The sequence below is a fragment of the Thermobia domestica genome, chromosome 7 (genome assembly GCF_964235325.1).
Source record: "Thermobia domestica chromosome 7, izTheDome1.hap1.1, whole genome shotgun sequence".
Classification (NCBI taxonomy): Eukaryota; Metazoa; Arthropoda; class Insecta; order Zygentoma; family Lepismatidae; genus Thermobia; species Thermobia domestica.
The window spans coordinates 62,071,658-62,360,015 of record NC_137460.1 but is presented as its reverse complement, the minus strand read 5'-3'; the positions used below and the strand labels follow the sequence as shown (position 1 = coordinate 62,360,015).

Genomic DNA, 288,358 nt, shown 5'->3' with positions numbered 1-288,358 from the left:
ACACTAAAAGAAATTAGGTGACTATGTAAACAAACACAAATTGGTGGACTGTACAAATTTTGAAGTGGTTTTCTTAGTTTCGGTAATAATATATTTCAACGATAAAAATGTCCAAAAACTAGAAGAAAAGAAGACAGAAAACAAAAGGAACGAAAAGAAACCAAAACAAGGTAGGGTTACGTAAAATACATTTCATTAGTTCTACAAAGAGGGACCTGTGTTCTAGAACTTTCCCCTATACGCATATCGAATTTAATCGATCACTGTATTACCATCATTTTCCAGCGAAGTTTACATTGTTTTACGCCCAAAGTTAGCGTACCGTATTAAATTGTTTATATTTTGCACAACGTCTTACATTAATGTTACGAACCTCGATTAACTAAATAAAAACTATTAAAATATTTTTCAGCATAATCAAAATTCCTACATTTGATGCGAAGTAGAGAACTTCGATTAAATAGGAACTTACTACTAATAATCTGAAGTTACATGGAAGCGTAATTTTAATCATTTAGCTGTTTGTGAAAATGAAAACGCAAATCACTTTTTAAAATATTGCCCTTGTACATAACTTGACCAGACCACAGTAGTCCAAAACGACAAAAATTAGTGCTAGGCAAAACTAATAATCTGCTATTTTTTCCTTTCACATATAGATATGAAAACTCAGAAGTCTAATTCTTAAATTAAATGTAGGGTTAATTCATCTTTGTATAATTATTCATTGAACGAGTCCAAGTGCGAGGGCGGTAAAGGTGCATATGAGGTCGAGGAACAAATTTGAATCTTTTTCTGGATTTCTTTAGTACTGTAGCCTACTAGATATGACAAGGTATTTCTTCGTTTCTCTCTATACTGCAAGTAAGGTATGACATTATATATTTTATTCTGTTAGGTATCATGTGTATACGCGAATTTGTTTTATAAGCAAAAACGTCAATCTACACATCAACAATGGCTCGTCTTGAATATAGCGATTCAACATATTGATCGGTTCACCTACCTACGTACTGTCATCAACTTTCACATGGTAAAATACATTATTTCTGTGGATTCTATGTACCTAAGTGTGCAGAAACATGTAATTATGTACGGTTCAGTCAAAAAAATATCGAACTTACCTGCCGACAAAATTTTCCAACACGGAGCTTTTCCCAGCGCTCTGACCTCCCACAACGGCAATTTGTGGCAGATCAAGCTGCATATGAACACCAAGCTGAGTGAAGGCATCTTGCAATTTATTTACAATTGGAATAAGCTGTTCTAATCCCGGATTACCCGCCATTTTATCCTAAAACCACACGTTCTCTTCCCCCGCAAACCGTGATTTCAGTTGCTCCTGCGGGGAGGAAATGCAATATGGCGCTATTCCCACAATTCTCTTCTTTCAAAGTGGTCTAAACACGTTCGACTCAGCTGAACGAAATACTTCTTGTTAGACAAAGAAAATACAGAATTTGTTTTTAAACTCCAGTATAATCACAGTCTTGATTTAAAATTTTAAAATTTCTTTTCCTAAAATATTTCTAGGCGCAACTGTGTAATAGTATTCTATTTAGTGCAAAGTGTTAGCGAAGGGAGGGAGGGACACAAATCAATGATTGAGAATGAATGAATGGAGATAAAAATTGATTTTGTTACGATCATCAAATTATCTTCGTAGTCATTTATAAGATCAATAAATTAAAAGCACTAAGCAAGAGAAACGAGCAAAATTTAGTACTATTCAAAGTTAATAGGATAGATTCGGTAATCTATGTAGAGGAATCGAACCAAAGTCTTCTTACATTTCATTACTTTTTTAAAAAATACATATATAGGCCTTATATATATATTCCGTGATTTACTAAATCAACAAAAATGCATATTATAGGCTTATGTATTTAGTTTACATAAGGTAACTTCTTATTTTACATTTCATGTGTAATGTACTTTATGAAATAAGAAAATCCAAATAACGTATTATAAAGTAAAGAGCATACAATTATATTGTACTCTAATTATATATATTTAGTTTTTAAAATATAATTCAGATGAAAGAACCAATGTTTTAATTTATCATCCTTCGTATCTTAGGAAGAAAATCAATAAATAGGTCAAATATCGCTTGACCTTCACTAACGTGTTTTTATCGATTTTTGGGGGGAAAACAAAAAGACATAAGGGGACATTATAGTTAAGAAAAATGGTACAAGGAAGGAAATGTCTTACAGAAAATGCACATATTTAGCAAATAAGAGCATCAGCTATTCTATTTTCCCGGAAGAATTACGCGTAAACGCGTGAACGAAGCTTGTATTGAACACAAGGCTTACAGCTGACGAAATTAGGTCAGCGGTCTCCCTCGCGTATTTTCGTTATTTCTCACCCTCTGAAGGTTAGCTCAAGAATGAGATAGAATTGTATATTCTCCCAAATTTTATTTTAGTACACTATTCTCTGTTTATATTATTTTATAATTTTTAAGTGTTTACAAACAGGAAGTGAAACAGTACGCACATCAGAAATTATCACGTAGGTTTTTGGTAATACCGATAAATTACATGTCCGAGGCACAATCCCGGAAGAGGCATTGAAAGACAGAAAACCTCTCTCAAAATTCACTATTTCATAGGTTCAAAAGGCATTTGAATATGTCTTTTTAAGCAGCCTCCCCACCTTTTAGAATTACACCAAAATAGTCTCAAACGTTTGTGCGCGTACGAAACTAGTGTTTGCTCACAAATCAATTTTAAGATAGGCCTATTCAAAAATTAATTTGGGGATGTCTAAACGGCAGCCCTACTACCACCACCGTTGATTGGTGCCAAAATGAACTCAAATCGTTTGTGCACTAAAGGAATTGGCTTATCTAGTGTGGAATATTGGCATATAAGCCTACTGTATTGGCCTAAGCCGCCAATTGACGTCAAAAGGATCTACGCAAAATTTTTGTTTGTGTACAAAAGGAAATGTAAAATTTTGGTATATCTTATTTCGGCCACCTCCACCAATTAACGTCAAAATGGATTCGATTAGGTTTCGCGGTGGGGGTGGGGTACTGTGGCACAGTGGTAGAGTGTTTACCTCTGTTACATGGGGTCCCTGATTCGATCCCCGGCCAAGTAATTTTGTGATGGACAGCATCGTGTCCGTGGGTTTTCTCGGAGAGTACTCTCGTTTCATTGAGTTGATTTTGAGTTTAACGTCCCGTTCAACAGCTAGGCTATATGAGACGCGGACTTACAGCATAACGAACTACATGAGTTCTTGCCGGGAATTGAACCCAAGTCTCCCACACCAAAGGCGCGTACGCTAAACGCTTAGCCGCGATGGAGCTCTATTACTCCAATTTCCTCGCGATGAAGCCCTTTCTCATTCCATCAATTTTCCAATAACCATTTAATTCATCGTCTCCCTTAGTCTTGAGAATAATCATGGGAAGTTAAAACTGAACTATTTCATTTCATTTCATTTCGATTAGGTTTCGACTTTTTGGCCATAGCCTTGAAGGACTGGGAAGACCGGAACCAAGTTTGCAGAACTCTTCGGCCTAGAATTAAGTATCCAAAAAATGAAAACTTACCTATTTACATATTTAAAGACAGACAAGAAAGAATATATATATATATATATATATATATATATATATATATATATATATATATATATATATATATATATATATATATATATATATTCTTTCTTGTCTGTCTTTAAATATGTAAATAGGTAAGTTTTCATTTTTTGGATACTTAATTCTAGGATATAAATTTCTGTTTTCCTATTTGGCAAGAGCAGAGAGGGTATATACTACCATGTAATGTCATAGTTCAGCTCTTGGTTCTAGCATAGAAGGACTGTGGTGATTTGAATCAAACTTAGGATCCATAACTCTTCGACTACAACAACATACAATTGGAGCCATGGCGTATATTTACGATTTAGTTTCGGGGGGCTTTGCTAACTTTATTCCTGAAAATGTGAAAATTCTGCAAGATATTTCAATTACTTTAAATTAGTAAATAAAGTTTCGGAAGGGAGCTTAAGCCCTTTAAATATGCCACTGAATTGGAGTCAAGGTTTGTCTAAACGGAGCAAAATCTGCAAAATTTGCTCTCCATGACGCTCTGAATAAGGATGGGCACGAGTCGAGCTAAAACTCGACTCGACTCGAAACTCGAAGCGAATTCGAGTCGATTCAAAGGTAATTTTCTCGAGTCGAGTTCCGAGCCGAGTCACTCTTTTGAGGTCGAGTTTCGAGTCGAGTCGAGTCGAGTTTGAAAATGGCTCGCTCGTTTAGCTCGTTTTAACTCGTTTTGAAATCATTGCCTAATTAGACTGAAAAGCGAAAGCTATGAGAAATGTAAACAGTAATGTGGAATATTTTAGCGTTGCTCACGAGGTGAGACATTGTTCGCATCTCGCTCGATTAACAAGACGACAATGGATTTTTATAACGAGACAGCCTAGTCGTGAGCAGTAACATAAGTAAGGTAGTTCTCGCCACCAAGACTAAGACCTGCACGGTGAAAGTTTTGTAACCGGCTTAGCTCGCTTCAATTGAGCGAGCAGCTCGAGCCGGCTTGGTTGAGATGAGGCACCGACTCGGCTCAGGTGAGCCATCGTCTCGAGCTGGCTCGGTTGGGGTGAGCCATCAGCTCGGTTTGTTTCGGCTTGTGTCGGTTTGGGTGGGTGAGCTGTTGACTCGGCTCGATAGGGAATAAGCTGTCAGCCGAGCCGCTCGAGTCATTGAAAACCCTAAACCCGAATCAAACAGTTTTGAACATGTGTGGCCGGCTTCCTCTAACTTTTAACGATTTTTGGTTCGAGCCCGGATACTTGCTTCTCCGGAACTCAAACTCAGAACCTCGTGAATGATGTCCTTGCCTCCTAGACTTCATGACTACCGAGGTCAGCAGTCAACTTGTTTTTTAGTATTCAGATAGAAAACCAACTATCTTTCATGTTTATACACGGTGTTGTTATAATAATAATAATAATAATAATAATAATAATAATAATAATAATAATAATAATAATAATAATAATAATAATAATAATAATAATAATAATATAGTAGTAGTAGTAGTAGTAGTAGTAGTAGTAGTAGTAGTAGTAGTATCATTGATAATAATTATATTGTCCGTGTAGGATACTTGAAGAAAGTACTTGAAACTACACACAGCATTTGGCTCGATTTGGCTCGACTCGACTCGAAACTCGAGCCAAATTCGAGTCAAGTTTCGAGTCGAGTTGCAGAAAATTTTTCGAGTCGAGTTCTCGAGTAGAGCTCAAAGATGTCTGTTTCGAGTCGAGTCGAGTTTCAATGAAAACTCGCTTGAACTCGCTCGTGGCCATCCCTAGCTCTGAAAAATAAAATAATTTTTAAATTATTCTCTCCCCATTTGGTGGGAGCAGAAGGAGCATATTTCCTCATGTGATGCCAGGATTATTCCATTTCAATGAATATTATGGATTATGCGTCCACTTTCCCTTATATATGTAAACAGCTAAGTTTTATTATTATTTATTTATTTTAATTGTAGGCCGAACAGTAATAAGTCTTGTAAGATTTATCTCAATCATGTCCATCATTCTATGCTAGCTAAACTCAAAAGTCGACCCATAGCATTACATGGGGCATGACCCCTCTTCTCCCACCAAATAGGAAAAGATTTTTTAAAAATTATTTCTCTTTTCAGAGCGACATGGGAGTGAATTCTGTAAGTTTTGTTACATTCCTACAATTTTTTAGGAGTATGACCCATGTCCCTTTATATACGTATGTCTAGGCCGAAGAGTTCTGAAGTTTAGTCCTAGTCATCCCAATCCATAATCCATCTAGGCGAGTTCCACGAGCCAAATTCTAACCAAAACCATTTTGGCGCTAATCAGTGAGGGTGAGTGCTTGGCATTTAAAAAGAGATACACCAAAAGAGGCCAGTATCCAGGGGGGGATCTAGGGGGCCGGGCACCCCTAAGTTATTGCCGGCCCCCTAAAATTTTCACGGTAGGCTTGCGAATAAACTATAATATGGTGACAAACTATATGGCTGGATTGGGCCCCCTAATTTCTACCAGCCCCCCCCTACATTTTTGGGCTGGCTACCGGCCTGCACTAAAATCTCACACTTCCTTCATACACAAGCGAGAATTTTGTTTGCACAAACGTGCACAAGCGAACCAGTATTAATGGAGACCATTTTAGCGTCAATCGTTGGCTTGGGTGGAAGAATGGCGCCTAAACTAGATACACCAATTATCTCAGACTTCCTGTTCGTGCACAAACGAGAATTTTGCAAGCAGAAACGATACACTTAACGATTAAGACAATTTTGGGGCAAGTCGGTGGGGTTGGGCAACCCGAAAGTTAATTTTTGAATACCGTAAAATTGTTTTGTGCACGGGGCCGCGGTGGCTCAGTGGTAGAGCGTTCACCTCTGGTGCTTGGGGTCCCGGGTTCGATCCCTGCCCCCGCCAAGTGAACCTTGTGGTGGACAAACACCGTGTGCGTGTGTTTCCTCGGGGTTCTCCCATTTCCTCCCACTTTCTTCATTCCACCATTTCATTCATTACTCATCATCGCCGTCTCCTTTAGCCTACCCGGCATAACCGTGGGACGTAAAACTTAAAGATTTCATTTTTGTTTTGTGCACGAACGCCAGTTTTGCATACACAAAAGTTTAAGACTATTTTGTTAAAAATTCGAAAGAGGTTGCGGGGCTGTATAAACGGACGTCTTTTGAAGTAATTTCTTTTTAAATAAATTACTAAGAAATATTTCTTTTTAAAGACAAATTCTACCCTCCCCTCCTAATTTTTTTGAAAAAATGAAATGAAAATCTTAACGTCCCACGGTTATGCCGGTTAGGCTAAAGGAGACGGAGATAATGAGAAATGAGTGAAATGGTGGAATGAAGAAAGTGGATCTTTAACGTCCCACTGTTATGCCGGTTAGGCTAAAGGAGACGGTGATAATGAGAAATGAGTGAAATGGTGGAATGAAGAAAGTGGAAGGAAACAGGAGAACCCCGAGAAAACCCACGAGCACGGTGCTTGCCCACCACAAAGTCCACACGACGCGAGCTGGGATCGAACCAGGGACCCCAAGCACCAGAGGTGAACGCTCTACCACTGAGCCACCGCTATTTTTTTTTGATTGTGATATTGTGTCAGGGATAGGGGTTGATTATGCTTCCTATGAGTCTGAGATATGTATATATATTTTAAACAACAGTATAGTAATATAAGGTAGTCTAAAAAGTAGTGTCTTTGCTCACGAGATAGCGTCTCAAATCTCAGAGTATATGAGTTGCAACGGGTAGGACCTATCGTCATTCAACATTTAGCAGTTAATGCTAGTATATGTAACTCACATAGTTGGTTTTGTAATGGACCAACCTCGTTTGATTCATCTCTGCATACGGCAAAGTTGTGCACAAATTTTCTTGTTTACAAGTGATGTCAGCTCCATGGCGGGGTTGCCAGAGATACTGGTCTTACTTGAGATTTCCTTCATATACAGTTTTTAAAGAAAATCAAAACGATATACTGAATCAAGTCAAATTTAGTAGAATCAATCGCGTACGTACTTTAAGTTGTTGTGCGCTAAATACGTAAAACTACTTAGCCTGAAATCAAACACTAAAACATGTAGATTGCTACAAACTTAAATTTCCCAGATAAAAATAGAACTTTTAGAATATCAAGCGTTTGAATACGAACGTCAAATAATATTAAAAAGCATTAATTGAATACGTCTAGAGCAGTGGTTCTCAAACTTTCCGATAACGCGGACCACCTGTTCAGTCAGAAAGTGATCTGCGGACCCCCTTAAGTGCTTTCTGAAATTCACATGGTATTAAAAAAATATACTAATTTGAATTACCACTGACAAGAAAAACGCCAAGAAAAACAATGCAATAAGTAATTTATTCTAGAGGTACGTGATCGTTTCATTGTGAACGAAATTTCAATTGAAAATGCAGTTACTTTCAAGACAGATTTTTTTTTTTTTTTTTTTTTTTAAAGAAATTCACTTGATAAACAATGTTCTCAAATGTGGGGTCACTAATATAAGGAATGAAATTCTTTGTGTTTTTCCATAATTGTATTGAAATCTGGAATAAGTTTTGTCACTGTCAATCTTAGATTTGATTTCGCTTTAAGGTTTTAATACTGCAAAGAGCAGAAAAGGTCTGGTCACATAACTAAGTGATAGGGAAAGACATCAAATGTAGCAATGCCTTTTTAGATAGCTCTTCATACTCACAGTGCCCACGTAACCAAAAGCTACAAAATTCATTTTCTTTGAAAACTTTTCCCATGAAGTTCCAGGATAGTTCCAATAGCTGTTCTTGTTCTGTGTTAGATCGATTCATACCTTGTATGTAATTGATTTCTACATTAGTGAAAGGATTTTCAATCCAACCATTACCAGGTTGTGGGACAGGGAAATATTCTCGAAAACTTGCAGCTAATACTTTCAAATATCCTACAAATGTTTTGTGCATTTCAGCAGAGAGTTTTGCACCTGAAAAATCAATTAAATCCTTTAGTACTGGAAATAAATTGTGAATTCAACTCATATATATGTCCGTTTTGGGGGTGTGGCAAATTTTGTGCGGGGACGGCAAATTATTTAGAGCACAGGGGGCGCATAATATATAAATAAGGGTCTGATGTATCCTACCAAATTTTTTAGCAGAAAATATCAATGTACCCATGTTATATAAAAGATAAACCATGTAACAACACAACGTGATGAAAATCTCGTTAAAGAAGATATGTTAGGTCAATAACCTATAATGTGATACGACATATTCTTACATTTATATTTTGGGCATTTTTTTTACACATAGGAGGGGATAAGCAGGACCTATCAAATTTACAGTAATGTATATTTGGGTCCTAGAGAACAGATACCATTTTTTTTTGACAATGTCCAAATTTAAGGGGTGGTGGGCCAACATACCCTCCCTAATTTTGAGAAGAAAGCATTAGTTTACTCCATGTCTTATGAAAGAAAATGATCCCAGTACTCAATCAAGTAACCACATAACGTGTTAAACGTTCATCAAAGAGAATACATTTGATCAATAACCGATCACGTGGCGAACATGTGGCAATACTAATATTTAATAATTTTTAGCCACAGAACGAAATAAGCATTGCCATTCAAATTTACTGAGTTGAACATTTATCAAATTTTATTTTTTGATAATTCTCAAACTTAAGGGTGGACTAATGTACACCTCCCAAAATTTAAAAAGGTGCAAAAGGTGCGGTGGCTCAGTGAGAGAGCGTTCACCTCCGGTGCTTGGGGTCACTAATTCGATCCCAGCTCGCGCCGTGTGGACTTTGTGGCGGACAAACACCGTGCTCGTGGGTTTTCTTGTGGTTCTCCCGTTTCCTCCCACTTTCTTCATTCCACCATTTCATTCATTTCTCATCATCACCGTCTCCTTTAGCCTAACCGGCATAGCCGTGGGACATAAAACTCAAAGATTTCATCCCCCGCCAAGTGAACTTTGTGGTGGACAAACACCGTGTGCGTGGGTTTCCTCGGGTCTAGGTCAAAACCCCCACAGCCAAAACCCCCACACTCAAGAAATATCAAAACGCCCACACGATCGGTCATAACTCCCACACAAATGGACAAATCCCCCAAACGCACGAACGGTCAAAACCCCCACAGCCAAAACTCCCACACTCAAGAAATGTCAAAACGCCCACACGATCGGTCATAACCCCCACACAAATGGACAAATCCCCCAAGCGCACGAACAGTCAAAACCCCCACAGCCAAAACCCCCACACTCAAGAAATGTCAAAACGCCCACACGATCGGTCAAAACTCCCACACAAATGAACAAAACTCCCACACATAGCAACGGTCACAATCTCCACATAAATGGACAAAACCCCCACACAAATGAACAAAACCCCCACACAATCGGACAAATCCCACACAATCGGACAAATCCCCCACACTCTGAAAATACCGTGATTGCACGTCTTTGTTGCGGCTCTTTACGACGCCCACTTTAGTGTTTCTGTCATTACAAAACAGTGCAAGAAGAATAGTTGCAACATCGGTTTAAGTGGAATAAAAATGTTATTAAAAAGTACAAGGGCAAGACATACAATCAGGATCATTTCAGAGTGTGGGAGATTTGACCGATTGTGTGGGAGTTTTGTCCATTTGTGTGGGGGTTTTGTCCATGTATGTGGGAATTGTGACCGTTGCTATGTGTGGCTGTTTTGTCCATTTGCGTGGGAGTTATGACCTTTGGAGGTTATGACCGATTACCAGTGTGGGGGTTTTGGCTTTGGGGGTTATGACCGTTCGTGTATTTGGGAGATTTGTCCATTTGTGTGGGGGTTATGACCGATCGTGTGGGTGTTTTGACATTTCTTGAGTGTGGGGGTTTTTGCTGTGGGGGTTATGACCGTTCGTGTGTTTGGGAGATTTGTCCATTTGTGTGGGGGTTATGACCGTTTGTGTGGGCGTTTTGACATTCTTGAGTGTGGTTGTTTTGGCTGTGGGGGTTTTGACCGGTTCCCGTTTCCTCGGGGTTCTCCCGTTTCCTCCCACTTTCTTCATTCCACCATTTTATTCATTTCTCATCATCACCGTCTCCTTTAGCCTAACCGGCATAGCCGTGGGACATAAAACTCAAAGATTTCATCCCCCGCCAAGTGAACTTTGTGGTGGACAAACACCGTGTGCGTGGGTTTCCTCGGGTCTAGGTCAAAACCCCTACACTCAAGAAATGTCAAAACGCCCACACGATCGGTCATAACTCCCACACAAATGGACAAATCCCCCAAACGCACGAACGGTCAAAACCCCCACAGCCAAAACTCCCATACTCAAGAAATGTCAAAACGCCCACACGATCGGTCATAACCCCCACACAAATGGACAAATCCCCCAAGCGCACGAACGGTCAAAACCCCCACAGCCAAAACCCCCACACTCAAGAAATGTCAAAACGCCCACACGATCGGTCAAAACTCCCACACAAATGGACAAAACTCCTACACATAGCAACGGTTACAATCTCCACATAAATGGACAAAACCCCCACACAAATAGACAAAACCCCCACACAATCGGACAAATCCCACACAATCGGACAAATCCCCCACACTCTGAAAATACCGTGATTGCACGTCTTTGTTGCGGCTCTTTACGACGCCCACTTTAGTGTTTCTGTCATTACAAAACAGTGCAAGAAGAATAGTTGCAACATCGGTTTAAGTGGAATAAAATTGTTATTAAAAAGTACAAGGGCAAGACATACAATCAGGATCATTTCAGAGTGTGGGAGATTTGACCGATTGTGAGGGAGTTTTGTCCATTTGTGTGGGGGTTTTGTCCATGTATGTGGGAATTGTGACCGTTGCTATGTGTGGCTGTTTTGTCCATTTGTGTGGGAGTTATGACCGTTGGAGGTTATGACCGATTACCAGTGTAGGGGTTTTGGCTGTGGGGGTTATGACCGTTCGTGTATTTGGGAGATTTGTCCATTTGTGTGGGGGTTATGACCGATCGTGTTGGTGTTTTGACATTTCTTGAGTGTGGGGGTTTTTGCTGTGGGGGTTATGACCGTTCGTGTGTTTGGGAGATTTGTCCATTTGTGTGGGGGTTATGACCGTTTGTGTGGGCGTTTTGACATTTCTTGAGTGTGGGTGTTTTGGCTGTGAGGGTTTTGACCGGTTCCCGTTTCCTCGGGGTTCTCCAGTTTCCTCCCACTTTCTTCATTCCACCATTTCAATCATTACTCATCATCACCGTCTCCTTTAACCTCACCGGCATAATCGTGGGACGTAAAACTCACAGATTTCATATTTCATTTCATTTTTCACTACTATAACCATATAAGGAAATAAGACGTCATCAAAGAGGATAAAATAGGTCAAAAACCTCTTTACATATTTGGCAATTTTTTATCCATAAAAGGGAACAAGATGGACCACCCAAACTTACAGAGGTACATATCCCGGTTCTATACTACCATGCCAAATTTTTAAATTTGACAATTTCCAAAATTTAATGGTGGTGGTATTGTGTACCCCTTCCAAAATTTAGGGAGTGGGTCAAGGTACTCTCCCAAAATCAAGAAGGCATTGACCGCTATGACATCGCACGACGTAATCAGGTCCTGTGACGTCCCTCAGCCTATCAGAATCGAGTGCGATCAACTGCTGCTGGTACTAAATCATGGAAAATCCCAGCCGAGATGACCCCTTGAGATTCGATAGCAGGACCTCCCGAATGAGAAGTCAAAGCTCTATCACATTATTATTATTATTATTATTATTATTATTATTATTATTATTATTATTATTATTATTATTATTATTATTATTATTATTATTATTATTATTATTATTTCTGTATCTAGGTTTAAACCGATTTCAGTTTAGTAATCTGACAGCCGTCTCTGGCAAGTGCAGATTATTTGAAGAGTTCTTCTCCAAAGAACCTTCTGATCATATGACAGATGTTTAGTATGGTATTACTGATTTTTGTAGATTTGTTAGATATTTTGCCTTTTTCTGTTCAAGTTGGGTCAGTGCTTTTAGGGATAACTGCTGTAGTTGAGATAATGATCAGTCTTACTGTAACTTGCTGACATTTCCATAACTTTTTGATTTCATCAGCCAGGTCTTTATATTTAATTATTTTCGCATTGAATGTTGTACATAATTATGTCTTGAGTCAAAGGTATTGCTACATTTATGAGGTTACTTCTTGGTCCATTTTATTATAATAGTGCTATTAGGTATTTGCAGGTACCGTTATATCTGTATTGATTTCTCGATCCCAGTAGAGTTTGTACGTATTTATCATTTTCAAGCACTGGATGACTGGTATTTGAAGTATGGCTTGATATCGGTAATAAGTTCCATGTTATGTCCCTGGATGACTAATATTTTAAGTATGGCTTGATATCGGTAATAAGTTCCATGTTATTTCCTAAAAACTGGTGAATGTTTTTTTGCAACATTGTGTGTCTTTCTAGATAGTCTGTGGGAGCCACTATACGGCATGAGTCTGTGATGTGTTCAATTGTTTCTGATGTGTCTCCGCATTTTCTGCACTTTTCATGCAGTGTTTCTTGCTTTAATACGCATTTACAGTAGTGTCGGGTTGGTATCACTCTATCCTGTATGGCCATCATACCGTTTCGGAAAACAGTCCAGTTTTCTTGATGTAGTCATTTCATTGCCATTTATCTGCGTTTCTGTCCTCAAAATGATGCTTAAAGGTTCCGTTGAGTGCTTTTGATTTCCATTCGCTATACTTTTATTAATCTGATTCACAGTTTGTGGTGAACTCTATCATGGCTAGATGGAGTAATATAGCTTTTGTGTCTGCATCGTATATTACACGAAGTAGATGGTTATTGGTGAAATATTGGCGAATGTCCTCAATCTGTTCTTGGTCGAGTTTTGCTATATCTACGATACCAATGTTATTTTCTTCTTTGAGAAATGTCACTCGCTCTCAGGGGCGGCGATTCGGGGGGGGGGGGGGGGAAGAGGGGGCAGTTGCCCCCCACTTTTTTGAAGTGACACAGTTTTTGCATGTATTACTGGTTCATAAAAAAAATGGTGCCATTTAATATTTGTCGTTGCGTGAGTACGTATTGGTTATTTGTCTTCCCGTGGAGTTAAGAAAGCTACAGGAATTGCGTTTAATTGCAATTAAAAGCAATTAATATTGCAATTGCGTATTTCTTTAAACGTCATAGGATGTGCCTGTAGTATTTACTGTCTTTCATTATCTAAACCGTAAGAGTAATAACATACATTTAATGGCATGGAATTTAATGTGTGGAATTAAAAATATAAGTTGTTCATTAATCCCCAGTTTCAATATAACTTCCACAAAACAAGCCTCATTATTCATTAGTGTGATTACTGTTATCCCTTCTATTTATTTGTTTTGCAAATTTGTTATTAAATAACTTGATCACACAATATTCCAGACAGAATTGTAAGATGTTCATGATTAAGCATTCAAATCTCTTTCGTTATTTATGAGTACCTACTTGCGTTGCTCTTGTGAATTTACTTAATAAAGTATAAAATACGATATATGGTATTTTCACTAAAAAAAGATAGTATCCTATTAGTTATACAACTTTTCGTCAAACAAAGTGTTAAAAACAATCAGGAAAACTAACATTGATATACAAATGTTCAGATCATGCCTTGCCCCCCCCCCCACTTTTATCGTCCAATCGGTGCCACTGCTCGCTCTATTGCAGTTTTTGGATGTTTCATTCTGAATTCTGTCATTAGTCTAGATGATTCGTAATAAATTAACTAAATCAGTCTCAGTCTATTTGATTAAGTCAAATGAATATGTAATGAGGGATACTGCGAATGTGTTGATGGTTTTAACTTTTATTATTATTATTATTATTATTATTATTATTATTATTATTATTATTATTATTATTATTATTATTATTATTATTATTATTATTATTATTATTAATAATAATAATAATAATAATAATATTAATATTAATATTCTGGCTTCTTTCTGCAAATATCATATTCTACTTCTACTTCTGGAATATAGCACCATAAATCAGATACAATCTAATAGAGTCGTATAGTATTGAACATCCGCTTTCGGAAGCTCGGAAACGGAAAAAAGATAACATAATTAGTGCTTTCAATATTCGAATTCTATTATCTTTGCTTCAGTTATCTGTTTCTTTCTGTGATAACAAATATTGTTTCTATTTAGTTAAGTAGGAAAGATAAAAAAAAAGAAAAAGAACAGGAGAGCAACGATAGAGAAATAAGAAACAAAAAATAACGACATAGTCAGTTCATAAATTAGATCCGTTTCGTCTAGAAAAGGAAGTGTAATAATAAGTGGCATAACCGTTAACTGCGGGCCTGCCTAGTGCCTACAAAGATAAAAATTTCGTAGTTCCTAAAACTATGCATATTGAAAAGAAAAGAATCCCACTATTATGCCTGCTAGGCTAAGGAAAACGATGATTAAGGCAAATGAATGAATGATGGAAGAATTGGCGGAATGAGAAAGTGGGAGGAAATAGGAGTACACCAAGAAAACTGATGAGCACGATGTTGTTCACCACAAACTTGATGTTGTCCATGGTTGGGGATCGAACCAGGAACCCCACGCAACAAAGGTAAGCGCTCTAACACTGAGGCACCGTGCCAACCTCCAACTTCATGTTGACAATATAATTATATGGCCAGAGAGATGGTTAAGTAGTGTTGTCAAATCTACTGATTATTACATTTCCAGCTATTTAATCTGCTGCTCCTACTGTAAAACAAACAATATCCAAAGAATCTGTTTCCCCTTCTGTAAGGCAATATCATTTAAAAACAGCGGCGCAAATCTGTCTTCAACATTGGGAGGGAGGGGGACGAGTAAAACCGAATGATTTTTTTTAAAGCAATGTTCAAAATATTTATGAACATGAAAAACAATGCTGTGGAGGATCAAGGGAGCAGAGTTTCCTTCAGCATTGGGAGGTGGGCAGATTTGAGGATTATTCTGGGTGGACATCAATTTCATCTCACTTCCCTTTGTTGTAGGCGGACACACACCATCACATTTCTGCCCCTCTAAAAAAACACATTTCAAATCGGAAAATGAAATGAAATTTTTGAGTTTTACGTCAGACGGTTATGCCGGTTAGGCTAAAGGAAACGATGATGATGAGGAATGAATGAAATGGTGGAATTAAGAAAGTGGGAGGAAACGGGGGAACCCCAAGGAAACCCACGCACACGGTGTTTGTCCACCACAAAGTTCACTTGACGGGGGCTGGGATCGAACCCAGGACCCCAAGCACCAGAGGTGAACGCTCTACCACTGAGCCACCTCGGCCCCACATTTCAAATCAGATTATTGGGGAAGACAGAACCCCTCAGTTCCAAGATTGGAGGGAACATGTTCCCCTCATCCCCCGGGATTTGTACCAGTGTTTAATACCAGGGTGAATACGCACAAGAAGGATAGCATGTGTAATGTTAGCACCATGGAAGCAAACAGTGATGGTCGTTTTTCTGCAAGATGGTGTATACGTCCTCAAGAGTATGGCAAAGTAGAGCACGTGCCATAACTACAAGGCATTTATAAAGTCTGACCCCCGACCATTTTTGAGGAAAAGGGTTGGGCAGATGTAAAAAAATTGGCGAACATGGATCTCATTATTTTTATGTGCACACATTTTGAATGAAAAATTTGTGTCCCAGGCTCCCCTGGAGTGTCCTACACAGAGTCCAACCAAAACTTTCAAATGGTAAAAAGGGTCAAGTAATATATCATTAGAAAGATATTGCAAATAGAAACAAGATGAAGCAAATCCCGAGTCTCTACGCTTAACGTGTACAAAATGGTAGGCAGTCAAAATGTCGACACAGCTGTCATGAAAGATTCTGTGACCAGATTCAGGACTTGTTGCAGTTTGTTTCTTTTCGCAATACCTTTCAAACGATATACTACTTGACCCCCATTATCATTTGAAAATCGTGAAGTGGACACTGTCTGCGACTCTCCGGGGGACCTTGGGGAAATACGTTTTTATTCAACACGTGTGGCCCGAAAAATAATGGGATACGGGTGCGCCGATGTTTCCATCAACCCAACCGTTTCCGCAAAAATGGCTCGGGGTCAGACTTTAAAGACGTCCTGTAGTTATGGCACATTCTCTACTTTGCCCTGCTCTTGAGAATGTTTACACCATCTTGGAGAAAAACGGACATCACGGTTTGCTTCCGACGTGTTTACATATGCCATCCTTTTTGTACGTATTCACCCGTTCGAGCCCAAGTACTTTCCTTGTGGGTAACCGATGCACTTCACTCATATTTTTGAATTTCAGTATAAGAAGAACAAAATCTATGTCGTAGGGAGTCGGTGTTGGGAGTCGAGAGAAATTTAGAGCCAAAATCATGATGCATCTGTACTCCAGGTCCAATCTGCAATTGCTCTTGGTTTTGTGGCTTGTATAATTGCTTGTCCAACGAAGCTACATTTTGAGTTTCTTTTGGCACAATGGCTGTTCCTAGAAATTCTCTCAGTGTTTCTGGAAGGTATTCGAGACACATATCAAGGGATGACATTTCTTCTGTTGATGTGTATGCCGTAACATCTATTGGGATTGAGCGTATGCCATTTCTTATTAGCTTTGCAGCTGTGACAATAACCCTCATCTTCTCTGAAACTGGATTATCATCTTTTAGGGTATTGTAATGCTCTTGAAGGATGGAATGTACAGTTCTTCTGAATGTTACAACATTTGCTTTTGCCAGCAGATCTGTAATAATGATTTCTTCACCATAATGATTCATGGCGAGCTGCTTCATATATTTCTCTGAATATGGTTGTTCTTCAGATTGTTCCTGTTGCAGATACTTTTTCATTATTTTGACTAGATCATAGACAGTAATTTGTTCATCATCATTTTGTCTTAAATATCGCATAGCATTTAAAAATGCTTGCTTTCTTACTTCTCAGGGAGGTTTTCCAGTCTTCTTGTGTTCTTGAAACAATTCTTGTGTTTCCTCTTTATAACGCTGAGACATAGGCTTTCCAGTTCGAAAATTACACTACACTGCTGATAATATATTCTGCATCCGCAGCCGCAAATCTTCTGCAAGTGCCAACCTACCCTTAACAGTACGGCTCCAGTGATCGTTTCTTTCCTTACATCCGTGAAATTCATACGTTCGAACTGCGAAAATTTCTTTCGAGTTCCCTTTCCAATTTGTCCTTCCTACTTTCCCACATAATAAATAGTGAGTTCTGAAATGGAAAGAAGCCGCTTTGCAGGGAAACATAACGATCCTTTTACGCTTTTGTTGTGTTCTAACGATGAAATGTACTTTGAGTTACTCCACTTTCCTACAATTAAGATGTAGTTTCCAAATATCGTAGTTTCTGTAAATTTTATCAATTTGAGTGGTTATATGAGCCTTATCTTTTGCAAAGCGTTTTTGAAAGGTGTAAATATTTTATCTATACTCAATTTTCTCTATTTTGACACTATATTTGTGAAAATTGACCTTGTAGAAGCTGAGTTATCTATATAAAGTTTTGTGTTCAAACACAGTTTATTGCCAATATCCAAGATGGCGGCCAAAATGGCGGATTTTGCCTAGAGAGATTTTGGTAGACTTTTGATATGTTATTCAGGGAACTCAATAGAAACTAAAACAGCAAAAATCATTTCTGTTGCAATATGTTCTAGGTCATTCGGTATTTTCACTGGACTAGTAAGTCATAGAGATATTTTGCGAATTTTTGCGAGAAACAGAAGGTACGGATAAAAAGATTTACTTTTACATCTAGGAACAATGACAGTTATCCTTCCCGTTCCATTCCTCCATTCTTTTTAAGTTCGTTCTGGCAATGCTCTTGGGGCGTTCTTAACTGGTTATTATTTCCCACCAGCATACAAAAATATAATAATAATAATAGGGCCTAATAATAATAATAATAATAATAATAATAATAATAATAATAATAATAATAATAATAATAATAATCGAATTAATGAGACTCTTTGGTGGATAAATTGCAGAAATGGATCATACTGTAGCTATAAAAGCATTGGGCATGATTGATTACAATGGATTATAATTAATCACTTAGAGTGCCCAATGCTTTTATAGTCTTAAGTCCCATTTCTTCTCTCCCTTCCCCCCCAAAAATTCTTTTTTCTGTAATTCTTGAATATCCTCCTCAAATAGTCTAGAGTGTCAAAAGATTCAGGGTCTCAGCAAGTATGTAGAGAAGTAAAGAAACAAAATTACATACTTTCTTAAAAAAAATAAATAACAAAATAAAGTAATTAGTACTTTAAAAAAGATAAAAAAGAAGAAACAAAGAAGATAAAAAGAAACAAAATTCTGCTATAGAAAATGTAATTTAATTGTTCAAAAAATTTTAAAAAGTAGTATTTAAGAAATGCTTTCTTTGTAAATAATAATAATAATAATAATAATAATAATAATAATAATAATAATAATAATAATAATAATAATAATAATAATAATAATAATAATAATAATAAAGAAAATCAAACAAATTATACCAAAAAAAAGTAAAAAATGAAATAAATCCTGTTAAAACATAAAAACAATTCGGTTGTCAAGAAAATTGCTTTTTTTTTAAAAAAAGAAAATCGGTTTATGCATGACTAAAAAGAAAAACAAACACGGGAAGCACCCTTATATACAATCAATTTATATTATACTAGCATCAATTAATTACCCGCTTCGCTGGGTTAAATTTTAAAAAAATAGTAATATGTTCTGTTAGTGAGTCACTTTTTACTATCTGATATTGGTCGTTTTCGATCAGTTTTATATATTTCCCCTTTTCCCAAGTTACGGGGCTGATTTTCGATTTAAACGGCATCAGAAGTGTCACCTCAACGATCCCGAAAACTATGGATTCGGCACTAATATAGCTCATTTTCTATTACTTTTATATATATCCTCTGCCCCTCCCTTATGTTGCGAGGTATGGCATCGGAAATGTCACTGTTCATCTGCCACCCCGAAAACTATGACTTCGACACTGACAGTGGTCACTTTCGATCATTAATTTATTATATTTCCCCTTCCTCCAAATTGGATTTAAACGAGATGGAAAGTGTCACTGTTCTTCTTAGCGAACCTGGAAACTATGGATTAGACACGAATATTGGTCATTTTTGATCATTTTTATGTATTTCCCTCTCCGCTTCTTCCAAGTTGCGAGTTTGGATTTCGATTTAAACAGCATCGGAATGTCACTGTTCATCTCAGCGACTCTGAAAAATATATATTCGATACTAATACCGGTTATTTTCGTTCATTTTTAAATGTCTTTCCGCCTCCTTCAACCGAAGTTGCATGGTCAAAGTAAAATGATAAAAATTATGCCAGGTCCGAACCTCATCTAGTCTATTGAAGCCACTAACATAGTCACTTTCAATTTTCTAATATAGATAAATATATGAGAGCGCTCTTCGTCCTTTTTTTTAGCCATGCACTTTTTTTTTTATTTTTCAGTATGATTTTCTTTTTTTTACTTTTTAGTACAATTTATTTTGTTTTATCTTTTTTAAAGTACTAATTACTTTATTTTGTTATTTTTTTTTAAAAAGAAAGCATGTTTTCTAAAAACATTTTTAAGTTCATGTTAACATTTGAATCAACCATGGGGAACCTCATTAAAGACTTTAAGTTATAATATTTGGTCCCGATAGGTTGAATGGTGTAGCAGGGCCTTTACAGTTACGGACGATTGAACGGACGAAAGAACGAATGAACAGAGGAACTGACATCCAAAAACTCGAAACGAGCAGTTTTTTAAGGGCCAAAAGACTCAATATTCTCATCATTAGTTTTTTTTTCAAGTTATTTCACTTAAAAAGAAACAGGAAAAATGGGCGAGCTTTACAAATTATCAGTTTAGAACAATGGTTCTCAACTTAAATTCCATCAAGCCCCTCTCCTTCATTTTATCACATCCTCTGACCCCTTTATAATTTCTGGTTTGTAACAAACTTGTGTGGGATTTTTAATATACCTATCGCGGAGATCTCACGATATCTATCTACTTCTATATAGTAAAAGCCATTTCTTGTATATAGTGGAACTGCCGTAAAAGCGAATGGATTAAAACCAAATTAGGCCATTTCATTCATATTACAAATATCGAATCCGAATCGTCATATTTATTCAAAATAAAAGCCGATTGAAAATTTTAAAACTTCATAACTTCCTTAATTTTGGGTCATATGATTAAAGAAATAAAGTGCTTTCTAATTTTGATTTTAAAAAAAAACTTGGACAGTTGTTGGAAAAGTTATTGAGTATTTTAAATGACTTGATAATCTGCGTCATGAAGATTGAACCGGTCATTGTCGCACTAGTAAAATCACACCATGCTCAGGTATCTCATTAGCTTTCAATTTTAATTGTATTTCAATATGAAGGTTTTGTTGCATTTCTATTTTTCTTGTATTTCACTATGCAGTTCTCATTAGTTTCATATCGTACCTCTTTCTATAAAGTGATTTTTAAACAACTCTGCACCTGTTGAAAATGTTTAATAGACCTATTTTTGTTGTTCTTAATGGTATGTATAAAAATAAAAGTATGGCTATTAGAACAAAATTCAAAATAATGTTTAAAAATATTTTTCGGTATTAGATTATCATTACATTTTTCACTTCCTCTTATCTGCGCGACTTCCAAGAAACCCTCTCCCGACCCCATAGCGATCACGACTTCAAGGTTGAGAAACCCTAGTTTAGAAGCTACTAAGACGTTTCAAGGTAAATGGCTCACCCTATATATATATATATATACACACCCTAACAGCACAAGATGTGCTAGGCATGTGTCATTTAGGTGTCCCAGCTAGGTTTTAGGTACCCGACACTTGGTACATATGATATTCATGTGATAAGTATGTACTTCAGCTACCTAAAGTTTTAGGTGCTTGTTACACCTAATTGATATTTGCGACTATGTACCACAAATGTAGCATTTATATACCTGGTTCAGCTTCGCACTGTGATAGTCATTTATGTCGGCACTTGGAACATATATCTTTCATGTTCAAGGGTCTTCCTTTAGGTGCATACATTTTCACATATTTATGACATAATTGATATCTGCAGCGACGCACGAATGACAGTCAGCTGTTTGCATTTGCTCATGCGCAGTAACATGCAACGGTTTCTCGCGCTTTCTGCTCCAATTTCTGTCCTTCTAGTACATAATCGCTTAGAAAAAAAGAAGCAGTAAATGCATCAAATTTGGGAGATGAATTTAGAGGAAAATGACATAACTGATGAATATAAATTAAGATGAATCTTTCATATATATATGTGAACTGTTGATAATTTACGTAGTTAGGGATAAAGAATTGTATTTTTTAGATGCAAACTGTCGCCGATCATTTGAACGTGAATATGAAGAACCATGAATTAAAGTAAAGAGATGCGCGTCATTTTGTTATAAAATTACATGGCGAGCGGGCTTTATCTGATCCCAAACTGTTATCGTCGAATATACAGGGTTTCAAGAACCCTCTGATTAGCCAAATTAAAAAGAACCCAAGGATTTATCCCTCTACAACCGATGTTTTCTTCATCGCCTCCGCGGCCAAGTCTGAAGAGAACGTGCCTAGTAATCAAAGGGTTGGTGGTTCGCGCCCACCCCCGGGTTCTCGTCTTTTTTTTTTTTACTTGTTTAAAGTGTTTTTTAGACTCACCTGAATACCTGAATGTAAACACATTACGCCAGGGATGCAAATAACCGCTCGTCCACTCGCCTTGGGCGAGTGTTTCATCGGTGCGGGCGAGTATTTAATATCATACCGAAGGTAAGTAAACGATTTCTATTGTGGGATGTAGGCTAGTAGTTTTTTTCTTGGGCGAGTAAAATTTTGTTGCTTATTTGCATCCCTGCATTACGCATATTGGCGATTTAACATATTTTGGGGGAGTAATTTTGTGGTTCATTGACGCTTTTCGGCACGGGGAACATACCTAGAACATACTAGGCACGTTCCCCAGGTACATGTCAGGCATGTGCCTAGGGGCGGACATAAACTGTGACTATCACTTGCCATCCATGTAATTTCTCTCTCATAGGTGCATAAGTCACATACTGGGCACATTCCCATGTACCTGAGGGAACATAATAGGCATATGCCTGCTATATAATTGTGCTGTTAGGATATATATATATATATATAAACAGAGACGGATCCAAGGAGGGGTTTATAGCCCCCCCTTGATGCTCAGGTATACACCCATGCCCCCTGGATAAAATGGGCTTCAATCTTACTTTACACTGGATAAAGCCGCAAACTATGGTTTAGCCCCTCCCTTGATCATATCCTGGATCCGCCACTGTATGTATATATATATATATTCCTGTATATAACATTTCATTATTTCCGTAAATACTGTAGTTTCATCATGATCAATAATTTCAAACAAACAATATATTTTTGTAAGTTTCAGAACTAATTACTTCCGTCATAGGCGTATACACAATGTTCAACAGCACCTACGCGTAACTATTTGAATGGCAAATGGGTTCTCAAAGTCTTTAGAAAAAGTGACAAAAAGAAAAAAAAAACTGTTTAAGTCAGCAGCAAATGAATGATTCATGAAAACAACGAGTGGCATTAACCACAAGAGTGCTTTTTCTTCCCTTTTATTTTGAAGTGATGGACGGACGGAAGATACATACGACTACAGAAAAAAAAAAAAAATGACACGTATCTAGAGTGGAAGTGAAATGCATCAAGTGTTATAATAACAAAAGAGCTACACCCCCTCCTCTTCCCCAAGAACACTTCCTTCTTAACTGTTTGTCTTATATTCTGTTACAATCACACAAGCATAAGATCATTAGATAGTTTCTTCCTTGCAGAGAGGACTTCACGCGAACTTCCGACTGCAAGACATAGAATGCATGTCAAGGCATGAAACTGCAGAATGCAATGCAACGGTTGTGAATGAAAGGAGAAAACGAGAATTGCATTCAGGAAAAAAAAATAATAAAAAAAGACAAAATTGCAGTGATGATTAGGTTTCCTATCGTATCTTACGTTGACGTTGCACTATTGCAACTGTCAAATTTATAACAAAGTATCACCGACTATTACTACCTCACAAAATGGCTGACTCACAAAATTGTGCAGCTGAATAGTATTTCCTGGATGCTAAAACGGGAAAAATGAAAGGTATTATCACCCTTCCTTTCTTCCCTTCTATTCCCTTTGTATGGTTTCTTCGTGATATTAATTACTAATTTCACTTTCTTTGCTTCTTCCTTTGACGAGGATATTTAGTTTGAAAAGTCTTCAACACTTTCTTCAAAGTGGTTGCCGCAAAAGAAAGAGGGAATTGCTTATAACGTTTACGGTTGATTTGGATTAAGAAAGTAACGAACGGAAAACGTAGGTTCCACTTCCTCTATTAGTGTCAAATAAATCTTAATTTCATTGCTGCTTTAACATGCCATCTCACAAAGATATTACACACTTTAAGATTTTCCAGAATAACTTTCCATATCGTTTCAAGATTTACGTAAGGAAAACCACTAAATTTAGGGAAACTAGCTGAATCTGCGCTCTCTACGCAACGCATCATTCACATATGAGCATGAATCTCTTCATCATTCCTCACAACATCTGAACATGTCGCTTTACAGACATAAGTAAAAGACGTCTTGATAAAAATTCGCAAGGGATACTATAAAGGGGAGATTTTTAAAATTCTATTTTCAATATCTTGCACCGTTTGCAAGATTTGAGCGTACTTCCGGTTGGAGTTTCTAATTCATGTATGATTAGTGTTTTCTTTCTTCTTGCATGCAGTATGTAATAAACAAATACATTATACACACAATTAATTATAATGTCAGTGATATAGGGTGCTCATTGGGCAAAACACTCCAAGCAATATTCATCTTAGACTGGAGAAATGGTTATCCTTCGTTTTTCATTATCATTTGGCCATGAAACAAATGCCTGAGAGATATACAACCATATATACGACTATGTGGTGTTGGAATGTATAACTCGCAGGATATGATGATTTACTTTTTTTAAAAAATCAATACTTCCAGCATATTCCTAAATAACGTAATAAAGAAATACGGCTATTTTTAAAAATATTCAATTAGAACTAACAATCTACACAAAATCTGAAATCGAGCACTGAAAACGGCACGTTTATAGCACTTGTGGTTTTCGAGATCTCATTGTCGAAAGGATTGGAAACAAAAATATAAACCTAGCATTTTTATATCGTCACTTTCAATGCAAAAGGGCGTAAGTAACATTTTCAAAATTTTTACAGGAGAAGCAAAAGAAGATTTTGTGGTATGTTGAAGCTTTAATTGCACGCTTAATGGCAAGGTACAGGTGTTCCTTTTCGTGTAAATGCTACTTTCAAGCTATTTGTTTATCTTGACAAAATTGCAAAGTTTTCGCTTACACTCTTATGCTGTAAACAGATATGTGTTAACTTCTAGTGTTTTTAATAATAATGTAGCGTATGTTTCAATGCTTTATTTCAATTTTTTTTCATAACTGTGAACATAATGAACGTTAAGAATACATTTTAATAGTTTAATATCCATTTCTTTCTTTTCGTTATAATTATAAAGATTTTTATTACTATAATGTTCGTTTAACTTTTGCTACACACCATAGAATATGAAAATTTAGATTAAAATAGCACAAACTAAGAGACAATTGAACTATTTGACAATTGTTATTAAATATTTCGTTCTTTAATACATCTGCATAAAACTTCACGAGACGTAAATTTTATTGATAGATGTTAAAATAATTCAATGTTAAAATTTCCAACCCGAAAAGAAGATTAGTGCAATATATGTGTTAAATTTAAGAAGCTGACCAAAGATGAGAAGGGATTAGAACTGCAGAAAGAAGAAAACGAAGAAAGGAAGAGTCGAAAAGGAAAATAAATGAAGCATGTAACCCACAAACTGATTTGTATTGATTTCACAGCAACATTATTCTGCGAAACAAGGATTCTGATCTAAGGAAGGAAAATAAGCTTTTACAAAATTTAAACAAGAAATTCTCATCAGCGTGCATATAGCTTGTGGGAAGTTAATTAAAACAAAATTGATTGATAACATTCAAAATATTTTGGAATTTTGATAATAAATCGTAGTTTTCGGGCTATTTCTTAGCATCCATTCAACACTCTCTTTCAAACCTTAGAAGACATGACAAGATAGGCACGACAGCCTATTCTCGAAATATGCTGCCAATCGGTGGAACAGCGACTCAGAAATAGCTCTAAAATATTAATGGACTATTGAGGTTCTAATCTATGGTATTTTCACATCCAACATCTTAAAACTCATTAAAAATATCATTTTTCAGTACTAATTAAATATGATAACACTATTTTGCTGTAGCGAATTCACAGAGGTTTCTTAAAGTAATAATCATTGTTATTATTTTTGGAATTTAATATATTAATCTTGAGAAAAAAATATCAATGTAAGGGAGAAAATATACTATTCCTTTTTCAGGTTAATAGTCAGGATCTGCATTATTACATCATCTTCCAGCTCTGTACACTCAGTAGGACTATCATCGTCCTTGTATGTCAGAAATCTGCAGATATCTATCTTCTTTTGCAATAATTTTGCTTTGCCTATTCATTTTCATGACTTTCTTGTTCAGCTCCTTCTGATACAATAACTAAGTTGCTTCCTTTCTCATAAAGTTGAAAAAACACTTTTATTCGCCATTAACCACGTTTGTAATAACAAAGTCGTAAATGAATCCAAATCAACAAACGTAAATGATCAATTTAAATACAAAGAGAGCAAATAAATTAAATACACATTGTGGCGTATGAACGCCAGAGCGTACCATCGTTTACTCAGATCATCCATTGCAGAAGAGCGTATGTGTCATTTAAACCCTTATGCTTTGTATATACAACTTACTTATATATCTCTTAACGCCCTTATGAAAATTACCCCCTCACAGCTGAACGGTTCACCCTACAGTCACAAAAATTTGCTAGTAGCTGTAGACGATCGACATCTATCGGAAGAGTTGAAAATCTCAAAATCCGAAAAAAATGTAAGTTACGCCCTTGCGACGATAGCATAGACATAACTAGAGAGGGGCCAAACGGTATACAAAAGTGATGGAACTCCTCATAAAGATTGTGACCCGTAACCCGGAAGCAGTCAGACACACGATCTCGAAGTGACATGGCCAGACCAATGAATCAAAATGACCCGAACAGACCCATGACTCAATGTCATTCAGTGACCCGAACAGAGACGGTTTGACTCGGAGACGGCGAATATTTTCATATAGATGGAGAGTAGGCCTATATGTTAGGCTGCTACCGTTTTTCACTCTAAGAGATCAACGTTAAAGTGGTTGATTTCTGCCACTTTCTGTTTGAATAGAGGATTAATAGAGAATGTGATATCTATTCTTAGAATGCTAAATCAATTAAAAACTACTTCTCGCTTTCTCTGATCGTTTTTGTTTTATGTACTGTACATGTAGATCAATATCAAAATCGGAAGTTAGAATTAACCGAATAGAAACTGATGGTTAACCATCAAGTAATTTTCCTGACTTTTGTCCCCCAGGAGGATAGATGGACGCACAGACAGACAGGGTAAATAGATAAAGGAGTTTTGTTCAGTTGAGTTGATTTTGAGTTCAACGTCCCGTTCAGCAGCGAGGCTATATGAGACGTGGACCTACTGATTAACGTGGAATCTGAACAACATGAGCTACCGCCGGAAATCTAATTCGGGTCTCCCACGCCAAAGGCATGTACGCTAAGTTTACTTAAAAGAGTTTCCCTGCCCTTCACATTTTTCTCGAGAACTCAAAAATGAAACAATCTAGTGTATCGAAACCATCACCCTTGCTTTGTTGAGAGTTTTAATTATCAGAAGTACAGTAGTTTGAACGTAGTACCAGGAGTAGTAGTTTCGAGAAAGTAGACACTTTTAAAAACCTAGGATCAACACTAACAGACCAAAACCATATCCAAGCAGGAATTAAATGTTAAAGCAGAAAATTCGCGTTATTATGCAGTCCAAACTCTTTTGTCTTTACGAATCCTTCAAAGAACTTAAAGCTTTAAATATATAAAACAATAATTATCCCTGTTGTGCTGTATGATTGCGAAACATGGTCACTTACTTTGAGGGAGGAACACGGACTAAAAGTAAAATCTTGAGGCGAATATTCGGACCCAAGAGAGAATAGAATGGGGAATGGCGAAAACTTCAAAGCAAGAAACTGCATTATTTATACCATTGGGTCAATCCATACGAAGTGGACCAGAGGTAGTTGCTCGACCATCTCCGAAAATTCTAAAAATTTGAGTGTGATGAACCTTGTGTATGAGAGGGTCAATAACACCATTCACGTTGTCGTATGTACGAGTGTTCCTGAATGGCGGCATCTTTGTTGTCGGTGGACTGCCATTTTTTGCATTTGCAAGCGTTTACGAAAACTACAGTTGCTCAAGATGTAAGAATCAGACGAACACCAAACAAAAACGAATGTTTACAGGAGAGACTGAGGTACACGGAGAATATAAACTTTTGCGTCTAAATAAATATGCAGGGTTGCAAACCAATGTATAAAATCACCAGAAAAAGTACAGAAAATTACACTTTTAAAAGGGTTGTATTTTGAATGGCATAAAGTGGAGGGTTCATAAGTTCTGTGCTGAATACTATTGCATGTAAAGATTGTATAGAAGTATCCACAGCTATGATACTACTGGCATCGTAGATTTATGGGGGTCCGAAAGTTGAAGTTTGTGATTATGATGCCATGTTTGGGACGTAATAACTCAGGAGGGCAAAGTGCTAAAAATTGCTGCTTATGCCACAAAGTAATTCTGTATGTGAATAAACTATTGCAAAATAATAATAATAATAATAATAATAATAATAATAATAATAATAATAATAATAATAATAATAATAATAATAATAATAATAATAAAGACTGATATTACATGGAGAAAAAAGTGAGGACATGGTAAAAACGCCAAAAAAAGAACCTGCGTGATGATGATCGTAGCCCGGAAAAATTTAAATGGTTGAATATATTTCATGCTAAATCTCAAAAACTACGCATGGTGCAACAATTAGGCCGCTTTCGTTTGTGTTCAGTTGTGCAAAAGCTTGCGAGTGGCGTTTGTTCCATCTTTCTAGCTTCATGATCATTGCCACATCTATATGGTAAGGGGGTTAGCCCCCTCTTGCACCCACGACACCCATCGTCGTACTGGACCGCGATATTTAGGCACTTAATGTATCAGCAGAGTAATATTGAAATCCAATCCAAATTACGGAAGTTAGTATGTTCACAAGGTTGCGTTATATAGTATAGACTAGCCTTTGGCTACCTAAGAACTCCGCCCCCAGCCCCCCGTGTTTGCTTGATCTACGGCTTCGAACCTCTAAAACCTACAATTCTAGCAAATTTCAAGTTTCGTTTCGTATTTCAACTATTTAAGAGATAAGATTTTGTATCACAAAAAAACAACCATTCAAATAACATGGGAATTACTTCATCCCCACAATAGATACCTCAAAAACTGAAAATACTCACTTTTGGTAATTTTCCTATGGGTTAGTCCCGGAAGTCTAAAATCATGCCAAATTTCATCATTCTAATCTTGCCGGAAGTGCCTAAACATTTTGGGGTGTAGAAGACGTGCAATATAAATAACATTGGAAAAACCTTTCAGTTCCCCATAAAACCTCTGTACGGTTGAAAATCTTTATTTTTGGTCATTTACTTAATGTAACGCTAACGGAAACATACAAGCATACCGAATTTAAAGTTTTTATTCCAATTCCAAGTGCCTAAAATATGAGATTATAAGTCAAAAAAGAGCCCATTAAATAGCATGGAGGATTTCTTCATCCTCCCTTAAGGCCCCCTAAAAATTAAAAATATTAACTTTGGCAATTTTCCGGTGGGTTAATACTTGAAAGCTACAAGCATGCTAAATTTTGCCTTTCCACGTCAACCGGAAGTACCCTTTTATTTTATGTCAGTTCATGTAGTTTTATATTTAGTTAGGATAGATGTAACGCAACTTTGTGAACATATTAACTTCCGTAACTTGGATTGGATTTTAATATCACTTTGCTGATACAATAAGTGCCTTAATACCGCGGTCCAGTTCGACGATGGGTGTCGTGGGTGCAAGGGGAAGCTAACCCCCTTACCATACAGACTTGGTAATGATCATGAAGCTAGAAAGATGGAACAAACGCCACTCGTAAGCTTTTGGACAACTGAACACAAACAAAAGCGGGCCTAATTGCCGCACCATGCGTAGTTTTTGAGATTTAGCATGAAACATATTCAAACACTTAAATTTTTCCGGGCTACGACCATCGTCACACAGATGCTTTTTTGGCGTTTTTACCAGTTCCTCATTTTTTTCTCCATGTAATATCAGTCATGATTTTCTTTTGCAGTAGTTTATTCACATACAGAATTACTTTGTAACATAAGCAGCAATTTTTAGCACTTTGACCTCCTGAGATATTACGCCCCAAACATGGCATCAAAATCACAAACTTCAACTTTCGGACCCCCATAAATATACGATGCCAGTGGTATCATAGCTGTGGATATTTCTACAATATCTTTACATGCAATAGTATTCAGCACAAAACTTATGAACACCCCACTTTATGCCATTCAAAATACAACCCTTTTAAAAGTGTAATTTTCTGTACTTTTTCTAGTGATTTTATACATTGGTTTGCAACCCTGCAATTTATTTAGACGCAAAAGTTTATATTCAGCGTGTACCTCAGTCTTTTTTCTAAACATTCGTTTTTGTTTCGTGTTTGTCTGATACGTACGTCCTGAGCAACTGTAGTTTTCGTAAACGCTTGCAAATGCAAAAATTGGCACTCCACCGACAACAAAGATGGCCGCCATTCAGGAGCACTCGTACATACGACAACGTGAATGATGTTATTGACCTTCTCATGCACACGGTTCGTCACACTCTAATTTTTCGAATTTTCGGAGATGGTCGAGCAACCATTTTCACAATTTTTGGGTCACTTCAGATGGATTGACTCCATTTACTAAACATTGTTCGCGTCATTAAATCTAAGAGGCTCAGGTGGACAGGTCATGTATCCAGAATGGAAGAAAGTAGAAAAACTTTCAAAATTTTAACTGGAAACCCAATCGGAAAAGCTTTTCATCATACCTATTTATCAATTTATTATCTTAACACATTATTTCCTACGAGTTGCAAAGAACTGGTTTATTTGTGAAAACCTTTAAAAATACACTATTACACGTTGAAAATGAAACATCAAGAAAGAGAAGAGGTAGCCGTCCCAAACGTGGCCGATAAATACTGTATCTTGAATTACCAATATTAATTCTTACCGCTCTCTGCGATATGTGACAGCGCCGCGAAGCTTAAGTTACAATCGCTCTGTGCAATGAGAGGGCACCGTAAAGCTTAAGTTACAAGCATTAATTCTTATCACTCTGTGTGATGCATAGTAGCGCATCGAAGTTTTACTTACAAGTATTAACTCTCACCGCTCTGTGCGATGTGTGACAGCGCCGCGAAGCTCAAGTTACAAATATTAACTTTTACCGCTCTGTGCAATGTGACGGATACGAATCTTAAATTACAAGTATTCACTCTTATCACTCTGTGCTATATATAACAGCACATCGAAGCTTCAGTTACAAGTATTCACTCTTACGCGAAAAATCCTGAGCTTAATGGCACATAGATAGACCGCATGTATTGAATGGTTGTGTCATAAAAATGTGTTCCTGAGAAATAAGATTTTCGATATGATCCTGAGTTATGGCAAGCCATGCGTCTACGACTCGGTGCCAAAGCTCATCTGTAACTGGAAACTATCTCTTGTGTGCGAGATTTGTACAATCATGAACCAAAAGTATTCAATTGATGGAGATCATGTGAAGGTTTCGGCAAAGGAAGCAGTGGAATATCATGTTCATCCAAGAAACATAGGACGTTGCGTCTCATGCAGTCGTGCGTTATCATGTTAGAGGTTTGTTAAATGCAGGACCTGCAATAAAGGGACTAGAAGAAAGTCCAACATTTCATTGATATACCGTTGGCTGGTCGAAGATCCGTCAATGTGTATTAGAGACGAGCGGGAACATAGTCCAATGGCACCCCATACCATAACGTCCCGTGCCCGGCGGTATGAACTAAGGATTCAGCTTACAGTTTTTGTCCCTATAGATACGTTTCACCTCATATTGGCCTAAGTAATTCTGTTTGCTAATCATATATATATATATATATATATATATATATATATATATATATATATATGAGAGCCACTAACTTTGATAGGAAATATTAGCAACACAGACAGTAGACTAGCCAACGCTGGCCCGAAAGTTGAACAACTGTTGGATAACTGAAGGTAATTTGTTGGTTGACCAACATACACTTTAAAAACCATGCTGGACCAATGCTTCTTCAACTTGATTACCGATCCCTAACCATGTCGTCCACTAAGCTACGTAAGGCTTTCCAAGTATCCTGTTTGGGAAACTATTCGGAAATTATTCAAATGAAACTATTCATTTGAATAATTGTTAAAAGAATAGTGTAAAGGTGATATCCCAACACTCGTCTAATGGGGCCAGAGAAAACTCTAAACTCCCTGACTTTTAAACTATGTGACAGGCAAACGGCACATGTTCTACCGAATCATGTGTGGTAAGTACGTCAGCTTTCCACACTTTTTTTTTTAACTTATTGATTTCCAGTTTATCATCTATTACTTCAAATCAATCACCAATTGTCTAACGATAGGGCAAGAGTTAACTCATAAAATACTGTCTGCTGCCTTCTACTGGGAGCTGAACGCAGGATGTTGCACACACTTGAAATACACGATAATCTTAAACGTCACACCTGTTCGGTCACGGCTATATGGTTAGCGTACACACCTTCCACCTGGAGGACTCGGGTTCGATTCTCATTGAAAACTTGTGATTCGAATCTGAAATTAATCTGTGGGTCCATGTTATATAGCCTCGTTGCTGAAAGGGGTTCTAAATTCCGATTCAAAACACGGAAACAACAACAACAACAACAAAAAAAAAAAATCCAATCAGAATACGTATCTGACTTTTGATTCGAAGCTGCATTTACCCCTTATTCCTCTTTCAGTTGTTGCCTATTGTACTGAATAGCTGTGTATTTTTTAAATAGAAAATATAGATGAAACGAGTAACGATAAAATTTGTATCCACAACAAGACATATACAAAAGCAAGAATGTACAGCATTCCCACTTGTTCATACACACCATCAACATTACGTCATCTGCGCATCTGTTATGCAACTTCCACACAAATGAACAAACTGTGAAAAGCCGAAGCCCTTCCCTAACAGTGTCATATGCAGCTTGTATGTGAGTTTATAGAGTATCTTACCTAACATTCATAAAAGCACTAGCAAATGTGTTTGTGTAAATATACGCGTAGTATAAAATAATACAAGTACTAAAAGATGAAACAATGAAAGATTTTTTTAAAAAGAGAGAAGAAAAGAAAAGAAAGAAAGAAAAGAATATTTTTAGTGACATCTCCATTTGCATCACTTTTGTAAATAAACAAACGAGTGCTTCTTTTATGTGGTTTCTAATGAGTTGAACAGAATAAGTAACTAATATAAGATATAGCGTAACTATAGATATAACGTAAGATCCCTCTAGTCAAAGTTGTGTATAGAAGCAATGTAGTAACCAGTCATATTTGGGGCGTTCGTAGCACAAGAAAATCAGGTTCAATTATAGGCGTAAAGTTCGTACGACACGTTTAAGTAATGGAAAATTTAGTACTTTTTATTAAAAAAAAAAAAACATTATATGAGTAATTTCCTATATATGGGCATGAATGTTTTAAGATCTAAAAGCTCTTCAAATAGAGAGCTTAAATATAAAATATGTACAAAACAAGAATTTTACGAATGATAAAAAAACGGATCAAAAGATGGCCAAGAATTTTAGGAATGATTTAAAAAAAAGTGCATCGCTAGATTGCGATCTATACCAATAATTAGTTTTTGGATCAGAGGCTACAAAATTTTTGATCAGACCCCTAAATTGAGCTTTCTTTTTTTTTTTTTTTTTTAACGGAATTAGCACATCATACTGAGTTAGGTGATATTTTGGGTTTGGCTACTGTATGTAGTTTTCCAGATAGACCCTATAAGGCGTACAAGAAAATTTTTGATTGGGTGAAATATATTGGATTTTTTGGATCAAGGCCCACAAAATTTTTGAACGGTCCATAAATCGAATTTTCGTATTTTTTTGCGGAATAAGCACATCATACTGAGTTAAGTGATAGTTTGGGTTTAACTACACTGTATGTAGTTCTCCAGATATAAGGCCTACAGGAAAATTTTTGCCTAAAATATATTGGATCTTTTGATCCAATAACCACAAAAACGTGGACTTGATTCTCTTCTGCACTGAACTTACCATTTGTTTGCAAACCCTCAAGACAGAATGAGGAAAATACAAGCCAGAATGGTTTTTAATAGTGAAAACTTACCTTCCAGAGAGTAGGCCAGTGTTCCTGTAGTTTTCGTGAAGGACTAATCAGTGGCAGATCCAGAAGAGGAAACTTTCTTATTATATATATATATATATATATATATATATATATATATATATATATATAACACATCTCAGAGTTTGGAGCTCTTAAAAGTAGCTTTAAGTAGCAATATTACAACCCATTACCTCCCCCAGAAGTCCGTTCTGGATCCGCCCCTGGGACTAATAGAGTATGGATGAAGGCAGAGGTGATTTGAGATTCTCCTCTTCCCCCGGAAGGAGGTACTTTCAATGTAAGGGGGATGAAAGATAGTACTGTGAAACTATAGGCAACCCACGTGAGCATGATCGTAGATTTCTTCCCCTGAGGAATTTCGTAGCTCTGTTTGTGTATGCTGTGTGTGTGTGTGGGGGATTTTCCTCGGACAGTTCCCTGAAATCATCACTTCGGATGGCACACTTATCCCTAAAAAGTTTCCGTATGAACATTTTACAGAAGCGTTTCTGATATCGTGGACCCTTTGTAGCGACTACTAATTAATTCTCCGCGGCCCCTAACAAAATTAAAAATGAATTTTTTTAAAAAGTATACAGTATTTTACATGTGATAAAAATGAAATGATAAATTACAATTTTACAACACTAAATATGTCGTCTATAGGTCCATCGGGGGTACCCATCGGTTCTGGACCTTCCCCCTCTTAAAATTTCCTAAATTTCCTCAACATACATTTGTACACTTCCTCAATAAAACAATACTTGTTTAACAGGGAAATTATTGATGTAGCATGGAAATTTTATTTTACGCTTCATCTGTAGCAAAACAAAGATAAATTGCGAGAAGTGTTTTTTAAATCGATTTAGCGTTCTCACGAAGGTAATATCATCTCTATTAAAACCGCATGTGGCAGATATTAACCACTTCCGGTTTTAATATTAATTGTTATAACCTAAAAACGATAACAGAAAGCGAGAAGTAGTTTTCTGCGATCAATTAAGCGTCCCAAAAATATATACGGTACCACCTCCACTCTAATCTCTATACTAAAACCAAAAGAGACATAAATCTATTACCTCTTCCGGTTTCAATATTAATTGAGAAACTATTACGTCATACAAAAACCAAACTCCTTTATTTGATGTACACATGACACTGTTACTTGTTTGCTTGTTTAGTGCCCATATTCAGTACCATGGCTATATGGGACGTGGACTTACAGATTATGGTGCAATTATAACCTCTTAATTATGGTGCAATTCTAACCGAGAATTGATCCTGGAATCCTGTTTACCAAACCGTACGCGCTAACCACTAGACCAGCGGAGAGGACAGGTTGATTTTATTTTTTCAGTCATGTATTTCATTTACAGAGAATATTTTCTAGATTATAATTAATTAATTAATTTTTAACATCCCTGTTTACCACCGACGCTGTATGAAATGGGAGAACCAAAACTGCCTACAGTACAGGATGGTCTGGAAGTGGGCGTACACCCATTTAGTTTTAATAGTATAGTATTAGTTATGGTAGAATGTCTGTACACAGTTACCTTGAAGTCTTAAGAGTCTTAAAAGTCATAAACATCGGTATGATCACCATCCATGTCAATGTGTGTTGATTTTGATCACCCATTGTTGATTACTCCAACTTCACTGCAAATAACTGCTACCAAGCAGGACACAGCAGAAAACAAATGAACATGGATAGCAATGTTGCCGGACAATGCCAAACAATGTTACCAAACAAACCTAAAACCGTCAGAAAACACCAATTATGGGTACGCCTACTTCCGGACCATGCTGTATAATTCTAATCACTATTCAGATTTATATCTGAACCAAACTATCCCAACCTGGAGTCAAACTCGGAACCTTGCGCACTGAAATCATGCTGGGTTAGCCACTTACTGACGCAAAGATACTATTATTGTGTACTGGATGTGTAAATATAATTTATTCTTTATATAGATTCAATTCTTTTAAACATAGAAATAAATGAAAAATGCTAAACTCATGATATAAAACGAAGATGATAAAGTGAGGAAATAAGACGAAGTACAGGGGACGTGGTAAAATCGTATTTACGGAAACATCGAAACATAATCCACATCATTATACTACTACTACTACTACTACTACTACTACCACCACCACTACCAATACTACTATTACTAATCTTAACCCCTTTCTGCATGAGTTTTTTCTTTTAGCGAAAAAAAAATCAGTATTGGAAATCCTCATATGGCAACTTGGAAAATGAATTAAAACTTGAATTTTAGATTTTTCACTTAATTCCGATGAGAAATAACTACGTGTCATATATGACACACTATGCAGTAAGGTAAACTTTTCTAGAAGTATGTAGGAACTGGATCTTGCCATATATATCACTTCATGCAGTAATATCTATACTATACTATAGGGTTACTATATCTATACTATACTCTCAGTTCTTTGGGAAAAGTGCGCATAATGTTTCGCCAAACAAAAATGTTTCTACTGATAAAAATCCACTGCTACACAAAAACCACATGTCAACGTTTTACCACCTAATACAACTCACAAAAACATGCCAGATGACACCAAAATCTCTTATTCATACACGTCAATATCTCACACAACATACAAAACAGTCATTTGGCGCCTTTGATAAATCACACACAAGCTAAAGTGAAAAAAAGGGGATGTGCCATATATGGCACGGCATGCGGTAAGGGGTCAACAATATTATTAATAATAAACAAAAACTTTGGTAGCCAGTGTAAAGGATCGTGCACTAGAAGTCAGAATTTTATCCATTATCCATTTCGATTTATCAACTCCTGGATAATGTTTGCTGCCATCTAACGAGGCAATATGTAATTTCCACCACATGTTTTTATAGTAGAAAATGAGATATGGATAACCACCGTTAAAGTCACCATTACTCAAGGAGATGTTAATAAATTGACCTCTTTAACGAACTCAGCCGAAATAATTACTCTAACTGTCTCGTGTTGAGTAACGGAGAGACATAAGTCGTCGTTATCTGTTAACTTATCAACAGATTGACTCCGTCAACTGACTCTGCCGAGATAATTATTTTCACTTTCCTTCACGAGTTATCGTGTTGAGTAAGGGACAGACGTAAATTATTGTTACCCATTAACATGTTAACGGATTAACTCCGTTAACTAACTCAGCCGAGATAATTACTCTACCTGCTTTTACAAAAAGAAAATATCATTTTCTTCAAGAGTTATCATGTTGAGCAACGAACAGATGTAAATCATCATTACCCGTTAATATATTAACGGATTAACTCCGTTAACTAACTCTGCCGAGATAATTCCTCTAACTGTCTATTGCAAGATAGGAAAAACGCTTTCGTTCAAGAGTTATCGAGTTGAGAAACAGACAGACGTTAAGTCATCATTACCCGTTAACATATTAATGGATTGACTCCGTTAACTGACTTGGTCGAAATAATTACTCTAGCTATCTATTGTAGAAGAAAAATCACTTTTCTTCAAGAGTTATGGTGTTGAGTAACGGACAGAAGTAAGTCATCGTTACCTGTTAACATATCAACGGATTAACTCTGTTAACTAACTCTGCCGAGATAATTACTCTAACTGTCTATTGCAAGAAAGGAAAAACGCTTTCGTTCAAGAGTTATCGAGTTGAGAAACAGACAGACGTTAAGTCATCATTACCCGTTAACATATTAATGGAATGACTCCGTTAACTGACTTGGTCGAAATAATTACTCTAGCTATCTATTGTAGAAGAAAAATCACTTTTCTTCAAGAGTTATGGTGTTGAGTAACGGACAGAAGTAAGTCATCGTTACCTGTTAACATATTAACGAATTGACTCCGTTAACTAACTCGGCCGAAATAATTACTCTAGCTATCTATTGCAAAAACAAAAATCACTTTTATTCAAGAGTTATGGTGTTGAGTAACGGATAGAAGTAAGTCATCGTTACCTGTTAACATATTAACGGATTAACTCCGTTAACTAACTCGGCCGAAATAATTACTCTAGCTATCTATTGCAAAAAGAAAAATCACTTTTATTCAAGAGTTATGGTGTTGAGTAACGGATAGAAGTAAGTCATCGTTACCTGTTAACATATTAACGGATTAATTCTGTTAACTAACTCGGCCGAAATAATTACTCTAGCTATCTATTGCAAAAAGAAAAATCACTTTTATTCAAGAGTTATGGTGTTGAGTAACGGACAGAAGTAAGTCATCGTTACCTGTTAACATATTATCTGATTAACTCTGTTAACTAACTCGGCCGAAATAATTACTCTAGCTATCTATTGCAAAAAGAAAAATCACTTTTATTCAAGAGTTATGGTGTTGAGTAACGGACAGAAGTAAGTCATCGTTACCTGTTAACATATTAACGGATTGACTCCGTTAACTAACTCAGCCGAGATAATTACTCTGTCTATTGCAAGAAAGAATAAACGCTTTCGTTCAAAAGTTATCGTGTTGTGAAAAAGACAGACATTAAATCATCATTACCCGTTAACATCAACTCCCAAGACTACTTCTTGTATAGAGCGAAAATGATAATTTTCAACACGACGTGATTGCTAACTAACTAGTAACGTCAGCAACACTAAATTATAGTCAGTTACTAAAGTCATTATTGTCCTCTAAGATGTTAACGAATTGACTCCATTAACGAACTCGTTGCAAAAAATAAATTTAAAAAAATCCATTTTGATCTAGAGCTATAGTCCAGAGTAACGGACGCAGCAACAGCAACATCTTATAAGGTCCATTAAAAAAAATAATTAAAAAAATCAGCGCATTAGTTTTCAATGAAAAGCGTCACTGAAAAGCGAGCGCGTTAGTTTTGGTAAAATAGGGCCAATGAAAAGCAATAACTTGTTTAACAACTTTTCAAATGTATACGACCATCCCAGTAATAAGTTATTTCCAATACTTACAGGTAGTTAGTTTCTTTTCGGCTTTCTCCCTCAAACATACAGTAAATCCAAGCTGTCTTTCATTAGTAGGAGAAAGAAGATATTCTATTATTAATGTAGGTATATGATGTGTATGATAATAGAAGAATTGATGGAATGCAAAAATGAGAAAATGAATGAACGTTGTTAAAAGCCATCAAAAACAATGCTAACGAAAGCTTCAGATTGCCTCTTATCGAACCAGAGACTTCTTGTATTAGATGTTAACCCATTTTTCATTGCGCCCGTAACTGAAATGAAATTCAACGTTTCAGTTTAATGTCCTATGATTATGCCCATTAGGCAAGGGGGTGACGATGATTAAGGCAAGGATGATAGACGAATTAGTGGAATGAGAATATGGGAGGAAATTGGAGTACTCCGAGAAAACCCACGGACATACTATTGGTCACCTCAAACTTACTTAGCCGGGGATCGAACTAAGGACCCCGCACCAGAGGTAAGCGCACTACCACTGAGCCACCGTGCCCCCATTCACTGAAACCGTGCCTTCCAACTAAGTTCAGAGCATTTACTATTGATAATGTTCATCTGATGAAAGAAAAATGTTTTATTTATAAGAGTTCTGCGTATAATCATTTCCTTAAAGCACAATACCATTATGTAGTAATTAAGATGATAAGAATTCCGCGTTAAAAACCCAAACCGAAATTTAGCTTCCTCATAAAGGTTCCTTTATGAGCAAAACTATAACCATTAAAGCTAGGTATAATAAAGAAGAAAAGAAAGTTAACTTTTACATGTAAGTGAAGGAAATATGATTTCACTGTACAAACAGTTATGTATTATACTTCTTATATTTTGAGCCATTATGTCACAAGGAAGAAGATTGGCTATGACTGTAAATGAAACTTCGAAAATTATGTTTGAAGAATATTATTACAATTTATAATGTAATCTAATAAGTATATATTACGATCACAGTGTTTCGTACAAGCGCGGTACTAAAAGAAGTACTTATAATTTTGTTCCTTAAGTTACGTAAGTAGGTCATTTACCTAGCTAGTTAAAATGAAGTTGAGTACAGTGTCTATAAGAATTTAACGTTCTAATTAATATTTTAGTTAAATAAACGGGAAATTTCAATTGTGGCAGAGCAATAGTGTTCATCTCCGAAGGATTTAGTGGTGTAGCCATATTTTTGGATAAAGTGGAAAGAGGGTTCGCAGTAGTGAATTTATGAAATTGTTCCTTATACGAGGAGCGTTCAGGAAGTAAGTGACCTTGAAACATTTATTACCGCAGACACATCACAGATGATACTACATTCTCTAGAACTTTACGATAACTGAACTCAATATCCACTCTCTACTCTGCAGAACTATTGCTTCACGATAACTGAACTCAGAAGCCAGTTTCCACTCTGCAGAACTGTCGCTTCAAGATAACTGAACTCAGCACCCAATTTCCACTCTGTATGACTGTCGCTTCATGATAACAGAACTCAGCAGCTAGTTTCCACTCTGCAGAACTGTCGCTTCACGATAACTGGACTCAGAAGTCAGTTTCCACTCTGCAGAACTGTCGCTTCACGATAACTGGACTCAGCAGCCAGTTTGCACTCTGCAGAACTGTCGTTTCATGATAACTGGATTCAGCAACCAGTTTCCACTCTGCAGAACTGTCGCTTCACGATAACTGGACTCAGCAACCAGTTTGCACTCTGCAGAACTGTCGTTTCATGATAACTGGATTCAGCAACCAGTTTCCACTCTGCAGAACTGTTGTTTCATGATAACTGGACTCAGCAACCAGTTTGCACTCTGCAGAACTGTCGTTTCATGATAACTGGATTCAGCAACCAGTTTCCACTCTGCAGAACTGTTGTTTCATGATAACTGGACTCAGCAACCAGTTTCCACTCTGCAGAGCTGTCGTTTCAAGATAACTGGATTCAGCAGCCAGTTTCCACTCTGCAGAACTGTCGTTTCATGATAACTGAACTCAGCACCCAATTTCCACTCTGTATAACTGCCGCTTCATGATAACTGGACTCAGCAGCCAGTTTCCACTCTGCAGAACTGTCGTTTCACGATAATTGGACTCAGAAGCCAGTTTCCACTTTGCAGAACTGTCGCTTTACGAACTGGACTCAGCAATCAGTTTCCACTTTGCAGAACTGTCGCTTCACGATAACTGAACTCAGAAGCCAGTTTCCACTCTGCAGAACTGTCATTTCATGATAACTGATCTCAGTACCCAATTTCCACTCTGTATAACTGTCGCTTCATGATAACTGAACTCAGAAGCCAGTTTCCACTTTGCAGAACTGTCGCTTCACGATAACTGAACTCAGCATCCAGTTTCCACTCTGCAGTATTGTCACTTTACCGTAACTTAACCCAGCAACCAGTTTCCACTCTGCAATACCGTCGTTTCACGATAACTGAACTCATCAAACAATTTTCCCCCTACAGAATAGCCGCTTCACGATAACTGAACTCAATAGCCCAGTTTCCACTCTGCAGAACTGTCGCTTCACGATAACAAAACTCGGCAACCAGTTTCCACTCTGCAGAATTATCGCTTCACGATAACTAAAGTCAGCAGTCAGTTTCCAGAGATTTTCCGATCTCTGTTGCACGACACATCAGGGTTTCAAGAAATTATGTGCCAGGTGGGTGCTGAAGCAACTGAAACTGCTTCCACTTCCACGCGGTTGACTTTTACGACATCATAAGTTGATTCAATAGTATGTCAAGTATCTAAATTCAGATGGTGAATATGTTGAAAACGAGTATCACCTGTGGTATATCTGAGGCATAAATGTTTAAACGTTACTTTGTCTTCTTTTTGATTAACGCTCTAAAGAACCTTACTTCATAGATTCGCCTCATAGAACTCTAGCAGCGTTATGTGACATGTAAGATCCGCGGTTGAACTATCAAAAACGCCCGCACACAGGAGCACATGTATGAACAGGAAAATATCTTCTCTACATTCATATATATTGATCTAGTATTATTTCTATAATATCCTGTTCTTTTCACTTTCGAACATAATAAACAATTACTATTCAACTTGACTTTAAATGTCATTTCTACATTATACTTCTACATCGATTTATTAAATAAACACTAGTTAAGTGCAAGAGAACATATATATGATTAGGGATAAAGTATATTTTAATAATTTATTAAAAAGATACTACTAACGAGCATTCTTCTAGTGTACTTGCACTAAAATAAAAGAGCAACGCATGGTATTTTACCTGTTACAGGAGAATTAAAACCTGGCTTAGAACATGATAAGTAACATTCCCTCTGCCCTTATGAAACTCGAATTTAAATGTATACACCATCATCAAACGCTCATAGTTGTTTTGTTTTGCGAAAAGCGTCTTTGGGATTTTACCAACCATTCATTCTCTTCTTTCTCCCCATTTATTCTTTACGTACCCACAAGGGTTTAAAAAAATTGAGTCAGGCACTGCGAAGTCGAGAAATTCGCATTTACTATGAAAGTAGACTGCTAGTGGTTGTTAAGTGAATGACTGTAATACGAAAATATAGGGGGATATAGGGATAAATGTAGTTTTACATGTTTAAAGTTTTTGCCATATGCTTAATGTTACTGGATGTAGTTGCAGCGCTGATGTAACTATAAACCTAAATTGGTATTTTTTTTCAGATCTCGGTTCTCCCACGCCAAAGGAGCATACGCTAACCACTTAGTCATGAGAGAGCTCTTTTCCCTTATATAAAATCCGAGGGTTTCACTTAACATTTTTACTCATACAGTTTCAATCACTGGTAGCAATTAGCCGTTGGTCCTGAATTCTCGTTTCATACTATATAATGGAGGTTATGTTCTTTGTACAGTGGCCTGTAGACAGAAATCAATTTATCTTCATCCATTTTCATATTCCAAAGCAATACGACTCTCATAACTGTTTCTGATAGCTGTAACAATCCCAAGATAGTAAAAGCCTTTGCCTCCAATGGATTTAATTTTGTTCGATCAGGATTGTTATACTCGACCTACGTGTAAGAACAGGTTTATACGTATTACCTTCCCAGTTATTTCTTAGCCTATGGAAAACTCTTTTCCCCTCAAAACCCCTATGGAAACACCTCAAAAGAATACAATTTACCATATTAATATAACGTTAGACTACCTTTCGATCTCAGAACAGCTTTGGTTTTTCGTGAAATAGAGTCATAGAGATCATGAATGATAGCAAGTGGAATATTACAACATTTCACTCAGTCCCGTGAGAGAGAGGGTGGAGGTGCAAATTTGGGCCGGATTTGTCTATCATAGAAAACGGGCCATAATGCTAAATTATGTAAGATCTGGGGATAGAGTAGGCCAGGGTAAGTGCTCAACTTGATTCTGGTGTTCCTCAAACCACATCACAACAGCTCCAGCTGCTTGAATGGGCACGTTATAATCCTGGAATATGACGTCATTTCTCGGAACAGCATCTACACTTGGTTCTCTATAGTGACTACATAATAGTGACACGAGTAATAAGCTTTAGCACAAGCCTCATTGATAACAAGGACATTGCGGCCCACAGCATCATATAACCTTCTCCATGTTTCACGGTTGGGCGGAGATACTGCAGATCATACGCTTCTTTTGGTGTTTGTAAAGCATAAGCACGACTTTGATGAAACATGAGCTTTGAAATAAGGTAAACGATGAGTCACCCAACCATATCACACGTTTCCATTCGTTAATGGTCTATGTTTCATGTTCGCGGTACAATTGACATCATGCTAAAGCGTTATAGCGCCTTATTAGTGGTTGCGCCCGTTGTATGTCCATGTCACGTAACTCGCGACGGGCGGTGATTGTCGACACAGACTATTGCTTGAGTTCCTTCGCCACTTGCACCGTAGCCGCACGACGGTTTGAGTTGACAATTTGTCCTAACGCTCGGCTAGAGCTGTCACTGAAGGTTATCTTCTGACAATTGTTCCCCTTCGCTGATGTGGTTTGAAGTGAGTTTTGTTTTATTTCGACATCACCTTGGACACTGTCGCTCGTGACACACCAAACACAATTGCCACAATCGTCACTGTCGCACCACATAATCGAGCGCAAACAATTGACATTTTTCTTGAAAATCAGAATGGTCGTCCATATAATACTATTATCATTTGCTTAGCTCACTCCACATTTATGTTCTACTGCTTCTCACGCAATACAAGGTTTTGCGTTAATAAGCCACAATCAGTGGCCTGTCACTTCTGTCTCCGCCTGACCGTTGCCAACCCAGAAATATGATGTGTTTCAAAATATAGAAATTTCTATTAAATTGATATGGGTCTGTATATACACAACTATATCTATATGCACTTTGTTCCAACTTTTCATCTGAGCGATGTGCCGGCCATATGTCTATATTGACCACCGACATCGTTTCTAACCCAAAAGCGTGCCGACGAATGTGTCGTCTCGTCTCGAAAACGACACGAGAAGTATAGTTTTAAATACGAGACGAGGCCAGAATCATGAAAACTCTTGTTTCATTTTAGACAAAGAGGAATTGAGACGAGACGAGATATTACACCATTGTTATGGACAACACTATTACACCTAAGTAGTTCTCAAACACTGGTTCGTAGTATAAAAGCTATAAATTGATAAAGTGTTTGTATGACATAATGAAGAGCATTTATCAATGTTTAAAGATACGTAAATCATTGCACAATACATTCCAATAATAAATATGGTTTGGATTTGTTATAATACACCCTTCGTAAGCCTTTGATGATAACTTCTAGATGAAATTAAGAAATAAATCAGGCCATAAATGTTATACATATATTTACAAAACAAGACGACAAAATTTTCGAGACGAAATGAGAAAAGCTTTTCCAGAATAGAGAGACGATACTTATTCAAACTTTACGATACAAGACAAGGGAACCTCATTTCTCGTCTCGTCTCGTCTCATGGGTAACACCAGCTTAAGGAGATGGCCAACTTTACAGGTTTTACTGTAATCTTCTAATGTTTGCCTCTTGAGATTCAAGAAAAACCTGGGGAAAAAACTGAATCTGACTGGCTGGCAATGGGATTTGAACCCCAGGCCTCCTGACCGTAAAATACGAACACTTACTTGCAGCGTGACACGCCTTATTGGTTGTGTCTACAATACCTGTAAGTCTAATGCATTTTGTCATCCTGCATATATGGGCCCAAGGAATACAAGTTTTTTCTTTTTCTTTTTTTAAATGCATAATCTTATATGAAAGCATCTTTGAATCAATCCACGCTACGACCTTGATCTTAAAAACACTTTCTCCTGGTGCGGTAGTAATAATAAGAAACCAGTTTGTAAGTTAAACCACAACGGCAATGCCGAAGAAGACAGTGAAAGAAAGCGTTATATGGATAGTAGGAACTGGTGTTATTACATGGTTATGTAATAACAAGCATTTGAAAGGAATGAATAAATATCGCAAATATAGAACTTATAAAAATTCTAGATATCCATGACCTAGGCTTTTATCATACGTTAAAAAGCGAAATAGAGGGAAATATAAAAGAAAAATATTGTTTATTTTATTCTGTTTGTTCGCGGCTAAGGTACACTCCACAGTTTCTTGTAGTGAGTGTGGCTTATGTCTCCGCCCTTTAAGATTGTTCAGAGGAGGCTCTTTCGGAAGTGGCCCAAAGTGAAAGCTATATGGATGGCTATCTATACACGATGCCAGCAAGGAAACAGGCCAGTTTAGCTGTGCAGTACCTCCAATGAACATGAGTTCCTCGTTCTCTGTGATGACTTTTCTGCTGTTGTTCTCACTTATTTTGTTATCAACACCATCATCATCCTTAACATCTGTGTCTTCTTTTTCGGCCGTGGCATCTTCTCAAGTGCGGCGTAATCATACGTTGAAATCGTTTCCGTCTCTCTATAACCCTTATCGCTTGGCGCCGCTCTGGAGAGGCTTCTATCAGAATGCCGCTGGAATCTCCTCGAAGTGTTTTTCTGCCATGGAAAATTTCCTGGTAAATCTGCAGCGTGATGAACTTTGGGCATTGCAGAGTAAGTACCTCATTCAAAATATAATATTCTACGTACAATATAAAAAATAGAACTTCCTCATTACAGATAGACTTCTTGGAACATTAAGCTTACAGATTTATATTTTCATTTATTTATTTTGGTAATTTATTTATTCATTTTGATAATTTATTTATTTATTGATAAACTATGTCTTCAGCGAAATCAAACAGTATTGGGATAGATCAGAGGTCAGATGTATGATCGTACTCGTTAAAGATATTAGCATTGCGGCGTCCACCTCCCAACGTCATGAGGACAATCGGGAAGCCACTTAAAAGAAAGAATAGCGGAGTTTGGTCTATAAATTCAACATTAATAAAGAGTGGAGCCGATGTGCTGACCACACATTACCTCAAAGCCACATGGGACGTTAATCTACAGTTTAACATGGGAAACGAAGCAGAGTATCTGCACCAGAAATCGAACCCGGGTCTCCCGCACCGAAAGGGTGCATGTTAACCCATTACTGCCCCTTGGCAACTTAAGTTGCCACGGCGATTTTTCGTTATAGCGCAGAAATTCATGGATTGACGTTGCAGGTTTTAACCATGAAGTTACTTTGGAGTCTGTTTGGTCATAGCATCGTTGCATTTTCTTTGTATGATATATTGACGTAAGGTTAGCATTGTTTTTGGCTACAATGTGTTTTGAGGAGAAAGACTCAACTGGATTGATTTCAAAGACTCCAGAAGGAAGGATTGAAGGTCTGTAAAGGATGGATTAACTTGATTTTAATAGTTATGTTTTCTCAGTGTATTTTCTCCCTCAAAATTGTAACTTTCCAAAATTTTCCCTTTTTTGAATATGTATGTGCCATTTGGTAACTTATGTTGCCGGCCTAAAAAACAGGGAAAAAATAAATACTTTTCAAAAACATTCTAATTTCTATTTTAGAGTAGTATTAAGACCAAATAGGCGAAAAGAAACTTTTCAAAATACCACTGGGGAATTCTGGGCACTAATGGGTTAACCATGTAGACACAATTTATTATTTTATGATATCTATATTACTCGTATTGACAAGATACAGTCTCAACATTGACTAAATTTTTAATATACAAATACTGTACGTACCTTTATCGGTACATCGGTGGAAACTTTCAATTGAAGGCTAGTATTCTGGTTATAATGACAACAATCTACATTCGTAAGTGGTAAAAAAAACGAAGTTAAACATAGAAGATATACTAGGAATGCAATGGATATACCCGATTGCAATGAAATGAGCTGAGCGAGCTTAAACTACGTAATCAGGAAGCGTTTTTCGGTGATTATTCCTCGATGGTACATCGGATTTTTGATTTCGACCTATGTTCTCACTCAGCACGACATACTCTATCAGCGTGCTAAGTTTGGTTGAGATCGGCCAAACGGTCTAGGAGGAAGCGTTTTTCGGTGATTATTCCTCGATGGTACATCGGATTTTTTTATTTCGACCTATGTTGTCACTCAGCACGACATACTCTATCAGCGTGCTAAGTTTGGTTGAGATCGGCCAAACGGTCTAGGAGGAGTTCGCGGACAACCAAACGGCTAACCCGAGTATAAGAGCTTCGCTTCGCTCAGCTCAATCAACGCTTTCTTTATTAAATAGAATGATTTATTCTTTTTATTCAGATGACCTTATCGGTAGTCGAATTGGGCCAGTTTGAACCAGTATGGCACACAAGCCCATAGGAAAAACAATAACATGGGGGAATAGGACTCTTTTTTTTTATTTTTATTTTTTTAAGGGATTGGAGCTGGCTTGAGTTTACCTTACATTCATGCATATAGGTACAAGTATAATATATCAAGTAAAATAACTGAAAGTTACAAATGGGAATGAAGGTGTTCGCATTGGGGCTTAGCCCCTCTGGCCACATTCTACATCCAGGCCTGATGGTATACTGGTATAATAGTAAATTAAGATACCAAATACCATATCAGGTTAAAAATTTAATGTAAGTTCTGTTATGCTAAAATGATGTTAAAGTCAGTTTTAATAAACAGTACGAGTATTTATACAAACAGCTAACTTTATTTTGCTCGTGTCCTTTTTATATGGTTCTAAGCACATCAGTACTAATTTGTTCCCAATTCTACCATTGCTTATTTGGTGTACGTAGTCTTGATTCGATAACATCTCATTAAGTCTCTATCATACAATGTGGTTCGTATTCGTAAAGTGAAATATTTCAGTTTAACGTCCCATGATTATACCCTGTAGGCTAAGGGAGACGATGACTAAGGCAACTGAATAATGATGGAAGAATTTGTGGAATGAGAATGTGGAAGGAAACCCCGAGAAAATCCACGGACGCGATGTTGTCCACCACAAACTTACTTGACCAGCGATCGAACCAGGATCCCCACACACCAGAGGCAAGCGCTTGGATCGTGTTCTTGGCTTCTCTTATGTATTTCGTTTCGTCCTGTTCAATTCATTACTCCAGTTTTCTTTAGAATTATAGTTCAATTGCAAGTGTCACTTATCTCCTTTATCGTATAGGAAATACATGGGCTCTCTATCTGTCCGTCTATACGTGGTTTTATTAGGATTACGCTAGTGGGATGGTATTTCCTAGTTCCTATGCAACCTGTACAGCAGGAAAGAAATGTTGGTTGCCTATGTTAAAAAGATACAACTTTCACATCACTTTTGATTCTCTTTATCATTTACCAGAGTTTATTAAAATCGCAGAGTGAGACTTATAAGATTATGCTGTTAGTACTTCCGTCCGTCCGTTACCCCACACGATAAGTCATGGACGAAAGCGAGTTTTTGAATTTTGTGTTTTTGCAATAGAAAGTTAGAACGATTATGTCAGTCTAGTTCGTTAATGGGAGGCAATTCGATAACACCTTCACATTTAACGGGGACTTTAACGTATTGTATAGTTAAAAATCCATGTCATTCCCTAACTTCTACGCAACCTGCGTAGTAGCAAGGAATTGTTGGTTATCTACGATAAAAAGGACATGTAGCCTTCGCGTTATCATCTTTACTGTCTGTACAATAGCTTATTTGGTACACGGTATTTCAAAATATATAAAATAGAGCTCTCATTTTGGCTTGCATTAATGGAAATATTCACGTATTTTTTTTAAAAAATGAAAATGTCTAAATGTCAGTCAGGAACAACAATGTTTTAAAACACTGATGGGTAAAAGTTTTTAAGGACGGCACCAAAGAAAGAAACAAAAGCTTACACAGGTCAATATAATTTATTAACAGGACAATGGTATATTTTACAAAATCCACATTTGATTTGACAATTGTTTTTACAATGGGCAGCTTACTTGTCGTCAACCCCCAACCTGAAGATACAGGATTTTTTCTGTATAGCCCCCCCTCCTAATTAGAAAGTACAACAACATCTACTAAAAGTTACAGACCTGCTACCAAATTTACTACTGAAAGTTAGGAAATTACTTCTAATTTATAAGATACAATTATCAGACGTTTAAAGCTCATGTTTGCTTTAACTTCGGCGACATGTTTAATCTGAATAATACTAAGAAACGACGCAAGAAAATTTGTCTGAGAATAATTCTCTCATTACATATAAAAAAGATTATATCACACCATATAATCCAGACCAGTCTCTGCAAAAGCATCCTAGTGTTACACTTTATTTATGAAATGAAAAATCTTTCAGTTTTACGTCCCAGGATTATGCCGGTTAGGCTAAAGGAGACAGTGATTATGAGAAATGAATTAATTAGTGGAATGAAGCAAGTGACAGGAAACAGCAGAACCCCGGCAAAACCCATGCACACGGTATTTGTTCACCACAAAGTTTACAGGGCGCGAGCTGGGATCGAACCAGGGAGCCCATACACCAGAGGTGAACGCTCTACCACTGAGCCACCGCGGCCCCTACACTTTATTTATATTTGGTACCGTGCGACGGTAGTTCCTCTAAATCATAAGCTTAGTATATCAAATAGGCCAAATAACCATCGGTGTACAATAGTGTGGGCCGTAAAAAAATAATGGTTAACGATGATTTGGAAAAGAATGAGTAAATGCATAAAATTATACATAATACTGTAATTCTTGAAAAAGTATAGAAGGAATAGCAAGAACAAAGAAAGGATACCTATTCTTTGTTTCCCTATAACTGACACATTTCCCTGCAACCAGCTTCCAAGTGTCGGGAAACCTGCTGCTCTCACTAACGCCTCGGAGGAATTTCTGTTAAGCTGGATCTCGATGTGGACTTGTTAGTTTTCATAAATAAGAAAAATGGTTTACACTGTAAATGACATATTTTGTTTGTTATTTTCTCGTGGTGAATCGAGTGCGGCAGAAAAATTAGCCAGAGACCGCACACGGCCCGCGAGTATCACATACCTGCTCTAAATAATCTGAGTGAGGAATTAGCGATGGCGGCACAGTATTAGAACAAATGAGTTTCATTTAACACCACAGTATTAGAACAAACGAGTTTCATTTAACACTGTGAAACAACGGTAGACCTACAAGTTATGTGCATTATATACTGAAACTGGTCGTAGTGGATCTATAACTTCCAGTTGTGTAGTGATTTGTAATTTTGAGTATAGCGTTTCCTTTCTCCAGCGGACGTACAGTCCAACGTGGAATCCGAAACACTTGAGGCTCCCTCCGGTAATCGAACTCGGGTCTCCCACGCCAAACGCATGTGCGGTAACCGCTTAGCCACGAGTAGCTTAATTTTCAGTTGCAAGACAGGAATGAAGATCAGAGACAAAACTTATTCCTGGGACCCTGAAGCTATACGAAAAAGCTGCTTTCTCTTACCGTTTTCGTTATATGAAGATAATCTTCAAACTAGAAATGGTAATTACTTCCACAACTTACGATAATATTAAAAGAATGAAGTTTGAGATGAAATATTCTTCGGAAGCTTAATCGAGTGCAGAAAATAGGTTATCGCTATCTATTACCACATTTGCTCCATAACCGGAAGAAGTAGTAAGTGTCTATCACTCCCGGTTTTAATATATATCTATAAATTATATATCAGGAGTTCTAAAAATAGTGTCCGCGGACTACAGAGCACTATTCTACAAGTCAAAGCAAAGAGAGAAATATACTAATGGTATACCTTTCGCGTTCTCGTCTGTAGAAGCGAATTGCACTATGTGGCAACGTCGCAAAGAACCATAGAGTGGATCTATAGTAGTCTCAGTCTAAAGACAGCCACTTGCTCACAAAGGGATGCGGCCCCCTTGTGAGGTTTTTTTTTCATACTGTCCTGTTTGGTTTTTCTCTCCCTTGAAAAGTAACTGACAGGCAAAAAACTGAACCCGAACTGTTCCCAGATCTTTGTCAATGATCCTTTTTCTTTGACACAATCTCCCCCACACATACATCTCCCGCCCCCACACACTGTTAGACACATGGATGGAAGAAAAAAAAGAGAAAGAGAGAGAAAAGGGGTGAGGGAAACGAAGGAACTATGTATGGCAACGTTTAGTTTTTCTTCTTCCAAAGGGACCACAAACTTTATGACAGCTTCTTTGTGCTAAATTCAAAGTCTCCCGACTGGCTATGGTCTGGGTGCGCCTTCTATACCAACCCATCAACTAGTTACATCCATTCTTTCCAAATGGCAGTTTAAGTCGATAAACGTAGACACTAGCACCGCTTATTAGAGTAACAATCGATGTAACTGGTTGATGGATTCATTGAGCAATGCTAATGGTTCCAACTTAATATTTGACGTTGCCCCATAGTGAAACTTTTTGATCCCCCATAGCAACTGAAGGAGGTCCCGGAGGGTATAACCATTATATAGCATTTACGCTTTATGTTGACCTGAAGAATACGTTCTGTTGCCCATGGGCGCCATTTTTAGAACACGTGGAATTATCTATACATTATATAATATTGTAATATATTTAAAATTACTACGTTCGTCGACGTGTAACAGTGAATGAGGCTTGACATATATTAAAACAAAATGTTAATGACACATGAATGATTTGGTCTGCTAAAGAAGAAATTTCTTCAGTGACAGAAAATAACTACCCAAAAGTTTTGACATTTCATCATAAGTTTCTAGTTTAGGAGCAAAATTGTACCGGATATAAAAGGAGTCCACTATCTATTCCATTACCCTAGGTATACACAACCATTGATTATCTGTGTAATTAGTGTTAAGTTCTTTTATTTATTGTAATGGACGAGGACAGTGATCCGAGAGCCTAACTCCAGCTAACCGAAAAAAAAAAAAAGCTGAGAAGAAGAAGAAGGTATATTTTACAAAATCCTTGTAATAGTACTAAGCTCTAATAATGATAAAAAGACTATGAAGAGAAATGTGATGAATCAAATTTTGAATGTATTTCTAAAATTTCCGTATAATCTGGTTAGAATTGAGATACACTGATTCTCAGAAGTGAAGTAAAATTTGCCACATTAGGAATTATGTCGTGTGTATGATAGAACCTTTCAGGGAGCTGCGTCTGGCCCGCGGGCAGTAGTTGCCTATCAGTGTTTTAAATAATGAAATACTGAAGAAAGAGATTGTGTGTGCTGGAGATCAGAACACTGAGAAAGTTTCGAAGTATAGTTTGCGAACAAACAGAATTAACTTTTCCCGTCTAAGATCAAGACCTACAAATGACATTATTCAACGGTCTAGTAGCGTACGCAGGAATTTATTTCGGAGGGGCGGGGGATCAAAACTAAATATGAGGGTATTTTATATTAAAATACCTAAAATTGCCCCTAAAATTAGGCAAAATTTACACAAGTCGAAATTTAGGGAGGTCCGGACCCCCCAGGACCCACCCCTGCGTACGTCCCTGGGCAGGTCTATCTTCTTGTTCTTCCGTAGTGGCAACTAGCTAAAGGGTAGCCAGCAAGAGAAGGTTTCTGACAGCTAGCAGCGGCGTTGACTACTCACATGTCGAGACTTTTTCGGTGCATCTATAATGGCAATTTTCTTAATGGTGTAAAACAGAGTAACCGTGGTTGGTAACACTAGCACCAAAGTAATGGCTGCATTTTCCCTCCGCGTGTGGAAGAAACTTCAGGGACCATCTCATGATTTCTCTTCTATAACTCTGAAGTGGTATCGATTTGATTCATTGATAGTACGAACATCGCCTTAACCTTTTTTGAAAGTTTTACTACTGATAAGAGAAGTTAATTTAGTTTGTTATTGTACTATACATCGTATTATTTTATAGAGGACATATCAAGAGAATTTAGGAGCGCTCGTCATGGACTTTGGAGACGGGAATGAAAACTACTGGCTATCTTAAACATGTTTTATAAAACTAGGCACAGTTCCAGAAGGATATCCTGTTGCGTTAATAGCATTAAGAATATTTTTTATCTCGTCTTTATCTAGTGCTTCTGTGAGTTATATTAAAAGTTAAAAACATTCAATCCCTCATTTTAACGGATAAAAAGGGTCAAAAATAGCGGTCCGATGTTGGCAATTGTCCGTAAGTTCTGACATTAACTATGCGCTGGCTAATATCCACAATTACGTTTCAAAAGAAAGAGGAATAATAGAATACTGTACTTTCAATCAAGCACACTATTCAATCTGACCATAAAATATTTACACATTGTAAGTATACATCATAATAGAGTAAATTTAACATTTTTGATTTAAAATAAGAACTTTCAAACTGAATCGGCTGCTCCAGTTTTTGTCCATTGCTTCCGATTCAGAGTTTTCAAACAAGAAGTAGCTTAAAACTTAGTTGCAACTAAATTCGGACAGTACCAGTAACACTCTTGAAATTATTTTATTCTAGCCTTTTTAAAATTTTATTATTATTCAATTATGCATTTTAGTTTATTAAACTGTTTATATTCTACATGGAAATGAACGTACAAACTTACATACATACACGTGATTTCTTCAAACCTTATCACAAGATGATAAATACAACCTTTCACAGATTGTAGATTTTAAATAAAGCCGAATGCTCATTGTGACTTTTTTCTTTATTGTTTTCGTATGCACTATAACTTGGCACACCACATAGAGCTTTATCGTGTCCATCTGATGTGTTTTTAGAATTAGAGCCGGTGTTAGAACTTATAAATAACTCATGTAACTTGGTTCATAGGATGGTTTGTGATTTATTACTAACCAACTAAGATATTGCTACAACTTTAAGTTCAAATTTAACTAAAGGAAAAGTTCTTATATTAGTATGGATATATATCGAAAGCAAGTAAAGGTGACACCATAAATTTTTATTTCTAGTTTAAGTAGAACTTACTGAAATGTGTGTAAAGCAAGTAAAGGTGACACCATAAATTACCATTAAAAAACAAGAATCTGTCACATTTGTCTTCTGTTTTTATTTCTTAATTCTAGGACTTAACAGTAACTAACTGATTCATACTAGCTTTGCTATCTTAAATAATTTAATCTAGAAATACAAATCGCTGAGCAAACCAACGTTTATTTAAAACGTTGCTTCGCTCAGCGATTTTTATTTCTAGTTTAAGTAGAACTTACAGGAATGTGTGTAAAGCAAGTAAAGGTGACACCATAAATTACCATAGTATGTGACAGCAGTACTGCTGATTCTTTTGTTTATAGTTTGGTAACTGTATCAGACATGTGACAAAAAACGAAAATAACTATATTTCAATTAACTAAAAAAAATAAAATTAATAAATAAATTCTATTACATGGCATATTTGAATTTTCCCAATAACAAGACTAAACACGATGGAGTATGTGTTTTTTTCCTCTTGATTCATCACAAAGAAAACGTGAAAGAGAAGGTTTCTCAAATAACCAAAGAAAGTCAGTCGTCTACATATTTGATGAATACAAAATATGTTCCCTACTTTCACTCTGAAACATTCTTATTTAGATGTCCTAAACCAACAGTACCTGTACATGCATCTTTTTGTACCTCTATATCGCGTGTATAGGTACTTATATATATACATATGTGAAAATCTTGTCCAATAGAGGAAGAAAAAGAAAAAAAAATTACACACATGTAAAATGAAAAGCATAGTCATGTGAAAAGCTATCCACTACTGTTACACATTTTATTAATTTCTTTTAAAAAAAGCTAATTGCTAATTTAAGAAAGAAATTGCATTCTCCTGCTCTGCTTAAGGCAGTTTGCAAAAAATCATGATTTTTTTTAGTGTATAAAAAATACAAAAGAGAAGACACCATAAAATCCTTACGGCTAAGGAAAGCCTTAAGCATGCTTGTTGTTTCAATGTCTGTGATTTTTGTTCTGACAAAAGAGAGGCCATCAACCTCACATATTGGACTCTTTCTTACACGTACATATACACAAGTATTGAAACCTAAACCAAGTACAACGTCCAAAGATGATTCAGTTTCCTGTTGACAAACGAATGGGATATTCACCTTGCTCTTTAGCTTTAATTAGGTGTGAGTTTCTAATAGGTAGCTTAACTAATGACTTACCTATATACAAGGAGGTAGGGAGCTTTCTATCAAAAAATTTAGTTCGTTTCAGACTAAAGTATACATTTTAGACAATTATCAATATCTAATTATGCAATCCTCACAGAATGACATCAATATATTTCTGTATCTTGTGCTTATGTTCAAATATATACGAGGGGAGGTAAGTGGTAGGTTACAAGTTTAAAAATCGCTAAAGATCAGTATGGTCAATGTGACTGGATATCGTCTGTCACTTTGCAGCAAATGGGGGCAGAAAGGAACTTAAAACCCACTTCTTTGATAATATTCAACATGTCAAAAAAAAGTGCTCATCAGGGACTCACCCACAGATGAAGGGTCCGCACCCCACCAAAACTTCGTAACTCAAGATACATTTGTACACCTTCTTAATAAAACTATTCTTATTTAATAGGAATATAATTGATGTAGCATGAAAATTTGATCTTACACTTCATCTGTAATTACTCTTTCTCTTATAAAAGCAGACTATCCTTTTTTCCCTGAAAACATAGATGAAAGTACTTTACAATTACTTATAATCATTTCGGATGTAGTATAACACCCGTTCAGCGCTACATAGAAATAGTTACTTATGGTATTGGACCCCTCCCCACCAAAAACTCAGGCCCTTCGCAACAAGAATTTCTGGGTGAGAGCCTGGTGTTCACGCAAATTTTGGAAATTTTGACAGCGATTGATTTGTCATTTAAAAATGCATTAAACGTTTTCACATTAAAATTCGAGTATAAGTATGTGCTTGTGTTTTGTGTTTGTATTGCAGTTAAGTGAGCTTTCTCGTAGTAGACTCTGTATGTTATGCTTGGACATAACATATGGAAGGAAAGTAATAGACGGAGATTTTGAAAATTTCCCGAAAAATCGTTTTGTTCCTAATTTATTTGGTAACCCTATCATTGAAACATTTGAAATAAAATAATAAGAGTGTATACCCTATAATGTCACTAAGATATCATCTAAGTTTCTTGTTGACAACTTTAATAGTGCATAGTACTTTAAAAAATGTAGAATGTTCGTGCAAATTGCCCGGGTAGAGTGTGGAAATGACAGGTAGAGCTTTTGGTACACTCCGCATCAAAAAAATTGCGTCAGCTAACGCCGTGCAGTTAGGCCACCCAATATACACCTTCATATCCCATAATCGTGTCAGGCAAAGAGACACCCTCTCTCTCCTTCTTTCTTCTCTCCCACACTAAAATTAGCTAACAACATGAGCACAATTCTGATTTCAAACTACACAGGATTGATGAGAATTATATCAGAAATAATTCTTGATGTAAAAGGAGAGTTGTGTTTGTGCTTCATCAACTGGCGAAAAGCTTTCGACCGAGTCAGTTGGATGAAACTTCTGAAAATACTTAAAGAAATCGGAGTCAACTGGAGAGATCGACGACTCATTCGAAACCTGTACATAGGACAACGAGTGAAATTGCACTTGAATGAAAGAGAAACCAATAGTGTTGAGATTGGAAGAGGAGTCAGACAAGGATGTAGTCAATGCCCCAATTGTTCAACATTTACAGTGAATGTCTAATGAAGGAAGCATTAATGAGAATTGGAGATTTCAGGATTGGAGGACAAATCATTAACAAGATCATGTATGCAGATGATAAGGTTACAATACCTAAAACCGAAGGACTACAGGAGATGATTGACAAAATAATTGACACTGGAAAACAGTATGGAATGCAAATTAACATCGAAAAGTTGAAAGTCATGAGAATATCCCGTGGAAATACGCCCTTACGGATCAGAGTATAACAAAGATAACTTGAAGAGGTCGATAATTTCAAGTATCTGGGAAGTATTTTGACAAGAGACGCTTACTGTACCAAAGAGATCAGGTCAAGAATTGCCATAGCTAAAGAAGCATTAAACAAGAAAAGATCACTCTCAACTAGCAGCCTCAATATTGGACTTAAGAAGAAGTTGGTCAAGTGCTATTATATGAAGCATTGGACTGTATGGTTCAGAGACTTGGACATTACGGAAGATAGAGAGGAGATATTTGGAGAGCTTCGAAATGTGGTGTTGGAGGAAGATGGAGAAGATAAAATGCACACAGGGAGAGCACCAAACGAAGATGTTTTAAAACGGATAGGAGGGAAAAGAACACTTCTAGCCACCATCCTTCGTAGAAAGGCCAATTGGATTGGACACATCTTGAGAAGAAATTGTCTTCTTCACACCGCCATAGAAGGACATGTGGAAGGGAAACGAGGAATAGAAAGAAGAACACAACTGATCGATGATTTCAGATAGGAGAAAATATTGGGAGTTAAAAGAGGAAGCTGAAGATCGAGAAAAGTGGAAGAAACATTTCCAGCCCCAAATCTAAAATTAAAAAAAATCCTCATTAGTCACAGGACCTGCCGAGAGGCAGAATACTTAATTGGGAATTAGGGTTACCAGACTCTCCGTTCTTGCCGGGACCACCAGTTTTTGAGAACCTGTCTTCTTCCCCTGTTTAACTATTTCTAAAACCCTAAAAATCGTTTATTGTTCTGAGTGTAGTAAAAATCTTATTTTTCAGCCGCTCCAAGAAACAAATGAAAAATATGATTGTGTTGCACTCTTTGCTTTCTGTATACAGTTCATTTTAACCTCTTTGTCCTTTCTAGACATTGCCAAATGTAATGATAAGGAAAACGTGTATATATGACTTAATATATAATTTTCTGCTTGATACGTATATAAATAGTCATTTGTTTAGTTCTACTTTAGGTCTGTAATTGTTACCGTACATGTTCTATATTGAGCTACATCTACGCTCGAGAGAAGTAGCTTCAATGTTAACTATCTAAATCTGTGGCCAATGGAATACAAAGGTTCAGTGGTCGGTTGAGTTACGGTTTAGCGGTTCCTGTTCAACCGCGAGGCTATATGAGATGTAAACATACAGCTTAAAGTAGGATCCGAACCATATGAACTCCTGCCGGGAATTGAATCCGAGTCTTCCACGTCGAAGACGCGACTGCTAACCATTAACTACAAAGGGTGCTCACGATACCCGAAAGTTCAATGCATCTTTCACAAAAGCTTTCGATTGACTTCTGTCGTTAATCAACTGGGTCCAGTTTCTATTTAGGATTTCTATTTCTGTAAGATCCTTTATAATATTGTCGCCTAGGTCTTTCTAATGCTCTTTTTCTGATTGAATTTTCAGTTAAAGTTTTGAAAGAGTTCTGACTTCTTTTCATTCTGGCTACATGACCTGTACATTTGGCCCTCCTAGGTTTAATGATCCTAATAATTTTCAAATTCTTGAACAGAATTCGCGAAGACAAAAGAGATTGTACTGAATATTAACACGAATTCTCTGCTTTTACATGAGATTTATTTATTTTTTTGTCTGTATATAATTTTGTTCAGTTAATTGATCCTAGATATTTGAAAGTGTCTACTTCGTCGAAAGTATTACTTGATATTTTAACGTATTCATAGTTCGCAGTATTATAGTCTCAGCAAACTTCTATATATTTGGTTTTCTCTGCATTTACTTTTAAACACAATGTCTCCGTAGATGTTTAATGAAGCCTCTGTATTTCTTTCTATTGTCCCCATATCATCTCCTAGTCAATTAACATCATCAGTCTAAGCCATAATCTGATGAATGCCATTCAGCTTTAGACCCTAGTTGGTATCTTTAATTATCTTTATTGAAGTCTTTTATTAACACTGTAAAATTGATAGCAGTATGTTATGTACCTATAACTTGAAGCACAACACATATACCTATTTGTATGATAATTTCATAAATACGAAGACAGGTTTGCTGAGGAAAATTGAGAGGTATCGAAATATGTGATCAAAAATGTTCAAAATCCCCCTTCCGTTATTAAAAGGTAAAAATATGGTTACTCTATCGATTCGATTGCTGCAGAAGCTCCAGTGCGAGTGTGTCATCACTGAAATGAAATGAAATAAAAAGTTTTAAGTTTTACGTCCCACAGCTATGCCACGTAGGCTAAAGAAGACGGTTATGATGAGAAATGAAGGAAATGTTGAAAGGAATAGCGTGAGAGGAAACGGGAGAGCCCCGAGAAAACCCACGCACACGGTGTTTGTCCACCTCAAAGCTTTGCGCGAGCTGGGATCAAACCAAGGACCCCATGCACAAGAGGTAAACACTCTACCACTGAGCCACCGCGGCCCACGTGTGATCACCGATCTAACACAAAATACGTAGTTTGGTCCATTGGCGGTAGTCAATATTCGACTAACTTCACGATTTTATCACGTGCTGTAGCAATAATAATAATAATAATAATAATAATAATAATAATAATAATAATAATAATAATAATAATAATAATAATAATAATAATAATAATAATAATAGAGTACGTGAAGGTTTAGTTCCTATGATGTTGCTGGAAAACAAAATAAATTCACTTGAAGAATGGGATGACTTGCATGTATAAACACAAATATACTTGAGTTACAGTTAAAGCAATGTAAGATGATCGCTCTTAAAATAAGAAGGTGGAAACATTGGTGCGATGAAGTAATCATAATGGTCTTTCACTTTCTCTCCATTCAACTCGTGCCGCTGTTCTCAGTTATGGTCACTAGGCCACGGTTCTCTTCCTGTATGACCAGCACTTCTTCCTTCAATAAATGCACCATCAACTCCCACAACTTCTGAAAAAAAGAACATTTTGGAAGTAATGAATTCGTTTTTATCTCAGAAAATACATTTTAGTATTCTTTGAGCAAGAGAATAATGATAAACGGGTAGGATGTGATAGAAATATATTGTACTGTATGTGGTACAGTGGAGGGATTTACATCATTAACACATTCACAGAAGGCAATTAATTCAGGCATCAATAACTCTCTGTCCCCTTTTCATCCTAATTTAACCATTATATTCCTAATAAATAAAAAAAAGTTGGAACTAAAATGTAAAGAAAGAAATAACTCAGAACCTATATCTACATTTTATGTATACAATAGAGTCTCTAAAACTCGGCACTCGATAACTCTGTAGTTGGGATAGGTCGGTCCACCCTGGCAGGGCGAAAAAGAAACCCGCGCGCAGACCCGTTTACGCCTTCATAAAATATTGTTCTGAGATCTATCATATCAGGTAAATTACTGTACAGTGGGTATTCATTAATTTTCATTTTCATGTACAGTGGTGACTTCATAAGGTACACTCATGTCCAAAATGATTGTCGCATCTCTATAACTGTCTTCTTGTAAGAATATAATTTGATAATGATTTTGCAGGGTACTTTTAATACTGATACTATGTGTATAATCGTGTAAATGTATATTTGTGGTAAATTTCATAGGAAAAGAATTATGTATACAAAAATTAGAATGAGTAAAACAAAATGTTGCTAAATGGACAAGAAAGTTTTATTTTCGTTTTATTGTTCTTATTTACTGGTCTTTTGACATGAAATTTTCCATATACATGTCTTTGCCAATTATACACATAGTAACATTATAAGAAATACCGGGCGAATTCGTTATCAAATTATATTCCTACAACAACATATTTATAGGCAAGCGACAATAATTTTGGACATGAGTGTACATACTTTTCCTTTGTTTTTGAGGGTAATTGGGCAGTTTATTCTCTGTTATATTCTCAAGCAACCAATACATACAAGTACAGTGCTGTATTTTCAGAGGAAACACTCGTATTTATTCTTTTTTAACCCCATTCTCGATAACCCGGCATTTTCGCAAACTTGGCCATCCTTCGGTCCACTTTAGACCAAGTTTTCGGGACTCTACTGTTTTGTTTGTTTGTTGACGTTTCGGCCTTCCATTTCATCTTCGAGGCTATATATGACGTGGACTTATTGCACTGAGAAAAAAATCCGTTACGCGGACAGCGGTATATTGTAGAAATATACGGAATCTCTATGTTTACTACGGAAATCTGAACAGAGCATACGTTATCCATATGCTACATACGTACTGCCTTTAGATGTTCCATCATGCCTCTGCAGGATGTCTGGCATCTTACAGTTTTCCGTATATTACATATGTATACGTATGTTACATACATCAGCTATATGTTATATACGGTACATTTATCTGCATGTGAGATTGTTGCTACCTAAAGTTCATTCAACGAACCTTCTGATCTTGATGTAAATATTGCAGAATTGTATTACTCCGCCAGTCATCGGATGATTGGCTATCGGTCAGCGCTTCTTTCGAGAAGCACGTGCTTGTTTGTACCCTGTCGATGTTTTACTTATCTCCCGCATGTGACCATATTGTTAACTGTGATTCGCGCTAAAGTTGGGACAAAACCACTTTCAATGCATGCGTATTTTCTTTTATTGTATTAATTCAATTTACTTCTTAAATAAAGTGTTGTTTCTGTTGTCTAATTTTAAGGAATTCTGGTAATGAGCCTTATAAGCAAGGACTATTTTCTTCTGCCGCATGGGTGTTCTAAGGCTCTCTAACCAATAAAATCAAACAATCACCACGTGTATTTGTTTACATGAGGTACTGAACGTTCCTTGAATAAACTTTATATACAGTTTTTTTTTCTTTCATACCGAAAGTACGTATAGATGGGTCACTTATACGGAAAGTATTATAAAATAAGTTTTCAGTTATATGTTTACTGCAGGATGTTAAATGTACGTTAAGTTCAAAAACTACAGGATTTACGCATGTAACCTATGTTTATACGTACGCCACATACGCTTTTCCTTTCTGTGTATAAGGTAATATCTGAACAACAGCAATGCGTTCAACTCTCTTTCCCTCCGGGACCTCGTGCTCCAAAATGTACCCTTTAGCCGCTAGACTAAAAAAAAAAAAAATAAATAAATAAAAAATAAAAAAAATAAAAAAGGCCATATCATTATCATTTCCATTCTAATAATTTTAAGAAGAAAATTATAAGTTGGAGTGAGCATTCTCAGCTTTACTGCGTACAGTTTTGTACCATAAAACACGACTATCCCTGTATTTTTATGAGTGGACAGAAATAAATGAAACAATTTCTACTTGAAAATACAGTATTTGTGTTAATTTCTTGTAAATCCGAGACTCACAATTAGGATCTTTCTTCGAGCTAAACTATTAATACAAGATATGAGCGTCCTTGATGGATTTTGCTGTTTTGCATAGTAATTCGCAAAATAAATAAATAAATTTACAATTAATTTATAATTTTTCTATAGCATTTTAGGCAGCAATGAAAATTGATGTTATTTATTAATTGTACTATTTTACATGGACATGAAATAATAAAAATAAAACCATTTTACTATATATAAAAATCTTATGACAAAAAGCAAAACAAAGGAGCAGTAATATTGAAATCGTAAATAGTTCAATAGGAGGATCAGGACAAAGATAAAATCTATTCTTGAGATGCTGAACCCATAGGAAAGAACTATTTCTTGCCATTTTCTTATTGTTCTGCCTCTATAGCGATTAATATTGAAACCAGATATGGTAGACTTTTCACCACTTTCAGTTAGAATAGGGAGATAAGACTGGAGTTAGATAATGATCTAAATTCAAATAATAATAATAATAATAATAATAATAATAATAATAATAATAATAATAATAATAATAATAATAATAATAATAATAATAATAATAATAATAATAAACATTATCACTTTCGCTCTATAAGGATAGGATCAAGACTGAACCGAAAATTGGAGTAGATTTCAGCCACTTTCGATTTTAGTGTAGTGATACGACCAGAAAAAGGAGTAAATTCTTGAGTAATTCCAAACCAATATATATATATATATATAAAACATTTCTCGTTATCTTTGACTATTCTTACTCTATCGGAGATTAACATTGCAACCAGAAATGGTAGAGGTGGAATCTGTTCTTGGGACTCTAAATTCATTTTGAAAGAACCTCCTTTGATATCTGTTGACAGACAGGCAGACGGATGAACAGACAAATGGAAATCGCCATGCTACGTATAACACTTCCATTACTAATGTATAGTTTGGAAGTCTAAATTCTCTCCTTGATGTCTGTTACTGACTTTTCTCTATGTGTCGAAAGACGACAAAGAGCTAGATGGATCAAAAAATTTTTAAATAGCATTTTCCATAACTTAGTTATCCATAGTATAAATTGGAAGTTTAAAAAGCTTGGTATGTATCCAATTCATTTTAAAATTTGTTATATTTAAGTTGTGAAGAACTTGCCACATTGATATGAATACTTCTATTTCTACGACTCCTCTCACAATCTAGTTAGTTCAATACATACGGAAGCGGTAGCGTGGTCCTGGAAGAAGTCAGCTTTTCCTTTTTTTGGAGGCGAGATATTGTAGTTAGAAAGGCATATATTGGGAGAGTTGATCTTGCATCATAATCTGAGGATCCGGAACTTCACTGGATAGAAGCGCCGGTCCTCATTCGGAACAGATGTTAATAGTAGGTCCTGACCTTAATAACACGGTGTTGCACAAGAACATAGAACACATAAGAAAGATTAAAATTTAGTTCAATACATTTAGAATTGATTAGGTTATAATCAAATGGAAACAGCAAATTTAGTTGTAAGGAAAGAGCGCCTTGTCTAAAAATCTAATTCCTTAAGCAGCTATAAAAAATCTACCCTGGTCATCTTAGGAAATTATTTCACATTTATTTCTTAATATGTATCGTCACTATTTTGCAAAAAGGGGATAACTGACAAGTTATACATTTCTCAGAAGGCAAAATGAGTTGATTTCTGTATACTACAGTCTACTTTTGGGGCAGTTATACCGCTAGTTATCTCTGGATTGGTTGGGTTGTAGTTATAACCGTTTCGCATGATGATGGAGTATTTAATTTCAAGTTCAAAATGCTCTTATCTCAATTTCGCCCAAAATGTCAGTTACTCCCTTTTTGCAAAATACGGACGATATATATAGTAAATTCCAGTATCAAGTGAACTTAATAGCACCGATAAGAGAGAAGGGGTTAATTCTAATTGCGGCATGGCGGGCCAAAAGTATATAAAAGAACCGAAAGTTTACAGGAGAAATGCGTTGTTGGTAGTGAAGCGTAATTAATGTGTGAGTAATATGTGAAGTAAATGGAACAGAAATACAGTTTGCACAATGGAGTAAGACCAACAGTGAAACAAGAGAATATAGTGCATACCTTTTTGAAAGCTGTTGTCCATCTATACTGGGTAAACCATGAAGGTAAATACAACGTAATATAATCTAACCTATCCAAACCAAAATAAAGCCATAGTTATCAAAAAGTGAGAATTTTTAGCAACACCCTCCGTAATCAGAATTTATCTGAAAGAAGAATGAATGATTATGCAAAAATCAAATTCGAAAATATTTTTCTTTCAGTTTAACGTCCCACGATTATCTCTTTTAGGCTAAGGGAGACGGATGATTAAGGCAAGAAAACGATGATGGAAGAATCGGTAGGATGAGAATGTGGAAGGAAACGAGAGTATACCGAGAAAACCCACGCACACGATATTATCCATCACAAACTTACTTGGACGGGGATCGAACCAGGGACCTCAACCACCGGAGGTAAGCGCTCTACCAATGAGCCATCGTGATCCCGTGCTTATTTGGAACCTAAAAAAAAATGACGCTATACGATAACGGTGCCTCTTATTGAGATGAAAGATTCACTCCCATTAACCTATTCATTATTGGTATTAGCAGATCGACCAGACATTGCTTGGTTAATGAGAACTATAACCTAAAATAACATTAACTCTTAAATCTTTGATTTCTTTTTGCCTTAAATAATGGCGAAAGATGAAACACATATCATTCGAATGATCACATCAAGATTCACTGAAAATAACATGCTTGTTGGTGAATTCTAATGCGTAGTTTCCGAAAATCGTAAAAAAAAAAAACGGGCTTTTGAGTCACATACAAAAAAGGTATGTCATTTGTTGCCCAATAACAATTGACAGTATCTGTTTCTCATGTGCTGTATATGAAGCTCACTCGTGGCTAAGCGGTTAGCGTACGTGCCTTTGGCTTTGGAGAACCAGGGTTCGGTACGCGGGGGAGCTCATGTGGTTCTGATCCCAAGTTAAGCTGTAGATCCACGTCTCATATAGCCTCGCTGCTGAAAAAGGATGCTAAACTCAAAACATACCACATTACATGTTCTGTACATGTAGAAGTGTACTGTTAACAATCATATAACATGGCATAAATCATGTTTGCTTAGAAATGTCCACAACGGAATGGATAATTTACTTTCAGGTGTAACTTTTCTTCGGACAACGTTTTGCGTAAAGTCTTTGTTAATAACTCTGTGTTTATATTTCATAAGTTAAATGTCTTAAGTAATACTGCAGCATGACATGATTTAACTAAAGAAATAAGAGCGGGAAAGTTTAGTACTCTGGCCTCTATTTTTTAAATTTTTGTTATAATTTTATAACGAAGTTAACACGTTAAAAAAAAGATCCAATTTACTGTGTATAAGAAATTATGAACATTACGCTTAACGGTATTAATTCCCTACTATTTTTTATCCCTTTGATTTGTGAGATCAATGCGATCTGTTCTCTTTAAAAGAAACTGGAATTTTAATTATGTGATTTATTTATTTATTTATTTATTGAAATTTAAGTCCCACAATTATGCACTGGGGCTAATGAAAACGGTAATGATAAAATAGATAATAATGGTGGATAACTAAAGTGGGAGCAAATGGGAGAACTCCCAGAAAACGCACTCGTCGTTTGTCCACCACAAAACCCACTTGGTAAGAGGCTGGAAAAAGAAGTTATTTTTTTATTTTATTTATTTATTTATTTATTTTTTTTTTACTGATTACTTTGTCAAGTCTAGTTGAATGACTTTTGCTATCTCAAAAAGAATTCGCATTACACTCACCCCTCGGTTTTATGGATCTCAATTCAATGGATTTTAGAAACAACGACCGACGAAATCTGGAGGAGCCAATTCAGCTTCAAATTCCTGATTTTAAAGTAAAAAGGTTGAATTTACTGTGTTATACGTAGCATATACAAAAAGGTATTTTATATTGTCAGGTTGCGTAGTGTGTTGGATTTAAATTAAAATACTGTAATTTTCCTTTCTCATTCGTAAAATACCTTGGATATTAGCCACTTCAGACTTAGTGTCAAAAATAACGCACAATATCAAACACCATATCGTAGTTTACCATTCAACTTTAGAAATACATTAAGTCACGTTTGAAAGTTTTACTGTACGACAATTTTAAGCCTAAACTATGCTAAAAGAAACAAAGAAAGAAAGAATATATATATATATATATATATATATATATATATATATATATATATATATATATATATATATATATATATATATATATATATATATATATATATATATATATATATATTCTTTTAGTATAATTTAGGCTTAACGTAGGCTATACATTCTACAAAATGATAGAAATGTAGATTTGCAGTTTCGCATGTGTTTCAAAATTGTTCCTGACCTACAAATCAGTATGAGATGGTTGTGCATTGAATTCAAAGTAGAACGTTTACACAATGTTTACGCAGGGAATGGATGAAGAAAATTTTTTCTTTCATTTTCTCTTTCTTTTTTTCTTCTTCTTCTTCTTGTTTGTGTACTGACCACTTCGTTTGGTTTAAGATATTTATAAGTGACGAGAAAATGCGTGGGTAAGGAAATTTGAGTGTTGTGTTACAAGGTAGAATGGAAAAATTACGTGAGAATATTAGTTTTTGGAACTATACATACATACGAGTAGCATAATACAGTATACTTAAGCTGAAAAGGAAGATAGTGATTAATAATAGAAAGTAAATGAAAAATATTTCGTAATTATATTTGTTTTCTTCCATATTTCTTTGGGCGGAGTTTTGCGTTAAGATCATGTTATATCATAACAGCAGCATTCGCGGAAGAAACATTTTGTACTGTACAGCCACTGGCATGTCTTGTCTAGACTTGCAATAAATAAGGAAAATTTAGTATTACGTACGTACTATATCAACAAGAGACGCTAACAAGTAGGTAATTAGTGCCAAAATTAACATGATCAGATTTCAGATTTTGCATTGTAGTTATATATTCTTTTATTAACATTTTTATACTGTTCTTACACTTCTAAAACGTTAATGTTCGATTTTCTTTATCTGCGTTATACGTTATTTTATTGTCTGTTTGTACTATTTCTCAGTTTACAGTATTTCGTTTCCTTCACGGGGCCACGGTGGGTTGGTTAGTGGTAGAGCGTTCTTCTCTTTTCTGTGGGGTACTTGTTTCGATCCCAGCCAGCACCAAGTGGATTTTGTGGTGGACAAACAAAGTGGAGTATTTTCTCGAGTTCTCCCGTCTCTTCCCACTTTATTCATTCCAACATTTCATTCATTTCTCATCATCACCATCTCCTTTAGCCTAGCCAGCATAACCGTAGGACGTAAAATTTTTTTAAAAAATCATATTTTCCTTCAGTTTATTTCTATGTTAGACGCAGGGACGTAGGCAGGAATTTATTTCGAGGGGGCTCCAAATTTAATATCAGGATACATCATATTAAAATTTGTAAAATTACGCCTAAAATTAGACTAAATTTACAGAAAAGTCGGGATTTCGTAGGGATCCAGTGCCCTAGGAAAATGAAAATGAAATGAAATCTTTAAGTTTTACGTCCCACGGTTATGCCGGTTAGGCTAAAAGAGACGGTGATGATGAGAGATGAGTGAAATGAAGAAAGTGGGAGAACCCCGAGAAAACTCACGAGCACGGTGTTTGTCCACCACAAAGTCCACACGGCGCGAGCTGGGATCGAACCAGGGACCCCACGCACCGGAGGTGAACGCTCTACCACTGAGCCACCGTGCCTCCACACCAGTGCCCTACCTTCCACCCAGTGAGAACGTCCTTGGTTAGACGTATACCGGTATACCCAAAGGCAATTGAAGAATATTGAAAAATAAGAGTACGATATCTCATCCACGTGTGACCAGATTTTCGGATAACATTATCTTGTTATTTGGGAGACCACGTGATAATTAACGTATCTAAGTAAAATAACTTAAATTCGTGTAGTTTACCACAAACAGTATTTTAGTACATTTTATTACAGCCTTGCAGTGTTGTTATAGCTGATTTATCTTGTCTCATTATCATAAACATTATCATGTAATTGATGCAACAACTAAGGGTTGCCAGAGGACTATACGCAGTTATGTCTGACAGAAGCCTCCTAGTAGTATGAATTGATTACCTTCTTTCATGCTTCTGGGTGCATAAATTCTACTTCTTGTTTGTTATGTCTTCAGATAGGCTACTGCGGGGCATTACGAGGAACGTAATAGAGTTACGTTAGATTCGCATCAAATCAACTTTGAGATTTGGGTTAATTTATTTACAATTTTTACGACTGATTGAAATTTTGTAACTTTTCTCCTTGACGGTCTGAACTGTTCCTATCCTTAACTACATAAAACCTGGTTCTTTAGTTGCATAATATAATGCAAAAATAAAAATATTACCGGTATATAACAGAAGGTACGAAATGTTTTACGATAATAAATTCAACTACATCATTTTTTTGAATTAATCGCAAAATTTAGGATGGTTTGTGTTTGTTTCTTGGATAGTTTAATCTTTCTTTTCAGCAGAAAGACTATATGAAGCGGAACCTCTCGCGTCCTTCAGGCGACAGCACTTACTACCTAATTACAGGGAATCAAATATAGGGATGCCTGTCAAACCTTAGCTGTTGCATCAGATATGTGTCGATCTTCATGATAATGAGATTTGATAAATCCTCGATGGAAATACTGTGGCAAATAGCACTGGAATAGAGTTGTGGCAAACTGTATCCTTTCAATAATATAGTCGAAATACTGGAGAAGCCGTTTAATGAATATCGGAAAATTTTGCACTGGGATAAAGTAAAGATAGCATTACATGTTCAACATGTTGAATCTTGCTATTATAAGTCAACGTGATTAATTTCGGCGATGGAAAAATCTTTAATGATAGGTTTCATCATAACTTTCGGTGAGACATATTATTTTATATTTCAACAAGATAAAACTGAAATTATTGCTTACAATGGGTAACACTAGAGATGGTGTGGGTCAATGAAAACTGACCCATGACCCACTGACCTGCTCCATCTCTGGCGTACACAAGGGAAAATTCCGGATTTTTACTCCTTTCTACAACATATTAAGAAAAAAATTACTATATTAAAATTTGAATGCAAAAATCACAAATGTTATGAAACGATATAAGCTTGAGTCCTCGAATTCCCTTTGATGAAATTCTGTGTATGCCACTGCTTGTACACTTATCTTGCAGAGTTCCATAACAAGAGGCTTTACGAGTGGTATAATGACGAAGAGGAACGAACATTTCTATTGTTAAGTAGTACTGATTCCGGTAAAAATGAAATACAGAAATTCAGTTAATTCTCATAGCATATCACTTTACCCTAAAATACTCCATTTTCACTTATTATTATGAATTGATCTTTACCACATTTACTGGTTCTTTGACAAAACTTAGTATAAGTGTATCCCCTAACATCATTACACTTGTTTACTTTCTTCATTGTAGGTAGGACTTACTCTGTCAATAACTTTCATATCATTTTAACCTCACTGTCTGGATAAAACTATTATTTCCGTAATGGCCACACACATAGTTGTTGAAAAGAAGAATTTATTTATTTATTTATTGAACAAATTCCCAGATACAGCATAATTGTGCCACACAGGGAAATGTCAACAAGCGGGAAAAAAAGAAAAACGACAAAGAATTAAAAAAATAAACAACAACAGTAACATCAATAGTATTAACAAGGAGTGCACAAGTAATATTATTTAGCTGCGTTTTATTGCCAGCATGCGTTTTATTGCTCTTTCAAACACCGGGTAGCTCGAAAAAATGTCCACCTCACTTGTTAGATTATTATAATAGTTGGGTACTCGGTGAAAAAGAGACCTCTGTATAATTGTCAACCTAGGGCGTGCAAGATGGAATAGGTGGGTATTCCGGGTTTTGCGGGAAGGGACATGTAAGGATAGTTGTTGAATTAGGGTTTCTGATCTTAGGTTCCCATTTACAATCTTATGAAGAAACTTCAAATCAGAGTTATTTCTGGGTATTTCAGGCGCATGGATATTAAGATATCGCAAAATTTCCTCCTTAGGTAATATTCGAAGTGCGGGAACACGAAAACGTACTATTGCAATAAAGAAATTGAGAACAGACTAAAGTATAGAGAAATGTGTAGGTGCGGCCATGGCCCATATGGGAGAGCAGTATTCGATCTTGGGTGCTATTAGAGTTTTATAGTATGTTGTTAATGATGCCACAGTACGTAGTTCAGTGAATCGGTAAAGAAGCCCCAGCATACGTATTGATATCTTAACTATTGAGGAGATGTGGTCAGAGAACGAGAGTTTCGAATCAAAGATGACACCAAGATCATTATGACTGGCAGAATATGTTATAGGGGAATCGTTAATATGGTATTTGGAGGGAACAGGAGAATTTCAGAGTAATTGTAATACCGTCACATTTCTTACTGTTAAGTTTCAATTGCCAGATTTCACACCAGTCTACAAGATAATTTATGTCTTCCTGTAGGGCAATTGTGTCATGGAAACATGATATTTCTCTTGGTGGTAATTATAATTGTTATTAATAATTAAAGCATTTTCTTCCAGTAATTAAATCTTCAATGCGCTCAATTGTTCGCCTTAATAAAAGGTAAAGAGATTGTCAATTCCTTCAAAAGTGTACTTAATCAAGTCAAAGTGATCATATTAACTAGGGATGGGCAGCAAATTTTGGACCCGGGTTATCTGGTTCCAAAAGCGCCTGGATCCGGATCCAATGTGAATTACGTACCTGGTTCCAGAATGGAGAATCAGCATTCAAATCCAAAACCGAAAATCAGATACCAAAACTCGGAATCGATAATCGGGCGCCCGGTTCCAGAACCGATAATCGGGTGCCTGGATATTAGATACTTGGATCTATTATTACGCGGAACCTAGGACTTTATGACCCTGATATTAATCTGATCTTCCCCGTTGTTGTTTGGCTATTTGTACCTTAATAAATAAATAACTACTACTACATTATTCAGTTATGATAATTAAGATAATTTCCACTGATATACATACTATTTGAGGACGAGCTTAACAATAAATTTCTTCTGTCTCATAAAAGCAGAGTTGGCTTCCTCAGGGGCTCCAGAGGGGGCAATTACTCCCACTGGGTCTGAGATTTATACACAATTTACCCAATAGAATAATACATATTACATCAATGACAAACGTGGTAATATACTTACATCGAGAGATCTTGTCCCTCTCTCAAGCAAACTCTGATATGCCACTGCTGAGTTTCCTCTGGCTATTATCATTTTAATTAGTAAGAGCAGGCCTAAACCTTACAATCAAAATTAAATAACATTTTAAGTTCGACGTGTGTCCTGAGTGTTAACTTTGTACCCTATTGGTTGAAGAGAACAGTTCATGCTTACGCAAAATGAATAATAATAATAATAATAATAATAATAATAATAATAATAATAATAATAATAATAATAATAATAATAATAATAATAATAATAATAATAACATTATATTGTATGCCACAAGCTAATGTTGGAATCAAAAGTGTGTCATTTTGTACCAAAGATAAACGCTCTACCACTGAGTTACTATGCTTCTTGCATTTGAGCTCTGGTAGTGTCTTGTGCCCTAAATGGTTAGGCTTTCCACGTTTAGTGTAGGAGACCTAGTTGGATTCCGGCTGAAATATTGATTTGGATACCAACTTGAATAATTGTAGGTTTCTACAGGCGCCCAACCAATAGCAGAGCGTTCTCCTCTGGTGCATACAGTCCTCGGTTCGATCCCAGCTAGCGTCAAGTGACCTTTGCGGTGAACAAACACCGTGTGCGTGGGTTTTCTAGAGGTTCTCTCGTTTTCTCCCACTTTCTTCATTTCTCATTATCACCATCTTCTTTAGCCTAGCTGGCCATTGGACGTAAAATTAAAGATTTTCAAGCGCGCACTCGCAAATTTTTGTTGTGGAGGAGGTGTCCAAGCTTTTGGGAGGGGGGAGTCCAACACTACAAGTCACTAAGTCTATGTAGTATTGAATGGGTATTATTCTGTACCTGATAAGAAATTGTAACATATTCCCACGTATATTTTCAGAAAGAAATGATAGAACTAGATTGTTTTTATAAGTGAAATGTAATATCAAATGTTCATGCTACATCAATCATTTCCCTGTTAAACAAGTATAGTTTTATAAAGAAAGTGTACAAATATATCTTGAGTTAGGAATATTTTTTTTTGGGGGGGGGGGGTCCGGACCCGATGGACCTCCGTGGGTGCACCTTTGAGTCTATATCGTTTCATGGGACCTTACTGCTAAAAAGGAACGATGGATTCCAAAACAATTTTATCTTGTCTCCAAACCAAATAACTATTTTTTCTACCACACAGTATTATAGTAAGGGTGTCCACAACAGAAACTCATACAGATTTTTTAGAAGGTGATACGGCGAAAAATTAGCCATTTAACGCAGTTAGCAATTATAAATTTGCATATATATATATATATATATATATATATATATATATATATATATATATATATATATATATATATTGATAAAAAGATCCAATATATTTCAATAATTTTTTTCTTGTAGGCTTTATATCTGGACAACTACAAGTAGTGTTGCACCCAAATTGTCAGTTAACTCAGTATGATGTGCTTATTTCATAGAAAATACAAAAACTCGATTTAAGGGCCGTTCAAAAATTTTGTGGCCCCTTATCCAGAAACTAATTATTGGCCAAGATGACAATCTTTTGATCCATTTTTTGAATCTTTTTCCCAAAATTCTTGTTTAAATATGTGAATGTACAGAGTGGCCCAAAAGTAGGTATACAGTCCTGTATGTTTTATATATAAAGGTCTGTATACCTACTTTTGTGCCACTCTGTATACAATAGTAATAATGACCGCACTGTGAGGAAAGATGATTTTGTGAATGAGAACCATTGAAAAGTGTAAATAATAATAACAATAATAATAATAATAATAATAATAATAATAATAATAATAATAATAATAATAATAATAATAATAATAATAATAATAATAATAATAATAATAATAAAGTATTTCTGGAGATACTTGTTAGGAGAATTCAGGAGCAGGGGAGGATGAGAGTGCATCAATGACTTTGGGGGACGAACATCACAGGTTACCAATACTGTTACTGTTTCAGAAGAAAATTCTTGGATTGTCACTGAAAAATTTTGCATCTGCCAATTAAAAGTAATAATTAAAAAATGAATGATTAAATTAAGTTGAGTGTGTCTTTTTAACAGTTGTAGACAGCTTCCGTATTTGAATGACCTTCGTTTTCGCTTTCATTTGCCGCTCGTTCCTCTGTTTTTATAACTCATTAACGAGGAAATGAAATTTTTTAAAACGGAGTTCTTTGTTTACCGTGGTATATAGTTAGTAGGTAAACTGTATATTCTTAGTAGGCCAATGCTAAAGAAGGAAAGCTACAAAGTGGGAAAGTAATTTCTTTTAACCTTAAACTTTACCTTTGCAATTGACGCACTATTCTACGTTTAGTTGCAAATTGGTTAATTACTATTTTTTTAAAGCATAGTTATAGGAGAAAGTATAAATTTCTATGCTAACATGATATAGCATTGTATTAAAAGTTAATCCTGGAATATTACAGCTATTTTATTTTTCAATTAGTTATAAGAATCCCTCGTTATTGGGTCTTAATTCAGAACCTTTATAAGAAGAGAGGAAAAAGACAGTGGAGGATCTAGCCCGCGGCTCGGGGGGTCCTAGACCTCCCCAGTTTTTTGATTGACAAAAATAATTGAAATATTATTTATATATTTTTGAAAATTTATAGTAAGCGTTGCCTTTTATTCTTTATTGGGAATAAGAACGAAGTGCGCAAACGGATTTCAAATTAAAGTGATTTCCGTAAACTTATGATATATCTATCATAATCTGGGTTCTGGTTGCCCTCTTCCCCCAGTTTTTACCTTCTAGATCCGCCAATGGAAGAAGATCGTCCTTATTCCATTACCCGGGTATTTATCCTCTCCCACTATGTAAACTCACGTAACAAATATGTAATCCTGGTTGCTTACAAACAAGGCGTTCTTAGAAATAGCCAGGAACGTCCATAAATTTTGACCTACCCACCAATGACCCTCCGAGCCGGATATACAAGAAAAACGGCTTCGTACGTGATTAGTTCTGGTGAAGAAGAAGACACACGGCACTGAAAAATCTACAATAGCGTTAGCGTATAATGAAACAGATAACATTTTCCTGTGCACACCACGTCAAGGAGTTTGGTTTGTATGATGTTAACTTTTCTCAATTAATATTAAATCTATGAAGCTAAATTTGGTAAAGTGTATTTCTACTACTCCTGGGTTTTTGAGACACTTAATTGATTGCAGAAAGTAGCTTATCAATATCTATTAGAGTTTTTAATTCTATAGCGATCATCGTTTAAAGCGAAAGTGGTTGATTTGTACGGCACTTCTTCCAATTTGAATAGAGGGCTTTGAGAGATGATATTTATTCTTAGAGCATTAAATCGATTTTAAAAAAAAAAACGCTTATCGCTATCTATTACCGTTTTTTCCTCTAAATATATCAATATTGAAACGATGTAGTAGTAGATTTCTATAATTTCGGGTTTAGTAGAGAGCCAAGGATATATATGAAATATATTCTTGGGGCGCTTAATCGACTACAGGAAACCGTTTCTCGCTAGCTGTTACCGTTTTTAATCTATACCTATCAACGTTTAAATAGGAAATTTCATAAACAAACTCTATTTTTAAGTTTTGACTCTATACACCTTGGCCAAAATTGATTGCGATCCATCAAGTGGTTCTTATGATTTGTTGGTTCTAGGTCGCACCGAAAGACAGGGAAAACATTTAAAGGAGTTTTTTTTTTTTTTTTTAAATCTTTTTAAAAATGTCCAAAGATTAGATAATTATGTTAATCGACTGACTTGATTGTGCGTAATAAAATGATATGCATAGAGGCAGGGGCGCACCTGTGGGGGTGTACCGAGTATCCTTCCCCCAAAATTTTGTAACTATTTTTAAATCAATATATTTGTCTTTTGTGTCCTAAGGCACACTCACGGGGTGTCCACCTGATCCAGACCCCTTCCAATCTTTCAGGGTATGCATCTGTAGGGAGGATAAATTCTCATATATAGTTTTCGAGAATATCGAAATAAGCAAATTTTTATGACACTAAAAGTTATGCCATTCGTGATCAATAATAACAGGCTCAGTAACAAGCCATCTATTAAACTGAAACTGATTCTAAAACAGGTATATTAAGCCTTTCATTATGACAGAACGCATACACATTATGATTAATGAGATATACAATCTCAGCCTTACTTAGGAGGTGCTAGATCCGATTGGAAATAATTTTGGTAGGCCCCATGTCCCCAAGCAACTTATACCAAAGTCTGTTATATTTTTAAAAAAAGTCTACATGAAATGAAATAAAATCTTTCAGTGTTACGTCTTACGGTTATGCCGGGTAGGCTAAAGGAGACAGTGATGATCAGAAATAAACAAAATTGTGAAATGAAGAAAGTGGGAGGAAACGGGAGAACACCGAGAAAACCCACGCATACTGTGTTTGTCCTTCACAAAGCCCATTTGGCGCGAGCTGGGATCGAACCAGGGATCCAACGTACTAGAAGTGAACACTCTACTACTGAGCCACCGCGTCATCTTTAAGAAGTTTATTGTAAACTTAATATCTCTGAGGTGAAATGGAAAATAATCAAAATGTGCTCTTAAGAAGTGCATGCAAGTTAACAGACCAAACAGATATAATCTAAATTTTGATATAAAATTGTATATAGGTAAGTAAGTCTACAAGTAATTAACAATACTTGAATCTATTTAGTTCTAAAGGAGCTAAGTCTCACTTTTTGCTAAATACACTTTATGTTGGATTGTAAGTCTATGTGCCAACGGAAATCCGTACCTAAAGGATCTAAGTGCCAATATGTTTCCCTGTAGTACATAACTATGCGTAAAAATAGCATTAGCTGCATGATTATATGTAATATCCAAACTATTTACACTTGGGATTTAGCTCCTTTTGCGTTAAATACGTTCATTTATATATCATCTCTGAACTCTTTCGTGACTAAGCGGTTAGCGTATGCGCCTTTGGCGTCGGAGATCCAGATTCTGTTCCCGACGGGAGCTCATGTAGTTCAGATTCCACATTAATCAGTAGGTCCACGTGTCATATATCTTCGCTGCTGAAAAAGGACGCTAAACTAAAAATCAAATCAAAATTATTCTTTTTTTATTATAAGAAAGTTACTTTTCTTGCTTTTTCTCTGCAAAGTCTTTCAGAATTTTGCCTAAGTTGAAATTCCTCCTAATTTTAGATTCAACAGACAAATTTCCGAATTGTTCAAACATTTTTTCCTGAATTGATGATCTCAGTTAAGTTTCGATCAGTTTGACCTTGAAAAAAGTCTACTTTCTCAATGTGTCACAGTAACTGGGAATGTCAAGAAAATCATATATCGTGAACCTCATACATTGCAATGTGTTCTTGTGTGTAATTTACAAGAATAAAGTAGATTAGATCAGAGGTTCTCAACATTTTGACTCACGACACACTTTACAGAGGTCAAGGACATCGCCAGACACTTGTTCGATATTTTTATTACTACTATTACTATTACTACTGCTGCTGCTGCTGTTGCTGCTGCTAATAATAATAATAATAATAATAATAATAATAATAATAATAATAATAATAATAATAATAATATATATATATATATATATATATATATATATATATATATATATATATATATATATATATATATATATATATATATATATATATATTACAATAGTGAAACCATATTAGTTTTTATAATGACTCTATATAGCACTGAGTATTATTGCTACCGCTGGAAGTGTTGACTGGAACAGTCTGTCTCGATTTTAACTAATTTATGTTTAAATTCTTCATGATTTTTAAATTCTAAAAAATCCGCAACACACCTTAGGGGACTACGTGACACACAAGTGTATCGCAACACATCGGTTGGGAATCACTGGATTACACTTAAGGATATGTCTCGAGGACCACTTAAGTCGCGGACCACAGTTTGAGCTTCTTCGTAAAATTAAACAAAAAAAAAATGGAATTCTCTCTTTCATCATAATATTTGTATCAGTGCCCTACATAACCATTGGAATTTTCAAACGTAAAACAAACCTTTTCAACACACTCCGGATGCAAATGCTTCCGGAAGTACGTCATGTCTGTCCATTTTTTCCCCCATTTTGCAGACATGCTCTTCAACAATGTGAAACTTGCTGAAATTGCTGGCTATTTTTAGATTATAGAATTTTGCGAATAATAGATGCCATGTGACGTAAGAGAATCCACCACATTTGGAGTTTGCGAAACGCCACAATTGTTGTGTCTGCACAGAAAGTGTTCTGTTCTAAACTTCCAATGAGAGATTAGAGAGCGAAACCAAAATCATTTCACGAATATTCTTTTTTTTCTCTCTTTGAAACATATACGAACGTTTCTATTCTTCATGTTATTTTTGGACAACCACCTGAATCTTGAGTTGATTGAGAGGGGTTTTATAAAAAAAAGAATTTCATTTGTTGTCAACATTTGCCTGTGATTGATGAGACAAACCTATCTGTGAATAAGTGGTCACTCTTTGTCGTCCTATAACTAAGAAGCTACGGAATTGATTCCACTAAGGATGGAGGTGGTTCGAAGTTTATGTAAAGTTGTAGGTTCTGTTCTTAGGAAGTCATCTGATCGATGGGAATGATTAAAGGGTGAAAATTCATGAAATGTCATCTTTTTTTACTACGGGCAGAGTGCCCATCAAATAAACGTAATATTATACTTCGTTAAAAAAAAAGTAATTTACAAGTGCATATTTTTGGATATTTTGCTAATTTTCACCTTTTAGGCCATTTTTACCGAATTTAGATCATTTTTCATCATTTCCCCCAAGTATCGGTAATTTTTCATTATTTTTTGTTAATCTTTTAATTTTGGCAATATGCTCGAGACTTTGCATCGAAGTAAACACATTTTCTCATAAAATGACAATTTACAAGCAAAAGAAAGAGGATCTAAACAACAGAAATTATTTTTGTTCCTATGTTGTCAAGACAATGGTAATGTACTGCAACCATATGTAAGATAAGTGGAAAAAGTTGGAGATTTCATCTTCATTAAATGTTTCCAAAATTAATATGTGCGTGTAATATTTTAAAAATCTTTTATGACGTTTAAACTTGTCATTTTTTCAACGGTCATGTTCCATTCGATCAAGTTCCTGAACATACTCTGCACCTGAAATGTTGTTCACAATTCATTGAATATTGGTCTCTAGCTCTTTCCTTAGTAGTGGATGGGTTGTATAAGCTGCTGACTCTCAGATATTCTCATAAGAAAAGGTCGGATGGGATTAGATCAGAATGCCTTGGAAATCATGTTCTCTGGCAAAACAGATTCCAAATACTCCATGGTCATATGATTGGTATGGGAGGTTGGACTGTTCTCGTGGAACTATGTTCTTACCTTTTCCTCATCACTCAGGATGCTAGAAAAATTCTGTGGTGCCTTATTATCACCACCTGTCACCTGCAACAAAACAAAGAAATAAAGAAAATATTAAAGCTTTGTACCATAGGTAAAGCTTCCAGACGTCCCGGTTTAGCTGGGACAGTCCCAAACTTACATAATTATCCCTTTGTCCCGAATTAATTGTTCGAGGTTTTAAAATGTCCCAGTTTCCCTCCAAAACATATCATTCACAGGCCTACGATATTTAAAAAATAAAAGAAATCATACTTTTCTTACTTACTGCTGTAAACGCCCATCGTTGTAGGGTCTTAATTCAGAATGCCAATTGGAGGACAGAAAAAAGTCCTTACTCTATTTCTTGGTACTTACATTTTTGTTGTTATATAACCCTACATAACATCGATGCATTGCGGGGTTGCATATACATAAGGCGTTACTAGAAACAGAAACTTGCACACATCTCACTTCCCAAATTCACTCCCCCCGAAAATAATTTTAAAAAAAGGCTTCGTACAAGATTAGGTCTGATGAAGATCTATCTGTGTACAAGATTTGGTGGATCTATACAAAAAACTGATGACAAACAAGCATACAATATTTTTATTTATTATTAAAAATATTTGTTCTACTGAAAAGAATAAAACTACTCTTTGCCTGTTATTTAATTAATTTTGGTATTTGAACAAGAAACAAGTTCATAACTATCAATTCATTCAATTTTTATAGCGTGCTGAGGTGCATTGCACTGCCAGGCAACCAGACAAATGCCTGTAGCGCCTTCCCTTTATATTCACCCACAAGAATGTATTCAATTACGAAAATAATATGAATAAATTTCCTGTAAATACAGTATAACAAATAAAAAATATGTTTATTACCTTTCTTAGGGGTGCTGTGGCTTAGTGGTAGAGCGTTCATCTCAGGTGCTTGGGGTCCCTGGTTCGATCCCAGCCCGTGTGGACTTTGTAGCGGACAAACACCGTGCTCGTGGGTTTTCTCGGGGTTCTCCCGTTTCCTCCCACTTACTTCATTTCACCATTTCATTCATTTCTCATAATCATCGTCTCCTTTAGCCTAACTGGCATAATCGTGGGACGTAAAACTTAATGATTTCATTTCATTTCATTTCATTTTTTACCTTTCTTCCAATGTAAGCTTTTTTCATTATCATAATTTGAAAGAAAATGTGAAATGAAAATAAAAAATCATTTAGACTTTTGTTTGAAGCATGTTTATTTCAAAACTGTCTTTATGCTATAGTTGAAACTGTCTATAGTAACAGGAACAGATATCTTTAAATGGCACAAATACCCCCTTCTGTGATCAATTGTATGGTATTCTTCCAATATCTGTACCACAGCCATTTTCATGGAGCCAGTCCTGATAGGGTCCCTCGATATTTAATCTAGAAGTATGGGAGCTCTAAATCCTTGATCACTCTGTAGACACCTATATGTAATTGCATGTTCAAAAAAGCACGTACAAGCAAATGAGATTTTGAATTGTCATTCCGTGGCAAATATATTTTGCCGCACAGTTGGTCTACTGGTGAATTTTTGGCAGTACGATCTAAGTCCACATTGCCTAGCACACTTTTATTTACATGGAGAATTGCTGAATCATATAATTACTGTTGACCCATTGTTAACCTGAAGAAAGTCTTCAATCGACGAAGCGCTGAAAATCATCTTTCTGCTGTACTTTGTATTATCAATTAAATCATCAATTAAACTGGTATTATCAATTAAAGTTATCTACTTTACCTATTCAAAATGTTCAACACATTTCAGAAAGCATATCGAAAATACTGTAACATTTCATTCGTTCATTGCAGCTCAAGAAAAAGATCCTTTCTTGACACAAGCGTCCACAGTGTGAAAGCAAATTGAAACTTTTCCGATAGTTGAATAGTGGTTTTAAGTTTTGCCAATGATCGCTTAATACAAATTGCATTTCCTAATTTGATCCAACACACTATTTTGAATGTGTTTCGACATCCTGTTTAGTATTTCATTTTTGATGCCGTAACATATTTACATGTTTGGAACACGTTAGCTAATATTTTAATTGAGGAACGTTGTCTGCTCATTAATTCAAGTCATTGTGTCCGCAAATAGCTAAGGAAAGGACTGTTCCAGCTATTTTTATTTCATCTAAATTAACAGACATCGAAACTGATATATTCATCAATAAGCCTACTTTTCTTTAGTGAAATATTGTGCATATCAAAACAGACGTTCTATGAAAACAACTTTCGTGATTTTTTGAACATTTCTGTTGCTATTTGCCTAGCTGAAAACCCGTCTTCGCAAAAGCATTTATTATTACCTTCTTATCTGCTGTGGTGCATACAAATGGATTAGTACCATATCTCACAGCAATTTTACAAGTGGAGCAAGTTGCTTTGCCTAAGAAGACATTATCATAATCAAGCCATGACAGCGCTGTTTCCACGACAGCTGGAAGCACCTTGCCTTTCTTGCTTAACTTGTCTTTTAGTGTTTTTGTTTTTGTTGGCTAACAAATTATTCAATGTTGATTGACGACACATTACTGAGCTCGCGTTTGTATCCTACTAAGAAATTTTTATCTAATTTAATAGCAAATTTGTCCATTTTGATAATAGTTATAATACTACACACTAATTTTCTCAGATTTGTCTTGACCGTCGTACAACTAGGGTTCCTAACTATGAGTTGATCATTCTGGACAAGTAATTTAAGCTACGCTGGGTCTGTATATTCTCATTTATCTAGAGGTGACTTAATCGAGGAACCTGCTATCAAACAGATTTGAGAAAAAGACTTACATTACAAGTTAAATCATCAAGCTAGATATTTAAGCAGTATGTAATTTTATTGTTATATATATATATATATATATATATATATATATATATATATATATATATATATATATATAACTCCCATGTTTGTGATTTAAATTTTTACAGCTTAATTGCATGAGATACTTCTATGGTAAAGTAATTTCCCAAACGTATAAGCACAAAAAACTATTAAAATATAATAATAATAATAATAATAATAATAATAATAATAATAATAATAATAATAATAATAATAATAATAATAATAATAATAATAATAATAATAATAATGTTCACGGTCTGTGCTTATCATGATAAAGAAATAAGAAAATTTTTGTCCTAAAAATATTAAATCAAATCCCTTTTAAAAGGATGTCTTGTTCCTACAGGATTTTCAATGCAAAGAAAAAAAAAGAAACTTTATGAATATACACGGAAAGGACAGGAATACAAATTGGTTTTTCTCACTTACAACCGCTGTTGCTGGGAACATCAGTCGCCGCAACCGCAATTGTATATTTAAAGCCATTGCGTGGTTTTTTGCCCGTCGTGCTATTTCCTCGTCTTGCCTTTTGCCCGTAATGATTTTCTACTTCGTGGTTATTACCCGAAAATCACGAGTCCCGAAGTTGAGTCCGAGCCTAATGTCGAAGAACTCCTTGGCTCTATCTGAATCCTGAATCGCGAACCAAAGTAATAAAACCAACCAAAAATGATGGACTAACTCAAAAAAAATTTCGAAATTTTCAAAAATTTTCGAAATTCAAAAAATTTTTGAATTTTCATTTCTTTCATCTTCAACTGAACCAAAACGACACACCATAATCGAAAAACATGAACGAGTCTATATTTCGAATGGATTGTTGTCTTACCTGAAACAGCAATTACTGTCCTTGGAAGAAATTCCTATTGATGATAATGCTTTCCTCAGGTGAATAATGGGCCAAGAGCAATTACATAATTCAGCTATTCTCCATGCAAATAAGGGTGTATTATGCAAGTTAAATCGTATTGCCAATAAATTCACCAGTAAATCAACTGAACGGCAAAATATACGTATTTGCTACGGAATTACAATTCAAAACCTCGTTTACTGTACGTACTCATAAAATAATGAACACGCAATTACATATACAGAACGATCAACGAGTTAGGGTTGCCATATTTCTAGACTAAAAAATGGCTGTCCTTATCTGGGATGGACTGGCTTCATAAAAAGGGCTGTGGTACCAATATTGGGAGAACACCATATCATATCAATTGGTCAGAGAAAGGGTGTATCTATGCCATTTGAAGATATCTGTTGCTATAGACATTTTTTAGCTATAACACAAAGACTTTATTATCGACAGATCTAAATACTTGAATATATTGTATTTTTGAATACTTTTGCATCTTTTAATTTGAAGAAAAATGTTATATTTAAGCCTAGGCTTCGTAAAAATTTAGCTTGTTAAGCAGGGGCGTCATTTCAGACTTCGCTTGGGGGGGGCAAGAACACTTCCAACATAAGATTTTCACGTATTGCACTAGTATATTAGTAGACAATCGATTAAAGTATATGTATTCTTCAAACTCTTGGGGGGGGGCAATTGCCCCCTCCTGCCCCCCCTAAATGACGCCCCTGTTGTTAAGGACTTCGTATTCTAAAAACCAAACTCTTTCGCGTGGTGTACATTTTCACACTCCAACTTATTCAGTCACTCGGTTACCCTACTCTCCTTGAAATAAAAGTTAAGGTAAGCAGCTACACCAAAGATGATATCACACAGCTGTGAAAACAGGAAAGAAACACAATGAGTCACGTTATACCACGGCTGTTGTTCTTATCAAATACCATGCAGCGAACATCTGACGATAATTCACCAATAAAATTACGCTACAGTCCTATAAATTTGTTTACAATTCTTTTAATCAATCATTAGACTATCATACGCACAGGAAAACATCACGGGATGTTTATCAATATCTCGGATAAGAAATGAATCATTTAAGAAGCCTATTGTGTCAACATTAAAGGTAATAATACCGTTCAGTCGGAAGGAACACAGTTTTAAAACTTTTACTGAGTCATACACTTCAATGTTGATTGACTATGTAGTTTCAAAACAACAGATAAATGTGCACAAAAGAAATCTGCAATTACTTAGCATTGTCACATTTTGTTCACTTAAGCTTTAGCTTGAAGCAGCAAGAACTCCAACAGGATTACAATATAAAGCGGTTAATTTTCTAAACATGGAGTTCTATTCTTAATTCCGAATGATCGTAGAATTGAAGAAATCTTGTGCTTATTTCTTTTCTTTTTCTTTTTTTTAAGGAAGAAAACAGTCACGTATACACTACGCGAAGAAATTTGGTTTGTATGGCGTGATATTTTTTTCTCAATTAGTATTGAAACAGGAAATTGTAGTAGATTTCTACCACTTCCGGTTTTAGTAGACAGATTAGAGTGGAGATGGAAATTCTTGGGACGTTTAATTGATTCTAGAAAATCACTTCTCGCTGTCTATTACCGTTTTTATACTATAGCGATTAACATTAAAACCGGAAGTGGTTAATTTCTGCCAAAGCTGGTTTGAATAGTATGTTAAGAGAGATGATGGTACCTATTCGCAGTGCTGGATCGATTAGAGTACGTTTTGTTTTATTTTGGCACACTTCCCGCCAGCGCACTTGGTTGGCCTTTAAAGTATTTTCTGCTAGCACTCACGTGAATGTTTAAATCCAATAGACGTCTTATTGGCTTTGTTGTGTAGGTGACGTTAGTTGTCAGCCAGCCCATCAAATGAGGTCATTGCTATTTGGCGGGTATTTGAAGTGTTTAGTTGCCACACGTGAACAATTGTGTTAGAGTGATTTATGAGTGGTGTGGCGTTTTGCTGTGTTTCCTAGCGTATTATATCCTCTCAACTTACTCGTGGCGTGCAACAACGTGTTGAAGACAGATCTATGTTTTAGGCGGGAAGTGGGCAAAAAAAAAAAAAAAAAGTACTCTAAAACAAACATTTCTTGCTATCTTTTATTGTTTTGCTCTATATAGATAATTAAGATTGAAACCGAAAGTTGTAGAGGTTTTAGATGTTACACTTCCGGTTTTAGTAGAGAGTTAAGGATGGAAATAAAATGTGTTTTGGTAGGGTGACCAGATTTTTTTTTAAATCCAAAAGAGTATATCGAAAAAAAAATGACAATAAGTATAAAAACAAGATGAATTACAGTATTTTATCCAATGCGCACAGGGCCTAAAATTGAGTGGAGTACTCCACACTTTGTGGAACTGTAGGAAAGGAATGTGGAACTATAATTCCTAAAGTGTGGAGTGGTATTAATGTGAGTACCTTACTTTTCTCGAATTATGTATTTAAACGCGTTTAGTGTGTCAAACTAAGTCTTACTGATTCAATACATTTATTATGCAATGGGTTACTCAATTCTATATAACTACCAGTATATAACATTAAGCCAGAGTTAATACGTATAGGTGTCTCCTAGATGGCAGGGAAAACCATTGTCAATTTTGAGGCGAAGGTACTTTTTAACTATATTTAGTTTTCAAACGTTTTCGGTTGCATACATATAGTTTTAAAATATGCAACTAACTGCTCGTTTATCTGTTGTTTTAATAGGACATTACACTTTTCCGATATAATGAAATATGTTGTTTTGTAGATAAAAATTACACGATCCTTTGAATCCGCTATAGAAGTATGTACTACCAGAGATAACATACATCAATAACCACCAAAAATTTAGCAGAAGCACCGTAGACTCTCAACAAGCAATCATAACACAGGAAATATCCGTTCGTAAGTTGCATGGGGAAAAAATCTCGCTAGCCGGCCCGGGTTAATTCTTTTGTCTATAGATTAGTGTTCGCTGTTTAGTGACGATGCATTGTTGTCTTCGGTAAAGTAATTTCATTACTTTAGAAACAATAACGAAAATGGAATAGAGGAAGGAACAGAGGAAAGAAACAAAAAGTAAGCCAATGTTCCTCATCTTTATGCCTGTAGACACGACACCTGACACATGGTTCTCATCTAGTTGATTTTCCGGTACTTCGTGCCTACAAGCAGCATAGGGTATTCAATTTTCCATGTTGCTGGGCGTTGAACATTAGGCAGGGGCGGATCCAGGACGGACTTCTGGGGGGGGGGGGCGGTCGGCGGTAATACTGCTACTTTTAAGAGCTCCAAACTTGTTATGGATGGGTTTATTTATATATAAAATAAGAAAGTTTCCTCTTGTGGGGGGGGGGCGATCGCCCCGATCGCCCCCCTCTGGATCCGTCCCTGACATTAGGTCTATTTATGTTTATATGGAACATCGAAATTCAAAGCCTCAGTAAAATTATACAGGGATCCCTCCAGGAATCTCTTAGTGTGGGCACCCACTACTGACTAAATATTACCCGGTTTTGAGAAATCGCGCTCACAGTTAGCAGTATGAACAGGTACAGAAGGCAGTAGCCTATAACGCAGTAAATTTGAGCCAAGTTGGGCATGTTGGGGAAAAGAGTACATGGTCTTGTCAGTGGAGAAGTACTTCGCCAACTCGGAGTATTTTTATTCTTTTCACATATTAACGCGGAAATTTTAAGTGCGGGTAAGGTGCGGGACGGCGTCCCGGTGATGTTAAGTGCGGAAAACGACGCCCCACGGGGAGTGATCCCTGAAAATAGGTACGCCTACTAATATAAGAAACGTAACATCTGTTTCTGTTTCTTCGTCATTACTTTCCATCGTTTTGTGTATGTTACAGTGATAATGGGGAGTAAGTAGAATGCTGTAGACTAGATCCTCCCGTATTGCTATTATGAACCTATTTTATATATATATATCTTTTTTTTTTTTTTCAAAATTATAGGCCCATGTTGAGTTTACAAGTGTTGCTAAATATTGTTACGTGTTTTTTTAATGGTTTTACTTCAAGAAATGCCACTTACTGTGTTTTTACAGGCTGAAAACAACATGTCAATGTGAGTGCAAAAACACAATAAGTGCAAAATTACTAAAATATATATGATAAACAGTTAAAAATCTGAATTTTTGACTGTACAATATACAATCGCAAACAGTATAATACCTGTCAAATCTGAAAACCCATTCCTAAGTCGCCACAAAGTTATTTGTCCTGATACAGATCTTTTGCAGTTCACAATGCAATATAGAGAGGCATCATCGTGAAGTATGTTGAAAGGTCTGGACGCTAAAAGCCTTCTCATGAAAATCTGTGGAAATCAGTCATTTCATGCTCTGTGAACAAGTCTAGCCCGAGTTGTTGCTTCGAAACCATTTTCTTTCGATTTTGAAAGACTTATAAGTGACTACAACATATTGAAAATAGATAACAGACTCCCTTTGGCTCCCACTACTGTGAAAAATTACCTTCACGTTAATATAAATATGAGTCCGTTGGAAGATTTTAACACAACCCCTGCTGTTATGAAATGGCTGGCCAGAAAGGAAAGGCGTTTTGAAGTTGGTAGGAAGTCAAAAAAACAGCCCTGGTATAACGGTGTATTTGCCTCGGCAGAAAACAGACTGAGACACCGTGATGATCACGGAAAAATGACAGTGAAATTCTTATGTAAGAAAGTGACTTTTCTTCCAGTGTGACTATTTTTCTTACCGGTTTGTTTCCTGTATTTTATGGTTTAATACAATACAATTAAATATGCCAAAATTTTCCTACATAATAATAATAATAATAATAATAATAATAATAATAATAATAATAATAATAATAATAATAATAATAATAATAATAATAATAATAATTATTATTATTATTATTATTATTATTATTATTATTATTATTATTATTATTTTGAATTGCAGGTAAACATGATGTACTGGACAGAACACTGATTATATATCAAAACAAATGCTGACTAAACTAGTTTTTCTATACTATATAAAAAATTTTACCAGTGTGGAGCTGTGATTTCGTTGAATTTTAGGCCCTGAATGCGCATGCAAATGAGTTAAATACTTCACCATCATTCATACTTCTGCGACGATCTTGCTTTCTTGAGTAAGTTAATGTCATCCTTTGTTGCCAGTCTGAACTCTTCACAGGTCATGCTTACATTGAACTTCACTTTCATCACTTGTTCCAGTGTCGACACTGAGAATTGACTTTTTTCCTCGCTCCAGTAAGTGTTAATAGCATTGAAGAGCCTCTCACAATCAACATTAGTGCCCGGTAAAGTAAACAAAACTTGCACGAGTGGCACAATCACTTTTAAATTTGACCCAGTCCGCACTAAATCTTTGTACACTATTTTCCATTTGCCCATCATTGTCTCTCTTTTTTTCTCCCCATTGTTCAAGGTGTTCTTTAACACATCTGGATATTGCACAAAAATATCATTATCACTGAATTCCAACGAACTGTCTACACGTTTTACCTGCTCATAGAAATATGCAAACGACTCCTGAAATTCTTCATAGGTAGCTGATGTGTCAAGTAATAAATATTTCATCTTGTTTACTTCTCCAAAAAAACGTTGTGACCACATCTTTAAGTATGTTATCACTTCAAAGTAAAACCTTCTTGACAATGAGTAGGCATATTCCTCTTTTATATTCCCTTCGTTTACAAGTTTCGTAAATAAATTTCTAGCAGAAAACGGAAAAAATGTTTTGTTCAATTCTATCTTTGTATTTCCTCAGAAGTTCAAAATATTCAACAGAAACTTCAGTCACTGTTATATCCTCCCTTTCAATTTTTGTAATTGTTTCAGTGCACAAAATTAGCTGAGCATGTAGGAAATACAGCCACAACTCACTTGTTTCGTCTCGAAAGAAATTTACTATAGCTGTTGGAGCATTTTCATCACTCAAAAAGCACCCCTTAAGTGGTTCATACTGACGTATAATTTTTTCTACACACGGAAGCAGAGACAAGAATCTCGTCTTTGAGTGATACAAAAGACTCTCATAATGACAGCCAATGAACTCACAAAAGTTTTGCATATTTTCTGTCCTTACAGAAAAAATACTGAAATGGTTGTATATTTTAAAAACCAAATTCTCAACATCGTTTGGTATTACTCTCGAACACGCCACAGAAATTCCATTGTGAAGGATATGAGCTCCACACCCGATAGGCAAAATATTTTTCTTCAACCTGCACTCTAGTTCGCTATGCACGTTTCCTGTTGTTTTATTTTTTATGCTTCCAAAATTTACTGGTGCATTATCAGCTACAAAACCGATGACCTTATTTTCCAAACAAAACTGACGTAATGTACCCATTAATACTTCGACACAGTTTCCGAGGTTTCATTTGACATGCTATGAATTTTTAGAAGACATGTTTTTACATTAATATCAGTATCTACTTCACAGTACCGCACTAAAACAGTTTGGTTGCTTTACGATTGGAAGCATCACAAGCAACAACAACAAAAGGAGCCTTTTTAACACTATTACTTAAAATATTTTCTGACCACACTCCCACCACATTTGTTAACAAAGCCTCCGTTTTCGTTCTCGCACATGCAAATTTTCCAACTTACTTGCTTCGGAAGTTGATGACCATTCAGTGTGCGACTTAGATTTTATATGTTGTTGTATATCATATTTACTTTTTTTTTTTTTTTAAAGAGAACTTCTTACATACCGTGCACCATGCTTTGTAAACATCGTTACTGCGGGCCCTTTTAATGCAAGGATAGCTTATTTCGAATGCTTGATTATACTGACATTTTCCTCGCGACATTGTTAATAAAATAAATCCTTCCAATCCTCGAATAATATAATTGATTGAGTGTACGTACGCACGTTAATTAGAATAATAATCACTGCGCGATTCCCACTACCAAAAACTGACTCACTTTGAAGAGAAAACAAAACCCCGTGCCATGAACTGTACGAATACCAGATATAAATTCCGAAAATATAAATCATTCCAGGTACTCAATCAATTTAATTAACAATTTAATAATTAAAACGTTGAAAGCTTGGATAAATCTATCACTTTAATTTTGCCGTCTTTACTATAGTTTTAGTACTAACTAATAAAAACAGTTTAGTTAAATTATTATTTTTTTCTTTTGCAAAAAGAAGATCTGGCAACCCTACAATGCAACGAGGACGAGAAACACAGCACAGCGCATCGGGTCTGCTACTACGAAGTACTAAACAGGTTGTCAACGTCCAAGTTTTACAGGAAAAAAAATGCGATTTTCAATGGGAAAATGCATTAAACGTTAAATAAAATTGAAAATATCATAAAAGAGTATAATTAGATATTTTTGGGAAGAAAAAAGAGTATAGAGTATATGAACCTCGAAAAGAGTATAATACTCTTAAAAAGAGAATGTCTGGTCACCCTAGTTTTGGGGACGCTTAATCAATTGCAGAAAACCGCTTCTTGCTATCTATTAACTTGTTTCCTTTATAGAGGTCAACGTTTAAACCGGAAATGGTTGATTTCTACTGTTTCCAGCTTGAATATCACGATTGAATAGCACACACACACAACTGCTCCTGAGTCAATCCATTCTAACTGATCAAGCATGTGCCAGTCGACCATCTCCAAAAAATCTAGTTTTTTCATGAGTGTTTATCCTATATCAGGGTACTTCAAAACCACAATTAATTATTTTTTACATCCCATGGCAACACAGGGGCTGGCGCCATTTTGCGTTTTTTTCGATTTTAGGCTTTTACGTTGTTTTGAATATCTCAGCACGTATTTGTCCTAACAAATTGAAAATTGCTGGACGTCTCCAACTCGTGCAGAGCTAAAACTTTGGTCTCTTAACATGTTTGCCTAAAACCATTTGAAGGGAGTGAAATCAGGGTCTGTAGTAGCAACTGTTTTGGACATTGAAAACACGTTTGAGAAGAGGAAATAACTCACGTAGAGGTCTGAATTTGTGTGTACATGTAGTCCGGGGACATATGTTAATACACAAAAATTTACAGACCTGTAGTTGCTCCCAAAGGCCTGAAAAAAATCGTAAAGTTGAGGAATTATGCCAATTTAGCATATTTCACTGTCCAATATCTTCAATGGGCCTGGATAGAAAAATCTGAAATTTTGGGAATAGTCAGTCCTTTAGTATACCATAACACACAACAAAGCACGTTTTGTGTTTTTGAGCAGAAGGGTGTCAAAGCGTAAACGCCTAAAATCGAAAAAACGCAAAATGGCGGCAGCCGTTGCTTCGCCATGGGATGTAAATAATAATAACTAGCAGCGTTCACCCCGCTTCGCTGCGGTCACCCCGGAACGCAATAAACTTTGTTACTTAGATAATTTTTACTTTTTCGCTTTCAAGTGATATGATAAAAACCATAGAAGATTGCACTAATGTTAACATTATATCGCCTGTCATTTATGTTAACCCGCCCCGCTTCGCTGCGGTCACCCCAACCCGCCCCGCTTCGCTGCGGTCATCCCGGAACGCAATAAACTTTGTTACTTAGATAATTTTTACTTTTTCGCTTTCAAGTGATTTATAGCACCTGTCAGTTATGTTAACCCGCCGAGTCACAGGGTCATGCGGGTTGCATATAAATACGTTTATTTTTATACCTATGATGAACTAATAACAAAGGATTTGTACGTATGGACACCTGAATGGTCAATTATCTCAAGACACTGGTAATTGAAAATTAAAGTGATATGATAAAAAACATCTAGGGTCCACATCCTAACAACCCCCCAAAAATGAAAGAAATCGGTTCAGCCGTATTAGCGTGATGAGCGGACAAAGGATTTTTTGTACGTATTGACACCTGATTGGTCAATTATCTCAAGACACTGGTAATTGAAAATTAAAGTGATATGATAAAAACCATCTAGGGTCCAAATCCTAACAACCCCCCAAAAATGAAAGAAATCGGTTCAGCCGTATTAGCGTGATGAGCGGACAAAGGATTTTGTGCGTTCTCTTTTATATATATAAGAATAATAATTAATTGTGGTTTTGAAGTGTCCTGATATAGGATAAACATTCATGAAAAAATTAGATTGTTTTGAAAAGGTCGAGCGGCAATTTTTCTTTTTTCTCGATCACTTTGCATGGATTGACCCTCCTTCTAATCAAGATCACTAGTGATAAGGGTTTGTACTAGATGTCGTTAAAATGATCCATCACCACTTGACAAAGCCTGACGATGGTTGTCTATTCTTTATTTAGCCGTTTACTGCAATGCAATTTTTTTTTTCAATTAATGTGTCTCAATTAAGCAGGATCATGCATTTTTGTATCCTTATATGAACAACATTGTTTATTTTACAAAGTAAGACCAATTTAACATATTTTGTATTACGGGCATCGATTTCTCTGTAACTTGGGGCGGAGGGGGGGTCCAGTCAGATATGTGTGGTTGCAGACAAAAGTAGGCATATATCAGGATTTAAGACAAATCCAATTCAAATATAACAATACACACACACACACACACACACACACACACACATATATATATATATATATATATATATATATATATATATATATATATATATATACAGAAATACACATAACAAAACATATAACAATAACAAATACATATTCATAAAAATATATGGGGTAGCCCACATGAGCTTGGGAGGGCCTTGGCTCCCCAGAGTCGGCGCCCTTGTTTTGTATAGACACAATGTCTCTTATTTGGAAAATTCTATAAAAAAATCAGTAGTGTGCTCCGACTTTTCATCAAGCATGTGCAACTTGGAACAGGGGGTGGGCCAATCACAAAGGACGTACTGGTGTCGAGGGCCATATGAGACGATGTATAGCATTTTCACAAGAATCGAATAGTCATATTTAGTGAAGAAACTCGTTCATCTTACACTAATGCGAAGATGCGAAGATGCGGATTACGAAAACTGTTTTAGGGGTAACCAAAATATTTACTTACTAGAAAAAAGCAAAAAAAAAAAAAAATCCTTTATTGATCATTTAGTGGGAAATTTGATTCTTTATGTTCTGAACTAGTCTTTCAATATTCTGTGATACACTGGATTTCCAACGCAGATGATAAATTCCAAGGTAGACATCACTTATCTAGGAAATATTTTGACTTCAGTTTAAGATTACGTAAGAAATACATTTTCAATAAGGTGTTAGGCGGGCCGGATGAAAGGGTTCAAAAGTCCCGGGGGCTGGCTGTTGCATATGGCTGCCTTTGATTATGAATATATAAGTATACTGTATATATAACATTTGAGGTGTTGAGGTAGTTCTCCTTACCTCACGTTTTCCTGTTTAACTTGTTGCTCTTAAGACATAATGCGAAACATATTTAAAATATTCATAAAATTGTGAACTCAACTCAAAAACAAGGAATTAATTAATGCATGACACAACAGGAAGCGAAATTCTGCGAAAGATATCTCCTTTTTATTCATGTAATATGGAATATTTTCCTACATATAAGTACATTAATTACAGAAATACAGTAAACTATATACAACAATAAATTTAAATGTTCAATTGCGTATTGCGTAACCTAATTAAATCTACATAGCTTATTAAAGCATGGCATAGTATCCAAATCACGTTCGTGTATTCCGCCCACTTTAAACAGTACTTTCCGTTCCATATAGCTTCAGGCCTGTAGCCAAAATACTAAGACAAGGAGGGGGGAGGGGGCGAAATGTTGTTTTGAGGAGAGGGCTAATTTGAGTTCACTTTACATTCATAGTTTCCTAGTACATCAATGCTACTATTATGACACACAATTTTTTTTCTTAATGAGCTGCGTAGAAAAATGGAATACATTGAACAATTAGCACAGTTTAATGTGATTTTAATTGAACATTCTGAAAATTGTTGTTTGCTGAAGTTTAATATTCCTCATCAGCACCGAGGCTATATGAGACGCGTAACTGCAGTTGAAATCTGAGCCACTGCAATGCATTCAAATTTTAACGTTTTTCCACCGGGAATCGAACAGGGACAACGTGCACCAAATGTGAACGTCCTAGCCACTATGCCAAAGTGGAAGGTTAAAATGAAAAAAAAAAAAATAATTACAAGATGAGTACGTAATTCTATCAAATGAATATAAAACATGACTGTAGAAGACAAAATCTACGAAGAAATACCGGAGCTGCTACATTAGCACAATGAATAAAATTCTGCTTCCGACAAAACACTTGCATTTCTGAAAACAAGAATAAACTAACTTAAACTTTCCTTCTGTAATACGAGGGTAAGTCAAAAATTATTCATAATGTAGTCATAACTTTCCTTACGTTGTTCATACTGACTTCTGTCTTTGTTTATTTTTATCGTTATGCTGTTGTGGTCATGCTATGAAATTTTGATCCTAATTTCTCTATTTGTCTTCTTTTTGGTGCAGATAGATCACTACCACTCCATTAGAAGTTTGCATCAAACAGGAGTGAACCATTTATTCATTTATTGTGGTCGGAAGCACTTGCGCAAATGTCTTCAATATTGGAAGGGGGGGGGGGAGAAGTAAGACCGTTTTTCTTTTCCTTTTTTTTTTGTTTGTTTGTTAAGTGATGCTCAAAATATTTGTGAAGTTGAAAACAATCCTGTGGAGGATCAGGGAGCAGAGTTGTCTTCAACATAGAGAGGCGGCCAGATTTGAGGCTTATTCTAGGGGACATCAATTTAATCTCACTTTCCTTTGTGGCAATCGGACACAAATAATCACATTCTTTCCCAAAAACACACATTGAGGGGGGGGGCAGTCCTCTCAGTTCCAAGATTGAAGGAGACATGTCCTCCTCATCATCCCGGGATTTGCGCCAGTAGTTGGAACGTGCGTCAGAGAGCGCAATCCATCAAAGATTTTCGGCACAATACGGGAACAGTGTCTTGCCGAAACGGAGTGTTTTCGAATGAATTGAAACATTCAAAAATGATTGCACAAGTGTGGAGAGCATCCTTCCTCGTGCGTAACACTTGTGCGACCATATTTGAATGTTTCAATTCATTCGAAAACACTCCGTTTCGGCAAGACACTGTTCCAGTATTGTGCCGAAAGTCTTTGATAAATTGCGGTCCCTGACACACCTTCCGACCAAAAATGCCGGATCACTGCTTACTGTTCCTCTTTGGTGCAAACTTCTAATGGAGTTACCATGATCTATCTGGATCAAAAGGAAAACAAATGGAAGAATTAGAATCAAACTTTCATAACATGACCTCAACAGCATAACAATAAAATAAACGAGGACAGAGATCAATATAAACAATGTAAGAAATGTATACCTAGCTACATTGTGGATAATTTTTGACTTACTCTCGCATATTTTAATATTCTATAATATTCCTTGTGCAAAAGTTTTTATTCACATTGTTATCAATAGTTTTGTTATCACTTTTGTTAATATGTATTTATTTTAATTGATTTCATTTTGCATAATTACTGATCATTTATAGTCAACTTTTGATACTTCCACTATACGTACCACTTCCACTCGAAATTCTCTCCCCTTGTCAAATCATTAATTTTAGAAAAAGGGCTTAATTTATGGAGAGGTAACATGACTTCATTAGTTTCCTGATCTTTCAAGAGACTTTACACTTCAACGATGCAAGAAATCGTTGTCAAGTCAGTAAGGACAGAAACCTCTAGGATAACAGAGCGGTCAAGTTAGAGGAATACATAAATAGAGAAGAAAAAATAATATCTATCATCTTTTTTTTTTTCTTTTTTGAACAAACAATGGACGGGGAAATATTCAAAATTTAAATTCTATTGTCTCGTCTCAATGGAGAAGAGTTAAGAATGGAGATGGAATGTATTCTTAGAACGCTTGATCGATTGCAGAAAACCGCTTCTCGCTATCTATTACCATTTTCGCTGTATAGTGATGAACGTTAAACCGGAAATAGTTGATTTCTACTACTTCCGGTTTGAATATGATCTCCACCAACGTACGCAGTTCCTAACTTTTGACCCTCTACATCAGTGGTGCCCCCCGTTATGTCCATGACGCACCCCCCCCCCCAATTGTCTATCCGTAGGTGTTCTTCCATGAAAAAAATCTTCTTTTCGATTAATTTTACCTCCCCATCAAACATATTTATCTAGATTTTTAACCCCCCAAATATTTCAATGACGCAGTTTGCGTCATAGTCCCCCCCTTGTGGGCACCCCTACTCTACATCGTGGCTAAAATTGGTGATGATCCATCTAATAGTTCTTGAGATCTATTGTCCCTAGGTCGAACAGACACACACGCCATAGATGATTTAAATATACTGTATAAACGAGTGTTTAAAGAATATAAAGAAACCGGAGTGTTTCACACAACGCTCTGTCTGCTCCCGTGAAAACAACTCGAATTCGATTGTATGCACCACGCTCGTACATGTTTGTGTTCCGTCATGAACCATTCATTTTCGGCTGTTGATTCTAAGTTGTTCGGACCCATTCCTCCCTCACTTGTCCATAAGAATTAAGAAAAAACAAACAAATTATTATAATAAAGTTGAGTCAAGCACTGCTAAGAGAGGACATTCGTATCATGGAAATAGATTGATATCCATTCATCCAAAAATGTCATTCACTAAACAAGCTACCATACACCAAGGAAAAATTCAAAAAACAATACAAATATAGTGTTTACTAGTACCCGTACTAATAGAAGTCAACATGAAACTTCCTTTTTTATATATATTATTTTAGGAAGGAAACATCAACTTTTCTTTCTTATCTTAATAACTGTTAAGTGGACAAAAGATTGGGACAGAGTAGAAATTGATTCAGTGAAAAAAACAGTCGCAATATTATTAAATCTAACCCTAACTGCATTCCAGACTTTTTATAGCCTTACTCAAGTCTTCAAGGCTAAGTCTGTATGTTTGCACAAGCTTGTATTTGCACGGCTTTAGACCTAATCAAGGCTACACCAAACTTGCTAATTCCTTGATTGCAAGCTTGTCTCAGAATTGCCAATAATGTGTAATATAAGGCTAGCCTTAAAATTCCTTTAAATTGTCACATTTGTTAAGTATGACGTATTTACACTTGGTAAAGCTATTCTTAGATAAAATCTCTGTAAAGGTACGTCTAACGCGCACGCATTTTTGCACAGACTTCGTTCTTACATCTGGTTTAAGTGTATACAGGTTTATACGTCAAGGCTTTCTGAACTCGTAGCATGACTTAAAATTTAAACTTGATAAAGCCATACATGGAAAGAATCTCTAAGGTTAAGTCTATCAAGGGAAATTAAGGGAAAGCTTAGACTTAACTCTCAGTGGTCACACTTTTTTTTTTCTGATACGAAAGTCATATTGGGGTACAATGGATTCCAGAAACTTTTTTGTCTTATTTATGTTTTAAATATCTTTTTTTTCATTTTTTATTTTTTTGCTTTTACTATTCTGTGATAGACGTAGCGACCAGCCATAACAACAGGCAATGTTGCCAATTGAATTTACATGGATGAGAAAGGTTTCAAAAAACAACAGGAAGAAAATCAGAATCAAAAGTAATTTCTCAGTGTGACCACGGAGGGTTAACATAGATCTGTTTACTTATTGGTAAAGGTTGTAACACGCGGAAATTTTACTATTCCTTACAAAACACCATGTCATTTAGCACAAAATTCACACTCAAGATAAAAGAATTGCTTATCTGCTTAATTTGAACTTTAAATTCTCTTTTCAACTACAAAGGTATGTAAGATAGGGCTCTGCTCCCTAAAGTGGGATCCAAGCTCCTAGTTGGGCATGTGTCTGACGGAGGCAAGTACATACACTGGGGTCAAACATAGGACCACATGCACTATGTAAAAATAAATAATTATTAAATTGAAATGTAATCTTTAACATCTCATGATTCTCTCTAGACTAAAGGAAATTGATGAACAAACGGAACAAGAGTTTTTAGAATAGAAACGTGGGAACAAACGGAAGAATTCCGAGAAATCCTTACTGCTGTAATGTTGTCCACTACAAACACATATATACTGCGGTCGAATTAGGGACCTCATGCATCAGAGGTGAACACACTACTATTGTGCCATCATTCGTTTCGCATTATGTAAAAATATTTTATATATATATATATTGATGATGGCAATAAACAAAATGGTAGAATAAAAAAGTGTGAGGAAACGGAGAAACCTCGAGAAAACTCATACACTGGTGTTTGTCCACCACAACATCACTTGGACCTAACTGGAATCGAACTAGAGACCCCACGCACTGTATAAAAGTTGTGTCCATAAATCTATTGAAAAGGGGTTGTAGAGCAGTTCTACTTTAGTTTAATTAAATGTTCTTGTATATATATTCTTCTAGCGCGAAGTAAATTAATGATTGTGCACATCTAATACACGTCTTGAAATCCATTTAAAAAGAGAGAAAGAGAAGGAAAACTCTTGCGTAATGTCCCGAAGGAAATTCATCTGAAAAAAAAATCTTCTCATCATGCAGTTCTCTATGTATTAGTCGCTTCAAATAAATGTTAAGCCCTTCTTCTCCCGTCTCTATTGTACGTTGGCTGTTTTATTAGAAAGCTGGTGTGTAGGAATGTCTAGGATGGAAATATAGGAATTGAACAAATACGGAAACGGTCCGTGAAGAATGAGATCTCGCAAACGAACAAGAAAAGAAAAAAAACCGTGACGTATAAGAGCTATCCATAACCTTCTTTCGTTCAGGCGCTTTGTACCTTACTCAAAGAGTGTATACGATGACAAAAACATGCTAAGTACTGTACAAACACTAATTAGCTGTGAAGTATAATAAAGAACGAAACCTAGAGGTGTTATGCAATTACTTTTTTATTTTTTTTAATGGTTTCCTAGTTCTTTTGTAAGATTAATATAAAAGGTGCTAGATACAAAAACATTGATTCATGTAACTGTGCTACTTTTCTAACAAACGTTAGGGGATTCGATTTGATGCACTCCAAGGCAGAGTTTTTCTTCTGTTTGCTTGTGCAAGACGATTTTCTTGGGACAAGTAATCTTTTTGAGCAAAGCGTTTACTAGAAGAAGTATAGAAAGCTTTTTTTTTTAAAAAAAAAAGAAAAGAAAAGAAAAGAAAGAAACTAAGGCAAAACGAAATTATATATTCTTAAGAGTCTTCATCCCGGTGAAATTAAAATACCGCTAATTTTGCAGTAATTATGTGATATCTTCAAATAGATAAAATATAATTGAAATATGGAACAAGAGCGCCCTAGACAATATTATTTTGCGTGAGGTACCGTTATCACAAGTCACCTAGTGGCTTTCCATTTTCAGCTGTTTAGAAACGCGAAAATAAATGCCGATTTTCAAAATGGCTCGAAATCGAAAGCAGAAAAGTGAGTTGTGATAACGGTTTCTCATGTAAAATAATATTGTCTAGGGCGCTCTTTTTTCACATCTTTTATCTATTTGAAGATATCACATAATTACTGTAAAATCAGCGGTATTTTAATTTCGCCGGGATGAAGACTCTTAAGCAAAGAGATAGTCAACACATAGCAGCGCGTGTGACTAGCGGCATGCCAAATTTCTAAGTGACATGGAGATATTCTCAAGTGGTAGGCGCAAAAACATCCGATAATTTTGGAAACATTTTCAAGCAGTGGAGTACGCACAAGTTCGTCAGGAAGTAGGTTTAAGCTCCCAAGTTTATATAATTTCTGATGTTTGCATATACAGGGTGTTTCAAAACAACACCGACAACGTTTGGGAGGTGATTCCTGACACCAATATAAGACAAAAAGTATAGACTAACCTGGATGCACAAATACTTCCTTTCGGAGTTATGCTGCCGAAAACATTTAAAAAATTAACTTTAAAGTTCCATAGCTCCAAAACTATGGGGCCTACCGTAGTCGGGTCAAGATTTCACTTAGGAACTAATATGTGCCCTATCCAAAACTAATACATGTTTCGGAATCCTAAGGTACTAACGAAACAATTTTTGTAGAGGGAGTTTGGCTACTGGCATATAATTTGAAGTACTCACCAACTACTTCTATAAAAATTGTTGCTTAATTACCGCAGGATTCTGAAACTTGGATACTTGGATAGGACGGATTTTTATCAGTTGCGGGAAGTGACCTTCCAATAATGGCAGAACATCTATGATGATATCCTAAATTTTTGTGAAGAATAAATTCAACTTGAACTTGTTAATTTGACCTCGAATCACACGGATTTGCATAGTGCGATCTTAATTGGGACCGGTTAACCACGTTATACAAAGTATTCTCTGCTTGTAAATACCCATGTTTACCGAAGCTTTTGTCATACGTTAATATCTATGTATTAAAATACTAGGTTTATATGTTTGTGGCCAAGAAAAGTTTGTAAGTTTGTGGTCAGTCCTTTCGAGAGTGAGATCTCGGAAACGACAAGTGCTAGAAACGTGCCGTTTTCGCTAGTCAATTCCAAATTTTGTATAGATTTACCAGCTTTAATTCAAATTTTCAAAAAAAAAAAAAAAAAAAAAAAAAAAAAAAACTTGTCTATTTTTCTTCTCCACATTTTAGGCGTGATTTTGACCCTATTAGTTTAATATTGTCACTAGGACGTTAAGGTTAATACCCTTGTGAAAGGCAACCGGTAGAGGAGCTACGTATAGCGGGTTGATGGACATTTTAGGCGTTTTGCTTTAATCTGAATGACAAAACCTACCGCAGGTGGCGACTTCGAAGGCTTACGGACCCACAACGAGGCGTATTCGAATATGGAATTATAAGAAAAAAATATTTGCATTTGGTATTATCTACTATTTATACAAGTTTGCTACAAACTCACCTCAACATTCTATATATTAAAATATTACATTTATATGTTTGTCTATAGCAATTCACTCCCTTTGAGAGTCTTTCTGTCCTTTACTTGTGTCCGTAAGGGGACTTGCACAAATATAGGAGATTCAAGCTCATATTAGAACTGTGTGCTGTGTAAATAGCTCAGATTCAGTTAGTAATATGATATAATGCTAGAGATAAACGAAAGGCTTCATTAATACGAGCTCGTGTCTATTTGATGGATTACGAAACGTTAATTTAAAAATAACCTTTATATCAGTAAATTACGAAGAATACATACGAGAATTTGTAATTACAACATAATTAGCATTCAACATTGTAAGCAAGTCACTCAATGTTATCTGTGAGATAAAAAAAAAAAAAAACTTGAGGTTAAGATAAAACCTTTATCGTCAACAAAAAATATTTTCTTTTTCTTCTTTTAAATAACTAAACACTAAAATTGACAGGATATATATAGGAAAATGGTTATATGGGCAAAAGGTAGGCCTAAACACTTTGAAATAAGCCGTCCCGGGTTCGATTCCCGGTGGGAACACTTGGTCGAAAACGTGTAAAAGCTTTTTTCAGGCTAGCCATCCTGAGTGAGATTTTCCTGAGCTTTTCTCATTCACACCAGCCAAACGTCAGGATGGTACCTAACATTCATGTCCCAGGCCGCTTTATTCTTTCCCTTTCCAAGGATAATGTGATCGCCGAGGGACTTTATCTCTCATATACTTGACGGGCTAACATGGCCATAGGCGCCGAAAACCCGTAATTTAATTCCTAATCCTAATCCCTACCTTGAAAAAGATTTTTGAACATATTAATAGTTAGCACTTGGTTTAGGCCAGGTTTTTTAAATCACGTTACTTTCATTAGAATGCGCACCATAAGAAAGAGAAGGGGTTCAAAATTTTATGCTAGACATAGAATATCTTACAAGTTCCTCATGTTAGAGGGAAGAAACTTTGTATATAAATTTCTTATTAAAAACAAATGGGTACATGCTCCTATCATTTATAAAACTCTTTTTTTAAGGGGGGAATGTGTAGTTTCCAAAATATCATAATTTACCATTTTGAATTCATAAAATGGCCAAAGCGAGACATGTTTCAACCAATTAAAATGATTTAAAAAAAAAAAAAACATAGTTACCACTTGGTTTATCATTTCACTTTAATTGAAATGTGTATCCTAAGGAAGGGAAGAGTTTAAATATTTCACAAAGTATATTCCCATAAAAGCATTAACATGCCAAGAACAAGCACTTCAGCGAACCTTTCGTAATGTATAAAGGAACACTTGTGTGTATATGTCTGTCTGTCTGTCCGTCTGTCATCAAGTTTTCACATACAAAGAATTTGTACAGAGCCATCGTATTTTGTAGTATATCTAACCGCGTACGAAGCCGTTTCTCGATCTTCGAAGAAGTGTAGAGTATACCAGAAGCTGTCAAGTTAGACAACCCACTTTACTCTATTGTGTTGCAGATTTGCATTCTATTAAGTCCGTGAGAAGAGCGGGGAGTTCGGCTAGTTCATTTACACACAAATTAGAAGTAGTAACTACAAGTTTCCTCGCTCCAGACACGACATGGCTGTCTAAGGTAAACTGAAAAAAATAATTGTGGTTGTAAGCCATGGAGTGAAAATATTTAGAAAAATGTGAGTCAAGTGAAATTTCTTGAACAAAATTGAATTTCCTTCCTTGAAGAGAAAAGTAACGAGTTTGCTACCAATTTTATTCAAGGTTGGTTTGGTCATGTACGGACAGTACAATAAACAAAGCTGTCAGAACAACATTCTTACATAGTACTTACTTGTTATGTTATAATGTACAACGAGAATGAAGTAATTGTAGTCCGCGGAAATCAACGGGGATATATTCAAAACTTAAAAATAGATCCTTACGTCTTTGTATTCAAGGTATTACGTAGTGATTATAGTATAGGTGTGTGAGGTCATATGCGAGGGTTGCCAGGTTTTTCACAGTATAAAGAAGCATCATTTTAAGAATTTTATGGGGAAGAAAAAGAAGGCATCTGATCTTAAGAATTTACATATAACAAACACATATATGGTTTCAAGTTCTGAGTGACTAACTGATCAACATCCAGCTAGAAACTTGAAATGTTGACAGTGTATAGGATTTGTGACATAAAGTCCCATTAAGAAAGGATTTTTTTTTTTTTTTTTTTTTTTGTAAATTCGACGTCAAAGAGGGAAAAAGAGGTGACAATATCATAGTAAAATGTCCATATTTCCGAATCTCTGAAGCAGTAATGATGATTTCAGATTATTTTTCCCAGGAGGGGGGGGGGGACTTTCAATACACAGAAGGTGAAAATAGTACTGTGAAATTACAGATAACACTTGTTGAACATTATCAGAGATTTGGCCCACAGAGAATTTCTCATACTCGCGTTTCATTGAGCTCGCATATTACTTGACAATGCCAATGCTGCAGTGCTAAGTCTGGGCTGTAAGATGAGTGTTAAATTTCCTCGGAGCCAATACCTTTCACTGTGGAGTAGAACGTTCTCGTGCAGTATTCGAGCTCAGCGCCTAGTGATTGATTCTGATCACCGTCTCGAACGAAATGACGCAGCTGGACAGTTGAAACTAATGCATTATTTCTTCCATAGATGGCATTATCTGCCATGAACGCTTTTTTACCAGTGGGGCGATACTTCTGTGACGGGCCGAAAACTTTTTGAAACACCCTCATACTTGAGGTTTTACGTACCCATATCATTTTGTTCAATTCAACCAGATCTGTGGGGCCGCGGTGGCTCAGTGGTAGAGCGTTTACTTCTGGTGCTTGAGGTCCCGGGTTCTATCCCAGCCCCCTCCAAGTGAACTTTGTGGTGGACAAACACCGTGTGCGTAGGTTTCCTCGGGTTTCCCCCGTTTCCTCCCTCGTTCTTCATTACACCATTTCATTCATTCCTCATTATCACCGTCTCCTTTAGCCTAACTGGCATAACCGTGGGGACGTAAAACTCAAACATTTCATTTCATTTCAATCAGATCTGTTGAGATTGGTATATAACAAATGAAAATATTCGAAAATGTCTTTTCATTGAGATCTTTGAAAAAATTTTGTCCTTTATACCATAACTAATAATATTGTAACATTAACACTGTTTTAATTTGTACAGTAAATATTAACTGTTGCCGAAAAAAATTTGAAATAGATCTGAACTATTCCATCAAATAGAGTTTACCTGAAAGAAATCAGATATTTTTATAACTTAAATTCATCCTTTAAAAGTTCTTATCAAGTAACGATAATAATAATAATAATAATAATAATAATAATAATAATAATAATAATAATAATAATAATAATAATAATAATAATAATAATAATAATAATAATAATAATAATAATAAAAACAAATAAGAAGGCAAAAACAAAACTATTTGCAATTGAGTGACTTAGAAAAAGCACAGCCGGAAGTGACTATGAACTACAACCATGAGAAATAAGCATTAAATTGCAATTACAGCTAGTGAGGCATACAGGTACAGTAAGTATTCGAAAGTGCTTTGTATATTTTTCTTTTCTTTCCATTTATTCCTTTTTTTTTAACAGAAAGGCAACGATATAACAATTTGTGTTCTAGTTACAATCCAATACGACTACAACAACTCTATATATACGTAGTTAAAAGTTCAGGAGTTTGGTGCACTAGGGAAATCAAACCCAAGTGCCGTCACGTCGTGTCTTTCTTCTAAACAGCAGACAACCACGAACATACACAAAACAAACTAAGAAAGAAAGAAACTGTCGCACGGCTTTCCTTCCTGAAAGGATCATGTCACATCCTTGTTCTCAGTTAAACACTTAATGTATACGCAAGAGACAAATGCTTGTGACAATTCTATAATGTAACATTTCATGGCATTAATTTTTATTCGTGTAGAAATTTAGATTAATGTGATCAATACTAATATTTCTTACAATATTATTAGTGTTTAACGGAAATAATGTAAATAAAAGAGATAACGGCAAAAAATCTATAGATTTCATTACAGGGGCGTCATTTAGGTGGAGCAGGAGGGGGCAATTTCCCCCCAAGAGTTTGAGGAATTAATATACTTTAATCGATTGTAGTACAAAACGCGAAAATGTTGGCGATGCTTTTGCCCCCTCAAGCGAAGTCTGAAATGACGCCCCTGTTTCATTGACCTGAAAATCGGCATGTACGGGTGAGCGAAAAGTACGGGTGAGCATGAATTTCCAAGCGTACTTTTCTGGGAAAATCATCAATCGGCTTATCGACCCTTCAAACTATGGATTTGACACTAGTTTTGGTCATTTTGGGTATTTTTATTTTGCTCCTTGTGACTTCTATCTCGATGGAAGCTCAACTTGGACTTTAGACAGCATATGGAGTGTCACTATTCTTCTCAGAGACCCCATTACACTGTAAAAAATGAGGTGTTGAAACAATACAGAATGACTACCAGTTTAGCGTGTTATTTCTATTAATTTAGCTCCAAGCAATTATTTTTTTTTAGTGTGTTATACCACAGACGATAACGTCGTCTCTTTGGGAGCTCCAAGCACATCGCCTTCCGAGCATATCAGAAATAATTCATTACTACCTAGAATTTGAATTGATAATTATCGTTTAATATGAGCAAAGCTTTGAGAAATATATTTGGCACATATGCCAAAAATGAAAAATGAAATCATTAAGTTTTACGTCCCACGGTTATGCCGGTTAGGCTAAAGGAGACGGTGATGATGAGAGATGAGTGAAATGGTGGAATGAAGAAAGTGGGAGGAAACGGGAGAACCCCGAGAAAACCCACGAGCACGGTGTTTGTCCACCACAAAGTTCACTTGGCGGGGGCTGGGATCGAACCCGGGACCCCAAGCACCAGAGGTGAACGCTCTACCACTGAGCCACCGCGCCCCCCGGCACATATGCCAAGTAACGAATAATGTTCTATGTTTTCTGTAATCGGTCACAATAATATTGTTGTAAACCTGTGAGTCATTTGAGAACAGTTACATAGGCAACAGTTCTGCCATCTTCTGTTCATACGTGCTAAGACACAAGCATAACAGATAAAGAAAATAGATGAAAGCACTGCTATCTGTGTAATTGTTGTCAGATGATTCACAGGTTTATAACTATATTATTGTGACCGATTACAGAAAATATAGAATGTTATTAGTTACTTGCCATAAATGCGAAATATATTTTGCAAAGCTTTGCTTATACCAAATAATTAAAAACAATGCAAATACTCACAGTCAGTAACGAGGTATTTCTGATATGCTCTGAAGGCGATGTGCTTGGTGTTGAATTGACACACACGTAACACGCTAAAGTGGTAGTCATTTTGTGTTGTTTCAACATCTCATTTTTGCTGTGTATGGATTCGTCATCAATAACGATTGTTTTCGAATTTTCTTACATGCCATCCGAGATGAGACACTTTTTTTTTTTTTTTTTTTTTTTTTTTTGCCTCCAATAACTCGAATAATTGTCCATGTAGAACATGTTTTTCTGCACGAAATACAAGAAAGGACTTCGTTTCCTAACCATAACTAAAGGTTTTTAGGATCAAAACAGATATATTTCTATCCGAAATTTATGCTTGAAAAAATGACTGACTGGTCCATCTATCCCATAATACTATGGGTTAGATGGCCCGTGCACTGTGGGAGTGATGGACCATAACCAGAAGCTAAACAATAAATAAATAATTTGGAACGGTTTTGTCTTTAAATACATTATATTAATGATGTAGTTGCTATACAGCTATCAAGTTTTTATTGAAATCTAATATTGATCTCATATAATCTAATACTGATTAAACTAAGATATAAATATGGAAAAATTAAAAATGAATTTTTAAAAATGAATTTCCTTTTTAACACGAAATCTAGAAAAGAAAAATGCAAATGGCAAGAATACGTAAGTTTCATGTTTTAAGGAGAAAAATGAGTGTCAGTAATTACATTGTATCGTATATTGAACCTTTTTTTTTTTTTTTTTTTTGTATATTTGAAAACTGCCACACAAATCAGAAATATTCTCATATTTTGAACAGCCATCATGTAACCAGTGTTCACACAGAATACACTGTATCCAGTTGTCTCCTCGTCTTGTTTCATTATAACTCTTGCCGTATCCAACACACTCGTTTTCATCATACTCCTCCATATTATCAATTGATCATCATCGATGGATGAAGATATGATCGGAATTCTCTTCTTCTTGTTTCTTGTTTTGTTTGTTTGTTTGTTTGTTTTTTTGTGGCCGATTTGATGCACTTAACATTCATCTTCTTGTTTCTCTGTAAGTTGATGTGTTTCTATGTGGTCCATCTCTCCCACAATGACAGCGGTTCATTTATCCCAAGAAGGAAAGGTAAGAAGAGTAGTTTGCTTGTTGTAGTTTTTAAACTCTGGAAACTTCATTGTTTTCATTAACACATTCTTTTATGATGAAATGCGTTAGTAAAAAAAAGAGAAGCGAAGAAATTACATCAAGAACGTTGAATATTGCTTTCAATGAAATGTGGTCAAAAAAGTTTTGACCTACTTGAAATAAAAAATCTCGTCTACTGAAGAAATGTGTAGACTTCTGCTTCAGGAAAACACCCAGTATCTAGCATATGTCCGCCATAACACTACATCAATATTCACACTGCACTCTGGTGGATAGTTTAGGAATTATGGCCCTGGTTCGTCTCACCTAGAGGTTCCATCTCTACCCAACTTACCCTATATATACATATACAAATCTAAAAATTGATATACAAGAACCACGCTACCTATCAAGATGAAATAAAATGAAATCTTTCAGTTTAACGTGGCACAATTATGTCCCTTAGGCTAAATGAGACAGATGATGAAGGCAAGTGCATGATGATGGAAGAAGTTGTGAAATGTAGGAAGAGACGGGAGCACTGCGAGAAAACTCACGGACACGATGTTGTCCACCATAAACTTACTTGGCCAGGAGTCGAACCGAGGAAATTAAGCTTTAAAAAAAATCAGGCCACAAATTTTCTATATGATTGTAGAAAACGAGACGATAACATTTTCGAGGCGGGACGGCAAAAGCATTCCGAGAAACAAGACAAGACGAGATAAATTTTTTTGGGGAATCGAGGCGAGAATGTACTTCTGCAAATTTACGAGAACGAGACAAAAAAAAACGTCTTGTCTCGTCTCGTGAGCAATATTACTATTAAAAGTGTCTCACATACACATAAAAATGACACATACAGTCGTAAGCAGGGGCGGTGATTAGGGGGGCAAGGGGGGCAGTTTCTCTCTTTTTTGAAGTGACCCTTTAATGTATATAGCTTCATTTGGAAGTGTACAGTTTTTGTATGTATTACTGGTTCTTAGAAAAATGGTGTCATATATTATTTGCTGTTGTTTAAGTTCGCATTGGTTATTTGTCTTCTGGTGGAAAGCTACAGGAATTGCGTTTTAATTGCAATTCAAATTAATTAATATTTCAATTGTGTATTTCTTTAAATGTCGTAGAATATGCTTGTAGTCAGTAGCATATGCCTGTATGCAGTCCAGCATATGAACAAGGGAGGGGCTAAACCATAGTTTGCCGTTTTATCCAGTGTAAAGCAGAATTGAAACCCATTTTATCCAATATAAACCTGAGCGTCAAGGGGGAGGCTATAACCCCTTAGCCCTCCCGCTGGATCCGCGCCTGCTTGTAGTATTTACTGTCTTCCATTTCCTAACAGTAATAACATACATTTAATGGCATGCATGGAATTAAAAATATATATTATTCATTAATCCCCAATCTAAATATAATTTCTACAACACAAGCCTCATTATTCGTTGCTATGATTAATATTATCCTTTCTATTTATTTGTTTTTCAAATTTGTTATTAAATAATCTGATCGCACAATTTTCCAGACAGAATTTTAAGATGTTCATGAGCAAGGAATCAAATTTCTTCTTACAGTTTCGTTGTTTAAGAGTACAAACGGCTAGTACCTACTTACGTTGTTCTTATCAATTTACTTAATAAAATATGAAATACGACTTAACTCAAAAAGATAATATCCTATTAGTTATACAACCTTTCGTCAAACAGTGTTAGAAACAACCAGCAAAATTAACATTGATATACAAATATTCAAATCGTGTCTTGCCTCCCCCACTTTTAACATCCAATCGCCGCCTCTGGTCCTAAGAGTAATGAACAGCACATACAACTTGTAGTAATGTCATTTCGTGGCATTTTTTTTGGTAATAATTCGTGTAAAAAACACGTCCTGCGAAATATCGATTAACATGGTCAATACTATATAAACATTGACTCTTTCCGAGAAGAAAAAAAAAAGCGGAGACGTGCAATACAAAAAAGAATTTATGTTTGTTCGATTCGCTGTTGTTTTTTTCGAAGTGGTTTGAACTTAAGTTTTCTCGTGAAATCCTTGTCTCGTGAGAGGGTTCCAAGAGACGGGTATATCGACCGAACAACCATCTGTTGTAATGAGAGACGTTTTCCGCGCATGCTTCGCATTCCAGAGCTCTGGGTTTAATTCCCGTGATCTTTAAACCAAAGTGCCAGAGTTCAAAGTTAATTCTTTCTTATATATAAGTCCCATTATTTGCTCTCATACAAAACCTTTTCTTTTTTGCTTTAAAAAAAGAAAAGAAAAAAGAAAGAAAGAAAGCAAACTTCAAATAACGCTGTTGAGAAATCTCTTGATTTATGTCTAAAGCTTCTATCGAGTTCTCTGTAAACGAAAATGTGTACAAAGAGTATTAAGAAAAAAGATGAAAGCAAGAGAAAGATAAGTATCAAACCAAAGACATGCAATTGGCAATCTCATAGTGTTGCCCTCACCCTGATTTCGGTACGTGGTGGGAAAGAAATCATCGTTATTACTAGAGGGCGTGGGAGGGAAGGTGTGAGCATAAATCAATAATAATATTTGAAGGCAAGGGCAAGTAAATAGGGCTATGAGGAAGTTGAGCAAAGGTGAGTGGGGTACAGCTTTGCCAGGTCAGAAAACCAGAAAATCTACCGCAAAATATCTAAAAAAGAAAAAAAAATCTTATCAAGGAATTTAAAATGTTTGTTACTGAATTCTCTCTCTCTCTCTCTCTCTCTCTCTCTCTCTCTCTCTCTCTCTCTCTCTCTGTGTGTGTGTGTGTGTGTGTTATTTGCGAATTTTCCAATTTTTAGCCCTCCATTCGATAGAGCATAAGAAACTATGTAAAAACAAGTGATGGGATTTTTCGCGTCACTCTTACCGTTCCCCAGATATTGTTCAAGAAAGTTCGGATTTCGGAGCAAAAATGATAAGAGACAGTGAAAACTCAAGAATACGTTTCATCTACTCCCTTAAGAGTCTTCATCCCGGCAAAATTAAAATACCGCTAATTTTACAGTAATTATGTGATATCTTCAAATAGATAAAAGATAATCGAAATGTGGAACAAGAGCGCCCTAGACAATATTATTTTACATGAGAAACCGTTATCACGATTCACTTATCTGCTTTCGATTTCGAACCATTTTGAAAATCGGCATTTATTTTCGCGTTTCTAAACGGCTGTAAACGGAGAGCCACTAGGTGACTTGTGGTAACGGTACCTCATGCAAAATAATATTGTCTAGGGCGCTCTTGTTCCATATTTCAATTATATTTTATCTATTTGAATAATTACTGTAAAATTAGCGGTATTTTAATTTCGCCGGGATGAAGACTCTTAACTCTCTATTCATCTTGGAAATGATAGACATCTATAATGTCCGGTTTTAACTTTAAGCACAATAGAACAAAAGTGGTAAATTATAATAAGAATCTTTTTTAAATTAATTGATTGTTACAAGATCAGGTTTCATTTTGGTCTTTGTCTCTCTCAAATAAAACAGGGAGCTTTGGTGCAAAGGGTCTCTGGCTCAACCACAGATCACGTGAGTTTGTGATAGACGACGTTGTGTCATTAAATTTCTAAGTTCTCCCGTTTCTTCCCACAACCTCATTCCACCGTTTGTTATATAATGCATTATTTTCATTAATTATTATCCGTCCCCTTTATCCTAAAGGACATAATCATGATACTCATAAATAAAAATTTCATTTAATTTATTTTCAGAACTTAAAGCTTTAGAAATCTACTAGTACTTCCAGCCTCAATATTGATCCGCTTAAAGTAAAAACGGTAATGGCTAGCGAACAAGGATTTTCTTGGGATGGATTCAGGATTCTAAAATATATTCTATTTCAGCTTCTACTGAAAGCGAAAATGGTAGAAACATACTACAACTTCCGATTTCAACATTGATTCCCATAAAGATGAAGGTAAAAGACATAACGAGAAGCTGTTTTTTTTCTTCTTTATGTGGACTCAGCGTTTTAAGAAAATGTCCTGTCTCTAACCTTATCTCTGTTGAAACCCTAGGTTGGAAATGTACGGTTCCTATTTCCTATTCAATGTGAATTTATTTGTTTATTATTGTACTCATTGAGTTCACATTCTTACAAGGTCGGACTTAAACTGATCAGACTGATTTCTCACGATTGGCTTCCTCATTAAGGAGGAGGAGGGGGAAGACGCTAGAGTGGAATATGGAATAGGATTAGAAATTAGATTTCAGGGCTTTAGGCATCTGTGACCATGTTAGCCCGTCATGAATGAGGAATGACGTCCTTCGGAGATCACACTATCCGAGGAAAGACAAGGAAGAAAGGATTGGGGAAGGAAGGAAGCAGCTGGGGACCTGTACGTTAGGTATCATCCCAGCATTTGCCTGGTGTGAATGAAAAAACCCGGGAAAACCTCACTCAGATGACTGGCCTCAAAAATCTTTTACACTTTTTCGACCGAGTGCCCCCACCTGGAATCGAACCCCGGGACCAAGAGTATAACATACTGTCGACTTGCGAAGTACAAACAACACATTGCAAGTTGACTGAGTACCTACTGTAGGTCCGACCAAAATTGTTTCCAATTGTGCCCCGCATCTCTTAAGGTCGGCCCTGAATACTTAACCAGGAAACGAAGATCTCTGTCTGTCGTAATCAAGAAACGAAACATAAAATTTCGAAATTATATAACACATTTTTTTTAGTTAGGTTTAATTCTTTCTCCTATAAGTTACTTCTTTAATTCTTACATGTTAACATTTAACTTTGATTGAGACAATTTTAGGTTTTGCACAAGCAATATACATGTAAATAATTCCCGTTAAATAAAGAGCCCTGGAGGAAAACAATATGAAATCATCGTTTCTAGGATCTTGAAGAAAACCAACAAACTTCACAAGGAGCTTACGTTATAGGCCCTCAAGTATTAGAACCATGAAGTAAAAGACACAACACTGATGCTTCTTTACGTCAATAATTACAATCCGTGAAGTGTGTGTGCCCTGAGGTTTTCCTCATCTGTTTTTAATAACTGCCAAACTCTTGTCAGTCAAGTTCCTTGTATTTTTACGAAACTATCTGCAAGGAGGTTATTAACTTCATTTACCGGCATTTAGATAACAAATTTTCTAATGTATTTTTTCTTCCCTAAACATAAGTTGAAAAGTACTTTAGAGAGACTTTCCTGAACTGTGTGCTGCAGTCGCTATTTCACTTCCCATTCTCTTTCATTAACGAAGAAAGAATGCACAATCATAGTCAGTAGGAAGGGATTTAACGTAATTATCCTATTTATAATGGTTTGTTACGTTCGTCTCTAATGAGTAAGCTTAGCTTATTGACCGGGAATGCCTCCCAACTGTAAAATGGGTTTCTAATTATCTGAAAGCAGATTTACATAGCCCGTATGAAAGTACACCATAGTTGAAAGTAGTAACTGCCAAAGAACATAATTTATTAATTAAAGTTATATGACAATAAAGGTTTCAGACAATAGTAAAATTCTAAAATTAACTCCGATTTTTTCACCTATATTAAAGCAACCTATCACAAATTGATAACATTACATATACTATAAAGGCTATCTAAAAGCGTTACCGTCGATGCCGTACGACCCCCCCATTTTATCACATCCTCTTCCCAGTGACCCCCTTATAATTTCTGATTTGTAATAAGCTTGTGTGGGATTTTTAATATACCTATTGCGGAGATTTCACGATATCAATCTATTTCTACAATAGTAGAGTCAATTTCTTGTATATACTGGATACAGTAACTTCTCTACAAACGAATGGATTAAAATCAAAATTTGGTCAGTTGATTCATATTACAAATATTGAATCCGATCCGTGATACTGTATCAAAATGGAGGTCGTTTGAAAATGTCAAAACTTCATAACTGCCTTAATTTTGGGTCATACGATAAAAAAAAATAATAAAGTGATTTCTAATTTTTGGTTTAAAAAAAAAACTTGGACAGGACAGTTGTTAAAGAAATTATTGAGTATTTTAAATGACTTGATAATCTGCGTCATGAAGATTGAACTGGACATTGTCGCACCAGTGAAATCACACCATGCTCAGGTATCTCATTAGCTTTCAATTTTAATTGTATTTCAATATGTAGGTTTTGTTTCATTTGTATTTTTCAGGTATTTCAATATGCAGTTCTCATTAGTTTAATAGCATATCTGTTTCATTTAAATTGATTTTTAAACAACTCTACACCTGTTGAAAATGTTTAGTAGACCTATTTTTGTTGCTGTACTTAACAGTGTGTATAAAACTAAAAATATGCCTATCAGAACAAAATTCAAAATAATATTTAAAAAATATTTTCCGGTATTAGATTCTAATTATATTTATCTCTTCCTCTTATATTCGCGATCCTCATGAAACCTTCCCGAACCCCTCTAGGGTTCGCGATCCCCAGATTGAGAAACCCTGCCGTAGATAATGCAACGTTGCGAAATTGGTGTATGTACCTTTTCACATTCAAATAGTGCTGATGCTTCGGGTTATGTTTTCAGAATGTGTACAATTAAATTATATTTTAGTAATTTTGTAATTCAAGGATAGGAATGGCGAAAGAAACAGAAAAAAATACTCATAAAGTAATATGTGTGTATTATCGTGCTGTAGGAGTTAGAAACATGAACATTACAGAAAAGTGATGAAACATGACTGGAAGCTTACGCAATGTAGGTATGGAGAAGAATGGTAGATGGGTCGAACGGAAAACGAATGAGAAGGTGGTACAAATGGTAGGGAAAAAAGAACAACTTTAGATGTTATAAAGAAAGGAAAAGAAACTGGTTGGGACATTGACTAAAAAGAAACTGTATCATGAAGGACGTCATAGAGGGTATGATGGCAGGAATGATAAGGAGAGGGTGAAGGAGGCTACTATATCATAACAGTGCAATCGTATGTGAAGACGAAGAGGTTAGCGGAAGACCATGGAGCATGAAAGCTTCTTAGTTGCAGCAAGTAACATGCCAATAATGTCAGAATACCTTTCATGATGATGAATTGAAAAAAAAAAAAAATCCGAACGAAATAATTTCTAAACTAATACAACATATTTCTCATATCAAAACATTTCAAGCATATAAATCAAAGAGTACCACAGTGGATTAAACAAAATAATGACCAAGGAATGAGGCCCGAAAGAGAGAGAGACATGAAAATCATTTCCGTTTACCAATACCCAACGTGATCCAATGGTTAGCATATTGAATTTTCATGCGGCAGAAAATATTATAATTATTGGAGACCAGATAAAACGTCATACGCATGGACCGTGATAGAGGTTTCTCCTGTTGTACGTGGGACTGGAATAATCCCAGCCGCGTCAAGGTAAGGTTTGTGCTGGAGTCTCTGGAGTCTTGAAACATAATCCGTGGGACCTTTTTACTGAAATGGGCCCTCGTCTCATTTTTGTTTTATTTACCTTTTGTGTGCTGTTTTGTTTATGTAATGCAGTGAACTTGTTTAATGCTTCATTTATCATTTCGTGTTCGTATCGTATATAGAGTAAGAAAATTTTGTCTTAAAATTCCCCTCCCCTCGAACGGCGGGCATCTTCCCTGGTGGACAGTTGCCCCCCTCCACAAGTTACAGCCCTGGAAAGGATCTATCTTCTATATTTCCCATACTTTACACCTTAAGAAGCAAACTCCACAGGAAGAAAAGACATTTTAAAGTGACAAGGCATATTCTCCCCCCCCCCCCCGCGATTTCTTTAAATTTAATATTACCATAAAATTGTTAACATTGACCGTGGCAATGAATTCTCTCTGACTGTGAATTGATACTCGTTCTGAACCAAACTTTTAAGTGGCAATCTTAATGAAGCAGCGTTAATTAACTACAGCTTACACGACTTGTTCTTGTTCACGATTTATCAAAGTAAATTTAAAAAAATCAAGGTTGGATAACGTACTGAAGCGATTCAAGATGGGAAAGGAGGGTGGGTGGAATGTTAAACAACAAAAGAAAAACGATTACTCTTTCGTAAGAGGAGAAATGTTTTTGTGTATGAGTAAGTGCCAGGAACAGAGTCTGTCATCAATGAATTCCAAGTTACGTAAGAATCCTTTTGCCTGGCATGTTTGGTACCTTCTAATAGGTACTTCATAGTTGATGACCTTCAATGATTTTTTTTCCCTTTAACACTTTCTTTCAACTATGAACTTCGATTGTTTGGCATCATTGGTAATTTCAGTTTTCGAAATGACGCCATCGTTGCAGTATTTTTTTTAAAATTAATATTTTGAAAACATCAAAAAAAGTTGCGAAGAAACACGAAATGAAATCTTTGAGTTTTATGCCCCACGATTATGCCGGTGAGGCTAAAGGAGACGGTGATGATGAGTAATGAATGAAAATGGTGGAATGAAGAAAGTGGGAGGAAACGGGAGAACCCCGAGGAAACCCACGCACACGGTATTTGTCCACCACAAAGTTTACTTGGCGGGGGCTGGGATCGAACCCGGGACCCCAAGAACCAGAGGTGAACGCTCTACCAATGAGCCACAGCTGCCCCAAAAGCTGCGAAGAATATGGGACGAAAATAAATGTTAAAAAGGCAAAAGCCATGGTAACTGGAACGAAGCAGTAGATATCAAATGAAAACTATAGGGTAAAAAGCAGACAAGTCATTTTTTTTTTTTATAACTTTACACTTGCCCTGTTTTCCACTGACTTACCTGCTTCTTCCTTTGTGGGCGAAATCCTTATCATTAAATTTCGTAGTTACTAACCGTCTTCTTACTGTGGGATCTGCTGCTAATTCATTTTTGACCATTTCTTGACTTATCTCCTTTATCCCCCCCGTGGTCTTCAAATATAGAAGTAGGAGGGGAGAACATAGCACAGGTGACTAGTACCTGGGTAGTATCATTACTGAGGACATGAAGTGTGAACGTGAAATATAAGCAAGGATAGGAGAAATGGTGAAAGTATTTAGGAGGAAGAAAAGTCTATTTTATGGGCACTTAGGAAAAAGATACACAAAATGTTTTGTTTTGAGTATTGCACTTTAAGGAGCACAAATATAGACACTACACAAGAGCATTAAAAGAAGACTGAAGGCTTTCGAAATATGGATATGGAGAAGACTGGGGAAATGATCTGAGTTACTTTGACCTTAACGTTTCTTTCATCAGCGAGGCTATATATCTATGAGACGAGACCTATTGATTAATGTGGAATCCGAACCACATGAACTCCCTCCGGGAAGCAAACCTGGGTATCCCACGCCAAAGGCACACAAGGGAAATTATCTGGTTCGAGTGGAAAACGAAATCGTAGGGGAGAAAAGAACAATCTTAGATGCAATTAAAACGGAGAACAAAGTGGCTGTAACATTGACTGAAAAAGGAACCATCATGAGGGACATGTTAGAAGGTACGGTGCCAAAAAAGAGAGGAATAAAGTGTAAAAGGCAGTGAGGAATGAAGTGAGAGTTGATGGACGGTATTAAAGTAAGGAGATGCTACGTCAAAACGAGGAAGTTAGGTAAAGAGTGTGGTGTATGGAAACTTCACAATTTGCAGCAAGTAATGGCAGAATGCATATGACGACGATTGGCGGATTTAAGAAACCTGATGCACGTTAAGATAGAGTGAAATGAAATTCAATTACTGTAGTTATGCAATGTAAGCTAATAAACATGGATATGGTTAATGTCAATAAATCATGAAATAATTTTGAATTTTGAAACGAAGATAAGAATACGAAATGGAAGAAAAAAAAAACAAAACAAAAAAAAAACAAAAAAAAAGCATAGTCCTGTTTGTGGGACAAGTGAGTGACACGAGAAAAGAATGACGTCGCTTACGAGAAGTAACAGTTTTCTTATTCACTCTTGGAATTCAAAATGATAAATTGTGTCTCTGAAAAATTTGATGTTACTTAAATTTGGTTATTACATATTAAAATTATATTTAACAAAATTTAATTTACACGAAATAAGGGACACATAAAAAGATTTGAAGAAGAAATTTGTAAAATCTTGAGCAATATATTAACTGCCATGAAAAATACAGACTTGTTTTCGAAAATGAATTATGTTCCCAATTTCAAAGGCTTATTTATCCCACTATTTGTTACTAACCAATTCACAACTTTATATCTCATTTTTTTTTTTTTTTTTAAATATAAGGACAACATATTTTCTACAAAGGCCGAGAGCTCGTTCGTGGCTAAATGGTTAGCATATGCGCCTTTGGCGTGGGAGACCAGGGTTCGTTTTCCGGCGACAGCTCATGTGGTTCGGATTCCACGTTAATCAATAGGCCCCGTCTCATATAGCCTCGCTGCTGAAAGGAATGTTAAACTCAAAATCAACTCAACAATATAAATACCGAGTAATGGAACCGAGAAGCACATTACAAGGATGTGTTGGAAAAAGTAAAGGGAAAGAAAATAAAATAAGATTTTACTAATCAGAAGAAAAATAACTCATTAGAGTATTAATTAGGAAGAAATTATTATCTGAGTAACGTGATAGAAGGTATAGTGAGAAAAAAAAACGAGAGAGCGAAGGCAAAGATTTTATAAGTGATAGACTGTATTAAAGCTGATAACTCCTTTCTCAACACAGAGATGAACGGAGCAGTTAATGAAAACTCGCGGCAAGTGAGGTGCACCAGTTACTTCGATGCAGAGTAAAACTGGATCTGAAAAGTTAGGAAGACGCATGAGTCACACAGTCTGCTGTTCCTATCTTTGCTCATTGTATTTTTAGGAAGTGAAGGGACGCCATAGATATTTTCTGGAAGTGAAAGAACGTCTTCTCTCCGCGTTCCCCCTCACTTTTATCCCTTGCTTCGGTGATAGTAAGCACAAGTATAAAGGTAATAATTCTTCTAGATGGCTGTCTCCCTTCGTTGTGACTGGCTAACTGGTATGCTTTCTGTGCGCTTGGTCCCGCGTTCGATACGCGATGGGAATAATTGCATCAAATACCAACTTGAGTAGATTCGAATTGAAGCAGAGATCATAATGACGCTGGCACTGAAAAGGGCCGTTGAACTTCACTGCTGTGGTGATACTGACCTCAGATACAAACTTGAATAATGGTTTAGATCTCACTTTACGCTGCAGGGTCATATGGTGTAAGCTCTGAAAAAGACCATTAAAATTAAATTATAAACCGTATGACCTTTCTATGTTCAGAATTTCACGCTCTTAATTATTAGTTTACCATTTGGCTCATTATTGTGAGGAACACACCATACATCTGCAGGCATTGTTCCAAAAAGGCAAGCGATGTATAATTTTATTTTAGGTTCCATGTTGCGACCTTACGTAAGACATGAGCTTTCCAAAATGACCTTCTTCCTTAATAAAACTCCACTCATCAAAGAAAAAAAAATACTTGTAATAATTACATGTCATTTATGTCACATATAAACTAAAGACTACAGAACTTTAGGTTCGATTACGTGATTTCAGAAAAATAGAGACACTTGAAAAGTAATACATACACATGTTAATTGATTGAATTGGAGTTTAGCGGCCCTCTCAGTAGTGAAGTTATGCGAGACGTAGACCTATATCTCAACGCGGGATCCGAACTACATGAGCTCCCGCCGACGGGAATCGAACCTGGGTCTCCCGCGCCGAAGACACGTACGCTAACCACATAGCCTTGTATACAACACACATACACACTCACAACACATACACGGAGCATAGCTGGAACGTGTGTTTGCAAATTTCATGAAGCAATTGCCTGTAATGGACGCCATCTTCCTGATGTTGTCTCCTGTAAGTTTGTAATTGTCAGATATGTCCTTCCAGAAAGTATCATACTCGTTTCCTTAAGCGCCTTCTGTTAATAGATATAAACCTTTGAAATTGGGTAATCGGCTGCGCGTCACCCTGTAGAATAGATAAAGGGCGGAGTCTGCCTCCTTTGGCATCTGTAAATTACAGCAGAAGAAGTGTCTGTCATTGGCTGTACTTTTTACACCAGCACCAATCCTAGAACGTTAATTCATCCCTCTACTTTAACATATAATACCGAGAAGACATAATAATATCTACCAGGCACTCACCCATTTTTTTTTTGTTGTTGTTGTTGTTGTGAGGGCGGTGGGCATGGCCTGAGCAATGGGAGCATGGGGGCCATTGTCCCCAACTTTTTGACAAGTATATATATATATATATATATATATATATATATATATATATATATATATATATATATATATATATATATATATATATATATATATATATATATATATATATATATATATACCACCTATAGCCTAACTCCACATTTGTCTAGAAAGTGTTTCACAGGTCCGAGACTAACCAAAAGGTCTGCCCCAGCCGACAATTCCTAACTGGAGGGGTCCAGGATTTGGGGGGATCCAAGCCATTACGTCTATGTAGTATTGAACGGATATTATTTTGCACTCGACAAGACAAGTAATTGTAAAGTACCTTCATCTATATTTTCAGAAAAAAAAAAATATGGAACTACATTGTTTTTATAAGAGAAATAATACAGATGATATGTAAAATCAAATTTTCATGCTACATCAATCATTTCCCTGTTAAACAAGTATAGTTTTATTAAGAAAGTTAATAAAAGTATATTGACTTAAGAAGTTTTGGGGATGTCGGAACCCGGTTGACTCCCCCCCACCCCCGTGGCTGTGCCTGTGCTGTCTATCCGTTGCGAAAGTAAACGCTACGCTACTGAACACCGGAAACTATGGATGCCCGACGTTGCCTCTCTCGATTTCCAGGCTTTTCGACACGCACGTGCTTGACTATACTATGGCTTAATTATCATTGGTACTGTAACCAATCAGCTTATCGACTCTGACAATATTCTCGGTCATTTTAGACATTTTAGTTTTCATTACCTCTCGCTCCCATGTTGATTGGGCCTGAACTTGGAGTTAGAGGACATCAAGAGTGTCACTATTCATCTCAGTGATCTCGAAAACTATGAATTCGTCTCTAATATCGGTCGTTTTATATTATTTGTAGATGTTATTCCTTCCTACTGCCTGGGGGTGTCCTACACTAAGGTATATTTTCCACATTGTAAGTCATATGTGTATATCCATTTGTTTTTAAAAATTAGTTTCCATACCTAGTGTCATCTTTCTAAAGTAAGTAGTTCGTGAGATGCTCTATTTTTGGAATAAAGTTTAAATTACCTGTTCTCGTTTGAATCCCTCTACTTCCCCATTAGGATGTGTTAAAAAAAAGTTGAATGGCCTATGGTATCTTCGATACAGTACTTAGAAGTTTACCAAATCAACGATGTGGATTTGAAATGAAATGAAATGAAATCTTTGAATTTTACGTCCCACGGTTATGCCGGTTAGGCTAAAGGAGACGGTGATGATGAGAGATGAGTGAAATGGTGGAATGAAGAAGGTGGGAGGAAACGGGAGAACCCCGAGAAAACCCACGAGGATGTGGATTTGAATACCGGACAAACATACAAACAAACTATATAAATAGTAAATGCTTTCCATATAACCTTGCTCAAGGGGGTTTAAGCCCCGAAATTCTCCTTGCGTACGCCACTACTAGTTTAACGTTCCAATTTTATGCACCTATGATAAGGGAGAGGGTAGTGATAATGAATAAAATGATGGAATGATGAAAGTGGAGGAAACGGGAGAACCCTAAGAAAACCTACAAGCACAGTGTGTGTTCACCACAAAGTCAACTTGGCACGAGCTGGGATTATGCAAATTAAGCTAGAAATCGTGCAGAGCACGCAGATGAGATGAATTGAAAGTATACGCACAATGACAACTCACAAACGAGTTACATTTTCTTTTTATTACTGAAATAGCTGTTTGTATGCAGTTCATTCCTCTTGCAACTCAAGGACACAAAACATTGTAGGTAGGTCAACGGCATGTGCAATTTATGTACGTACGAGGATGTGGATTTGAATACCGGACAAACATACAAACAAACTATATAAATAGTAAATGCTTTCCATATAACCTTGCTCAAGGGGGTTTAAGCCCCGAAATTCTCCTTGCGTACGCCACTACTAGTTTAACGTTCCAATTTTATGCACCTATGATAAGGGAGAGGGTAGTGATAATGAATGAAAATGGTGGAATGAAGAAAGTGGGAGGAAACGGGAGAACCCCGAGGAAACCCACGCACACGGTATTTGTCCACCACAAAGTTTACTTGGCGGGGGCTGGGATCGAACCCGGGACCCCAAGAACCAGAGGTGAACGCTCTACCAATGAGCCACAGCTGCCCCAAAAGCTGCGAAGAATATGGGACGAAAATAAATGTTAAAAAGGCAAAAGCCATGGTAACTGGAACGAAGCAGTAGATATCAAATGAAAACTATAGGGTAAAAAGCAGACAAGTCATTTTTTTTTTATAACTTTACACTTGCCCTGTTTTCCACTGACTTACCTGCTTCTTCCTTTGTGGGCGAAATCCTTATCATTAAATTTCGTAGTTACTAACCGTCTTCTTACTGTGGGATCTGCTGCTAATTCATTTTTGACCATTTCTTGACTTATCTCCTTTATCCCCCCCGTGGTCTTCAAATATAGAAGTAGGAGGGGAGAACATAGCACAGGTGACTAGTACCTGGGTAGTATCATTACTGAGGACATGAAGTGTGAACGTGAAATATAAGCAAGGATAGGAGAAATGGTGAAAGTATTTAGGAGGAAGAAAAGTCTATTTTATGGGCACTTAGGAAAAAGATACACAAAATGTTTTGTTTTGAGTATTGCACTTTAAGGAGCACAAATATAGACACTACACAAGAGCATTAAAAGAAGACTGAAGGCTTTCGAAATATGGATATGGAGAAGACTGGGGAAATGATCTGAGTTACTTTGACCTTAACGTTTCTTTCATCAGCGAGGCTATATATCTATGAGACGAGACCTATTGATTAATGTGGAATCCGAACCACATGAACTCCCTCCGGGAAGCAAACCTGGGTATCCCACGCCAAAGGCACACAAGGGAAATTATCTGGTTCGAGTGGAAAACGAAATCGTAGGGGAGAAAAGAACAATCTTAGATGCAATTAAAACGGAGAACAAAGTGGCTGTAACATTGACTGAAAAAGGAACCATCATGAGGGACATGTTAGAAGGTACGGTGCCAAAAAAGAGAGGAATAAAGTGTAAAAGGCAGTGAGGAATGAAGTGAGAGTTGATGGACGGTATTAAAGTAAGGAGATGCTACGTCAAAACGAGGAAGTTAGGTAAAGAGTGTGGTGTATGGAAACTTCACAATTTGCAGCAAGTAATGGCAGAATGCATATGACGACGATTGGCGGATTTAAGAAACCTGATGCACGTTAAGATAGAGTGAAATGAAATTCAATTACTGTAGTTATGCAATGTAAGCTAATAAACATGGATATGGTTAATGTCAATAAATCATGAAATAATTTTGAATTTTGAAACGAAGATAAGAATACGAAATGGAAGAAAAAAAAAACAAAACAAAAAAAAAAACAAAAAAAAAGCATAGTCCTGTTTGTGGGACAAGTGAGTGACACGAGAAAAGAATGACGTCGCTTACGAGAAGTAACAGTTTTCTTATTCACTCTTGGAATTCAAAATGATAAATTGTGTCTCTGAAAAATTTGATGTTACTTAAATTTGGTTATTACATATTAAAATTATATTTAACAAAATTTAATTTACACGAAATAAGGGACACATAAAAAGATTTGAAGAAGAAATTTGTAAAATCTTGAGCAATATATTAACTGCCATGAAAAATACAGACTTGTTTTCGAAAATGAATTATGTTCCCAATTTCAAAGGCTTATTTATCCCACTATTTGTTACTAACCAATTCACAACTTTATATCTCATTTTTTTTTTTTAAATATAAGGACAACATATTTTCTACAAAGGCCGAGAGCTCGTTCGTGGCTAAATGGTTAGCATATGCGCCTTTGGCGTGGGAGACCAGGGTTCGTTTTCCGGCGACAGCTCATGTGGTTCGGATTCCACGTTAATCAATAGGCCCCGTCTCATATAGCCTCGCTGCTGAAAGGAATGTTAAACTCAAAATCAACTCAACAATATAAATACCGAGTAATGGAACCGAGAAGCACATTACAAGGATGTGTTGGAAAAAGTAAAGGGAAAGAAAATAAAATAAGATTTTACTAATCAGAAGAAAAATAACTCATTAGAGTATTAATTAGGAAGAAATTATTATCTGAGTAACGTGATAGAAGGTATAGTGAGAAAAAAAAACGAGAGAGCGAAGGCAAAGATTTTATAAGTGATAGACTGTATTAAAGCTGATAACTCCTTTCTCAACACAGAGATGAACGGAGCAGTTAATGAAAACTCGCGGCAAGTGAGGTGCACCAGTTACTTCGATGCAGAGTAAAACTGGATCTGAAAAGTTAGGAAGACGCATGAGTCACACAGTCTGCTGTTCCTATCTTTGCTCATTGTATTTTTAGGAAGTGAAGGGACGCCATAGATATTTTCTGGAAGTGAAAGAACGTCTTCTCTCCGCGTTCCCCCTCACTTTTATCCCTTGCTTCGGTGATAGTAAGCACAAGTATAAAGGTAATAATTCTTCTAGATGGCTGTCTCCCTTCGTTGTGACTGGCTAACTGGTATGCTTTCTGTGCGCTTGGTCCCGCGTTCGATACGCGATGGGAATAATTGCATCAAATACCAACTTGAGTAGATTCGAATTGAAGCAGAGATCATAATGACGCTGGCACTGAAAAGGGCCGTTGAACTTCACTGCTTGAATCGAACCTGGGTCTCCCGCGCCGAAGACACGTACGCTAACCACATAGCCTTGTATACAACACACATACACACTCACAACACATACACGGAGCATAGCTGGAACGTGTGTTTGCAAATTTCATGAAGCAATTGCCTGTAATGGACGCCATCTTCCTGATGTTGTCTCCTGTAAGTTTGTAATTGTCAGATATGTCCTTCCAGAAAGTATCATACTCGTTTCCTTAAGCGCCTTCTGTTAATAGATATAAACCTTTGAAATTGGGTAATCGGCTGCGCGTCACCCTGTAGAATAGATAAAGGGCGGAGTCTGCCTCCTTTGGCATCTGTAAATTACAGCAGAAGAAGTGTCTGTCATTGGCTGTGCTTTTTACACCAGCACCAATCCTAGAACGTTAATTCATCCCTCTACTTTAACATATAATACCGAGAAGACATAATAATATCTACCAGGCACTCACCCATTTTTTTTTTTTTGTTGTTGTTGTTGTTGTTGTGAGGGCGGTGGGCATGGCCTGAGCAATGGGAGCATGGGGGCCATTGTCCCCAACTTTTTGACAAGTATATATATATATATATATATATATATATATATATATATATATATATATATACCACCTATAGCCTAACTCCACATTTGTCTAGAAAGTGTTTCACAGGTCCGAGACTAACCAAAAGGTCTGCCCCAGCCGACAATTCCTAACTGGAGGGGTCCAGGATTTGGGGGGATCCAAGCCATTACGTCTATGTAGTATTGAACGGATATTATTTTGCACTCGACAAGACAAGTAATTGTAAAGTACCTTCATCTATATTTTCAGAAAAAAAAAATATGGAACTACATTGTTTTTATAAGAGAAATAATACAGATGATATGTAAAATCAAATTTTCATGCTACATCAATCATTTCCCTGTTAAACAAGTATAGTTTTATTAAGAAAGTTAATAAAAGTATATTGACTTAAGAAGTTTTGGGGATGTCGGAACCCGGTTGACTCCCCCCCACCCCCGTGGCTGTGCCTGTGCTGTCTATCCGTTGCGAAAGTAAACGCTACGCTACTGAACCCCGGAAACTATGGATTCTAAACTAATATCAATCATTTTCGATTATTTTACATGCCAGCTACTGCCCCCATAGTTCAGCCCTATGCCGATGGGTGCTAAATTTCTACTTGAACAGTGTCTGGAGTAACACCATTCATTTCACCGACCTCAAAAACTATAATTTCGACACTATTACCGGTCGTTTTAGATTTTTTTTTTGTATCACCGTTGCCACCCTCACTCCTAGGGTGCCTTACCTCTACAGTGTTTCTTTCCATGTTGGAAGTAATATGTATACTAAATTTGTTAAAACTTTGCTCCAGGCGTCCCAGAATTAAGCTGGAACACACACACACATATTCATACATTTATATTTTCAGCTATCCTTAAATAGTCCAGTGGGAAACACGGTTCTCAAGCCGTGGGTCTATTGAAAACATTTCCGGGTACTGTAAGCTAACTTTGAATTCAAAAGCCTTGAAGAATCATAAAGGTAAAATCGAAAAAAGAAAAGACTTATCACTTCTTGAAAAAAAAAAAAAAAGTGCCCACGAAAGGGTTAAAATACTAAACTGTACCTACTTAGATAATCCTAATTATTGAACATTTTTTGACAAGTAAATTGTTGCATTCTTGGATAGCTATAAAACTAAATAATTAAAAACAATATTTAGTTCCGTAAAATGAATATTTCCTGCAATAAAGAATTAAATAAATACATCCATTAACTAGTTAAGTTTCTCGACTGCAGACAAAATCGTGCTTCTTATTGATTGTAACAAATCTTTATCATAAGGATATACTTCATATAATTAACGTTTAACGGATTTTTGTCCCATGTACTTTACTAATTCTTGTTCTAAATTACAATTACTTGTTGTTGTTGTTGTTGTTGTTAAATTCTTGTTCTAAATATGAGTTAGTTTTTTTTCTCTTCAAAATTTGACTTCATCCAAACCCCAACCTTGATAACCCGTAACTCGAGAACCCAAGGCCTTTACACCATAATATTTCATATACAGAATCTGTTTGGAAAGTAATGCTGTACATTTTATTATGAAGCGACTGTACATTGAAGCGCGCTCTATCTGCCGGGATTGATGTTGGAGTAAAATAACTACCGAGCGAGTGTTTACTCACTTGTCTCCGAGTTCTTGAAGGTGAAGAACGGGCAATTTCGTAAACCTCTGTTTTGTTTCTTCTGTAAGTCGCGATGCAGCGCTGAATGGAACAAAGACACGCAATTAAGTTTTGTGTGAAACTCGGGAAGTCCGAAGCCATTCTTTAGTTCCGGTTTGACTCTCACAGACTTGTTTTTGTTTCCCCCGTTTGAAATCCGGCCTGAAAGGGCATCGTTACAGAACAATCGACAACATGAAAGCAACTTGTGAAAAGGTTTTAAATATACTTCCTAAACAGGCCTTCCAGAATAGAATGCCTTCGCAGATTGGAAATCCCGATGGCAAAAATATATCGACGCAGGAGGACAATATTTTGAAGAATTTTAATGTACAGTTATTATTATTCTCATTATTATGTAATTTTTTTCATATTTGTATGGTGACATTACTTTCCGGATGGACCTTGCGCGTACTAAACTAATGAAAGTCTACAATCGTGCCAAGTTTGGTCAAGGTCAATTGAGTGCATGTAAATCAAGTACAATATATACTGAATTATTATTATGATTACTTTATTTTTAGAACAATCAAATTAAGAACGCAGAAATATTGAAAATTTGTTGAATTCGTCGCCGAACATCCTGTACGGATTGCAATATGCACAACTTTATAGTTTTGATTCTTTATTCAACGAAAAAAAAGAACACTTATTAACTACACATCATACACAAATAGTTGAAAACTTTCTAAAGCACGGATGAAGCTATGAAAATGATCCATCTCGTGTCCCTTCCCCCCTCCCAGACCCACCTCACTTGCAAAAATGAGAAAAAAATGGTTCTTTAATGACAAACTTTGCCATGTGTTATATAAAATCTCTCCTTCGTGTGCTTAAATCGATTTGAGGCAGCCAGGGAGGTCGTAATATGGCTCGCTTCGTGAAGCTTAGTTCCAAATTAACTTAGAGATGGGTCATATTTTATATCGCATAATAAACACTAAGAATAAGAATTAGAAAACTGGCTGCCTTAAAGGTGATGTAATGAAAGAAAATCTCAAGAAAAATTCCAAAATTACCGAGCAACGTCGTACAAAAACTTGAAGAATATGTACAGATTTTCAGAACTGAAAATAAGTCTGTTTAATTTCACATTGGGGAACTACCTATATAGTAGACTTACAACCTAACAGGAAGTAGCACATTTATCACTTACGGCTTCGAAAAAGGGATAAGATCGAAGATGTAACCTATACTTAGGATGATAAATTAGGGTTATATTGGGGGTCGAAGTGGGTCAGTGGTAGAGCGTTCACCTCTGGTGCATGGGGTCCCGGGAATGAACTTTGTGGTCGACAAAACACCGTGTACGCGGGTTTCCTCGGGGTTCTCCCGTTTCCTCCCACTTTCTTCATTCAACCATTTCCTTCATTTCTCATCATCACCGTCTCCTTTAGCCTAGCCAGCATAACTGTGAAACGTAAAACTCTTTTTTATATATATAGGATTGTATTGGGAATTGATATATTAAGTCGGGCTGAAAATTTTCAATTTTCTGAGACTAAACCAGAGATGGCGGGGGCAATGAAAACTTGACCGATGACCCACTGATCCACCACCCACCGTGACCCACTCTGACCCCCTCTGATTCACGGCCCATCATAATCCACAACCCATCGTGACCCACTCTAACCCACTGAACCCTATCGTGAACAACTCTGATACCTGATCCACACCCTCCTCTCCACTGACTAAAGAGTTTACAATTGTAATAAAACAAGGCAGTCAAATTATCACTAATCGGAGTTGGCTACGGCCAATCGCTCAAGCACCACTATGTTACAGTACCAGTGGATCTTTCCTTTACGATATGAAATGGTAAAGTGTTTGTCATGGGCCATATTACGATGAATTTTAATTTAATTTTCATTGTGTGATTATTTCCTGGCTGAATTACAGATAGTTTTCAGTGGAAAATAGGATGAAATTTGAAAATTTCAAATCAAGATGAAGTAGGCCCACGTAAGCAAGGAGGAGGAGAAGAATAGTGTAAAATTTGACTGTCTTGAAAGCCAAATAGTAAGTCCTATTGGTATTATTACAATTATAAATATCAATATCCAGAAGTGCCATTTTTTTTTTTTTTTTTACTTGAAGAAAAATGGAGGCCTTGAAAGTAAAACGTAGACAAATTCATCAGTGTTCAGAAGATGCTGTCTTCAATGCACTGAGCAGAGTGGGTCGGTGGGTCAGAGTGGGTGTTGGGTCGCAGTGGGTCACGTCCTATTGACCCACGATCCACTGACCCACTCCATCTCTGAACTAAAAACCGCTTGGCAAATTTGTGTAAATGTTAGTTGTTTGCGTTTGTCGATATTGTTCAAAGATGGTAGTTCAAGTAAGAAGAATTGTAGTTTGCTCTTATTTGGTAAGATATTTGAAAGATGATGGGTTTCACCTGTAGACGTAAATAATTGCCGTACAATATATAAATGTGTAAAAGAAAGAGTTAATTAATTATAAGAGTATTCAGTTTTAGTTGTAACAATTTTGGTGTTCATTCATATAGACAGTAGCGCACGCAGGAATTTATTTCGGGAGGGGTCCAAACTCAATATGAGGGCATTTTATATTAAAATTCCTAAAATTGTCCCTATACAGTAATTAGGCTAAATTTACACAAAAGTCGAATTTTTTGGGGGGGCCCGGTATGCATGCTCGTCCCTGCATATAGATACTTGGAAGGAATATAGATACTTTACTTATAGGTAAACTACAGGTTACTTAAGAAGTAGTATAGTTCGAGGCTTTTTTACTATCGACAAGATGTCGTGAAGATGTCTCGTCTCGAAAAGTGTATCTATTTCTATCGTAAAGATTTCTGTTCCGTTTCGTATCTCATCAAGAAAAATCTGTCTTGTCTCGTCTCGCTTTTTTAACCTTACGCTGACCGAAACCAAATCAAAAACAGTTTCTTGCTTTCTGTTACATATTATTTGGTTTATGGGAATCAATATTGAAACCGGACGTTGTAGTAAGATTTCTGCCCCTTCCCGATTTAAACAGAAAAATACAAGTTGAGAACAGTGGCGGATCTAGCCCAGGGCCGGGGGGCCTAGCACCCAGTTTTTTGAGTGACAAAAATAATTGAGGCTATTACTTATGTATTTTTGAAAGTTTGTAGTAAACTCATGATATACCTATCACAGTCTGGCTTCTGGCTGCCCCTCCAGTTTTTATCTTCTAGATCCGCCTCTTGTTGAAATGCAATCTAGTTTTAGGATCCTGAAATTCATATCAAAAATTCATTTTTTGTTATCTATTACAATTTTTGCCCTACTATTATCAACGTTGAAACCAAAACTTGGTAGATTTCAACCATTTCCTGTTTGAATATAGGGGAAAGGTAGGAGATGGAGTGTATTCTTGTCTCACTGAATCCATATCACAAACCATTTCACTTTATATATTACCATTTTCCTTTATGAAAATCAAAATTGAAACCGGAAGTGATGGTAAATTTCTACCATATCCGGTTTTAGTACAGAGATAAAGATACGGAGGTTAAACTTATTTCTAAGATGCTGTGTCCGTATCACAAAACTTTTTTCTCGCTAGCTATTATCGTTTTTATATTAATATAATCAATGTTAAAACCAGAAATGGTATATTTTTACCACCTCCGGTTTGAATATAGATTAAGGGCGGAGCTGGAGCTGGAATCTATTCTTGAGATAAAAATATCCATATAAAAACATTTGTCTTTATTTCTTACCGTTATTAGACAGACGAAGGGACATCAATTTTATATGACTAGCATAGCTTGCAAATCTAAAAAGAACTATAATTAATCTGGCTGTAGAATATACAATTCATCCGTTAGGAAGTGGTTCGTCATTATCACCAGAAGTATTCTGCTACCGCCAGCGGGACACTCATTGCAAATTCAGAAGCTTCCAGTTTCATGTACTGCGGTCATCGGCTTATTCTTCCGTCCAGTAGTGTACGTAAAAATGTCATCAAGGGATATATATGAACGTGCATATATATATAAAATATTTATACGCAATATTTGAAAAATAATGAACTGAGTAAAATAACCGACAAAAAGCAACGTCTTCGACGTTGCCTCTCTCGATTTCCAGGCTTTTCGACACGCACGTGCTTGACTATACTATGGCTTAATTATCATTGGTACTGTAACCAATCAGCTTATCGACTCTGACAATATTCTCGGTCATTTTAGACATTTTAGTTTTCATTACCTCTCGCTCCCATGTTGATTGGGCCTGAACTTGGAGTTAGAGGACATCAAGAGTGTCACTATTCATCTCAGTGATCTCGAAAACTATGAATTCGTCTCTAATATCGGTCGTTTTATATTATTTGTAGATGTTATTCCTTCCTACTGCCTGGGGGTGTCCTACACTAAGGTATATTTTCCACATTGTAAGTCATATGTGTATATCCATTTGTTTTTAAAAATTAGTTTCCATACCTAGTGTCATCTTTCTAAAGTAAGTAGTTCGTGAGATGCTCTATTTTTGGAATAAAGTTTAAATTACCTGTTCTCGTTTGAATCCCTCTACTTCCCCATTAGGATGTGTTAAAAAAAAGTTGAATGGCCTATGGTATCTTCGATACAGTACTTAGAAGTTTACCAAATCAACGATGTGGATTTGAAATGAAATGAAATGAAATCTTTGAATTTTACGTCCCACGGTTATGCCGGTTAGGCTAAAGGAGACGGTGATGATGAGAGATGAGTGAAATGGTGGAATGAAGAAGGTGGGAGGAAACGGGAGAACCCCGAGAAAACCCACGAGGATGTGGATTTGAATACCGGACAAACATACAAACAAACTATATAAATAGTAAATGCTTTCCATATAACCTTGCTCAAGGGGGTTTAAGCCCCGAAATTCTCCTTGCGTACGCCACTACTAGTTTAACGTTCCAATTTTATGCACCTATGATAAGGGAGAGGGTAGTGATAATGAATAAAATGATGGAATGATGAAAGTGGAGGAAACGGGAGAACCCTAAGAAAACCTACAAGCACAGTGTGTGTTCACCACAAAGTCAACTTGGCACGAGCTGGGATTATGCAAATTAAGCTAGAAATCGTGCAGAGCACGCAGATGAGATGAATTGAAAGTATACGCACAATGACAACTCACAAACGAGTTACATTTTCTTTTTATTACTGAAATAGCTGTTTGTATGCAGTTCATTCCTCTTGCAACTCAAGGACACAAAACATTGTAGGTAGGTCAACGGCATGTGCAATTTATGTACGTACGTTACAGTAGTATGATTTTTTTTTTTTTCCTGAGCAGCGTCAACGGCAATTATGAGCTATTGATATTGAAATTTTATTACATGCTTGTTAAAGTCGCGAAGTCGAAGGTGAAAAACAGATGTTAGCTTTAAAAAAAAAAAAGTACATGGAATACTTTTTTTAAAAAACTTTCGAGCGTTGATAGGATAGAAAAAGTACGGTATGGTGATCGTAGAAAATATAATTAGAGATTTCAATGGATTTACACGTTTCATGGCCCATACATGCCGAAAACGTATTTTTGGATGTTTGTGCGTCCGTCCATTCCTCTGTTCGTAAATATGTTCACTTCCATATTTAGAACTAATTCGTTAATCAAGCGTTAGTCACGCGATTAGTTAGTGTCGTATTAGCTTTGTACTTTTTGGTATTCAAAGTCTGCTTGGAGTTCAACTAATAAGTTGATTTCGGTATGATTAACTAATATAACCCCAACTACGGAAATCTAGACGTGCATATGCGTAGTGCGTAAAAATGATATACGACTTTCGAAATGTTTCCTTTGTGGTTTGACATCACAACTTATAAATAGTCACAAAATCGGATTCTAATGAACTTATTCATTTCTGTGGATTGTATTTATGGCAAGAATAAGTAGAAGTCAATTAATATTAGCAATAAGAGAAGGATTGTGTTATAATTATAAGCGAAGATAATTTATCGATCAGTTGTATGTATCCCCCAGAAAACAGAAAATTTTCTACATCTCTCACTGTACACTTTAAGAAACAGTTCATTTCATAAATCATCTTGTGTTGCATGTACTACACTAAAACACTTATTTGTGACATACGAACAAAATTATAAAGCTTTCTCGAAAACTTTCGTCCGAAGAAAACATTCCCAAAAATTAACTATCCTTTGTGGATTTTTTTCTCTGCTATTGTAGAGGACTCAGCCTAATAGCTGCTTCATAATTAACTCACCCGTAAAATGAAAGGAAAGTAATATAGGTAATTAATTGTCTTTGTATTTCTCATAATGTAAGTTTATTGTGGCTAAACCAGGGTACCCTCTGCTCTAAATTAATTAGACACGTGTGATTAACTTAGTCAACTACTACGTGCTAATCGGAGATTCTGAATACATTTCTGATAACCATGCGTTTGTCGAACTCTTAGTACGGCGCTAATCATTCGTCACAACGACTCAGCATAAGGCATAAAGTTTTTATTACGGATACGCACGAGACGAGTCGAGACATAATTTTCGTGACAAAATTCGAGTCGAGACACAGCTCTTCCAATAGAGAAGAATACATTTTTCGAGTCGAGACATAACTTTTACAGCACATTTTCGAGACGAGACAGCCTCAAATCTTGTCTCGTGCGCATCCCTAGTTTTTATATACGAAAATTTCTCAAATTTGTTTCCTACTCCTAGAAATAAGAGCAGTTGACTTAAAGAGTGACAATAAAAAAAACGACCATTTTCTCGAAAACGACTCTAACAATTTTATTTATATTTTATTCATGAATAATTCATCAACAACACTGTACTGTGATCTGTCATTTTACTAAAAAAAAAAAAAAAAAAATCCATAAGTGCTAGTTTACTCTTCAAGCTGAGTTCTTTCCTTACAATTTTTCTCAAAACTAACACAGGATTTTTTTTTCATATTTCATAAGTAAATATTTCACTAATAATCTGACAGTGTGACATACAGTAACTCACTTGTGATGAAACAATCCACAAGATGTAATTTAACATGAAGATGAGTTCTCTCCAGACGATTTTCTGAAAAAATTACTCGGACGATTTTGTACATATTTCATAAATAAGTATTTTATTGATAACACTACAATATAGAATAAGTAATTTCTTATGAAAAAAATCCACAAAGGATAGTTAATTTTTGGGAATGTTTTCTTCGGACGAAAGTTTTCGAGAAAGCTTTATAATTTTGTTCGTATGTCACAAATAAGTGTTTTAGTGTAGTACATGCAACACAAGATGATTTATGAAATGAAATCTTTCAGTTTAACGTCTCACAATCGTACCCTTTTAAGCTAATGGAGACGATGATTAAAGCAAGTGAATGATGATGCAAGAATTAGTGGAATGAGAAAGTGGAAGGAAACATGAGCACCCTGAGAAAACCCACGGTTACGATGTTGTCCACCACAAACTTTCTTAGCCGGGCTTCGAACCAGGGTCCCCACGCACCAGAGATAGGCGCTTTAACACTTTGGATGGACTCTTAGCCAAGGTCAAGCTTCTCATCACTAGTTCACGAGCCACCAACGTAATTATAGATGCGCGAAAAATGATTGAGATAAATAAAAGTAACGACATTTCAAAATGCGTTTAACTTTTCCTGTTTTTTTTTTTTTCGGTCTGCAAAATTTGTACACTATCTTTTTCTGTGAACACTGAAACAGTTGGCAACCGCAGATTTACATTATTCATATTATTTAATACTATACTGTTTGTCAAACGGAGGTAAGAGTGCAGTGGTTCAATGGCAGAGCGCTCACTTCTGCTACGAGATGGATCGATACTGGCTGTAAGCCATGTGAGTTTGTGGTGTACAACAGCGTCTCCGTGGATTCTCCCGTTTTCTCCCTATGTTCTAATTCCATTAATTCTTTCAATAATCACCCACCTCCTTTAGCCTAAAGGGCATAATTATTGTACTTAAAACTATATAGGCTATTTCATTAATTGTAGTTTTGTCAAGAAGGTTCTTACTAACGTAAGGTATGCTTGCTTATAAATGTAAATAAGCGAATATATATTATACCATGTGCGTAGGGTTGCCAACTTCCCTGTATTTCACCGGCCTGCCCGGCAATATTAACATCCAACATCGCAATTCTTCAACAATGCCTTTACACATACAGATTTCCATTGTAAGTGTTATATTTTTTAAATCTATGGCAGGTTTTTCTTTTTCAATTTATTTAACATAAAAAATTGATACCAATTAGATTTTATTGTGAAACATTGGCTTCAATAACAGTTCCAGAAGTGTATACTTTGCCATAATTGTGCGGCATAAGTATAGCGATACATTTAAATTTTCCATCGATTGTTGCCAAATAACTCCTTAAGGCATTTCATTAGTAAAATGTTTGTTGTATTGTTTCACGTCTCTAGCTGTTGTATATTAGGTAAACTTCCAACTTCCTTTCTTATGTTAGTACTTCTTGAAGTAATTTAATGTAGTTGAAGTATAAGCTTAAAGAGTAAATTTCATTTTGTAAATCCAGAATTGTCATGTAAGGATTAATATACTTTTGTTCATTTGTTTCGATAATTTTTAAGAAGTAGTAGTTGGTAAATACAATGAAATGATCAATACCAACTTCAGTTTCTCATTTCTAGCACAATGTATCTATTAAGCTTATTAGTGAATGCACTAAGGATATGCAGAATAAAGGTTCTAATGCATTTTTGTCCACGATAGTACACTTTCTTCCCATGGGTGGGTCCGAAAGAGATATTTCACATTAGACCTATGTCATTGGGAATTTTGAGGGTAATTTTATTTTCTAGAGTTGGCAACCATACTTGTGCGCAATTCAACCATGTGCTTGAAAATCATTTAATTGCAAGGGAACTTATATTCTGGCAAAGTTGTTTCGTTTGCTTATAGGCCACATTGCCTAGCAAGGTCGTTCGCATGACACACAAAACAAGAAAACTGTTATCAATGCTACGCATGTATCACATTTCCCAAATGAAAACGTTTCTATCCTAATTAATTATTTCACAACACAACGTAAAGTGCAGGTAAAGCCAAGGAAGTAACTACTAGACTTTTAATAATGAAATACTTCCTGTGTTTTTGCGATATAATTTGACGCAAGCTGATACAACTGGATTATCAAAGTCGTTCCTAGAAACCTACATTAAACAATAATTGCGCAAGCCGAAAAATCTCCCTAGCGGCAGCTGATGGGCAACAAAACATGTCTTCTGTAACATGAAAACTTCGGAACAGTACTGTTCACTATGCATGTGTATTATGCGATACTGAACCAGCTAAACTCTTCTCTTTCTTTTGAGTATTATAAAAGCGGAGAAAGTTGTCGAGTTCCGTAAAAAGAAAGCAACTAACAACAATGCTCCAGTGAAATATTACGATCGAAGTATCCACTTCTTTTATGATATTATATTGCAGACACACGCAAGGAGCGAGGAAGACCACCAGCCTTTGTGATTAAGAAGGGCAGCGAAAGTAAACCACTTTCAATGCGGTTCAAATCACAGGAGAAACATAATGAAACGTCCTTTTTTTCCTTTATTGAAAATGAAATTATTATCTCCGCTGGTTGGTGCTTTAACAAACAGACGAAACAAAACGTTTGTGTTATTACAACTGTTTAGCAAGGTTATGTCGTCACTTTTACTTAATACACAGAACATGTTTTATTTTCTTCTTATTTTCTTTTATAAATAAGATATAATGTGTCTAACTGGCTTTTATGTGTATTTGCTGGTCACGGGACCTAAATTTCTGTGAAGCGAAATACGACGTCGTTTTCGTGGTGTTAAGAAATAACAATATTATTTTGTGAAATTTATTCTATGAAAACGTGTCTGCAATAGTAAATGCAAAAAAGTCTTATCTTAAAACAAGTAGCGGTGTCATGTGTACGTTTTAGTTTGTATGACGTGATATGTTCGCAATATCGAAACAGGAAACAGTATTAGATTTCGACCATTTTAGGTTTTAGTAGAGAAATTAGAGTCAAGATGCGACATATTCAGGGCCGGATTTACCACTAGAGGCGCCTAGGAGCGTGAAATTCTTTGAGGTTTGCGTAGGGTTGCCAACTGTCCGGTATTTTATCGGACAGTTCAGTTTTTGACCTTCTTGTCCGGTGTCCGGTACGATCTCAAAACCGGACGTTAAATGTCCAGTAATTTTCCCCCTCGCTAGTCCTATTCTCTGTTCTATTCAGATTATTTCGGAGTGACGAAAGGAATCGTTTGTCGATGGTTAAAGCAGAGCTTATAATTCGCTTTGATATCGGCCTGTCGTGAGTAGAATTTGCTGAAGAGTTGAAGGCATGAAAATTTACTGAATCTATCAAAACTGCTAAAGTTCAACGGAAGTACATTTTCAAGAGCGCAGTTAGCCCTGGTTAATTCTCAGCTACAACGTCCAATTGAATGATGCATCCCGATCCAGCAAAAGTATGTAGGCATCATGAGACATTACCAGCCCCAGCGAAGCTGGTAAGACATTTTTGACAAGCGATGATGTCACAATCTTAAGGATACACGCACTGCAGGAGGGTGTCCGGTGTTTCCATTCTCAAAAATTGGCAACCCTAGGTGTGCGTTGGACGAAAACAATAAACAAGACAAACAATTTTAAAATTAATAATAATAATAATAATAACAATAATAAAATTTGACTAAAATCAGGGCAATAATGCCCTTAAAGAGTCTATTGATATCAATCATGAGTGGTTAAAGTTGAGCGAAAATTTAACGTTGTACTTGCAGTAGACACTTGCGTAGGGTCGAACGTCTAACGATGTTGTACCGGTGCGCGGTGCACTCCTGCGCAGAGCTACTGCGTATGTGCGCTTCACACTTCCTATCACAATACTAAAATTCATTAAAATTTCTTACAAAAATGTTGAAACAAATTTATGCGTAAAATAAATTTAGTTTGTTATTTTCTTATTGTATCAAAATTTTGTGCGTCAAGGTGAGAGGCGACATACACCTTACGGCCTAGGGGGTGACAAGACATTAAACCCGATCCTGGATATATTCTTGAGGAGACGCTTAATTGATTGCAATAAATCATTTCTCAGTATCTATTACCGTTTTTACTCTATAGCGATCAACATAAAAACTGGAAGTGTTTGTTTTCTGTCATTTCTGGTTTGAATAGAGAGTTGACGGAGAAGATGATAAAATATGTTCCAATAAAATTGTTTCTCGCTATCTGTTATTGCTTTTGTTCTAAAATAGATTAACATTGATGCCGGAAGTAGTATTAGACTTCTATTACCTGCAAGTTTAATAGAGAGTTAAGATTGAAGATTAAGTGTATTCTTAATGTAAATGTAAAAGGGTTAATCGATTGCTGGGAAACACTTCTCGCTATCTATTACCGCTTTTGATCCATAGTGGTCAACGGAAATAGTTGATTTTTACTACTTCCGGGTTTGAATATAACCCCCATGAAGGAACTATATTCCCAACTTTTGAATCTTTACGCCCTGGTCAAAATTAATGGCGATCCATCAAGTAGTTCTTGAAATTTTTCTCCTGGACGGACGGACACACGGACACAGTTGATTAATGTGTTTTGATAAAGTAAACTGTTTAGTTTGTGCTGATAAAATGCAAGAAGTCAAAAATAGAATAAGATTAGCATAAATGGAGAATTCAATTATATGTCTTGTCTTAAACACCACAAAGAGATTTATCGCCAAAGAAACATAACCTAGCAATTAGATCTAATCTTAGTTCTTTCTGCCCGAGTACCTAAGATCCCACTTTATATGAGAATGATTTGGAAAGGAAGGTAAATCTAATGGACACTCTTCATTTCACAGCCCGCATCTGCAGAAGTGTCTTCCAATATCTTTCGGCATTCACGGTTTCTCTCTGTTCCAAATAATTGATCGCTATCACACTTGATACGTCCCAGGATACAGTGCACAGAATTTTCCTGGAATAAGCAATCACTTTGAATTTCTTCTTCCGTGGAAAATATGCATGCTTCCATTTAACGAATGCTTGCTTCCTTGATGGAGTGAACAAATGGAATATCGTTTCATTACCAGTCACTATCAGGTGAAGAAAGTTTATCCCCTCCGCTGCTTAACGCTGCAAGGTATTCGGTGACATCGCCGTTCTTCTTGTCTTACGGTTCTCGTATAGTGTTCGTGGCATCTAATTCATTTTCCAATACCTAAGGACATTATCGACATTCTGCACAATACCTTATGGTAGTCCAATCTCAGATGATATTGAACGTAAAGTTCCTTTTGTCCACATGAGAACAGTTCAGATCAGTGGTTGAAGTACTGGGTGTACCGCTGTGTCCAGAGGTGTCATTAACAATACTAGTCAGTTATTCTTTGAAGGCACGATACCACTTCACTATATGTTGCCTTGAAATTGAGCCCTGCCCATACACCACCGCAATCTGGCTATAAATGTCAGCAGGTGTAGTATTTTTGGTCCACAGGAATGGCATCACTGACCTTTCTTCTATCTTTGACCAATTTTCCAGACTGTTCACCATTTTAAATGTCCGCTTCTCCGGTATACATGGTCAGAATCCGAAGTCCTCAAACCTGCGTCAAGAAAAACACGTTATTCATCTACAAATACATTTTCCTTAGTTACAATAAATAATTATATGCCTTATCATCCCTGGTGTAATTTTTATTCTTTAGAATTTTTAAGTATTTTTTTTTTAATTTTAAATAATGTTTTGTTTTATAAGGCTTCTGTGCAAAACTATGATCCGCATAAATGACTATCCAGTTGCTGCATGAGATGATATTTTCACCTACTGTACTATTATATCGCTAGTCTGTTTCTGCGTTAACTTCTGAATGAAACCTTTCGTGCTTCGGTGGCTGCGAAAGTTTCAGTTATATGCTCAGAACCCATGCTGTTTCATGCTCAGTGGAAAGAACAGTCAGGGTTATATGTATTTCATGGCTCATGGTGGATCACTAGTACTTTTTTTTTTTTATCAGCTTCTTTTTACTGATGGATCGTTCACATATGCAACAGATTTATGCAGTGTATTCAAAATTTGAAGTGCAGTTGCTAAACTCTTATAGACTAGGCTCCATGCCCCACAGAAGATATGTGAAGCTAAATCTACAACTAACGCCAAAATAGACATTAACATCAGTCGTTCGCTAGGTAACGTCTATGCATCATGCTAGTTTGCGTTTTAGAATTTAGCAACATTAAACTAACTAACTAACTCTGTGACTTATGGAACCCGAAAGTTCAATGCCTTGTTCACAAAACCTCTCCATTGACTTCTGTCCTTAACAAACTAGATTCAGTTTCTACTTTGCATTTGTATTTCTACTAGATTCATCTTAATATTGATCTCCCATCTGCGCCTAGGTCTTCCTAATGGTTGTTTTCAGATTGGACTTCAGTTAAAAAGCATTCCTTCTATTCTGGCTACAAAACCTGCCCATCCGAGCCTTCTAGACTTGATGATCCTAACAGTGTTTGGTGAACGGCATAAATTATGTAGTTCCTCGTTTTGAAGTTTTCGCCATTCTCCATTCCCGTTCCATTTTGTTCTGAATATTCGTCTCAGGATTTTGTTCTCAAATACTTTCAGTCTGCGTTCTTCTCTCATAATAAGCGACCATGCTTTGCAACAATACAGCGCAACAGGCATGATTATCGTTTTATATTTTATATTTTAAGCTTCAAATTCCTCGACAGAATTCGCGACGGTAAAAGATTTTGAATTGAATAATAACACGAATTCCCTGCTTTCAGTCATTTAATTTCTTCATGTACAGGGTGGCCCAAGAGTTGAGTTGAGTTGATTTTAGTTTAGCGTCCCGTTCAGCACCGAGGCTATATGAGACGTGGACCACTGATTAACGTGAAATCCGAACCACATGAGCTCCCGCTGGGAATCGAACCGGATGGCCCAAGAGTAGGTATACAGTACCGTACTGCATTTTATATCATTTTTTTATTGTCATCAATCTGGTAGACTTAGTTTCTTTATTATTTGTTATTAATGTGTTTTTACTTTTATCTTAAGCTCGGAAGAGCCGAAGCAAATAAATCCACAAACTAGAATTTTATACTTGATCAATGCAGGGGGTGTACACCTACTTTTGGGCCACCCTGTATATGATTTTGGTCTGTTAGTATTGAAACACATCCATAATTTACAGTATTACGATTCCTACGAACTTCTATGTATTTGCCTTCCTCTACACTTACTTCTAAACTCATGTCCCTCTCTCCTATCATCCCCTATATATTTACATAATCAGATTCAGCTCTAGACCCTGGTTGCTGTCTTTGATTTTCCTTATAGCGTATTTCAGAACAAGTTGAATAATAATGGCGACAACGTATCTCCTTCTTTCAGAACATTCTCGACGTGAAAGCTCGTGGACAAGAATCTTCCTAATCGGATTTTACTTTTTGGGCCGCGGTGGCTCAGTGGTAGAGCATTCATCTCTGGTGCATGGGTCCCTGTTTCGATCCCAGCTCGCACCAAGTGAACTTTGTGGTGAACAAACACCGTGTGCTTGGGTTTCCTCGGGGTTCTCCCGTTTCCTCCCACTTTCTTCATTCCACCATTTCATGAATTTCTCATCATCACCGACTCCTTCAGCCTAGCCGGCATAATCGTGGAACGTAAAACTCAAAGATTTCATTTTTCGGATTTTACTTTGGGATACATTTAAACATATCTTAATTAATCTAACTAGTTTTTTTGGTATTCAAAATTCTGTAAGAATGTTGTACAATGTTTCCTTTCTAACAGAGTTGTAGGGCTTTCTAAAATCAATACATAATTGATGTACCGGGGTATTCGCATTTCTTTTCGAGTATTTGTCGAATGGTAAATATCTGGTCGAATAGTTGATTGATTTCGCCTAAATAGACATTGAAAATAATTTACCAAGATTTCGTTCATGAATAGATATAGAGTGCGTTTCAACAATGTGCGTTGATCTACCAGTGACAATGAACATCCATTGTTACTTTCAGTAACTTTAATAAAGTAAAAGAGCTCAGAGTGACCATACACCTCAGGATAATCTGTGCAACGAATTCAAGAGGTTTTGCAGCGAAACCTGCCTATCTTGCCTTCAGGATCTCCACACATTACACTGTGTAACGTTTTACTATGAGGGATATATATAAGAATGTTTTTGGATGAGTTTAACAATTATCCGCTGGTTTGGATGAGTTCAAAAACAGAAACAAAATTTCAGTAATTTATGTGGAAGAGGACTTTCTCAGAAGCGTTTGAGATTAATTTATCTTAATGTTGACCGTATAACAGGAGGTATGCACATAGAACATTTATAACAAGGGTTAGTGTAAGTGTAACTCAGTGTTGCCACAGTCCTAGCTCTGGAGTGGGCTGAAAAATAGTACCAAATTGAAACAAAAAGGGCTGAATTCATCATTATTTTATACCAGTGTAATACATGGCTCTATAACACGAAAATAAAAGGAGTGAAGTTCTATAACACTCCTTCCCCACTTCGAAGAGTCCAAATCAAGAAAGTGTTCTCTTTAAAATTTACTTTTTAAAACCATCCAAATAGTACGACCCGGTGTAGAACCGTTTTCTTGTAGAATCTTTGCAACGACACATAAATTACAGACTTACTTGAGCACGCACTGGTCTTCTTCAGAACATTCAACGTGTTTTTTATTTTTTATTTTTTTTTTTTAATTTCAAGTTAAAATTTCCTCGACACTGCTTCTTCACGTCTCCATGCGCGGCGCGGATGAGCCTATCTAGCGTAATTTTATTCCCAGTATAGTTTGAATTACGAATATTCAAAAAAAAAAAAAAAGTTCGTAGCATTATGCGGTGCAACGTTACAGAATGAATGTTCAACAGCATTTTTTAAGAGTCCAACACGCAGTATGGGTAACGTGAGATGTAGGAAAAGTCTTACTGACACTTTTGAAAATGTAACAAGTAATTGTTAAATGGTGCTGAATTGGATAGAATTGTACCAACTTTTTCACAAAAGGGGCTGAAAATGTCAGCGTGGTACCAACGGGCCGATGAATGACAAAAAGGGCTGAATTTGGTACAATTGTACCAAGTGTGGCAACACTGGTATAACTTGAGGACTTATCTAACATTTTGTAATTTGTTTTGAAACTGTAAAAAAAAAAAAAAAAAAAAAATCATTTTTAAATATAACTTAGAAATCGAGTCATTACTTTTGAAACACACTGTGTATACATATATTCATATATCATAAAATGCCAAAGAATTATATTGTGTTCACTTCTTGAATTATGTTTTACTCATATAGTGTCACTATACATAAAAGGTATGTGAAAGTAACAACATTGTATTTTAAAGTCACCACAAACATTGAAAGACATTTTATGAGAGAAACGTAAGCTTTTGAAATCAAAGAAACTTCATTCTAAGGCTTGGCGTGGTCTACCTTTTTTTACATGCAACTACAGCTAAATTCTCTTTGCTTAAAATCTTTAACATCTGAGGTGAAAGTCATTCAAGGTGTGTGCGTATGCGCTTTCTATCACACATGCTATGAATAAGAACAGTATTCAGGATCAATAAGATAACGTCATGTTTAACCACACTCATTAATCATCTTCACGGTATATCACGGTCGAGTAACATAGCAAGGAAGCTTCATATTCAATAGTAAGGAAGCTTAATACATGCACGGGGGGATCAAGTAGAGCTTCCCCTCTCTAACGGTTTCTAATTTTATAGAAGTTTTATTAAATTGCATGTAATTTTAAAGAGATACCACTTCTTTTTATATGGAATACCTTAACTACCTCCCCCCTTAATCCGGATATCTACGCACGCTTTGCTAGCTAATCTTCGTCTGCGGTCTGTTGGATCTTCTTATTCACCTCAACCTCAACCTCATAGGTTGGTAGAAAACATGGTAATTTTAAAACTTTTCTTTCCCTTGGAGAGCTGTTCTTCGTAACTGCATCTAGATATTTTATCCTTGATCTTCCTCTTTCTGGTTTTCTTACTACCTTCCCCTCTATCAGCACGGTAATCCAATTGAAGTGCCGTATAAGATGGCCAAGCATGCTGTTTCTTCTTTTTTCTGTTATCTACATGACCTGTCGTCCTTTATTAGGTTCATTTAGTACGTCTTCATTTCTTTTCCTTTCGGTCCATGATATGCGCAACATTTTGCACCAACACTACATTTCAAATAGCTTGGATATTTCACCTTTTCCCGATGTCCACGTCTCTGATCCGGAAAGTGCCACGCTCATACCAGGTTCTTAATAAATCGTTTACGAACGTCCAACGACACATTTCTTGATGTTAGCAGTCCTCTTTTCCTATTGAATGTTTGTTTAGCCTGTACTATTCTGAAACTTATGTCTCTTTCACTTCTTCTGTTCAAGGATATTAGACTTCCTAACAGCCGCGCAAATCTGTCTTACGCATGGGAAGGGGGGGGGGGTAAGACCGTTCCCATATTTTTTTTAGGCGATGTTCAAAATATTTATGCAGTTGAAAAACAATGCTGTGGAGGATCAAGGGAGCAGAGTTGTCTTCAACATTCGGAGGCGGGCAGATTTGAGACTTATTCTGGAGGGACATCAATTTCATCTCACTTTCCTTTGTGGCAATGGGACACAAATCATCACATTTCAATCCAAAACCACTTTTAAATCAGTTTATTGAGAGGACAGTAACCCCAATTTCAAGATTGGAGGGGACATGTCCTCCTCATTCCCCCGAGATTTGTGCCAGTGCTTCCTAAGTACGAGAACATTTTAACGTCTTCGGGTTTCTCTCTCTCTAGCCATACGTTTGCCTCTTGCTGTCCTGTTCTTGTGCACTTTATCACTTTGATTTTCTTCTTATTTATCTTCATTTTACGTATTTTTTCCAGTAGGTCTCTCAAGTTTGAAAGTGCTTCTTGCAAGTCCTTTTCGTTCTCCGCCATCAGTGCTATGTCATCAGTAAACCTTATTGTGCTGAAAATCTGTCCATTTACTTTTACGCCTTTCTCGTTTTTATCAAAGATTTCTTTTATAGCCCCTTCTATATAGAAGTTGAACAAGAGAGGTGAAAATCAACATCCTTGCCTTGCCTTACTCTTTTACTTATTCTTGCGTCCTTGCGAAAAAATATGAACTTAATGTCAGGTTTTCATTCATTTGTTATTTGTGCCATTCTACTCTATCGAAGTGTATTCAAGAAGCTGAATGTCTAAATTTTCATAATCGCAGAAAAAGGAGAATCTTACTACAGCATATGATCTGATTTTATCTGAACTTTCGAACTAACTTCGCAGAAAACTGCAACCTTTAACTGTGACGACACGCTTCATTCGAGTCATTGATAAGCATGATTTCAGCAACAGGAAACAAATTGAGAGAGTTCTTTCGGATAATCACAGGGGATAAATAGTCTTTTGATCTTTTAATACCCCGCCATGATCCATGATACCCCCCTTAAATTATTTTTTTCCCATATCTCACACAAAACAGAATTTTCCAATGGAACCGATGGTAGCCAAACTTCATAGGTTTCACCTTGTATGGTAACCACGGTGAACCACCACCGAGTAAGCTAAAACTGTGCGTCTAAAACATTATCAGCTACAGAAGATTTCAAGTTCTCAATTTTATTTTGATGAGGAATGAAATCCACACCTTGCCCAACACATAAGATGGGTTAGCCCTTTAAATGTCTGTTAACGCTTTTCACCATATGTGAACTGTAACAGCAAGTGCCAAGTAAAGCGGTATTTAACAACGAGCATGTTACCTCCATTTGTCATGAAGCTCACAGAAAATGGCTTTACAGACATTATTAATCGTAGCGTGTACGATTTCAAGACATTAATTAAGTTAATAAATAAGAAAATAAATGAATAAATAAAAAGGTACTTGTTCGCTACAAACTCTAAAACACGTAGACAAGCGTCCATCGCTAAAAATCGTCGTCACAATGTTCAGTCAGTAACCGAGTTCTTCGGTGATTATTCCTCAAAAACAGTATCAATCACTGATTATCCTAAAACTAAGCCATGAGTAGCCATTATTTATTGTGCAAAATGTTGCTGGATGTATCTAAGTTGTTCTTTAGTTGTACGTACCGGTACATGGAAAATCATAAGTTTGTTTATTGTACATGATTTGAAGTTAGCGCCCCCTTTTTAGCATCCAGGCTGTATGAGACGTTTACCTATAACGTAAGGTGGAATCCGAACCACCATAATACGTTTAAAATTGTAATACTCTCCCCACAAAGAATTGAACCCGGAACCACCTGCAATAAAGGTGCACGCACTACACGCTAGACTAACTGGGAAGTTATATGAGAAACAAAACGCAGATTAAGTCCCAAAAAGCTATCTTTTTCATATGTCGCAATTCACTCTGAGGTAATAACTGGATTGTAAGCTACTGAACCTAAGTAGTTTAATGTGATTAATATTGTAACATAGAATCTCCAGTCTATGGTGATGTGAAAGTGCGTATAATTTCAGTGCAACATATCACAGGATTTCTATTCAAACTGCTTTGATAAAAGCAGACAGTACAGAGAAAATGTACATACATATTCCTCAATTTTCCTTTTTCTTTCGCGACGTTTGCTATATAAATTGATACTTACCATTGAAATTCAACAATTTTTCCTGTTGCAATAGTAAATATATATATATACAGTCTGGGATTTTTGAACAGTTTCTCTGAGAGAGAGAGAAACTATATCTACTTGAAGCGATATGTAACGAAATGCAAGAATTGACAGTTGTGTGACAACAAATATAATTATTTTAGGTGAAAGCTTAACCAAAAAAAAAAAAAAAAAAAAAAAAGTAACCACATGACAGTCTACGCAACATCATAATTAAAACACCAGCATTTTGTTCTTTCTTCAAAGAACGCACTTTCATCAGTGGTACGAGTTCTGCAAAATTTGTACCGGTTCTTCGTGCAGAAATCCGTGATATTTCTAATAAATATAAGAAATAGTAAAAACCATGAAATGGTCGTTTCATTCATTCGTCAACTACAGTCAAGTTAATGTGGGATGAAGTAAAAAAAAAAAAAAAAAAAAAAAAAAAAAAATAGAGCGGGAAATTTGTCTCTAATCAGAGTCAAAGAGTTGAAAACCATGCCGGATGAAGGTATCGAGATAGCACATACTTTAAGAAATTAACCAATAGTACATTTTTTTTTTCAGAAAGTTATCCTTACTAATATATAAAATAACATGTATGTATGTGTGTGTGTCTGTGCATGTATAATTAAATTTTGTCTATTTGTCATCAGATTTTGTCTATTTGTTATCAGATTTTCATATTTATCATTAGATTTTGTCTATTTGCCATCAGATTTTTTATTTATCATTAGATTTTGCCTGTTTGGCATAAGATTTTGTCTATTTATCATATGATTTTATCTATTTATCATTAGATTTTGTGTATTTATAATTGAATTTTGTCTATTTGTCATCAAAATTTTCTATTTATTTTATAGATTTTATCTGTTTGTCATCCGATTTTGTCTATTTGTGATCAGATTTTGTCTATTTGAGATCAGATTTTGTCTATTTGTCATAAGATTTTTTTTATTTATCATTAGATTTTGTCTGTTTGTCATCGGATTTTGTGTATTTGCCATAAGATTTTTCTATTTATTTTATAAAGGATACCGTACAAAAAGCATTGCATTTCCTCGTCTGTCCGATGTGGATGATTTTTGGATATCTTGTAGCTGAGGACCGCCACGGTCAATTGTTTATATGGAGCCAACTCCCTATGATCAACCCTGTGACCTCCAGAGGTTACCAAAGGACACATCGTACAAAAAGTATTGTATTTCCTCGTCTGTCCGATTTGGGAGATTTTAGGATATGTTGTAACTGAGGACCTTTCGGGAAATTGTTTATATGTGGTCAACGCTCTATGACCAACCCTGTGCTCTCCAGAGGTCACCAACGGCCACACAAGCGGTGTTGGTAGAACTGGTTCAAACTTAGCATACAAATAATAGTAGTGTGTTATACTGGGCTACGGCAAATGATTATAATCCACTTAACGGTGTGACTTTTGGTGACCTCTGGAGGTCATAGGGTTAATCACAGGGAGTTGATCCCATATAAACAAATGACCTCAACTACAACATATCCAAAAATCACCCAAATCGGACAGACGAGGAAATTCAATGCTTTTTGTACTGCCCTTTTATAGTTTTTATCTGTTTGTCATCCGATTTTGTCTATTTGTTATCAAATTTAGTCTATTTGTAATCAGATTTAGTCTATTTGTCATCAGATTTTTTTACAAGTATTTATCATTACATTTTGTGTATTTGTTATTTGATTTTGTCTATTTGTCATCAAATTTTGTCTATTTGTCATAAGATTTCGCATACAAAGGAGGAAGAGGGTAGAGTGTTAATTTCTCTGTGTTTAAAAAACTCTATATCGAGTTTTAAAATTCTTAAATATTGTTTTGGTATACAGAAGAACGTTTATCTCAATTAATAATTGTAATGTTATTATTATTATTATTATTATTATTATTATTATTATTATTATTATTATTATTATTATTATTATTATTATTATTATTATTATTATTATTATTATTATTATTATTAAAAAAGAATTTTTCTTAGTGCTTCTAAACGTTTGGACATTAGTGTATATAGTGTAGGTCAGTTGTTATGAAAGAAGATTCGTGTGCGGCTATTGCAAAGGATTAACAACCTCACACAAATCAATATAGACAGAAGTGTATACAGAAATATGTCACGAATACAATAAAACGCGCAAAATTCTCAAACTTACTTGTATAGCACGCAATTACTTTGTTATTATACGTATGCAGTGGAAATGATGAATGCACTGTATTTCACTTTTCAAGTTGTATTACGATATGTAATTTAGTAGAGTGCAACATAAATAATACAGTCTCATTCTGAATGGAAGATTGCCTTCTCTGACAAGTACAGCAGGTGAATTTCTTTCTTTCTTTCTTTTTTTTTTTCGAATCATGCTGAGATAAGGAGTTGGCTTCTTAATGGTGTTAACATCATTCCTTTTTTTTTTAATTTTTTGATTGAGATGAAATGACATTCTTGGTTTAAAATCCTACAATTATATCTTTTAGTGCTAAAGGAGACAGGTGATTAATAAATGATTGTGAAATTGAATTGTTTGTGCTCCCAAACAGGGAATCGAACTCGGGACCATATACACCAAAGATATACGCGATAGCCACTAGACTAGCTAATCACCCGTTATTACTTAATCCATTAATTTATAGGTACAGTGAAACCTCTCTAAAGCGGACAGCCGTGGGGAATCAAAAAATGTCCGCTATAGAGAGGTGTCCGCCTTAGAGAGGATTCAATATCTTCTTACGTAAATTAGTAAAAGGTATTGTGCAATTAGAAAAACATTTTTGCATGAATCATGTATTTACGAATATTACCAAAATGTTACTCTACCTGCATTATCTTGCGCCATCCAATACTCTATGTTCGAGGCACAACATGGAAATAAGATGTTATAATTCTCTGCACTTTACATTTATTGCTACTTACTACGTTTTCGGTGTATTACTTTAATTTGTGAGTTAATTGCAGTCCAGTAATAACTTTTGAGACAATATGCGTACCCGCGGGCAAAAAATACCAAACTTGTCTTTTGCTTAGTTAGAGATTCCAGCGGATAGTAGAATGACTTATCATCCCAAACGGCGGGCAACTGTCAATCATTTTTGTATCTAAAACAGGTTGAATGAGAGTAGAATGCAAGCAAAGAACATGAGGATGTTAAACGAAGACCTTTCCTCTTGAGCAGACAGTTGAGGAGGCAAAATGTTGTCACACCCTCATGTGCTTCCTTGCTGACACACGTATGAATCACAAAAAATTTATTATTTTTACTGTAGTTTTCAACTTGTTTCTAGAGAAAGTGTCCGTAATACGGAGGTAAATAATACCTATAAAGACAGGAAAGACTGTCCGTGTCCGTACTAGAGAGTGTCCGTTTTAGAGAGGTTTCCCAATGTGCTTTTTCCTATTACAGTGTTTGGGGATTACAAAATATGTCCGTTATGGGAGGTGTCCGCTTTATAGTGGTGTCCGTTAGTAGAGGTTTCACGGTATATTTCTGGTCGCTTTGAAATAAACGGCTATTTTAATTATATTATTTTTCTGATGTCTTCTTCAAGTTTTGTTGAAAATGGTGTTTTGCTTTCTCAAAAGACATTTTAGAATTACGTATATAAAATTTTTGCCATAATATTACTGAAATTATACTTGATTTTTATACTAATTAAAATTATATAAAACAAAATTTAGACGCGCGGTAGCTTAGTGGTAGTGTCTTCACCTCTGGTGCTTGGGGTCCCTGCCTCGATCATAGCTCATGCCAAGTGAACTTTGTGGTGGACAAACACCGTGTGTGTGGGTTTTCTGTAAGTTCTCCTATTTCCTCCCACTTTATTTATTCCACCATTTCATTCATTTCTCATTATCATCGTCTCCTTTAACCTAGTCGGCATCACCGTGGAATGCAAAACTGAAAGATTTCAATTCATTTCATTTTCAAAACAAAATTTAATTTTTCAGGAAATAAGAAACATTTCAATTGATATGAAGAAGAAATTAATAACATCAAATCATTAAAATTTCACTTTAATTGAAAACAGAAAAATATTTTCTCGTACAAATTATTGGGCTAGAACAAACAAACAAATAAACAAAAACACAGTGGGCACAGATGTTCAACACTGTTGTTGAGGAAAATAGCCGTTTCCAAGTAATGCATTAAGAGAAGTTTGTCCTCCCCTCTGTTTTAGTGGTTAGCTCACACGCCTTTGATGCACAGGATCCATAATTCAATTCTCGATAAGAGAAAACGTTGAAATTTGAACCTTGACCCTGGTTCGGATTCTATTTTGAACTTTCTTGGTTCTCATCTCATACAGTCTAGGTGTTGAAAAATGATGCTATGGCGAAAGAAAATTCAAAATAGCATCAATCTGAGTCTTTTCTTTAGGAGGAAGAAAAATCTGCTTTGTGTTGAATAAAGAGTTGAGAAAAAAGACTCATAAAATGCTTCGTGTGGATGGACATTGCGCAAAACTTATGAAAAAAAAAACTGGAAGTTTTCGAAATGTGATTGTGGAGAAGAATGGATAAGTTGAATCAAGTGGGAAACGAATAAAAGGGTGTTAGTAGTGTGGGAGAGAATAGAGTAGTTTTCGGTATTATTGAGAAGAGGAGGAGAAATTAGTTGGGACATAGGCTAAGAACGAATTGTATTATGAGGGACATGCTACAGGGTATGATGGCAGGAAAGAGAGGGAGGGGGCGAAGGAGGTTACAATTGATGGACTATGCAAAACAAGTCAAAAGAGAAAAATCGTATGTATAGACGAAGAGATTAGCGGAAGACCGTGAAATATGGGAACTTCTTAGTTGTGGCAATTGGACTGCCAATAATGGCAGAATACCTTTGATGATAATGAAAAGAATTTATATGATTTTGAGTTTAGCGTCCCTTTCAACAATGAGGCTATTAGAAACGTGGACCTATGGCTTAACGTGTGATCGGAATCACATGAGCTCCCGCCGGGAGTCGAACCAGGGTTTCCCACTAAGAGAATTAGAACTACTGTTGTGTGAAATATAGACTTACTCTGAAGCCAATACTCGAATCGACTTATACAATACAGAATTTCCATCTATACTTGCATACGTGCTTATCAGTACTGCTTTTCTTTGGTTATTTTTATGAATTGAAATTGACAAATCTATCGTACGCGCCTTTGGCGTCTGAGTTTGATTCCCAGTGGGAGCTCATGTGGTTCGGATTCCACGTTAATCAGTAGGTCCACGTCTCATATAGCATCGCTGCTATAAGGGACGTTAACTCAAAATCAACTCAACTCAACATCGACAAATCTATTCATCATCATCATCATAGGTATTCTGCCTTTATTGGCAGGTCACTTGCCGCAGCTGAGAAGTTTCCATGCTCCACGCTCCTTCGCTAACTTCTTCGTCTTCGCGTATGATCTTTCTGTTTTTATATCTTCATTAATTGTAGTCTCCTTCGCCCCCTCCCTCTCTTTCCCGCCACCATACCCTCTAGGACGTCCCTCATGATACAATCTCTTCTTAGGCAATGCCCCAACCAGTTTCTCTTCCTCTTCCTAATAATATCTAAAAGTGTTCTTTTCTCACCCATCATTTCTAACACTCTCTCATTCGTTTTCCGCTCGACCCAACTAATACTTTCATTCTTCTCCACACCCACATTCGAAGGCTTCCAGTCGATTTTCATCACCTTTACGTAATGTCCACGTTTCCGCCCCATAGAGTACAACACTCCACACGAAGCATTTTATGAGTCTTTTTCTCAACTCTTTATTCAAGGTCCAACAAAACAGACTTTTCTTCCTCCCAAAGGCTTCTTTCGCCATTCCTATCCTTGCTTTTATTTTACGTTCGCACTTCATGTTATTACTAAGAATACTACCCAGATATCGAAAACTATTCACTTGTTCTATTTTCTCCCCTCCTACTTTTATATTTGACACAGACCCCTTCGTTCCAATCACCATGGCTTTTTTGTGTTTCTAACATTTATTTTCATCCCATATTCTACAAAGCCCTTTCTCATTTTTTCTAACATTTTATTGATTTTCTTTTCAGATTCTGCAACAAGCGCCATATCGTCTACAAATCTTATGCATCTAATCATTCTACCTCCTACCGAAATGCCATCATCATGTAGGCTCTTTTTCACTATCTCTTCTAGATAGACATTAAATAGTGTTGGCGAGAAGCAGCATCCTTGTCGAACTCCCCTTCCAATTGCACTCTCTTCCGTCAGTTCTTCCTCTATCCTAACTCTTACTTGTTGGTTCATGTATAAGTTTCTTATGAGTCTTCTATCTTTCCTTTCCAACCCTATCTTCGTTAGAACTCCCAACAACAATTCCCAATTCACGCGGTCAAAAGCCTTTTCTAGATCAATAAATATAACATACACCTCTTTCCCTTTTTCTATAAATCTTTCACCGATCGTCCTTAATAATCCAATTGCATCTCTTGTGCCCTTGTCTCTTTTGAACCCGAACTGCTCCTCATCAACTTCTTTATTTGTTCTTTCATATAACCTTCTGTTCAGTATTCGGAGCAGAATTTTGGCTGCATGAGATATGAGACTAATAGTTCTATAATCCTCACCTCTCTTTGGGTTCGATTTCTTAGCCATCGGTATCATGATCGTTTTCAGAAAGACAAATCTATTATTAATTCGTAAATATGTATAATAATGATAAAACAGCATTAGAGCAAAACACGCATTATGCAAGGCACTCCTGTACAGTATCACAACTTCAATGTTAATAACACTTAAGACTTCAGTACAAGTCAGTGAGTTTCCAATTACCTAGTTTTAAAATTCTTAAATGCCTCGAATTACCCTAAGTTCTTCCACCCACTTTTGTGTTGCCTGCATCGTATGCAGACCTACTATTTACATTTAAATTGGGCACAAAGTCGCTTTTCCCAAAACAAGTAAAGAAAGAAGAAAAATATGCAAACTATGAGCAAGCGACTGGTAACCATGTTCTCGTACGTATTTTGTTGTTGTATACTGAGTGAGGTTGTGCCGACTAGTACAGATGTTGAGATGAATCGCAAATTAGGAAAGAAACAACGTATTTTCGTGCTGCAAAAGCTTTCTTGAAACACAAATGTGGTGACAGCAGACTTCTACAGAAGATTTTCAGATGTGGAACCATCATCATCACATAAAGCCATCAGGTTTATTTTCACAAACCGAGGTGTTTTTCGGGCAACCACAGAATTTGGATCACTTGAAACAGCTAATCGAATACTCATTCGTGAGATTGGATGCCAATCTTGGTTGTGTCATGATATTTGCAAATCTGTACTGAAGAGAAGTAGCTTGTGCACTGAACATGGTGAAAGACAGTTTGAACAGTACTTATAATTTCAATAAAGATTGTCAAACTGATCTAAAGTTGCATTGCTTTATGAACCGTCCTCCAATCACGTAACACTACCGTTTAAACTAGGACACAGCGCTCTTGACATTGGCTGCTGATAACTTGCTGTCCTTGAGAAAACTCGCTGTTGCAACGTCACACCAACAAACAAAAGAAGTAGAGGTCGAAAGGTAAGGCGTGTGCACTAAATTGCAACAAGGCATTGACTTCACGTGCTTTCAGGTCAGAGAGCTTAAACAAATAAACAAATAGCGGCGGAAGTATAGTTTCTTTTATTTTATTTCTTCACATATTGGGGAAAGCATCTTTCTGCCCACTCTGTATTTATTTTAAATTTTGTTAATTTTTATTTTGCATAATATTTATTACTACTTTCTTTTCTCTCTTTTTCAGTGGTGGCAGCTAGTGGACATAATTTTGAGTCTCTCCTATGGCATAACAAATTCATCACCGGATCACAAGAACTATGTAAAGATTTAGCCAATAACAAGACCGTCACAGGAATTGGGCCACCGTTTGACGTTGGATTTTATGTGGCAAAGCTCAGAGTAAATTTCACCTTGGACGCAGCCTTCGAGGTAAGTTAATTGAAGGAAATTAGAAGTAAGAAAAGAAAGATTCACAACAAGTGATTCATGCAACACTACACGCTGAGTGAATTCTTTCTTTGTTCCTATCCCGGAGGCAAAGAAGGAATAAATGCTTTATTTCTACTATAATCTGATAAACTATCTATTTAGTTTTCAGTTACAATAAACCGTATTTAAAGCTATAGTTCAATTCATGTGATGTAGTTCGATTCTCGTACTTTATATTGAAGTTTAGCCTCCCCTTTTCAGTACTATGGGTTTATGAGACGAAGACATACAACATGGATTTTCAAAGGGTGTGCTTTAGTATAGTACCTACAAACTCCAGTTCAGCAGATTGTTCGAAACAAATGTAAAAACACATAAATGTGACACGAGGAACATGCACATTGTTATGTGAGGAGAAACCTTGAACACCTGAAATCCACTGGCGCAAATCCCAGAGAGGATGAGATGGACATGTTCAGTCCAATTTTTGAAGTGGGAAGACTGCCCCCCCAATAATCAGATTTGAAATGTTTTTTGGGGGGATAAATGTGATGATTTGTGTCCGATTGCCACAAAGGAAAGTGATGCCCCCCAGAATAAACCTCAATTCTACCAGCCTCTCAATGTTGAAGATTACTCTGCTCCCCTGATCCTCCACAGCACTATTTTTCAATTTCATAAATATTTTGAACATCGCTTAAAAAAAAGTATTACCCCCTTCCCCACAAAAATGTTGAAGACAGATTTGCGCTGCTGCTCTAATCTGTTTTCCAATAGTGCTATATTGTTTGTATGGTGAGAGCCTGAAAAACAGCTTGCTGAACTGGCAACATTGCTTTTTCATTTAACACAGGACGACTTACCAGTATAGGGTCCAAACAACTGGTTCAACTGAAAAAAATGTACCATTTAGATTTGAAAACCATCTTTTTCTAACACTTTCACATCTTCAAGTTTCTTTTTCTTTTCTTTTCTTTTCTTTTCTTTTCTTTTCTTTTTCTTTTCTTTTCTTCTTCTTTTCCTTTTTCTTTGTAACTTGAGTCATAACGGGGTTGGCCCGGGACTTTTCATACACTTGGTCTATTATAGTGAGATACGTTAAAAAATAATGTTAAAATTGTGTTCCATAACGGGTAAAAATTGTTTCAAATTTCGATTTGAAGTTGAGGTCGGGCAAGAGTAGCTAGCCCCTTATTTCAAATGAATTGAAATGAAATCTTTAAGTTTTACGTCCCACAGTTATGCCGGTTAGGCTAAAGGAGACGGTGATGGTGAGTAATGAATGAAATGGTGGAATGAAGAAAGTGGGAGGAAATGGGAGAGCCCCGAGAAAACGCACGAGCACGTGTTTGTCCACCACAAAGTCCACACGGCGCGAGATGGGATCGAACCAGGGACCCCAAGCACCGGAGGTGAACGCTTTTACCACTGAGCCACCGCACCCCTGCCTTATTTCAAGACCCGCTCCTTAATTGTTTTCATGATGTTGGTTCAACGATATGAGGCGTTGGATCGCAAACTTGTGTATCTCAGAGTTAGAAATAGGCAAAGAAATGGAAGCACAAAGGATGTCGTAAATTCGAATTCACGATGACCTTGCACGGAAGAGTGGTGTAAGTCTCAATATCTCCAAATGTCACAAAGTGACTTAACGCCACTTTACCATCCAATGTCTCATATATAGGATTAGTACCAGCATTAGTACCTAGGAGCATGCTCACCAAATGCATGAATACTAACCTTCAACTAAACAAGAACATAAGTAAATGTATAACGTGTTATAATCTAATGTAGATTTTTTAAGAGAGAAGAAATTATAATAATCGCAGGGGGGAAAAGGTTGAATTTAAAAGTTTAGCGGATCTTGTTGAAAAAGTTATTTTTAAATGATATGTCTGCTCGTCTGTTCATTACAATGTATGAGGAGTAATTCAAAAATAATGGTAATGAGTATGTGGTACAACGGTTATAGTTTAAATATTTAATTCCTTACATACTCTCCTAACAAGTCGATACATTTAGTTTATCTTTTTTCTAAACACTGAATACTCTTAGAAAAAATCTTTGTCTTGAAGATTCCAAATATTTCCACATATCGCCTAGCTATTATCTTCAAATTTCTTTCTCCTGAGCTTTCCCTTGAGCTGGGGGAAAAAGATAAATATCCCTAGGGCTAGATCTGGAGCATAGACGGGTGTTCAAGCAGTTCGAAGCATGTTTCTCGGATGGCAGCTGCCGCAATTTCAGCTTTTTGTGCGGGTGCGTATTCCTGGTGAAACAGGACTCTATTGCTTACAGGTTGCCTCGCCTCATTTCAATAATTGCCACCCACACTCTTCTTGTCTAATCTGCGTAGTAGGAGCCCGTAATAGTGGCTCCCTTTACCAGATATTTCACCACAATTATTTCCTCAGCATAACCCCTTAAAAAAAAAAAAAAAAAAAAAAAAAAACTGGATACGATAATTTTTACCGCCGAGCCTCATACTGAATTTCTTCGGTGTCGGCGAGAACATTCTCTTCCAAACCATTTACCGTTGTTTAATTACACAGAATCAAAATTATAGGTCCGTGTTTCGTCCATCGACATTTTTTTTTCTTTTAGTCAGCTTTGTACCTTTTAAGATTAGACATTGGAATACCAAGTTGCTTCTTGTTTTCCTCTTCGATTAACATTCTCGGAACCCAACGGATAGAAACCTTCTCCATGTGCAGTTCGTTGGTAATAGTGCTCTCAACGGGTCGGGTCGGGTCGGGTTGAAGACCGACCCGACCCGACCCGTGACCCGAATTGACGACCCGACCGATGACCCGACCCGACGTGTGATCAGACCCGACGACCCGACCCGAGCTGACCCGATTGACCCGACTCGACAATCCGATCCGAATGGATTAGTCCCAGAAGCGACAGTCCTATTAGCGACAGGAACTGTTATCTGTCCTATGAGCGACCGATTCATTTACATTGAGATAATGGAAGATGATATGATTCCATCTCGTAAAATATGTTTACCTCTGGCGTTATTAGCGCTCGAACAACCTTGGTATGAAATATGTACGTGCCAGTGATACTGTTCGTCAAATATATTTTCCCTCTACTGTGAGTGCAAATAAAACTTATTTTGAGTTAGATTTGACATAAAACATATCAAATAACTTAACGAGACAACAGGGATATTTCCATAAAAAGTATATTCCTACGTAATTATTGAAAATCCAGTTGTAATATCCCCTTTCTTCAAAAGCTCTGTTTTCTGTATTTAATTTGATTCAAATCTAATTACTTTCTAAGCACAGTAATATATTTTATTTTGAAAAACTTAAACGTGTAACAGTTTCGCCAACTATCTACTTTTTAGACTTCCTAAGACACTGTGGATAAAATTTAAAAAAAAATGTCAATGATAAAAGCTTTTGAGATCCCTTACATCTGATTGGCTATTCTCAACCAATCTCACCAATTACAATGCAGTTCACTCTAAACAATCCAAAAGATAAACAAACTCTTCAAACTACCTTCCACCCTATTGTAAGCTACTAAAACGTAAACCAATTGCTTAATTTGCCTTTCTTCCTTGTTTTGACATACATAAAAGCTTGTCGTTCAATCCCTTATAACAGCAATCTGAAATAATCCCTTATAACTAGACGAACTATTAAGTCCTGTGAGAGATTTGTAACTTGTGTAATAATTTCTTTGAATACACCGTGTTTTTAGATTTCTTTGATATCCTCAAATGGTGAACACCTTTTTCTCAATTGGCGCCCGATGGGAAGGCAGGGGTCGCTCCCCTGGCTCACAAAAATGTATAGGTAATATAGCAAACCACGTATATTAAATACCAGATATACCGGAAGTGATACAGCAACCATGGAGATTCCCCTCCCTAGAAAATTTTCTTCGGGCGCCCCTATCTCTTTCTGATTTCTTTCTTATGCCATAAACATATTCATACTAAACTTATGCTCCTTATCATTTTAACATTAAATTTTTAAATATATTAGAATCATAGACAAAGCCGGAGCTACTCTAAATATTTAGTTAGTTTTCCCCTTAATAGAGTCAATGTATTCATAGAAATTAATTCAAAAGTATAATATTAGGAAAAACGTATAAAAGATTGTTAATGTAATGAGAGCATTCTCACGTATTAAATTCAGGTAGAGCGAAATTTTTCATAGTACATTTTGTTAGGTTCTAAATCACATTAGGATGGAACAAGTTAAAGAAGAGAGAACCTTATCTTCTTTCATTATCTTAGTATGAACGAATCGGTGACTCATAGAGCAGTTAAGAGATCGAATCGGTCGCTCATAGGACAGTTAACAGTTCCTGTCGCTAATAGGACTGTCGCAAGTGAGAAGACACCGATCCGAATAACCCGACCCAACAACCCTACCCGAACTGACCTGACTGACCCGACCCGACAACTCGACCCGAATAGCCTGACCCGACAACCCGAGCCGAGTTGACCCGACTGACCCGACCCGACCCGTAACCCGACCCGTTTGAGAGTACTAGTTGGTAAGAATCCATTCAATATTACCATATGAGATCCTTATGACCTCAGCTAAATGTCTGATGGTCACTCTTCGGACTGTAAATACAACATCTTGGGTTTTTTTTTTTTTTTTTTTTTTTTGACGTTACTCTTGGTGAAAGACATCGAAAGGCGACCTTCACGATGTTCATCTTCCGTTGATGTTCTGCCCAGTTTAAACTTCTTGCACCATGTTACAACTGTGAAATATGGAGGAGCATAGTCTCCCAATGTTTCCACCAAGTCATCGTGTATATCTTTTGTAAACATTTTATTTATTTTTAAAGCAAAGGTACTTGATGACAACACTCACTTTGTTTTTTTCCATCTTCGTATTACCAACAATTGTTCGTATTCAAATGAATGTATCTCTCAGAAATGATGACCCATGTATATATGTATTTTTACGGAGAACTATGGAAGGAACAGAGAAGCGAAATTATTTTCTTTTGATATTTATCTGTATTAAGAATTTCAGATTATCATTATTTTTGAATCACCCTTAGTATATACACTCTCCTAGAGACCGCATCGTTCAACGTATGTGGACCAAATTTTAAACTTAAGGTTTCTGTAATATTTCCATATAGAGTTTTACGAATTTTCTTTTTAAAGGTAATTTGTTAGAGGGTACAAATAAAAAATTGTGAGTTTCACGACAACAGCTATAAAGATGTTATTTATACTGTATTATCAGTATTATACTGTATACATCAATATTTCATTATAAAGCCTGTAATGTAGCATAAGTCATTTCTGACGAAAAACAACACAAGAGGTAGTTTATCCTTGTAGAAGAATTTCTTTTATAAACAAATATTTCACTAATAATGCTACAATATGGCGTAAACTATTTCTCAGAAGAAATCCACAAAGTTGAGTTTTTTTTTTTTTTCGGATAATTTTGTCATAAACTATTTAGGTGATTATTTTCATGGCCAAGTCATTTCTCACGAAAAAGAACTCAGAAGCTGGTTAAGTATGGTTTTCTTCGCATTAAACTTTCTGAATTTTGTTCCAATTTCATAAATACATGTTTCAGTGATAACTGCAATATAATATTTAAAACACCAGAGCTAGAAAATTTAATGCGGTAGATCGTATCTTCGATTTATTTATATTTTTACTTTCTGCATCTTCTCTATCTCCATGCTCCCATCATGATTCGCCATGTTTGATGTCAGACGATGATTGATTAGTTCTCAAACGACCGCTGGTTGTGATTTCCGTGCAGGAATCACACGTCTGTGGTTAGAATGTCCCCAGTTGTTTCCATAATTAAGTGGTCGCTGCTTTGATTAGCTTCTAATAATAGATACAAGCTTTAAGAGAGTCATGCTTATACGAACATGCAGATTGTACATTCTATGTTTTGGTTGCATTGCATTTGGATTTGCCTCGTGGTTGCATGCTGTAGCGAAAAATAGAAAACATTGAGATTAACCTTATAGCTCAGCAGTTGCGGAACTAAAAGCTTGGGGGCTCTCCCGCAGACAGCGAGAGGTGGGGCCCCTTCTCTAGGTTCCTTTTCATGATTTTTTGGCCCCTGATAGGTTGGGGCCCTCCCGCAATGCGGGGTCTGCGGGGCCCTTATTTACGCCCCTGTAGCTCAGAATAAAAATCAATTTTAAATTTTAAATATGGAATATGTAGTTCTCGGATAATCCAATTCAAATTATTAGTTAAAAAAAAAAGGAATAGACGTTTCTTGCTGGTCTATGCCACAATTAAGAGAAATTTGCGATTTTAAAGTATTCGGGCAATGCGATATATTATTGATTTTAGTTTGGCTATGCTGTCAGAAACCATTACGGTAACAAAACTTGGATAAAATGGAGCCTTCTTCAGAAATAATAATAATAATCTGTGAAACACAGCCTCTGTTTCCGGGATGCTTCTTAACCCCACCAAATTTAGTTCAGATTGATTAGTAGATACAAAAAAAAATCTAGAGTCTAACTATAAACTCCTGTAGGCTTACATTGGGAGCTAATAATAATAATAATACGTGAACTGAACTTAAAAGCTCCCGGCGTGCAAATCAGTGGAACACAATCTCTGTTGCCAAGCAAGCCAAGCGAGTCTCTCCCTGGCCGAGCTCGGCACAAAACATAGCGAGCTTTAGATCTATTCCTTAGACATATGGGCTATTTGGCTACCAAATTTGGTTTAGATCCAGCCAGTAGTTACCGAGAAATAAAGTACAACTCTTTAAGTCTGAGCATAGTAATTTTATTTGATTCGTTTTACTCATTAAACTGAAACTTAATAGATTAGTGCGTCATCCAATAAAAGTTCATACTTGTCTACCTAACTCTTGAAATCCTTTCACGAATCGTATTTACGGTGGAGATACGGTTATTTTCTGATGTCAACTCAATAAGAGGATTAATTTAGTTGTTATAAAACTAAACACTAACTTTTGGGACATCCTGTATATAGGAGTATCATATATACTTGTAGAACAAACGTAGAACCTAATTATGTTTGACGTCATCAGGAAATGAAAATTAGTTCTTCATTAAGATAAGTTTTCATAAATATTATATTTTTGCTTTCCTGATTCAGTGGGTCGATGAGGTGAACTATGACCTTTAGAATTATTTATTTACAGTTGTGGAGTCTTGTACGGAAAATCATTTGCGTTTTCATCCTAGAATTATCGATTGATGTTTTAATGGCTATGTATAAGGTTTCCACAAGTCTCGAGAACAACAGATCGCTATTGAACATGATTTCTCAACCCATCGTACGTGTACCATTGGTGATACGCGATCCACTGTGGGTGGTATGCATATGTGTTGACTTTTCAATCTGAATATAAAACTAAAATTTAGTTTCAAATTTAGTCAATAGATCTGTAATTTTGCCGGCCGTCATGATTTCAGAGGGTGGCCGCGGAAGGAAAATTCTCCCCGGAGCTACGAATTCCCTCCGGGGAATCTCTTCCTCGGCCCTCAACCTGAATTATTAGTATTTTGGGAATACAATTTTTACCTTATTTTATTGAAATTTCTCCTGGAGAAAATCTGAAATCATCACTGCCTGGGGTAAAGAAATCATGAGTTTCTAGAATTAAATTTGACTTAATGTTCTGTTTAATAAATATAGTGATACGTCAGTAGAAAGGTTGAGAACCCCTGCTATAGAATACAGGTTCTCATTTTTTTTTAAATATTGTATCTCCGTTTGTAAATCTTCACACGACCTTTATTAGCCCAGTAATATAAACGTCTTAGATTCGATTTGCGATGGGAGATGATTGGACAAATTACAGTCTTGAAGTTCAGCTTTCGTGAAAGCAAAATAGTGTGATGGCTGATCACGATACATTCGGCTTGCCCTATGCGAGGTAATCTTACATGCTGATCTGTGCACATAATAGCATTGGCTTAAGAGTCCCGTTATGCGAAGCTCACTTAAATGTCATAATATATAGATAAAATCCTTCATAACCTTGATGTTGAATAAGTACTAAACAAAGGATCTACAATATTACCAGTGTTTAACGAAAAAAAAAATGTTCATAGAGGTATACAGTGTGTTTCACGAATAACACTAAGGCCCGTCTCCTGAAGAAACCAAGGCAGATAGAAACATGAAACCGTTTGTAACCTTCAAGGGACACAAAACACAACATTATGTTGACAAGGAAAATCTCTCATGAGGGGTCCCCAAGGGGATTACGAGGGTAACTCCAAAATTTTAAATAGCAACTCCCATCGTATTGTACCTCTTTTGAAAGGTAATCACATGTAGAGACTAGTTCTGGAAACTGCATGTCGCTAGCGTGTCCCTAGCAACATGACGGCCATCCGTAAAGTACGGTCGAAGTACTTTCCACGCATAACACTAAGGTCCGTCTCCTGAAGAAACCAAGACAGACAAAAACATGAAACCTTTTGTAACCTTCAAGTTGCATAAAAGACAACATTATGCTTATAAGGAGAATTCCCCGTGAGGGGTTCCAAGGGTGTTACGGGTGTAACTCCAAAAGTTTAGGTAGCAACCCTATAATGTGGTACCTTGTTTGAAAGGTAATCACGTGTAGAGACCAAACCGTGTTCACAACTAACTCTAAAGTTTAGCGTAGGCCTAGTTCGGAACGATCGCACAACATACGTACCACACGTTTAGCACTGTAACAGTATTGCATATACAGAACATGCAAATTGAACTGAAACGGATAGAAAAGAGAGTACCATAATATTAACGAAAAAATTAATCCTCTGAGCCTCACACCACGGACCGCGCGTGTACTGAACACACGCGTTACCACTGCGCTACTGTCGAACTGCTATTCTTGCGGGCGAGGAGATGTAGTTCATGAAGACGAGCTGACGGTGGTGGCGCTTTGTTGTTGGACACACGTACTCACGTACTTGAGCAAAGTCACTCTGTTTAATCGTGTACCACTATCAGATGTTGTTTTCCGACCAACAGTGCGCTACATTACAACCCGGAGCAGTAGGTCTGAAGGCCGTACAAGTGTATTTGTGCTGGTGCGTTGACCCTGCCACATAGCAGACATAATGCTAGTCTCTTGAATACAGAATTGAAATTGTGTTACTCTTTGGTGCTTCGAATCGTTCGTACAGTGCAACAGCACGGTTATTCAATGAACAAAACGTACGCAACCCGATTAGTGTTTCTTCTGTGCGCCATTTATTACTCAAATTCTTTATAAAAGGCAATGTGACCAAAGCCCCAGAACCTCGAAACTCAAGCGTTGCTGCGGAAGAGACACAAATACAAATGCTAGCGGAGCTGATTGTGCATCCTCAAAAATCCATAACAAGCACTTTCCTGTTGGCTCAAAAGTGGCATTTGGTTGCAGACAAGGGTCTAAAAAGGCATATATGAGGATTTTTAGATAAATTGAATTAAAATTATGCCAAATGTTGTCTATTCATAAAAAATAACGTATAACAATAAAAAATACATATAGAGATACATCTTCAAAAAATTACATGGGGGCCAATATGAGCATTGGGGCCCAGGCCACCCAGGATCGGCGCCCTTGACTGTGACACTCATTACTACTTGTAACCTGGAGACTAAAGAATTAATATTGACGGATATAGGAGGAAGAATATAGATTGGTAAGATAGAAAGTGAGTCATAATGCCAACAAAATAATATCAAACTAACCATTAGAGTTAAAAAAATTAATTGTTACTTTACTATTGTAAATTATTACCACACTTACTCTCTTTTTCTTTCTTTTTTTTTTTTTTTAATAGGATCAGGAAGTTCATCTTGGTTTATGTATACCGAAAGCATGCACTTCAATTGACATAAAGTTTATTCTTGAAATTGGTGCCACGGAGGAATCAAAATGGTCTCCTGTATCTTTGGAAGTCTTAAAAATAAGAAGTTTACACGAGAAGTACTATATTTGGAAGGACAGCACATTTATTATAATGGGGTAAGTCACACAGTTAAGAGAGCTTTTTCGTAGTTATATGAAAGCATTTGGAGTGAGAGATCCGGGTTCAATTCTTGGTAGGAGCAATTCGAATTTCATGTTAAGATGTAGCTTCATGCCTCATATAGTTTCGTTACTCAATGGTACGCTATAAATTCCAAATCAACCAATCACCAAGCAGCAAAGTGTGGTTTTCGTTCAAAATTTATCTATTTTATTATTTATTTTCTTTGAGTTAAAGTCCCTTTTCGAAGATTTTGGTCTATAGCTTAATATGAGATCAGAAATTGTCGGGAATCAAACCACGAGTTCATAGTAATAAGAGCTAGAACTCTAACAAGGGCTTAATAATGTATTTTACTGTACGTTTATGTCTATGTACGTGCTACTTAAAAATACTTGTCTAAATTTGGAAGGTTAGTAACAGATGCCAAACTATTTTTTTTCGAAGTTTTGAGAAACATAGATCAAGAAAAAACTAATTTCAGAGATACTGCTGTTAAACGTTAAAAATATTATTTTATCTATGAAGCTAACAGCAATAATCAACGCAACATAGACAATTACAATAGTGAAACTGAAAACATTGGTCTAGCCACAAATACAATGTTCAAAATCACTTAATGTGTGTCTTAAGTAGAAGATCGGGAAAAAAATCTACGCTGTATTTGTTTTTAGATTGGTTAAATAAAGATCTTTTATTGATTAAAAAAAAACAATATAACAATATATCTTGATATAACATGGATCTTCAGAGTACCGGTACATCCTATTTATAACTTAAAAAACATATATGTGAGTAATGCTAATTCCTAATAGTAAACAATCAAGGTAATAGATGTCGCTACTTGTGCTATGTATCTGCTTGATGCCAATAGGTGCCGCTAGCGTCGAGGTAATTCGTATTAGCAGGTTGAAAATTATTGGGTGATGGTTTAGTTACAGCGCAATACAAAACTGTATTGTTTCGGTTTAATTATTTGAAAATGGATAATGATGATACTGAATATAAATGTGCTTTATTGTTTATTATTAGTACGAATAAAAAGTAGATATTTTAATTAGACATAATTTTAAGCTTTTGCGTACAGAGGGCAGAGGACTTTAGCGCAGCAACTAGTTTAGATAAAAATATGACCTGTACTATGAGAAAATCTATTTTGTAATTTTCTTTTCAACTACAGGAATATATATATTTTTAAAACTATCATTTAATGACGAATTATGTTTGCTTTCTTTGTGCTACAAAATCTCTGTATATACTGGACTTAGTGTTTGCACAAAGAATATCGTGAATATCTTTAAATACCAAGTAATTTATGAGATATGTTTTGAAATAGCTGGGTAATTGAATAACTTTTTAAACACTACCAATATGATCTTGCGGGTGTCTCTACCAGGAAATTTTATTGAACATTTCAGAAAGAGAATTACAAAATTCCGTATATTTTACACATACAACTTTTCCAGAAGCATAATTTCAGCTTATGCTTGGGTGACGAAGGGAGGGGGGCAAGAGCCTCTGCTATAAATTCTCATTGGCATATTATTATGCTATTGATTAAAATCTAATATAAATAAAATAAAGAGTTTGTTTGTCTGTGTGGCCTGCCGACCAGACGAGTGGACCGAGAATTACGAAATTTGGGTCCAGTCCCCAGAATAAGACGAAGCGTTTTTTTCAACTTTCGAACCAAGAGGGTCTCAGGAGGGGCGTTTACCGGGATATGTAAAAGTAGTAGAAAATAAGCGATATTAGTGTCGAATCCATAGTTTTCGCGCTCTCTGAGGTCAATGGTGAAACTCCGATCGCATTAACGTCGAAATTCACTCCATTCGGCTGCGGGCCGGGGGTCACCGGAGGGTAGGATACCGAGACATGTAAAAATAATCCAAAATGACCGATATTAGTGTCAAATCCATAGTTTTCGCGGTCGCTGAGATCAATTGTGACACTTCCATTATCGATGACTTTCAAATTCCGCTACCATTGTATGCAGGCCGGAGTTCACCTGCAAGGGGGGGGGGTACCAAAACATGTAAAAATAATCCAGAATGACCGATATTAGTGTCAAATCCATAGTTTTCGCGGTCGCTGAGATGAGGCGTTGACTTCCAAATACAGCCCCCATGCGAAGAATGAGTATTTCAGCTTGTGTTATATAAATCTGAAACTCATTGGAGATATTACCCTCCCTGAAGCCCCAAACGACGACCCTGACCTTTTCTTCCTTTATTTGATTTTTCCTTAAATATATCACATGGAAGGGTAATACATGCAATAAACCTGCTATCCGAGCAACACAAACAGTAAGCTCAACAGTGGTAAAGGGATAGCGAACGTTATACGTAATTTGCCGCTTTACCGACTAACTCAACTGCCAACATTCGCCTTACGTTGTTATTGACCATTTTGCAGAGGATTTGCCAACTAAATCAACTGCCAACGTTGCCCTACGGTGTAATTGGCTGCTTGGTCGAATATTTGCCAACTACGTCAACTGCGAACGTTGATCCTACATTGCCAACTACGTCAACTGTGAACGTTGATTTTACGTTGTAATTGGCTGTTTGGTCAAGCATTTGCCAACTACGTCAACTGCGAACGTTGATCCTACATTGTAATTGGCTGTTTGGCCAAGCATTTGCCAACGTAAACCTTACAAAGGATGTAAATTTGTGATAAGGTCAATCCCTTGGATAAATGAAGGCAGATTGTTGGCTTCATATATTTTAAGCTACGTTAAACCAATGTACTATTCAACTTTGTTATTTCTGCAAATTAGAATTTCTCATCCATATACCGATCATTAACCTACATAACACCAACCAAGTATGCTGCTATTAAAGATTAATTTGAGGCTAAACTTTAAGTAAATTGTATGTGTATTTTATTTCCGCAATCAAGAAACTAATTCGTCTCTCTAGTATGATTGTCATTTTAAACGAAGTTGCAGGCAAAGTACAGAAAACATGCATGCTGGTACCATTATATTGTATCACAATAATGTACTGTTCTTTTTTCAAACGGAAGATAACGGTACACACGATATATTTAGAACCATCCGTCTATATTGTGTATTACACTAAAATTTTACCTATTCAACTATTACATTAAATTGAAGGGGAAAAAATTCAATGTAACATGTAGTTCAACTTTCAGCTGCTTGAGGTGCTACTGTCAGGGTTTCATCGAGCTTACTTCTGACATCTGGTGTCAGAATTTAGAACTAAATACAAATCACTTTGAAGTAATAATATCGTATGGATAGGGAAGTATAGATTTTCGCACGAAGTTCTGTAACATACAATCATCTCGGGCTCTAATGCCACAAAATTTAATAACATTCAACCTTACTTTTGAGGTCTTAGGTCAAAGTTTAAAACTAAAAATGAATCATTATTCGTTAATAATCATCGTAGCATACAGAACTTTAGCACGAAACTTCTGTAATATACAGGATGTTTAAAATATTACTGTAGAACGTTTGGGACTTGGGAGGCAATTCTAATTGCGAAAATAAACAAAAAAGATCTATCAGAAGTGTGGTCGAAATAGGCTTTTCTGTATTACGAGCAGTACCGCCGCTATAGGAGTGACAAAAAGGTGGGATTCCTCAGGCGGCATCGTCTGCCCTCGATTCTCCCAAATATGTTACGTTGTAAGGTAGACCAAGTAATATAAAGAATAGCTGCACTCTTAATAAATTACTCTGCCCCACCGCTAAGAAATTAAAGCTGGCGTCATCACCGGTTACGAGTTACAAAAGGAATTTAAAAAAATAACTTTATAGCCAAACTTAAATTCAACTCAACTTTTTTTTTTTTTTTTTTTTTTGGAAAGAATCACTAATAGGTGATTTCCATCAGCTAGCGATTTCTAATTCACATACAACACATCAGCACATCACTAGGGCCATTACCGTTGTTAAACTTACTGCTTTTTATTTCACTGAAAATTAAAACATTTTTCTTTATGGTAGCTCCCCAGTTATACGCACGACACAGAATTAACATAACATTACCAGCATCATCTGGTTTTCCCAAGATCAGCTATGCAAATACACTGTTAAAAATGGTTTCTTAAATTCGAGAAAAAAATCATCGTATTTGAGAACATCCGTTTCTTACCTGTGCACCGAGTAATACATTCTTAAATGTGAGATTTCGATTTTCTCAAATCATTTTGAGAAATAATGACTCAAATGCGAGGAATTATGTCTCATTTCTGAGGGTGGAAATGCTTTCTCAAATTTGAGAAAAAATGTATTTTTTCTTAAAATTGAGAAACTAACATTTGAGGAAATGAGACGTATAACCCCAATTTTGAGAAACACATTTCTCAAAAAGATTTGAGAAATATCTTCCTCAAAAGCGAGAAACGGTGCACAGAAACGGGATTCTCAAATACGAGAAGACGTAAAAGGATATAAACAAAATATAAACATGAAAAAAAAATCAAACTATTAGTACACCCAGAATTTATATTAAATAAACACCTACAGTTATAGATATTGTTTAAAACATAACACATTTAAATCTTCACTTCAACTCAAGAAAATTCCACGAATACCACGATGACTTGTATTTTAGGTGCGTTACTTATTCCTACTGAATCAGACAGTTGAACATTTTCCTTTTTATCACTGTCCACTTTGTCGAGAGTTTTCTTTTTTATCGACGTGGTTTACTCAAGATTCTCCCGTTTCCTTCAACATTATACCAACTTCTTGATAATTCAGATTCAAGAATTATCCGTCTACTTCAGAATAACGGCAACAATTTCTGCTAGAGTGTAACGTCCCACGCTTATGCTACGAAGCTCAGGGAGACCTTATGATGATAATGAGCAAAAATGCTGTAATGAAGAAAGTGAGGGAATCCCGAGAAAACACACATAAGATGTTTACTCACACTGCCCACTTGACGGAGGTGGAATCAAACTAGGGACCCCATGCATCGGATGCTAGTTCTACCACTGAGTCATCGCAGTCCAATATGCCTACTTCTCTACCATAAAAAAGTGTCCTACATGAGAAAACACCGTGTTTGAGGGTTTTTCCAGGATTCTTCAGTTTCCTCCAGAAGAAACTTATACAGGAATTTATTTCGGAGGGGCTCCAAGTTCAATACGAGGACAAATTGTATTAAAATATGTAAAATTGCCCGTAAAATTAGATAACATTTACATAAAAGTAGCGATTTCGGGGAAGGTCTGGAGTTCCAGGACTCACTCCTACCTTCCACCTTCTTCATTACGGCAGGGTCATGCGACAGTTTCTGCCCCTGTTGAAACTCCTCTGCTAAGGATTCAATTCAGATTGAAAACAAGGACACAAACCCATGCAAAAACTGTCAAGAAACCTACGTCCACGTTTTCATTACACCATTATTATCCATCTCTATCACTGCCTCTCTTAGCCTTGGAGCACAATCATGAGACGTTGGATTAAAAAATAAATGAAATCTTTGATTTTTACTTCCCACAGTTGTGTCGTGTAGGCTAAAGGAGACGATGATGATGAGAATGAAAGAGATAGTGGAATAAAGAAAGTGGGAAGAAGTGGGAGAACCTCGAGAAAACCTATGCGCACTGTGTTTATCCACCAGAAAGCTCACTTGCCGCGAGCTGAGAATCCTGGGATCAAAGCAACGGCCTCATAGCACCAGAGGTGAAAGCTCTATCACTGAGCTACCGCAGCCTCTACGTTAAATCAAGAACAAATGCGTACAGTACTATGCCACAAATAACCTACAAACGTGTCATTAAAACGATTACTGGTGGTGAAAAAAAGGAGACCAATCTATGCTCGGTGGTCAGTACGAAGTACCTTTGTATTACAATTCCATAATAATAAATCGCACGTTGTTCTGTAACGCTGTTTCTAACTACATAGATGACTTATGTATTCTTTGTTTCCATATATAAGCTATTTTGCACATTATAACGAATGGCGAAGAGCGTAAAACATTGACATTCCTCCCCGTTCTATTGTAATATAGAAAACAACGTGCCCTACGGGGCTCTAACCTGCCTTCACTTGTTATTGCTGCACTCGTTATTATGTAAATTGAGTACTGAGCTTTGATACATAAAGGAGCCAACCTGACTGCTATAGCCTATATAACCTGTATGAGGGGGTCAGCGTTCTACGCCCTAACGAATGTCTACAATAACTTTTAGTCTATGGTAGTATGTTATAATTCACCCAAACTTACGTTCGAAAGTTGATATGTAGACACCTATGTTGCTCCTTGCCGCTGTCACATGGCATGTATCCATACGCCACCTCAGCTGCATCACCTACTGCGTACTCATATCCATTCGCACTCTGCTACAACTGAAAACCTTTATCTCGTTTCCTGAATAGTAATTGAGCCCTAGCAATATTACTCCCTAGTAAAACATAGTAATATTATTTCGGTAAGATTGTTACCGTAATTTTTTAATCATCTATGATATTGCAAATCACGCACTATTTCATTCTCATTTTTAAGAAGTGAGAAAATCTCATAAATGGGAACCTGAAAATTTGCCTTGAGCTCACAAATGAAAACACATTTGCAAATAATGAGACATTTTTTCTCAAATATGAGTAAACATTACTTATTTTGTTTTGAACTTGCATTTTTCTCATTTCTGAGCAAGGAAATTTTTAAGAGTGTACTGACCAAATTGGTAGTGGAAGTTGTTCAATAAAGGGACACTTTTAAAAAGTGTTTTACTGAAATGCGAATATTTGTGCAAGGTTAAAGCAAGAAATAAAGATTTTGAAAAGAGCACTTATTAATAATGATTAACGCAAACGCCCGACAGCGGCGAGCGGCTCTGACCTCTATGTAACTGTAGAAGAGTCTTTTCACGCACGTGCGGTTTCACTGTTATATCAAACCAAAGGCCCATGCAAATTCTCCCTCGTTCCCCCCAGGATCGGCCTCCCATAACGCGCGAGAATACTACTGAGCGCATGGGATCATGGCAACCCAGATAGCACAAATACTTGCGGCAAATTTTTGCTTCGTTTAGTGGAGCAAACAATCTGAAAGTTTGCGAAGGCAAAATTTCTTAATATTTATTAAAAGCTTTCAATATGATCTACAAATTTTCGCTGATTTGTAAAAATAAATTCACCACTGCAATTAACTTGCATCTTTTTTGAAAATATAGCGTTGAAATTTTGCTCTCGCAAACAGTTTGCAACTCTGTAAAAAACTTGTTTCGAAAAACTTGCTGAAAGCAAATATGTGATGATATTACCGAGTGCGCGCAAAAACCAATACACTAGAGGACTCCAGAATAAACTCACTGGTCTCTTATCAGATGTTTTTATTGACCCAGGCTGCCGGACGTTATTTTGTGAAAGTGTTTGAGAGTAAGTACAGGGATATGATCGTTGAGTAAGTAGATAAATTGCGATATTCTTTGTCTGTGCGTTTATCGTTTAATGCTTGCCACTAAGAAAAGACGGATCCACATTATAAAAATTTTGATGTTTCATAAAGTTAGGTTTCACTTTATAAATTTGCAGCAAACATTACCTGATACATTTGCAGCAAACATGATCTTGCGATTGTGAAAACACTTTCTGCAATGTTGCTGCAAACCTTTTAATATTTTTACCAAATTTATCAGCTCATTTTCGGAAATTTTGTCAAAGAAAATTTGCACAAAATATTTGCAGCAAAGTCCTGGCAAACTTTCTTGCTGTGCAGTCGCAAACATTTCGTTTGTATTGGCAGATGTTTTCATTTTTTGAGGCAACTTTGCTGCAAACTCAGCCAGCGTCAACTTCGTTATTTGCATTGAACTTTCGGCAAATTTTCCCATTTGAAAAGGCAAGTTTTTTGCAAACTTTTTAGTTTGCCTTTGCAAATTTTTAAACATTTTAAAATTTTTTTCTGTGCTATCTGGGAACAGACGTGTGTTTGAGTTATCGTTCGTTATATATACAAAAATATCGTTCTTAAATAGAGGAAAAAATTGATCACTGAACTTGTTCATGAAGAGAAGTGTTTGTGAGCCATACTGTGTTCACTGTGATTATGATGAGAGGTGTGTTGATTATTTATTGGTCACAGATGTGTTATCCATGTTATCCATGCTAAATTGTTACGCAATTTTGGTAGCAATGCGCGTGGTAAGAAAATACGACCAGCTAGCGGGAAAGAAAGTCATATCTGATTTTTGTCGTTCCCTATTAGTTTTATGGTCGATGTATATATTTTAAACCCTTAAACACGGAAAGTTCAGTATAACAGGAACATACGGTAAATCCTATTTACAAGTGGCAGTATTTATTTCAATATCTAAATACAGGGTGTCCACGAAGTCCTGGAACCATTAGAATGAAACATAGCTCGTAAACTATAGGAAATAGAAATGCGGTTTTTGGCAACGTGTTCTACAACTCTCCAAGTTTTTAGAAACAGGTAGCGTAATGGACTTGCCGCGAAGTGGACGACCAGGTGTGGCTCAAGAAGTGATAGACAACGTGCAAGCGGGATTTCAGCGCAGCCCTACAAAATCGGTCCGTCCTGCATCACGCGAATTGCATATCCCGAGATCAACAATTAATAAGGTCCTCCACAAGTGGTTACAACTGCATGCTTACAAAGTGCAAATTACGCAAGCTTTGGATCCAACTGACCCTCAGCGGGTTGACTTTGCTGCTTGAATATTGTCTTGACGTCCTGAAGGCAGTGAGCAGGGCGCGAGTGGAAGTGTTGTAATTGTGAATGAAACTTGGAGAGTTGTAGAACACGCTGCAAAAAACCGCATGTTTTTATCTGCTATAGTTTACGAGCTATGTTTCATTCTAATGATTCCAGACCTTTGTGAACACCCTGTATATTTGTAACTATAGGATGATAATAAAGAAACAGATTTGTTTCGAAATTAAGGAAATTAGAGAAGTAATTCACTGTACAACTTTTTCAAACTATGACGAGTTACATGATGAATTTTTGATAGTGTAGAATACCTACCCTTTTATTAATCTTTTAGTTTATTGATTCATATGAGAAATTATTTTTCTTTTTTCTTTGGAATTCGAATGGTTTTGTTTTACTGATTTCTTCTTCAAATCAATTTAAATGTCCATATATTACGTTTCTAATATATATAAACGTAATATTTAATCAAATTTAATTTAATTGTGTCGCCAATCAAATTTAATTGCAGTAATTAATTCAAATTAATTTTTAAAAAAGATTCGGATATAGATTTCTGGGCTTTCGGCATCTATGGCTATGTTCGGCCGTCCTGTATGAGGAATGACATCTATCGGCGATCACATTATTCGAGGAAAGAGAAGGAAGAAAGGATTGAGGAAGGAAGGAAGCGGTCTGGGATCTCTATGTTAGGTATCATCCTGGCATTTGCCTGGCGAGAATGAGGGAAAACCCAGGAAAGCCTTACTCAGGATGACTGGCCTGAAAAGCTTTTACACTCTTTCGACCGAGTGTTCCTACCGGGAATCGAACCTGGGACCGCTCCCACCAAAGATGAGAGCGTTAGCGGCTACGCTACGCAGGGCCATATGTCAACTAAACTGTTATTTTTTATTTTTATTTTTATTTATTTATTTATTTATTTATTTAGTTTCTTTAGTTGTTCTTGGAGAGGCACGTTCAGTTCATGGGCGCTTCACTCTGTTTCGGAATAAGATAACGTTAGCTTTCAGAAGTACTTTGCATCTTCTCCGTTTGGCGGTAGCGTCGTAATGATTGAACTGTATGGTCTTGTAGTGTAGTGGCATCTGACGGCAGCAAGGAAAACTATTTACTGACAGTGAGCTTAATATACGAAGATTCCTCAGCGCAGCTAGCGATAACTATTAGCCTGGCTGTGAACTATTAGAAATTAGCTTGACTGACACTGGTTTTGTAATAAGTAGAGACCGGATGTTTAGGCACTATAAACTTGGAAAATAGGCAGGCAAATAGGCACTTAAAATTTAAAAAATAGGCAGTAAAATAGTCATTAAAATGTAACTCGAAATAATGAAGATAAATACTCAATACCATTAAAAAATAGATTCAAGTCATAGATAATGTTCAAAGAATATAGAAACATACCTGTTTGTTAAATAATATCTTCTTTTACTGTGTATACAAAAACGAGGTATGTTATGTATTGCACATACTGGGTGAATCTGAAAGATGTGCACATACTTCGGGAGGTGATTCGGGACATGAAAAGAAGACAAAAAGTGCTGTTGCCTGTTGTCGAATTCTGCGTCGTGTTCGAGTGATAGGGGTGTCAAATTGGAATCGAAATCGAATCCTGACAATTGGAACGGGACATAAAGATGCGCACATACTTCAGATGATGATTCGTGAAATTTAAGAGGACTTTTATCTTCTTTTCATGTCACGAACCACCTCCCGAAGTATGTGAACATCTTTGTTCATCCTGTATATATAAATTGGAACGTACCACGAGCTTGTGTTTACAAACACATAATATAAGTAAATATGTGTGTATTATGTTACGTAAATTATATATTTTCCCAATGAAGGCTTATTTTGCAGAAAATGCATAGAATAGGCAATATTAGGCACTAAAGCAATTATTTAGGCAGTAAAGGTCGAAATAGGCAAAATAGGCAAAATAAAATTGGCTTAAATCGAAACTATAACCCCCATATAAACTTTAAAACGTTATTTTTAATCATATCTTTAATATTAAAGAATAGGCATTTTGCGTAACATCCGGTCTGTAGTAATAAGGATTAATTTAGGATTGTCTCGGAAGCTAAGCACTTACTGGAAACAAACATGGCTAGAAAAATCAGATTGCTGTATCTATTAATGATGGGACGTGAACTTCATTTTAAGCAACTGAGGTTAATGGGCCCGAGGAGCTGTCGGGGGAGAGGGAAAGAAGATTAATCATTTACTGATTTAATTGCAGTTTAAATTCTCTTTTCGGCGCAGAAACTATATGAGAAGATACTTATTGCTGAAACAGTACACTTTGTGGTGGTCAAGATTAATAATTATGGTTAATAACGCATGTAAACACAGTGCAATTACTTTTTTTCCGCCGTGGCCCTGCGTAACGTAGTCGCTAACGCTTTCGCATTTGGTGCGAGCGATCCCGGGTTCGATTCCCGGTGGGGACACTCGATCGAAAAGATGTAACAGCTTTTTCAGGGTTGCAACCCTGAGTGAGGTTTTCCTTTAGTTTTCTCATTCACACCAGGCAAATGCCGGTATGTTACATAACATAATAATACCAGGTCGCTTCCTTCCTTTCCCATTCCCTCCTTCCTCTTCAATTTCCCGGGCAGTGTGATAGCCGAGGAACGTCATCTCTCATATGTGTGATGGCCTAACATGGCCATAGATGTCGAAAGCTCAGAAATCTAATTCCTAATCTCTACTTTTTCTGTCATCCTTTTTTACTCATAAGTCTACATGCTATCTTTTACATGTGAAAAACTGTACTTAGTCATATATGTGTATATTCCTACCTATTAACCATACTTCAAGGAAATTGGCATATAAATTTGACCTACGACATATTTAAAAGCAAAATTAACTAACATTGCTCCGGTAATGAGGAGACTTCAGACGTGGAGACCTCATTTCTTTGCTATGCTATTTTAATGGAAGGTACAGCAGCTCTTATGAAAGGGTTGAATCCGATTAGGATTTTAGATTTCTGGGCTTTCGGCATCTAGGACCATTTAGTCTGTCCGTTTGAGGGATGACGTCCCTCGGCAAGCACACGATCCGGGGAAAGGGAAGGAAGAAAGGATTGGGAAAGGAAGGAAACGGTGGGGGCATTTGCCTGGTGTGAATAAGGAAAACCCAGGAAAACCTCATTCACGGTGGCTGGCCTGAAAAAGCGTGTTACACTTTTTCGAACGTGTGTCCTTGCCGGGAATCGAACCCGTTACCGCTCGCACTGAAGGCGAGAGCGTTAGCGACTACGCTACGCGGGGCCACAGGTTGAATCCGAAAGGAACCTTTTGGCATTTATTACTTAAAACGAAAACCATTGGTGTAACTAGAAGATTTTGCTAGGGGGACCATGGCGCCTTCTGATGACTGAAAATGCCTTGTGTAATAGTAGTTTCATTTTTAGTTACAGTACATTCCGAATACTATTGCCCACGAGAGAAGATTTAAAGCTGTCTCGTCACAAAAAAAAAAAAAAAAAAAAAAAAGTTTTGGAACAGTACTACTTTACCTCGAAAAATACAACTGTTTCAATTGAAGGAGATTTATCTTGTCTTCTGTAGGGCTACCACCACTTTCTTTTACCCTTAAAAATGTCCCGGGCAGGTCTTTACAAAAAACATAAAATCTCCCTTTTTTAAAATGGGTTAGAGAGTTTACTGACAACTATTTCAGCTTCAATGCCATATGACAAAGGAGCATTCCGATTTGGTGAATTCAATTGCTGAAAATGATTGCTAGCACTGGATTCACGGTGGGAGATAAATGAGGGCAATATGCGAAGATAGAATGTAAAAAATGTCTAGAAATGTCATGCTAATTTTGAAATGAATAGAGGAATTGAGGTCAAATGCTGGATATGAGGAATACATATAGAGCTCCACTGAATAGGCGTAATGTGAATCATTGGGAACATTTCAAAAACCGTCATGTTGAAACTAGCGCAAGAAGAATATACAGAATAAGCGGCATGTGGCATATGCATTTCCCACCCTGTATACGGTCTGCCACTAAACACCCTCTCTTTCTCTGTTTCTTTTGGTGCTGAATTCAGTGCTAGCAATCATTTTCAGTAATTGAATTCACCAAATCGGAATGGTCCCTTGTGAGCTTAGTAATGCAGATAAAAATGATTGACAGGTTTAATTGGAATTTTCTGTTGATTTATGAGACACTTCCTTACTGAACTTTTACAAACTTTATTTACGAACACATATAAAAAATAACAAAATATTTTAATGTGATTCTAATACCTTCGCTATACTTTAAAATTATGACAATGTTAGTAATGCACAATGCAAAAGAAAAGTTTAGTAACTTATGTTTAAACAAGATGTGATTGTTACAGATATAAATTTCAATTGAAAATTGTATATACAATAGATGCTGACCTGAAACACTAGGTTGCATTAATTAATTTCGTAATCAGCATTGTGAAAGTAATTCAGTTGTATAAATTATGTTGTTCTTTTGCTATGTCATTAAGAGGGTTTCTCCAGTATTTTTATACAGGGTGTTTCAAAACAACACTGACAACGTTTAGGAAGTGATTCCTGACACTAAGATAAGAAAAAAACTATAGACCAACCTGGGTGTACAAATACTTCCTTTCGGAGTTATAGGCTGCCGAAAACATGAAAAAATGAACTTTAAAGGTCCATAGCTCCAAAACTATGGGATCTACCGTAGTCGGGTCATGACTTCACTTAGGAAGTAATATGTGCCCTATCCAAATATCCATGTTTCAGAATCCTGCGGTATTTCCGCAATAACTCTGTGATACAGTAGCGTTCTTAGTTTGCAACACTGCATAACAAATGTGCGATTGTAAGTTTTCTTTTAATATGTAGATTTGAAATATATGTAGTAACTTGACGTAGTGCCATTTGAAAAAAAATCGATTTTTGTATTGGGTGGGTTGGCAACACGCATAACCTCGTGGTATTACAGAATATGCTAAACAATGTCTTCTTGCTCGCGTTCTGTATTTATTAGTTTAAAAGTTACAGGGTCGTATCAAGATAAGTGGTCCACCCAGTATATATATATATATATATATATATATATATATATATATATATATATATATATATATATATATATATATATATATATATATATATATATATATATATAGTGGGTGTTAATGAACTATACCGACAAACGGTAAGAGATGATTCCTCACATCAAAACGAAAGAAAAAGTGTCCATATGGACCTATGGCGAAAAGTGCATAGTTTCAGAGCTAGGGCTGTCCAAAGTCGCGAAAAAGCCAAATTTCAAGAGGCCCTATTTTGAAGTTGAGAGACTGTGAATGGTGATCCTTATCTGCGTAAAGGAAGTCACCCATACGCAATCCAAAAATGCATATTTCATTAATGTTCAATCGGTGTACAGAGTATTTCGTGCAGGGTGAAATTTCCAGGCATGCCATCAACCGAATTTTGAGACATGCTCTGATTTTATGATCGGTCCATAGTAGGCAAACGATAAGTCGTGGTAGGAGTGAACACGGAGTCGTTTGACGCGATGTCGTAAGTGTTAAGGATCGTCAGCAGCACGGTCTCTCGTACTCGGGAAAACGCATGCTGCTATGTTTTATTTCACACTTGTAAGTGAAGAAAACGTGAAATATACCGTGAAGAAATACACGCGTTATTCCGAACACAAAGAAACATGGAACTGCCTGTTCCTAACACTTCCACCTTCCCTCCGAAGCATTGGATGTCCATTATTGTCAAGGCTTAACTCCTGCCTACTTTGGACCCCATTTGAAATCAGGGTATATCTGAAAACACTATTGAGAGCATATCTGAGAATTACACCCTGTAGGGAAAAACCTTTATACCAATTGCCAATTGATGAAATATGCACTTTTGGATTGTGTATGCGCGGCTTCCTTTACGCTGATAAGGACCAGCATCCACAGTTTCTGGAATTCGAAATAGGGCCTGTTGAAATTTAGCTTTTTCACGATTTTGGATAGCCCTAGCTCTGAAACTATGCACTTTTCGCCATAGGTCCATATGAACTTTTTCTCTTATTTTGATGTGAGGAATCACCTCTTAAAGTTTGTCTGTATAGAGGAAATTGTACTTGGAAATATGGAAAACAATACAATTTTTACATTAGTCACAGCAAAATTTGAAACTATATTTGAAACGTCGCTTATACTTGGCCCCCCTTGGAAACCACAACATGGGCGACCTTGTATTTGTGTGTGTGTGTGTGAAATCTGAAAGTCCGTCATCGTTTCGTCTCGTCTCGTGGATAACATTAATTCTGAACCCTCTCCTCGTGACCCTTGCACTATGCTTGGAAATTTAACAGCATCTTTTCTTTACCTATTTTAGATTTCATCTCCGGATTTGAAAGTTTCAATTTGAGACACTATAACACAGCCCAGCAGCGCAGCGACTTTATAATATTCAGGTTTTAAAACCACATATAGGAAATTAAAAAAAAAAAAAAAGTGAAGGACAAAGTAGAATCAGAAATAAATATATAAAATGCAAACATGACACAAAATCGTTTTGCATGAACTGTGATAAACTTAACATATTGTCATCCAATGTAAACTTTCGGTAGGGGCAACGATGTTTAGGGTGTTCTTGCCCTTTTTCGCTACGCCTATATGTAAAATATTCAATTTAACGCTCATTTTTTTTGTTGTGTTATACCTAGAAACATATTTTTGTGCATAAATTTTAAATTCTAAAATTTCTAATTTTATTCCTTTTTCTGTATAGATGTGTCTGCATTATAGTGTTTGTTTTGACATTTGGAGGAACTATTTACGACCTCAAGAGAAATGGAGTAGCGGATGCAAATACCAAGAAAGGGAAATCCATTGTGGTGAATGGATGGTGTAACAAAGAACAACTTAACGGACACCATTTGAAGCCAATAGAAAACGGTGTAAAAGTAAATGCTATTTTACAAAATGGTTTGGATGCTCACAATCCTTGGAAATTGAAAGGTAAATTCGTAATTTAAGAATGTTATTACAACAGTAATTTATTTATTTATTTATTGAATATTATAATAACAAGGGACAATCATATATTGATTGTGATTAGGCAAATTTATAATTTTGGATCAATTCAGGATGTATCTCTAAACTTTTCATTCGATTTCAAAGTGCCAAAGCTTAATAACAGCTAATCGTAATTGAATGAAAGAGGGAATGTTCAAGTTCCGTTTTGTTGGCAGAAGATGGCACTAGTGTGCAGAAACAACGCACTCCTGTATAGGTTAATTCACCTATAGTGTGCCGTTCCCATGCCGTGGTCCACGAAGTTTCTTAACAGACTTTGACACTGAACATTCATTGTGTTTTTCTTTTTTTAATTCACACATGACGTGCCGTGTCCCGACAGGCCGGCTTAAAGAGAAACCAGCCCGGTCGTGGCTCGTCGGCCACGATCCTTCGGCTTTTTCTTCGGAGCACAAGAAGCGACACGAAGTTGTAATCTTAACATCTGCCGCCAATTATAATTATCAGTTAACTCGCTAACACTCCTCAGTAAAGAGTTCAATTATCGACTTGATGCATGCCAGAGAAGTCCACATTGAATATTTGTGAACTGAAAACTTTTGAGTAACCAAAGCTGGATTTACCTAAACTTTGAACCTGGGAGTGCATATTGGAAGAAAACTTAATAAGGAAGATGAAAAATATTCCAAAGGTAAATAATAATAATAATAATAATAATAATAATAATAATAATAATAATAATAATAATAATAATAATAATAATAATAATAATAATAATAATAATAATAATATAAATTCAGAGTAAATGCCCTCCAAGTAATAATTCCTTTAACAAGTCTCTTAGTTTAATCATTGGTGAAAGTGAGGGGAACTTCAACATTGTACTTCCAGTTGACATTTCCGTAGACGCGGGCGCGTAACACTGTTATGCTGGTGCGCGACGTGCCTTTGCGCAGCGCTTCTGCACACAGAAGCCTTATATTACAACACCCTATCACAATACTAAAATTCATTAAAATTGCTACAAAGATGTTGGAAAAATAGGTATAAAATAAGTTTTTTTTTTTTTTTTAACTTGCTATTGTGTTAACATTTTGTACGTTGGGTTGAGGACCGGCAAACACCTTTCGACTTAGAGTGGCAAAACATTAAATCCTGGATGTAACTACAATTATTTTGCATTCTACAAATTCTTGTTTAAAGTCAATACACCACTTTGAAATCGGATAATATACGTATATGTGCATGTGAATGTATTTGAATACTTCCTCTTTCGAATTGTAGGCGTTCCGTTCAAATATAATTAACCATTTCCAAGCTATAATACTTTGAAATCAAGCGAATACTTTAGAAACACCCTGCATAATCCAAATCCAAAAATACAAAGTTACTGTGCTTTTTTTTTTTTTTTTTAATAAGTCTGATTCACTAGATGCAATTGTTTAAATAGAGTGGGCTGCGGTGGCTCAATGGTAGAAGGTTCACCTCTTCTGCGTGGGATCCTTACCAGTCCACGCCAAGTGAACTTTGTGGTGGACAAACACCGTGTACGTTGGTTTTCATCGTCATCATCCATTTCATCAACACCGTCTCCCTTAGCCTGGTGTATATTCGTGGGACGTTAAACTTCATAAATAAATAAATTTAAATAGGGTGTAGATTTTTCATATCTAGCGTGTGTTATTTTAAATGTACAACACAATTAGAATTTAATTTGGGAACTGAATATGAATAACCTGATGAGATACAAATATCATCGCTACACTTCTTTGAAAGAGGGAAAATATTTCTGTTATTTTTGAGTTCTGTTTCTTTCTCATCATTCATTGATTTCTTTTTTAAAAATCAATTACAGGAAGAATATTTATCAAATTTGGGATGGTGAATAGACCTTTATTTGCTTAGTATACATATATGAAATACTATGTTATGCAAGCTTAGAGAGCAGGAGGCCTTAGAGTTCCAGACAAGCTAGAAGACTTGGGTTAGGCTAAGGTCTCTCAGAGCTCAAGAATAAGCTAAGGGAGGTGTGTTGACTAGCCAAGGCCGATATTGGTTAGGGTTATTCTTGGAATTTTATACCTCCTCCTGGATAGCAATGGTGCCAGTATTCTTCTTCCATCACGTGATTACAATTATTTCTGTCGTCTGCTTAGTGTAGTAGCTTGTAGTAAACAGCATATGGTATTATTTAAAAATAAAAGCACATATTGATGTTTATGAAGAGAACTATGTGTTGGATATTAGAACATAAAATTTTATGTCATGCAGACCTTTGATTATAAGGTCTTTGGCCATCAAATTTGGGTTTGAACTTAGTGAAATGAAGGCATTTTGTAAAATCGCGATAAAACACATCCGATCTTGGCCAAACCTTAATTTGCGTTATATTGGATAGATAGATGTAAAGCAACCTTGTGAACACATTAACTTCTGTAACTGGGATTGAATTTCAATGACACTTTGCTGATACATTGGGTGCCTTAATACTGCGGTCCAGTTAGGCGATGGGTGTCGTGGGTGCAACGGGGAGCTAATCCCTTTTCTCATATACACGTGGCAATGATCATGGAGCTAGAAAGACAGAATAAGCCACTCGCAAGCTTTTGCACAACTGAACGCAAACGAAAGCGGGTCTAATTTCTGAACCATGTGTAGCTTTTGAGATCTAGCATGAAAAATATCCAAACATTTAATTTTTTCCGCGCTATGACCATCGTCACGCAGTGCTTTCATCGTATTTTTACCATGCCCTCACTTTTTTCTCTATGTGATATCAGTCCAGAGTTTTTTCAATAGTTTATTCACATACAGAATCACTTTGTGGTCTAAGCAACAATTTTTTTTTTTAACACTTTGCTCTCTTGAGATATTACGCCCCCAAAATGGCATCGAAATCACAAACTTCAAATTTCGGACCCCTATAAATCTACGGTGCTGGTAGTATCATAGCGGTGGATATTTCTGAAGACTATTTACATGAAATAGTATTGAGGACAAAACTTATGAACTTACCACTTTATGCCATTCAAACATATAGCCCCTTTAAAAGTGTAATTTTCTGTACTTTTTCTGGTGATTTCATGTATTGGTTTGCAATCCTGTATATTTATTTAGAAGCAAGAGCATATGCTCTCCGTGTACCTCAGTCTCTCCTCTAAACATTCGTTTTTGTTTGGTGTTTGTCTGATTCGTACGTCTTGAGCAACAGTAGTTTTCGTACACTCGTTCAAATGCAAAAAATTGGCACTCTACCGACAACAAAGATGACCACCATTCGGGAATACTTGTACATACGACAACGCGAATAGTGTTATTGACCTTCTCATACACGAGGTTCATCACACTCAACTTCTCTGGATTGACCCAAATGTGAAACGAAACCCACTTGTTAACACTATCTTGCCCGAAGTCTCTGATTATTTATTTTTATTTTTTTTATGTAGAAAAGTAAAAAGGAAGTATTAGTTTGTATTCTTAAATTCCAGATACTCTTTGCAATCTCCTGCTGTGCTTTTCCTTAACTTCAAACACCAAAAAGCTGATGGAAGTGAAGCGATCCAATCTTCTTCCTTTGGATGGATTACGAGTTCTTAGCTTGACTTGGATTATTGCATTTCATAGCTGTTCGATTCCATTTCTTTATTCAGGTTGGTATTTCACACATTTTGAATTTTCTAAGCTGCAATATAGTTTTTAACCTACAATTAAGGAAGAAATGTATTTGTAAGTAAAATCTGGAACAATAGCATGTTTCACCTTATTTCTAAATAACTATATATAAAATAGGGATGGGCAAAACCGATTATTATAAAAACCGGAAACCGGTTTCTAGAAAAAACGAAACCCGAAAGAACGACATTTCGGTTTTCTCCAAAAACCGGTTCGGTTTTTCACTCCGGTTTCGGTTTTCTCCAAAAACCGGTTCGGTTTTTCACCGAAACTGTTTGCGGTGAAAACTTTTGGAAAACACATAAAACTATTTCTGTGGAAACGGATTCGGTTTCCGGAGAACACCGAAACACTATTCTGGTCAGAGATAGAACAAATTTTTTTAAAAAAAACCGGAACCGGTTTTGAAGAAAATCGAAATCGAATGCGGTGAGAAACCAAACCGATTTTGTTGAAAACAGATAAACGGTTTCGGTGAAAACCGAACCGGCTTTGGAGAAAATTGAAAAACGGTTTTTAAAACCGAATAACCGGTTTTTGTGCCCGCCACTAATATAAAACCACGTGCAACTAAAGCTCGCTGATTTACTACTGAGCTGCTGAGCGTCATTTCAGATTTTGCTTGGGGGGGCAAGACCCCTTGATTTAGGTAAAATTCCTCGTTTTTCACTGATTTACCATTATTCTTTTGATAAAATCTATATAAATCTCAAACTCAGGGGGGGCAATTGCCCCTCCCTGCCCCCCCCCCAAATGACGCCCTTGCAATGTACTCTTCTCCAATAATACTACAGTCAAGTATACATATTGAAATAAGAGAAGTATTTTGTTTAAGTATGCTCAGTGATAAGACCTTCAGTTCAACTGTTTAAATTTGTAATTTGTTTTCTGATTATAATTTGAGAAGATGACTGACCTCTGATTCCACAAATGCTATGATAAAAGAACAAGAGAGGTCTCAACATTGACCACTATAATTATTGGTTGTTTAAAAAATATTTACTATCATTGTTTTATCAAGGAGTTTATGTTTTCTTCCTTCCAACTCCGACTTTGTCACGAAAGAAAACGCTTATCATTTGCTGCTCCGTCTGTGGTACTGGGAGTGAAGTATCAGTAGCCAATCAGGATTTTTGAATAGTTTTAAGAATACGCACATATTTGTTGACTGCCGTTTAGAAGTAAGAGGGAACAGAGTATAGCTCAAAAGTATTCTTGAGCCTTAAAGAAGTTGAAAATGAAAGCACTAATTCCATACTTTAATTCCTTAAGTTGTAAACTGTGAAGACATTTAGATGTTTTACCATTAGAAAACTTTCATTTGCTACTTGTTGTTTCTTCAACGTATACATTGGATTCATCTACATCAGTAATAATGAAATGGTGGTTTGGGAAGAGTGTAGCTAGCCACCACAATATACCTGAATAGAGACTGAACTTCTAACTGTGAAAATGTTTTCTTTAACCTTTTGGTTACCATTCTGTAAGGTAACGCCGTTGGTACTGGCCCGATTTTTAGAAAAAATAATGTAGATTTCGTGGAGTTACTTAGCTCAGGCCATAATTGGCCAAGGCACATGAAACAAGCAGGATACCCAGAAAGGAACAAAGATTCGAAAAATGTATGACTTACACATATTCAGGAGATGTCGCCTCAGGAGGAGGAGGAAATTGGAAAATGGTCCCGCGAATGGTCCAGGGATCGATTCCCGGTAGAGACACTCGGTCGGAAAGGTATAACAGCCTTTTCAGGCCAACCAACCTGAGTGAGGTTTTTCCTCGTTCGCACTAGGCAAATGCCGAAATGGTACCTAACATAATGATCCCCAGGCCGCTTCCTTCCTTCTTCATCCCTTTCTTCCATTCCAATTCTCCAGGCAGCATGATCGCCGAGGGACGTTAGCTAACATGGCTATAGACACCGAAAGCCCAGAAATCTAATTCCTAAGCATAAACTTAAAATGGTCCCCGAATATATTTCGTATGTTGTCTTGACCCCACAGTGCGTTATAATTTCGCAGGCTGTTACTCTATTGTTTTTTTTTCCTGAGCAAATCCGTCATACGAACTTCCTGACTTATGATCCGAAAGCAGTCAGATCCGGTGATCCGGTCTGACTCGAATAGACCACATCCCGGATTGTCCTGGATAGACGTGTTTGGGTCGCCGGGTCTTCAAGGGACGTATGCGAACCGTGACAGTTAGATATTTATGAAAATTGGTATACCGACTAATTGTGGATCGCTAATCATCGTGGTGATAGTCACTCGGTGCGGAAATGCCTTGTTTACCTGCAATGTATGCACCAAGCAGTGACCGGATGAAGCTGTGCCGAGTTATACTCTAAAACCGCCAGGAAAGGGGGAAAAAATGAAAATTCTATACAGGTAACCTGATACCTACGGGAGGGGACAGGTGAGCAAGAACACGACAGCAGTGTTACACAAGTAGTAATCCCAACACAAACTTATAGTTATTCCAATAGAACGTATACCATTTTATGGCATTAAAATAATTGGCATAAAACGTGAAAGAAAATAAGCAAAAGATGGAGATAAGGGAGATCTCACTATTGCCAAATAAGGGAGATATGAGGCTCTAAAGTTGAGAAATTATGGGGTCCGTACAAAGAAACGAACAAATGCATACGTCCCTTGTTAGAAGCGAGACCCAGAGTGGAGTGACCAAGTCAAAAGGTGTGATCAAGATGAGTCGGTGAACAGAGATCTGTGTCATCACAGCAGGAAATCGTATAATTTGAAGATTAAATGAGAATTGTAGTTAATTTTTCTTGACCTTGACCCGACCTGTTAATTTTTCTCCTTAAAAAAAATTAACCGTATTGATACCACTTAGTTGAATAGTAAGCACAACATTGATGACTCAACTAAGAAAGTGCTAATGTGTTGCCCAGTTGATTCTTGTCATTCCAGTGTACACGCTTCACACTTAATTCTAATACAAATAAAATATATTTATGTACACAATATAAAAGATCCATTATCTATCATACTACTGAAACCACAAATGTTACACTATTTGTGACTTTCTAGTAAGTAGCGAACTTATCAATTTGTAAGATTTTAACGACCGAAATCAATAAGAAGTACGGCTACAACTTAAATTTCAGGAAAAAAATCTTAATTCTCTTATTTTGAAACACTTCATTTAATTAAAACATTTGTTTAAAAAAGAAATACAGTTAAATCAGTATCAGTATCAGTTAGTAATTATTAGGATCATTAGTAACAACAATACTTCCTTAGGAAAATAATAACACTAATTTTTTTTTATGCTGCTTGATAACTGATGCTTTATGCACTTTACAACTTTTCCTCGGATATATAGAAAGTTGATAGTTTTGTGTGTAAATCTCGATTTCATGTCAACCACCACGAACTTAAGAATAGGAAATTTATTTTCTCAACGTTCATTATGCACCCTCCTAAATTCTCCACTTTAAAATGACTTCACTACTCTATTAATTGTTCATATATTGCTGAGCATTAGTGTTTCTTTAGTATAATAAAAAAATGTAGGTGGCGTACTTAAAAAGGTAGGTTACATTCCTGTAGTTTTTGGACTTAACATACAGCAGACGTATAACTGAAAACGCATGTTTTATAATACTTTCTGTATAAGTGTTCCATCTATACGTATTTTCTGTATGAAACAATGTAGGCGGTCAGGATCTCACATACAAATGGACGTATATAACATATAACTGAGGAAGGTCACATAAGTATATGCATGTAATATACGGAAAACTGTTAGATGTTAGACATCCTGTAACGGCAGGATGTAACATCTACTGGCAGTGCGTATGCAGCATATGGATAACGTATGCTCCGTACTGATTTCTGTAGTAAGCAAGGGCATTCCGTATATTTGTACAATATACCGCTGTCAGGAGAATGGATTTTTCTCAGTGTAGCAACGATAGTAGTACGAAGAGCTTCGTGCATTTTGAATAATTATTTCTATTGTTTTTTTCAGATAATGGTGTGACCGCGAAGAAAAGAAATGAAGGATTTATTGTACAGAGTGTTGCTAGTGGTCCGTTGGCAGTAGATAATTTCTTTGTTATGAGGTAAGTGATTTTTAAGTTTAATAATGTACCTGGCGCACAGGAACATTTTAAAAGCTTAAAGTTTATCTACCCACTAAATCAGAAGAATTTCATCTAACGATTAAATTTGACATACTTCGTACATTTTCCTTAAGCTTGTTATTTCAAAGGTCATAAGGAAAAGGGTTTTCTTTGAGGAAATTTGTATATTATTTCAGGCAATATTGGGTAACGAATAATAAGAATTTTAAAGGTTGTTAAAAGTTGAGAATGCTCCAAGAACATTGCCAGAACGAATCTAAAAAGGATGGAGAGATGCAGAGGGAAGGATTGTTCTTACATGTAAAAGTAAACCCTTTTATCCGTACTTTCTTCTGTTTCTCGCAAAGTTCGCAAAATAAAGTCTCTCTATGACACGGTTCCCGAGATATGGCTCTTCCGAAATTCGAACTTTTTTAGCCAATCTCTGGGTGGCCAGTAGCCAGTTCGCCAGTTATCACCGATTACTATTCGGTACCAAAACGTTCACCATCCTCTTAGGTATTGATCAACACTAATATGATCTCTATGACTTACGATTCACCAGATATAGTTTCGTAAATCTGCCAAAATCAAAACTATTTTTTGGCCAATATCTCGGGAACTGTACGTCATAGAGAGATGATATTGATGTTAATCAATACCTAAGAGGATGGTAAAGATTTTGGTATTGATATTAGCTGCTGGCCAATTAGACAGTAGTTACCGGTTACTATTTGGTGCCAAAATATTCACCATCCTTTTAGGCATTGATCAACACTAATATAATCTCACTATAACTTATGGTTCCCGAGATATGGCTTCTTAAATCTCCGAAAATCGGCTATATTTGGCCAATATCTCAGGAATGGCAAGAGTGACGCGAAACATTCCATGACTTTCTCACATAGTTTTTAATGCTGTACCGAATGGAGGGCTCAAAATTGAAACAAATCTCAAATATCTCAGACAGACACACAGGCATAGAGAGTTCAGTAACGAACTATTTAAGTTCGATGAAAATTACCCATAGATACTTTTAATAGATATGTGTTCGGCAACAGTTACGTATGATAGTGCGAAGAGAATTATAGTACAGAAAGATAAATACTCTCATGTTTTAAAAGATGAAATATTTAGAAAACAATTATGTACTATGCAAATACCGTAGCTAGAAGTGAATCGTAAGAAGATGGTGTTTGCTCATGACCTTTTTTAATAACATGACTAGGAAAAGATATGAAATAGTAGCATATATTCGTTAGAAGGAATTCATTTGACAAAGGTGCGAAAGGATACATTTTATGCTATTAACCACCTGATATACATATTTTAAACACTTTAAACCTCTCACATAGATTTTTGTCAAATTACTTCCCTTTAATGATTTAATACCATGTTGATATTCTAAAATTCGAGAAATCCAAATTATTTCACTGTTTCTGTTCTAGTTGAAATGTCTTCTTCAAGCGCTACATTGCTCTAATGTCAAACCTATAATAAAAGCGGGTATAAATGTGTGATTAGCATTACTTATTTATCTAATATTTTACTTCATTTCAAAAGTGTAGTTACTTTTTTTTTTCTTTAGACATTCACTTCCAATACATTTGGGCGTACTAGAGAAAATTTATGCCTACTCTATAGACAATATTGCAGAAATTTGGATATTAATAAGATATTTTGGATGGGTAAGGTTGATACTAACTTCCGTTACGTTCAAGAAAGTAAAAAAAAAAAGTCAATCTATTAGTCTTCAACGAACGTATATGCTAAATGAAAATGTGTGTCCTTGTTACAAATTATTATTATTATTATTATTATTATTATTATTATTATTATTATTATTATTATTATTATTATTATAGATTACTAAGATGTAATACTACACATAGATATAATACTAAATTCTGCATATATAACAAATAAATGCGTTCTACCTTTTAAAAGCTGCAAGTTAACTAAAGATTCACTTTCTAAACCTTTATAGGGACGCTTTACAATTTCCAGACTGCGCGTTTTATTTTCAACACTCCATGCGAGCAAATAAAACGATTAATAGTACTCTTCTTCGAATAATACATTAACCTCACTTTATGGAAGGTGTTAGATAGTCGAAAGGATTATACATAAAGAATTTAATTAATCTATTTTTTTACTTACTTTTTTCCACCAATTATGCTCTTGGTCAGTTCTGCGAAGTTTACGCGTGATAGACAGATAGACTATGGCTATCTTAAGACTACTATGGTGAAGATTTTCATCCTACTCACTTCATAATGTTCATGCTATGTTCAAAAATACTTGCGATATAACAGATGACAATAGGTTGGAGAATCTCGCCTCTATACTTCTAGGCTGTTACACTTCCTAACATACAGATCCGCTTCGCGTAACATACAGATCCGCACGACCAATTCCTGCCTACACTACAATCCATCTAAAATATATTGGTTATGTTTTGTGCACAAAAACCGAGTTAAATCGTACTCTACGTTCCGCCTAGAAGATAAATTGTTAATGGTTTGATTAGAGACTGATTGACTCATCGAAGAACTGAACCTGAGTTACCAGTACTTAGTCGTACTCGACGTTATTTGCATATTGGATATAGAAGGCCACTTTGATAAAGGGTGAGTGTGACTAATTTAAGATGAGTGGATATTTTTGTGTCCTATTACCACTTGTAGTTAAAACTGCAGCTCAACATCGATTTGCTGCTTTTCTGGCTGATTGCTACCGTCAGAGATTGAGAGTACTGCGAAAAGTGGAGCTCATACCAATGCCAGTAGAAAAGAATATATATATGTTAGAAACTCTCGTATCTTGCGTCTTAGGTTTTCAAGAAAAGTTAAAACTTATAGTTGGTTAGTGAATATCTGTTGATTACCATGGAGATTAGAATCTTAGACTAAAGGAACTCTGAAAGGTTTGTATTGATTTAGTGTAACTTGCTATTATAATTAGTTGAGAGATGATCTACACTGATAAGAAGACAATAAAGTACCAGAGTTGAAGTGAGTGGGTTTTTTACTGTGGCTTTAAGGCTTTTCTGAAGTTCATGAATATTCACTTTCAGAAATACGAGAATAACATGTAATCTGAACTGCCTGTACGTCGAATGATTACCAATTTGTAAAGACTATCTTGTAAACGATTGTGGGAGGCCTTAGCCTGGCTTTCGTTGAACATTTTCTGTAATTTGAACCCAACCCTAGAGTCGGGTTATGACTAGATTCATGAGTCCCATATTCGAGCATCGCTATTTCAGACTGTACTTGCTATGGTAAACCTCGATTTCGGACCAATTTAAAGGCAATTTCATCTAGGGGTTACATCACTAACATATAAACATACTTTACCGTATAAACAAAAAATTCCGCATTTCGGTACCATATGTGACAAGATTAATAAATTTTGTGTTCAAACACTGATTTTTCAGATTACCCGAAACTATTTAACAAGAACTATCTTAGACAGCATTGTTCGAACATGGGATCAATGAATCTGGTCACAAGGCAAATGATGCTTCGTTACTTCGAAGAGGCAGTACAGTTCCATTCGTCTTGCTTTCACATAACTTAGGGATTTCCATTCCCTTGATGTATTATCATGCGGTATTATTCTATTTAGACATTTTACACCGTCCACGACTGTCTTCTAACCTCATACTTTGTATCACAATATGTGAATCATGTGTTCATAAAAAAGAATGATTCAGGTGTATGTACTTTCAACTGACTTTCCTTTCTTTGCTTCGATTTCTTTGATTGTATCTCTTAAAGTCACTTTACCAAAACATATTGTTGAAGACAACTTTTGTTTCCCTTATTGTGTCAGAGAGTAAACATAAAAACATATTTGCAAATAAAATTTTCTTATATTTTCAGTGGTTTGTTGTTATCTCTTCTTTATTTCCGGAAGAAAACAAAAGAAGGTAAAAGTGATGAGACAAAAAACTCTTTCTGGGAATACATAAAAATGGTCTTACAGCGGATGTTGCGGTAAGTAACTCAACTTATAATCAACAACAATGTTTTTAGTTAATAATTATGAGCTGACAAACAAACTAAAATTTTGTACAGGGTGTCCGAGAAGCCCTTCCCTGATTACAGAAATTGATAACTCAGGCTAGAAATAAGATAGAAATATGAAACTGGTGTTGAATTGTTTACAAACTATAAAAGTTTTGGTCACATCAGTACACTTCCACATGAGCACCCTTGGTAGCACGTAGCACATCTAGGCGATATTCAATTTCCAGCCACACATTAGCCAACATCACTGGAGGGATCGATGCAACGACTGTGGTTATTCGTTGCTGCAGGGTTTCAAGATCTGGTACACGTGTTCGGTAGACCTCATCCTTGACATAACCCCATAAAAAGAAGTCTAATGGGGTTATCTCAGGAGAGCGTGGAGGCCAAGCTGTTGGTCCATCACGACCAATCCATCGCCCAGGAAATGTCCTATCGAGATAGGCACGGACGTCCAAACCCCAATGAGGTGGTGCACCGTCTTGCTGAAAAACGACATCGGGGCGATACTGAAGCAGCTGAGGAACAAAAACTTTTATAGTTTGTAAACAATTCCACACCAGTTTCATATTTCTATCTTATTTCTAGCCTGAGTTATCAATTTCTGTAATCAGGGAAGGACTTCTCGGACACCCTGTATATTATTAGATTGGTGCCATTGAAATATCTGACTGACGCATGTCACTTTCAAAGGAAAGAAATAAAAAAATTACAATATCTGGTTCGTCAAAGTAGTCTCTGGATCCAAACACCCATTCATGCTATTTGTTCAGCCAAACGAGTGAGTTCCGTGAAGGAAAAAGGCTTGAATCTGAGATGCGAAGAAGTCCTCAACCCACGTTGGATTGCCCTTTCATCAGAGAAGTTCTTTCCTGCAAAGAAGAGATTAAGATGCCGAAAGAGGTGGTGGTCTGTGAGAAAAAATCAGGAGAGTACGGAGGCAAGGAAGGGGTTTTATACTACAACTCATGATATAACTCGGCCAGTGGAATTAGAAAAAAGTTCTCCAAATCTTCCGTAAGTATATATTATCGCTTCGTTGTAGCACTTGTTCATGTGAATCCTTCTACGCGCTTGCAGCTGGCAACGTTGTTGCGAGAAGAGAGGGAACGAAGAAGACAAATGGCGCCTGAAGAGAAAAGGAGAAAAGTGAACAAAATTCGTCTTTGTTCAAGACGAAGAGAATATTAACAAAATAAAAACGTCTATATACTTTATAGAATATCAATTACGGATGACTGAGTGAAAAAGTTAATTATGAGTAAAATTTTCTAGATTAATCTTAGTGATATAATAAAGGAAAAGTGGATAACTGAAAATACAAGTGTTACAAAAATCTTTGCTTACGATTACCAGTTAGTGGAAATTATAACATATTGAAAACTTAGTTAACTCACTGAATTATTCAAATCCTGGTGGATGTTTGCTACTGGGTAGCGAACTTGTGAAGTGAAAGTTCTTTCAGTGTAACCATCGTAAAAAGACGTTGTCGGGTCTCTCAGAAAACCATACATAGGACACTCTGGTTAAATAATAATAAAAGCTGATGTTGTGTACCAATAATATTGGCTTTATGGAAGCGTAAACAAATTCAGTTTCATCATATTTTACGAAGTGATATATAAAGAAAAAAGCCATATCATAAGTAGATAGGTACATACATTGATAAATTGTATTGCTTGTGATTCTCCATGGTGTAAATGTTTGCTTGAGAAGAATTTGTTTAAAATCATAAGCTGTCTCCAAACTTAGAATTTGATTTATCAATCTTTGTTGACATGATTAATGATTACTTCTTTTAGTGAAAGTGTAGGAGCTTCAATGAGCGTAGTCACGAGAGAAGGTTAAATTCAAACTATTCTTAATATTAAATAATGCTGTAGTCGATATAGTTTGATTGGTTTGCTTGAAAGGTATTTAACGAAGCTATCTGGAAGTAAAACTCAATTGTACCTTTTACGAGCTTTACTTTGAGATAAACTCGTGAGAATTCTGGAAAATTCGTTCTTTAAGAAATTTACCTAGGTATTAGCAATATTTTTGTTTTATTTGTACCTATCATTCTCTCTGTTGATCAAATTCTTCTACAAAAACCTTCTCGCTTACGTAGTGTTCACAGGAATCAATTACTTACCTGTACCGGACTGCCGTCAAAGCAGCTATAATGGCGCCCGAACAGGGACAGATTACGGTTCCCTTAAAGGGTCATGCTGCTACCGTAACAAAAGTGCTGCGCTTAGTTCGATGTTTGAACATAGTATCCAAACATGCGAACAAAGTATATTCCTGTAAAAGGTACTAACAAGGAAGGGTCACGCAGTGGCTCCGCTGAGATCCGAACGAGACAATTGTGTTTGCATTTGATATGTTATAACTAGACGAATTCCAAAGTTATACGTGCCACTGGGCGGAATGTCGTGAGTTACAACATATTTTGCAATATAAAAGCTAAAAAGCTGGCAGAATAGTTTGAACCGAGTCATTTATTCGGAAACGGTTGAGTAAATGGAAAACTCGGACAATACGTATCCCATCATTTTCAAGGGCACATTTTTCGGATAAAAAAGTTTGCCCCAGGGTCCTCGCAAGGTCCCAGACGGGGTCCAACTCAAAATTTTCAAATGGTAAGGGGGGTTAAGTAGCACAGCGTTTGAAAGCTGTTGTAAAATGAAAGAAAATGTAGCAAGTCTCGACTCTCTACGATAACCCTGTGCAAAATGGCGGAGGGTCAAAATGTAAACAAAGACTTACTTGAAAAGTTTATGGTCACCCCTATAAATCGGAAACGGTGAGACAAATATGAAAATAGAAAAGGGAGTGTGGCATTATTTTCAAAGTACAACAATGTATGTTAAAGCGTCTTGTCCCAGGGTGCCCACAGGGTCCCAGGTGGGATCCAACTAGAAAGTTTCAAATGGCAAGAGAGGCTAAGAAGCTCATCGTTTGCAAGACCTTGTTAAATGAAAGTAGATGGAGCAAGTCTTTACTTTCTACGACAACCCTGTCCAAAATTTCGGCGGGTCAAAATGTAAACAAAAGCTTAATAGAAAATTATGGCCACATTGAATCCAAGAAGGCCGTTTAAAACCTATGTCATTCATAACAGTACAAATCTAAATCTCTATTTTCTCTATTATTTATTTAGAAATAATAGGAAGACTAAAGAACAATTGAATTTCGATTCATTTCAACTATTATTTCATTCGGTAACAACACATATTTGTTTTTGTCTTAATGCACGTTCGTCACGGTTCTCTCGACATTATTTACTTGAATATAACGAATATGCGATGAACACACAACTTTGACTTCCTGCTCATATTGTTAAACAAAAGTTGGATATCTTCGGGTATTTTTCTAATTTTGTTATAAGTAGTTCATACAGAAAGAACTTGCTGCACCTGTAGGTTGGGGGCTCTATTGTAACATATTCGTGATTGTTACATTTGTATGTCATTCGCTGGTTTGATCGCAATACTTCAAGCAATACCAAATATACAAATAAAAAAAAAACATTTGCAAGATTGGCGACTAGTACCAAACGTGTGTAAGTCATTTCAGTACATCGAGCTGCATCAAACTTTGTTGGTTTGGTCACAGTATTCCAAGAAATAACATATTTATATACAAACTCATTTTTCACGCTGGCAGCCATATTGGATTACAGATTATATTCTTTGATATTTTGTGGATATCTACTATGAACCATAAACATTCGCTTCCCCAACACTAGTGGTGTGAGCTGGATATGCGTTCAATACATAGTGCGGCACTTTGAACTCAAGATGTCGCGTTTTTGAACATTTTGCATATTTTAGTCACTTACTAATCAACATTAATGCCAAATTTGTTTTCCTAGCTTCAGCAGTTTCGTATGCTTATCCTTTCGATATAGGTTTTAAGCGGCCATCTTGGATTCAAGGTGGCTATACATTTTCAATTAAGCTTTTGTTTACATTTTGACCCGCCGAAATTTTGGACAGGGTGGTCATAGAAAGTGGAGACGTTCTCCATTTTCTTTCACTTAACAAGAGTTTTCAAACGATGTCCTACCTCTCTTGCCATTTGAAACTTTTTAGTTGGACCCCACCTGAGACCCTGTGGGCACCCTGGGACAAGACATTTTCACTTATATCGTTGTACTTTGAAAATAATGCCAAACATCCTTTCCTGTTTTCACATTTGTCTCACCGTTTCCGATTTATAGGGGTGACCATGGACTTTTCAAGTCAGTTTTTGTTTACACTTTGACCCGTCGCCATTTTGCACAGGGTTATCGTAGAGAGTCGAGACTTGCTGCATTTTCTTTCATTTTACAACAGCTTTCAAATGATGTGCCACTTAACCCCCCTTACTATTTCAGAATTTTGAGTTGGACCCCGTCTGGGACCCTGCGGGGGAGCCTGGGACAAAGTTTTTAACCCCAAAAAGTTTGTCGTTGAAAATGATGGGATACGGGTTGCCTGAGTTTTCCACTTACCCAACCGTTTCCGAACAAATGACTCAGTTCAAAGTATTCTGCCAGGTATTTTTTTTTTTTTTTTTTTTTTTGTAGTTCTTACATTACGAAATATGTTGTAACTCGCCATATTCCGCCCGGTGGCACGTATAACTTTGAGATTCATCTAGTTATAACATATCAAATGCAAACACAATTGTCTCGTTCGGATTTCAGCGGAGCCACTACGTGACCCTTCCTTGTAAGTAGTACATTATTTCAGAAGGTTGAAAGCAAGCAGCTACAATGGAGAGCCTTAACCATTTTCTAAACCAGCGTTATTCAATTTTTTCGGGTAACCCTAGACACAGTTCACCATCCAATTGTGTACCCCTAAGCCTTTAAAATAAATTAAATCGAAATGAACTTATTAAACTTAATACACATGTTCTGTTGATTAAAAAGGAGAACAAATAAAGACTGAATAAAAGGGCAATCATTGTGCCAATCAAAAGACTATTTACAGGGGGATAAACTGCACATCCGAAAAAATTAACATGGGAAATTTCAAAATTTTCTTTAACTATGATCATTCAATAAATATTATAAATATAGTAATTTAGGATTATGTACCCCCAGAAAGATCTTCGTGCACCCCGAGGGATACGCGTACCCTAGGTTGAATAACACTGCTCTAAACGATATCTTATTATGACATCACGTGTGTTGAACATTACTGGATCCTAGCGGACGAGTTTGTGGTGTACTTCATGGAGTTCAGCATTGTAACGATTCGCGGTGATGGTATCACTTCGATGGATCGCTACCACTATACCAATAACAGGACTTCGTAGGGTGTAAGGCTAGTTTTGGAAAATTACTTGTAATGTTGATTACGATCTAACGAGTGTTCTAACCTTTACAATTGTTGTAGTGTACTTGTTTCGCATCAGAAGCGACAATTGGGAAATAATCACAACATGAGAAATCACAAGTTGAGCATACATATAAGCAGAATCCATTTCGGTATCACTGTGCTAAAGGGGGAGGGCTTAGTCGAGTCAGCCTCCTGCTTACACTACTGACATTGATAATCATCAATTTGTTATTCTCATTTGCCTAACTAGATGCAAACAATAATTGCAATTTTATTACCATACCATTGCATAAAAGTATCTAAGTGTGACGTTATTTTGTCTTAATATTCCCCCAGGTTTTACTATTTACACATAAAAAGGCGAAGTCAAACAAATGGACTTTCTAAAACAATTTTTAATGAATAGTTCATTGGCACATTTCCTATAACCTGTGATTCTAATATTGCTCAGATTGAAAACCCATGTTTCAATGCCAAACTAATGATGCTTATAATTATATATGTAATTTGTATATGGTGTATGAATGGTGAATTATTAATGCTTTTATATCCTGAAGCAGTACTTTCGATTTGCTTTTGGTGTGCAAGTGAGACCCTCCTGAAAAAGTCATAGATCCGTCTAAAAAACTTGCTTGGTATACCCCAGGAGAACTATTAAAAACAAGTTACTAAGCTTGCTGTTAAAATATGAAAACGACAAATAAATAATAATTATGTAAAAACGTTAACAAAATCAAGTGTATTAATTTGATATACGTATTGCGACAAACAATACGCATAATAATATTGCGACTAACAGGTTAATAGCATATTGCAATATACCAAGGGCTGAAATAAAGTGGATTCAACAATGAATGAAAGAAATAATTAAAAAATAAGTGAATAATATGTTTATTGTTGATTCTTTCTGTATTTTGACAAACCTGCAATATTCCTCCCTTGAATCTGACAATTGTAATGAATATTGTTACTCTGTAAATTTGAAAAAAAATTAAAAATATAAAGAAAAATGCATTCACAGTTTCATCTATTGTAGTAGTGTCTTTACACTAGTGCAGGGTATAGATTGATATACTGCATATTCGGGTATATTTATGCATAAGCTGGATAAAAATAGTAGTAACTACGTGAGAGGCACTAGTTAGGTAAGCACAGCAATGCGATAACAGAAGATTAGACGAGCAAGTCTGGTGTGTGTTGCACTTTATTTAGTCAAATATGCAGTGTCGTGAAGTAGAGACGGACATTTCAAGTGTTCTAATGGAAGTACAACATCTATAACGACCTGATTATGAAAGTGGAGCAACATGCGTACATCAAAATTGAAGTTACACGTTGCCTGAATGTGCAGGATTGTTTTCAGGGAATGATATTATGGTTAAGCGTTGCTGTATCCGGGAAGGCAATACTGCTCAGGAGGGCACCAAACTGACAACCACAAAACTCAGCTCTTTCTTTTCAGCTGGAAGTGGATTGGCTGCATGTGTGTTAGCCACATAAGTAGGCGTATGCCATAAAACTGTTTTATAGCCTGCACCGCATTCTTGGATTCCGCAAAATTGCAATGCTGTAAATATCCCATCAAATGATCGAGATGCAAAACATGGCAACTTTGTGCAGTTGTACAGGACTTGCTGCACCCTTACTACGGAAAATACCTAGGCGCGGCATCACTATGAACCATACTTGAAGTAGCAGTGCAATGAGTGAAAGCAATCTGGACTTCCTAGTCCAAATATAGTGATATATTCCCTGTGCAACATATTCGTGTGAAGGCAATGTTCATTGTAGCATACGACAACATGGGGTAATCCTGCATTACTCTATACATTGTGGGTATACTGTGCAACATATTCGTGTGCAACATATTCATGTGAAGGCAATGTTCATTGTAGTATACGACAACATAGGGTAATCCTGCATTACTCTATACATTGTGGGTATTCTGGTGACTTAGCCTACCCAACTATCTTTATGAGTGTGCCTTACTGTGCAAGAACTCCTGCATAAAAGGCGGTGGGACGTATTCAAATATCCGCCGTATTCCCCTAATATCAATCGGAGTGATTATAATTTCTTCGCGAAGATGGAAGAACACTTAACAGGAAACATTACAACACGAGAGAAAGTCGTAATGCTTCCTGTGAAACATTCGAGAGGGCTGTACCTTTGAAAATCAACAAAGATGGTCATGCTGATGCAAGGGCGCCCATGTTGTGGATTCCAAGGTGGGGCAAGTATAAGCAACGTTTCAAAAATAGTTTCAAATTTTGCTGTAACTAATGTAAAAATTCTATTGGATTTTCGATATTCTGAAGTACAATTTCCTCTAGGGGGCGAGCGCCCCACCTTGCCCCCTGATGAGCACCCTTGTGCTGATGGTATGTGAGGCCTTCCGGAGGTAAAGTGGATATGTGGAGGAGAGGATTACATTTCAACAATGTAAGTGATATTTACTCTGTCAATAAAATCAGATAGAAATTTAATCAGTGTTATCACTACCTTTTATCCAGATTTTGTATATTGATTCCTTCCTCAAGAACTCAATCTAACTGTAGAAAAATTCTGTTGGTGTAGGCTATCAGTGACCTTTTAAATATTAATTTTGTATCCAGAAAATAGTGCTATTGTTGTTAACAATTTGTATATTACTTTTCATTTTACATATAAGAACATTTGTAGCACTGTTTTTCAGGTTAACCGCTCCTTACATGTTTGTATTAGGTGCATTGGAACTGTTCAGCAAGTGGTCCTACTCTAATTCTGTGTTCGAAGAATATGCTGGAGCGCATGAAAACTGTCCTAAATACTGGTGGAGAAATATGCTTTATATTAACACACTTTTCCCTGATAGAGAACTCGTAAGTATTTTCACAGTAACATTGTACTCATAATAAATATAATACAGTGAAATCTCTGAATGACTGATCCCAGTTAGATACGATTATTCGTTCGTAAATAATAAGTGCCTGTCACAGAGAAGTTACATTACTCATAGCCCATGCGGTAATTGAATTCAGAATACAGTAAATAAGTTAGCTATAATTAAAATATCGAAATACTGAACTCAGTGTTTCAATTCCTTGGGGACGAAGGGGGAACTTCCTCTATAAAGAAACAAACTTATCGCTACGGGATATTTTTATATGGACTTGAACTGCAAAATATGCCGTATATGTGGTAACTTTCTTTTATAATAGATGCCATTCTCAGGTAAAAATCTCTTAATTTGCATAGTGACTACTAAAACTCAAAGTAACCCAACAAGTACATTTTCTTGAGTATAACGTCTCACATTATGCTCCGAGGTTACGAAAGACGGTGATAAAGAGATTATAATGATGGAATGAAGAAAGGAGCCAAAACGGAAGAACCTGAACAAAACCCACACATACAGTGTTTGTCCAGAACAAAGCTCATTCGGTGGGTGCTGGTATTAAAACAGGGATCCCACTCACCAGAGCAGTAAGAACAAGCACTTTTTAAGTTCATCTCTCTCTCTCTCTCTCTCTACCTCATTTCTGAACCTCTATGAAATAGACATCCATTGGTTTCAAGTTTTCATTGTGTGTGTTTCAGTTTCTCCCTAAATCAACTTATGAATCTTGTTTCGTGTCGTTTTGTTATTTCATTATATCGATACTAATACATGTGTAGTTTGACAGAATTGCGTTCATGTTAGCTAATTTTAGTATGAGAGAGAGGGGGCCTGTTTACCAGACACGATTAAGGGATAAGAAGGTGTATATTAGGTGGCCTAGCTGCACGGCGTTAGCTGTCGCAATTTTTTTGATGCGGAGTATACAATAATGAGTTCCTCCACTCTCCCTCCCCCACTGCAGCACAATTCCCGTTTTTTGGGTCCCCCTTGTGTATATACAGGGTGCGGCACGTAAAACCGGCCCGTCATATTATATTCAATACATATTCATATTCATATTCAATACATTACACTCATAAATGAAATGTAATGTATTGAATATATTCATATTCAATACATTACATTTCATTTTATGTGTTCACTTTACGTGTCGCACCATATATATATATATATATATATATATATATATATATATATATATATATATATATACACCTTGAATATGTATAAGAAAATTACATGTTATCATTTCTAAAGTTTTTATCCTATCCTAGTTCAAAGTGTGATAACTTGTAAATAGCTTATCGTGTTTGAATGAAATGCATAAATTTCGAAAAAAAAATGTGTTCAAGTTTCGTTTAGTTAGCGGGAGATATCACTAGTATGTAAGAACGACGTATGCTAATGAATATCCTGCCAAATGCAGCACTTTGAAATCGGATGATATCGTCATTAGAGGCGTATCTCAAAATTTGCGTTGCGATGCTAATACTGGTACTTTACCTATCGCTGTAAGAATCTGTAAGAATCATACCCAATGGAGGCTTCATTCCTAAGATTTCGAGTTGATTAGAAGGCGAAGCATCAGTAGATCTCGTAAAATCACATTAGGTACTGGTGTTAAGACTATTCCAACGACGATATGTGTATGTGTGTGACCGTAATTTGTATGTGAACTTGAATAATCCCTCTTTTGAACTGTAGGCATTTCATTCAAATATGATTAGCAGTTTTTGAAGCTATATTACTCTCAATTTGGATGAACAATACTTTAGAGGCATCCTGTACTTTATTTTTTTCTCTGATACATTTTAAATAATTACTCATGGTTTTTAATGGATGTTTTGTATGCTTTTCTCCCCAGTGTATGCGGTGGAGCTGGTACCTGTCCAATGATACAATTTTCTACGCCATTGGTGCGGCTATTCTTATGGTTGCAGCAAGGTGAGAATACCTAATTTGTAGCTTCAGTAAAAGTACTACACTACGCAGTGATTCTATTAAATAGTTAGGAACCTGCATAACAGTGTCAAAGTAGAAGTTGTTTATAAGGGTTAACTGTCCTATAATTTAAGATAATTAAGAAGAAGATAGCTTTTCATTATTTCAAACCGACTAAAACAAAGAAAAAGAAGTAATTCTCAATTCAACCCATTTCTTTATGTTCTGGACATGTTCACGCATAAGATATAGGTCCATCGATTTTGATTTTGTTGTTGTTGTTGTTTGGAAGGGTACACTTTTCAGATGGTCTAACAAAATTCTTTAGGATCTGATGGTAGGCTTTGGAGTTAGACTTGAAACACATCAACGGACGCTAGGTTTGTTATGACAAAGAAATATACTTATAGGCAACCACATATTCTTTACTGTGATTATGGTTGCATAACGGTGCAGGGGTTGCACAGCAAAGTTTCGGAAAACTTTCATATACAATTTTTCGGAAAGTAGATTGTACTGTCTCTGCTATTTGCAATATTTTAAAAAGTGGTTTACATATGTGAAGTCAGTTATCATTAAAAAAAACTTTTATTGACCTTGGTTATACATCCTAAAATATTGTGAAAGTCAACAATGTTATATATTGGATTTTATTATATGTCAATCTCATAACAATAATTTCTTGCATATAATGTCGTTACTAACTTTGAGACGATTCTATTTTTGAAACATTCAATAATTAAATATTCTTAATCTTAGCTAAATTATAAGGTACTTGAGGCAAATAAGGTCCACCTAAGCTTAAATGCTTTACTACGTGAATATATATGATGTAATAGACAAAAATTTGTATGCATTTTATTTGTCAATGTTTTATCTATCTTATGGTATATTTACTTAAATATTGAGCTAAATATATGAAAAACGTATTGAAGGAGAAATATACAAAATGGCCTTATTACCCTCACGGTAGGTAAATAAGGCCCACTGTTTGAATAGTAAAATTTTGAGACCTGAGAGACCACTGGAACCTAAATAACACATAGCAATTTCACGGCACTTCAATTATTAATAAAAGAATGTTTAATAACAATATGGAGAACTGAGTAAGGTCTCTACAAATAACATATCAGGTTTACTTCCATCCTCTTCGATGTCAGCCGTTGATGTAACACTCTCTTCACATGGCAACAAATTGTTCTTGCTGTTAGTGGATATTGGCAAACTATGTGCAAATTCAGAAATAATCCAGTTGCCCTAACCCATTGATAATACACTTACAAGGGATGCGCGTGACCTCTAACGTTTAGAACTGCACAGAAATTTGCTTATAATATATAAAGCTTATCCCTAAAGCTTGAACTTTCGGCTCATTGCCTCGAGTCACGAATGATACTTTGGGGTATGAATGGATACGCACATACGCTTGTGTGCACAATGAGGCCAAAGGTATTAGCCATTCACATGCATTAAAAATAGAGGTTTACATTATAAAAAGGACCAATGCAGAACTCAAACCTGCGAACCCCCAAAGTCGGCAACTAGGCCCGAAAACGACAGATTGCACCGACCAAGAAAGAATAACAAACTGATACACATTCAAGTTGCCAGTTTCTCAGTATTTAACAAGACATACATTTTTATTAGGGTAATCAGGGCCAATAGAGTTTTGATGGGCCTTATTTAACGACCATATACGCATTATTTTGTTTTATTATTTACAAATGCGTTTCGGATTTAAAAGAAATTACTACTATTCCAAATACTAAACACTATAGTCATCACAAATATACAAGATATTTCCTGTTAGTTTTATTCTACACAGAAAAAATGAACTTATCTTTTCTCCGTAAATTATATCAGCACATTTAAACTGGCCTCTCGATTAGTGCTCTCAAACGGGTCGGGTTACGGGTCGGGTCCGGTCAGGCTACTCGGGTCGGGTCAGTCGGGTCAGCTCGGGTCGGGTTGTCGGGTCGGATCAATCGGGTCAGCTCGGGTCGGGTTGTCGGGTCGGGTTGTCGGGTCGCGTCAACCGGGTCAGCTCGGGTCGGGTTATCGGGTCAGGTCAATCAGATCGGATCACGGTTCGGGTCAGTCGGGTCGGGTCGGGTCAGTCAATTCGGGTCACGGGTCGGGTCGGGTCGGTCTTCAACCCGACCCGACCCGTTGAGAGCACTACTCTCGATGCTTCTATACTGCCAGCATTCTGTCTAACCATGCACAGGAAGATGAGCTCTCCCAAGTAGACATTGTGTAAGTAATCACTACTTGTGATGCTGTCAGATTTCACCTAGTGTTTCTAACCTAGAAAATTTTGCACTTATTTCCTTCCAGGCCTTATTTGCCGACAGTACCTTACAGATTTTGGCATTCGCATATACAATTTCTGTCAAACTTGACTCAATTTTACATATCTAGAAATTAACATATAGAGTTTCCTCTCAAACTTAGCTCAATTAAACAAATCTACACGTTCTCATATACACTTTCCTCTAAAGTGCTTACACAACATTGTACTTCACAGAACCTTGTCAATCAATTTCTCTCATATACTGTCATCAAGTTTCTTCCAGTGAGTAGTCTCATAAAAGCTCTAAAAAGGATTCTTTGATATCTCTATAAATCACTTAAGGTGGGAATCAATCAAGATTTTTTGATCTACACAATCTGATCTGCTAATTACTATTCCACAGAGGGATCAGTTATCCACCAGAAGGGAGGACAAGAGAGACGAAAATATATTGCTTTTAAAAATGCGCCAGTTACTTAAATCTCTTACATAATCACTTAAATCTCTTACAGAATCACTTAAATCTCTTACAGAATCAGTGTACACCAAACCATAAACCTAAAGTAAATATGTTTACAGTGTATAAGAGTATAAGAGTTTTTATCTAAAATGGATCATAAGCTGTGTTCGCTGAACTGACAGCCCTAACCACAGATTGACAATTACCTACGAAAACACGCATATTATTCACATAGTTACTTTCCTCAGCCAAGGTTTTTATTCTGTCTAATATGTCTATATACGAGGCAGATCCAGAAAGTAAGTTCCGAAACTGCACGAAGATGGTTCGAGTGGAACGCGCTAACCCAGGAGTGGAGGAGGAACCATCGATTTCCGCAGATCTGAAGTTATCTTCTGCCTGAGTTCGTCATTTGATGACGGCAGTTTCGCAAGTTGTGTGTACGATGAGTTTCAAAACAACTGACAGCGGAGTGTACGAAGAAGCGCCTAATATCTGATTTTACCTTCCTGCCGTGTTACTACCAGGAAGGTGATCAGTTCCTCGATTGCAAAGTCACCAGAGACTGGTTCCTACGTGACCTCACTCTGAAACCCCGACCTCGCGCTCAGAGATTTCCTCCTCTTTATCCACCTGAAGCGATTTCTGGACGGGGAATGTATCAACAGATACAACTCTTATAGACGTATATAAACATGTTGACTTAGGTTTATGGTTTGGTAGTCGCTGATGCTTTAGGAGACTTAACTGGCACTTTAAAAAACAATGTATTTTCGTTCCCTGATTTCAGTCCTTTGTAACAGAATTCTTTGACACATATACAGTTGAAAAGTTCGTACTGCATTACGTCAAATGCCTCAACAAGGACGATGCGTATGCTTGTAAGTAGGTTATATATCGTAGGCCCTATTATTTTCTTGTGATGTTCGTCTTTCATTTTACAGTCTATCGGAATGCGCCTCGTTTATAGAATTTTCTTCCAGTTTTACCCTTCCATTTAGTTGTTAGTTATAACCCTGTAAGTTTCTCAGAAGCTACTAAAATATCCATAGTATGGCACCGCTTGCTTTTAACTAGAGTAGTTGAACGGTTTGTCACCATATCTTTGTTACTACCAACTACGTCTGTTGAATAGTTCCTTGAAATTTTAGGAATTGACATATGAAACTAAAATAATCCAAAAAATGGATCAAAAGATTGCGATCTTGGCCAACAATTTTAGGAATGATCCAAAAAATTCATCAAAAGATTGCGATGTTGGCCAATAATTAGTTTTTCGATCAGGGACCCCAAAGTTTGGAACAGCTCCTAAATTGGGGTTTCACGTTTTTTTTATTTTTAACGGAAAAATAACATCATACTGAGTTAAGTGATAGTTTGGATTTGCCTACACTATATGTAGTTCTCAAGATATAACGCGTATAAGAAAATGTTGGATTGTATGAAATATATTTACTTTTTTGGATCAGGGGCCACAAAATTTTTGAACGGTCCTTAAATCGAGTTTTCGTATTTTTTGCGGAATAAGCACATCATATTGAGTAAATTGGTAGTTTTGTTTTGGCTAAACTATATGTACTTCTCGAGATATAAGGCCTAGAAGAAAATTTTTGTCTGAAATATATTGGATCTGTTTAATATACTTTTAATCTTCATTACCTGCAATAAGAATTCCTTCTTCTTTTCTATATTTCAGCTCGCTCGTATGGGCATTCATGATAGGACTTGTTTTACTAGTTGGATCAAGTTGTCTGACGGGATATATTGGATACTTATATGAGCAATTACCAAGGTAAGATATTACTTGAATGCGTTATTGCTTTCTCGAAAAGCTAGTTTTTGATTTGTAGTTAAAAGATAAGAGCAGAAAGAAAGACAAAATAAAGAATTAAGGTCAGAGTTTATAATATCTATCCGCAACGTCATGAGCAGTGATGCCAACTCAAAAGTTATAAAACTATATCTCTAGGGTCAAAAAGTCCCATTTTGCTATTGAATTTCCCACTTTATACTATTACAAGATATTATTATTATTATTATTATTATTATTATTATTATTATTAATAATAATAATAATAATAATAATAATAATAATAATAATAATAATACGTGAAATTTTAATCAATTCGATCTTTCCTGAATATAAAATAATTTGTATATAAGTATTCCTTAATCAAAAACAAACCTTTCTTCTTGTCAGAAATGCAGTGTGTCCACCACGCCTTTTTGCCATTACCTCATGCTGAGCCTAACGATGCTAGAAAAATGTCGTTTTCCACATATTTTGTGCCGAAGATTTTGGAAGTTGATTGTTTCCCGTTTGATATTTACACTTTCTCTCCTTTATTTGTTTTTTGTTTGATATTTTTCTTTCTTTTGTTTCGTTCATTACAGTAGAATCCCTCTCGTCCGCCCTTGGCTGGTTCCCACTCCAGTTGATCCGACCGTGCTCGAATCGAACTTGTCCTGACTCGTCGGTGACTCACGAGGCTCAGTGTCGTTTACTGCCGTCGTGGCATTGTTGTTATCTTGCTGTTACCGCATATCCGCTTTAGTGCTCACTTGTATCGTTTCTTTCGTTTCGCGCGTTTTCTGTACTGCACTGCGCAGTTTTTACTGCTTACTCTTCGTTTATTGTTATTGTAGAGAACAATACAGTCATTTTTGAGTTCAGATTATTGTTTATTTTACTGTAAACCCGTGTTTTTTTCTGTATTTTCTGATAATCCTGCCTTATTTGCGTTCCGACCATACCCCCAGTCCCAAAGGTGACGGATTAGAGGGGTTCTACTGTATTTTATTTTCCTTTCTAAACAGTTGATTTTTGCCTATCATACACTTCACAAACTACTTCCTCAATAGCGCGAACTTCCAGGATAAAAAAGTTCTGGTTAAAATTTGAAAATTAACACTAATTTTATGCTCTTTGATTACCCATTATGTGCATTGTTTGCATCTAGAAAATTCTGTTGGCGTCGATTTTATATATACAAAAAAATTCCATATATGTTGCAAATTTCGACGAAAATTCTCTTTATCTTTTTCGAAAAAATTAATATAAAAAATCCCCCAAAATGATATTTTCCCCACGGGTTGGCGTCACTAGCAATTGGTTCTTATTCCATTGATTTATATGGGGAATTGTTTTTTTTTTTTTAAATTAATTTCTTGGAAATCAATTGGAACTTTGATCGTTTGGTTTCGCTAATTTTCATATTCATATCTGTATAAATATTCCCTACTTTGTGAAAAGTTAATTTCGTTATATATAATTGTAATATTGAATAATCAAATTCAATATTAATATAATATTATATTTATGTATAACGCAATTTCATTTTGAAATAGCAAGATTAATTTAACCAGACTTGAAGAAGAAATCGGTAGGATCTCATAATTAAAAATCTCGCTTTATTTCACTGCCTACATCATATTTCCCTACATCAATGGGATGAGAAACAAATATGGCGTTGGTACTCGACATCGTTAAGAGATTATTTTTACAAGGAGAATGAAATGCATTTGATAAATAAATGACCACACTTAACAATATACCTTGCATTAAACAGCCACGTGTTTAAACTAATATACTAGTATTTTGTTGTGAGAAATGATGTCTAAATGACGATTTTGTGCTATCAGCTTCTACTGAATATAACAAAACTGAAGAAAACTCAGTTCTCCACATATTTCCAGAACTCCCAAAAGTTGATTCCTTCTCGTTTGACATTTTACTTTTTTCTTTCATTCGTTTGTTCATTACCATAGTTTTATTTTCTTTTCATTTCTTAAATATCCAGGCACAAATTATATTCATTAGCGCCATGTTTTTGAGTATTACATATAACTAACTTGCTTCACAAACCACTAACGCACTTACATGCACTTTGCCGACAGCAAAAGAAATACTTTAGCTAAAGACTTCGAATTTGAAGACAGATATTGTTTTCAAGCTTATTCATGACTCATTATATCTACTCTTGACCCGTAGAAAATTTCGTTGTGTGCATATACGAAAAATCCCATATATGTCGCTTATTATCCCTTTTTTGAGAAAATAAGGTCAGAAACTCCCACGATAAGATATTTTTTTCCCACAGGCTGGCATCACTGATGTCGTCTCTGCATGTCTATTGGCCATTATTTTACTGTTTTACTAGCTGAACCTGCGCTCTCTACACAGCGCATCATTCACATATGAGCATATGAATCTCTTTGTTATTCCTCACAACGACAAGGAGATTCTGTACTTATCCCTTTACAGACACAAATGAAAGAAGTCTTGGTAAAAATCGGCAAGGGGTACCATAAAGGGGAGATTTTTTTTTCAATATCTCGCACCATTTCTAATATTTGAGCCTACTTCCGGTTGGAGTTTCTAATTCATGTATGATCAGAGTTTTCTTTCTTTTTGCATGCAGTATGTAATAAGAAAATACATTACACACACAATTAATTACATGTCAGTGCAGGGTGCGAAATCCTGGGGGGGATGAGGGGGAATTCCCCCTCACTTACTGATTTTTGAAAAACAATCCCCCTCACTGCAGAGTTACTGGGGGGAAGAGAATATGCAGATATTTGTCAGAAGTCATACATATTTCTTGAAAATGTAACGTTAGTTTCCCTACAAAATACTTTCAAAGGCACATGTTTACCATTAATACATGTTCAATACACTTATCAATATATTTGGAAATATTTCAGGAGGAAAAGTATAATGAAAATCATCGAAGTGCAGTTAGCGTTAAGCAAAAATAAAAATGCAGTGAATAATTAAACTGTGCTTTGATCTGGCAACTCTGAAAACAAAATAGAAATGGGATCTGAAGTAATTATTCTTTTTTTGTCCTTCTACCACTAAGATGATCATACTTGAGTGCGGTGTTATTGACTTCTTGAATGTAACAAAAATGAAACGTAGGAAGAGTGCTACGAATAACGTAATTACAAAGTACTTTAACGTTAATTCTGAGTCAGACAAGAAAGTTCGCAAACTAAATGGTGACAATTCGCATGTTACTAATAATGGGTCGCTATTCACGAACAAAAGCAGTGACGAATGCAGTAGTGGTGAAACGGGTGAAGCTGAAAAGAAGTGTTTTAGTTCAAATGTGATGGAAGCTTCTAAAATACATTTATGAGAGAGTTTGTGTGATGGAAGTGATAAAACAATGTCAAGTAAAATGAACAAAAATGTAAAATTGTTAGAAGAAAGTCAACCGCCCATGGAATGGAAAAGATTTCAGAATTCATGGAATCAAGATAGATCATGGCTTGTTTTCGAAATGAAAGCAGGACAGGAGGTGATGATGTGTAATGTTTGTAAACTGCATGCTTCTTTCATGTGTGAAATCAATAACATTAAAACTACCAATAATGACTTGCCGTGGTCATCGAAAGGTGTTTCTCGGAAAAATGAAAATTTGGATGCCGTATACAGACATGAACTAAGTTCAGTTCATCGGTTGTGCTTAGATGCAGAAGTTACTTGTCAGAAAAAGGCACTGGAAAAAACACAGAAACAGCAAGGAAAACGTGTCTGAGAAAGCAAGAACAGCAATTAGATGTAACGGTATAATAGTATTTCGTACTGTGTATACTAGTGCAAAGCGAGGTTGGAGTTTCAGGAATCACCCAGAAATGATTAAATTACAACGTGTAAATGGTTTAGATATGGGAACTCATCTCCATACAGACAAAAGTGGTGCTTTGATAACACGTTTCATTGCAGACCAGCTACACAAGAAATTGGTAACATTTTTTTAAGTTTATTGATTGCTTCTCTATATCTGTTAATGAGTTTACAGATCCGCGGTGGCTCAGTGGTAGAGCGTTCACCTCTGGTGCTTGGGGTCCCGGGTTCGATCCCAGCCCCCGCCAAGTGAACTTTGTGGTGGACAAACACCGTGTGCGTGGGTTTTCTCGGGGTTCTCCCGTTTCCTCCCACTTTCTTCATTCCACCATTTCATTCATTACTCATCATCACCGTCTCCTTTAGCCTAACCGGCATAACCGTGGGACGTAAAACTCAAAGATTTCATTTAGATAATAATATAGCCTGGTAGGCCACCAGTTAGAACAATAGCCTTATTTCTATTTTTGATGGTTTATTAATGCAAGCTTGTAGAACATATTGAAGGTCAATAAAATAAAGCACAACGTTTTAGTTCAGAGTACATTTTTCTTGTATTGTTTAAGTTTTATTCAATACGGAATAGCATTATTGGAAATGAGTGTGTTTTGCGACAAGCTGGTAAGCTTAGGTTAGCTTCTTTTCTTTCTGATAGGTTATGATTTTGTGTACAGGTATTATGTTTAAAAGAACTTCCCCCTCACTTTGAATGATATGATTTCGCACCCTGTGTCAGTGATATATGGTGTTCATTGGGCAAAATACCCCAAACAATAAAGAGTCATCTTAGACTGGAGAAACGATTATCCTTCGTATTTTATTGTCATTTGGCCATGAAACAAATAACTCGTAGGATATGATGCTTTACTTTCTTAAAATTCCAACACTTCCAGTGTACCCTTAAAAATGTAATAAAGTAATAACGGCCATAAAAAAAAAAAAAAAAAACATTCAATTAGAGCTGAACAATCTACACACAATTTGCAATCGATCAGTGAAAACGGTATCTTTCTAGAGCCTATAGTTCCCGAGAACTCACTGTCAAAAGGATTGGCTACAAACTATAAATGTCCACAAACGTATAAACTCTTCTTGACCACAAACATATAAACCTAACATTTTAATATATAGATTTTTAATCTTTGCAGCCAAGAAGAACAAATATTACACTTCGACGTTGTTTACGACAGACCTTGGACGAGGATTGGTCCTTTTCTAATAGGAATGTATGCTGGATGGATTTTGTTTAAAACGAATTGCAAGATTCACATGAATAAGGTAAGCAAATAAAACACCACCCGGGGGATCACCATCCGAAAGTCAATACATATTTTAGCTCATTCCCTTAATTACTGCGCAATGAAACGTTACATATTATAAATATTGTAATATAAGATAGGGTTATGTTTCAGCTACGACACAAGACACTGATTCATTTGGTTGTGTATTCTGATATCGAAAAAGATAGCAAATAAAAGAAAATATTTGATTCATTTCACAATGAGCACACAAGATGGCACTTGCTATTAGATCTTACTAGAAGTGCTCGGTTTTATGAAATGTTCATTTGTGTGTAGAAAGTATTTTAGAGTAACGATCTTATTGCGAAATAGATATATTGTTTGACTGTTTTCCGTATTATGTTTTACGATTCATTTAAATATTAATTTACATGCAAGGAAATAGATTTTGAGAAGAAACTTGCGCAGAACGCCATAATATGTTACACAATTTGTATGTTTACTGGGTAGTCACACTAAGAAGATTCCTGGAGTCCAGCTTTGCAGTTCGAGAAGCCGAACTTAGCTGTGAATTGTGGCAGGGATCGAAAACTAACTTCTCCAGTAAGTATCCAAGCAGAATTCCATCAGTACTCCCTTTACTACCTGATATCAGTAAACATTCGACACTATCTGGCAACGTCGTACTATTCAAGCAGTGTTTAGCATAGCACCGAGAACAACTAGTGATCCACCTTAACAGTTTACAACTGATGCTTAACAAGTTTCAAACTCAAACGGTATATGATTCTGTTTACACTGCCTGAGAATGTAGAAAACGTAATGATCTTCAGTCTCTAAATTTTAGTTTTCTAAGGATACTTTTTAAAAAATATTAATAAAAGAGATCTGTTTTACGTTGTCGTCGATATATTTCCCTGGTAGTGTCTTGAATATATTTGTATCCTCTTTCTCACTTCCGTAGTATCCACCATTTTATAATATACATTGACAGAACTTTATCGTGTAAATTTTGTTATCATCATGGTTTATTAGCATTATCGGTAATCACCTTTAACGTGTTTGGTATAGCGTTTCATGTGAAATGTATCAAAAATACAATAACTTAATGTAAATTGAGAAGGTAGCACAATAAGGACACATAAAAGTACAAAATACCCTAAAAATAATTGTTAAAAGTTTAAAAAAAGCTTACATACTGTAGCGTCGTCGAGCCTGTAGGGGTCGAGCCCAAGCGAAGCCACCGGTAGGACCTTTTGGTTAAGGTTTCGGTCTTAAAAATACTAGCTCTATCCTTGCGTAAAAGGTAAAAGCTCGTCGAATAGTCGCTTCCTCAATCTCACAAAGTATTACGGGGTCCCTAAGAGAATGCCAATGCAAAAAACATAATAAGATTTAAATAATTTCTCTCTGAATCACACCGATAGCGGTGATCTGAACAAGGAGCGGTGTGATTTATGATTCTAAGGTCAGAGGCTGCGGCCTCAGTAAGAGATAGGTCGTTCAATCTGAGAGAGGCGCAATGAATCATTAACCCAACAGAGGTCATATTACAAGATTACAAAAGAATATTTAGAAATTAATTGCCCGTCGTATTGTCAAATTATACACATGTATAGCAAGTTAAATACCTAATAAACATTTATAAATACAGTGGGGCACACTAGTCCAGTAAAGATAGCCCATTTTTCTGCCAAGAAAGGAACAAATTAGTAACAAGCTGAAAATTGGTATGGAAGTAGGGGGATGTGTCAGGAATAACGTACTAAAAGTCCCCTAAAATCCCACTGTAGCTTTTCCCGCAATTTTGAAAAATGTCCGCCATCTTTAGATGACGACAAGCAATTCATGGAAATCGTCACCCTTTATGTTTATTCTTCTAGCCACCGTTCTAATTATCACAAAGCCATGAATCATATATGGTTGGAAAGTTTGAAAGACAGAGAATCTAAGTAAATAACATATATGCCCATCGTGCTAAATTTATAGAAGAAGAGGAAGAAGAAAACAGCTTTTTTTATTAAAAAAAGATATTTTCAGAAATAATGAGAAGTTTGCAACACTGATAGCTATTGCACACCAACGAAACACCACCAAAAGATAGCCTTGATACTTATCTCAATCATAGCCAACAATGACACAAATCGGTGCAATACAAGCCGAGAAAAAATATAACTTATGTTACTTTCTGACCTCTTTTTATATATAAAAGTGCATAAGGTGACATACACTTTCACGGTTCTAGTCAGCTTCTTTTATCACATAGGACCAAGAGTTATATATCATTAGACATCTTAAGAAACGTAAATTCGAACGAGGTAACACTTATACTAATCAACCCCATTTGTGGAAGAAGCGCAAAACCCAAAATTTCGGGACAAAACGTGATTTTCGCATAAATTCTTTAAAACTTGCAACACTGACAATTATCGTATGTTAACAAAACTCAGCCACCGTTTTCACTATCATCATTATTAATTTATTTTTAAAATGGCCAACGTTTTCCCCAATGGAGTAAGCTTTTATGATACATAGTTTTACATCACTTAAATATAGCACAAAAATCATTTATTGACAGCATTAGAAAGTAGCGGAAATTGGTAGTCTCCTATTCATAGGAAAATCGTAATTCACACATTTAAAATCACTCTCAACTACAGTAGTCATTTGAGTGTATTTTTTGTTAATGTCTTGTTCATAACTAGAATGCAATTTTCCTCCTAGTATCCTTCAAATCAACTTAGTATTTACATTAGACGTTAGTATGCACTTTAAGAACATTTTTGTAAGTAGTCCATTCGGACTTATTTTATTAGAAATCAATGAGGTTATCATTATCTCGTTCATCTCCATGGTTTTCAACATTTGATTTTGCATTCACATATCCAATTCCTCGAGAATGACATAAATTAGAGCACACAATTCCTGCTTTCCGACAACCGTACATACTTTCACAGCCCTTTTTACAGTTACAGGATATTACACGGAGCGGGTTCCTTGGTCATTCTTGCTGGTGCGAGAATACTTCCTAATGTTGTCCATCCATATTTAGTCGCTCGCAAATCATTTCCACGGTACTATTGAACCTGATGATATGGTGTTTCGCAGCATCACTGGTGGGTGGCAGTTTTGCCAATTGTATTTCGTTCTGAATTGGGAGCAACTTACTGCAAGGATGTATGAATAATACTGGAATTCATCCAGTGAGGTTACTATTGCTGGAGAATCGTAGTGTGTTAGTAGAAATGATGTGCCAGCTTCATAGATTGTACACTAGCATTATCATGGTTCAAAACTTCAAGTCATCGGCATAAATCTTCCCGTTTTTGAAGTAATCGCAATGGCTTTTTCTTTCCCTGTCGATTCAAACCACATAATGTGTCGCATCCAGTTAAAGCATGATAACTGAGCAAAACAGTTAGTATATTTGTCTGTGTATCTTACAACTTCTTAGTACTAAATTTTTTACTCACGTCTTGTACACGTGCAATGTCGTACTGATTATTTCGAAATGTGATGTCGTACTGATTATTACCTTGTTCAAGCAAAATGATTAAAAATGTCAACATCCTCGCCAGTTAGCATGATATGCCGATAAGGATTTAAAGACTTGGCTACAGCAGTTTTAGCTATAAGTGCGTCAGCATCACTCCTTGCTTGCTGGGTTTGAATTCCAGCTTGTGTCAAATGAACCATCAACTCACGGGCGAAACAATCTTTATTTTTGAAATTACCTAAGAATTTATCCCTTTTTGTTAATAATATGGTTTCATTTGTGAATAACACCAAAGCTGATTGAACCTTTGACTCACCTTGCTACTGCTCAGCGGTTTTTGTACAGTTTTCAGTGCAATACCCATAAGAAAATAATTCTTGCTTTCGTTCTTGGGTTTGTGAGTACATAGGACACATACGAGTTGTGCACGTCAAGGTATGTTCCATGTTGTGGCCAAACAACATGATGTAGAAGCAAGCTTCCATCTATAACGTACACAGTGTTTTTTTTTTAATTTGAGTTTTAAAATTTGTCCGATATTCAAACATGTTGTACAAAGCGGACTTTTTCGTTTTTCTCATAGACATTTCTGTGAAGAGAGAAAGTGAATAGCGTGGAAGCTAGTAGGCAAAACACTGCTGGAGTTCTTTTTCCGACTTCTACTCATATGATTCAGTTGAAGTATGGTGTTTGCAGCCAGTAGCTCATCACGGATACGCACTACATTGTGCATTACGGATAGTGGGATGACTTTATCTTTTTTGTTTAAGTTTAACATTTCCCAAAGTCTGTCCAAACATTCCTTCCATAGCAGCCAATCCGATTTCCTTAGATTTATCAGTTCACCATTTCATTACCTGCCATGCCAGTGCTTAGGGACGCGAGCTGTGGGTATGAAGGGAATGGAGAATGCTGGCAAAACCAACGCAAGAACTTCTTTAGATGTAATATATCACGAGATTGACTGCTTTGGTACAGGTCCACATGCCGACCAGTGTAAAGTCCATGCCTATCTTTGTTTAATAATTTTTCAAGACATTCTCGTAAGTGGCACGCTGCTGGCACACTTGACACACACCTAGATATTATCTTTTCAGTCATGTCTCTCCCATGGGTCAGTCCACCGCTGCTCTTCATTGCTCTCGCTAAAACCTGCTCAATCGTCATATCAGATCATGTACCACTCCAAAATATATCTTTTCTACGAATAGTGAAGTAACTGTCTCCTGCAAATAGCTGGAACTGATGAAGATCCATTTCGTCCTCCAACCGCAACATTTCTTGTAAGTACAGATGCGCGTATTTGGCATACAAAAGATGCTCAGCTGCATAGAAGTATGGTAACATTTCTTACATGCAGTGAAGATGAAGATTCAAGTTTCCAGTTCTTTCGAATGAAAAGACGCTTAATTTCTACAAGCTGAAAGCACAGAGCGAATAACTTAGAGATACGGCTTATTTCTGCAGCAGCGTCAATGAATAACTTCAGGTCATTTGCAATCTTGATTGACTATGAATGTTGAACAACTACATCAGTATCGATATCTTCTTCAGTCATCAGAGGAATATAAACATCTCGCAATTGACGCACAAACTCCTCAGTGCCGTCTGATTCATTAATTAAACAGTATATATTGCAACTGTTAACGGGCGTGTTGTGTTAAAAAAAGTTAGCTCGCAAAGCACAAGCAATAAGAATGGCCTGGCTTTATCTGTGGCATGGAGTTACTAGCATACACACAAGACCAAAGTTCTTCAATGCCACTACCTTTCATTATATATGCAACTGTTTCCATAAATGACATTATAGAGTGAAAAAACCCGAAGTCTAACAACCCCTGACTGTAATTCACCAGAATTTCTACATGCTGCTACAATGTCACATGCTTTAGAGTACAAAGGTTGATCCAGCGTGACTAAGCACGCTTTTTTGCTTATTTCCTTCACATTCTTTGCTGGCAAACATAAGCGCCGAGTATACAGCATCTATGCTTATGAGAGGCTGAATTACTACTTAATATGTTTGATACTTATGGTTGTTGCTTGTCACCAGCTGCATAAATCCATTCCAATTCGGGCAAGTTAGTGTCTTCAACCACTTGAGAATCATCCATGTTACATCGTACAGAAGGTGGATTTCAGTTTGGATATTCAGAACACGAAGGTATCTTATATCTTCAATGATTAAATCTGAAAGGCCATTACCTTTGCGTGTGTTCGTTAAAAGTGGTATATTCCATTCATTCTTTGACAGTGTACGTTTTTTGAACCCAGGTATTGCTCAATGATATGCAAGCGACTGAATATGAATGGACAACATTAGGAGGTATCCTCGTACCAGCAAGAATGACCAAGGAACCCGCTCCGTGTAATATCCTGTAACTGTAAAAAGGGCTGTGAAAGTATGTACGGTTGTCGGAAAGCAGGAATTGTGTGCTCTAATTTATGTCATTCTCGAGGAATTGGATGTGTGAATGCAAAATCAAATGTTGAAAACCATGGAGATGAACGAGATAATGATAGCCTCATTGATTTCTAATAAAATAAGTCCGAATGGACTACTTACAAAATGTTCTTAAAGTGCATACTAACGTCTAATGTAAATACTAAGTTGATTTGAAGGATACTAGGAGGAAAATTGCATTCTAGTTATGAACAAGACATTAACCAAAAATACACTCAAAGGACTACTGTAGTTGAGAGTGATTTTAAGTGTGTGAATTACGATTTTCCTATGAATAGGAGACTACCAATTTATGCTACTTTCTAATGCTGTCAATAAATGATTTTTGTGCTATATTTAAGTGATGTAAAACTATGTATCATAAAAGCTTACTCCATTGGAGAAAACGTTGGCCATTTTAAAAATAAATTAATAATGATGATAGTGAAAACGGTGGCTGAGTTTTGTTAACATACGATAATTGACAGTGTTGCAAGTTTTAAAGAATTTATGCGAAAATCAGGTTTTGTCCCGAAATTGTGGGTTTTCCGCTTCTTACACAAATTGGGCTTGATTAGTATACGTGTTACCTCGTTCGGATTTACGTTTCTTAAGATTTCCAATTATATATAACTCTTGGTCCTATGTGATAAAAGAGGGTGACTAGAACCGTGAAAGTGTATGTCACCTTATGCACTTTTGTATATAGTCAGAAAGTAACATTAGTTATATTTTTCTCTCGGCTTGTATTGCACCGATTTGTGTCATTGTTGGCTATGATTGAGATAAGTATCAAGGCTATCTTTTGGTGGTGTTTCGTTGGTGTGCAATAACTGTCAGTGTTGCAAACTTCTCATTATTTCTGAAAATATCTCTTTTTAATAAAAAAAAGCTGTTTTCTTCTTCCTCTTCTTCTATAAATTTAGCACGATGGGCATATATGTTATTTACTTAGATTCTCTGTCTTTCAAGCTTTCCAACCATATATGATTCATGGCTTTGTGATAATTAGAACGGTGGCTAGAAGAATAAACATAAAGGGTGACGATTTCCATAAATTGCTTGTCGTCATCTAAAAATGGCGGACATTTTTCAAAATTGCGGGAAAAGCTACAGTGGGATTTTAGGGGACTTTTAGTATGTTATTCCTGACACATCCCCCTACTTCCATACCAATTTTCAGCTTGTTACTAATTTGTTCCTTTCTCAATCCTATCTTTACTGGACTAACAATGGTCACGTGTATCTAACTGACTTCTGGGTATTTGTGAGAGGAAAACATGGCGGGAACAAGTTGCTTCAGAAATGAATATGAGTTGAACATTAACAATCCATATCCTTTATCTATATTTAACCGCCAAGGCTTTGAAGTCGGAAGGTCTGGGTTCAAACTCCCGGAGCCTGGCAGATTTGTCCTGAAGTTTTCCTCGGTTGTACTAAGCAAATGCCGGGATGGCACATGTTAAATTAAGGCCGACTGATATCTTCCCCCTCCTTGCTTAAAATATTCGGGCAACTAGACCTTCGTTGTCATTAACTGTCTAACCAATAACTAATTCAACCAGCCCAGTCATTCCTGCTTTCGCCCAAGAACAGAAACAACAAGCAGTCGTACTGATAAAGTGTGGAAAATAAACGAAAATATTCCCATTTCAGTTAAAATAGCGTGTTAAACCACTTTGTTCCTAGTATACATAGAAACGAGAGGAAGTAGTACTTTTAGTCATGCAAATGTCAGATGCTCACAACACTATTTTTGTTAAAGATTACGACCAATAATTAATATAATGTTCGTTACTTGGTATATGTCAAATATATGACATAGAACTTTGTTCACACACACACACACACACACAAAAAAAAAAACTAATATAAATTCTCACTGTCAGTTGTTAATTAATTATGTTACAACTAAAAGATGTCGTCCTCGGGGATGAAATGTCATTTATGGTAATAGCATTTTGTTGTGTTTGGTAATTACTACCAAATCTTTTGGTAAATTAAATCGAATAATAGTTTATTTGGTTGAGTTCACTAAACTTAGATTTAATAGTTAACAACAAGGAACTAAATATTTTAGTATTTCCGGCATTTATTCCGAAGTTGTTCATCCGCCTGCTTCAAAAAGTGTAAGTTAGGTTAGGTTAGGCCAGATATAAATGTGCATGCTCAAAGAACTATTCCCTTCCAGTGTTTCTTCCAGACGTGTTTTTTCCAGACCCTGAGAGTGCCTCCCTTCGGACGAGACCAAAATAATGCGTCTATAATACCATAATAAGTAAAATAGTACCAGAAGTGTCCCCCGGAATATTACGTGTACCCCCCGAAACATTCTTTCTGAAAGAACGACTTTTCCCTTCGTTGCTGTCTTCCGCTAGTAGTATCTTTCATCACGTTACTTACCGTTTCATTAAAAAGTATAACTTTCTCCACCGCCAATTTGTTGTTAGATTTAGTAATTCATGACTTTCATTCACTCAGTTTCATTTTCACCGCATTGTTTCACAAACTGCATTTAACTGGTAGCTCACATTCAACACCGTCAGCTGCTTCTGTACACCTGCAACCATGTTCAGAACACAAATGCTCCTTGCTTCTCCACAATCCTGTTATCAAACACACAAATGAGCAAATTATCCATTTCTTCCAGGTAATTTTAAAAAATTTTGCTACAAGGGATGAGCAACTTTGGAATTTAACCCTTTACTTGGTTGTTGCAGCCAAGCAAATCGTAACCAAGTTGTTTGGTGCTGATGATCAAAATTTTGGTTGGCGCTATATTGACCAAACGATTTGGTTACTAGCACACTTCTTTTTTTTAAAGTAATACTGAGCAAACTTATTTCTTTTTTCAGTGGACTGTTGAGTATTTGCTCACATTTTTTTTTTCAGATCAGTGAAAATGTATCGATTGGTATCGATTTGATCTTTGTACATTTTTGTTAAACACCATTATTATTATTATTATTATTATTATTATTATTATTATTATTATTATTATTATTATTATTATTATTATTATTATTATTATTATTATTATTATTATTATTCTTGCAGGTGGCGACTACAATTGGTTGGATTTTATGCTTAGTCTCAATGTTTGGAGTGATGTTTCTGCCATTTTCTATGGAACACAACCGACTGTCGTCAGCCATTTTCCTGGCATTAAGTCGTAATGTTTGGTCTGTGGGTTTCTGTTGGATGATTATTGCATGCTGTACGGGTTATGGAGGCAAGTATAATCATAAATAAGTACTTACTTTAGATAACAAACACATGCAAATCCATAATGTACTATTCGAATTAAGAAATCAGTAATTATATTTGTGAGACCGGCATCTATTGCCATTTTAGACCATCTCGCTTGACGGATAAGGTCCTTCAGCGATCACACTGCTCGGAGAAGTAGGGAATAGGGAAGAGCAGAGCTCCGTAAATGGTGATGTCTAAAATGTTGAAAAGTTAATCATAAGAAAAATATATATCTGACATGCTATAATTGAAGAGCAGTGGTGCCAAACTGGAACTGAATTTCCCCCTAGATTGTTTCTCAAGTCTCCTAAATTTTAAAATGTAATTCTAGTTTGAAGTCGTGTTTTAAGAATAAGGTCTGTAATAGACATAAGAGCTAGATTACTGAACGGAAAAGAAAAAAAAATGTAAGGATGGGTTAAGTGAATGATGTACTTCTATGTATAGCTGGTTCATAATTTTCATGGATATGAGAAGATCATAAGGAATTATGTTGTAAATTGAGATAGAAAATTCCCCCAGGAATTCCCTATAAAAATTGGTTCCCCGAAATATGTCCCTGAGGTATGCTTTTCTCCCAAAGTTTGGGAAATAAACTCGCGAGTTGGCCACACTGTTGAAAAGTAGACCTACTATCAGAAATAATTTTAAGCCACAAAGAGTAAAATTTATACGAGAAATTTTTATATCTGAATACGTTTATAAAGCAAACATAGATGGATAGTAATACATGTGGTAACACTAGCGTCATTTCAGCTTTGCCAGGTGAGAGACGGGGGGGAGCGATTGTCCCAAAATAAGAGTTTGACGCTTTTTGTTAGTATACTAGTATACAATTTATTAAAATAATATGAATTTGTCAAATTTAGGGAGCATTTACCCCTTGCCTCAATTGACACCTCTACGTGGTAATAATTTAATCTTATCGTAACATGAAAAAATCCGTAAGGTAAATTTGATTCTTCCATAGAAAGTAATTAGTGTGAAAAATGAACTCTTCCCGAAATAAAATATCAATATATTTGCACGTGTTAATTCGATTGTTCCGCGCTAATTCCACACTCCAAGTGTAGTAACTCCAGCAGAGGCCAATAGGATCATTTCTCTTCTTGTACTTGTACGAGAGAACCACTGGCTATATTTCTTCTCGTACTTTAGCTTCGTGTCACAAGATGGCAGCAGCACACCGCAAAGCACCGAGGTATAATGCAAGGATGTTATAAATAGAGGATCTGCACATACGTATCTTCATCCTATTAAATCGGTAAAGCTAAAAAACAACCGAGCATCGGCACGTCTGATTGGCTACTCTCGTTTCTACCATCGTCTGATTGGCTACTTTCGTTTCCGCCATGATTGTTGGCTCAAAACATTGCGATCCTATTGGGCAGAGTGGGCAGAGTAGGGGTGGCGAAACTGTGACGTATGGCTTCAAGATTTTGTTGTAAGGGCAGATCCTCTATTTTATAAGATCCTTGGTATAATGCATCCAATGACACACACGGCCCTTACGCCCAACGTTTGCATGTCAAATGCTAGGTAGGTCCCTAGTAACATCGAGCGAGCGTTGTAGCACATGCACTATATTTGCCTTTTAATTCAATAGATAGCAGCACAGTAACATATCTGTCATTCCAGATTTACAACTAATTTCCTGGGGAAACGAGATTTACTAGAAAAATGAATCGATAGCTAAGTATAACATTAAGAAATAACATGTTTCATCTGGACGGTGGCAGAAATGTAAAATAAAGTTTCATGTAAATTATGATATAGACCCTAATAATAATAATAATTATACAGTTAATGTTATCCCTTTTGATGTTTTACTCTGGCCAAAGAGAAGAAATTACCTTCTACGGCTCTCCCATGTTCTGATAGAAATGAAAGACGGTTACATATTGATAAATCCATGTCATTTCTGGCCTAGTTATTCGATCTTTCCAACATCTCTTACTAGAGGAACAAATTCATATTTTTGCTCTAAATGAAACTACGCTCAATTTTAATAACACAGCACGCATCACAGGTCACCTAATTGACTTCTACGACTAAATAGGACCTTCCGCCAGAGCTCAAGGTCAAGTTGCAGTAGCATTTTCACTAACACTCTTATTCCGACAAGTATCAAGTCCAACGTACCCTACCTGTTACTAGCACGCGAAATGCACATGTAATGCACACCATAGTGCTTACGTAGCTTCATTCTTCTCTGTATTTTCATTCATAGTAGCACAGCGAGAGAGCGGTTTACGCAGCACATAGATAGTGGACAATCCAAAAGGAAAATATATGGACAAGCGGCATGATCCCTCATCGGCGTCAAAGGGATGCAAATAATGGACAGACGCAGTGAGAATCAGGTAGTGGGCATGCTATGTGAGTTCGGAATGGGAGATAACTTGTCAGCGTGGCAACAGCGGACTGTCTAGCGTCGTCAACAATGTTTCATCGACGCTGGAACACTTTAACAGAAGTGGATTTGTCTGCGCTGACCGTTCTACGATCTCTACTGATCGGTGGATTGGCAACATGACTGACTTTGCGTTTGCTTCAATTCATACACAACAACAAACGCTTCACACTACAATTGAAGCGTGAACATCGTTGCAGACATGCTGATGGACAGATGTCGAGATTTTAGACGAGTTCCACTTCAATTCGTCCCACGGTAATAGTCATACACGTGTTACATGCTATCACTGTGACCGCTTTCTGCGCAACAGAGGCTGCAACTTCACGGAAAGATAATCCACACCCTTGATATTACTGAATTCTACGACCAAAGACGAAAACCTGCTCGTGTGGTGCTGCATTTCCATCGATGCATATTTCACCCGTCTCGTCACATTACGTCGGGTACACACATTTCTCCACGAACTATGGTTCATTGTTCTTTTCACAGTTAATAAAGAATGTGGCTAGAGCACATGATACGAATAAGGCTACGATGCTAATCACGTCACTGTTCTCCCACATTTTGTGAATTCTGTTAATGTTTAGTCGATTGGATATGCTATTGTGCTGCCAAAATGTCTTGAGCCCTGGCAAAAATGCGAACTAACACTCACACCCTCACTCAACCACGCGTTGAGCCAATAAGGGTTCAGCTGTTGCTAAGCGAGAGAAAGCGAGTGGAATACTTTCAACCGATAGCAGCGCTTGCAACGGAAGACTAGGGATCAAGTCAATCTGGCATATCTATACCTTTCATGTGTTAAAATATTAATAGCCAGCAATGTACTGTACTTTTCTGAAATTAAACAATGTGTCCATTTTATTAAAAACATTAATATTGATTTTTCTTTACTCTAAAGTAGAATTCTTTGATTTTCTTATAATATAGAAAGTAATCTTATATAATTTATTTCCTTTGTATTGATAATAAAATTAAAATCTTACATTTAAGGCTTTTTCAACAAGTTCCTGTCGTGGTCAATTATGTATCCATTTGCCAGACTAGCATTCTGTGCCTATTTAATTCATCCTTTGACAATTAGAGTCGTGCTTCAAGCTAGAGATCAACCGTTCAATATGTCTACAGAAACTTTGGTAAGTTACTTTGAGATATATTCTAATAGTAGTAGTTCGAATTTTAATATATTGTCTCAATATTATGCAGCAAGTGGGATAACACTGGTAAATAGTTTATAAGCATAATACGAAAATTATGCACATCTCTCTTACCATTATCAACACACTTTTTCAAACTTTCCACCATGTTTATTTAAATCAGCGAATCGAGAACAAGGCAAATGTACGGTTACTACTCTCCGCTTTTTTGACCGTTTTACTACCTTTCTGACTTGTGAGTTGTTACACATTCACAAAATGTCAGATTCTCTTTTAAGATGCCGTCATCTAAGGAAAAATAGTAGAACTAAATTTTGCCTTGCATCCACTAACAAATTTCATCATCTCCAGGATTAGTGAGACTTAATAAGGGATACGTTTTTAAGAAATCTACGTGGATGTCACTGGTATGCAAGGGCTTAATGGATTATCAGAAAGGAGAAAATTAAATTTATTTCAGTTCCTCCTACAAAATCGTACACCTTCTGTTGCTCTTTTTTCTTTTCACACATATTTCGAAAGAAATAACCTTTAGTATGATCATTCATATAACAACATAAGGAAAGGTATTGGTAGGTAAATATGTCTGTGATATGTAAATATAAGATTAGACAAATAACTATGATGTGTAAAAATATAAAAAAACGAAATTGAACTTCTTGGTAGCTAAGTGGTTAGCGTATGCGCCTTTGGCGTGGGAGACCCGGGTTCGATCCCCGGTAAGAGCTCATGTGCCTCAGATTCCACGTTAACCTATAGGTCCATGTCTCATATAGCCACGCTGCTGAACGGGACGCTAAACTGAAAATCAAATCAAATCAACTAACGAAATTAAATGGAAATTTTGTCCACAAATATCCCGATAAGGAGTGTCCCATCTCATTCCTACTTCTTTCTTCGCCAAAAGTCTTTCCAAAACGCTCTCCCACTTTCATCTTTCAGTACAATATCTCTGCTACGAACTCTACTGAACAGAACACTCTGGAACACTTATTCTTTCTCGGAGGTGGTACAAGTTCAGAAATTCCACGTTTCTACAACACATTCTTCAGATTTCAAAATTCTAAATTGGTCCTATGACAAATTTCATGGAGTTGGAATCAAATAACAGTAGCGTCCAACCTGCTAGCGCTCTCTCCCAACGAATGTCAATGAAACATCAACAAACCATATCAAACCTTTGGCGTGCGACTTATGCAAGATGAGGCATTGCCTGGTATTCCATATAAACAATTCACGGTCGTTGCTAATGCTATGATATACGAGGGACGTCCAATAAGCTATGTACATAAACAGGAAGGAATGGAGATAGGCACACCTGGTCATTACTGTTTTTCGTTGTAGTCCCCATGGAGGTCTACGCACCATCGCTACTTTGTGAGCAGTGAAGAAATCCCGGAAAAAATAGTCTTTGTCATGGCTGTTTCCACTGCATAGACTCCTGCTTGCTCCCAGGATTCCAATGGTAGAGCCAGGTTTCGTTCCCAACTTCTGCAAATCCATTGTTCGCAGCGTCACACAAACATTCGCTACGAGGCGTTAACACAAACACTCTATACTCACAGCCACTGCGTTGCTCCGACTGACCTCAAATTGCGCAGCGAGGATCCTACAGTGGCCTTGGCGTGCGTCCGCTTCTTCCTTTCCGTCTAAGTAGATAACTTATTGGACGGCCCCTCGTACCACCATCACCAAACACATCATCAACCGATTCTATTTTATATTTTTCTTTCTTCTTTTGACAATTTCCAATGTGCTATACGTAGCTTATTGACATGGAATCAAATAGTATTTGGAAACAATCATAAATTAAGTGTTACTTGAAAAGAAACATTGCCAAAAAAAATCCTAACTTTGAACAGCAATGAACAACATAGGGATATGTATGTCACACGCAATCGAACCAACACAGAATAAATTATCTAGGTAACCACCAGCAGCAATGAGAATTATTATACTTCTATCTCAAATCCACGTATTCACAACAACTCTTTATCTAAAGTGTAATATTTACCCTATTTTTTTTTTCAATTATGGAGCGGTGGTTTGTATCGATTGCAGATTAAGAAAGAGGTACTTCAGAAATGCTTTTAGTTTCCGTTGGTCCCAGATTGAGAGTGAGCCAAGTAGTTCTTTACCTTCATAATCTGACGTACAACTTCAGGAGAATAGCCAAGAGTAAAAACTAATTAGGGGAAAAGCCACGCAACAACATGGACTCTCCTATACTTGCCGCGACCTTATCCTGATAGCCGAGATACGCAGCTTCAATTCAGGCGAGTCCGCGCACATTACATAGTTCCTCCCGTTACACAAGTAAAACATTACTTAGGAGATCAATTCAAAGAGCTAATTGAGTTCAAGTATATAAAAATGTCAATACAGAAACAATATTTAAAATAAATGATACTACATTTATTAGTAAAGGGTTATGAAAATGACGTCACGACTCAGAATCGGAAAGAGAGAAAGAAAGAAAGGAGTGAAAAGCCGGAAGCTAAGATGCGAGTCTCTTGCAAGTGTTGCAAGATTATAAACTTGAAAACTCTTATAACAAAAGCAGAGGACCAGTAAAATTACTTAATTGGTCAATGTTAGAAACCGTCCACAATGGATAGGAAATGGCTTAATATTTTTATATGATATATAAATTAAATAGAGTAACTACCCCGTAAGAAACTTCATTGCCTGCTGATAAATGAAACAAAACAATAATAATAATAATAATAATAATAATAATAATAATAATAATAATAATAATAATAATAATAATAATAATAATAATAATAACGGAACTCACATGTAACTTCTGCAATTTTTGTGCAGAGAGTAACACTGCTCTGCCAAATATCGTCTTCGCGCGTGCGTTAGAGTGGGTACGTGGGTGTACTGAAACTGAAACCATGAAGAGTGTTAAGCGCGAAGTTGAAAATATGAATGAATCCGAATTATCATCTTCTCAGTATTATCGCAAACACGAGGAAGGGAAACCTCTTTAAAGTTAATCAAAGTAAATTGTCAACAATTTGTACGCTCGACTAAGAGAAAAATATGCAGACAAAACTATTGGAAATTGTTAATATGATTGTTGCCGGTTCGCTGTGGTTTACTCAGTGCCAATGTAGAGTTGCTGTGCTTTTAGAAAAAAAAATCGTATTTTTAATTTATTGTGTGGGAGGGTGGTTGCTCGTATGTTTCTGTTTATGATTGACCTTTTCCAGGTAGATATATGAGAATAACTTCATTTCTTATCCTTTCTTACCTTAATCAATTGAAATGAATAAGCAAAATAGTTTTCATGCTCTCGGGTTTTAATTGTGAGGATTGCAAATACATGACGTGCGAATTTCCAATACATTTATTACTATTGTGTCTTCATGAATTATTAAAACAAATAGACCAAGAACATATTTTTCGTAAGCGGCAGGAAAAGGACGAGAAATCATCGCTCCGCGCATATCAGCTGAAACTCAGAACAGCGCCAGTTGAAACCCTGGCGATTGAGAGCCAAACCAAAACACACACACACACATATAAAGGCTTCCCTGTGAAAAGGTTCGCGCGCCGACATGTATTAATGCGCTTGTGATGCGGCTCTCAAGTTAACATTGCGTTTAGTATACTGTAGGGGGCGCGGTGGCTCAGTGGTAGAGCGTTCACCTCTGGTAGAGGAAAGTATATAAATCAGTAGCGGTTCGTGGTGTGTACAAGCACCGGTTGCAATGTTGCAATATCGAAGGTATCTAGGTGCGCGCAAGTGTTCCCCTCCCCCAGCATTCTTGAGTCTTATCCAAATAAATAAATAAATAAATAAATAAAAATAAAAATCAGGAACTATGAAGAGGAAAGTCTTTTAAGCTCTATTTGTATATTATTGATTAAATTATTTCTCTAATATTGATTTAATATATAAGCTATTTCCTTTATTTTTTTTTCAAACAACCACTATCAATGTACGTTTATACACTATTTTATACAAAACCTCTACACTCATGTTATTGAACAAGCGATAAATCGAATATATAGTATGTGCTGTACGCCATGAATGATGGCGCTAATCCGAAATGAAGAAAGAAAAAAAAAACCAAGAAAATTGCAAGCACGCAGTTAAAAAAAAAAATATTTAATTATATAAACTATGCATTATTTTAGAATGGAAGATCTTTTTTAGTTCTTTTGGGCTTCAAATTTTTCTATGACTTCATTGAAATCTGAAATGCTGCTTGCCATGTTTTTCTGAATAGAAAGCATCGCTACCGCAAACATTTTCCGCTTTATTTTCTTTAGGGTCCAGAAACTCTCTCCTCCGATAATATGCATTTTGATAGCATTTCTTTGTATTAATATACGATATAAAATGTACATTTTCAGAAACCACGTATTTTTGTCTGCTGTTCTAGTATAAAGAAGCATGAAGTCTAAGATGTTTTCCTTCGAAAATGATAATAAAAATAAAATAGTTTAACATTCCAGCAAATTAGGCTAAAGAAGACCGATGAGTATTCTTTTTGATTTGATATTAATAGTTTATGCTCTCCGCCAGAAATCCAACACGAGATCATGTGCACGAAAGACACAGAGCTAGGAATTAGACCAATGGTAAGACATTTTCTTCTTCGAGACTCGATCGGACACCACCCACCCACTCCCCAGAATAGGATTTTTTTTTTAAATAAAACTTTTTACCTTTGGATTATAAATGTTAAATAAAATCTATTAACTTCGAAAGACCGCCCCTCAAACTTTCAGCCTGAATCCGTCCCTGCTACCACCAGAAACTTATATTTGTTCTTTGCGAGTTTGTTTTGTGAATATCTTCTTTCTTCCAAGCGTCTGTATCTCCCTCGCCCTATCAATTGAGTCAAGCGCTGCTAAGCGGAGGAATTCGTAACTATTACAGAAGCTGACCAGTTGCGGGATAACGTGCAACTGTAAGCCGCCAATACGGGAAGATAGGAGCGATGCAAGTATAAATCCACTTCCCCATATTAAGAGATAGGAGCCCGCTGCCATATGCTCAATGTTACTGCTTCCAGTGGCAACGCTCGCTGCCACTGGAAATGTAAATCTCTCTATTTCTTTCAGTTTTTTAATTGATTTTTTTTTAAAGAAATGCATCAATACTGTTTTGCACTCAAGAGCAAAGGTTTATTTTTTACTGATACACTACTTTAATACTTAAAAATATTTTTAGTATTAAAAAAATATATCCGGTTGCACAACCATGCAACATATAGTACCAGCCGCCGCTGATATAAATATGGAATACCATTTACTTATTAAGTAATTACTCCTCACCAAAACTGAAAATATCAGCAAAATATACTTTGAAAGGTAAAGTAGAATGTTTACTACCGCACTATGGAGTTACAATCATCACATGAATAAGACTAAGATAGATATTAATGATTTACTGAAAACATGCGATTTTTTCTGTTTACGTAAATGGGTCTAAATATGGAATAGTTGTAATAATCTATTTACAAAACTCACAAATATAACAACATCCTCGGTCATATCCAAAACATTGTACGTGGCACCATAATTCACACATAAAACACATTACTCATTGCTCTCCATAATTATCTTGTGAGAATTTTCCACCGCAAGAGACATTCGGCATGAGGACTATTGGGATAACTTCATCGTCTGGCTGAGAAAAGTCTAAAGACGAGTCTTCGAAATTGATTTTACATTCTTTTGATGAATTGGAAGAGCTCTCTCCGTGTCGTTTTAGACGTTTGTTACTTCGTTCACGATATCTTGAGGTAGCTGTGGGCTCATTTGTACTCTTCTCCTTGCCTATACGTGTATTGTTTATTATCTGGATTTTCATTTTCTGTTTGTTGTCTGTTGGGTTTCTTTTCTCCTGCTGCTGAAGAGCATTCTTATATGGTGAAGATGTCAAAACTGCAGCTAGTTCTGGTTTTCTTCCGATGGTGCCTAACTGCTTTCTAGGATTTCGGACTGGTATTACTTCCTCAGGACTAGTCAGACATTTATTTTTAGACCTCTTCTGCCATATTCTTAGCGTTGTCTTCGTGAAGAACTAATGTTTTTTTTTTTTTTTTCATTAGCAATAAATATTCCACTAATTTAAATTAGCGGATTTTCCAACTCTATAGTTAATACAGTTTTGCGTCCAAGTATTGTTTTGGCAACTTCCTAAAGTATAAAGTGCGGATTTTTATTTACAAACGTAAATAGAGTAGATCTGGGAACATAATATTTGGCCTGTTTTAGGTGTACCATTTACTTACTTCTGACCTAGAAGATGGCTGCTTGCCCATTGTTTCTGATGACACTCTTTTAGGGATGCACACGAGACGAGTCGAGACAGGATTTTCCTGACAAAATTCGAGTCGAGACACGGCTCTTCCAATAGAGAAATATACATTTTTTTAGTCGAGACATCACTTTTACAGCCCATTTTCGAAACGAGACAGCCACAAATCTTGTCTCGTGCGCATCCCTACACTCTTTCTTTTTGGATGAAGGAATATATGTATGATACAAAATAAAGAGGAAAAATAAAAGAAAATAGTGAGAGATACAATTATGGAATACTATTCCATATTTATCACCCCATTGGTATTCCATATTTGTATCCTTGCCTCCTTGGAATGTCACATGATGTAGAAATGTACAAAACACTTCAACTCTTTTCTGCTTTGTACGAAAATGATCGTTGACATTTGTCGAAATTCAGAATGCAAAGTGACAACAATTGAACTTTATTAAGAATAAAATTTACTCCACTCAAAACTTACCTACAGAAAATTCAGTAACCAGAAAAAAGTATCAACAGCTGTATTACACTGGCTCTTTCGTCTAACACTTTCTACTCAGGTGTGGCGTAATATCCGTAGCTCTATAACAGTCTGCACCTATCACCTCTACGCGCCAGCACCATATATCCGCTATAGGTCGGTATTCCATATTAGTAGTACTATTCCATATTTGTATCCTTTACTCTACTTGGGGTCCCGGGTTCGATCCCAGCCCCCGCCAAGTGAACTTTGTGGTGGACAAACACCGTGCTCGTGGGTTTTCTCGGGGTTCTCCCGTTTCCTCCCACTTTCTTCATTCCACCATTTCACTCATTTCTCATAATCACCGTCTCCTTTAGCCTAACCGGCATAATCGTGGGACGTAAAACTCAAAGATTTCATTTCATTTTTCTCCTACTGCATGCTCTTATCATTTCAAGTTGTGCTACGAGAGGGGGAAGAGGAGACGCTTGGTTCGATCCTAGCGCCCGCTAAGTGAGTTTTATGATGGACAAGCACCGTATGCGTGGATTTTCTCGGGGTTTTCCCGTTTCCTCCCAATTTCTTCATTCTCTTATTTCATTGATCATAACCATCACTATCTCCCATAGCCTCTGTGGATAATCGTGAGATATATATAAAAAAAAAAAGAGTGAGAGAAAGAAATATAACGGTTATGCTCCTAGCCGACATCCAGAAAATTCCCTGAAAATAAACCTCAATTCGTCTCTTGAGCTAAATAATTAATATGAGGTCCAGGGGCGGATCCAGGACGGACTTCTGGGGGGAGGGTTGTAATACTGCTACTTAGAGCTACTTTTAAGAGCTCCAAACTCTTGGATAGGTTTTATTTATATATAAAATAAGAAAGTTTCCTCTTCCTGGGAGGGGGGGGGGAGGATTGCTCCTCCTGGATCCTCCCCTGATGAGATCATCTTCATTTCGAGCAAACACGGTACCAGTGTAATTATGTTTTTTAAAATTAAATATGTTTAATAATATAATTGTATTTTTATTTTGCAGCGAGTACATTTCTACGGCCAATTGTCCTATTCGTACATGTTGGCAGCCATAATTTCTGTTTTGATAGAACTTCCAGTGGTGTCGTTGTTGAAAATCGTGTTTCCTGAAAGATCAAGACCGATTGTAAACAGCAAACTGTGAATAATATTTATTGCTTTGTGCAACATCAACAAACATTTAAGTGCATTATTTTTTGAAACAATGAATTTTGTATCTGCGTGTGTTTTTGTGTGTGTGTGTGGGTGTTTATACATGTATGGATTGTGATCCTGCGTAATAAGAAGATACAGAAGTTGTATGTTTGTATTGTTGACTGTATGTTTTGTCATAATAAAGTAAAATTACTCTTCCTTTTTTTAAATGTCCTTTTCTATTAATTTTCTCCCCGATTTTCTCCCGCCTTCTCATTCCACCAATTCTTTAATAATCATTCACTTTAATTATGTAACTATTCGTTTCATTTAGTCTAAAGCAGTGATTCCCAACCTGAAGGACGCATACCTGGGGAGGGTGTGTGAAGAGCCAACAAGGGGCTGTCAAGCTACTGATAGAAATGCATTTCATTCATAACTAGAAATAGTATTATGATGTAACAAAAGATGCGTTAAATTAAATACTGTACTATAATAAAAACCAAACCACGTAACGTAACAGCCCTTTGTTGGCTTGAACCGCTTCAACGCCATCTGTTAGAGACCGGCTGAACTACGTCCAGCTTACCGACAAAGATATGATCAACGCGCTGTGTTGTCCTGTCTCTAACAGGGTCTCAGGAGATCTCTAGACCTGGTGGCCTAAGTCTTTTATTCATGTGGCTTCCCAGTTTGCCTCATGACGCCGAGTGGACGACAATAATTGTGACGCACCGACCGGGAATCGAACTCGAAACCACTCGGATGTGAATCCAAAAGCTGTAACGATTAGACTACGGTGTCCCTGTACTATAATAACACAAAATAACTATATAAGAACTGTGGATCTATTAAAAACACTGCTGGCAAAAAAAAAAAAAAAAAAAACTACAATATGGTATACACACGTTTTGAAGGAAATAAACGTAAACTAGGGAGATTATTATTATTATTATTATTATTATTATTATTATTATTATTATTATTATTATTATTATTATTATTATTATTATTATTATTATTATTATTATTATTATTATTCGAAGAAGTCAGATCAACGAGCGGGAAGAAAGGGGCGTGAAATATGCTATGTTTATGAAGAGAGGTGCCAGATAAACAAGGTTGAGAACTATTGATCTAAAGCAGAGGTCCTGAAACTAATTCCTATCACGACCCCCGTTTTATCACATCCTCTTGTCAGCTACCCCCTTATACGGTAATTTCTGTTTTCTAATAAGCTTCTGTGGGATTTTTAATATACCTATTATAGACATTTCAGAATATCCATCTACTTCTATAATAGTAGAATCCTTTTCTTGTATATAGTGGATGCAATAACTTCCCTAAAAACGAATGGATTAAAACCGACAATCCTTGCAATTGGTTTCCTGTAAAGAAGACTTGGACAAGTTCTGATTGAAGAGGAGAGAATATCCTGGTCTGGTATCTGCTGTTTTAAAAGTAATAATTCCATTTGCTACATCGTACCTATGCGAAAGTTTTTTTTTCATGGTAGGCATTAAAACAAAGACAAAAAATCGCTTGAAAATTATTTGATAATGTGCGTGAAGACTGAACCGGACATTGCCGCACTACTAAAATCACACCATACTCAGGTATCTCATTAGATCTCAATTTTAATTGTTTCAATATGCAGGTTTTGTTGCATTTGTATTTTTATGGTATTTCAATATGCAATTCTCATTAGTTTCATATTATATCTATTTCATTTAAACTGATTTTTAAACAGCTCTGCACTTACTGAAAATGCACTTTAATAGACCTATCTTTTGTTGTTCTTAACAGTATGTATAAAAATAAAAATATGCTTATCAGAACAAAATTCAAAATAATTAAAAAAAAATATTTTCTGGTATTAGATTCTATTAATCTCTTCCACTTACCTTCTTGAACCCCATGAAACCCTCTCGTGACCCCTCTAGGGGTCGCGACCAACATGTTGAGAAACCCTGGTCTAAAGGAAATTATCGCGAGAGAATAAATTAGGCTTGATTCGAAGAATGAATTCCAGGTTTTTTCTGTAACTGTACAAATAAGTGTTAAATTAACGATCTTGAAAGGATACCTTAAAGGACACTACAATATTTATTCTTTCTACGAGGGACAAATGGAATCAATAAAAAAATGCAATAGAATGTATTATTACTTAAACCCTTATCTCTTACAGAATGGTTGTTAGGTAGTCTTAGATTTTAATCAAATGAAATTTGTAGTTTGTAGAAAGGATTTCTGAATGCATTAGTGATGGAGTGGGTGATGAACTTCGCGACCCATAACCCAGAAGACCCAATTAAACCCTTGACCGGCGACGAAACTTCTCTTTGCACATATATTTTTCTTTCTTGCTTATTGTTTGCGTCTATCTGTATGTCAAATATTGCACTGAAAGATAACTACAAGGTTTATTAGAGTACAAACGCATCAGAATCGCAGAAAAGATGAGGTACATGTTTCTCTCATGAGGGATCGTGAAGGTTAAATCCATACGTCATTTAGAATATAAAAATTACCGCTGAATCAAACCAATTATTAATTCTTCTTGTATAGGCAATGTTCAGACCACGTATGGGAAATCGAATAAACATGAAATTATATTTGTGAAAACATGAAATATTCAAAACAATATATCTTGATTAAGAATGCCACATGTTCGCGCTCGAGTAGTGAACATTATTAATCAATTATAAAATTTTGTTGTAATGCTGCAGAGATTTTATTTGGGCTACTTCTGGGTCTCCGGGTCTGTATGGGTCACCTGGATTGTTCGGGTCTGAGAAGCGAGACCCAGACCCGGAAGCCGGATGACCCACGAACCATACCATCGTACATGTTTATACATATTTTAGAAATATACTTTAATATCATAAATAAGTACTCTAGTCATGTGATTTCTCATTATATTCATTTGCTGAAAAGTAAAGGATACTCTTGTTCTTGTGTGATTCCACACGTTAGTAATTGAGACACTTTCAGATTCCGAAGTTGTCCTTTTTACTTCAATCTTCATAACATTAATTCTTCTTAATATTTTAATGTACACTACATTACACTATGACACCACATTCATAACACACTAAGAATAAACATAAAATGGTTAAAAGGGGGACAAAGAAAACACACAAACACTTTCTGATTTCCGCTCCTTCACGTCATAGGGATTTTACGCTGTTCAACCGATCGGCAGCAGGTCGAAAGACGGACGGACTGGTCCACGAAAGAATAGAATAAGAAGTCACATAACAAAGACTTTCCCTTAATCGAGTATGACTAGTGTTGTAAAGGCATGAAAAAAACTGAAATTTTGGATAAAAAAAACAGTTTTTACCGTATTTTCCAAAGCTTGAAAAAAACAAACGGAAAAATCGAAATTTTCCAATATTTTACTACATTATGCTTTTAAAATGAAAACTATTTTATATTTACTAGTTTACAGTTAAGATCATTGAGAACTTATGTTTCTTGTATTAGAATAGGGACATTTTGTGACAACAAATATACTTGCACCACTCCTTTAAAGTTAGCACCGTGATCGAATGGAGTTATGGCTACAAAAGATACTAAAATATAATCCAAGTTAAATTAATTAATATAGACGCATTTAAATTATCTTAAGCAATCTTACAAAGTTACTGGTTTATAGCAGGGAAGTGTTAAAATAACGACCAGAATCATTTTAGTTAATACCAGTATGTTAAAATCAAATATATATTTTTATGGAGATACGTATCTTCCTTGTGCTGTGTAAAATTTCCGGAAATTTTGAACCCATTAGAAAAAAATCTTTTGTTCGGAAATATGGGCAAAACCCGGAAAATATAACTTAAAAACTATTTTTTCGCTGATGCTAATCTTATTTGCTGTACCGTGTCTGCAACATATAGGCTATACAACGTCTTTCGTTAACAGGAAGAATACTTAAAGGAACAGGTTTTAATTTTACTTTTTAGTTTTCTGATATCTGATAAAAATCCCTCTTTATTATTTGTAAATTTTTCGAACAACACAAAAAGAGAGATGATCTTATTTACATATACAAACATACACCGCACAAGTGCGTAAATTTGAGCAGCAACAAATATATTAAAGAATTTAACATGTGAAACTTCCGTTCGTTATTATTGAAGACTAGCACAATACCCATTCTTCTCACGGGGAGAACAGTTTCATTTTGGGTAGAAAGGGAACCAAAACTGTCACCAAAGAACTTAGGGACCCCAAAAACTATGAATTCGACACTAGTATCAGCCACCCCGAAAACTATGGATTCGACACTAATATCGGCCATTTTCGATCATTTTTATATATGTATCGCCCCTCTCCCCGCCCTTAAATTACGAGTATGAATTCTGATTTGAACGGCACCGGAAGTGTTACTGTTCGTTTCAGCGACCCCAAAAACTATGGATTCGAAAGTAATATCGGTCATTTTCGATCATATTTATATATCTCACCGCCCCCATGTTGCGGGGATGAATTTGTATTTATACTGCATCGGAAATGTCACTGTTCATCTCAGCGGCCCTGAAAACTATGGCTTCACACTAATATCGGTCATTTTGCATCATTTTCATATATCTCTCCCTCCCCCAAATCTGCAGGATTTGGGTAAATTTGGATTTAAACGGCATCGAAAGTATCAGTGTTCACCTCAGCGACCCCGAAAACAATGGATTCGACACTGATATAAACTATTTTCAATTGTTTTTACATATTTCCCCTTCCGCCTCCTCTAAGTTGGGGACCTGAATTTTTATTTAAACAGCATCAGAAGTGTTACTGTTCATCTCAGCAACCCCGGAAACTATGGATTTGACATTAATATCGGCCATTTTCGATCATTATATATATATATATATATATATATATATATATATATATATATATATATATATATATATATATATATATATATATATATATATATATATATATATATCCCCTCCCCTTCCTCCAAGTTGCAATGGTGAATTTGAATTTAAGCTTCATCGGAAATGTCACTGTTCATCTCAGCAACCCCGAAAACTATGGGTTCGACACTAAAATCTGCCATTTTCAATATATATATATATATATATATCCGCACTTCCTTCCTCCAAATTGCACCTTCAAACTAAAATGGTGAAATCCATCCCAGGTCCGAACCCCATCTATGTAGAAAATTTTTTATCGAGATCAGTCTGGTGGTTCAAGAATTGTTAAGGTGCAAATATAGTCACTTTCATTTATACATATATATTTGTAATTCGTTTAAAATTAACAAAATTTCACCAGATCAAAGAGCACGTTAAGAACTCAGTTTCATTCAAGAGCCCTATTTGTTGCAACAGAAACGCTTCATGATGGCAGATGTGTATGTAATTGTAAAAGTTCTGTAATTAATCCACCTAGAAGTGAACGACTAAAAGGCACATAAAGGAAATGAGTCCAGACTATTAATTTTCAAGAATAAATGCAACGTTTTATTTTCGAATGCTTCTTCTTCTTCTTTTTTTTTTAATATTCACAATATTGAAATGTCTCAACTTACATTTTCCACACGTTCGAGAGAATAAAACGGTTCTATTACTAGTAAAACTAACCTAATACAAAGATTTTTGTTATTTTCCCAATTTTTCTGGAAAGAAACCGGAAAAAAACTTTTTTTTTTTTTTTTTTTTTTAACCAGCAGGTTCAAAATGTCCGGAAAGTTTACAACACTAGTTATGACAGTGCTTAGTTCCTCCTTGTTTCACGAGAGTTTATTTCCTTCGTATTATCCTAGTCACAGATTCCATATCTGTGTAGTCCGCTTCGAGGTACCCATCTCATAACTATGATTCAAGTTCTTCATTATCATCAGCATCATCACAAAAGTCTACTCCGTTTGAGATTTCATAATCATCTTCTTCCTCACTCACATTACTGCATTCTTATGGATCAGCAGAACATGTCTGTGCAAGGAAGTTTTTTTGGAGCACATTTGCACGCTGGAATACATTTTGCTGGATCATATGAACATTTGACGACTGAGAGAAGCTTGTTAGGTCCACAAGGAATATCACACATAATTGGCTTGTATTGCCCTTTCGCATTAACAGTTCAGCCCCAGTCAGTCACTGTAGGTAGTTCAGGATTCGTAATATGTGTTTTACGCCATATCAGGGCTTGAAAATGTGCTCTTTTTATGGCCGGACGCAGAGTATCTTGTATTGGAGGCATGCATGATACATCGACTTGATTTTTAGTGGAAAACTACCATCACAATTCTTTCAGGGATGTTATCTTCGGAATCAGTGTTCGATTTGTAGGGGGGATGTCTGATTCCCCCCCTGGAAAAATCATCCCGGCTTCTGGTTTAGCTAATGTCGTCCCAACCAGGGAGTGTGGATTTCTCCTCTCTGAACATAGTTCCTTTATCATGGAAAATATTTAACCAAAGATGTGTGTTGTTTCAGGTCTGTAGTATATTTGCATGGTCCTCTTCCTCTTTGTCAGCAAAGACGAAGGGGAAGATTTGATGTTTAAGCTTACCATTCAAACTCGGAGCACCGGGCATCAACATACCAATAAAGCGTTTCTTCTTCTGCCGACAAGAAAAGAAACAATTGAGGTAGACCCTACTAGCAAAAGCACAAGTGGACCAGAGTTTTCCCTCTTTCCTCGTGCATCACATTACAGAAGGAAGAAATGTTTATTGCGGTCAACATAAATTATGTTTGAAATTTTGGATCCTACAGCATCCCCAACCAAAGGCAAGAATGAATACAAGTCTGTGTTGTCATCTACAGTAGTCTTTTTTTTTTTTTTTTAATAGGTAATAAAGAAATAGAACTGGAAAAGTTTGATCTCAGGAGAACACTGAAAACCTACACTAGAATGGAATGGTTGGTAAGAAGGAATAAAGGCAATGGGGGAAAATTACAAGTATAGAGGAAATTCAAATTACTATACATTCGCGCTTGCTTGGTCGATGCCATATTTGTTTTTCGTCTGCGGCTGTTGCCGTGACAGATCCGTTTGCGACATCAAGTTTTATTGCTCGTTGGAAGTAGGAAAACATAGATGCTTTGCTTTATCGGTCGTAGCCACATAGGAGCCGGCGTTAAATTGACCATAATACACCACTTCGGTTAATTTGGATTTTCAAACAATAGGTTCCATTTGGCTTTAAAGAAAAATAAAAGAAATAGACAGAGCTAGGACTTCAGAATTGCTTGCAGCAAGTTAGATGTGGATGAGCCCTCTAGTGTTCTCTCGTCTTGAGTTGATGGTAGCTAGCGTTATTCTTGAGCGGATTGCACTTTACACCGGTGTAAACCGAATACTTACTTATATCAATCAATATTCTGGTAGTTTCTTATATATATATATTTGTGTGTGTGTGTGTATGTATGTATGTATATATGTATGTATGTATGAAATCATAAATCTATGCGTGCGTATTATTTTTGAACAGTTGTGTTCGTGTAACTAATCTTAAACATTAAAAACATTAAAGTGCGTGTCTGTATTACCATTTATGTACAGCCGTCATAATGGAGAAACAACGAACTATAGTGTCATTTTATGCTTCCAATGTGAAACATAGAGACCGCCAAATACAACAGCAAATGAAAGCACTTCATCGGGTAAGGTAAAACTTTCTGATGAAGTGAATACCGATATAGAAGTTCCACTAGCAGAAAAACGTGCTAAATGTAATGCTAATAGTATCGTTTTCACAGAGTCGGGAAACGAGAGTGGTGCAAATGTCGGTGGTTGTGTTGAATTATCTCGTTTTAATAACGGAAAGAAGAGCAGACTGTGGTTGGCAATAAATAAAATGAAATTAGTTATTTGTTCCGTGTGCAGTGAAATTCGATCTCTTAACGTAGACAGTATGGAACGCGTACGTAACGACAATGCGTTTATAGACGGTGTTTCTGCAACTAATCCCAAGAAACTTAATGACAAAATTAGTGATCATGGAAGATGCAAGTCCCACCTCACGTGCATGGATTATCATGAATGGATAATCGGAAGAAACAGCACATTGAGGAATCCATGCAAAAAAGCACGAGTCTATGGCAACTCCAAAATGAAGAAAAAATTAGAACAGCAGCAGCACTCATGCATACTGCATATATGAATGCTTCTCGAAACATTCTTCTTTGGTTGAACTTCAAAGATTAAATGGGGTTTTGTGGGAAATATGTTATACTCCGATCATGCGTGCAAAATCATGATAATGTTTATTGCCAAGGAGATGAAAAAAGTCTTAAAGTTTATTGTGGAGTCAGGAGAAAATTTTAAGATTTTAATTGATGAAAGAAGATCCCTGAAAGAATTGCAGTGGTGGTTTTTCACTAGAAAGCAAGTCGATGGATCATACATGCCTCCAACACAAGATACTCTGCGTCCAGCCATAAAAAGAGCAAATTTTCAAGCACTAATATGGCGTAAAGCACATATTGCGAATCCTGAACTACCTACAGTGACTGACTGAGATTGGACTGTTAATGGGAAAGAGCAATACGAGCCAATAATGTATGATATTCCATAAGGACCTGAACAGCTTCTCTCAGTGATTAACTTGAATCATGGTTATGAGATGGGTACCTCGAAACGGACTACACAGATATGGAATCTGTGACTAGGATAATACGAAGGAAATAAACTCTCGTGAAACAAGAAGGAACTGAGCACTGTCATAACTCGATTAAGGGAAAGTCTCTGTTATGTGACTTCTTATTCTATTCTTTAGTGAACCCGTCCGTCGGTCTTTCGACCTCCTGCCGATCGGTTGAACAGCGTAAAATCCCTGTGACGTAAAAGAACGGAAATCAGAAAGTGTTTGTGTGTTTTCTTTGTTCCCCTTTTAACCATTTTCTGTTTTTTTTTTTTTTTTTTTTTTTTAGTGTGTTATGAATGTGGTGTCATACGGTAATGTAGTGTATATTAAAATGTTAAGAAGAATTAATGTTATGGAGATTGAAGTAAAAAAACAACTTCGGATTCTGAAAGTGTCCCGATGACTAACGTGTGGAATCACACCGGAACAAAAATATCCTTTACTTTTCAGTAAATGAATATAATGAGAAACCACATGACTGGAGTACTTATTCCATGATAATTAAAACATATATCTAAAATACATATGAACATATACAGAATTAATATTAATATGGATCACATAAAATAATAAATTGTAGGAATAGGTGTAATGATAATTAAAAAAATAATAATTGCTTCTCTTGAGTGAAATAGTAGATTTTGTATACTGTTCTTTTCCTTACGTTTAATATCACAACGATTTTGAAAATAAAAATTTACTCGTATTTCATGCTTCTTTTATAAATTTAGCAATTTGTCATAAATAAGTAATACAAAAATGATAATTTTGTCAAATGAAATGTCTTTTTCTTATGAAAAGCCCCCTTTTTTTTAAATTTTAACCAAAATGGATACATTTACGTAAAAGGTGCTAATAACATAATACTGTATATAGAACGTACTTAGACCTTTGTTTAAAAAAATAAATAAATAAAATCGAATGATTAGGAGCGAAGTTATAAGTGGTTAAGGGAGCGACTCATCATTATTTCCATACCCTCTCCTCACCATAGTCACGGGTTTGACATGTCCACCACCACTTTTCTCATTACTTATCTTATAAGGACCAAGATGATACCAGCCACAATACTCTACCATTAAATTGCACACGGGTTGAAAAAAGATGACCACTAGAAAACTGACTTAAACTGCTGCATGCGTTCTACAAATGACCTTATTTTTTCCTTGCTTTCCTAAAATTGTAATCAATTTCGCAAATAAGGAAGAACATATCCTCAGCCAGTCACGAGTTTGTGAAAACAGTTGTAATAATTCCCTATGAAGTATACCCGAGGTTCTCCCTAGAGCTACTATTAATACGGGCTCTTTTGCAAATACTGTAATTTTAACTTTGTTACTTTATACACAGTCGACATAAACAAAAATAACACCATATCGTACAACCCATTACAATTTAGAATATTATTTGTGTATTCAAATAAGCTACGACCAGCATCATTTACATTTATTTTTTATGAAAACACGTTTTGAATGAAATAAAGGCCTGAACATCTGTTAATTTATTATCATTTTCACTTTCATTACTGGGCTGAGTGTTATGTGATTGCTTATCTAACTTGTTATGAAAACATACAGGTGGACACTCCCCAAGGAAGCTATCAGAACCATAACCTGCCGTAACATCACATCCATTGAATACGTTATCAACTGAATTTATGGTCGTGCTTCGAGCTGTATCGCTATTCGTGCACGTACTAGAGCAGACAAACTAGCTCCCTTGTCTTCTATTTAAAAGCGGTTCAAACAGTTCTCTATTTAGGTTCAAAAAGGACATATTCCAATTGCGATTACTCACGGTTTCGTGATTTCCGTTTTCAAAATGATTTAAAGTTTAATCGCGGACGTCCACGATACACTGGGCCTTATGCAGAATCGTTTTGACGTACGATTAGCGTCATACTAAAGACCTGACTAGTGCGGTAACATGCTAGTGAGTCGAACTTTTTAGGATGGTACTAATCATGAGTTAGAACGGCTCTGCATAAGGCCCATTATGCCCTATGAGAACAATAAATATATATATAATGACGTATCCTATTAGGCACTGTATATTTTTACAATAGATAGGCCTACTAGTGAGTTGCCTTAAGTTCCGAAAAATAAAATTGCTACGACAAGGAAAGAGTTGCTAGCTAATATTTCTGTAACACGACTAGCCCACTTTCTCCGATCAAGAATACTTTATAGCATCCCCACATTTCATGTAACTAATCACTTTTTATTATTATTATTATTATTTTATTATTTTTTTTTTTTTTGCGGAAATTTTATACTGTTGAAAAATTAAGATTATATTAGAAAGATGAATTTCTGAAAATTACGAACTAATGCAAAATTAGAGTAAATGAAATAATTAAAATATTTCTTTTTTTTTAAACTATCCTTTTATAACAGATTTCAATGTCAGATAATAACAGGCTCACAATCATTCAATTAACTTGAATACGATTAATCTTAAAAATTCATTGAATATATGACCAAGCGAACAAGAACACGAAGAATTTGCATTCTACAATTAAACTTGTCCTTGTAATAATACCATAAGGGCATTTAAACTTTACATTAAATTTCAATTTTGCCATCAATATGTACTCTATATAACCAATAAAGTAAGTTATAAGTATCGATTAAATATATAATTTCTCCTTGAATTAGGAAAGTAATAATTCTGCTCATGATAAATTGTTAACACTCTACTCATCACATAATCAACAATCTCGGTTATAATAATTTGGCATCCAAAAACTATACGTACAGGGTTTCTCAAAAGTCCCCTGACATATGGGTGACTCTGTTATTATCAGTTACAACAAAATATAAGATGGGAAATCGTCTCCAAATATGATGTTTTCAATCTAAAGTGAAGGATTTTTTAATTTAAAATCGGACGAACCGCCTTTAACGATAACATGTAGATGGCCAGCCCCCAATTCAAACATGCCCCCATTCACAATACTCTTGCTTAACGTTAAAGATAGTTAACTTCATTCACTTTATGTTGTGGATCCAGGTAAATGGTAACGTTGCATTTTCATTTAACATTGGGAGCATAAAGAATGTACAGCCCAAACGGCTCATCCAATTTCAAAAATTCCTTCACTTTAGATTGAAAACATCATATTTGAAGACTGTTTTCCCTCTTACATTTTGTTGTAACTCTGATAATAACGAAGTTACCCTATGTCAGAGGACTTTTGAGACACCCTGTACAATAGCGGTACACTAAATGCCAGTATAGAGTTAATCATAATTTGTCTTTTAAATTTGATCTTTTGAATACTAGTTAGCAACTAAAGCAGGAATTGCTCAAACCGGATTTCCAAAACTTTAATTCCGAATTCTGCCACCAAAGGCGCTATAAGCGACTAACAAACCCTAACGGCTAAAGCTCTTACAAATACTGTATATTTACTATTCTAATATTTTTATCTTCCAAATTTTTTAAAATATGTAAATCAGTACAGCCTTTGTCGAAACGAAATTGTTAAATGTAGCGCAGTTTTGCGGAAAGTTCATTCATATTCACGGTGCAATACATTATGTCTGATTATAAGAATTACAACACTTTTTGCACATTTACTTTATTCAACTGTGAGCAGTCGAATGACGTTAAATCTGGCCCACTGCGATTCATATACTCTGACACTTGGGACTAACAGTATTTTTTGCAAAAGGCGAAGACCTAATACTTTCTAGACTACCTGATATACCTAATACACAGATTTTTCTGTCTGTTCCTTGCGATAGTTAGATCCTTGAAACTGAATCATGGAGAAACAATACTGTGCGAGAAAAATGGAAATCAAAATGTCTTCACTAGGTGGCAGCGCTAGTACATGTCCTTTAGCGACATCTTCTGGATTTCTGTAGAACTTGGTTAACTGCTAGTTCTGAGAAAATGTGCAAGTATAGTCTATATATAAAAAATCTACTATATTATTTTAATGTTTAACGAAAAGAAAGTCCGAAGATGAGACACATACTGTAGATACGAATCAATAGAACTTGTTAAACGGTTGCAAGTGTAAAATCATTACAAGTGATTTATCACGGATAAAATAAGTGAGTGGATATGAAAGATGACTATAAAAGACACTATGTAATTTCCACCGGCCGTGTATTTCTGCACAGTGTACAGAAGCTGTATTTTATTTATGTTTACAAGTTACTCCAGGAAAAATAAGCAAAATATAGGGGTCGTATCGGACTAATTAAATGAAAGCTGAATTTTTCAGTATCGGTATTTCAAACTAAACCTTAAAACATACTAAAAGTCCTCATCGATCCCACGCCGGCTTCACTTCCAAAATGGCGTCTAAAGATGGCGGCACAGGAATTCGTTACTCTCTCACATTTGTTCCTATAACTTTGCGGAGCCATGTGAATCATATGTGATTCACAGGCTTTACATCCTTGTTTTTGAAGCTGTGTGAATCACCGGTGATGCACAAGTACATAAGTTTTAAATAGTGAAATACATTCTCTGGCCTCAGAAATATGTTCGGTATTCTTGGTTTCAGACTTCTGATAGTTATTTTTTTTTTCAGAAATTATTTGATCATTTTGATATTTTCCTTAAATAAAAATTGTCCCACGATGTACCTTACTAGATTTCACTCCGGCAGTCAACGTGAGACAGCATCAATGCAATAAGTTTTTCAATGAGACGTGTCTTATTCAGTGAATTGCAGAGAGTTTGCTATCATATGTCCTTGGTAATACATCTTTCATTATCAAACTCTTGATTCCCATATTAACTTAGTTGGCATTTTGTAGACTTCGATTGTTTCTTTACAAAGACTAGCAACATGATCAGATTTGGGAACTAGGGGTGTTCGATAAGGCTGAGGACCTATCGAACTTCGGGAGTGAAAATTTATCGAGTTGTCATCGGTTACTCAAAACCGTTCGAGTATTTGAAATTATCGAAGTTTCGGTATTATCGAAATTTCGAGTATTATCGAAGTTTCGGGTATTATCGAAAGTTCGAGTACTATCGAAGTTTCGGGTATTATCGACATTTCGACTATTATCGAAGTTTCGGGTATTATCGACATTTCGAGTATTAAAGAAATTTCGGTATTATCGACATTTCGAGTATTATTGAAGTTTCGGGTATTATCAAAAGTAGTGATGGACAGTTCGGTTCCTTCACCTCTCCAATGATTCCTTCTTGCAGCCAAACTAGTCAAACAACTTTTTTCATCTGATAAGTAGTTGTATTTGTCGAAATCATATGTAAAATTATTTTTCTGCCTGTCCCGTTATTGGCGCAATCGGCAAAGTGACTATTACTAGACTAATGGTGTCTTGGGTTCCAATTCCATTCGGGTGATGCATGTTTTCTCTTCCTTTTTCTCTCTTCTGACAGACTGCTTAAACCTTGTACAGATCTGTGGGGAAAAAACTTTTCCTTCACTTCATTGCTAAGGAGAGAAGTTTTAATATGAATACCCTGCATATATGTAATACATATTATATACAACTATGATAACCTCGAATGCATTGTTTCTTCCGAACACTCCGATAATCTCGAACTTTTCAAAATATTCAAGCGACTCGACAAATGCGATCATATTGATATATTTCTGTATTTGCTGCTTTCAAACAATTCGAGACTATCGAACAGTTCAAGTGTCTCGAAGTTGTCTAATGTTTCTTACATTTCGAGTGCCTCAAATACTTCGAGAGTCCCGAACATTTCGGGAGTCTCGAACATTTCGAGAGTCTCGAACATTTCGGGAGTCTCGGTCATTTCGAGAGTCTCGAACATTTCGGGAGTCTCGATCATTTCGAGAGTCTCAAACATTTCGGGAGTCTCGAAAGTTCGATAATTCGATAAAATTAAAATTCTTTATCGATGAAACGGTTTTGAAATTTTATCGAATTGTTATCGATTACTCGATTATCGGAACAGCCCTATATGGGAACTTCAATGATTCTGGAAATTTCAGTTTTTTCAACTACTTCTGGAGGTGTGCATATTTTTATTCCTCCCATACTATGAAATGTATTGTGACAGTCAAGTATCCTTATTAAAATCTGCATTGTGAAATGCAAACTGAATAAATAAACTTACTTTTTATTGACTCCTCTGCATTTATTCTTGAATATTCGTATCGTCTTATCTCTTGATATGGGACACTTATTCCAAGACTAGACAAAATTGTCATTAAATGACGTGTGACAAACATCTTGGCATTTGAAAGCGGCGCTCCAAGTTCACTTTCAATGCTGCTAGCAAATGAGAGTGCAGCGGTATTGCCACATTTATTTTGTACACATCCACGTCTATCCTCTGTCAAATGATCGCGCTGTAGTTCGTCTGCTTAGCCATAGAGCCACACCCCTTAGCACTCGGCAACATCGCATCAGAGTTTGCGTTTTATTCGTTTAGCTGAAATGCCAAGATGTTTGTCACAGGCTTTAGTTATCTGGGTGCAGAGTGACGCAGGCAGTGTACACCTATCGTTAGTTTCAGGGAAGAAATAACTTATCTAGGCCGACAACCTGAAATGATAAGCTGAGCTTTCACCGAACGCTTATGGTTAGCCGTTAAACTATCATCGTTGTTCCTCCTCTTTGTTATTTCAGGAATCAAAAGTTTCAAGGGATTTAGGAACCACTTCATCACCACTTATTGTTTGTTAATCCAAAGGTGCATAGTATTCAGTATTGTACGATTGAATTCGGACATCTCTAATAATTTATGTTACTTTTTGCACGATTCGAAGAAGTTCTTCCACTTTATTATTATTTTTTACTTGTGTATCGCTACCATGCTTCATGCAACAATTTATTGGCATAGCCTCTAAATGTGGATATTACTTCTTTACCTTCTGTTATGACCAATTCCTCTTCATACTTATGAATAAACTTGCTTGACAAAGTAACCAGCCTTTCATAATTACTATGAATATGTTCAATGAGTGTATTGAAAGCTTGGAGTCTAATTTAATCCACAGATCTCCCAATTTTGTTGATTTTCTCGCCAATAAAGAAACTATTGTAGTATAACAGTTATGATTATATTTGGCATCTGCTGCTATAAGATCAATGACATTTTCGATTACTTTTTGTCCTTCACTGTCTCTCCGGTTTTTCGCCCACAGTAAAACAGTTTTTAGAAACTCGAGTATTCGGGAATTAAAATTTTCTGTGGCTGCAAGCACTGCTACCAGACGACGCAAACTGTCTTAAACGTTGGTACCCCACTAATACATCCTGAAATTTTACTAACGATAAAATTAACTTTGGCACACTAATATATTCTACAAGTATGATGTCGATATCTAAGAAACGAAGCTTGTAATTAAAAAAAAAAAAATGGTAAAGAGAAAAGTAAGAAAAAATCCAGGTTTAGAACTAAATTTGAATTTTTCGTATGTTCCCTAATAACCCAATTGTAACGATCTGTACCTACTTTGGTTTAGTAAGGACTGATGTTTGACTAGTGTAAGTTGACTCGGGTTCGCAAGCATAGGTACGGATTTATAAACATAAAATTCGAAAATTTCGAATTTTTGACCGAAAAATAGAAAATTTTAAATTTTGCTGGGTCCCAATACTAATTGTGACTAGGTGTAATTGGTCTAAAAAATTAGGTATCTATTTGAGGTATATACCTGACAAGTCCTAAGTAGATCTCTCTGAAAAGAAAGAAGTTATACTAAAAGAACTAAAAGGAAAATTCGAAACTCGAAATGTCTCGATTATTTTACCTTGGATTCAATTATGAGAGGAAAATTCGATACTCAGATAAAAAATACCATCAGGATAAACTATGGTCCAACCATGTTTGGCATAGAAAAAATCCTCAGTATCTTAATTAGTGTTCACACAGAAGAGGATTAAGTAATTGTCACTAAGGTTATTAACACTTTGACCACCTTGTCTCGAAACTGTTAATCGAAAAATTCAATAAATGTTATCCTCCCTTGACGTGCGATCTTTATTTATAGTTAGAACGTAGATTTTAAAATTAAGAAAAAGAAAATGGAAGTGAAAAAGGGATCCCCCGGCTTGGTATCGATGGGGAGTTTTAGTATGTTTCAAAGTTTAATTTCAAATACCAGTGCTGAGAAATTCAGCTTTCATTTAATTAGTCTGATACCAAAACATATCTTTCCTAGGATATACTGTCGCTGACGAGCCTGCTTCTTTTAGGCGCACCCTTTCGCTACGCTCGGACCACCCAACTTCTCCCTGCCCTGACTCGGTTAGATACCATTCGTACTTTTTAGTGGCCCTCCTAGCACAAGTTGGTTTATGTTTTTGTGCTGTAAACTTTATCATATATCCCGACGCTGTATTTATACGCAAATCATAAAAGAGTTGTAATTTTTCGACAATTAATTCTGATGGTCACTTTGAATTTTATACATGCGAAATTAGGTATTTTCAAGTCGCCCAGAAGAAAATCATTTAGGAGACAATATGATGAAAATTAGAGAAAGAATTATAATTTTTCAATTATTTCGAGTGATGTACCAAAGGTAAACCTGCATGTAGTCCTACATCTGAGTATAAAAAACTCTTGCGTGATTGTCAAGAAAATTCAGTTTTTTTTTTTTTTTTTTTTTTTTTGTAAACATAAAAACTTGATGCTGAATGAAAATTACTGATAGATCTACTACTTCAATACATATTTCTAGTGTATTAAAATATACTACTTTAATATCTTGCAACATTCGGTTATTTTAATTTTATTTTCCTGAATGTTCGTGTTTTTCCATAAACTAAAAACCATAGGCAAACATTTACAGAGTAATAATCAGAATTTCGTAATGTATGTAGTTAGAATTCCATAATATCCACCATAATATCTTTAATTTAGTGGAAAGTCAACATAAATACTGATCAAGATGTGCAGAACAGCAAGGCCAAATGGATTGATTTAGTAGGATGGGAGCTATCACTCGAAACAAAAAAAATATCCAGTCAGTCTGGGATGAACCTATAATAAAGCATCATATAGTTTCACTATTAAGATTAACTGATAACCTCGAAGATAACGCCAGGCTTCTTGCTGTCACATCCCCTTAAAATGGAGCATGGCTTCAAACCTTATCTTCACCTTCTTTGGGCTTACATCTATCTAACGAAAGTTTTCGAGTAACAACTGCTCTACGCTTAGCAGTAGATATCTGCGAGCCACAGAGTTGCATACACATGTAACGCCCATGTAGATAGTAGAAGATTGCATGACTTATCATGTAAAAACAGTGCTGGCAGGCTTTCGCGACATACCAGTGTAAATGATATTATTATGATATCTCTCATTTCAGCAGGCGTTCCATCAGTGAGAGAACCGAATGGAATCAGCCGAGATGACGGAAAGAGGCCAGACGGAATTATGTTAGTGCCATGGAAAAAGGGAAGACGCTCGTTTGGGATTTCACCTGTGCAGACACTTACGCTCCCTCAAATGTACCAGATACATCGACTCAACCAGCACTCGTAGCAGGTCGAATAGAGGTCATGAAAAGGAATAGATATATGCTTTTATTGGACAAATATTTGTTTGTTACAATAGCAGTTGAGTCAAGTGGTTCATATGGCCAAGAAGGGATTAACTTTATCAATGAAGTTGGCCAACGCATATCGTTAAGATCGGGAGATACACGAGCTAGAGCATTTCTCATACAACGGATTAGTGTAGCTTTTCAACGAGGAAATGTGTCAGCTATTTTGGGAACTTTGCCAACCGGCAAAGAATTAGAAGGGATCTTCCATTTGTTGGCAACTTATGAACTATTCGGGATAAAATTTTCGTCAATTAACATTAATAATAATAATAATAATAATAATAATAATAATAATAATAATAATAATAATAATAATAATAATAATAATAATAATAATAATAATAATAATACGGAGATGATGAAGAAGAAGACCGTTAATAAATACAAATTTGAATGTTATAAATATGAACGAGGAAGTGGATTATAACAATATTCGATTGTTAAATTTTCAAAGTAAAATAAATAGGCAAAAATTCCCTTTGTTTGTGATTTTAAGAGAATGTTAAGATGTAAACAATCATTTTGAACACAAACATCATCTATAAATTCCGATGTCACTACCATTTCTGAAACATTCCTTTTACTTAAAAACAACCTTACTTTGTAAATTATTCATATTTTAAATAGAAAATAAAATTAAGAATCATATTCAACATTTTCATTAGTTCAAAAGTACATATTTTAAAATGCAATAAAAATATATATATTTAGATAAAGTATATGACAATTTGTATGCATAAACGATGCACTGAAAACAAGAAAAGAAATACTGTATTAGAACAATCTGTAGAATAACTGAATTGAACAGAAATAAATATCTAACATGAAATATATATAAGCTTTAAATGGTATGAACAAGAAAGAATAACAGATCACCTGGGAGGGAGGATCTCAGGAAGAAAGCTCTTGTAACGGACAGGAATATTCAGATTTTACTTCTCTTCGGTCCGATCATACAAATTACTACGTGTTCTAGAAAAGTCAGAAACTAGATGCTGTACAGTGTATTTTTCTGCAATTATTGTTAAGTTCTGAATTTTATTATAGAAATGTGATTTTATTTTTAGATTCTGATTCATCATCGTCGGTATCTGATTCATCATCATAATAGGTATTCTGCCATGATTGGCAGGTCACTTGCCATAACGGAGAAGCTTTCATGTTCTATGGTTTTCAGCTAACCTTTTCGTCTTCATCTATGATTTTGTTATTTTAATATCGTCCATCAATTGTACCCTCCTTCGCCCCTTTCTCTCTTTTCTTCCACCATATGCTCTAGCACCTCACTCATGATACAGTTCCTTCTTAAACAATGTCGCAGCCAGTTTCTCTCCCTCTTTTCAATAATATCTAAAACTATTCTTTTCTCCCCACCATTTTTAACACCTGATTCGTTTTCCGCTTGAGTCAACTTATTTTCTCCATTCTTCTCCACGCTCACATTTCAAAAGCTTCCAGTTGTCTTTCATCACTTCAGCGTAATGTTTACGTTTCTGCTTCATACAGTACAATACTTCACACGAAGCATTTTATGAGTCTCTTTCTGAACTCTTTATTCAAGGTCCCACAAAAAATAGTATTTTCTTCCTCCTAAAGCCTTCTTTCGCCATTCCTGTCCTTACTTTTATTTCACGTTCGCACTTCATATCATCACTAATAATATTACCCAGGTATCGAAAGCTACACACCTGTTCTAATTTCTCCCTTCCTACTTCTATATTTGACACCGATCCCTTCGTTCCAGTCACCATGGCTTCTGTCTTTCTAATATTTATTTTCACACCATATCCTTCACAGCCCTTCCTCAAGTTTTCTAACATCTTATTGATTTTATTCGGATTCACGAGATAAGTTGATAAGGAAGTGAGTTTCTTAGGAACAAGTGTTATTTTCTGGAAACTGACAAAATGGAGCTTAATGTCTTTTCACTATTTGGTACGTATTACATTTAAAAACGAAAAAAAAAAATCCATATTCATGAAACCATATTCATATTCCCATATTCATACACTACAATAAGTTGTTATTAGCGTTTAATGACAAAACAAAGTGCAAATATCAAATATTTAACAATTAATATACAGGGTGGCCCAAAAGTAAGTATACACTCCTGCATTAATCAAATATAACATTCTAGTTTATGAGTTTATTTGCTTCGGTTCTTCCAAGCTTAAGATGTAAGTAAAAACACTAAGAACAAACAATAAAGAAACAAAGTTTACCTAATGGATAACAATAAGAAATGATATAAAATGCAACGACCTGATCAATGCGGTACTGAAAACCTTCTTTTGGGCCACCCTGTATATATATCATTGAGCTGAACAAGCTGATATGGGTAAGAGTGTAAATCCTCATGTGTAGTTTTCGAGAAAATCGATAAAAAAAGAATTGTAAGTCTACGAATGTACCGGTATACTGTTAGTTAAGTTGAAGCTAATCCTAAAGTATGCAGTAATTAATCTTTACGTTATGATACGGGCAAGACGATAGTTTACAATACAGTTACTTAGCAGGGCTATAGGGAAGGGCTAAGGGGGATATAGCCCCCCTTGACGCTCTGGTATACACTGGATAAAATGAGCTTCAATCCTGCTTATGCTTTACACTGGATAAAGCTGCAAACTATGGTTTAGCCCCTCCCTTGATCATATCCTGGATTCGCCACTGTAGATAGGCATATATATATCCCGAAATTATTATTCACTCTTAAGCGTTAATTGATTAATTTACTATGAGATTGTCCAGAAATAAGATATACATAAACGAAATGCATATTGAAAGATGAATTTTCATGCGTAGCTTTTGAGAAAATCTAGAAAAACGAATTGTTATAGCGTTAAAATGTATGCCGTTCGTCCCCAGTCTAGTGCAGTTGATAAATTTTATTCTGCTGGAATAATTTTATTATTATCATTAGCTATTATTATTATTATTATTATTATTATTATTATTATTATTATGGCAGATCATCAGAAGGTAAGGATACAGAGCCTGCAGTGAAACGTGTATATATTATATCATACAACCAATACAGTCAACAGATAGTACAGCTCACAGATGACGAGAAGAACCCTAGCAGAAGTAGTGTGACGTAGGTATGGGCTCGCCCACTTTTCGCACGGGGGTTTCAAATGACACCACGGAATAGCACACAGATAACTACCCGGAGTAGCAGACGACATCTAAGTATAGACCACACCTCAAAAACCGAAAATGGACTTGACCGTGTTGTTGACCTTTCCCCGCTGTTTTAGGGTTCTTCTCGTCATCTGTGAGCTGTACATACATTAGGTAATTTTTCGACGCGGTCTCCATATTGATTGAGGCACTTGTCGCATCGTGGGATGAGTTTGAAGACGACGGCCTCCTAGATGCTGCTTCAAGTGCGGGAACAGTGAAAGTCGCTTGGAGATTAGGTCCGGACTGTAGGGAGGGTAGCCGTAGCGAGCTGTGTTCGAGTCTATCGATGCCGTGCTCGGTTGGCCACTGCGCTCCTCGCCGGTGACGTTTTTCTCTACCAGCCGCAAACCTTCGACACCATTCTGCGACATGCTTACGAGAAATTACAGTCTCTTTGTAAATAAAATTTCTACCAGTTGCCGTTGGATTTCAGCTGCGGTTACATGTTTCTCTCACAGAAATCGAATAACTGAGCGGACTTCTTAGCGAGACCAGTTTTCCAAACGAATTGCCATTTGTGTTTACCTCAGTGTTGCTAGGTCCTCAAGTTAACATTTCCCTCAGGAATGCTCAAAAAATCCCTTTCAAGATAAAATTTCCCCCATTTTAGTTTACCATAATATTATATATATATATATATATATATATATATATATATATATATATATATATATATATATATATATATATATATTAAAGAGAGCATTATGGCGTATCTATGGATTCTTATACTATGCTTATATCTCCACAACATACTTTTGTACTTTTGATCTGTTTTATTACTTCAAAGTTATCTTGAATAATGACATCCCCAAGCCAGACCGCCGAAAGCTCGTGGGAAAATACAGTGTGTGCGATTGTAGAAAGAATGCCACTGTCTTTCGTCATACTGCCGCAGTGCTTAGTAACATTAACATTTGTTGAAAAGCTAAATTTATCTACATTTTCTCTCATATTTGTAAAATCTCCCTTTTTCTCTCCATAAAAATTTCTTTGCTAAGTCTCCCTACGCCGCGGGAAATTTCCCTCAATCTAGCATCACTGGTTTATCTACAACTAGTGCCGTAGGTGGCAGGTGGCTGAAACTCTGCACAGTTGCCAACCCCATATATTAGAATTACAGCACACTCATCATTTCTCTACAATAGGCGAAACTCCAGAAATATCGGTCTTGTAACCTTAGTTTCTGATTCTTCCTCGTATTGCTATTATTATTATTATTATTATTATTATTATTATTATTATTATTATTATTATTATTATTATTATTATTATTATTATTATTATTTGATGTGTATAAGAAAAATATGAACCGTTAAGTAGAGGATGTATCTATTGTTGTTTAATTTCTCCTAACAGTGATGTAAATACTACTTATAATTTGAATGTTCGTTTTATGAATAATAATTACAAGAATTGCTATCAAATAATTCGAATAAGTCTGAACAATTGCTTATTAGTGAAATTACTCCTTTACTTTTATTGCAATTTATTTTGTAGTGCGGAGTACGCGGGGTTCAGTGGTAGAGCGCCTACCTCTCGTGCCTAGGGTCCCTACTTCGATCCCCAGCTAGGGGTGTTCGGGATTGAGATTTCAATTCCGGAATTCGGAATGTCGATAATTCCGGAATTTTTCGGAATTATGTTTTTCGGAATTTTCGGAATCTCGGAATTCCGGAATTTCGAAATTTTCGGAATCTCGGAATTCCGGAATTTCGAAATTCCGAGATCCCGGAATTCCGAAAATTCCGGCATTCCGATCTTCAGAAATTTCCGATGGAGTTTAAAAATTCCGGAATTCCGACCTTCCGAAATTTAGTACCGTGTTCTGGATTCCGGAATTCCGATCTTCCGAAATTTCAGATCTTGTTTCGAGATTCCGGAATTCCGATCTTCCGAAATTTGCGATGAAGTTCCGAAATTCCGATTTTCCGAAATCAAATCTATTAGAGGCTTTATATTTTAGTATAGATATGTCGGAAATACCAACTGAAAATGTTCGTTGTGTAACAACAGTAGTGCCAATATTGTAAAGGCCATTGTTGACTTGAGTGATTTCCAACATTTGAGCTGTTTCGGTCATACTTTAAATATTGGAGTGAACAAAGCCCTTGAGCTACATCCAGTCAATGAAGTTATTAGGAAACTTCGTAAACTTAGACAAATTACGAGTTACAGCAGCAAAATGAGACGTGCACTGCAAGAAGAGCAAAATGCATTAGGCCTCCCGCGCAAAGTACTTCCGTCATGCACGCCAACAAGGTGGTGGTCTACTCTTCCTTTGATACAGGTAGCTTTAACAAATCAAGAAGCAATAGCAAAATTTCTGTCCCGAACAAAACATAAAAACCTTATCCTTCAGAACAAAGAAATAGAATTCTTAAATATGATCATGACCCTATTATCGCCCTTACAAATGCTTTGTCACAGTATGTCAACTGAAACATCGGTTACAGCGTCGGGCATATGGCCATTATATGAACAAATCTTAAAAGATTTTCAAATCGAAGAATCTCAACAGATAGAAGATACATCACAACAAGACGAAGCAAGTACACAGGAAACACATTTTTCGCTGTATGACTCTTTGACTGAAGAAGATGATAGTGAACAGATGTTAGAAGCAGCACTCAAAGAAATTGAAAGAAGCATGAAAATGGGGAGATTTTATCTCCGTTTTAAACCCGATACGAGGAGGATGAAGAAAGCAGAATACTGTTGAAAATGTGTACATTCTTAGATCCCAGGTTTAAAGATCATTTGGGTGAAGATACTGAGATAATAAAAGGTAGAGTACTGAATGAGTTGAGATTTATTCCAGCAGGAAGTCCTTAAAAAAGATGATCGAGGGAATGTTGGTACTAAAGGATTTGGCAGTTACCTAAAACGAAGGAAATTTGGTGACAGGAACGATAAAGAAGACAGTCAAATAGAAGAATTAAACCGATACCTAAGTCTTGGGGATGCAGATTTGGAGGAAGAGCCACTTGTTTGGTGGAATAGCCATTCCCACCATCTTCCAAGATTAACAAAATTAGCGAGAAAATATTTGTGTATTCCTGCTACGAGCGTGCCAAGTGAGAGAGTTTTCAGCGGTGGTGGCAATGTAGTGACAGATTATAGAGCATCTCTTACCGCTGAGCATGCTGAACAGTTAATATTTATGGCCATGAACAAAGCTATTGTCCCAAAATCATTTTAAAATGCTATTTAATATAAGCTAAATGTTCTCATTGTTTCACATTATTGACTTAGTATAACAGGGGATTCATAAATCAACACCTGACTTTTAAAGGTGCGATAAATTTATCTCTTTTAGGATTTCCCCTTTCTCAGGTAAATTTTATACTTTATACTTTATTTTATACTTTCACAGCTACTGCTTCCTTACTATTTATCGTAGGATCATGGTTCATACCTCGTTTTCTGTTTTAGGATAAAGCATACTTTCCAACGGTACCACTCGATTGTGCGTATTATACACCGGAAACGGAAAAAGCGGGAGACTTTTCGAAAAAAAAATCGAAATTTTTGCGCCCCTCTGGCTCAAGCCTGGGTTCACGTAGGGATCTGAATTATTATTTTATAAAATACGTTGTTGTGTTCATAATACGTGTGCAAAATTTCAATCTTGTATCTTGAAAACTAAGGTCAGGAGAAATTTTTGAAAGTCTGAAGGTAATCCATTCTTTTCGTGTATATACAGTATATATACTGTACTTCAAAAATATACTGTTTATTACTACTTGACCTAGAGTCATGGTTCAAACGCCATTTTCTTCAGTATAATGAGCCCTTTCCAACGGTACCACTCACATGTTCTATCATACACCTGAACCGTAAAATTCGGGAAAAACCCGCAATTTTTTTTTTTGAAAAATCCAGCCAAAACACTTTGCCCCTCGGATCCGGGCCTGCGTTTATGTAGAGATCTGAAGCTTTTTTTCTTATGTACATAATACGTGTGCAAAAGTTCAATCTTGTATCTTGAAAACAAAGGGCGGAAAAAATTGTTGCAAGTCTGAATTTAGGCCCTATATAGGCCTATATTTACACACACACACACACACACACACACACACACACACACACACAGCCCTTTCCAACGGTACGATTTACATGTCCGTATCATACACCTGAACCGGAAAAATCGGGGAAAACCGGAAATTTTTCATTAAAAAATCGCCCTCTCGGAACACTTGCTTTCCTCGGCCCCAGGCCCGGTTTCACGTAGGGATCTCAAAAAATATATATATTCAGTCAGAAATTTGCAAAGGTACACACAATTCATATGTAAAGTTTCAACCTGATATCTTGAAAAATAAAGACGTGATTTTTTTAAAACTTGACTTAAGAAAAAAGGAAAAACGCCCCTCCGCCCCCACTTGGCGCCCCCACTTGATCATCCGGTTCCAAAACGCATCTGGGGTGTTCTTAGGGCCATCATTGACTTGACCAATAAGAAAACGGCTTAAATACCTATTATAGAACCTAAATAAGCGGTCAAAGGCGATACTACGCCATAGTAACAGAAGTCGCTATAAATCTTAAAAGAGTTAAGCTACTGAGAAAGAAAGGTATAGTTACTAGTGTTATAACTGTATAGATGTATCTACATATTGTTAAAATAACATTTTCTTAGGTTTCATAACGTTAATAATACAAAAATGTTTCAACTAATACATTATTTGAACAAATGTTTCAATTGATATAGTTCATAAGATTTCGTATTTAAAATGTTGTTTATACAGTATAACATTCCCTTAGTTTTCTAATGTTACATGTTAAATATGTGTAATGTATATTATTATTATTATGTTATTTGTGTAAAATTTCCTTATGTTTAATAGTGATAAGTAGTTTTTATTTTAATTTGTAGTTAACGTACATTTTCATTTTATCTTTTATGTATGTCCAAGTAAAATAACCAGACTGAAATATGCTATTTGAATTTATTTTTATTTTCAAAAGTAGAATTTTGTAGTAGAACTAATTTACACATACAATCAGATTTAATGGCAACCATCAAATATATACGATATTATTTCGTTCTATAACTGAGTACCGTGTTCCGAAAAGCATTAGACAAGATGTACGATGATAGTATTAGATTTGAGGTAATGCATATTTTTTTACCTTTTTGTAAATTAATTGTAATAATGTATATTCTATTCAATGGAAATTTATACGAAATTTAAGTAGCATTAACCAATATCTTTAAACAGAATAAGTTTTTTGTTTGTTTGTTTGTTTTATTGATCATATGAACAGGTAGATTATAAGGGTAACAGCCCGCTACTATGTAAAGCTGTACGATTATGATAGTTTTTTTTTTTTTAATGTAGAAACTAAAATTAAAGGTTTCTGTAAATTAAATTAAAGAAACATGAGAGGATGAAAATTCTATTGATATGGCATTTCATTATTACTTTGTGTTGAAACCTAGATTGTCTATTTCTCCACTGTTTTTACAAATATTAATTACAATTATTATAAATATATGAATGTTTCTTATATTCTATTTTCAATTCTCCATAATTTAGATCTATTATATTTTTATTTCTTCTTTATAGTAATACAAAATACATTTAACACTAAGGAAAGTTTTTTTTATGTATTAAAAAAAGATAGCATGGCATAACAGTTAATATTTGTGTGTAATAGCATTATGCAAGGCTGACATTATGAAAAACTATTTACTATCAGCTAGTTACGGAATCAACTATGTATGTGAGCTCCGAACCACGTTTTTATTGAAAAGTTTCCATTTTCCAAATACAAGAAATTAAAAACTAAGAAAGTTATGAGGAAGAAGAACTACATGCTTTATCTTATAAAAATGTATGTATGTATGTTTGTTCCAACATAACTCTGGAACGCCCGAAGCAATTTCAATTAAACTTCGCAATTTCAATTATTAAATTGAACATATAACTTTACAACCTGGAAACAAATTGTGTGCGAGAGACCTCCTAGCTTCCCAAGGAGGAAGTTGAAAGAGCGTTAAATGCAAAAATAACGAGAAACGACCGGTATTACTGTCGAATTCATAGTTATTTTAGATCGCTGAGTTGAACATTGACACTCGATGTCGTTTAAATTGAAGTTAAGCCCTCAAGACCCCCTAACACCCCTATGGTTGGAGTGGCAAGAGGTGACATGTAAAAATAACCGAAAACTACCGATATTAGTGTCGAATCCATAGTTTTCGGGGTAAACCGTGTAAACAATCGTTGAAATGTGTATCGTAAGGGGAATTGGGAGTTCAATTATTTTTCATAAACTTACTCTGACCGTGCGAAGAACGAGCATTTCAGCTACGTTTTGAGAACCTGGCTTCTAAACATCAAGGAGTACGAGGGTGGAATAATAGCAGAGGAATGTCAGTTTAAGTGAGCAAGTAAATGTGTGGGTAACGAACATGAAACTCGCAACTTATATCTTCACCATGGTTCTAAATTTTCCATTTTCTATATGTCATTTTGAAGCCAGACAGGGAAGGAACTAGTTGATACTCTTTCCGTATTGCACTGGTGGCCCAGCTAGCAACCATGTATAAATGTCATAGAACCTGCCTTTGGGGAACATTAAAAAGACAAGAACCAATAAATGAAATGTTTAAATTTTGTTCAATGAGTACCATGACTAAGAACTTTCCGCTCCGCAGAAGGACGGAGTATAGCCACCACTGACAATGTGTGAAAGGAAATAAGTTTCATCATTATATCTGTCTGAGTTGATATCTATCTCATAATCATGTTATTTGAAGATTCCAGTTTCTGAACTTTTGTAATTATGAAATCAAGGAACTCTAAAATTTCAAAATCCAGTTACTTGGTTCTACAATTTCGAGGGCCATGACTCAGAAATTTCAACATTCCGAGATTCTGATATGCTGGAACAACGTAAAGTCGTTCGGCATTCTGAATTTCAGATTCGGAAGTGCTAAACCAAAGTTCTCATTTTGAAATTCCGAGATTCCGGAATTACGAGTTTTCGAAATTCCGAAATTTCGGACTGAAGTTCCGGAATTCCGAGATTCATGCATTCCGAAATTTCGGGATGAACTTCCGGAATTCCGCAATTCCGAGATTTCGAATTTTTCCGTGAACTTACAGAATTCCGAGATTCCGGAATTCCAAAATTCCGAGATTCCGGAATTCCGAAATTCCGTAATCTCGGAATTCCGGAATGAGTAAATTTTTAATTCCGATTCCGGAATTAAGATTTTCATTCCGAAATATTCCGGAATTCCTGGAATAAGGAACACCCCTATCCCCAGCAAGTAAGTTTATGGTGCACAACGTAGTAGACAAAAGCTGTGTGTCCGTCTACAGGAGACAAACAAAAAAAAAAAATAATAATAATAAAAATAAAAAAAATAAAATAAAATAAAAAACTACCTGATAGATCACCATGATGTTAAGGGCCAAAAGTTAGAAATTGAATTCGCTGGCGAAGATGATATTCAAGCTGAAGGTAGTACAAATAAACCATTTCTGAATTTAACGTTGATCACTATAGGGCAAGAACTGTAAAAGATAACAAGAAATGGTTTCTTGCAATAGATTAATCGTCCCAAGGATACGTTTCATCTCCATCCTTAACTCTCTACTAAAACCGGAAGTGATAGAAATAAAGTACAACTTCCGCTTTCAATATTAATTAAGAAAATTTCAGTCCACACAAACCAAACTCCTTCACGTGGTGTACACGTGACACTGCTATATGTTTTTTTTTTATTCTAACGAGCATATTTGACTTTATCAAATAGCGCGAAATGACTTTTTTTATGAGCACGCATAAACAAACTACTATCCTAAAATGGAGAGATGGCGCTCTTTAACTGAAGAAAAGAAAATTTTTGTGTCATTGGCGGAAAATTTATCTCAGGAAATCGACAAAAAAAGAGTTTATTTGTCAACACAACAGGCATATGCCCAATTACAGTGTTGAAACATTATAATTCATTTTTACAACAGTTCTTTTTAATCCTTTACAGAATGTTTTAGATATATCAATTTCATCATGATTTTGAAATAATTTGTTCTAGGAAGAACATATTCTCCATATTGGTGACTTCAGCATTACGTTGGTCCTAGCCTTTTCGCAATAAAAGAGAAAAGATCTGTATTATTAGTTGTAGTTCTAACTGAAGGAATGTGGAAGTATAATGAAGATATAAAGTTTGAACAATCGAATTCATTTTGAACTATTTTTTTTTTTTTTTTTTTGGGAGGAATACAAAATCGGCAATATTACGTCTTTGTTCTAATGAGCAAGTATTAAAATTGTCTATCAGTGTACTATGGTTTTCAAGTAAGGGACAAATTCCAGTTGCGTTTGTTCATCAAATATCTAAGAAATTTTGATTGTACTTTTTGAATTTATTGGCGATACTTTACATGCCGGTAGCCAGCCCAAAAATGTAGGGGGCCGGTAGAAGTTAGGGGGGACCCGATCCAACTATATTATAGTTCATTTGAAAGCCTACCATGAACATTTTAGGGGGGTAGTAAAAATTTAGGGGGGGTGGTCTCCCTAGACCTTTCGTGGATACTGGCTTGATACTTTACTTGTATTCAGTACAATTTTGCCTATATAGAGTTTCGAGACAACAATAATCAAAATTATATAAACCATACTGCATTAGTTTGCTTATGTGAATTATTAAAACATTGGATAAGCAAACGTAATGTATGAAAAGAGCACTTAATGAATTTTAAGTACTTACTTTTTGAAGCTGAACTACTGTTTACATACAGTTTATATATATTTAAAATTTATCAAGGAAGCACTTCTAGGTGTTGTAAATCATGTCTGACAGCTTCTTTTCTTTAATTTGACCAACAAAATTTTTGTTCTTATGTAATGTTTATAAAATTAACAGTTTATCAAGTGTTTGTCTTTTCAATTTAAAACATTTCCTTTTCAGATGAAAGTTACGTCACAAAGTTAAATGTTAACATACTTAAGATGATGGCCCCTTGGAAGCAATTATTTATCATAAGTAATTGAAGTGCTTTCATAACATTTATACAAGGACGTCGAAAAACTTTTTAATTAAATATACATAAAGAATGCTGAGAAAATTATTTAGCAATGTCTAAATTGATAATAATTTCTAATGTATTAAAAAAAAAAACAATGTGCATAAAGGTGTATGGTATTCTATAAATACATAATGAAGCACATATATTGCAACTAAGAATTCGTTCGTGGATGCATGCAGGAGCGGATTATGGTTGGTTTAAAGGGACAAGTTTTGCCGATAGATGGCACTACAGTCTTTGTATCTTTCCCATATATTTTTTACCTTTCACGAAAATTCGCGATTTCTCTAGAGACTTCAAATTTTTAGAAAATGAACTTCATAATCTATCAAAGGCAATATTCCGAGCCGATTTTTTATTTAGAATTTTGTTCAATGTTGAAATTGCTTGTTTTTTTTTTTACAAGCTAGCCGATGGCTAGCACCCTGTTAGAGGGTTACGCCCTCTTTTAGGGAATGGAATTTTATGGACAATGGGATGCTGGATGTATAAAGGATGGTCTATGGGAAGGTAGATATCAATTTATCTTTATTTAGTAAAATCTATAAATAAACACAGGACTTAAGGCTTTTGCAGCCTTAACATTTGGGTTGGGAGACATACAAAATAATATAAAGATATCATATAATATACATAACACATAATATACATAGTATGAGGAGAAAATGTAAGACACATATAAAGAAGGATGAGAAATCAAGAAGCAATGGTTAAAAATATAATGAGAGTTTAATCAGATGCAGAAAGAAATAATTTAAACACTAGGCCAAAGTAGTATCGATTTGTATGATGATGGGGGTGAGAGATGAGATGAGGTGCAAAACACACCACAACACATAGGAAATGTTAATTGGACACATGAGAGTATCTTCTTGCCTAGGGGCAACTCTAGGCTATGATGGAGACAGGGGGAAGCCCATGTTAGTGATAGAGGAGAATCACTGTGCAGTAGATGGGGTAATGAACGGATGATGAAAATGAGTATGAAAATCATCGAGGAGATGCAGGTCTGGGTGATGCGGTGGCAGTGTGTAACAATACAGGGTAAATAATAATGACAAGGGCGTGTGCATATATCGAGAGGGCGTGGGATGAACTGTTAAATGGTGCATGGCATCTATAAGAAGAGAATGATGATCGTGGTAACGTTTAGTAAGATAGGTAAGTCTGAGTTTTTCGATATGGTACTGTAATGTAGGGAATGTGATAAGACTGTAAAGATGTCGGGTAGGGCTGGGTAATTTGATTTTATGTGCAATTCGGAAGGCATGACGTTCAAGTATTAAGAGTTTGTGGTAAAAACTGGTTGGGGCAGATACCTAGGCTGTGTGGCCGTGTGTGAGAGTTGGGCGGAGAAATGCCTTATAAGTAGTGAGAACAGTAGGTGGTTTTAAACCCCAAGTAGTGCCAGTTAAACGTTTCAGTAAATTTAAACGATTGTATGCTTTACAAGTGATTGACGTCAGGTGCTGCTTCCAGCTTAGATGTCGATCAAATGTTACACCTAGATATGTTGCTGTCTTACTGGCTTGTATGGGAACCTGGTCGACTTGAATTGAAATTGCTTGATTGTTGAAATGGTTATCTAAATCTTTAACTATGGAACTGTTTCAACAATAAAGAAAATTCTAAATAAAAAATCGACACGGATTGTTCCCTTTGATAGGTTATGAAGTTCTCTTCTCTAAAAAAATTGAACACTCTAGGTTGAAATTTGTAAAAGAAATTGTAAATTTTCGTGAAAGGTAAAAAATACATGGGAGGGATACGAAGATTGTAGTGACATCTATCGGCAAAACTTGTCCCTTTACACTAACCGTAAGGGCGGAGCCAACGGAGCCCATGCTCCGCTGACCCCAGGCTGTCCCCCCCAAAAATATCCCTCTTTAATACTAAAATATAGCAATCAACTTATTATATTAAAGGTTTCAGACCTATGCTATTTTTTTCCCGTTCGCTACCTCGCGGTATCGCTAAAGTTAAATCTTCCACCAGCGTCTTCATGATACTTAAATTGTGAGGGAGTAAGCTATTTTGGGCCTCTCTTATAAACCAAATTATTAGTTTGTGGTGAAATTCCTTTGAAATGTCTCTGTCATTATTTAGAGCAAATTTAGGAGGTTTCCCAAATCTCCTTAACAATAAAACGTTCCTATTCAAATCAATTTGGGTTCTCTGAGACACTAAAAAGGCATTCCCTAACAACATACCTTGGGAAAAAATTACTTAACACGTGAAAAAACATGATAAAATGTTCTCCCATTAATTTTGAAACACACAATTGCTATCTTGTTTATCAAATAAGAATTCTGAGTAGTTCCTTTCATTCGTGTGTCGACATTCAATATCTTAGACTTAGGTGAAAGTAAATTCTCTCTAATTATTGATATCTGCGAGGCAGAATCTAATACAGCATCAGAACTCTTATCTTCAATCAATAATGGCATTAAGATCATATTATTTCGTGTAGAATGGAGGAATTTACAACATGACCCTTATTTCCTAATAAGAAAATGTATGCGCTGGAATTATTCGTAACAATGGGCCCCCTTGAAATAGTCGGCTTCAGGACCCCAAAAGCCTTAATCCGCCCCTGGATGTATGTTTAGTATGCGTAGTTTCAATGTTGGAAAAAGGAAACGAAATCATCCCGTTTAACTCCCATAATTGTCCTTTACGCTAAGAGAGACGATGATTATGGAAATTGAATGATGATGGGAAAATTGGTGGTATGAGAATGTGAAAGGAAACGAGAGTACCTCGAGAAAACACCACAAACATATTTGACTGGGGATCGACCCACGGACCCTACACACCAGAGATCTACCCCCTCTACCACTTTTTTTTTTTTTTTAAGAAAAATTTCCTGACTCTTATTGTCTCTTGGTACCACTGTTCAGGAATACTTGACACAACAGGGACATGAACACAGAAACATCAAGAACGGCTAAAATTCCACCCATTCAACTACAGATGGATTCGAACCTCCACCTCACAATCATCAGCCTAACGCCTCAGACCACTCAGCTACTCACACCGGCGACCACTGAGCCATCGTGCCATCGTTTCAATGTTGGAGATCCAGATTCGGTCTCCAGTGGGTGCTCATGTGGTTTAAATCCTATGTTTAACTTAGCTGTAGGTTAGTCATTTCCAACTAACATCAACGTATGCCTATGTTAATTGAAACAGGTCAGCGGTCTCACCCTAATCACCACTTATTGGGGGCGCGGTGGCTCACTGGTAGAGCGTTCGCCTCCGGTGCTTGGGGTCCCTGGTTTGATCCCAGCTCGCGCCGTGTGGACTTTGTGGTGGACAAACACCGTGCTCGTGGGTTTTCTCGGGGTTCTTCCGTTTCCTCCCACTTCTTCATTCCACCATTTTATTAATTTCTCATAATCACCGTCTCCTTTAGCCTAACCGGTATAACCGTGGGACGCAAAACTCAAAGATTTCATTTCATTTTCATTTCCTAATCACCACTTTCGAGTGTTGGGATTAACACAGGCCTGGTGTTACCGATTTGATACAGAGAGGGTGTCGGAACGTCGTTACAGAACTAGGTGAATGAACGAAGGAATGCGGAAATAGGAACAGTACCACGATGATCTTTCTAATGTACGGTGTTGCTACTAACACCCAGCTAGCATGGAAACAGAAGCCATGTAATATACTATATTAATAACTGCAGTCCACAGTTACCTCAAAACTATGGTATCAGATAGATACATTGATACTGCAATTTTTCACATGACCTTCTGTCTATATTGTAAATATCTCGTAACTAACAGGGAGACTTCGTATTAGTTTTAAGTTTTTGCTATAATCCAAACTTTACGCGGTGAATCGGACATTTACACCAAGTAAAGTGTAACGTATTACATTTCCTATAATCGTTCACGAAAATAGTTTTGTGAGCGTAATAGTTTTCTGATGTCCGTTTAATAAGAAACATTTTTTTTTTTGTTGTAAAAGTACTGTTTAGCAATTGTACCTAGATATGTAAAACAACAGTCAATGATTTGTTACTCAAAAAGACTCCTCATTATCTCAGGTTGTTTTAACGACTACCCTTATAACCCTAAGCCAAGGGCGCCGATTTTTCTGTAAATTTTGGGGGGCCCATTCAGATGCAGAAGGCATATATGTGAGGATTTTTAAGACAAATTGCATTTAAATTATGCCAAATATTGTATATTCATAAATAAAATGCGGGGGCCCACGTGAGCCCGGGCCCCCTCGGCTCCCCCAGGATCGGCGCCCTTGCCCTAAGCTCCAAAGTGCGAGAGAGTTGAAGGAACAACAGGCTTGTGTCAAAATTTAATACAATTCATATAACACAGAACTATTTGTGTTGGGTTGGTTTAGCCATCGTTACTTTCGATCGACGATAGGAGAGAAAGTATGGTAATCGTGAAAAAAAAAAAAAAATTAGATTTTAACGTATTTACACGTTCCATAGCTCACACATACCGAAAAAGTAATTTTTCCATGTATATTCGTTCTAATGTACATGCATCCAAAGGATGTACCTCTCAATGTATCGAGACTAAATTTTAAACTTGGTTTTTACACGATTCTTCGGGTTTTCATTCGAATTTTCTTCCTATTCCCAAAACTAAGGGTAGTTTACTGAAGGGTAAAAATAAATAAATAAAAATTTAAAAAAATAAAAATATAACTTTCTCGAAAGCGTCTGTAACGATTTTATTCATTTTCCATAAATCAATGTTTAATTAACAACCTTATATTACTTTATAAGTTGTATCTTTAACGGAAAACTTGGAACAAGTAGTTTACGCTTTGGGGGGGTGGGGGTGTTTCCCGGTCGATTTTCTCAAAAACGACTCAGGTAATTTAGTTCATATTTCATACATTAATGTTCCATTAAGAAACCTATAATATAGTATAAGGCATTTTTCATTGAAAAATTAACAATGGGTAATTTACTCTTGGAAGGGATGTTCTTCCAGGACATTTCTCAGAACTCAGGGAAGTTTGCTCGTGTTTCAAAGAAACCTACAATAACATAGAAATCACTTTTCACTGAAAAATTCACAGGGGTAGCTTATACTTATGATGCTCTTTACAGACGGTTTTCGCAAGAAAGACTGAGACAATTTTGTTCATGTATTTCATAAATGAACATTTATTCTTAACAACCATACAACATGGCATGAATAATTCCTCATGAAAAAATGGGGTGGTTTGCTATTTCATAAATTTTCTTCCATACACTTTTCCGAAAGCAACTGTAATAATTTAGTTCATATTTTCTAAATAAACACAACATGAAACATACAACCTGTAATAATTATATAGTATGATTGAACTTGAAGAAATAAGAGCGAGAAAGTTTATTGCGGTTGTTTGTACCTTTTATTTACTGTGTAGGCAGGGCCGTAACTTGTAGGGGCACGAGGGCAACTTCCTCCCAGAGAAGCTTCCCACTGTTCGAGAGGGGCCCATTTTAAGACAAAATTTTCTTACTCTATATACGATACGAACATGAAATTATAAATGAAGCAAAATCAAACAGGTTCACTACATTACATAAACAAAACAACACACAAAAGGTAAATAAAACAAAAATGAGTCGTGGGCTCATTTCAGTAAAAAATGTCTACTATTAGGGACCCTATAAATAATATTTATTCGTATGTCTTTGAGATTTGTCAATATTGTACTCTTAATTAATTTGTCACGTATGGAACAGGCCCAGAGGCGTAACTAATTGCCCCGGAGACCTTGTCGTGCGGGAGGCTCCGGGGACCTATAAGGAGTAAGATAAAGATGGAAAGAGAGGCCCAAGAATTAGAAAAACTACTTTTCTAGGGGGTTCTAAATACGCGTATTAATGCTTGCCTTCCCCCACAAAAAATCCAAGTTACGGCGCTGTGTGTAGGAGGGGGTACCGAACAAACAGTAACAGACAAGAACGGGGAGGCAGCAAGATAGGATGTAACTGTTAAGAAGTACGTATTAGTATACGAATCCATGAGTGGTGATCCTATACAAGACAATCAACTCCACCACTGTGTATTTGCTACCACTACTTCAACAACATTGTTACTCTGTTTGCTCCTTATTCAAGTTGTGCTTACTGAGAATGATCAAAACGAATTATGATGCCTATGACTTGACAAAACATTCAGTTGGAAATGACTATTGTAGGTCATTCGTTTCCAGTTCGATGCTCAATGACGTCACAGTTGGTTGCTCGTATTCCCAGTGAACCACACGGAGAGAACAAAGAGCAGGCGTTGATAAAGACGGTGCTAACAGACAAACAAAAACATTAATAGTTTTACAGATAATTCTACCCGTGGACCATTACTATTTGTACACTGCCATTCCCACCTCCTCCTCCTTCCTTCCTTTCCCTACCTGTTATCTCTATCCTGTCTCCGATCATAAACCCAAGAAATCAAGTGAGTGTGGCCAACGATTGGTTTTTGGTAGAATTACAATTTTTTAACGGTTGCTAATATGTATTGTCGCTGTAGTTTTGAACCAACCAATTTTTATCAGAAATCAGTCAAATTGACCTGTTTTGCAATTTATTTTAACTACCAAAAATAAACGCTGGTTATACGGTGAATATTGGTTGGTTAATTATTAGCAGGGAAAATTTGTTGCTTCCAATCAACGGTTCAGTCTCCCATTAAATGTTTGTGCTGCAAAGTTGCTTTACGCACGAAAATTCAACTCAACTACAAAGTAACGTCGGAGCTCCTTCATTGCTAAAGCGGTTTAAGTACGAGCCTTTGGCGTGGGAGACCAGGGTTCAATTTCCTGCAGAGAGTCATGTGGTTCGGATCCCATGTTAAGGTATAGGTCTACGTCTCATATAGCCTCGTTGGTGAACAGGGCGATATTCTAAAAATCAAATCAAATGAAACAAAGTAACGTCGGGCCGACCATTTTGGTAACTTGAAAACGTGTGCTATATGGAAGGGTGTTCATCTTACTGATTCCAAAGGAGGTAGGCAACTGACAGGCTCTCTATTTGTAAGAATCTCAATTTAAATATTATACTGACAGAAGTTAGTTTATAGCCTTTTTACTCAAATACATAGAAATAAAAGTTGAACATGGATTTATCACAAACAAAAGTTACTAATGAAATAAGTACTAGCTATATAATGTAATGTATATTCATGTACACAATTACACAAAGAACAATTGAGAGAATCTACAGATAACGTACGGGTAACAGTTTTCTTTGAACGGAAGTTGAAAATTACTCTTTTCCTATCCAAACTTAACAGTCACTTTCTTGCACGAGATCCATTGATTTTGTCTTTCTCTCGGACACTTAGAACTGTTCCGGTAGCCAGCCAAAAATGTAGGGGAGCAGAAGTTAGGGGGGCCCGATCCAACCATATTATGGTTCATCACCATATTATAATTCATTTGCAAGCCTACTATGAAAATTTTATGGGGGCCGGTAAAAATTTAGGGGGGCGTCCCCCCTAGACCTCCTGTAGATACGGGCCTGCTTAGCATGCACAAGCTATTTAATCGTTTTTCGTACATATTCGAGTGAAACCATGTTTTCACTCTCCTAAGCGTGCTGAAGGACCTTTCCCTAGTGCATGTTGTAGGAGGGATATACAAAAATTTATTACGGCTGTACGGACAGATGGAAAACAGTCTGTGTTAGCAATGTCACAATCAGGTTTACATGTTTTGTTCATCCAGTATTCATGACACAATTTGCTTTCCGCTTTCAAATTCTCAATATTATTCCAATATTGGAGGGCCTCCATTCAGCGTGTGCTTGTTTTAAAATTGCTGGATGCAACCAGCTTGCAGTATATTATACAATGGTCGGCTGCTTTGATATACAGTAAGGCCTGCTATACACTTTCAGATAAGTACTAGGAAATATCTTAGGATTTATCTGAGGAAAAGTGTTACGACATATCTCGTAGGAAATCCTACCTTTTTGTGCCATACATGTAACTACACTGCACATTCTACTGGTATTGATGCCAGGCGCTATATTGTTAAATTGCACACTTCTAAATAAAAAGCATAAAAATCAGAAGACAAATTAGCAAAACATTCCTCACCAGTCCCTGCACTACTCTTCATGTTGTTCAAGTATTTTTGCTCTTTCACCCACATACGGCTGGCGGGGAAAAAACAAATTTATTTTCACTTTTTCCCACCTGATGTCGCTTAAATCGAAATCTTACGAATTTTCTTTCCGATGTAGAGCGTGCTCTACAGAAGAGAAATCTCATAGGATCGTTCAGAACATAAGAAATGACATGGGATCAGATGCCATACACGTTGAGATTTTGACTCTAGGAAATATCGTAAGAGATTTCCTAGGATCTTTCCTATAGTGTATAGGAGGCCTAACCGTTTTCATGAACAATATTTAAAAAAAAAAAATCTATTTTAAAGAGTTGCAGAATTATTTTACTTAAACTCCTGTGTAGCCAAGTCGTCAAGGCATTGGCCTTCAGTATATGTGGTTCTGACAGGATCATAACGGTATTACGGTTTCAAACCAATTAAAAATGAAATATTTATTTTACTTATATTGTTTCTATTTCCCTATATTTAAAAAGTTTGCAGTCCCAGGGGGTAATTGCCCATTCCTTATAAACGCTCTTGCCTACGTCATGCATAAGTCTGTTTGAAATGATTGCTATACTACCCACAGGTGTTGCTATCCTTCTGTTGGTAGTTTGGTCCTTGTAATGATTTTAGTTCTATCTAAACTTGTTCAGTAAGCCAATACCACGTTAGTCCTAGCTAATTATTATTAACGGCCTACTAGAGACAACATCAATAGCCACGAAGGGGCGCGGTGGCTTAGTGGTAGAGCGTTCACCTCCGGTGTTTGGGGTCCCAGGTTGGATCCCAGCTCGCGCCGTGTTAACTTTGTGGTGGACAAACACTGTGCTCGTGGGTTTTCTTGGGGTTCTCCCGTTTCCTCCCACTTTCTTCATTCCGCCATTTCACTCATCTCTCATCATCACCGTCTCCTTTAGCCTGACCGGCATAACCGTGGAACGTAAAACTTAACGATTTCATTTTATTTTTCAACATCAATAGGCCTATCTATTTCTCAAAATTAATTGAACTCTATTATTCTTTTATCACGTTCTGCTTATCACACTATTCACATTAAGACTATATTTTATTTAATGGGTTTCCAATTCTTATATATATATATATATATATATATATATATATATATATATATATATATATATATATATATATATATATATATATATATATATATATATATATATATATATATATATATAGAGAGAGAGAGAGAGAGAGAGAGAGAGAGTGGCGGATCCAGGATATAATCAAGGGAGGGGCTAAACCATAGCTTGAAAATCTAGCCAGCGTAAAGCAGGATTGAAGCCCATATATATTTGGAACGGAGACCACGGCGCCGACTTTCTAAGATTTATGTGTGCGCATATCAATGGCGGAACGTGTTATGTGTTTTCAGAGGAGCCTCCATATTTTTTGATTGATTTCCTTTTAGTTAAAATCTTTTATGAACACTATCATAAAGGTCTGTGCCGTGATAAAGTAAAATATACCGGTACTATAAGGATACGTTGGGGCTGCCCTAGCTCAGTCGCTATCACGGTTGACTTAAACGCAAAAGAAACGGGTTCAAACCCAGGTCCAAGGTTAAGGATAAGTTACTGTAATCGTAACATTAAGTGTATTGTCTACTTTATAACAACTGACATAATGCACAACGATTGCAAGAGGCAATGATATTATCAACACGTTACTAAAAGAAAATACCACATTCATACAAATTAAAACGAAATAAATCTTCATAAAAGCAAATAATTTTAATGGTATTGCAAAAAGTACTGTGCAAGGATTTCGTTGTGAACGCTAACTACAAAATGATATAATGTGTTGCTTAGTTGCTTTTGCACAAGCACATTTATACAATTATGTTTTACAGGTTAAGAAATTTTAACTTAGATCTCAATGTTTTAACTGCTTATTATTTTTTTGATAATGGCAAATGAGAAATAATTATTTTTGTATGTTTCTATTAAACTAAAAATCTTGTGGGTGCGGCGCAACTACAAGATTATTTGTGTGGGTGCTGAAGCCTTGGAACACCAACTTAGTCGGCCCGCATGAACGGAGATAATATTAAATTTCTGTGATTTTATTATACATTATCTTAATGATGAATAATATTGCAACGTAACTGCTATTATTAACAATGCTGACTGAGTTTTTTTTGACTAATGTTATTAAGAACGTTAGATCGGTCTCTTTTGACTGGTGTTAATATTAACAACCCTGACAAGGTTCCGTTTTGACTGACTATTTCCTACAATTTGTAAAGATAGATTGTTTTCTGCAGCGTATCTGTTACTGATTTAGCATACCTTCTACAAGGTTCTCATTCTGTGATAGTCTTATCGAATTTGCGAACAATAATGTATCACAAAATATGCATTAAGAACTTTTGGTAATGAACCTGTGAAAACTTGCGGAAAATATATGATTATAAAGGAATTGATTTGCGTTTCTGACTTCAAATCACAATATCAGAATGTGATATTCAATATCAGAAACTAAAATACAAATTTAGCATTGCGTTAACGCAAATCGATACGAAATGCGGCTCCATGTTTTGTTCAGTAAACATAACGGGCCTTATACAGAGTCGTTCGGACGTATGATTAGCGTCATACTAAAGACCTGGTTACTGCAGGAAACATATGTTAGTCGAACTCTTTAGTATGACACTAATCGAGCGTTAGAACGACTCTGCATAAAGCCCAACGTTTAAAAAAAAGGCTAAATTTTTTAAAAAGAATTCTTAGGTAGAGAGCGACAGAGAGAGGGAGAGACTGAAACTCCATGCTAAGAATCGAACCCGGAAACTATTTTGGAAATATAAAGGTGCCACAATAATTTAAGAGCCTCAGGAATTTATTTGAGTGAAATGTAGGAAACTATTACAATTTCTGAGAAATCATCATCTGATGGTACAGCTCAGGATTTTTTTTATTGCAGTTTCACTGATCCTAAAAAAAAAAAAAAAAAAATCTTTCAGTTGCAAGAGGAAGTACTAATTTCTTGCCTTGTTTCGAGGTTTTTGTGGTTTTAAGAGACTAGAGCTTTGACTTTTATCAACTCAAGATGTGGTAATGTAGTTCTTTTATTATTTCCTGGGTCTTTCACCTTCATAGATGTTGAGGGAAGTATTCTTGTAATGTCGAAAAAGAAAATGCAATGCAATATTTACATTAGATTTATAAGTTTTGCATGAGCCCCTGAATGCAAATGTCCATCCAACTCTACGTTCAGAGATCTGGTTACAAATAAAGCCAAAATTCAGGTGTAAGGATGGGAAACTAATCCGTTTCGTTATTTTGTTAGGGGCTTTTAAAACTTAACTATGCTAGTATAAGTATGTGACGTCTATCCGCACGTAGCCTACTTCTTTTTTTCTGTCAGGGCCGTGATGGGTCAGTGGTAGAGCGTTTACTTCTGGTGCTTGGGGTCTCTGGTTCGATCCCAGCTCGCGCCAAGTGAACTTTCGTCTCCTTTAGCCAAGCTTTCATAACGGTGGAACGTAAAACTCAAAGATTTCATTTCATTTTTTGTTTCTGTCTGTCCACAGATACCAGAGCTGAAAAGGTAGGAAATAACGAGATTTTGTGTTATTGATTCAGTCCCTCCAAAATAGATTTTGTCCCATCTCTTATACCTATATTGGAACCAGAAGTAAGTTAGTAGAAACATTTCCATTCAAATATTGATTCCCCCGAGAGCAAAAATGTGAAGAGATATTCTAACATGAAAGGCTGTTTTTTTTCTCTGATATTGATCCCTCTAGTGCAGCAGTTCCCTGCCTGGTTTACCTGCCCCCTTGTGTATCCGGCATATTTCACGCTCCCCCCACCTTGCTGCTCGTTTAGGATTGCCATATTACTCGATTTTAGCGGCTACTACCCGATTTTCAGGTCCTATATTCGTGCCCGGCTTAGTAATCTCTTAATCACGAAAAAAAAAAACACCCGCGTTTTTGGATTGGAGAAAAATTAAGACGAGTTTGTTGATCAAGTGTTGTTATATTCAACGTAAAACGCTACGTCTCTGAGTTAATCTCAATCGCGATTGAATTAAATTTGGACTCGTGCTCAGGCTCAGGCTGTGAACTATTTGTCCAGTACGTATGCACAGAGCCGTTTGCTAATAAGAGATTTGCTTAAATATACAGCGTTTTTTTTTTTTTTTTAGATAGTTTACGTGTTCAACTAATCTTTATATATATTCAAAAATGATCGCAAATTGAATTACGATATCCTTAGCATTTTGTTTAGATTAGAATTATTATTCATATTTTTTTTCTTTTGAAATGTTTATGCTGTATTTCATATATTGTGAAACCGTGGCAATTTTGTATGTTAGTACGATTTCAAGTAGCAATTTTTAAAAATGATTAGAAATTTTGTGAAAGATGGACCAAGACTCCTAAATATATTTTACGTTTCCTATGATAAAAATTTAGAAATGAGTTTGTGTTTCTTAGAGAGAAAATCGTATGAAGAATATCTGCCATATATCGCTTGCTGATTTTTTGTTTGTTTGTTTGTTTGTTTGTTTGAAAACTTGCCTTACAGATATTCTTACAATTACAGATACTTACTGTAATACTTACTTTACGAGACTCACTTAAGAAAACATTAAAAGCAAAAATTAAATTTGCTTTACTTTAGTTTTGTTAGAAAAGTAGATTGCAAGTGTCACTTAACAAATAAATCACTCACTCACATACACACACACATATATACAAATAAAAATATCCGAAGGATCCGAGGTCAGTATTTGTAATACACAAGTTCGATTTCTCTTGCGATTTCATATGTAGCATTGAATTCTCAAACCATCTGTAATAATAATAATAATAATAATAATAATAATAATAATAATAATAATAATAATAATAATAATAATAATAATAATAATAATAATAATAATAATAATAACAATAACAATAATACGAGAAGCAGTCAAAAAATTCCTAGAATTTTGTGGTAACTATTGATTACCACAATATAGGTACACATTCACTTAATGGCCTTCCAAATAAGCTCCTTGAAAACACACACACTTACTCTACGCTCCTGCCATTGCTGCAAACAACGCTGAAACTCTTGTTTTGGTATGTTTCGAAGTTCAACCGTCGCATCGATTTAGATGTCTTCTACGGTGGCAAAACGGTTACCTTTGAGGTCCTTTTTGATCTTGGAGAAGAGCCAGAAATCCGTTGGTGCTAAATCCAGTGAGTAGGGAGGCTGGTAGAGGAGGATTTCTGTCTCTTCCCCAAGATGAAAAAGAGCCTCAAAGGAACTTATTGCCACCGTAGAAGACATCCAAATCAACGCAATGGCTGAACTTGGGAACATACCAAAAGGGGTCTTTTCAGGTTGTTTCCAGCAATGGCAGAAGCGGTGGAACAAGTATGTGTGTGTGTGTTCACAAGGAGTCTATTTGAAGCAACTAAGTGAATGTGTACCTATATTGTGGTTATAAATAGTTACAACGAAATTTGACCGTCCCTCGTATTTACCAATTGATATTTATTTCCAGCAACTTCTGCATACCACTGTACTGCCGTATATATATTTTTTTTTACCAACTTTGTTCTTAACGAAACAACAATTCTTACTAAATAGATTGAGTTGAGTTGATTTGGAGTTTAACGTCCCGATCATCAGTAGCGAGGTTATATGAAACGTGGCCTGCTGATTAATGTGGAATTCGAACCACATGAGCCCCCACCGGGAATCGAACCCGGGTCTCCCACGTCAAAGGCGCGTAAGCTAACCGCTTAGCCACGAAGGAGCTCCTCTTACTAAATAGATATTTTGCGTTTTTACGGTATTATATTATTTAACGTCTGAGTGTTACAACATTCGTAATATTTATAACTACGAATGTACTTTATGTTTGTCAGTAGCTTGAACGCCCCCTCATTACTGGCTCTTCAGGTCCTAGGTTGGAAACTACTGTAGTCAAATCTCCAAAGTAAAGAAACTGTAAAAGATGGAGAGAAATTGTTTTTGGTATGAATCCAGCATCCCAAGAATAGTTATCTAGTTCACGTTAGCTTTGCTTTAGTCATTCAACTTAGGAAAACATAATCTATGAGAAAAGCTCAAAGTTTTTAATAAAGACATTGATGTGTAACAGTGTCGGAAGAGTATCCTATCTAATTTTGTGATGATGCAACTCAACCACTTTCCATTAATTGCCACCATCTGTATTAGCACTCTCACTGGTAATAGCACATATGATACACAAAAAAAGATGAATCAAGTTCCTGGAAGCTCTGGTGGAACCATTGGAAGCAAAAGCAGCATCGTATCCGGAGATTACAATTCTTTTTGGAACTGTAGCTTTCGTTACAAGCTTTCTTTCCTGGTATTATTGTTACTTTTAGCTGTGGGATCATATGGCTGTGTAGTTACACTTTCGATCGAAGGTTTGACCTGATCAGGAACATGGAATGTCGCCTTTATTTCATGTCATTTTGCATTTTTCTCCCAGAAACAAGTCTATTTTTGGCAGTCAGGGGTAAATAAACATGCGGAGAAGGCTATCAATGCGTAAGGTGCTACTGGTTCAAGTGCATGATTCAGTATGAAACCTACTATCTACTTAAAATGTACATGTGTATTGATTATAATAATAATAAAGTTTAAGAATATATTTAAAATGGGCCGCCATTTTAGCAACTGTTAGATATATCGCTACAAATGCTAAAAACGAAATTTTATTTAAATTAAACATTAATACTTGTCATTCTTTGGCAACGGCGATCTGACTTATCATAAACATGATAAAAATTACAATTCAGAACATGTATTGTCTTTGAACACTTGACACTCCTATTGTTTTTACTAATTAAAGAAAACAATTTCTGATAATTATAAATACGCAGAATTCTTACGAAATAACTTTAGAAATGCAAAGAAATTATCTCACTAAATATTAAAATAAGGCTGTGTTGTATTGGGGTCACAGTGGCTCAGTAATAGAGCATTCACCTCTGGTGCATGGGGTTCCTGGTTCGATCCCAGCTTGCGCCAAGTGAGCTTTATGGTGGACAAACACCGTGTGCGTGAGTTTCTCGGGATTGTCCCATTTCCTCCCACTTTCTTCATTCCACCATTTCATTCATTTGTCATCATCATCGTCTCCTTTAGCCTAGCCCATGTAACCGTGGAACGTAAAACTTAAAGACTTCATTTCATTTCAAAACTGTGTATAAATTCGATTATGTTTTTTATTCACAGCAAATTGTATATGAGCATTTTAAACCGGAAAAGAAAATATCTGTAATGTACTTCTAGTAACAGTTGATCTAAATTAATTCATAACTTCCTTAATAGCTGCCACTGTAATCAATTTTCAATAGTTATGTAATTATAAAATTTTCCGAATAGATTAAATTTCACATGTTCTTACAAAAGTGCACTTAGATGTTTACAAGCATAAGTTATGAAATACGATTTTTTTTTTTCATTCAATATGTAGATACATATTATTCCAAATTATGATGATAGCCTTACATGCTTCCTACATATTCTATAACATACATCACTATCTTACTGTAATATTCGCCCCGACATAACTAGAAATTACGTACTATTTGTATTTTATAATTAATGTTTCATTGCTTATAGTTAAAACACCAGTATCATCAGAACATAATTTAACCTGGACCACTAAGCATGCATCTGCAGCAGAATCAAAATAGGAATTTAATTCGATCTAAATATGTGTGGGAATTAACGTTGAAATCACCGACAAAGAATCGTTTTAAATAAAAGTATCCATTAAACTGTACCTGTTTCATTGACATTACTTTGCTCTGATTATATGTAATAAAAAGTAGTATTCTACAGAACAAAAACTGGTTTAAAGGATTTTGTCGTTATGTGAATTTAAAGTCATTGAATTAAATAAATAAATAAAAAAAAAAAAAAAACAGAATTGCATTTTTGTTAACTAGGACTCTTTCATTCTAACAAAACACTAATAGTTTAAATAAGTAGTAAAATATTGAGTAGTGCTTAGAAATAGTCATTTTGTAATGCGCCGCTATCATATAGCTACACCGCAGCGCATTACATAATATTTTGAAGTATAGATAACACGTATTTTGGTCTGTACCCTATGATTTCAAAACAAATAAAGACGACTAAATTATTAAACAATGCATTGATTTTTAAAAAGTTTTCAAGAAGGCAAAGTGTGTCTGAATTAAATAAATAAATCTCAAGTCTTAGCATAATAAAACCTGTTTAAGAGTGATTTGAAGTAGAAAACGACAGGGAATTAGGAAGCAAGAAGAAATTAAATATGAAGCACTAATTTCACATTTTAGGTCGGGAGAGACTTTCTCTCTTTACCCAAACCATGTGCCGCCGTGAAATATGAAACTGAAATAAAAATAAAACTAAATGTCTTAAAATTTCATATTTATATTAAATCCTAAATATGTTGGATATGCAAAAAGAAAAGGAATAATTATATTATTTTTAATTTATTATTTTTTAATTCCAATTTTACTCTGTGGAATTAGAGACTAAAACAAAACTAGCCACAAATCATGTTAGTTGCCTTTGCCATGCTATCAAAATTTCAACTTCTGCCAGTAAAAGTAATTTGAACTGTAATATTGAAACTGCCAAAACGTTATTTTTAGTTTTAATTTAATTTTGAAGTATTCTTGAAGCCAAAATAAGGATTCAGCTTATGGTAATGGTCAAGATTTATTAATCAGCAAGCAAATTAAATACGTTAAATCACTGATGAAATAAAAGCAACTTTTTCTCTTCAGATATTTTTCCAAATTATTTCTTTGAATAGATTTTTTCAGCTAATTTAACAGTTGCTGTAAATACTTTTCACTATCTTGCCATATCTGACCATGTCCTGACAAATGGTGTAACTCAATGTGAAGTCCATGCTTTACTCTGCAGTTGATAATCTATATATATAAAAGAGAACGCACAAATCCTTTGTGAACTCATCACGCTAATACGGCTGAACCAATTTCTTTCATTTTTGGGGGGTTATTAGGATTTGGACCCTAGATGGTTTTTATCATATCACTTTAATTTTTAATTACCAGTGTCTTGAGATAATTGACCATTCAAGTGTCCATACGTACAAATCCTTTGTTATTAGTTCATCATAGGTAAAAATAAACGTATTTATATGCAACCCGCATGACCATGTGACTCGGCGGGAGGGGACCTAATTTCTAATAATGCAAGTGGAAAGTACTTTTTTTTTTTAAATTCTAGTATTGCGTGTTTTACCATAAAATGTTCACAGGAATTTCTTCTAAATTTCGGGAATATATAAATATATATAGGGGGAAACTATCACCTTTGGCTATTAATTATAACAGTAAGTGCACTGCAGTTTTCTTGGTGAAATCAAAACGATTAGCTGTCTAAGAAGGTGCTGTTTTATGGTTTCTAAATTACAGTGACATGTAAAGTGAAAAATACAATGATATAACAAAAATTATAAATAGTGGGGCCATAGTAGTGGAGCGCTTACCTCTAGTGCCTTTGGTCTCTGGTTCGATCCCCGGTCAAGTTTGTGGTGGACAACATTGCGTCCATGATATTCTCGGGATACTTCCGTTTCCTTCCACTCTCTCATTCCACCAAATTTTCCATAACTTATTCACTTCCTTCAATCATCCTCTCCCTTAGTATATAAAAAGCCATATTCGTTTGATGTTAAACTGAAAGAAAGAATCATAAAAAAGAATCCTAATTTCAAAATTAATACAAATTTTATTTTACGAGAAGTGGAACTACAGCTTAAGGATCCGAACCGCATGAGCTCCCACCGTAATGAATGATATAATGGCAGTGGCGAAAATTTTGGTGGCGAAATTCTGTAATGCAGATTTTTTTTCGAGGAGAGAGAGAGAGAGTTCTGGCTATCGGTCTGTTCTATACGAGTTGATCTTCATAGCCTCACTTTCTTGCAAACGCAAGAAACCAACTCTCAACTCTCTAAACTACATACAGTAACATTATATTTGCTAGTATTTCATTCCCATTTAACAAGAAACTATTAGCAGTGTTTTGTTGTAAGTTAACAAGATCTGAATTGTATAGTTTTCCATTTCCATTTAATAACAAACTCTTAGCAGTATACCCTATTTGTCAGTGTTTCTTTGTAAGATAACAAGACCTAAACTTTCCGTTTAACAAACTATTAGTAGTATATTTGTCAAAGTTTCGATGTAATTTAACAAGACCTTATACTATTTCATTTACATTTAATAATAAACTATTAACAGTATATTTGTCAGTGTTTCATTGTAATTTAATTAGTTTGAACTATATAGTGTTTTGTCAGTTATTACATGCAATCTCTGTGAACTGTCTTTATAAGTATATTTTTTCAGGCATTGTGTGGGACAAAACTTTGATATGCTCTCAACAAGTTTCTCCTTGATGCTTTCTCTTAATTATTTGTCAGAGTTTTTTTTTCTTTTCTACCATCTGCTCTCAATCTTTCCCAAAATGCTTTGCGGAATAATGTTAGGTATATATTCTGTCACTGAACTCAGCACATGTGTTACAATCCAACCTTGGTAGTTTTGTAGGTAATTTTTTTCCATCGATTTCTTTCTTTTTCTTTTTTCTTATCTTTTCTGCTTTTTCTTTTTTTGTCATCACAGAACCTGATTTTTCACTCTCATTTTCTTTCCGTTTTCAATTTCCATTCGAAATGAAGATTGTTGGTGAAGGGGGAAAGCGGGAAAGAAGAAGAGTGTAATTTGCTGGTCCAATTCCGGTTTAGAATGACCAAGCAAAAATGAATTATACACCTTTTGTTAGTGAAAATATATGATTATTTATGCTTTGATTTCTACATCAGTGTATTAATTATAATCCATGGGATGAATACTAAGCACAGTTTCTTAATTTCGGATCTACTGTACTACTTAGGAATTCAATCCAATACACACTATACTTTGATTTCTATGTGATTTCTTTACCAGTAGTGTTGTGTACGAGGCGTGATTTGATGTCTGCCTCGGCTGGTGTGAAGTTTCACATTTTCAAGATTCTCTCTGCCGATGGAAAAAAAAAAAAATGAAATGAAATCTTTGAGTTTTACGTCTCACGATTATGCCGGTTAGGGTAAAGGAGACGGTGATAATGAGTAATGAATGAAATGGTAGAATAAAGAAAATGGGAGGAAACAGGAGAACCCCGAGAAAACCCACGCACACGGTGTTTGTCCACCACAAAGTTCACTTGGCGGGGGCTGGGATCTAACCCGGGACCCCAAGCACCAGAGGTGAACGTTCTACCACTGAGCCACCGCGGCCCGTCCTCTGCTTATCGAAATTAACACACAGAAGCTCATGAGAAAATATAGGCGAATCTTCAATTCAAAATTCGGCTAATGCAAAATCATGTTGATAGTATTGGCAAAGAATGACACAAATGTTTATATTTACTAAAGCATGAATATATTTTAAAAGTGCATATCAAAACAGTTTAAGCACATTCATATGACTAGATCTGTTATAAAGTTGCACAAAGTTACAAGAATCATAAATTAACGTAACAGGAATTCTAAAATATAGTTGGTATATACCAATGACGGATTTACTGGGGTCCGTGGGGCCTAGGCATCCCCAGTTTTTTGAATGACAAAAATAACTTAAGCTATTATTTATATATTTTTGAAAGTTAACCCCTTACCGCATGACATGCCATATATGGCACATACCCTTTTTTTTCATTTTATCTTTTTCTTTGATTTAATCAAAGGCATCAAATGACTGTTTTGTCTGCTTTGTGAGATATTGACGTGTATGAATAAGACATTTTTGTGTCACCTGGCATGTTCTTTGTGAGTTGTAAGTGCGTCAAAGATGGCACTTACTTATTTCTCGTCGAAATTAAGTGAAAAATCTAAAATTCAAGTTTTAATTCATTTCTCAAGTTCCCATATGAGGATTTCCAATACTGATTATCTTTTTATCGCTAAAAAAAATCATGCAGAAAGGGGTTAACTTATGATATACCTATCAGAGTCTCGGTTCTGACTGTCCCCCAGTTTTTTTTATCTTCTAGATCCGCAACTGGCATAAACCATAAAAAGTTATCCAAATCTGCAAGAGGTCGTGGTGGCTCAATGGTAGAACATTCACTTCTGGTGTGGGGGCATTTTTGTCAGATTCAGAACAACAGACTTCCCTCCCAAAACCCTGAAATTTCCCGATCACTTGCAAAATTTCCCGCCAAGAAAGAATATCAATCATTAATTAAATAATTCATCATTAATGATTAATTAATTAATCATTGTATTAATGATTTCAAATTAAAATCAACTATGAACAATCAATCAATCAGAAGTACATCTTCTCCTGCTTGAGGATAAATTTATTATGGGGCCATCCTTTTATTTTCTATAAGTAGTTTATTTGATATAGAGAGAAATATACATTTTGTGTTTGTGCTACTTCCAAGCATTATATCCTTCCCTCCTTCCCCTGTCTTCTCCCTAACATTCTGTGAATGACTGACTGCCCGTAACAAATATAGTAAGCAAAGGGCCATAAATCCTCCCTCCCTTCTTTCTTCTCGTAGAAAATGGATATTGGCCCGATTAACAATCAGTTCCATTTAGTTCGGTTTATAAACTTGTTTTATTGTTCTGGTTTTCTTCAAAGACGCTTGTAATCCATGTATTATTCCATGTACCCCAGAGATGAAGACAAGAAGTGAGAAACAGAAGACATGAACAGGAAGAAGATTTGACAGAATTTCCCGTTTTCGACCAGAATTTCCCGCCCATACTAAGAATTTCCCGTTTTGCGGGAAATTTCCCACCATCTGACAACACTGGAGTGGGGTCCCTGGAACGACCTCAGGCTATGTGTCGTTTATGGTTAACAACATCATGTCCATAAGTTTTCTCGGAGTTATTCCCTTTCCTCCCACATTCTCACTCCTCCAATTCTTTCATTAACCATTCATCTCTTTTAGTCAGACATAATAGTGGGATGTTAAACCACAAATTTCATTTCATTTCATTTACAAATCGCCCTAGAATGAAATGCAGCGAGACACTGCAACAACATTCTGTATAATGCCCATTTCTTGTAATTCTAGCCTTCTTTTTAAGCTGGATCACCACCCGGAAGTCAGTACATATTTTAGCTAATTCCCTTAACTACTGCGCAATGAAACGTTACATATTACAAGTATCGTACTATAAGATAAAGTTATGTTTCAGCTCCAATACAAGACACTGATTCATTTGGTTGTGTCTTCTGATATCGAAAAAGGTAACAAATAAAAGAAAATATTTGATTCGCTTTACAATGAGCACACAAAATGGCACTTGGTATTAGATCTTACTAGAAGTGCTCAATTTTATGAAATGTTTATTTGATCGTGTAAAGTACTTTAAAAGTAACAATCTTATTACGAAATAGATATATTGTTTGACCGTTTTTCGTGTTATATTTCACATTTTATTTGAATATTAATTTACATTTAAGGAAATAGATTTTGAGAAGAAACTTGCGTAGAACGCCATAATACGTTGTTGCCAAATTTGTATGTTTAATTACTGGATTCTAGCGTTGCATTTCGAGAAGCGGAACTTAGCTGTGAATTGCAGTAAGGGTCCAAAACTAATTTCTCCAGTAAGTATCCAAGCAGAATTCCATGATTACGTCCTTTTATTATCTGGCACCAGTAAAGACTCGACACTACCTGTCAACGCCACATTATTCAAGCAGAGCACCGAGAACACTTAGTAATCCACCTTTTTCAGCTATTCGTCGATTAATTCAACACCAGTTCGCTTCCTTTCGGTGGCTGGCCCTGAGAGAAGTAGCACCGTTGTGACTTCTCTAATTTTATTTGTTTATTTATTTATTAGGGATGTTATTCATAAGAAGTCGATCCATTGTCGTTTTATTTTCTATTTATTTCTGCTTTAAAAGTTCTACAAATTTGTACATGTTCAGGTGTGGATTTCCTGATTTCTTGTTAATTTGGTAATACAATACTTTAGCCCGATCTGTCATTCTGTCGGGGATACGGTGGCTCAACGGTAGAGCGCTTACTTCTGGTGCGTGGGGTTTCTGGTTCGTTCCCCAGCCAAGTAAGTTTGTAATGGATGACATCATGTTCATGAGTTTTTTTTCAGGGTATTTCCCGTTTTCTCCCATAAGCTCATTCCACCAATTCTTCCACCATCATTCACGCGCCTTAATCATTCGTCTCCCTTAGCCTGAAAGACATAATCGTGGGACGTTAAACTGAAAGATTTCTGTCATTCTGTTTCCATTGTTATTGTACTGATTCTATTATTTTCTGCAAGAAAGAAAAGAAATACCATTAACAAAATCCTTCGCGAACTGAAACAGAATACACTGATTTTGATTAACGGATTTTGTACGTACACCTGACTCAGGCCCATGACCAGCCCAAAAATGTAGGGGGCGTAGAAGTTAAGGGGGCCCAATCCAACCATATCAAAGTTCATTTGCAAGCCTACCGTGAAAATTTTAGGGGTTCAGTAAAAAGTTAGTGGCCCCCCCTTCCTACAGCAGGGCAAACAAGAGATGGTCTCTGACGTTTCTTAACACATGCCGGAAGGACAATGCAACCCCTACTTTGGTACTAGTATTACCAACCACGGTCACTCTGTCTTATACTGTATCATTAATTAAATTGCCACCATAGTTGCACCGAAAAACGCCTTGACACGTGTGTAGTGGCAACGTCACTGCGAGCTGTCAGTCAGAGGCCTTCTCTTGCTGGCTCCCCTATCGGCTCTCCGTGGATACGGGCCTGACCTGACTTGTACCCGTACAAAGGAATTATTTTCGGAAACAATAAAATGAGGTGGCTTCCAAAGAAATAATGAAATTTTCAAATTGCAATACACAGCATGACAAAGAGTGCAAATACAACGCAAATTTTATTAATGAAATATGAGGATGTCGTCATTAATTGGCGATTTTTTTTGTTACCTTTTGTTAACGGTAGGGTGCTGATTCCAATGTCTTTCTACAAATGATAGTTGCAAACCAAAATGATGACCGTTCTTGTTTCGAACAAATGACTGCAAAAGAGTGTAAATCGCACCATTTCCTCTGAAACTAACCCTCATTGCTTCATTTTAAAGATATTTTATGTTCATTACAAGCAGCTAATTTCAACGTACGATGTACACTAATGTTGTCTGCAAATTATAGCCGCAAACCAGAACAATGACCTTGCTCGTTTGCGCACAAATAACGTTGCAGAAAAGTGCAAATTGCTACTCTTTGTAAGATTAACTCTCACTGCCAATTCCTTAACAGGTACCTTATATTTATGCCAGAAGCTGATTCGAACGTATGATGTAATGTCCTTTGCAAATGATAGTTGCAAACCAGATTGGTGACCTTGTCGTTTGCGCTTACATGATTAGCGGAAAAGTAAAAATAACTTTATGAATGTATGGTCAACCCCTTGTTACTTTTCCTAGGCGAACTCCTGTTCATGCCAGAAGTTTGCCTCATGTTAGCTGGAAATAAAGGCTGCTGATTTTGAAATCAACAAATGATGGTTGGAATTCAACGTTTGGGGTTATTTCAATTATGCTTAATTGATGAAATCACATTCTTACCAGAATTAGCTGCGACTTCGTATAACAAAAATGCAAAACCTAAATATTTTTGAGAAATGAGCAAGTGCAGAGGTAGCAAATACTAGCAGAATATCCGTTCTTCGCACGAGAATACGTTTCGTTTTAGCCATAAAGGGGCGAATTTAGATTTAAACGGCATCGGAAGTGTCACTGTTCATCTCAGCGATCCCGAAAACTATGGATTCGGCACTAATATCGGTCATTTTCGATCATTTTAAAATATTTCTTCCTCCCCTTCCCTTAAATTGCACCGTCAAAATGAAATGATGAAAACCACCCCTGGCCGGAATCAGATCTGTTGAAAATTTGATCGAGATCACTTGGGTAGTTCAAGAGGTATCAAGTCAAAAACATAGTCACTTTCAATTTTATAGGCTATATACCTACCTCAGAACTTTTATGAAACAAGTTATCTGTATTCATTATCTGTGAGCAAGGGCGCCCATATTGTGGTTTCCAAGAGGGGGGGGGGTAAGTATACGCGACATTTGAAATATAGGTTCAAATTTTGCTGTAACTAATGTAAAAATTCAATTGGATTTTCGATATTCCGAAGTACGATTTCCTCTAGGGTAGCGAGCGCCCCACCTTGCCCCCCTGATGGGCGCCCTTGTCTGTGAGTTCACTGGGCATGAACACGAACTTGTGCAAAAGAGAAATTATGAATGTAAAAAGGAAAACTCTACTGTAACTTCACTGAATCAAAACTATGTAATTCCCTTCAAAGAAGTTGGGAATGCACAAGAGGACAAAAGTAAAAAATGCACTTCTGATTTTCCACTTGAAATCTTCACTCAAATCCAATGTGGATTAACTTCCTCCGCGGCAAATTTACGTACGTTTTCTTTTCACACTCATTGAAGGAAAATGTACAGTATAGTGTACATTTTTTTTCAATTTTTTGTTTTAACAATGAAAACCGCCCGACAGTCACTCAAATACATCTGTGCCCATTGAAGTAAACTGTTTGGTGTGTATTGAAGATTGTGCACAGACATTGTCTGTTTGCTTGATACTGTCTTGCTTGGTGAAAATTGTGCTTTCCTCGTGTTTTAAAACTGTGTTTTTATTGAGTAAACAGGGGTGATCAAAATAAACAATTGCTCGTTTGTGTATTGCAGAAGAGTAATTTTGAATGTTATATGTCAAAAAACACACTTACTGTTTTTATTTGCGTTAAAACGTATTTGAGAAAAAACACGTACAACATACTGTACATTTTACTTTAATCCCGTGGGAAAGTTCTACTCCATGCAGTGTATTTTTTGTTGGATTCTGGTAAAAATAAAAAAAAAGTGAAATCTTTCAGCTTTTCATCCCACGTTTATTCCGACTAGGCTAAGGGAGACGATGATGATGAGAAATAGAGGAAATGGGGGGAATGAGGAAAGTGGGATAACCCCGAGAAAACCCACGCACTCGGTGTTTGTCCACCACAAAGTTCACTTGGCTTGAGCGTGGATCGAACCAGGGACCCCACGCACCAGAGGTGAACGCTCTACCACTGAGCAACCGCAGCCCTGCAGGTCAAAGTGAATAGTAAAACTGTTTGTGCAACGAATATTATTTCTTTCCTTGAAAGTGGAAACACATCGGATATTGTAAATCTAAGTAACAACGAGGATAATATAGCAAACATAAACACAAATGACAACAAAACTGAAAATGGCGTGTATTTTAGTGACGAAGTGTAAAAGTGAACAAAGTAGGCCATCTCCCTACTCATAACGGTCGGGATGAACCAACCCGTTGCAAATATCAGACATACGGAAAGCTCAGGTCTCACTTTCTTTGTCAAAAATGCCAAGTATATTTGTATCTAAACCAAAAAAGAAATTGTAGTCCAGTAAATAAAGGACCAAAAAGGGTGTCGAGCTGAAATAATTTAGAAAAAGCTGAAAATTTCAGGATTTGTTTTTCATGTGATCTTAAATGAAATATCAAAAGTCCCCTAAAATCCCGTGTGCGCTTCATCCTCAAAATGGCGACTAAAGATGGCGGCCGTCCGGAATGCCCATGTCTCCCGATTTTAGCTTGTAACTCTGAGACTGTTTAAGATATTCTAATTCTGTAAAAGCACTTTTGTTCTAGAAGCTCTAATCTATAACTTTTCTTAATACTTCTTTCTCGTAAAGTTTGACACAAAGCCACCATTTTCCATTAAAGTATAAAGTGATATCTTTTGAAAGTCCTGTTCTTGGATTGGTTGTAGAAAATCTCCAAAACCTTTAGGAATTCGCAAACAATGCTCGAAATAGTTTAGATTGAACATTTAATTAGCTTTGTTTTAAAAAAGAATCATCTAAATCGGAATACAATTAGTCGAGAAATTCGATATTTTTAATTAAAAGTAGTTGTATAAAAAATAATCGCTATTAGTCCAGTTTCGAAGTTTGGAAATTCATAGTTGTGCTGGAATTATGGCATTCATGCCTTGGATTCCAACTTGAGATTTCAAAACTGTCATAAAACCTATGTGAATTTCATACCAAAATGGCGACCAAAGAGGACACTTGTCCGACATGCCCCCCCCCCCCCCAAATAAACCCCGAACAGCTAGAAAAGAGATT

At 36.1% G+C, this 288,358-nt stretch overlaps 2 protein-coding genes and 1 non-coding gene across 11 annotated transcripts in view; 1 reads left to right on the top strand and 2 right to left on the bottom strand.

Moving 5' to 3' along the window:
• shi (dynamin-1 shibire) overlaps positions 1-1,401 on the bottom strand; it is a 139,402-nt gene extending 138,001 nt beyond the window's left edge. For 3 of the 9 annotated variants that reach the window (XM_081764771.1, XM_081764778.1, XM_081764780.1), the window contains exon 1: positions 1,125-1,397. In XM_081764771.1, the coding sequence (XP_081620897.1) occupies positions 1,125-1,288 (164 nt within the window). In that variant the 5' untranslated portion in view covers positions 1,289-1,397. Of the gene's footprint in view, positions 1-1,124 lie in introns of all 9 variants that reach the window. The other 6 variants (XM_081764773.1, XM_081764777.1, XM_081764775.1 and 3 more) reach the window with 4 other exon arrangements.
• Positions 1,402-45,797: 44,396 nt separating this feature from the next.
• Positions 45,798-231,889, top strand: LOC145690161 (O-acyltransferase like protein-like). Its single transcript, XM_081764781.1, has 14 exons — positions 45,798-46,169; positions 153,580-153,764; positions 163,548-163,732; positions 179,170-179,399; positions 182,906-183,067; positions 187,086-187,179; positions 191,067-191,180; positions 199,224-199,389; positions 201,274-201,353; positions 205,800-205,895; positions 210,887-211,016; positions 219,976-220,150; positions 223,580-223,722; positions 231,537-231,889. The coding sequence occupies exons 1-14, from the start codon at positions 45,875-45,877 to the stop codon at positions 231,675-231,677; spliced, it is 2,196 nt and encodes a 731-aa protein (XP_081620907.1). The 5' UTR covers positions 45,798-45,874; the 3' UTR covers positions 231,678-231,889.
• TRNAR-CCG (transfer RNA arginine (anticodon CCG)) lies at positions 68,361-68,432 on the bottom strand. The gene has a single exon. It is a non-coding gene; the product is annotated as a tRNA-Arg (tRNA).
• Positions 231,890-288,358: the final 56,469 nt, after the last annotated feature.

Bases quoted from the DNA above. Each gene is read 5' to 3' on its own strand.
- LOC145690161 (XM_081764781.1), top strand. From the start codon at position 45,875: ATGAACATGAGTTCCTCGTTCTCTGTGATGACTTTTCTGCTGTTGTTC. The intron at 163,733-179,169 runs GTAAGTCACACA...TTTTCTGTATAG, and splicing joins AGCACATTTATTATAATGGG to ATGTGTCTGCATTATAGTGT. The intron at 191,181-199,223 runs GTAAGTAACTCA...ACTGTTTTTCAG, and splicing joins GTCTTACAGCGGATGTTGCG to GTTAACCGCTCCTTACATGT.